At 39.5% G+C, this 288,358-nt stretch overlaps 4 protein-coding genes, 1 long non-coding RNA gene and 1 pseudogene across 14 annotated transcripts; 5 read left to right on the top strand and 1 right to left on the bottom strand.

The window, feature by feature from the left end:
• Positions 1-78,532: 78,532 nt before the first annotated feature.
• On the top strand, positions 78,533-82,698 carry LOC128021556 (purine-rich element-binding protein gamma). Its single transcript, XM_052608865.1, has one exon. It carries the CDS (start codon positions 78,819-78,821, stop codon positions 79,791-79,793), a length of 975 nt encoding a protein of 324 aa, XP_052464825.1. The 5' UTR covers positions 78,533-78,818; the 3' UTR covers positions 79,794-82,698.
• A 5,532-nt stretch (positions 82,699-88,230) lies between these two features.
• On the top strand, positions 88,231-90,303 carry LOC128021559 (uncharacterized). 2 transcript variants are annotated; one of them, XR_008185584.1, is made up of 4 exons: positions 88,231-88,378; positions 89,056-89,200; positions 89,370-89,996; positions 90,099-90,303. It is a non-coding gene; the product is annotated as an uncharacterized LOC128021559 (long non-coding RNA). The 2 variants fall into 2 exon arrangements; XR_008185583.1 differs by lacking the exon at positions 90,099-90,303 and having other exon boundaries at positions 88,232-88,378; positions 89,370-89,535; positions 89,763-89,997.
• Positions 90,304-94,920: 4,617 nt separating this feature from the next.
• LOC128020670 (uncharacterized) lies at positions 94,921-98,968 on the bottom strand (annotated as a pseudogene).
• A 730-nt stretch (positions 98,969-99,698) lies between these two features.
• On the top strand, positions 99,699-101,736 carry LOC128020669 (uncharacterized). Its single transcript, XM_052607277.1, has 4 exons — positions 99,699-100,624; positions 101,015-101,061; positions 101,318-101,650; positions 101,730-101,736. The coding sequence occupies exons 1-4, from the start codon at positions 100,202-100,204 to the stop codon at positions 101,734-101,736; spliced, it is 810 nt and encodes a 269-aa protein (XP_052463237.1). The 5' UTR covers positions 99,699-100,201.
• Positions 101,737-103,509: 1,773 nt separating this feature from the next.
• On the top strand, positions 103,510-117,623 carry LOC128021558 (serine/threonine-protein phosphatase 2A catalytic subunit beta isoform). Its single transcript, XM_052608866.1, has 7 exons — positions 103,510-103,940; positions 107,133-107,342; positions 107,417-107,590; positions 107,744-107,833; positions 111,809-111,970; positions 112,047-112,165; positions 116,900-117,623. The coding sequence occupies exons 1-7, from the start codon at positions 103,839-103,841 to the stop codon at positions 116,970-116,972; spliced, it is 930 nt and encodes a 309-aa protein (XP_052464826.1). The 5' UTR covers positions 103,510-103,838; the 3' UTR covers positions 116,973-117,623.
• A 31,612-nt stretch (positions 117,624-149,235) lies between these two features.
• LOC128021554 (pro-neuregulin-1, membrane-bound isoform-like) lies at positions 149,236-284,317 on the top strand. Of its 9 annotated transcripts, none has more exons than XM_052608855.1 (11): positions 149,236-149,934; positions 248,281-248,455; positions 248,918-249,039; positions 273,155-273,305; positions 276,199-276,257; positions 278,437-278,460; positions 279,933-280,032; positions 280,167-280,281; positions 280,451-280,569; positions 280,903-281,103; positions 282,060-284,317. In XM_052608855.1, the coding sequence occupies exons 1-11, from the start codon at positions 149,433-149,435 to the stop codon at positions 282,712-282,714; spliced, it is 2,223 nt and encodes a 740-aa protein (XP_052464815.1). In that variant the 5' UTR covers positions 149,236-149,432; the 3' UTR covers positions 282,715-284,317. The 9 variants fall into 9 exon arrangements, with proteins under 9 accessions (XP_052464815.1, XP_052464814.1, XP_052464819.1 ...); XM_052608854.1 differs by having other exon boundaries at positions 279,930-280,032; XM_052608862.1 differs by lacking the exon at positions 149,236-149,934 and adding an exon at positions 245,152-245,372 and having other exon boundaries at positions 279,930-280,032.
• The last annotated feature ends 4,041 nt before the right edge of the window (positions 284,318-288,358 follow it).

The following is a 288,358-nucleotide window of genomic DNA, read 5'->3' as shown; positions in this document are numbered from 1 at the left end:
GTGAACTAGGCTTCCGAAGATCCTGGCGAGTTCTTTGTAGTAGTCGCTTTGGTTTGGATCGCGTGCCATCAGTTCATCTAGCTCGGTGTCTAGTTGCTCTGGGAGCTGCAGGTTACTGGTGTCCTTGGGCAGGAATGGGGTCATCACTGCTTTCAACCATGTCGAGAGGTGGCCCCTGTGGACTGCTGGACTGGATGACTGGAACATCTTGACTCTCTGTCGGTGAGAGAAGCACAGCACACACACACAAAAAGACCAATGAAAGTTCTACGTTTAATGAGCTATATTCATACGGGCTGTGCCATTTATGAGAATTTTGGGGCTGACTGATACAAACAGTCAGACAGTTAAGTAGCCAATTAACTTGGGTCAATGAAGGACCTGAAATGGAGATTTGACAGGCAGTAGCCTAGCGGGTCGTGTGATGACACCGGCTGCTGGTTGTTGCTCTACTATTTAGCTTCCTTGGTGGCTCACAGGTTACTGTCTTTATGTGAAATGAAAGAAACAAATCACAACAGAACAGAGGATAGAAAAAGATCAAAGTGAAACAACACTTGAAATGAGATAAAAACAATAGAAACACAATGTGTTGGTGAGAATAAGGAGGCCTAAGCCTACTGCTAGGTTTTAAGATAGGGGCAACAGGTGAGTGGGCTATCTGGGTAGGAAACCTAGAAATATAGTGTGGCTTAAAGAAGCAAAAGGGTTAAACACTTAAAATATATCCAGGGTAATATCTAATATTCTGTGGCTTATAATAAGTGGATGGGTTTTATCACATTTGGTTCACCTGGGTGAATTGAAGTCATTCAGGTGGAAACCAGTGGCTTGGTCAACCTCTCCGGCGCTCCCCAAACACTCAAACGCAGTGTCCCCGGTCCTCCGTTACTCTGGCGTGGTGCCCTCTCGAACAGCTTGTGACTTTTAATACAACCTTTGGAGTGTCAAATTGCTGATGTCTCCACTGCGTGCCGCTAACGGACAGAAACAAGAGGAACCGAGTTTCACTCGCAGCCAGTGGTCGGGCACCGGTCGGGCAGACTTGCTCACTGGAAACCTGAGATGACTGTCCAATCACCAAGGGAGTTCTACAATCAAATACACAAAGGATGAACAAAGGAAACTTAAAGTTAATTAAGGTTTTGTTTGTTTAACATCAACTGAGTAACTATATATGTAGAAAGGAAAGGTAACAGCTTTACCTAATAATGATAAAACAAAACAAAGGAATTATGATAATAATGGTAATTATCAAAATAACCTAAGCCAAAAGTGAGAAGAAAAATAATAAAAATCAAAATAAAAGACAGGAAAGAAACACGGGAGAAGTAGCTGGTTTTCACCACAAAGGGGGGAAAGTACTGCCTCTCTGTGCTTAACCTGCTGAGCAGAAAACTTAATTCAAATTAAAAATACAAAATTTTAAATAAGCATGTAAGAATTAAAAGGAAAATCTGAATAATATACTATAATAACCCATGATAGCTCTAAGTTATCATTAATAATTATGAAATTAATCAAACAGGGTGAGATTAATCAAAAAGGGTAAAAGTGGACATGCAATTCAAAACAGAATGGAAAAGACAGAGGTCTGTTAGTCGATTTAACAGGAGACTGCCACTAGATGGCTTACCTTCTAAGTGGGTCAATCAGTAGTTGACCTGAAACATCTAGATTTCCACTATTAAACAATTACATTTTAATTCAAATCATGTTTGAACCAAACTCAAAGTAAATGTAAACAGTTAAAGGCAGGGAAAATTCTTTTGTTTCCCTGTAATAATATTTGCACGAGCAAAGCTGTAAATGCAAATAATTATCGAGAATTCAAACAGCTAATTCAATACCTCAAGGGGAAAAGATTAGCAATTAGAGCGCATTATCTGAAACGGCCACGGGATGGCGACTTTGCACTCATGCAAGATGGAATCAGAAAGCAGGGCGTAACCTAAAATTTCTGAACCACGAGTTCCCTTTGGTGTTTTGATAGCTGAATTACAGAATTTAAATAGGACTTAGAATCTGATCGTTTGTCAGGCTGATTTTCTGCATCAAATCACAAGTAACAAACAAAAGGTTTTAATGATCTCTGAGGTGCTATAGACTGCACAAGAGTGTAAGGACAGGATTTGTTTCACTGTCAAGACACAAATGTGAAAAACAGGAATTTTTACATCTGTTGACTCCAATAGACATTTATCAAAATAACACTTATGATTTAAATGTTTTAGGTTTAAAAATCGGGTAGCTAAGCCAATTTTAGACCAGGAGTTTTTATCGTTTTATTTTTGAATATTACTGTGGTTTACCACAAATTCAATAACGATATTTAATAAGCAAGGCCTTTTTAACTGAATCAGAGGAACATCGCTCATGTTCAGATTTACATGTTGCAACTAATAAAAGATTTCTTTATCTTTTAATTATTCATATTAAAATGTGCTCACTGTAAAAGATTTTGGGCTTTCTTAACAGGAGACTTTTAACGTTATACTGCAGTTTACTTTCATTAAAAATAACAATGACTATACTGTTAAGTTTCTATAAATACCTAACGTGCTTACTGATCAGCTTTTTGCCTCAGTCAGTTAGGAGTGAGTTCGCGTCTTGCGACTTATCTCACAAGTACATCATTTCATAGCGCACGTGCAGAAATTATTAAAAACCATATACACAGATTGATTGCTCACAAAACGAAGTTTGAAATGCCCGCGTTTCTCCACCAAAACTGTAACAACAATGAGTACAGAATACAGAATAATTAACTCAAATGATATATAGGGAATTTGAATAATTAATCAGGAATATGATTAATATATATATCTCCTATGACAGTTACAATAAATTTTATTGATTATGAAAAATAGATCAATTGTCTATACCAATAAATCATTACAGGGCACTGTAACTTACTCATTAATATGTCAATATTCCATTCTTCATATCAATTATTGTGATATCTCTTACTGTAAATTACTGCAAATCAAACAGTGGTTTGTCCAGCAAACGACCCTAAGATTGACCTATCAATTTTCAATAAAGTTAGCACTTCTTATAATTCAAGGAAAAATATTCTCTGGCCATGAAAACATTATCCTATCATTATGATAAATTTAGTTTCTAAATTTAAAGCTTGTAGCTAGATCAGACATCTCAGTGACTCGTAATGTGAGCGGGTGGTGGAGACAAGAATCATGAATATATGGGTTTTTAATAATTGACTAGTAGTACATCGAAACTACAAATCACACAGAGTAAATATGCGTACGACAATACAGACAGTAAACTTTGTACAAGACATAACGGAATCCAAATGAGGGAGAGAGAGAGAGAGAGAGAGAGAGAGAGAGAGAAAATGAATGAGATCACAGAATGAGCTCAGGTATGAAAATCACAGTCAGTAACTTTTGGAAGCCAACAACGACTCAAATCATAGTAACACTTTAAAGCAGCATTTAAATCTCCATAGAAAAGTGATACTTGCAAAGTATCCAATGTGCGTGAGCTGGAGACCGGCGCACGCTGGAGCAGCGCTGGATCATGGCGTGAGCGTGGAGCAGCGTGAGCGGGGCCTTTGTTCTGTCTTCGCGCGGTATTTGAAAGGTTCAACAAACAATGTTCCAGAATTCGTCTTCCTTGTGTGGATAGGCGAATAGTTGAATAAACTTAGTAAAGAAAAGAAAAGAAAACAACGAAAACGAAAGCTTCTGAAGGAGCCATGAGAATGGCTTCCCCCCTCTCAGCTCCTGTGCTGAGGGGGACGGCGATATGAGCGTGGCCCAAGGCCGCGCCAAGGGACTCGCGGGAGCGACGAGGGTCGCAGCCGGAGGGGAAGGGAGTCAGCGTAAGAAGAGAGAAGAAGAAGAGGAGGCGGACCTTGTTCGGTCGGTTCTTATGACTTAGGATGGTTCACGCCTCTTTTCGCGTGAACAACCAATGAACGTCCGCGATCTGAAGCAGGGAAAAGTTCCTTTGTCTCCGTGGAAACACCCACCCTACTAACTTTGGGGCTTGTTAGATTTCAGCAGTGATATTCTAGCAAATTCTTAATTCAAGATTAATAGATTTACGCAGGGGAATAGTTGGGTCACAACATGACAATTCCAAAAACACCAAACAGTACATATATAAATTATAGCAACACAAAGTTACATTCAAATGCAGAATTTACACACATTTAAAGATTAACACACGCTAATAAATTGCAGATAGTCCCAATTTATATGGGAAACATCTCAAAGCACCAACAAAAACAATACTATATACTTTTAGACTACGTCTGAGGTAATAGTTTAGGATACATTGAGAAAAAGGTACCAGTGAATGGGCTCTTTCCTGTCCTGTTGCCCAGTGGGGTCATAAAGTTTTAAGACCGGGTCAGGAGTAGAGTTACAGAAAACATGACTCTATTTCAGAAAGTTAAAATGAGGAGAAACATTTCCAATTTATAAGCTAGTAAAATTATAATCCTCGCATAACAAGGATTAACCATTGTATACACAAAACATATTCAAAATACATATTATTAATAAAATGATGAAGGTAAGGAACTTCTAAGAAAGGTTTCTTTTTGTGTATGTGTTGGAATGTGGTTGGGGGTTTTCATGTCTCCTTTGAGGCTCGCACGGGTATCGTTAATAATTTAAGTCCAGCCAGGCTGGCGCCAGGCCAGGCATTTAGTGTAAAAAGGTTTCATGTTATATGCCTGAATTTAACCCATGAATCGATGACCTGCATATCCGTTACATTAGGTAAAGCTGTTACCTCTAATTTCTACATATATATTTACTCAATTGATGTTAAACAAACAAAACCTTAATTAACTTCAAGTTTCTTTTGTTCATCCTTTGTGTATTTGATTGTAGAACTCCCTTGGTGATTGGACCGTCATCTCAGGTTTCCAGTGAGCAAGGCTGCCCGACCGGTGCCCGACCACTGGCTGCGAGTGAAAACTCGGTTCCTCTTGTCTCTGTCCATTAGCGGCACGCAGTGGAGACATCAGCAATTTGGCACTCCAAAGGTTGTGTTAAAAGTTACAAGCTGTTCGAGAGGGCGCAACGCCAGAGTAACGGAGGACCGGGGACACTGCGGTTGAGTGTTTGGGGAGCGCAGCCACTGGTTTCCACCTGAATGACTTCAATTCACCCAGGTGAACCAAATGTGATAAAACCCATCCACTTATTACAAGCCACAGAATATTAGATATTCCCCCGGATATATTTTAAGTGTTTGACCCTTTTGCTTCTTTAAGCCACACCATATTTCTAGGTTTCCTACCCAGATAGCCCACTCACCTGTTGGCCCTATCTTAAAACCTAGCAGTAGGCTTAGGCATCATTCTTAGAGTTACAAATGATGGGTTTATGGGTTTATCTCTCTATTAGTTTTATTGGATCTTAGTGCTGCGTTTGACACAATTGACCACAACATTCTTTTGCATAGACTTGAACACTTTGTTGGCATCAGTGGAAGTGCATTAGCATGGTTTAAATCATACTTTTATGACCGCCATCAGTTCGTAGCAGTGAATGAAGATGTATCATATCGATCACAAGTGCAGTATGGAGTACCTCAAGGCTCAGTACTAGGGCCGCGACTCTTCACGCTTTATATGTTACCCTTGGGAGATATCATCAGGAAACATGGTGTTAGCTTTCACTATTATGCTGATGATACTCAGCTCTATATGTCCTCGCAGCCTGGTGAAACACACCAATTTGAAAAACTAATGGAATGCATAGTCGATATAAAAAATTGGATGACGAGTAATTTCTTACTACTAAATTCAGAAAAAATACAGAGGTGTTAATTATAGGGCCTAAAAACTCTGCTTGTAATAAATTAGAACACTGTCTAAGACTTGATGGTTGCTCTGTCAATTCTTCGTCATCAGTTAGGAACCTAGGTGTGCTACCTGATCGCAATCTTTCCTTAGAAAGCAACGTTTCTAGCATTTGTAAAACTGCATTTTTCCATCTCAAAAATGTATCTAAATTACGGCCTATGCTCTCAATGTCAAATTCAGAAATGTTAATCCATGCATTTATGATATAATCAAGGTTAGACTATTGTAATGCTTTATTGGGTGGTTGTTCTGCATGCTTAGTAAAAAAACTACAGCTAGTCCAAAATGCAGCAGCAAGAGTTCTTACTAGAACCAGGAAGTATGACCATATTAGCCCAGTCCTGTCCACACTGCACTGGCTCCCTATCAAACATCGTATAGATTTTAAAATATTGCTTATTACTTATAAAGCCCTGAATGGTTTAGCACCTCAGTATTTGAATGAGCTCCTTTTACATTATGCTCCTCTATGTCCGCTACGTTCTCAAAACTCAGGCAATTTGATAATACCTAGAATATCAAAATCAACTGCGGGCGGCAGATCCTTTTCCTATGTGGCGCCTAAACTCTGGAATAACCTACCTAACATTGTTCGGGAGGCAGACACACTCTTGCAGTTTAAATCTAGATTAAAGAACTATCTCTTTAACCTGGCAAACACATAACATACTAATATGCTTTTAATATCCAAATCCATTAAAGGATTTTTAGGCTGCATTAATTAGGTAAACCGGAACCGGAAACACTTCACATGACACCCTATGTACTTGCTACATCATTAGAAGAATGGCATCTACGCTAATATTTGTCTGTTTCTCTCTTGTTCTGAGGTCACCGTGGCCACCAGATCCAGTCGGTATCCAGATCAGAGGGTCACTGCAGTCGCCCGGATCCAGTACGTATCCAGACCAGATGGTGGATCAGCACCTAGAAAGGACCTCTACTGCCCAGAAAGACAGCGGAGACCAGGACAACTAGAGCCCCAGATACAGATCCCCTGTAAAGACCTTGTCTCAGAGGACCACCAGGACAAGACCACAGGAAACAGATGATTCTTCTGCACAAACTGACTTTGCTGCAGCCTGGAATTGAACTACTGGTTTCGTCTGGTCAGAGAAGAACTGGCCCCCCAACTGAGCCTGGTTTCTCCCAAGGTTTTTTTCTCCATTCTGTCACCGATGGAGTTTCGGTTCCTTGCCTGTGTTGCTTTTGGCTTGCTTAGTTGGGGTCACTTCATCTACAGCGATATCATTGACTTGATTGTAAATAAATGCACAGACACTATTTAACTGAACAAAGATGACATCACTGAATTTAATGATGAACTGCCTTAACTATCATTTTGCATTATTGACACACTGTTTTCCAAATGAATGTTGTTCAGTGCTTTGACGCAATGGATTTTGTTTAAAGCACTATATAAATAAAGGTGATAAAGGTTGGTCCAAGTGCCAGTGAGAGCATAGCTCAGTAAAGCACAAGTCGAAGTTTGTGTTGAACTGAGGAGAATAGAACCGCGACATAACAGGATCAGTGGTGGGTTGAGAAAAAAATTTACAGTTTGCTGGAACCAGTTCTGATAAGGGAGTTAAATCACCGACCTTTATCCATGATTCTGTGATTAACATAAAATCCAAGTTGTGTGATGAGTAGAAGTCATTTAATAAAAAGGTCTTATTCACCACAGAGCGGGCATTTATTAGCGCCAACTTAGGTGGAACAATAGACACGTGAGAAGACCGCGCTTTTCTCAATGAGCGCAGATTTCCATGATTTACTCCGTTCCGCCGGGCACGTCGGCCAACACTGTGGATATCAACCTGAGTGGCAAGACTCAGATGTAGAGGGAAAACAGGACAGGACATCAGTAAACCGCATCCCGCGGGTGGTGTACAGACTGGATCTGGTGGCTATGGTGACCTCGGAATAAGACAGAAACAGACAAATATTAGCGTAGATGCCATTCTTCTAATGATGTAGAGAGTACGGTGTTATGTGAAGTGTTTCCGGTTCCAGTTTACCTAATTAATGCAGCCTAAAAATCCTTTAACGGATTTGGATATTAAAAGCATATTAGTATGTTATGTGTATGCCAGGTTAAAGAGATGGGTCTTTAATCTAGATTTAAACTGCAAGAGTGTGTCTGCCTCCCGAACAATGTTAGGTAGGTTATTCCAGAGTTTTGGCGCCAAATAGGAAAAGGATCTGCCACCCGCAGTTGATTTTGATATTCTAGGTATTATCAAATTGCCTGAGTTTTGGGAACGGACGTAGAGGAGTATAATGTAAAAGGAGCTCATTCAAATACTGAGGTGCTAAACCATTCAGGGCTTTATAAGTAATAAGCAATATTTTAAAATCTATACGATGTTTGATAGGGAGCCAGTACAGTGTGGACAGGACCGGGCTAATATGGTCATACTTCCTGGTTCTAGTAAGAACTCTTGCTGCTGCATTTTGGACTAGCTGTAGTTTGTTTACCAAGCGTGCAGAACAACCACCCAATAAAGTATTACAATAGTCTAACCTTGAAGTCATAAATGCATGGATTAACATTTCTGCATTTGACATTGAGAGCATAGGCCGTAATTTAGATATATTTTTGAGATGGAAAAATGCAGTTTTACAAATGCTAGAAACGTGGCTTTCTAAGGAAAGATTGCGATCAAGTAGCACACCTAGATTCCTAACTGATGACGAAGAATTGACAGAGCAACCATCAAGTCTTAGACAGTGTTCTAGGTTATTACAAGCAGAGTTTTTAGGCCCTATGATTAACACCTCTGTTTTTTCTGAATTAAGCAGTACGAAATTACTCGTCATCCAATTTTTTATATCGACTATGCATTCCATTAGTTTTTCAAATTGGTGTGTTTCACCTGGCTGCGAGGAAATATAGAGCTGAGTATCATCAGCATAACAGTGAAATCTAACACCATGTTTCCTGATGATATCTCCCAAGGGTAACATATAAAGCGTGAAGAGTAGCGGCCCTAGTACTGAGCCTTGAGGTACTCCATACTGCACTTGTGATCGATATGATACATCTTCATTCACTGCTACGAACTGATGGCGGTCATATAAGTATGTTTTAAACCATGCTAATGCACTTCCACTGTTGCCAACAAAGTGTTCAAGTCTATGCAAAAGAATGTTGTGGTCAATTGTGTCAAACGCAGCACTAAGATCCAATAAAACTAATAGAGAGATACACCCACGATCAGATGATAAGAGCAGATCATTTGTAACTCTAAGGAGAGCAGTCTCAGTACTATGATACGGTCTAAATCCTGACTGGAAATCCTCACATATACCATTTTTCTCTAAGAAGGAATATAATTGTGAGGATACCACCTTTTCTAGTATCTTGGACAGAAAAGGGAGATTCGAGATTGGTCTATAATTAACAAGTTCTCTGGGGTCAAGTTGTGGTTTTTTTATGAGAGGCTTAATGTGACGGCTGGTGAAAGACAGTCCGGAAACAAATGCGAGTAAACAGGATTTAATGAGAAGATGAGATATAATACAAAGACACACAAAGACGATGAGGTGATAACAGTCCAGGGAGACGGTGGAGGGTGAGAACTCCAGCCGGTAGTGGAGTGTAGGTGAGGAGTCCGGGTCTGACGGCATGAGGCAGCAGGAGAGAGTGGCACAGGAACTGCGGGGAACAGAGCCGAAGGAAAGTGTCCGTGGCTGAGGATGAGGTTCTAGGGAAAACACAGACATCCAAACGCAAACTAACACAAAAGCCAGACGGGGGTAACACAACGACATGAAACAACGATCTCACAAACACAAGACGTGAGACAAGCCATTATATAGGAGATGAGTAATGAGTGGCAGCTGTTGCTGATACAATTAACGGAGACACCCACAACTAATCAGTGCAGACGCAGAACACATAGAATTCACCACAAAGTGTAAACAACCCGAGATCACGGTTTACCAACCGTGACAGTACCGCCCCCTCTAAGAACTCCTCCTGGAGTTCCCAGAAGGGCCTACCTGCTGATTGAATTCATCAATAAGGGAGTGATCCAATATGTCCCTGGCAGGTACCCAACTCCTCTCCTCCGGACCGTAACCTTTCCAGTCCACCAGATACTGGAATCCTCGTCCCCTCCGTCTTGAGTCCAGAATACGATTAACCGAATATGTTGGTTCCCCATCTACGAGACGTGGCGGCGGGGGAACCGGAGTAGGCGGATTAATACGTGCATAAAACACGGGTTTAATTTTGGACACATGAAAGGCGGGGTGTATCCTCTTGTACGCAGGAGGTAGTTTGAGGCGGACTGTCACCGGACTAATGATCTTGGTGATAGTAAACGGGCCGATAAATTTGGGAGCTAGTTTATTAGAAACGGATCGCAATGGAATGTTAATGGTAGAAAGCCACACTTTTTGACCCACGACGTAGACGGGAGGCTTTGACCGGTGGCGATCGGCCTTGGCCTTAGTGCGCTCCCTCACCCGGAGCAGAGTCTCACTGGCTCTGGTCCAGGTGCGGTGGCACCTCTGGACAAACGCGTGAGTGGAGGGGACCGCGACTTCAGATTCCAGACTGGGAAACGCTGGTGGCTGGTACCCTACACTACACTGAAACGGAGAGGGGCCCGTAGCTGACACTGGCAACGAATTGTGGGCGTACTCCACCATAGAGAGTTGTTGACTCCAGGTAGAAGGATTCTTGGAGACCAAACATCTCAACGTCCTTTCTAAATCTTGGTTGGCTCGCTCAGATTGTCCGTTGCTCTGGGGATGATAACCCGACGACAAGCTAACTGACGCTCCTAATAACTTGCAAAACTCTTTCCAAAATTTGGATATGAACTGGGATCCCCTGTCTGAAACCACGTCTACCGGGAGGCCATGGAGCCGAAAGACGTAGGGAGTAGCGGGACGGGCGGAGGGATCAAAAAGACGTGACAAAGAATCGGCTTTAACATTCTTGGAACCCGGGCGGTACGATAGGGTAAATTCAAAACGGCCGAAAAAAAGTGCCCACCGAGCCTGCCTGGAATTGAGTCTTTTAGCAGTTCTGATGTACTCTAAATTCTTATGATCGGTCCAAACAATAAAGGGAACCCCTGAACCCTCTAACCAGTGGCGCCACTCCTCCAACGCTAATTTGACCGCCAACAACTCTCTTTTGCCAATGTCATAATTACGTTCGACAGGAGATAATCGATGAGAGAAAAACGCGCAAGGGTGGACCTTATCGTCTGAAGCAGCACGTTGGGACAACACTGCTCCTACCCCCACCTCTGATGCGTCAACCTCCACCACGAACTGCCGTGTGGGATCAGGTGCGACAAGGATGGGAGCCGAAACAAAGCGGTTCTTGAGGTTAGAGAACGCAGCCTCAGCTGCGTCAGACCACCTGAACGGAGTACTGGGGGAGTTCAAGGCTGTCAGGGGTGAGGCTAGTTGGCTGTAATTCCGAATAAAACGCAGATAGAAATTGGCGAACCCCAGAAACCGCTGTAGGGCCTTACGGGAATCTGGAGATGGCCAATCTATCACAGCCTTTACCTTGTCAGGGTCCATTCGTATTCCCTCAGACGACACGATAAACCCTAGAAAGGGGACCGACTGTGCATGGAATACGCACTTCTCCGCCTTGACAAAAAGCCCATTCTCTAATAACCTCTGGAGCACTCGTCTGACGTGTTGAACATGTTCCTGGAGAGATGAAGAAAAAATCAGTATGTCATCCAGGTAAACATATATAAACTGATCTACCATATCTCTCAACACGTCATTCACGAGTGCTTGAAAAACCCCGGGCGAGTTGGAGAGCCCGAACGGCATCACCAAATATTCAAAGTGCCCTCTAGGGGTATTAAAGGCAGTTTTCCATTCATCCCCCTTCCTGATGCAGACCAAATGATAAGCGTTACGTAAATCCAATTTTGTGAATACAGATGCTCCCTGCAACCTCTCGAAAGCTGAAGACATGAGTGGTAACGGATAAGTATTCTTAATAGTAATGTTGTTCAGCTCTCGGTAATCAATGCAAGGTCGCAGTGAACCATCCTTCTTACCCACAAAAAAGAACCCCGCCCCCGCTGGAGATGAGGAAGGACGGATGAACCCAGAGTCTAGGGAATCAGAAATATATTTCTCCATGGCCTCCCTCTCAGGAATAGAAAGAGAGTATAACTTGCCTTTAGGCGGAGATTTACCTGACACTAAGTCTATGGAACAGTCGTAGGGACGATGCGGAGGAAGAGAAGCAGCCCGGGACTTACTGAACACTTCCTTCAGGTCCAGATACTCAACGGGCACGTTTGGCAAAGCCATGGTCTCCTTCTGTAAGACAGAAACAGGAACAACAGGACAAGCAGAAACCAGACAAGACTCATAACATCTTTCACTCCACAATGTGACAGTGTTAGAACCCCATTCCACTCGTGGATTATGTTTGGACAACCAGGGGTGACCTAATACAATGGGAGCAACAGGAGAGTCCATTACAAAAAAGGATATGGTTTCTTGATGGTTGCCAGATGTGATGAGTGTGATGTGTTCAGTATGGTGGGTGACGTGAGGCAGTTCCTGGCCATTGAGTGCGGTGACATGGATGGGGAGAGACACAGGAAGGACAGGAATTTTCAAGTGATGTGCCAGTGAAGAATCCATGAAGTTACCTTCGGCTCCGGAGTCCAGAAGGGCGTGACACTCGTGATGTTGATTTCTCCACCGCAGTTTCACCGGAAGGAGGGTCGATGATGTAGGTGAGGACTTCTCAGCGGAGATCCCACCCGATAGTAGCCTCAGGTTTACTACCGGGCTGGGTCCTTTAACCGGGCATGAGTAGATGTTATGGTCAGAGTCTCCACAGTATAAACATAGTCCTTGGGACCTCCGCCGTTCCCTCTCCCTCCGGGACAGCCGAGCTCGACCCATCTGCATGGGCTCGTGATCGTCGACAGAGCCGACCGTGTTCTCTTGACTCAAGCGCCCCCTACCAGGAGAGAATGGAGGTCTGGAAGGACTGTGTTGGCGGCCCAGGCGATTAAACCTGGCCTCCACCCGCAACGCCAGGTCGATGAGTTCGTTGAGGGTAGGGGGCAGCTCGAGGAGGTAGATCTCCTGCTGCACACGGTCGGATAACCCATGCAGGAATCTATCCCACTGCGCCGCCTCGTTCCACTGGCACGCGGCCGCCAGGGTACGGAACTCGATGAAATATTCTGTGACCGATGAATGTCCTTGACGGAGTTCCGAGAGGCGATGGGCGGCCTCCCTGCCGGTCGCGGCCCGGTCGAAAACTCTCTTCATCTCGTCAGAAAGGAGGTGGAACGAGGCACAGCACGGATGTTGATTCTCCCACACCGCCGTTCCCCATAAGGCAGCCTTGCCCGATAAGAGTGTGAGCATGAACGCTACCTTGGATTCTTCTGTGGCGAAAGTGCGGGGCTGCAGGGCAAAATGCATAGAGCACTTGTTAAGGAATGTACTGCAATAAGTTGGCTCACCAGCGTAACTCTCCGGCGCCGGAAGTTGCAGCTCAGGCCGGTAGTGGTCCTGGGGAATCCCCGGGGGAATGGTCGGCGCAGGCGGGGCAATGGGCACAGTGGGAGACGTGAGCTGATGGATCTGCTGGGTGAGCTTGGACACCTGTGCCACCAGCGCTTGGACAGCGCGTCCGGTGTTCGAGATGCTCTCCTGCTGCTGATCCATTCTCTTGACGCTATGGTGCAGGAAATCGGTGAAGGTGTTGGTGCTCGCTGCTTCCATGTTGGGTGAGATTGTTCTGTGACGGCTGGTGAAAGACAGTCCGGAAACAAATGCGAGTAAACAGGATTTAATGAGAAGATGAGATATAATACAAAGACACACAAAGACGATGAGGCGATAACACTCCAGGGAGACGGTGGAAGGTGAGAACTCCAGCCGGTAGTGGAGTGTAGGTGAGGAGTCCGGGTCTTGACGGCATGAGGCAGCAGGAGAGAGTGGCACAGGAACTGCGGGGAACAGAGCCGAAGGTAAGTGTCCGTGGCTGAGTGATCGTGCGGAGAGTGGATGAGGTTCTAGGGAAAACACAGACATCCAAACGCAAACTAACACAAAAGCCAGACGGGGGTAACACAATGACATGAAACAACGATCTCACAAACACAAGACGTGAGACAAGCCATTATATAGGAGATGAGTAATGAGTGGCAGCTGTTGCTGATACAATTAACGGAGAGGCCCACAACTAATCAGTGCAGACGCAGAACACACAGAATTCACCACAAAGTGTAAACAACCCGAGATCACGGTTTACCACGGTGTTACTTAATTACAGCCAGTTTGAAGGTTTTGGGGACATATCCTAATGACAATGAGGAATTAATAATAGTCAGAAGAGGACCTATGACTTCTGGAAGCACCTCTTTTAGGAGCTTAGATGGTATAGGGTCTAACATACATGGTGTTGGTTTAGATGATTTAACAAGTTTATACAATTCTTCCTCTCCTATAGTAGAGAATGAGTGGAACTGTTCCTCAGGGGGTCTATAGTGCACTGTCTGATGTGATACTGTAGCTGACGGCTGAATGGTTGCAATTTTATCTCTAATAGTATCGATTTTAGAAATAAAGTAGTTCATAAAGTCATTACTGTTGTGGTGTTGGGAAGTGTCAACACTTGTTGAGGCTTTATTTTTCGTTAATTTAGCCACTGTATCGAATAAATACCTGGGGTTATGTTTGTTTTCTTCTAAAAGAGAAGAAAAGTAATCAGATCTAGCAGTTTTTAATGTTTTTCTATAGGATATGCTACTTTCCCGCCAAGCAATACGAAATACCTCTAGTTTTGTTTTCCTCCAGCTGCGCTCCATTTTTCGGGCTGCTCTCTTTAGGGTGCGAGTATGCTCATTATACCATGGTGTCAAACTGTTTTCCTTAACCTTCCTTAAGCGTAAAGGAGCAACTGTATTTAACGTGCTAGAAAAGAGAGAGTCCATAGGTTCTGTTACATCATCAAGTTGTTCTGAGGTTTTGGATATGCTAAGGAATTTGGATACATCAGGAAGATAACTTAAAAAGCAGTCTTTTGTGGTAGAAGTGATGGTTCTTCGATTCTTGTAACAAGAAGTAGAATTTACAATTTTGGCTATATGAAGTTTACACAGAACTAAATAATGATCTGAGATATCATCACTTGGCTGAATAATTTCAACACTATCAACATCAATTCCATGTGACAGTATTAAATCTAGTGTATGATTTCGACAATGAGTAGGTCCTGAAACATGTTGTCTAACACCAGTAGAGTTCACCAGTAGATGTCTATAAATGCTGATCCCAATGCATCTTTTTCATTATCGACATGGATATTAAAATCACCAACTATTAAAACTTTATCTGCAGCCAGAACTAACTCGGATGTAAAATCACCAAACTCTTTAATAAAGTCTGTATGGTGCCCTGGTGGCCTGTATACAGTAGCCAGTACAAACATAACAGGGGATTTATCATTAACATTGGTTTCTCTGGATAATGTTATATGAAGCACCATTACTTCAAACGAGTTATACTTGAAGCCTGCCCTCTGAGAAATCCTGAAAACGTTGTTATAAATTGAAGCAACTCCTCCCCCTTTGCCTTTTAAACGCGGCTCATGTTTATAACAGTAATCTTGGGGGGTGGACTCATTTAAAATAATGTAATCATCAGGTTTTAGCCAAGTTTCTGTCAAACAGAGCACATCTATATTATGATCAGTGATCATATTATTTACAAAAAGTGTTTTCGTAGAAATGGATCTGATATTCAATAAGACAATCTTTATCATTTGTTTATCCATATTGCATTTGTTTTTTATTTGTTGAACCTCAATTAAATTGTTAACCTTAACTTGGTTTGGACGTTTTTTGTATTTTCTAGTTCGGGGAACAGACACAGTCTCCATAGTGTGATATCTAGGTGAAAGAGTCTCTATGTGCTGAGAATTAACTGACCTCTGTGATGGGAGGCAGCTAGCAGACGGTCGGTTTAGCCAGTCTGTCTGCTTCCTGACCTGGGCCCCAGTTAGTCAAGTATAAACACAGAAGAGTGGTGCCACCCCAGGAGGGATGAAGACCATCTCTTTTAAACAGGTCAGGTCTGCCCCAAAAGCTTGTCCAATTGTCTATGAAACCTATGTTATTCTGTGGGCACCACTTAGACATCCAGCCATTGAGTGATGAAAATCTGCTATGCATCTCGTCACCACGGTAAGCAGGGAGGGGACCAGAGCATATTACAGTGTCTGACATCGTGCTTGCAAGTTAACACACCTCTTTAAAGTTATTTTTAGTGATCTCCGACTGGCGAAGTCGAACATCATTAGCGCCGGCATGAATAACAATCTTACTGTATTTACGTTTAGCATTAGCCAGCACTTTTAAATTTGCCAAGATGTCAGGCGCTCTGGCTGCCGGTAAACATTTGACTATGGTGGCTGGTGTCTCTGTATTCACGTTCCGTACAATAGAATCACCAATAACTAGAGCACTTTCATCAGGTTTCTCAGTGGGTGCATCACTGAGTGGGGAGAACCTGTTTAATGTTTTGATCGGAACAGAAGAGCGGTGTTTTGACCCACGACTACACTGCCTCACCGTCACCCAGTTGCCCTGCTGCAGGGGCTCTGCTGGAACCGGACAATGTACAGGAGTCCCTGAGCTAGACGCATCCAAAGCCGTATCTAGAGCCCTAACATTCTTACTGTCCTCAATTAAAGTTTGGATGCGTGTCTCTAATTCTGAAATCTTCTCTGTCAGCCTAACTATTTTCCTGCATTTATCACATGTGAATCCCTCATCAGCGACAGAGATAGATAAACTGTACATGTGGCAAGAGGTGCAAATAACGATAGTAGGAGAAAAGAAAACGCTAATGACAAGCTAACGGGTGCTAACGCTTTGCAGGTGTACTGCAGTCACGGAAGAGTGAACGATCAAAGTTAATCTGATAAGATTGATCGATAATATCAGAAATATGGTGTGAATTAAGTAATATTTTACAACTTAAAAAACAAACAAACAAACAGACAAACTGGATGCAGATCAGCATCTTAGCCTTCTAAATTCTGCCTGGCTTAAAGTAGCAAACGTGACTGCTCCTCTTAAGCCTCTCAAACCCAAACCAAAATCAGATATGTGGCAAAATTCTGACACTTGTCTCCAAAGACAAATATGTAGAAAGGCCGAACGCAAATGGAAACGGGACAGGCTAAGTGTCTTCTTCCGCATGTTCAAAGACTCACTTACAGCATACCAGAACACTGCTAAATCAGCTAAAGCCGCATACTTCTCAAACTTAATTGAATCCAATCAATCTAACACTAAGGTCTTGTTTTCTGTCATTCATTCTGTTTTAAACCCATCTGCTAAATTGTCTGTTGCCTCAGATGCTCTATGTGAAGACTTCCAGAGATTTTTTATTAACAAAATCACTACATTAAGGACCAGTATCTGCCCTAAATTAACTCTCCCCCCTATTATGCCGCGTACCTCCTGTGTTTGGGAGGCTTTTGCTCCCATTAACCTCCAGACACTGAAGGATGTGAGCGCCAAGCTCAAACCTTCATTCTGCCCAAATGATATCATTCACCCGAGATTTTTAAAATTAATCACCAACACGGTGGGTCCAGGTATGGTATCCCTTATTAACAAGTGTCTAAGCACTGGATATGTTCCGGCCAATCTTAAAGTGGCTACGGTCACTCCTTTGCTCAAGAAGCCTTCACTGGATCCTTCTGTTTTAAAAAATTACCGCCCGATCTCTGTCTTACCTTTTATTTCTAAGTTATTAGAGAAAATCGTGTTGGATCAGTTCCAACACTTTTTGTCAAATAACGGTATATATGAGGTCTTTCAATCTGGGTTTAGGACTGCCCACAGCACTGAGTCCGCTCTCCTGCGAGTGCTAAATGACATTTATCTCTCCACTGACTGTGGAGACACTGTGGTTCTAGTTCTCCTAGATCTGTTGGCGGCTTTTGACACCGTTGACCACCCTACTCTGTTAGCTAGACTGGAGAAGTGGGTGGGCATAAAAGGCTCTGTCCTGTCATGGTTCCAGTCTTACCTGACTGACAGAAAGTTTTTAGTAAAAATGGGTAACTTTTCCAGCTCCATGGCACCCCTGAGATGTGGTCTTCCACAGGGCTCTAGTTTGGCTCCCTCTCTATTTTCTCTTTACATGCTACCGCTGGGCACAATTTTTAGGAAACACTGTGTATCTTTTCACTTTTATGCAGACGACACCCAAATTTACATTCCAATCAAGCGCAATAATCCTGCAGCACTAAACTCTCTTCATCTATGCTTAGAGGAGGTGAAGGCATGGCTAGCTCAAAATTTCCTATCCCTTAATGATGATAAGACCAAGGTCATTATTTTCAGCCAGAGTGAAAGGTCCCAGACTTGGGGAGTCTATCTCCATTTAAATCCACAGGAGTGCGGAACTTAGGTGTTCTTGTTGACCAGTCTTTAAAGTTTGACAAACACATCTCATCTGTAGTCAGTTCTGGTTTCTACCAACTTCGCTTACTATCTAAAATCAAAGGCTTTCTCACTCCAATAACTCTGGAAATGGCGGTTCATGCTTTCATCACGTGTCGACTGGATTATTGCAACTCACTATGTTGCGGTATATCAGATTCTCAAATCTCCCGTCTTCAGTTAGTCCAAAATGCGGCGGCCAGACTCATCCATAATTGTTGCAAATATGATCATATCTCTCCCATCCTCAGATCTTTACATTGGTTACCAGTCCGGCAGAGAATAGATTTCAAAATTCTTCTCTTTGTCTTCAAATCTTTACACAACCTAGCACCGGTTTATCTCTCTGAACTTATTCATTATTACATTCCGTCCAGAATTCTCAGATCCCACAACCAGGCACTGCTGGAACTGCTCCCAACCTCTCTGTTTTTAAGTCTCTGGTCAAAACGCATCTATACTCATTAGCATATTGATTACTTATCTTAGAATGTTCTTATTATTTTACATTTGCTTCTTGATTTTATAATTAATCTTAGCATAGTTGTTCTCTATGTGCTTATGTGTGTTTTGCTGCTTTTATTTTTATATGCTTGTTCTGTAAAGCACTTTGGTCTGTCTAGTATGGAGCCAGAAGAATCTCAATAAAGATAAATGCACACACTACATTCACATTTGCACACACAGGATCCATACATGCACACACATAATTCATAAATACACACACAGGATACACAAATGCACACAAAATTCACAAATGCACACACAAAATTTAAAAAGCACAGAAGATTCACAAATGCATACAAAATTCAGAAATGCACACAAAATTCAGAAATACACACACAATTCAGAAATGCAAACAACATTTACAAATGCACAGGACAAGATTCAGAAATGTATTTCTGATGCACACACACATATATCTTGATTTACAAACTGCTTGCGGTCTGTGAACTTCACTGCATTTGTGTGTGAATTTTGAGACTCCCTTGACTTGACTCAACACACAAATGCCTTTTTTTAAACAGGGAATGATCTGCAACCAATCAGATATCTCCCTTGTTTTAGCCAATCACAAGAATGCACCCCACGTGGGGGATTGTTTACTTATAAGCCAATCAGCGAACAACTCACTTTCCTCAGCGAACGACTCACTTACCTCACACAGCCGGCGACTCACTTTGCGCAGCCAGCGACCCACTTTGCGCAGCGAACGACTCACTTTCCTCACGAGTCACGCAGCGAACGACTCACTTTCCTCACGAGTCACGCAGCGAACGACTCACTTTCCTCACCCAGCGAGCGACTCACTTTCTTCACGAGTCACGCAGCGAGCGACTCACTTTCCTCAGCGAACGATTCACTTTCCTCAGGAGTCACGCAGCGAACGACTCACTTTCCTCACCCAGCGAGCGACTCACTTTCCTCAGCGAACGATTCCTCAAGCAGCGAAGTTGAGCGAACGATTCACTTTCCTCACGCAGCGATCAACTCACTTTCCTAAGCGAACGACAGCCGCAGACCCACTTTTCGAAGCCAGAGAGCCACTTTCCTCTCGCAGCGGACCACTGACTCTCTCTTCATGTAGGGACTGAATATTATAATTAAAGTGACTTCTATATTGCATCCAAAAGAATATTTAGATATATTTAAATATTCAAAAGGTTTAAACATTTTTTTTTAACTTTCATTAAAATATTTAAATAAAATGAAATAATTGCCTATTGCAAATTTATGAATCCATGGTTAACTTTTTTTCTGCAGTCACTGGGCTATATGTATTGAGACATTTTTTAATTTATATTTTGTAAAAAATAATAAAAAATAAACCTGAATTGTAATCTAAACATCTGTATTTTCATACAATATAATACAATTGCTGTGTGAACACATTCATGTGATTGGCTTATAAGTAAACAATCCCCCCACATGGGGTGCATTCTTGTGATTGGCTAAAAGAAGGCAGATATCTGATTGGTTGCTGATCATTCCCTGTTTAAAAAAAAAGCATTTGTGTGTTGAGCCAAGTCAGGGGAGTCTCAAAATTCACACACAAATGCAGTGAAGTTCACAGACCGCAAGCAGTTTGTAAATCAAGATATATGTGTGTGTGCATCAGAAATACATTTCTGAATCTTGTCCTGTGCATTTGTGAATCTTGTTCTGTGCATTTGTGAATCTTGAGTGCATTTGTAAAGGTTGTTTGCATTTCTGAATTGTGTGTGTATTTCTGATTTTTGTGTGCATTTCTGAATTTTGTATGCATTTGTGAATCTTCTGTGCTTTTTAAATTTTGTGTGTGCATTTGTGAATTTTGTGTGCATTTGTGTATCCTGTGTGTGTATTTATGAATCATGTGTGTGCATCTATGAATCCTGTGTGTGCATATGTGACTGTAGTGTGTGCATTTATCTTTATTGAGACTCTTCTGGCTCCATAGTATAGCGGCTGTTATGTCATGTCCGTGAGCAAAGACCAGGTGTGCAGAATGGATCTGACAGATGACCAACACCTCGCAGTATACACAGTCTCCCACCAGAACGGCAGTGAGACTGATGAAGCTGCTACACCTCTCAATACCAAACTGACAGAGATGTATAAAGTACTAGAGACCCATACTTGAGTAAAAGTACAAGTGCTCTATCAAAAAAGTGACTTGAGTAGAAGTTGAAGTGCTCTTTAAGCACCCCACTTAAGTAGAAGTACTAAAGTATTCAACATTTTTTGTACTTAAGTATTGCAAGTAGTCTATTTTAAAATTTACTACTCAAGTACTGAAAGTAAAAGTAGAAGTATTGTGTTATATAGCTATTAAAGAAAGTAGTCAAAGTTTGAACATATTGTTTTTACTATTTCAAATGATTAACCTAAAGGACAATCACAATTCCTTTGACTGTAACTTCTTGTAAACAAAAATGGTTACTAGGGTTAGTTAGCCCAATTTGCAAAATGATGTCATTAATAACTTACCCTCATGTTGTTTCAAACCCATAAGACATCAGAGGGTCATTTAGAATTTTTTGAAGCATATTTTCATTTGAAGAAAATACATTTTGGTCCAAAAATAGCAAAAACTACGACTTTATTCAGCATTGTCTTCTCTTCCGTGTATGTTGTAAGACAGTTAAAAACAAAGCAGTTTGTGATATCTGGTTCGCGAACGAATCATTTGATGTAACCGGATCTTTTTGAAACAGTCCACCAAATCGAACTGAATCGTTTTAAACAGTTCGCGTCTCCAATACACATTAATCCACAGATGAATTAAGCTGTTAACTTGTTTAATGTGTCTGACACTCCCTCTGAGTTAAAACAAACCAATATCCCTGAGTAATTCATTGACTCAAACAGTACACTGACTGAACTGATGTGAAGAGAGAACTGAAGATTAGAGTTGTGACGTTCGCGAACGAACCGATTCTTTTGAACGGCTCATAAACATGAACGATGGGAGCCGAGTCGCGACTGGAGAGGAGCCGTTCTTTCTATCGTTCTTTTTTCCTATGCGTGTTCATACAAATGAGCTCCGCCAGGAGACAGAACAGTTATAGGGGGAGGGGCGCACCCAGCGCAGGCCAACCCTTTATAGCGTGATGATATTAGTTATTAGTTGTGCATGCATTTACATTGCATTTTGTGTTCATTTAAAACTTATTTTAAAATCATTAAAAATGTTCTTTTGTGATACTCTACTTGTATAGAAATGTTTCACTAAAAGCTGTTTTCCACAGACATTCATTGCAGCCCACTTTGTTATTGTTCATTGACTTGAAGGGGCTGATGTCCTATTTGCAAAGTTTACAGTAGTAATAGTATGTAGTATGTAGACATTTCCATTTTATTTATTCTAATTTTATCTACTTAAAAAAAAAAATAGTTTTCTATCAAAATGTTCTTGTGTGATAATGTTCTTGTGTGGAAGTGTTTGTAGTAAAAGCTGTTTTGCACAGAAATTCATTGCAGCCGGCTTTGTTTTTTATGTTTATTTGTGAGTAGGTATTGTATGAATAACATAAGTCAACGTAGTTTTACACACACACACACACACACACACACACACACACACACACACACACACACTTTGTACTAAAGGTAAATCAAAATAATGATGTCACTGTCTAAGCAGAGGGATTTGTGCAACCCTATGGAATATAGTCGACACATGAGAAATGAGGTAATAATCAATATTTCAGAATAATTCAAACTCAGATATTGGTGTGTGATATCTGAGCTTTAATTATTTGACTACAAATCTCACCTCATAATACCTCCCAGTGATTATTTCCAGGATAAACTGAGATGCTCCCAAGCTGGCTTCTTAAAACTGACTAAATATTTAAAAAGGGCCAAAAGAGCCATTCTTTTGAACGGCTCTTTGAAAGGAACGGATCGCGAAGATCCGGATCCCCTCAAAGAGCCATAAATCCCATCACTACTGAAGATGAACACCGAGCCGAGCCAGATAATGACTCGTTCACGAGTCAAGAACCGTTTCTGTCAGACGCGTCCGATTCGTGAACCGATGAGCTGATGATACTGCGCATGTGTGATTTAGCGTGAAGCAAACCGACACACAGAGCGTCTGAAACGAACTGATTCTTTTGGTGATTGATTCTGAACTGATTCTGTGTTAATGTTATGAGCCCAGGTGCAGTAAACGCCAATGACGCCATTGCATCGAGCGCAAAAGAATCGGTGAACTGTTTTCTTCAACTGGTTTATTGAATCGAACTGTCAGAAAGAACTAACGTTACTGGTCATCCGAGAACCGATGCAACCGGTTCTTGACTCGTGAACGAGTCATTATCTGGCTCGGCTCGGTGTTCATCTCTCTCTTCACAGCAGTTCAGTCAGCACGCGCAGTCTCGCTTGATTCGCTTAATGATGTGCCAGCTTCATCAAATCTGCCATCTACAGTTCTGGCAGTGGTTTGTAATGGAATGATTCGTAACATTATTATAATTGTAACGAGTAACGATGCAGCACATAAAAAAAATATCGGAGTAAAAGTATTAAACTCAGAGAAAATATGTACCGAAGTAAAAGTGGAAGTAGGAGAAAAAAATAATACTCCAGTAAAGTACAGATACCGCCTTTTAGTACTTAAGTACAGTAGTGAAGTAGTTCTACTTCGTTACTATACATCTCTGCAAACTGATATTAACATTTGGCGACCGTCAGTTCACCTTCAACAGGTGTCTGTTCGACTATGCCAACTCACCAGCTGAATTCAACATCTGTTTGAACAAAGCCTGTACAGACTCTAACTATGCTAGACTCAGTGTCGTGTGCCATCTTCCATGCTGTAAACAGAATGGTTTCAAAACTGCAAACAACAAGCATGTCAAACACCAACACCTGTTCCAGCAATGTGATAACATCGCAAAAACACACAATGTAACCGTGTACTGGAGGAAGGTAAAAGGACACTCGAGCTACTAAGTCTAGACAAGGACTTAAAAGATCAAACTGACACCCTTGCCAAAACTGGCACACTAAACAACATTCTGTGGTCACTCCCAACCCACCCACCCACATTCAAGGTTGAAGTGATTACACACAGCATGATAATTTTACTAGCTAAACTGCCTACCTCAGAATCGCTTAAGCTGGCTCCGTTGTCTACACAGACCAACATAGCGGACATGCGGGCTTATGAAACCTCCATAATGACTTTGCTTTACCACCTCTCAGACCCCTCCATCCACCCTGGCAACCAGTCTACAGTCACTGACAACCAACGCCCCAGACCACTGCATGACACACAAAACATGCTGCGTGCACAGAACCATATTGTGGGTTGTGCACCGTCTGACATCACAATGCCAGGGCTTGTAATGCCAAGGAGCAAAAGGGGGATAATGCCAATATATTTCCATGACGCAGCATGTGCTGCACCACGCGGCACCAGAGCCACTGACAAAACACTGAAGCAAGCGTCATGCCAGCAGCAAGATGTGGCAAAACAGGAGCCAGGGCGAGCTAAACCCAGTCACCGCCCACGAAGCAAAGAGACTGCCCTGTCCAACCAAAGACAGCCCTCGCTTGTTTCTTTCTGCCCTTTCTCTCGCTCTCTCCCTATTATCTGTACCAGGATGCTGCTGTGGTTTGCCGTTCAGCTTTGCTCAGAGCTGCTGCTGCCGCCAGAATGTTTAACATTGGTATGTCCAGCGTCAATGCAGCGAACCAGACCGTAAAGTCCTTGAAACCACTGTTTACTGTTTTCCAGAATGACTTTACCCAGACTCAGCTGTTTACAGCGGTAACAACGGACATGCTGTGGGAGGTTAGCTCCTCCAATGACAGCCTAACCACGGGTAAAACCCCTCCATACATGATACCCTTAAGCCTTGTGCTAACTGTGCTGGCTTACGCCATCACCATGCCAGCTGATCTGCTACAAATACACCTGGCCAACTCTCTGGATAGTGCCATCCTACTGCATGTCAACCCCAAACAGAGAGAAGTGAATGTGCTCCTGAACCAACCCATCAGCGAGTCAAGCCAAGTCTACAGACCAAAAGACATTGTCAGTGTCAGGATGTGGAAAAGCAACACCCACACCAAGACACACATTCCAGATGTGGTGGCCTACCATGACAGCGACACACAGCTGTACCTGGCCCCAAACATGCACATGTGTACTTTGACCAAAGACATTCATTATCTCTCCTTCAGCAAACCCTTCCTCAGACATAACGCTGAAGGAATCTGCAGGTTGAAACCCCGGGTCAGCGATACGCGCTGCCCAAGCCTCGTACACAAGTCACAGAAACGCAAGCAGAGATTGTGGGTAACAGATGGCTCATCAACACTCCTGTGCGCTCAGCTACACTGACCTACGACCAGCATGTCACTGCCACCCGTGTCAACCTGCTTGACCAAGTACTGAAAGGTACCACCCAACACATTGACATTACTCCCGTCGACACAGCCCTCCAAGCACTGTCTCGACAGCCCGTTCTGAACCCGTCATCTGCGGTCCGAGCCTGGACTGCTGCCGACACTGCACAGTGCATCTCCACTGTCATTGGTCACCAATGGAATCCCCGGAAAGGGGGTGCCGAGTCAAAGACAACACCGAACCTCATCAAGCTGAATCCTCAGCTCCAGGAACCACCTGCCATCTTGAACCACCTGCCGTCATGATTCACCTTTCATCTGCAAATAGTGATGATTGCCGTCCGATGATGTCCACACGGGACTTCATCCGACAGAAAAGGGGGAGATGTAACATTAATGAGCTGATGGTATTTCAGCCATCTGTTCCATATTAATGAATCCTGACTCTAACACATTCTGCACTCAAAGACCAGAACGTGAGTAAACAAGGACCTTTGTTGTTTACATAATTCACCATTTTGGGCGCCCTGAAGTCGGCCACATCCTGCCTTGAGTGACAGTTATTACACCTATTGAGACTGTCCAGGGATACCCGTGCGAGCCTCAAAGGAGACATGAAACCCCCACACACATAAGCACACACACACAAACAAACTTTTCTTTATGCTCTTTATGTAAGTCCTTAATAATATGTATCAGGAATAGGTTTGTGTTGCATAAAATGGTTAATCCTTGTTAGGCGAGGTTATAATTTGCTGACTTATAAATTGGAAATGTGTCTCCTAATTTGAATGCTCTCAAATAGAATTTGAGTGTAACCCTACCCCCTTTGCAGCTCATAAAACTTTATGACCCCACTGGGAAACAGGACAGGAAATCTAACTCTTACAAAAGAATGGTCAAATGTACTTAAATGTAGTCTAAATGTATATAGTTTTGTTTTTCGGAACATTAGATGTTTCCCATATAAATTGGGACTATCTGCAGTTTTATCATGTGTTAATCAAATCATTAAATGTGTGTAATTCTGCATTTGAATGTAACTTCATGTTTTGATCATTTATATATATTATTTTTGGTATCTTTTTAATCGTCATGCTTTGACGGACCCATTTATCTAAAGCAAATTAATGTAAAATGTATTAATCTTGAATTACGAACTTGCTAGAATATCACTGCTGAAATCTGATAAGCCCCAAAGTTAATAGGGTGGGTGTTTCCACAGAGACAAAGGAACTTTTTCCAGCTTTAGATCGCGGACATTCATTGGTTGTTCACTCGAACAGAGGCGTGAACCATCTCAAGCCATAAGATCTGACCGAACAAAGTCCGATCTCTCTTCGTTCTCTTACTCTCTTCAAACATTGTTTGTTGAACCTTTCAAATACCGCGCGATTCCGCAGCAGCCCGGAAGATGAGCGAACACTCCTTGCCACAAAGGACCACGCTGCTCCAGCTCACGCCAAGCTCCAGCGCAGCTCACACACACGTCGCCAGTCTGGCGTCACACAGAGAGACTCTGCAAGTATCATTTTCTATGGAGATTTAAATGCTGCTTAAAGTGTTTCTATGATTTGAGTCGTTGTTGGCTTCCAAAAGTTTACTGTCTGTGATTTTCATACCTGAGCTCCTTCTGTGATCTCTCTCTCTTTCTCTCTCTCTCTCTCTCTCTCTCTCTCTCTCTCTCTCTTTCTCTCCCTTATTTGGATTCCGTTATGTCTTGTACAAAGTTTAATTGCTGTATTGTCGTACGTTAATCTTACGACCGTTTGCTGGACAAACCACTGTTTGATTTGCAGTAATTTACTGTAAGAGATATCACAATAATTGATATGAAGAATGGAATATTGACATATTAATGAGTAAATTGCAGTGCCCTGTAATGAGTTATTGATTAATGCAATTGAGCTATTTTTCATAATCAATAAAATTTAGTGTAACTGTCATATGAGATATTTATTAATCATATTCCTGATTAATTATTCAAATTCCCTATATATCATTTGAGTTAATTATTATGTACAACCCAGTGCGGCTACACTGTTCAGTGGCAGTTTTCTTGAAATGAATTGTGTATTTAAAACCTTAATAAAAACTTCACTTATACAATTTAATAATCATACCAATGTTTTCACATTTTAAAGTTTAAAGCACATAGTTTTGAATAGTTTCAATGGCCCCACACACAAAAAAATAACTTTTTTTTTCGCCGATCATAAATTCCTTTTAGGTCAATAAAAAGATGGACACAGGCAGGGCTGTACAGGGAGGGGTGGGGGTACAAACAGATGTCTTTTATGACCCTTATCAATCAAACTTTTTGAGACAAGCCACACAGTACTCTCTCTCTCTCTAGTGATCCAAACTGAGATACCATTTTGAAAGCTCAGGAAACCTTTACAGATGTTTTAAGTTGATTAGTTAATTGGCATGTCACTATATTCTAATTTGTTGAGATGAGTGAATTGGTGGGTTTTTGTTAAATGTGAGCCAAAATAACCACAATAAAAAGAACCAAAGACTTAAAGTACTTCAGTCAGTGTGCATTTAATTAATTTAAAACACAAGTTTCATAATTTGAGTTGAATTACTGAAATAAATTAACTTTTCCACCCACGACATTCTAAGTTATTGAGATGCACATTTAAAACGATCATTGTTAATGTTTGAATTATATTTCAGGTCAGTTTGTGAAGACAGATAATCAAGAGATGCTGCATATATATATATATATATATATATATATATATATATGTATATATATATATATATATATATACATATATATATATATATATATATATATATATATATATATATATATATATATATATATATATATATATATATAGATGATTGCTCTTAAATATTTAAATGCAATGTGTAATGCCTACTAGGATTTGCTTTTTTTATGCATAATGTTTTGTCCCTGGATGAATGCTTACAGATGGATAATCTTTTATTTATGTGCCAGAAACATTATAATCATTCATAATTTTTGTTGGTTCATGCTGAACTGGTGTTGATAAATGTACTCTTTATATTAATAGTAAATTAAATTGATTCAAAATATCAATTATTGTCACTGTTTTTAAGTTGCATTGTCTGGAGATTTTTTTTTTTTTTTTAGTGTCCAATTTCTGTTTGATTCATTATGAAGGGGCAAATTGTAATCTATATTTAAAATGAAACATTTACATAAATGTAGATTACATTTATTTACATACAGTTTGAGTAAACAGGAATATATTTGGGAAAATATGTTTATTTTCTTGTATGCAATGTACAGTAAAAAGGACCATTAATTGAAAATTTGAATGGTATAATACATATATTTACATTTATAGAAATCTTATATATTTGCATATAAATAAATGAAATATGTAAAAATAAATATTAGAAATGAATATATGATTATATATTGCAAATTGATATATTTGCATAGTCTGATATTTAAGTATAAAGGAAATAAATATATGTAAATATTTCAGATAAAAATATTTTTACAGGTGCTGGTCATATAATTAGAATATCATCGAAAAGTTTATTTATTTAACTAATTCCATTCAAAAAGTGAAACTTGTATATTATATTCATTCATTACACAAAGACTGATATGTTTAAAATGTTTATTTCTTTTAATTTTGATGATTATAACTGACAACTAATGAAAATCCCAAATTCAGTATCTCAGAAAATTTGAATATTGTGAAAAGGTTCAATATTGAAGACACCTGGTGCCACACTCTAATCAGCTAAAGCGTTTAAATGGTCTCTCAGTCTAGTTCTGTAGGCTACACAATCATGGGGAAGACTGCCGACTTGACAGTTGTCCAAAAGATGACCATTGACACCTTGCACAAGGAGGGCGAGACACAAAAGTTCATTGCAAAAGAGGCTGGCTGTTCACAGAGCTCTGTGTCCAAGCCAGAGATGTATAAAGTACTAGAGACCCATACTTGAGTAAAAGTACAAGTGCTCTATCAAAAAAGTGACTTGAGTAGAAGTTGAAGTGCTCTTTAAGCACCCCACTTAAGTAGAAGTACTAAAGTATTCAACATTTTTTGTACTTAAGTATTGCAAGTAGTCTATTTTAAAATTTACTACTCAAGTACTGAAAGTAAAAGTAGAAGTATTGTGTTATATAGCTATTAAAGAAAGTAGTCAAAGTTTGAACATATTGTTTTTACTATTTCAAATGATTAACCTAAAGGACAATCACAATTCCTTTGACTGTAACTTCTTGTAAACAAAAATGGTTACTAGGGTTAGTTAGCCCAATTTGCAAAATGATGTCATTAATAACTTACCCTCATGTTGTTTCAAACCCATAAGACATCAGAGGGTCATTTAGAATTTTTTGAAGCATATTTTCATTTGAAGAAAATACATTTTGGTCCAAAAATAGCAAAAACTACGACTTTATTCAGCATTGTCTTCTCTTCCGTGTATGTTGTAAGACAGTTAAAAACAAAGCAGTTTGTGATATCTGGTTCGCGAACGAATCATTTGATGTAACCGGATCTTTTTGAAACAGTCCACCAAATCGAACTGAATCGTTTTAAACAGTTCGCGTCTCCAATACACATTAATCCACAGATGAATTAAGCTGTTAACTTGTTTAATGTGTCTGACACTCCCTCTGAGTTAAAACAAACCAATATCCCTGAGTAATTCATTGACTCAAACAGTACACTGACTGAACTGATGTGAAGAGAGAACTGAAGATTAGAGTTGTGACGTTCGCGAACGAACCGATTCTTTTGAACGGCTCATAAACATGAACGATGGGAGCCGAGTCGCGACTGGAGAGGAGCCGTTCTTTCTATCGTTCTTTTTTCCTATGCGTGTTCATACAAATGAGCTCCGCCAGGAGACAGAACAGTTATAGGGGGAGGGGCGCACCCAGCGCAGGCCAACCCTTTATAGCGTGATGATATTAGTTATTAGTTGTGCATGCATTTACATTGCATTTTGTGTTCATTTAAAACTTATTTTAAAATCATTAAAAATGTTCTTTTGTGATACTCTACTTGTATAGAAATGTTTCACTAAAAGCTGTTTTCCACAGACATTCATTGCAGCCCACTTTGTTATTGTTCATTGACTTGAAGGGGCTGATGTCCTATTTGCAAAGTTTACAGTAGTAATAGTATGTAGTATGTAGACATTTCCATTTTATTTATTCTAATTTTATCTACTTAAAAAAAAAATAGTTTTCTATCAAAATGTTCTTGTGTGATAATGTTCTTGTGTGGAAGTGTTTGTAGTAAAAGCTGTTTTGCACAGAAATTCATTGCAGCCGGCTTTGTTTTTTATGTTTATTTGTGAGTAGGTATTGTATGAATAACATAAGTCAACGTAGTTTTACACACACACACACACACACACACACACACACACACACACACACACACTTTGTACTAAAGGTAAATCAAAATAATGATGTCACTGTCTAAGCAGAGGGATTTGTGCAACCCTATGGAATATAGTCGACACATGAGAAATGAGGTAATAATCAATATTTCAGAATAATTCAAACTCAGATATTGGTGTGTGATATCTGAGCTTTAATTATTTGACTACAAATCTCACCTCATAATACCTCCCAGTGATTATTTCCAGGATAAACTGAGATGCTCCCAAGCTGGCTTCTTAAAACTGACTAAATATTTAAAAAGAGCCAAAAGAGCCATTCTTTTGAACGGCTCTTTGAAAGGAACGGATCGCGAAGATCCGGATCCCCTCAAAGAGCCATAAATCCCATCACTACTGAAGATGAACACCGAGCCGAGCCAGATAATGACTCGTTCACGAGTCAAGAACCGTTTCTGTCAGACGCGTCCGATTCGTGAACCGATGAGCTGATGATACTGCGCATGTGTGATTTAGCGTGAAGCAAACCGACACACAGAGCGTCTGAAACGAACTGATTCTTTTGGTGATTGATTCTGAACTGATTCTGTGTTAATGTTATGAGCCCAGGTGCAGTAAACGCCAATGACGCCATTGCATCGAGCGCAAAAGAATCGGTGAACTGTTTTCTTCAACTGGTTTATTGAATCGAACTGTCAGAAAGAACTAACGTTACTGGTCATCCGAGAACCGATGCAACCGGTTCTTGACTCGTGAACGAGTCATTATCTGGCTCGGCTCGGTGTTCATCTCTCTCTTCACAGCAGTTCAGTCAGCACGCGCAGTCTCGCTTGATTCGCTTAATGATGTGCCAGCTTCATCAAATCTGCCATCTACAGTTCTGGCAGTGGTTTGTAATGGAATGATTCGTAACATTATTATAATTGTAACGAGTAACGATGCAGCACATAAAAAAAATATCGGAGTAAAAGTATTAAACTCAGAGAAAATATGTACCGAAGTAAAAGTGGAAGTAGGAGAAAAAAATAATACTCCAGTAAAGTACAGATACCGCCTTTTAGTACTTAAGTACAGTAGTGAAGTAGTTCTACTTCGTTACTATACATCTCTGGTCCAAGCACATTAATAGAGAGGCGAAGGGAAGGAAAAGTTGTGGTAGAAAAAAGTGTACAAGCAAGAGGATTGTGAAACAAAACCCATTCAAAAATGTGGGGGAGATTCACAAGGAGTGGCCTGCAGATGAAGTCAGTGCTTCAAGAACCACCACGCACAGACGTATGCAAGACATGGGGTTTCAGCTGTCGCATTCCTTGTGTCAAGCCACTCTTTATCAACAGACAGTTTCAGAAGCGTCTCGCTTCAAAAAGGACTGCACTGCTGAAGAGTGTTCAAAATTTATGTTCTCTGATGAAAGTAAATCTAGCATTTCCTTTGGAAATCAGGGTCCCAGAGTCTGAAGGAAAAGAGGAGAGGCACACAATCCACATTGCTTGAGGCCCAGTGTAAAGTTTCCACAGTCAGTGATGGTTTGGGGTGCCATGTCATGTGCTGGTGTTGGTCCACTGTGTTTTCTGAGGTCCAAGGTCAACGCAGCCGTATACCAGGAAGTTTAAGAGCACTTCATGCTTCCTACTGCTGTCCAACTTTATGAGGATGCAGATTTAATTTTTCAACAGGACTTGGCATCTGTACACAGTGCCAAAGATACCAGGACCTGGTTTAAGAACCATGGTATCCCTGTTCTTAATTGTCCAGCAAACTCACTTGACCTTAACCTAATAGAAAATCTATGGGGTATTGTGAAGAGGAAGATACAATATGCCAGACCCAAGAATGCAGAAGAGCTGAAGGCCACTATCAGAGCAACCTGGGCTCTCATTACACCTTAGCAGTGCCACAGACTGATCGACTCCATGCCACGCCCGCATTGCTGCAATCCCGTGCTTAGGGCTAATCACCACAAGGTGTTCCCCATTACCACTCTCCTATATATACTGTGTTTGGTAGTCCTGTCTGGCATTAATTTTTTTTATACCGCATATGATTCTCTGCAGCCTGCCCCAACCTCTACTTGTTGCTGTTACTGATTCTGGATATCCCTGACATACTTGACGCTGTGCTCTGATCATTGCCTGTTGGAACATTCTGATAAAAAAGTACTGCATATGGATCCGAACGTCTCTGACTCCAAGTTACAAATACAAAATTACAGCTGCTAAGCTGATTTCTTACACATCAAGACTATTTTTTTTAAGATAATAAGAGATCATTTGATCTGAAAATCAATATTTCACATCCTTGTATCAGTGTAACTCTTTTGTAGTTCATGTAGTGTTATAGTATTTATTAATGTGTTATGTAATTTTGTATTTTTTAATAACTTTTAGTTATTTGTATTGAGCTTGTATTATTAGTAATTTTAGTCCTTAAACTTATTTCAGTAAATTGGCAAGGCAACATTTTCAAGTCTAATATTTGCATTTTATTATACTTCAGCTTTATTTCAATTACTGAAAATTATTTTTAATAGTTTTAATTTTAGTTAGCAATTACAACACTACCTTGTATATATTTATTTGTTGAGTTGCCATGTAATAAGCTAAATTACAGTAACCAATTATTATCGCAAAATACAGTTGGTATAGAAAAGAATACAAATTTGTTGCTTTGCAGCCTGAAATGTTTTTGTTTTGTCTAGCTGTATTTATTCAGTGCAACTTAACATCCAAGTGAAAGATAATCATGGGAGATTTTAATATCCACAATATTAATACAAAGGATGCATTCGGACTTGCGTTTACTGAACTAATAAACTCTTTTGGAGTAAAGCAAAATGTCACCAGGCCCAATCATCATTTTAATCATACACTAGATTTAATTATATCGCATGGAATCGATCTTACTGATATAGATATCGTACCTCAAAGTGATGATGTTACAGACCATTTCCTTGTATCATGCATGCTGCGTATCACTGATATTAACTCTGTGTCTCAGTGTTACAGTCTGGGCAGAACTATTGTTCCAGCTACCAAAGACAGATTCGCAAATAACCTGCCTGATCTATCTCAAATGCTATTTGTACCCAAAAATACACATGAACTAGATGAAATGACTGGCAACATGGGCACTATTTTCTCGAATAGAAGCTGTTACCCCCATCAAATTGAAAAAAGGTTAGAGAAAAACGTACTGTGCCATGGTATAACAGTAATACTCACTCTCTCAAGTGACTCATAGTCTTGAACTCAAATGAAAAAAAAAAAAACTAACTTGGGAGTTTTTAGAACTGCGTGGAAAAACAGTATGTCCATCTATAGACAGGCTCTAAAAACTGCTAGGGCAGAGAATATACACAAACTCATAGAAAATAACCAAAACAATCCAAGGTTTTTATTTAGCACAGTGGCTAAATAACCAGTCGCCACCTGATTCAAATATTCCATCAACGTTTAATAGTAATGACTTTATGAATTTCTTCACTGATAAAATAGCTAACATTAGAAATACAATAGTGAATATAGATTCTACAGCATCTAACACTACAGTTTCATCCATCGCAAAGATAAACTGCAGTGCTTTACAACTATAGGACAGGAAGAGCTAAATAAACGTATCACTGTATCTAAACCAACAACATGTTTATTAGATCCTGTACCCACTTATTTACCGGAAGAGTTGTTACCTGTAGCCGAAGAACTGCTCCTCAATATTACTAACTCGTCGTTATCTTTAAGTCACTTCCCAAAACCATTTAAGCTGGCGGTTATTAAGTCTCTTATTTAGAAACCAAAACTAGATCCTAGTGAACTGGCAATTTATAGGCCTATTTCAAATCTTCCATTTATGGCTACAATTTTGGCAACAAGTTTGTTATTCTTTGGTATTACTCAATACAAATGTGTTATTCTATGTTATTTACTTAATATGGTATTATCTTACTTATAATATTATGCATAACTATGACAGAAAGCAATATGCTGATCAATATGCTGAGTTATTCCCAAATACTGGTTGTCATGAAAAGGGTCAGGTGTATAAAAGCCCTCCCATAGGGCAGTACTAGTAGTGTTGAACAGGATTGGACATAAAAGACCTCTCACTGGGAGATCCTGGTAATATTCCACTAAGTTGTATATGTGAACTAAACTGACCTCTGTAATGCACCTGTGAACTAAAATAACCCTGAGAACTTTGGGTGATTTCCAAGTGTTGACATCAGTGGTAAACAGACTTGGAGGGATGTCTCACGTGACCATAGCCAACCAATAGGGAGAGATTGTTTAATTGTTGATTTGGCCGAATTCCATCATTAAGCGATAAGGGGTGGCAAACTTGGCGGGCAATGCCAATTAAAAACCGGAACTACCAAATAAGGTATAGAGATAGAGGTATAAAATGAGTGCATGGACAGACAGAAGATTCAGATGCAGTGCACGGCATCTCGGCTTTGTTGCTGTGTTCAAAAAAGTCTACATTCTGACACCTGGAACCCCGTCTCCTGAGCCTTATTAATTTGACTGAAGAAATTCATCATCAGCCCTAAGAAACGACATGGGCTACCTTGTTGAACGCATATCATTATATTTCACTTTTTTTTTTTTTATATAATTAATTAGTCCAACGAACCGTTTGGTACATAATGTGTACCACGTACCAAACCGAAAGCCTCGTACCGAACGGTTCAATACGAATACGCGTATCATTACACCCCTAGTGGACATGCTTTTCAGTCCCATTGCTTTTAGAATAATTCCCTTCTGTTAACAACTGTGCAAATGCAATAGTTTGGGGCTTTAATTTCCATCTGTTTTCTATCCTTGAACCCCAATCTAAATTGATCTGAATGTGTTTTCGGCTGAATCTGCTCCATTTGATAATGCATTTTGGACTGGAATGCCAGCATTCTCATAAAGAACAATCTCACTCATGTTAATAACGGTTCGTGATCACGGCTTGCATTTTCTAGACCGGAATATCCTATCTATGTCGTCCACTGACGTTCAGGGTATGTTTCAAATGGTTCATTGCTTTCCTGCTTAATTTCTAGTATCCTGGTCCAATCTGCACCTGTTGGACCCCTTATATCTACCAATGCCTGTTTTAATTGTTCATAGATACTTTATTCAGTTTCATTATTATTTTGTTTCATTATGTCACCAGATCTCATATCTGGGGTTAGTTTTGAACTTGAGCTCTTCAGGGATCGTAAGGAGTGCTATTTGCCACACATCTCTCCTTTCTAATTTATACACTGCAGCCTGTAACATAAGTGTTTACCAGTAGGGTTGGAATGGCCTTCTTCTAGGCATCATTCCCATGATCTGTTTGTGTGTTGTACACTCTTTGCATGTTAATGGGCGGCTAATCGTAGTTATTCCATCGTTATTGTTTATCATGATTTTTAGTACAGCAAACTCTAACTAATTTGAAGGGGTTTTCTTTGGGCTTTGCTCAGGTTTTAATCAGACTTTAATCAAACAGATCTCAGAAAATGTTAATATTACTTGAGACTAATACTGTGATGAAGAGGCTGAGGCGGTCGGGTCCATCTGCAGTATTTTATTAACGCAGGTAAGCCAGCAGAGATAGACAGTCATATGACACAAGGATACTTGGCAAGGCCAGAAGAAATAACTCAAAGCAGGTAAAGGCAATCCAAGAATAGTAGGTCAAAACAGGCCTGGGGAAGGGCTGGCAGCTTAGGTTCAAAAACAAGATCAGAGTCCAAAGAGATCAAAGTCAAAATCATAAAGAGCTAACTAGAGAGACAAACAATGATAAGGAGACTAATCAGGAGATAATGACCAGAGGCGGATAAATGGAAAAGCAGTCCTAATACATAGGAGAGAGGGATCTGGTGAAAACCAGGAGGAGGCGTTGTTGAGACCCCCCCCCACCGGACAGCTGGGTCTGCCACAGGGTCTTGGAGCAGGTCGATCTCGGTGGTCTCGTTGATAAGCAGCAGTTAATGTGGGGTCCAGGATAACGTGACACCTGGCCCAAGATCACTCCTCTGGACCGTACCCCTTTTCAGTCAATAAGGTATTGCAACACCCCACCATGACATCTGGAGTCCAGGACCTCTCGCACCCGGAAAGCCTCCATGCCGTCCACCTCAATGGGGGGAGTCTGCACAGGAGCGACATCCTCCCGGCTCCTCTCTCTCCTATGAGCGACAGTGGGTCTGAAAAGGGACGCATGAAAGGTGGGTGAGACTTTGTAATGAGCAGGGAGTGCCAAACGAAAAGAAAAAGGTGTTATCTGACGATGAATTTTAAATGGCCCGACGAAACGAGGAGATAGTTTCCTGCTCGGGAGCTTGAGACGGAGATCTTGTGCAGAGAGCCACACCCACTGGCCGGGTTGGTACCGAGGACCCCTGCGCCTCCTCTGATCAGCCTGATGCTGGTAACGGCGAATGGCGTGCTGCAAGCTACTGTGAGCAGCATCCCAGGTAGCCTTGCTTCGCCGGAGCCATGCGTCTACTGCTGGCAGGTCAGATGGCTCCCCAGCCCATGGGAAGAGGGGAGGATGGGAACCTAAAACACATTGAAAAGGTGTTAGACCAGTGGCGGGTTTTAACAGGGAATTATGGACATACTCCGCCCAGGCCAGAAAGTGACTCCAGTCCTGCTGATTCAGTGAAGTTCTTAGAAATCGAATCAAATCCTGGTTTAGATGTTCAACCTGCCCATTGGCATGGGGGTGGTAACCAGATGTTAAACTGACATTGAAATTGAGTTTGGAACACAATACTCTCCAGACATGGGAGGTAAACTGGGGACCGCGGTCAGTGACAATGTCTTCGGGCAGACCAAAGAGACGGAACACTTGGTTGAGAAGAGCCTCGGCTGTCTGTAAGGCTGTGGGCAGGCCGGTCAGGGGTATAAAACGGAAGGATTCAGAGAAGCGGTCCACCACGGAGAGAATAGTAGTTAACCCCTGGGAAGGAGGGAGATCCGTAACAAAGTCCACTGCGATGTGCGACCAGGGTTGCTGTGGTACTGGCAGAGGTTGTAATAGTCCAGCGGGTTTGAGATGGGAGGATTTCACAGTGTTACAAACAGAGCATTGATGAATAAACTTGATAACATCAGACTGGAGAGAAGCCCACCAAAAGCGATTGGAAACCAACTGTATGGTGGCCGCGATGCCAGGATGACCCGTGCTAGGGGTGCAGTGAACCCACTGAAGCACACGGTGGCGGAGTCCGGACAGAACAAAGAGCTGGTCAGCGGGACATTCTGGCAGAGCGGGATGATTATTTAGGGACGCAGTGATCTCAGAGATGATGTCTCATTGGAATGGGGCCTTAATTAGTCTAGGTGGAATAATGGGTTCAGTCTTAGATTCTTCACAGGGACCGTCAAACTGTAGGGACAGGGCGTCAGCTTTGCCGTTCTGAGAGCCTGGCCTGTAGGTGATCTTAAAATCAAATCTTGAAAAGAATAGAGACCAGCAAGCCTGGCGAACATTCAGGCACTTAGCTGACCTGATGTACTCCAGATTCTGGTGATCAGTGAGCACTGTAAAAGGCTGGCAGCCAGTGCCTCCACTCTTCAAAGGCGGTCTTCATGGCCAAGAGTTTGCGATCACCCACGTCATAATTGCGTTCTGCAGAGTTGAGCTTGCGAGAGTAGAAGGCAAATGGGAAAATTTCTGCAGGGTTACCATACCACTGAGACAGGACAGCCCCCACTCCTGTGTTAGATGCATCCACTTCAATGATAAACTCCCTCTCAGGATCTGGGTAATGGAGAATAGGAGCAGAAGTGAATCTCTCCTTGAGCTGACTAAAGGCCGCAGCACAGTCCGTTGTCCACTTAAAATATTTACCCCCTCCTCAAACAGAGATTTGAGGGGAGATGCAATTACACTGAAGTTGCGGATGAACCTGCGGTAATATATTATCAGTGGGCTATATAAAGCCCAAAAAGCGCTGGGTTGGGTTGGGGCCAATTCACCATGGCTCTGACCTTGCTGTCATCCATCAGAACTCCGCCCGCACTGATAATATAGCCCAGAAAGGAGATACGTGTCTGGTGAAACTCACACTTGGAGAGCTTGGCATAGAGCTGGTAATCATCAGATGCTTGAGGACTCGAGGGAATCAGAAAAGATCAAAATGTCATCAATGTAGACAATAAATTTTTTTTGTAACATGTCCCGGAAAATTTCATTCACAAAAGCTTGAAAAACTGAAGGACTGTTTGACAGTCCGAAAGGCATTACCCGATATTTGTAGTGCCCGGATCAGTGTCCAAGTCAAAATCACAAGAGCTAACTGGAGAGACAAACTAGGGACAGAGTATGGGTAAATCAATACTTCACAAATGAACTATGAGCAAAGCAGTCCAGACAAAGGAGAGCTATGGGTACACAGGTGATAATATTTGCAATGATAAGGAGACTAATCAGGAGATAATGAGCAGAGGCAGATAAAGGGAAAAGCAGTCCTAATACACAGGAGAGAGGGATCTGGTGAAACCAGGAGGAGGCGTTGTTCAACGTTCCGTGACAAATACAAAGAAAGGATTTTTAGAAATCTTGGCCAACTTTAAAGTATGAACATGAAAAGTATGCGCATGTACAGCACTCAATACTTAGTTGGGGCTCCTTTTGCCTGAATTATTGCAGCAATGCGGCGTGGCATGGAGTCGATCAGTCTGTGGCACTGCTCAGGTGTTATAAGAGCCCAGGTTGCTCTGATAGTGGCCTTCTCCTTTATTTATATAGCACTTTAAACAAAATACATTGCGTCAAAGCAACTGAACAACATTCATTAGGAAAACAGTGTGTCAATAATGCAAAATGACAGTTAAAGGCAGTTCATCATTGAATTCAGTGATGTCATCTCTGTTCAGTTTAAATATTGTCTGTGCATTTATTTGCAATCAAGTCAACGATATCGCTGTAGAAGAAGTGACCCCAACTAAGCAAGCCAGAGGCGACAGTGGCAAGGAACCGAAACTCAATCGGTGACAGAATGGAGAAAAAAAAAACCTTGGGAGAAACAAGGGTCAGTTGTAGGGCCAGTTCTCTTCTGACCAGATGAAACCAGCAGTTCAATTCCAGGCTGCAGCAAAGTTAGATTGTGCAGAAAAATCATCTGTTTCCTGTGGTCTGTTCCTGGTGGTCATCTGAGACAAGGATTTGTATCTGGGGCTACAGTTGTCATGGTCTCCACAGTCTTTCAGGGATGTAGAGGTCCTTTCTAGGTGCCGATCGACCATCTGGTCTGGATACATACTGGATCCGGGTTACTGCAATGTCCCTCTGATTTGGATACAGATTGGATCTGGTGGCTACGGTGACCTCGGAATAAGAGAGAAACAGACTAATATTAGCGTAGATGCCATTCTTCTAATGAAGTACATCGGGTGTTATGGGAAGTGTTCAGTGGTTCTGGTTTACCTAATTAATGCAGCCTAAAAATCCTTTAATGGATTTGGATATTAAAAGGATATTACTATGTTATGTGTAAGCCAGGTTAAAGAGATGGGTCTTTAATTTAGATTTAAACTGCAAGAGTTTGTCTGCCTCCCGAACAATGTTAGGTAGGTTATTCCAGAGTTTAGGCGCCAATTAGGAAAATGATCTACCGCCCGCAGTTGATTTTGATATTCTAAGTATTATCAAATTGCCTGAGTTTTGAGAACGTAGCGGACATATAAGATTATAATGTAAAAGGAGCTCACTCAAATACTGAGGTGTTAAAGGGGGGGTGAAATGCTATTTCATGCATACTGAGTTTTTTACACTGTTAAAGAGTTGGATTCCCATGCTAAACATGGACAAAGTTTCCAAAATTAAGTTGTACGTTTGAAGGAGTATTTCTGTTCCAAAAATACTCCTTCCGGTTTGTCACAAGTTTCGGAAAGTTTTTTTCGAGTATGGCTCTGTGTGACGTTAGATGGATCGGAATTTCCTTATATGGGTCCTAAGGACACTTCTGCCAGAAGAGCGTGCGCTCCCGTATAGCAGAGCACTAACTGAGAGCACAACAGACATTCACTGATCAGAGCGAGAGCCAATGTTCCCTCTAAGCTGCGCGCATGCGCGGCCGCGCAGGCCAGTCGAAGTAGACGCGCAATAGATTTTTCAGACCGCGCACATTTTTCAGACCGCACAAACTATTTTTTTTCCCCATGGTTAAACATCTGAGCATCAAGACGATGTAATAAACATTGAAAATACTGAGATGTGACAACCAAGCCGGATGTATGTTAGAATGTTTACATACAAGTATCTATCCTACATTACTCTTGGCGTGCCCCAGCAGTCATACAGTAGGCAAAATTTCAGGGCGTTGACCGAATACTGTGCAAAAGATGCTGACTCTGGCCCCATTGTGAAATACTGTCATAGAAAACCAAACGACACTAAGTACAAATTTGCAATCACTGTGCTAGCAGAAGTGCTTGAGGAACTCGCTCAGCTGTGCACCTGCTTACAGCGCAGTAATCTTACTGTCATGGATGGGCACTGCATTGCCAGAGCGAAAATACAGAAACTACGAGCGCAATATTTAGGAGAGCGAGTTCACCGGGGAAAACGAGCGCTCACAGTTTTGGAAAGTGAGAGTGCAGTGAACACATGGCACATTCTTCTGTTTGTCCATAAAGTTTGTGAGCACTTGGATGCCCGCTTCCCTGAAAATGAGCTCAAAGAGTGGGCTGCGTTTGAGCCGGACACGTTGGATCATGCAGTTGGTGAATTTGATCATGGGCTGAATGACGTGTCTGGCGAAGAAGTTTGAAGCGCTTATGGATGAAGCAGACGATTCGGTCCCGGGGCGCATTTGTCAACAATACAACGAATTCAAGTTCATGGTTAATGAAAAAAGGAAAATCGGACTGCTGAGATCATTTTCTGAGATTGTAACCTGGTCGCTGAAAAGTGAGCATTTTCCAGATCTGGCAAAACTTATTGATAGTTGTTGCACATTCCAAGCATCCAGCGCCGACTGTGAACGCGGCTTCAGTCTAATGAATGCCATTAAGACAAAATCGAGCAACCGCCTTGAAGTTTTCCATTTGGACCAACTGATGAGAATTAAATCAAGGCAAAAAGAGGGTCCTATACATTTTGACATAATTATGTTTAGTCATTGAATCATGTAGGTTAATTCTGTTTTAGTATATTTGTTTAATGTAAAAATGATTTTATGTTTTGAAGAGAAATGATTCTCTTTTGGTTAACCTGTTTTTCAGATGCTGTTCTTTGGAGAGATGTGTCTTCTATAGGCCTGCAGGCAAGATGAGCCAATGACATTCAAATAACATGTAACCTAGTGTGTTGCACTAGTTTGTTGCAGTTATTAAATTGTTTATATAGGCTACCTTTAGGAAAATTTACACCATGTCAATTTAATAGGCCTATTATTGTTAAGCACTGCATTAGCATTTTTCTTTCAATCAAGTTCCACTTAAATGTTGTACCTGCTGAGAAATGACTAAACTACTTGGATACTTTTATTTTTTATATATATCATTATCAGTCATAATAACCAGTGAACCAGTCATAATAACCTCTCTAAACCTTATTGAAACCTTATCAACCAAAGATCCTTTAAGTTCAGCTAAACTGACTGGTAAAACACCATCATTAAAATCTTCCCAAAGTCCAACCATTATAAAGGATATTGAATAAATATCAACCTTGTAAATATATTGATGCATTTGCTGTCATCTCTTTGGCTAACGCAGGCTCGTAGTCATTTTCGGCAGGTCGTGTGGTTGCAAATTGCTCACAGTACTGAAATGTGCACTCAGAAAAAAAAGTCCCAACGAAAAAGGGTCACAACCTTGTGTTGGAACCGCATGCGGTGAGTAAAACTGCTTCAAATATCTCTGTGTTGTTAACTTAGCTATCGGCGCGTAAGCACATCAAGTAAACAACATGCGATGTTGTCATCAAACTGCACAAGTAAAACTGCTTCAAATATCTCTGTGTTGTTAACTTAGCTATCGGCGCGTAAGCACTTCAAGTAAACAACATGCGATGTTGTCATCACTTTCCACATGTACAGCTTAAAAAAAAAAAAAAAGTCATTTTCCAAAACCGCTAAGCAAATGTATACAGTTTCAGTACATACCACATAGAGATGTCATTGCTGATGCTGCTCTTGTTAAATTTCAGCCTCTGGATCTGATTCTGGATCATAAATATACGCGGAATCTGACTGTTAGCCATGGTTTGTTTTTCCTCACGGTAAAGTCACAGCTTCCAAACGCTCTCAACGTAAAAGCCTACTGGCGCTCGTGATTCTTTAGCTCCGCCCACACGTCACGCCTCAAGCCGGTCGTGTTTTTCCGGGAAAAATCGGTACAGACTATCTTTCTCTTATGAATATAATAATACTAAAAACTTTTTGGAGTTATGAAGGATGCAGTACTACTCTATAGGTACTCAAGATTAACAGGATATTGAGTGAAAACCATTCAGGGCTTTATAAGTAATAAGCTATTTTAACAAATCTATACAATGTTTGATAGTGAGCCAGTGCAGTTTTGACAGGACCGGGCTAATATGGTCATACTACCTGGTTCTAGTAAGAACACTTGCCGCTGCATTTTGGACTAGATGTAGTTTGTTTACCAAGCATGCAGAACAACCACCCACTTAAGCATTACAATAATCTAACCTTGAGATCATAAATGCATGGATTAACATTTTCTGCATTTGACATTACGGCATAGGCCGTAATTTAGATATATTTTTGAGATGGAAAAATGCAGTTTTACAAATGCTAGAAACGTGGCTTTCTAAGGAAAGATTGCAATCATATAGCACACCTAGGTTCCTAACTGATGACGAAGAATTGACAGTAGAGCAGTTTTTAGGTCCTATATTTAACACCTCTGTTTTTTCAGAATTGGGCAGTAAGAAAAAACTCGTCATCCAGTTTTTTATATTGACTATGCATTCCATTAGTTTTTCAAATTGGTGTGTTTCACCGGGCCGCGAAGAAATACAGAGCTGAGTATCATCAGCATAACAGTGAAAGAAAGTTGTGGTCAATTGTGTCAAAAGCAGTACTAAGATCCAATAGAACTAATATAGAGATACAACAATGATCAGATGATAAGAGCAGGTCATTTGTAACTCTAAGGAGACCAGTCTCAGTACTATGATACGGTCTAAATCCTGACTGAAAATCCTCACATATACTATTTTTCTCTAAGAAGGAATATAATTGTGATGATACCACCTTTTCTAGTATCTTGGGGAGATTCGAGATTGGTCTATAATTAACTAGTTCTTTGGGATCAAGTTTTTTTGATGAGAGGCTTAATAATAGCCACTTTGAAGGTTTTGGGGACATATCCTAATGACAATGAGGAATTAATAATAGTCAGAAGAGGATCTATGACTTCTTTTAGGCGCTTAGACGGTATCGTGTGTAACATACATGTTGTTGGTTTAGATGATTTAACAAGTTTATACAAATCTTTCTCTCCTATAGAAAAGAATGAGTGGAACTGTGCACTGTCTGATGCAATACAATTACAATTACAATTTTATCTCTAATACTGTAGTATCGATTTTAGAAGTAAAGTAGTTCATGAAGTAATATTGTATTTACGTTTAGCAATAGCCAGCACTTTTAAATTTGCCAAGATGTCAGGCGCTCTGGCTAAACATTTGACAATGGTGGCTGGTGTCTCTATATTCAAATTCCGTACAATAGAATCGCCAATAACTAGAGAACTTTCATCAGGTTTCTCAGTGGGTGCATCACTGAGTTGGGAGAACCCGTTTAATGTTTTGGTCGGAACAGAAGAGCGGTGTTTTGACCCACGACTATGCTGCATCTCTATCGCCCAGTTGCCCTACTGCAGGGGCTCTGAACCGAACAATGTACATGAATCCCTGAGCTAGATGCATCCAAAGCCAGATCTAGAGCCCTAACATTCTTACTGTCCTCAATTAAAGTTTGGATGCATGTTTCTAATTCTGAAATCTTCTCTGTCAGCCTAACTGTTTCCCTGCATTTATCACATGTGAATCCCTCATCTGCGACAGAGATAGATAAACTGTACATGTGGCAAGAGGTTCAAATAACAATAGCAGGAGAAGACACTACTCACCGTGCTTGATTAAATATTCATACCACAGAGAGAGGAGCGAGAGAGAGAGGAGAGGAGAAAAGAAAACAGCGATAGGTTCGAATGAAAATGCTAATGACAAGCTAACGAGTGTTAATACAAAGCGTACTGCACTCACGAATATAAAATAAAAGTGAATGATCAAAATTAATCTGATAAGATTGGCCGATAATATCAGAAATATTGTATGAATTAAGTTATATTTTATCACTTTAAAAAACAGAGAGTGATAGTAAGATAAAGATTCCAGAGAAAAAAAAACAGCTACACGAAGCTACAATCGGCTCCAGCAAGGCCAACAGCAAGCAGAGAAAACACTGTCTAACAGCAACGCCCTTCAGCTCTTCTGCATTGTTGGGTCTGGCATATCAAATCTTCCTCTTCCAAATGCCCCATAGTTTTTCTGTGGGGTTAAGGTCAGGCGAGATTGCTGGCCAATTAAGAACAGGGATACCATGGTCCTTAAACCAGGTCCTGGTAGCTTTGGCACTGTGTGCAGGTGCCAAGTCCTGTTGAAAAATTAAATCTGCATCTCCATAAAGTTGGTCAGCAGCAGGAAGCATGAAGTGCTCTAAAACTTCCTGGTATACGGCTGCATTGACCTTGGACCTCAGAAAACACAGTTGACCAACACCAGCAGATGACATGGCACCACAAACCATCACTGACTGTGGTAACTTTACACTGGACCACAAGCAACGTGGATTGTGTGTATCTGCATCCGAAAACTGAAAAATGCTGCCTTTGGAGAATGCATTCCAAGGATGGAAGGCATCAGGCACATCCAAATTCAAAGTTAGCTTCACTTCCTGTCTCCTGAGACACCTAGTTATCACCAAAGCTCTATATATTTTGCTGTAGATCATTAAACCATTACGCTGCCTCAGAAGCCTGTCCAAAATTAGTTTCATGAGGTGCCTTCGTGCAAAAATGCTGCCTAATTAGACAGCAAGGCAGCGAGTCACCTGCCTAAATTTTCGGATGCAGCCCTAGACTCAGAGACCATTTAAAGGCCTTTGCAGCTGTTTTAAGTTAATTAGCTGATTAGAGTGTGGCACCAGGCATCTTCAATATTGAACCTTTTCACAATATTTTAATTTTCTGAGATACTGAATTAGGGATTGTCCTTAGTTGTCAGTTATAATCATCAAAATTAAAAGAAATAAACATTTGAAATATATTAGTCTGTGTGTAATGAATTCATATAAGTTTCATTTTTGAACGGAATTAGTGAAATAAATAAACTTTTTGATAATATTATAATTATGTGACCAGCACCTGTAAATGTATTTCATGATCTGGGTCATTGTTTAATACAAAACCACACATAATGTTTCTTCTGTATCTCTGTCAACCACTCTAAGTGCTGCCTGTCACTGTCATTAATCAGTTGTGTGATTGACTGTATGGTAATTTCTATAAAGTAGCAACCATTTTGTTTGTAAAGTACAGTAGTTAGTATTTTCACCACAAAAAAGCCAGTTATTTATTTAAAAAAAGGTCTGTAGTATGTAGTATGTTGGAAATATCAGTTTATATTTCAAAACATTCATTTTGCCATTAATTTTAATAATAATCTAGTGAGATTTTTGAATGAACAAGCAGTCTGACTCTGCTCCAATGGAGTTCTGATCTCACCATCATTGAATCTGTAGTGATTACATGAAGAAACAGATTAAACTGAGACAAATTAAATGTAAAGTGATATTTTCTACTGACACAGTGGACAGTTTATAGAGCTAAATGCTATAGCCCCACTAAAAAAGCCTAGCGATGCCCATGCTTGCATACATGTTGGAAAACCAGGACAAATATTTCGATCGATCGCTCAGGCATGTATGAGGAACCAAAATGAGGCACCAAAATCTACCTTATGATTCAGTTCGGTTCATACCACTTCCATAGCTTCCATATTGGCACTGGTTTTCGGTACCAAACCCTATTCTTATGTTGGAATTAAACCTTCTTCTTTCCATTGACAACTTTCTGGCAGAGGGCAGCAATTTTCCTCAAGAATTTGACTGTATTTTGCATCCATTTTTCCTTCTATTCTGACAAGAGCTCCAGTCCCTGCTGCAGAAAAAAATACCCCATAACAGGACATCACCACTTTCATGCTCCATGCAGTAGTAATGCTGTTTTTTGCATTTCTTGAGGAGTGGCTTTTTTCTTCAAACCTCCCATACAAGCCACATTTGTGGAGAATTTGTGATATTGTTGTCACATGCACACAATTACCACTCTTTGTCATAAAATTGCTATTTCGCCTCTTGGTTACCTCTCTGACCAGTTACTACTGGCTCTTTTATCCAGTTTTGAGTGACGTCCTGATCCAGGGAGGGTCTGTGTTGTACCAAATACCTTCCACTTCTTAATAATAGACTGTACTTCTAATAATTTATAATAATTAATTCATCTCCTAACTTGTGCCTCTGCACAACTTCATCCCAGAGATCTTTTGGTGCCTTTCCATCCATAGTTGATTGTTTGCTTCAGTTGCACTGCCAAAGACTGAAATGCTCTAGGAAAGCTCTTTCCATGCTGAGCTGATCAAAATGAGCACAGCTGATCACAGGTGAAAGTCAAATGGATTGGACACAAAAACTGTGTCCGTCTTCATTTCAGGCTGCAAAGCAACAACATTTTAATTATTTTTAAGAGAGGTCATTCTTTTCTATACTCACTGTAATCCCACAATTACACTGTTGTACCCTAATTTTGTGACTGTCGGACTGTAATTTACTGCCACAATTCACTCATCAACCTCCAACGAAAAAGACATGTGATTTTGAGTTGAGTTGAGTTTAATCCTTTGTGTTAAAAGGATAGTTCAGCCAAAACTTTAAAATGCCTACAGTCTTGTTTGCCAGATCAGACATCTCAACAATATTCTTTAATTTGATGTCATAATCAGATAGTAATTTCCACTTGTCAACCCCTAATACCCACACCAACTTTTATGATATTTTCATCCTCCAAAAACACCTTCAGGCCAGGTAAGACATATAGTACATGAGTAGATAATCATGTAATACTAAGAAATAACATACAGCTTCTGCCTAAACCCACCTGACATGGAGGAGATATGAGACAGATAGCATTTTTTCCTCTGATGCACACACCTGCACTATAGACACTTTCTTCCCTTTGATGAAGCTGGGCGGCCATTCAAGATCAAATCCCACCACTGAGCCAAACCAGATCTGAAGGAGACCAAATATAAGGAGAGATTGGGAAGGTTAAAGAGCCACACAGATGGGAAATTAAAAATTACCTGTATTACAGTGTATAATGTAGCTGTCCATCAGTGTAAACAATGTGCAAAGTAATTAAACCAAAAAGTACACGATTTATAAAGTTATTGGCTTCTAAAGTAAGGAGTCGACTCTGAATCGCTGAAACGAGTCGTTATAAATTTCAAATCTTTTGCCCATCTCTATGTACGTCACTAGGAACACTTTGCATAATAATCTCCGCCTACCGTCTTGGGAGAAAAGGAACTCTGACCTGCCCCACCCCCCACACAGACGCTCTGGGGCCCATTCTTCGTACATTGCTTATTACATCCAAGATCAAATGACACATCCAAGATGATATCATCGTGCTAATCATGATCCGGCTAATTTGGTTCTTCGAACACACCTGTTGTGTATGATTAGTATCGCTGGAATGAGTTATCTCAGATAATTGCACGTTCATGTGTTGTCTTAAAAGGGGATATGTATCGATACTCGAAACCATGATCAGCAGTGCAGCGATTGGCTGGTGGCAAGACGGCAATGTAATGACGTCATATAATTTAAAAGGACACCCGACGAAAAACTTGACAAATTTCTGGACTTTTATAAGGAAACAGCCAAGCAAACAAAACTAAATAAATGTTATAATAGATACATGAAACAGATAATAGATACATGTTTTTATTTTATTAGAATTTTTTTCATGATTCCCAATTATTTAGATTTGCAATTTATAATAGTTGAGCAGTCTTTACATTTTTATTTCAATGTAGAAATTATCTATTTATTTCATTTTATAATTGGACAGATTTGTTACGTGACAGCATTAATGAAAGTTTCTTAAGGGTCAATATCATGTTATCTGCATCTCCTGCGCTCCATCAAGCCAATCTTATAATAGCAGTCATCACTCAAAATAATGCATGACTCTATAATCTGTATAGCATGTGTGTAAGACTCTAATACAATTATGATAATAATTATAATAATAATTTTATGACAAATAAATATTTCAGGGAGTAAAACTGGCTGTGTCTATAGTAGGCTGTTATGGACTACACAGCATTTTTGTATTATTTTTTTAAATATATTTTTAAATGATTATTATTTTAAATTAATGGTGGTAGCAGACATATTTTTAGTATCAGTTCTGGTTGAAAAGAAGCGATCTAATTCTGTTTACATAAAATAAGCCTGCTCCCGAGCAGGGTTAAGCTTACGGACCTGTTGCTATGACAGCAGCTCCGGGATGAGCTTCGAAGAACCAAATGATCCATGATCACGGCAGATCGTCAACATTCAAATCCAGCTAACTGAGTTAGCGACGTACGAAGAACGGGCCCCAGGTTGGTGTGATAGCATCATGTCGAGGAGACAGTGTGTTTTTAATTGTAAAGGCAAGTTTGTTTTATTTTCACTGCCAAAGAATGAAAATCAGAAGAACCAATGGCTAAAATTCATTTTTAGCACAATACCAGAGCAGTACAACAAATCCCTTTTGTTGTGTCCACAACATTTCACTGATGACTTCTTTTCTAATCTCGGTGAGTACAGCGGGATTTTCAAAGCGTTTGGCCATAAAAGAGGGTTCATTACCAACTTTATTTAGAACAACGAGCATCTCCGAATCACAATGCGAAGTATGATTATGAAGTTATGTGTCTGTTTTCTCCCGAGCATCTTATCAGTATGTGAGCTGCTGCAGCCTGTCTGCGCTGATTGTCATGTACAAACACATCATTAAAATGAAGTGTAACTTCGTGAATACTCACCGAAGAGACATGAGAGAGATATCTATAGAAAGTTTGACATGTCTACTTTAAAACTAAACAAGTGCTGCCGAAAACAGATATTCTGTGATAAAGTAATCCATATGAAAACAACGCAATGTCTGCTTTTCATGTCTCCCTTTGTGACCACGTCCCCGCACTGAACGCGCTATTCAGATTAAAACTGAAGCGCGCAGCTTGAATAAACCCACACAGAAGAAAAAGCAGCTAGACTGTGCAAGTTTTTTATTTTACTGTTTGTTTCGCGATGAGAGGAATAAGACATAATTCACCCCAAACAGATGCTAACGCATAGTTTACCGTGGAGGTGTGTGCGGAACAACCAATTAAACCTGACTATGTTAGTTGACCAATCAGAACACAGTATGCTACCGAAAGGTGGGGTTTAAGGAAACTGAATCTTTTGAACAGCTTCGTGCGAACCAATTGGGGATCTCTGAGAATTGAGGTAATTTCAAAATTATATTCTGACAAAATGACAATGTTTTTTAACCTTGGATGGATTTAAACCTAATGTACAGGACTTATAAACAGTGATAGGAAGCTTAGAATTTTCATCTTACTGGCTCTTTAACAAACATCTTTCATCCACACTCATTCACAGCACAAGTCCTGTGACATCAGTAACTCAGTGTATTTTCTGGGTCAAACAAGCCAGACCCTTCAGCATTAGTCCAGACTCCCCCAAGTAAGTCCCACAAATCCCACATAACCTGTCAAGACAAACATAACCTGTCAACACGTTCAAGACAAATTTTCACCCCAAATTCAAAAAGTCAAACAAATATTTTGCATATATTGATATATTTGGTAATTCAGATTACTGAATACCCCCTTCTCCAAATTATAGAATATAAACGTTTATTATAGGTGTACCCTAGTGATTCAGGACAGGCTACAAACACGTTTTGGAAAATGAATTCATGGTGTACTCGCTTATTATATACATTTTGTAAATTTTGAGCACAAAAAAAGTTACGGACCGCAGTTCTGAATGGTTGTTTCTTACCGGGAGCGGTGTATTTCTGCAAATGGCAATAAGACCACTGGGAGGAGCCAGAGGAACTTGATTTTTTTCACAGATTATCTGTCTCATATTTTACTGTCAGGACATAATGACAGGTTTAACAAATATGTAAAAAATATTTTTTTTACAAAAGTTACCTACTGTAGCTTTAACTGAACACTGTAGAACTCTGGACCCCAAAGCGACATGATGGTGATGAACAATGAATCAATGAGTGTATATTTCAACACTCACCCTTTTTGTGTTTGTGGGGAAATGAGGTGGATGGAGAAATCTAGATTTCAGTTATTATGCGAGCAAAAACAAATGAGGATTCAGTGCTTTCGCGGGTGAACACAGAAGCACTGACATATAATTTTTCCTCACAATTGCTCCATTTTTTCAACACCATGTCTCCTTAGTGACTCCATAGTGACCTCTTACAACATCTGTGGTTAAAACATAGAACAGCAAAATACTTGCTAGAAAACGTTTTGATGTTTTTTAATGTCTGTTGTCTTGCAACACTCAAGCTCAATATTCAAAGTGGATCTGACTAGCTAAACCACGTTACTGGATAGTAAGTACAAAGAACAACGTCCTACAAGATGTATATGCAAAAAGGATTCCATCTGAGCAAGTACCATTTCTGGCTCTATAACAGCTGTCTGTAATTACTTTTTTTTATGGACTGCACTGAATATAAATCATTGTAGATGTGCCATTCTAGTGACACACAATTTTTATGCACTAGAACAATTATTATTTTCTAACAAAAACATAAATGAGAAATCATTTGTAGTGCACCTTCAATTGTTATGGAAATGTCCCAGTACAAACTATTTTTTAAAGGGGGGGTGAAATTCTATTTCATGCATACTGAGTTTTTTACACTGTTAAAGAGTTGGATTCCCATGCTAAACATGGACAAAGTTTCAAAAATTAAGTTGTACGTTTGAAGGAGTATTTCTGTTCCAAAAATACTCCTTCCGGTTTGTCACAAGTTTCGGAAAGTTTTTTTCGAGTATGGCTCTGTGTGACGTTAGATGGAGCGGAATTTCCTTATATGGGTCCTGAGGGCACTTCTGCCAGAGCGCGCGTTCCCATATAGCAGAGCACTGAGAGCACAACAGGCATTCACTGATCAGAGCGAAAGCGTCGCGAAATGTCACAAAAGGAGTGTGTTTTTGGTTGCCAGGGCAAGACAACCCCGCACAGATTACCAAAGAAAAAACAGCATTAAGGGACCAGTGGATGGAGTTTATTTTTACAGAGCATCAACGGAGTTGTGCAAGTGTTTGTGTTTGTTCCCTGCATTTCGAAGATGCTTGTTTTACAAACAAGGCCCAGTTTGACGACTGATTTTAATATCGTTTATTTCTAAAGAATGATGCAATCCCAACGAAAAAGGGTCACGATCGTGTGTTGGAACCGCAGGCGGTGAGTAAAACTGCTTCAAATATCTCTGCCTCCTTGTTAGTGCGCCCGCCTCCCCGGGTTCGAGCCCCGCTCGGAGCGAGTCGTTGCTGCTGCTGCTCTCGTTCAGTTTCAGCCTCGGGATCTGATTCTGGAACATAAATAAATGGTTGAATTTGACTGTTAGCCATGGTTTGTTTTGGATGATGGTTTTTTCCTCAAGGTAATGTCACAGCTTCCAAACGCTCTCAACGCAAAAGCCTACTCGCGCTCGTGATTCTTTAGCTCCGCCCACACGTCACACCTCCAGTCGGTCGTGTTTTTCCAGGAAAAATCGGTATAGACTATCTTTCTCTTATGAATATAATAAAACTAAAGACTTTTTGGAGTTATGAAGGATGCAGTACTACCCTATAGGTACTCAAGATTAAGTGGATATTGAGTGAAAACGAGCATTTCACCCCCCCTTTAACCTATGGGACCAATTAGTACAGACCAAAACTCGACAATTTTTCAGCAGCAATAATCAGCCAAATTTGCTAGTCCGTTCAGTGGCATTGTTTATGTTAAGTGCCTCTAACATGGCCGACTTCCAGATTGATGACGCGTCGTGAAAACCCTCTATAACACAACACAAAGCTAGTACGAATACATGGTGAAACCAACGTTAGTATAAAACAGTAATGGATGTTTCCAAGCGTATATGTGTTATAATAATATTACTTTTGACGTGCGTTTACTTACAATGACGCAAAAAAAAATAATAACTGTACCGCTCACCCTGTAATTAATGTAGCACTGTCTCTCTGTGCATACCATCCAGCACTACATATTCCTCTAAAGGTTTTGTTAACTCACAACATTTGTATAGGCGTTGGATAAGAATTTATATTTATAGGCAACATTTGCAGTTATTCCAGTCAAACTCTCCCACGCTGTATTTGTGTGTGACAGACCCAACAGCGTCACGTGTGGGACTGAAGTGAAATAAACAAGCTGGCTGTGTTACAAAAAACACACATACCAATACCAAGCACGGTTTTTGGTTGTTTAATATAAATGGCAACACTGTCTAATATAAATCATCCATGTGAACAATGCCGTCATGGAATGTGCATTAGGCTATACAGTAGTTATATTAGCTACATTGAAACACAGCGCTCAGAGTGGTAACCTCAATATCTCCAAATGTTTATGTTTTCATATTTGATATTTCAAATGTAATAATGATTTGCATATAACAGGCGATGCACAAGAGAGTACAGGTAAATTTTTCCACTGGTCTATAATAAAAAGTGGATCGGGCATTATATACATTTGGAAATAGATAAGTCTCACAGTTCCTCTTAAAGGGGCAATATGATGCAATTTCAATTTTTCCTTTCTCTTTGGAGTGTTACAAGCTTTTGGTGCATAAAGAAATCAAAGGTACATCTAGAAATCAGTGGTTAAGTTTCATTTACAACACTGTTCCAGAACAGTTCAACCCAAATATTCAGATGTGTGCAGCGCATTTTATGGAGGATGAGGACTGTTTCCTGAACTAGTAGCCTACAATGTGTCCATGGCACAAATACTTTTTTCTATAAAGTGGGGCATTTGCAATTTTGCAAGGACATTCTGGCGCTTCTGACTCACAGCCTGTAAGTACATTTTTTTACATTTAAAGAATTAGCCACTGGCGAATTTCCATGGTCATTTGACTGAGGTGAAGCTGAAGTACGTTTTCTGAAAATTCTCCTGTTTGATGTGGTCATAAAGAGATATGGCAGTTCCACATCTTAATAAATGCATTTCTTGTCAAGAAAAAAGAAGGACAAAAAATACAGTTTTGAGGTCGGTGGCCAAACGGCCTCTGGCTTTGTCCCCTGCACAATGCATCACAGTATGTTAAGGGGCGTAACATTAGGGGCGTAACATAACAAGAGGATACAATCGCTGTTTTTAAGTAAACTCACTTTAAAAAGATCAATCAATCAATCAATCACCTTTATTTATATAGTGCTTTAAACAAAATACATTGCGTCAAAGCACTGAACAACATTCATTTGGAAAACAGTGTCTCAATAATGCAAAATGACAGTTAAAGGCAGTTCATCATTGAATTCAGTGATGTCATCTCTGTTCAGTTGAAAATAGTGTCTGTTTTTATTTGCAATCAAGTCAATGATATCGCTGTAGATGAAGTGACCCCAACTAAGCAAGCCAGAGGCGACAGCGGCAAGGAACCGAAACTCCATCGGTGACAGAATGGAGAAAAAAACCTTGGGAGAAACCAGGCTCAGTTGGGGGGTCAGTTCTCCTCTGACCAGACGAAAACCAGTAGTTCAATTCCAGGCTGCAGCAAAGTCAGATTGTGCAGAAGAATCATCTGTTTCCTGTGGTCTTGTCCTGGTGCTCCTCTGAGACAAGGTCTTTACAGGGGATCTGTATCTGGGCTCTAGTTTTCCTGGTCTCCGCTGTCTTTCAGGGCAGTAGAGGTCCTTTCTAGGTGCTGATCCACCATCTGGTCTGGATACGTACTGGATCCGGGTGACTGCAGTGACCCTCTGATCTGGACACAGACTGGATCTCGTGGCCACGGTGACCTCGGAACAAGAGAGAAACAGACAAATATTAGCATAGATGCCATTCTTCTAATGATGTAGAAAGTACGGTGTTATGTGAAGTGTTTCCGGTTCCGGTTTACCTAATTAATGCAGCCTAAAAAATCCTTTAACGGATTTGGATATTAAAAGCATATTAGTATGTTATGTGTATGACAGGTTAAAGAGATGGGGATTTAAACTGCAAGAGTGTGTCTGCCTCCCGAACAATGTTAGGTAGGTTATTCCAGAGTTTAGGCGCCAAATAGGAAAAGGATCTGCCGCCCGCAGTTGATTTTGATATTCTAGGTATTATCTAATTGCCTGAGTTTTGAGAACGTAGCGGACGTAGAGGAGTATAATGTAAAAGGAGCTCATTCAAATACTGAGGTGCTAAACCATTCAGGGCTTTATAAGTAATAAGCAATATTTTAAAATCTATACGATGTTTGATAGGGAGCCAGTGCAGTGTGGACAGGACCGGGCTAATATGGTCATACTTCCTGGTTCTAGTAAGAACTCTTGCTGCTGCATTTTGGACTAGCTGTAGTTTGTTTACCAAGCGTGCAGAACAACCACCCAATAAAGCATTACAATAGTCTAACCTTGAAGTCATAAATGCATGGATTAACATTTCTGCATTTGACATTGAGAGCATAGGCCGTAATTTAGATATATTTTTGAGATGGAAAAATGCAGTTTTACAAATGCTAGAAACGTGGCTTTCTAAGGAAAGATTGCGATCAAGTAGCACACCTAGGTTCCTAACTGATGACGAAGAATTGACAGAGCAACCATCAAGTCTTAGACAGTGTTCTAGGTTATTACAAGCAGAGTTTTTAGGCCCTATGATTAACACCTCTGTTTTTTCTGAATTTAGCAGTAAGAAATTACTCGTCATCCAGTTTTTTATATTGACTATGCATTCCATTAGTTTTTCAAATTGGTGTGTTTCACCGGGCTGCGAGGAAATATAGAGCTGCGTATCATCAGCATAACAGTGAAAGCTAACACCATGTTTCCTGATGATATCTCCCAAGGGTAACATATAAAGCGTGAAGAGTAGCGGCCCTAGTACTGAGCCTTGAGGTACTCCATACTGCACTTGTGATCGATATGATACATCTTCATTCACTGCTACGAACTGATGGCGGTCATATAAGTACGATTTAAACCATGCTAATGCATAAACGCACAGACGCGAATACATGCAACTTCCATCTCTCTCTTTCTCTCTCTCTATCTCTCTCTCTCTCTCTCTCTCTTTCTAATAGGCAATATTTGAGAAAATGGTTTAGCGATTTCTAATTATTAGATTAAAAGAGAATCAAGACACGAGGGGAAAGGGGAAGGGCTAAGGAGTAGAATTGGGATTGGGCCCAATTCTTTGGTTCTTTTGTTTGTGATGATTTTGGTTCACATTTAACAAAAACCCATCACAACAAATTAGAATATGATGACATGCCAATCAGCTAATCAAGTCAAAACAACTACAAAAGTTTCCTGTGCCTTCAAAATGATCTCTCAGTTTGGTTCACTAGGCTACACAATCGTTGTGAAGACTGCTGATCTGACCCTTCACAAGTAGGGTAAGTGTAATGGGGAAATTATGAGAGGAAGCAAATGCAAGAATAATGATGATTTAATGAGTAAAGCACAGACGTCAGAGAATTAACAAGCAGGTAACTGGATGTATAACTGTGTAACTGTGGATCAGGTGTGGAACCGAGCAGCAGGAGAGTGTGACACAGGAACTGAGATGGGCGATCCAGTGATGGGTTGAGGAAATGAAGAAACCACAGTGAGTGCGGAAGTGAAGCAGTCCATCTTGCGTGAGAAACAGGAAAGAACTAGGACAAGAAACCAGGCACGAACACAGGGAAATTCAACAACGATCTGAAAAACACAAGACGAAAGACAGGGCAATAAATAGGGAGCAGGAAATGAATGGCAGCTGTCGCTGATGGAACAATTAACGGTTACTCCCAAATGAAATGATTAGTGCAGACGAAACACACACATAACGCCACCCATAACGTAACAAATCAAGACAATGGTTCTACCAGCTGTGACAGTAAGCCACAAACACTCATTGTCAAAGAAGCTGAATGTTCACAGAGTGCTATATCCAAGCATGTTAACAGAAAGTTGAGTAGAAGGAAAACGTGTGGAAGAAAAAGATGCACAACCAACTGAGAGAACCGCATTTTTATTGTATAGCAAATGATTTATGTATAGCAAAATCAATTCTAGAATTTGAGTGGACTTCACAAGGAATGGACTGAGACTTGGGTCAAGGCATCAAGAGCCACCACACAAAGACATGTCCAGGAATTTGCTGAACCACAGACAACGTCAGAGGCATCTTACCTGGGCTAAGGAGAAGAAGAACTGGACTGTTACCCAGTGGTCCTGAGTCCTCTTTTTAGATGAGAGCAAGTTTTGTGTTTCATTTGGAAACCAAGGTCATAGTGTCCGGAGGAAGGATTGGAGAAGCTCATAGTGTAAGTTGCTTGAAGTCCAGTTTTAAGTTTCCATGGTCTGTAATGATTTGGGGTGCAATGTCATCTGCTGGTGTTGGTCCATTGTGTTTTTTGAAAACCAAAGTCACTGCAGCCATTTACCAATACATTTTGGAGCACTTCATGCTTCCTTCTGCTGACCAGCTTTTTGTAGATGCTGATTTCATTTTCCAGCAGGATTTGGCACCTGCCTACACTGCCAAAAGCACCAAAAGTTGGTTAAATGACCATGGTGTTGGTCTGCTTGACTGGCCAGCAAACTCATCAGACCTTAACCCCATAGAGAATTTATGGTGTATTTTTAAGAGGAAAATACAGATTAGCTGAAGACCACTGTCAAAGAAACCTAGGCTTCCATACCACCTCAGCAGTGCCACAGACTCATTCTATGAAACTGGTGCCACTTCCATGTTGCAGTTTTCCAAATTTTCATGAAAAACAAACTTTTTTTCATTTTCTTACAAATTTAAAGATATGTTAATCCTCCAACAAAACATATTTTCCCACCTCAGGCAAAAATCCTTAATAATACTGTATTATAATTTTTATTCACCAATGGTGTCTTTCTTGTACCACCCCATAACGGACAGTAAAACAAGAATTTTTTTTTTTTAATCTAATGTTTTCCTTATAGTAAAATTTCCCTTTTTTGGAAGCCATCAATAGAAAAGTCAATCAATTATGTAAATTAATCAATTTTTTTTATTCTTAGTTTTTTATCTTGAAATATGAATTTGACATTTCAATGGCCTCATTGTTTGAAATGAAAAAACGAATAGACTTAAAAAATACAAATGAAGTTACGTTTATTTGATTAGTTCAAACAACAACAACATCATTCAACATTAATGTTTGTAAGATTACAATTATTAAGTTGGCTTGAGAGAGCCAACTTACTGAAATACTATTTAAACTTATTATTATGTTGGCTTGGCAACAAGCCAACATACTATTATGCTATTTAAACTTCTTCTTTTTATTATTATTATTTTTCTGAGACTAAACGTATCTCCTCCTAGGGCTTTAAAGCTACAAGCCCCTGTATTTCTCTGAACACTTGAAGTCCACATAGAGAATTTACAGCCTTTCACATTAAAACACTGCAGCGAAACGACACAAAACAATTAGAAGAATATATTATACATATGAAAATGAGTGTTTATATGTGCTTGTGAGATTTTCTCTGTAAGGCTGAACGTCACGTGGCGCTGCACAACATGGTAAAGTCATTTATATATTTTTTAAGAGCTTCTTAAAATAAAATATTACTCCGAATGCAAACAATCCACCCATTAGAACACAACAATAGCAAAATCCAGGGGTTTTTGAGCTGTGTATGGGTGCAAAATGCAATATTTGACATTGCAAAGTCACATGACAACCGCGTTTCAGGGCGAGATCGGACAAATAAATACACATTTCATTCACACTGACAAGCTAAACCAACATATGTTATAATTACCAGGTCAGATCTCATTAATAAATTATGTCTCTGGCCAAAGAACCGAGAGAAAGACGAGAGAGAAATGAGCGCTGCATATCAGCCAGGCCAGTTATCACTACGAGCTCACAATAAAAGCATTTTTATATTTTTTAAGAGCTTCTAAAAATAAAATATCACAGGGAATGCACACAATCCACCCATTAGAACACAACAAGAGCAGAATTCAGGTGTTTTTGAGCTGTGTATGTGTGCAAAATTAAATATAATTTGACAGCGTGATACAGCTTATGGATACTGGAAGGAAAAAAAGTCATGACAGCCTTTTAACCCTCTGGAGACGATTAGCATAGGCTATATGTGTTATGAGTCATTTTCTCCTGATAACCCCGAAAAGAACTTAAATTACACTTTCAGTTTTAATCGTACAGAAAAGAGCAATAAATCAATCGAATCTGTCAAGGGTCTACTTCTTTTGGTTACAGACATAATAACAACAAAACTTTGTGCACTTATAAAATAAAGATAACAAACAAGGTGTGCTGTCTGCAGCCTTTGTCTGCGCTGATCTTCATTTACAAACACGTCATTAATATGAACTGTAACTCCATGAATACTCAACGAAGAGACATGAGAGAGATATCTACTTTTAAACTAAACAAGTGCTGCCGAAAACAAATATTCTGTGATAAAGTAATCCATATGAAAACAACGCGATGTGCGTTTTTCACGTCTCCCTTCATTATATCTAATGTGACCACGCCCCCGCGCTGAACGCGCTATTCAGATTCAAACTGAATCGCGCAGCTTGAATACGCCCACACATAAGAAAAAGAAGCGAGACTGTTCTTCAAGTTCTTTTATTTTACTGTTTGCTTCGTGATGAGAGGAATAAGACTTAATTCACCCCAAAAAGATGTGATGTGGTTGAGGATTTGAGATTTGGATTTCCTCAGAAAAAAAAAAAAAAGAATGAAGCGCTTTATTCAGCAGAGATCATAAACATGAGTAAGTCCAGGGGCGGACCTACCGGGGTGGCATAGGGTGGCAAATCCCAGTTGGCAGCAACGAATTAAAAGTTATGGCCAATTTGATAATTTAAGTTCGCAAATCTCTAATGTGTGACTGCAGTGAATGCAAACTAACAAAAAAAAAGTGCGCGCAAAGCGAAAGAACCAGGAGTCGCGAGGAGACACAGGAGGAAACAGGTAAAAATTTATTATCTATCTATCAAGAAATGAAGCTATAATGAAAACACAGTGCTAGCCTAGTTGTGTAGTAGTACGTGATACATTGCCCACTTTTAAAAAGCGTGAGGATACGTAACAACTTTGTTGTGTCATAACTTTCATTCATAATTTCGCCCCGTCTGTGTTTGCGAAGCGACGGGGATTGAATCGCGGAATTCAGTCACAAATGGAACTTGCTGTATAAAGCAGAACGTCACGGAATTCGGCCAATTTTGAAGGAATAAATCAAAAGTAGCTAGGCTGTACATTTAATCAAATATCGATATGGACTATAGTGTCTATCTCTGAATATTAAAGGTGTTGTTATACACGTCTCTGGGAATGAGCCCTCAATGTGTGCTTTACTACACACACACACACACACACACACACACACACACTGAAGCAGTGTTTTCAGCTTTTCATTATATTGACACATGATGTAGGCTACACATGTGCACGCTAGCGAGGATTACCATTACGCCATTTAATAAAGATAAAACTATCGTCATTCATTCGCTTCGTATACACAGACTGACAGAAACTGTCTTTGAAAATGTCTTTACGACAACCTGTCAAAATACAATTTTGGTATAACCTGAAGAAATTTAAACAGAAATATAGTACTATTGCACAGTAGAGTATGTTATACATCAAGTAGGCCTCATAGCTAATAATAATAATAATAGTTTATTAAAAAACACAGAAACTCTGTCTACCCACCTCTACAAATGTCTAGAACCCACCAAAATAAAAGATTGGTCTAACTCAAAAAAAAATAAAATAAAAAAAATAATAGGAAATTGCACTGTAAAATATACTTAAAAAACAATAACACCATATTTTTCAAAAACAATTTCTAAAAGTACATTTGTATTTGTGCTTATAATGTTTATTTATTATTATTATTGTCAGCTAAACAGTATGCTTCCCCTCTCACACATCTGCCACTCATCACCTGTGTTTTAACATTAATGTCTTTCCTGTGATAATGCCCCTTACTTCTATCACACTTGTATCGCATATTAAGTGAGATCACATTGTATGGTCACTTGTTCCTGTTATGAACTGTTTCAAATGCAAGACATTGATTGCATGAGATTAAGTTAGTAAATGGCAGCCTGTGCCCTTTTGTAGTGTGTACATATACTATTTATCATCAAACTGTGATAACTGTGACTAAATTCAGTATACAGGTCCTGGTCATATAATTAGAATATCATCAAAAAGTTTATTTATTTCACTAATTCCATTCAAATAGTGAAACTTGCATATTATATTCATTCATTACACACATTTCATGTTCATTTCTTGTTTAATGTTTATTTCCTTTAATTTTGATGATTATAACTGACAACTAAGGAAAATCCCAAATTCAGTATCTCAGAAAATTTGAATATTGTGAAAAGGTTGAATATTGAAGACACCTGGTGCCACACTCTAATCAGCTAATTAACTCAAAACACCTGCAAAGCCTTTAAATGGTCTCTCAGTCTAATTCTGTAGGCTAAACAATCATGGGGAAGACTGCTGACTTGACAGTTGTCCAAAAGACGACCATTGACACCTTGCACAAGGAGGGCAAGACATAAAAGATCATTGCAAATGCAAAAGAGGCTTGCCGTTCACAGAGCTCTGTGTTCAAGCACATTAATAGAGAGGCGAAGGGAAGGAAAAGATGTGTAAGAAAACAACATTTAAAAATGTGGGGGAGATTCACAAAGAGTGGACTGCAGTTGGAGTCTCTGCTTCAAGAACCACTACACACAGACGTTTGCAAGACATGCAGCTGTCGCATTCCTTGTGTCAAGCCACTCTTGAACAACAGACAGCGTCAGAAGCATCTCACTTCAAAAAGGACTGGACTGCTGCCGAGCAGTCCAAAGTTATGTTATCTGATGAAAATAAATTTTGTTTTTACTTTGGAAATCAGGGTTCCAGAGTCTGGAGGAAGAGAGGAGAGGCACACAATCCATGTTGCTGAGGTCCAGTGTAAAGTTTCCACAGTAAGTGATGGTTTGGGGTGCCATTTCATCTGCTGGTGTTCGTCCACTGTGTTTTCTGAGGTCCAAGTTCAGCACCCCCGTATACCAGGAAGTTTTAGAGCACTTCATGCTTCCTGCTGCTGACCAACTTTATGGAGATGCAGATTTCATTTTCCAGCAGGATTTGACACCTGCACACAGTGCCAAAGCTACCAGTACCTGGTTTAAGGACCATGGTATCCCTGTTCTTAATTGGCCAGCAAACTCGCCTGTTTAAAATGTTTAAAATCACCTAAAGAGACGAGGGATTGTAGTTTAAATTTAGTCTGCACTTCATTCTAGGACCAGGGGCCATAATAGAACAGGCTTAGCTTTCCAACCTCTGTTATAATAGCCGGCACTTTAAACTGTAACCAGTTATATGACCTGAGATTGTAGGAGCTTTGAAATGATAAAAATTTCCTATATAAATATTTTGGAAGTTTTCTTAAAATAACTTTGTAAATTAAAATATACCAATGTTCAAGCCTGCGCAAATGCCAGGTGACCATCCAACCAAACTGTAAAGTAAACAATGATGTGTCTTAAAACTAGAATTTGTGATGAATCTGAGAGCAGAGTGATAAAGGGGGTCAAGTTTGGACAATGTGGACAGAGAGGCAAATCTGTAAATAGTATCCCCATAATCAATCTGTGACAGAAAAAGGCTAACAACTAAACGTTTTCTTGAAGCCAAGGAAAAACAGGACTTTAGTCTATACAGAAAACCCAATGTGAATTTTAATTTCTTTGCAAGAAAATCAACATGATATTTAAAGTTTAGGTTTTTATCCATCCAAAATCCCAGATATTTGTAATAATCTACAGACTGGATGCAAATTCCATCTAGTGACTTGATGGAGAAAGATGATAGCTTTGTTCGCCCAGTTTGAAAGACCATAACTTTAGTTTTATGTGGGTTTAACAACAGCTTCAAATCTATTAGGGCATGTTGTAGGGTATTGAAATCTGCCTGTAGATTTGAAAAATATAATTTAGCTGTGGGGGCACAGGAATACAGAATTGTATCATCTGCATAAAGGTGATATTTACAAAAATTAAGATTATCACAAACATTATTAATATAAACTAGGAAAAGCAAGGGACCCAAAACAGAACCCTGTGGAACACCCTTAGTTACAAGGACTGGGTTTGACAAATCGTTGCCATATTTGACCATTTGTGAACAATTGGTCAAATAGCTATGGAACCATTTGACTGCATTACATCCAATGCCAGCTCTCAGCAGGGTATTAACCAATAATGGATGGTCCACAGTATCAAACGACTTTGTGAGGTCTATGAAAAGAGAAACACAGCTAAGTTTACTGTCCATGGCCTCTTTGATGTCATCCATTACTTTTAAAGTGGCGGATATTGTACTGTGCCCCGACCGGAACCCGGATTGCATTTCATTTAAAATATTATGTGAGTGCAAATATGATTCAAGTTGGGTAGCAACTAAAGATTCCAATATTTTAGAAAGAACAGGAAGATTAGAGATGGGTCTAAAATTATTCATGTCAAAACGATCACCAGACTTGAATAGGGGAGTAATGTAAGCTTGCTTCCAGATTGCTGGGATCTGATTAGAACTTAATGACATATTAAAAATATGAGTAATAGGCTCAGCTATAACTGGTGCAGCCACCTTTAACAAAAAGGGATCCAGACCATCAGGTCCAGGCGCCTTTTTTGGGTCTATAGAATTTAATAATTTCATAACATCTTGAACTTGTAGGGCTTCAAAATCAAATGACAAATCAGAGATAGAAAATGTACTAGGTGGCAAAAAATGTGTTGAATCATCCCTTGAAATTGATGGAAACTGCTGATCAAATAGATGACCTGTCTTCTCAAAGTGTGCATTAAAGGCATTTAAAATGTCACTTTTATCTGTGATGGTTACATTTACAATGATCAATTTCTGGGGAAAGTCTGAAACTTTTTTGTTCTGCAATAATTTAATTGTTTTCCAGAATTTAGAAGAATTGTTAAAGTTATCAGTAGGTGCATTAAGATAATAATTTGATTTAGAGGCCCGAATAGCTGAGGTACATTTATTTCTCAAAGTTCTAAAACGTTGCCAATCTACATTACTGCTGGACCTCCTTGCAAGGGACCACTGTTTATTTCTTAAATGAATTAACTGGGCTAGTTCTTGAGAAAACTAAATATATTCTTAATAAACTTCAAACATAAAATTATATAGATTTATTTTGTCCTCACATTCTTTCTTGTAACTCCTCCTTCTCAGTGGCACAGCTGATTGAAAGGCTCATTATTCAGCTCATTATGAAGGCCTTTGTCTTCTCTGGTGTAAATCACAATGATATTCATGATAGTTGATGCCTACTCGCATATGACTTTTACCAACAAAAAGTGTCTTAGAAAATTTAAATCAATATATTGTTTTCTGTAAGTGAGTAAACAAGATGATTTTCACATAATTTAGAAATAAAAATTCTAGGCTACAAGCTCAAGTTCTCAAAAATCCCAGGAACCATTGTTCTGTATGTGTTTTATTGCCTTATTCAAGTGTTTTAAATTTTTAGTTTTTCACTAACCACGCATAACATTTTTTTTCTCAAAAACACAATCATGTACATACTGAAAACTGAAACTGAAAAAAGCACAAATGTCAGGGCACGACAAAACTTATTCAGGCCCCAAAAATACACTTAGACTCCAGAGGGAGTACAGTCCAGCGAATCAACACAAAAAAATTAGAAGAATATATTATAGAGATCAAAATGAGTGCTTGTGTGATCTTTTTGTGAAAATAACATCCATCTCTCCAGATTCAGAGGACAGTGATTCTGGCTTTTTGTCGGTAGATCAGACAAATCAAGAACACGATTATTTCAAAATTCATAATAGCTTGGCGAATGTAAACGAAAACAGCCACGTGAACATAAACTGTTGAGAAATAAATCGAAAATAGGTATTGATGCTGGATTGAATATTAAAAGAGGCTGCATTTACCAGCTGCTTTCAGTATGTTGTCCACACGAAGCCGCCACAGGATAAATATATTCAGAGACAAAGCAGTTCATAAAAGTGAATACATAAATTGCCTATTTTCAAGTAAATTATGAGTCCTTCTGTGAGTAGTATTATATGCACAACATGAGAATAGATAACTTATATAGTGTCCCTTCTTTAATTTTTCAGTAATCTGTGATAATTTAAGGAAATATGTTGTCAGTACTATTAAAATAAGATCAAATTGAATGGTATTTAGGAGATTATAGTTTTTGCATTATTACTATATTGGGCCTTATTGAAGTTTATTCAAATAAAATAATGAATATTTATAAATGTTTTATTTATGCACATAAATAAATTTGAAATATTACATGAGTTTGAATGAGTTTAAATTGATTAGAAATAGTTCATAGAAACAAAGTTTGATTGAGTCTAATGGGATTTGGAGCTTGGCTCATCTGAACATCCTGTCAATTGAAGTCTATGTTTTTTTTTTTTTTTTTATATTTATTTTTATGAAAACCGTAAGTCCAATTTAGAAAAGTTAGAAAAGATATAGCACACTTCATCTGTTCAAAGACTTGAAAATGCTTCATTTATGTGCATAAATAAAAAAAGAATAAATATTCATAATTTTTTTTATAAGCTTTCATAAAACCCAATATAGTAATTATGCAAAAACGATCATCTCCTAGATACCGTTAAATTTGATCCTATTTTAATAGTATTGCCAATATTTTTATCAAGTTATCACACATTACTGAAAAAGTGAAGAAGGGACACTATGATAGTTATCTATTTTCATGTTGTGCATATAATAATACTCACAAAAGGACTCTTGAAAAGAATTTACTTGAAAAGATAAATGTCCATTGTGCAACTGCATCATCTATACCAACCATTGTGCTTGGACCCCTTATGATTACCTTGATTTAAACTGCATTGTTTCAGTTATCTTGTGTGTCGTTGCCCACAACGTGACGGTGACAGGACTGTGAAATAGCAAACACGAGAAAAATAGGCATGACTTATTTCACATCCAGCTAGACAACCCTGCCGTAGCTGTTATCATAGCCTAGGCTTTTTATTAGAAAAAAAAAACAGGGACCATGGAAAAAAAATATTACAGGTGTATTTATCTATCTATCTATCTATCTATCTATCTATCTATCTATCTATGACTGTTTCTATTTATCTATCTCTCTATCTGACTGTTTCTATCTATCTATCTATCTATCTATCTATCTATCTGACTGTTTCTATCTATCTATCTATCTATCTATCTATCTACCTATCTATCTATCTATCTATCTATCTGACTGTTTCTATTTATCTATCTATCTATCTGACTGTTTCTATCTATCTATCTATCTATTTATCTATCTATCTATCTATCTATCTATCTATCTATCTATCTATCTATCTATCCATGCTAGTCGTATGATAGTCATGCTAGAAACATGCTAGCAACATGCTAATCATGCTAGAAACATGACAGCGACATGCTAGCAATATGGTAATCATGCCAGAAACATGCTAACAACATGCTAACCATGCTTAAATCATGCTAGCAACATGTTAGTCACATTCTAATCATGCTAGAAACATTCTAACAACATGCTAGCAACATGGTAATCATTGCTAAAAACATGCTAACAAAATGTTAATCATGCTAAAATAATGCTAGCGACATACTAGCTAAATGCTGATTATGATAGAAACAATGCTAGCAACATTCTAGTCGCATGCTAATCATGCTAGAAACATGCTAGAAACATGCTAATCATGTTAAAATCATGCTAGCAACATGCTAGTCGCATGCTAGGAACATGCTAGCAACATGCTAATCATGTTAAAATCATGCTAGCAAAATGCTAGTCGCATGCTAGTCATGCTAGAAACATGATAACAACATGTCAATCATGCTAAAATCATACTAATCATGCTAGCAACATGCTAGCAACATGATAATCATGCCAGAAACATGTTTTAGCGACATGCTAGCAAACATACCTTTTTTTATTTTTTTATTGAAGATATAAAGATTTACAAACAAACATGGCTGCATAAAGTCAGTTTCTTCATAATAGGATACAGAAAATATATAGCCTGAGGGAGCAGCTTTTAATACAAACAGGAAAATATATAGTCTTAGTAACAAAAATAAAAAGATTTATAAAAAATAAATAAATAAATAAGAAAATAAAAGGAGATTACAATACATACATGACATAAGGGGAGAATTCAGTCAGTACTCATCTATCAGCCTCAGTTGGGAAGTGTTTTAGGGTATCAAATATTTTTTGTGCTTTAGGACCTTTCAAGATTTTTAAAGATTTCACATATAGTTTAAATTCATTTAAAAAAAACAACAAATTTGGGAGATTTGTGAATGAAGAATTTAGCTAGACATACGATTGTATTAATACAGAGCTCATCATTCTTGTTTTTCAAAATCAATCCAAACGTTATGTCATCACTAGAGAAAGAGGTTGGGAATGAAGACATCTGTTGCTTAACCCATTTATATATCTCACACCAAAATGTCTGAATCACATTACATGAGAAAAACACATGGTCCGTAGTTTCAACATCATTTTCACAGAATGTATTATCCTCTATACCAAAGCGAATATACAGTAAATCTTTAGAGGGGTAAATATTATTCATTACTTTAAAGTGTGTTTCTTTCACTTTGGGAGGTATAGGGAGAGTTAAATATATTGTTCTTAGTTTAATGATTGAATCTTTATCAAATTTTTGTAGGATGTTATTTTTATTTTGGCTTTCAGGGTAAAGATAATCAATAAAACATTTTCTAACAAAGTGGTTAGTGCATTTTTTATCCAGAATATAGATCCCTTGAATTGATAGTGGGGCCAATTGTGGTTGTATCGTATAATATGTCAAAATGCTTCTTGTTAGAGGGACAAAAGCTTGGGGTAGTGCTTTATTTAATGTAAAAAAATCAGATTTTGAAGGTTTGAAATTATGTTTGATGCAAAATTGTTCATAATTTAAAAATTGTCCGTTGGTATCCATTAAGTCGGCCATGGACCATATATTTCTCCCATACCAATCCTCAAAGAACAGAGATCGGTTACGGTGCAAAATATACCTGTTGTTCCAGAGAACAGATGTATGGGGTGAAAAGTTATGTACGTATAACATTTTCCAATAAGAGTATTTGTTTGTGAAACTCTTGACAATGCTATAGGTAATTTATTAACATTAAAGTCCGCTCTAAGAAGAAATTCTAAACCTCCAATTTTTTTGAATAAGGTCTTTGGAATACAATACCAGAATGAGTTGCTGTGTTTGATCCAAGATTTTAACCAATTTATTTTTAAGGTTCCATTAAGGCAGTCAAAATCAATAACTTTTAGTCCTCCATCCTTTGTGTCTTTAACCATATTGCCTTTTTTCATATAATGTGGTCTGTTTCTCCAAATGAAGTTTAGGTTGATAGATTTAATCAATTTGTTTGAAATGGCATTAGAATAGGCTGGGTAAATACACCTTGATAAACATTCCATCTTAGTAAGGTAAATTCGACCTAGAATTGATAAGTCCCTCTGTAGCCATCTATTTAATCTTGATTTGCATTCTTTAATTTTATTTTCTACATTCAGAAGTTGGCTTTGTTTTTGGTCCTTGGAAAGGTAAATTCCCAGGTATTTGATTTCTGATTTAATAGGGATATTACAAATTTTTTTCAGTGAAGTGTTGTGTACAGCAAGCAATTCACATTTTTTTAAGTTTAATGCTAGACCTGAAGCTTTCGAGAATTTTTCAATTTTGGAAATAGTTGTAGAAATTTGGTATCTATCTTTTAAGAATATTGTTGTGTCATCCGCTAGTTAGCTGATTATTATGTCAGTGCCCAGTACATTAAGTTTTTTAATATCATTACAGTTTTTAATATAGATTGCTAGCATTTCTGTGGCTAAGATGAATAGGTATGGTGAGATGGGGCAACTTTGAGGGATACCCACATTAATCTTGAAGCTTGGGGTGGTACCACTAGGTAATAGGACACAGCTACTAATATCTTGATATAAACCACCAACCCATTCACAAAATTTGATTCCAAACCCAAATTGTTTAAGCACCGAGAGAATAAATAGATGCTCCACGGAGTCAAATGCTTTATAGAAGTCTAGAAAGAGAAGGAAACCATCATCCTCTATTTGGCTTCTATACTCAATAATGTCCATTACCAGTCTTATATTATTATGGATTGATCTTCCTTTTAAAAACCCTGACTGTGTATCTGATATAATATCTGAAATCCCTGTTTGAAGACGAGAAGCAAAGATATAAGTTAGGATTAGTCTGAATTTCTGAGTGTAATAGGTCTTCTGTTATCTATAATTCTGGGATCTTTCCCAGGTTTTGGGATAGAGATGATAATTCCATTTCTCATTGTTGGTGGAAGCACACATGTTTCGAATATTTCAGTAAAGACTATTAGCAGCAGGTCTCTTAAATCTACCCAAAAATGTCTGTAAAAGTCACCTGTGAGACCGTCTGAACCAGGGGCTTTGTTAAGAGAGAGACGACCAATTACTGCGTCTAGTTCTGTAATAGTAATTTGATTATCACATGTTTGTTTGAGGCCATCGTCTATTTTTGGTATATGTTTTGCTATATCCTGAAAAAAATTCTGACAGTCCGCGCTAGAAAATTTAGAGCTATAGAGCTGGCTATAGAATTTCCAGATTTCTGAAGAGATCACTTTTTCATCTGTGACTTCATTATTATCAACCATCAGGGATCTAATGCTATTTTTTTCCTGTATTCTTCTTTCAAGACCACAGAAATACGATGAATTTTTTTCCCCCTCCTCTATCCACTTAGCTCTGGATCTAATAAATGCCCCTTGGGCCTTACGACTGTAAATTTCATCTAGTTTAGGTTGGAGGCTTAAAATCTTCTGTCTATCGTCTTCAGTTGGGTTTGGTCTATTGCAGTACATATTTAACTGATTAATAATGTCTACCTCTTGTTTTTCACTATCTTTTTTAATCATTTTACTGAATGAGATGGTAAATTGGCGTATTTTATATTTTAGGAATTCCCACTTTTTGGTAGCAGTTGTTAGCTCCTTAGAATTGGCATATTCTTTAATTAATAATTTGATTTTTTTGGCAATATTCATTATTTTTCAGCAGACTGGAATTGAATTTCCAATATGTGAGTGGACATTGTTGTCATTGGGTTTGATCTGTAGTAGAATAACACTATGATCTGTTAGTGGTGCAGCAGAGATATCAGAACTAGTATTATAAACTAGCAAATTATTTGCAATTAACCAGTGATCAATTCTGGATTTATAATTGTGGCTTGAACTAAACCAGGAGTATTTCGATATTTCTGGATTTAAGTGTCTCCAAGCATCAACCAAATTTTGTTTTTCGCAGAAGTTGGTGAATATGGTGTTTGGATGACTAACAGAGTATCTGCAAGGATATTTATCAAGAGATTCATCATGAACTAGATTTAAGTCGCCACCAATGATGATGTTATCAGTCGAGTGTGTTAGTTTAAGATTGTCTAACTCTTAACCAATTTGTTCAAGTAGGTTTCGGTTTTCTTTACTGATGTTATATCCATAAATGTTGACTAAGATGAATTTCAGACCATCTATGTTTATGATAAGAATCAACCAGTGACCAAATTCATCTGCCATATGGGACACAATATGACCTTTGAAATTATTTAGGAGGATGGCGACACCTGCTGACCTTGAAGTGCCATGGCTAAAGTAAGCTTCATCTCCCCATTGTTTAGACCAAAATATAACATCATCAACCTTAGAATGTGTTTCCTGCAAAAAAATTAGATTTGACTTCTTCCCTTTACAAAATAAAAAAATACTTTTTCTTTTTGTCATGTCTCTTAAGCCCCTTGCATTAACAGAAATTAGAGAAATGTTACTCTTTAAACTGAACATAGAGAAAATAAATAAATAAAATAATGATCAAAAACTATCTATAACAACAGATTTCTGAACTTACTCAGAACAACAGTAGCAGTTACCTATCAGGAATATATAACAGTAGCAAAACCCTGAGAATACGTTTTCATTTAAACTCACTTGTTTTCGGGAATCAAAAACCCTGGACAGTTGTGTCTATGGTGAGACTCTTTGTCCATTAATGAAAGCATGGGGGCCCTGGAACACTGTCTTTAGACCTGCCTTTCTTGCTTGTTCAACTTTCGGCCACACAGCCCTCCATGCCTCTCTGTCTTCCTTGGTGAGGTCTTCTGCGAAACGGATGTTGAGATCCTTGCACACGCGGTGAAGTTTGGTGATCCGCCAGAGTTCGTCCCTGAAGTGGCGTCCTGTGAACTGCATGATGATCTGACGAGGGCGGTTGGTGTTACTCGGCCCCAGTCGGTGCACCGAATCCAGGATGAAATCCATCTTCTCCCTCCAGTGTGGTACAATTTTTCCGATGATATCAGATATGATTTGTCGTGTGTTTTCGTCTTTTCCTTCCTCTAATCCATTTAATCGCAGGTTCCATCTTCTTTTATAACGCTCCAACTCTATTGCTCTTTTTCCCACTTCTGCTACTCTCTTCTCCAGATCTATGTTCTCCTCAGTCAATTGTTTCACCGCGATATGCAGTTTTTGGCACTGTTCTTTACAATCTTTGATCTTGGCAGAGTTAAACTCTACCGCTTTCGCGATGTTGGCTATGGTCAGCGTGTTCTGCTTTAGCTCCTCTTTGAAGTCCTGCATCATGTTTTGAAGAGTGCCGATAGCAGCCAGTATCGCAGCGTTAGAGGCGTCTTCAGCATGGGCACCAGTAGTCATGGCGTCGTCTGACTTTGACTTTTTCTGTGGTGCTGGTGGTTTGGAACGGGATGCTAAGGTGTTTTTAGTTCCTCTTGTGTTAGTTTCCATCCTCTCTGGACCACCATAGCCGTGCTCTTGGAGAGCCTTCAATTTAACATTAGATTTTGTGCTAGACATATTATGGTCTGCGATATCGTACTCCAGGAGGTGTTCAGGGTTATTTACAGGATTCTAAATTCTTATGATAAGTACTCTGCAGTTTTACACCTGATATTCCAGGGTTTTGTTTAGTTAAAAGTTAATTCCGTTGATTTTCAAGGTTTTGCTAGTCTGAGCTGTTCACAATGCGTCTGCTCTCTCCGCCATCTTGAGCCTTTTTTCGCTAGCAAACATACTAATCATGCTAGAAACATGCTAGAGACATGCTACTAACTTGCTAATCATGCCAACGACATGGCTAGTCACTTGCTGATTATGCTAGCCACATGCTAGATACCTTGCTAATCATGTTAAGTACATGCTAGTCACTTGTTAATCATGCTAGCAACATGGTAGCAACTTTGCTTATCATGTTAACGACATTGTAGTCACTTGCTTGCAATGCTAGCAATGTTAATCACTGTTTTTTTAAACTTCTTAAACTTTTTAAACTTTCCAAATGTCTCACATTTTCAAACTTTCTAAACTTTTCAAACTTTCTGGTCAGGCTTTCTCAAGCCAACTTAAAGTTTGTCTTGACAAACTTTTTTATCTAGTTATTCTTCTTATTCTTATTCTTCTGACCCAAAATTTTGCAACTGCTACTCCTCCTAGAGCTTTAACTCTACAGACTCCAAACTAAGCCCAGCTCTTCGGCCTATACCCGCCGGGTGTGCTATATCTTTTCTAACTGATTGGACTTTTCATAAAAATGAAGATTAAAAATCATAAAAATCCCACAGACCTTCATTAAAAGGATGTTCAGATGACCCAAGCTCCAAATCCCATTAACTCAATCAAGCTTCAATGCTAATCAATTTAAACTCATTCAAACTCATCTAATCTATCTATCTAACTATCTATCTATCTATCTGACTGTTTCTATCTATCTATCTGACTGTTTCTATCTATCTATCTATCTATCTATCTATCTATCTATCTATCTATCTATCTATCTATCTATCTGTCTATCTGTCTAATATTTCTTATCTATCTATCTATCTATCTATCTATCTATCTATCTATCTATCTATCTATCTATCTATCCTAATAACATGCTAGTCATGCTAGAAACATGCTCGCAACATGCTAATCATGCTAGAAACATGCTCGCAACATGTTAATCATGCTAGAAACATGCTAGCAATATGCTAATCATGCTAGAAACATGCTAGCAATATGCTAATCATGCTAGAAACATGCTATCAACATTTTCATCATGGTATCTATCTATCTGACTATTTCTATCTATCTATCTATCTATCTATCTATCTATCTATCTATCTATCTATCTATCTATCTACCTGACTGTTTATATCTATATATCTATCTGTCTATCTATCTAATATTTCTTATCTATCTATCTATCTATCTATCTATCTATCTATCTATCTATCTATCTATCTATGCTAACAACATGGTAATCATGCTAAAATCATGCTAGCAACATGCTAGTCGCATGCTAGTCATGCAAGCAACATGCTAGTTGCATGCTAGTCATGCTAGAAACAATGCTAGCAACATGCTAGTCGCATGTTAATCATGCTAGAAGCAGCATGATAATCATACTAAAATCATGCTAGCAACATGATAGTCGCATGCTAGTCATGGTAGAAACATAATAACAACATGCTAATCATGCTAAAATCATGGCAACAACATATTAGTCATATTAGAAACAAGCTAGCAACATGCTAGTGCTAGCAATCTGCTAATCATGCTACAAACATGCTATCAACATGCTAATCATGGTAAAATCATGCTAGCAACATGCTAGTCGCATGCTAATCATGCTAGAAACATGTTAACAACCTGCTAATCATGCTTAAATCATGCTAGCCACATGCTAATCATGCTTGCAACATGCTAGTCGCATGCTAGTCACATGCTAGAAACATGTTAACATGCTAGGAAATGCTAAACATGCTAGAAAAATGCTAGCAACATACAAATCATGTTAGAAACATGCTAGTTGAATGTTAGTCATGCTATAAACATGCTAGCAACAGGCTAATCATGCTAATATCATGTTAACAACATGGTAGTTGAATGCTAATCATGGTAGCAACATGCTAGCAACATGTTAATCATGCTAGAGACATGCTAGCGACATGCTAGCAACATGCTAATCATGCAAGAAACATGCTAGCAACATGCTAATCATGCTAAAATCATGCTTGCAAAATTTTAGTCGCATGCTAATCAAGCTAGAAACATGCAAACAAAATGCTAACCATGCTAAAATCATGCTAATCATGCTAGCAACATGCTTGTCGCATGCTAGTCATGCTACCAACATGTTAGCAACATGCTAATCATGCTAGAAACATGCTAGAAACATGTTAATAATGCTAGAACATGCTAGAAAAATGCTAGCAACATACAAATCATGTTAGAAACATGCTAGTTGCATGCTAGTCATGCTATAAACATGCTAGCAACAGGCTAATAATGCTAATATCATGTTAACAACATGGTAGTTGAATGCTTATCATGGTAGCAACATGCTAGCAACATGTTAATCATGCTAGAGACATGCTAGCGACATGCTAGCAACATGCTAATCATGCAAGAAACATGCTAGCAACATGCTAATCATGCTAAAATCATGCTCGCAAAATTTTAGTCGCATGCTAATCAAGCTAGAAACATGCAAACAAAATGCTAACCATGCTAAAATCATGCTAATCATGCTAGCAACATGCTTGTCGCATGCTAGTCATGCTACCAACATGTTATCAACATGCTAATCATGCTAGAAACATGCTAGTCGCATGTTAATCATGTTAGAAACATGATGGCAACATGTTAATAATGCTAAAATCATGCTAGAAACATGCTAGTCGCATGTTAATCATGCTAGAAACATGTTAGCAACATGTTAATCATTCTAGAAACTTGTTAATCATGCTAAAATCATGGTAGCAACATGCTAGTTGCATGCTAGTCATGCTAGAAAAATTTTAATCAAACTTGCTAATCATGCTAGCGACATGGCTAGTCACTTGCTAATTATGCTAGCGACATGCTAGATACCTTGCTAATCATGCTAAGTACATGCTAGTCACTTGCTAATCATGCTAGAAACATGCTAGCAACTTTGCTAATCATGCTAATGACATGGTAGTCTTTTTTAAACTTTTTAAATTTTTAAATATTTTTAAACTTTAAACTTTTCACATTTTCAAACTTTATAAACTTTTCAAACTGTCTGGTCAGGCTTTCTCAAGCCAACTTAAAGTTTGTCTCGACAAACTTTTTTTTATCTAGTTTTACATACAATTGTAACAAAATTACCCTGTGACGGGATGGTAACTGATGTCACAAAGTGATTCACTGTGACAGGGTGGTATGGACAATGCGTTTATCTATATGATATGGTTTTAAATGATATGTTTTAATCTTTTTACTACTGGAGGAGGGAAACATTAAACTTAGAGATTTCATGGAAAACATTGGTGATGAGTGAGTGAGAGAAAGAGAGAGAGTGACAGAGATTGGGAGTGAGTGAGAGAGAGGGTGAGTAAATGAGTGAATGAGAGAGAGAGAGATAGTTTAGTGCGGAACAGGGCACGGTTCGCATGAAAAATCGCTAATGTGAAAGCTGTCAACGGACTCTGGTGTGCATTGGGGTAACCGAAACCGAGACTACCTGGAGAAGATGGTCTGAGTTTGTTTGCTCCCGAACTGTGGTGTGGTTCGCATTATTGTGCAAGCAACACAGACTCGGGTTTGCACTTGTTTAGGAAGTAAAGTATCCCGCGCATGCGTAACACTGTCGATATCATTGTTTCCTCAACACACGAGAGAGTCGATGTTGATTCCACACACTCCTAAAAGTCAAAATGTTATTAATTAAAATAAAATTATTAAAATAAATTATTATGTTGTGCTTAATAGCACCAAAAAAATTTTTTACAACTATGCTCAGTGTCCTCCATGCATTTTACGTGTGCGTTTGCGATTATATAAGCTGAATGCAAAAGCACCTGGGTTTGATACAACTATTGAGTATGAAATCAGACAAAAGTTGCTAAAAATGATTAGCCTATATTAGAATCCTTGATTTCCACACATTCAAATGGAAAGCAGAACCACCCCAGGGTGGTAAATTTCAGCCCAAAATAGCCGCAGATCTCCCATGTGGTCAAGTTCCTCACCTAGCATACATGCATTCTATCTGAAATATAGAAATATCTTGGTATTTTTATTAATATTGTAAAATAAAAAATATAAATACATTTCCCCTTTCTATTTTGCATGACGGTGTGGTTGGTTTAAGCTTGACGGAAGCTGCCTAACATGAAAAATCAACAAATAAAGTATGCAGAGGAATGTCAGTACTTGCCTGCTTTTGTTTTTGGTGGCAAAAACAAAATGATTAAAATATTATGTTATTCTTTAAAAAATATATTTTTATCATATATCATGTTATCAAAAACACTTGAATGAATTTGTTTAATCTTTATAAACACATTTTGGGACATGTTTTATGCATCTCATCAAATGTTGCGGACCCAAAGGGCACCCGTTTCATAGAATGACTCACAAAATGATCACCTCCATGGCATGCTGAATTGATGCAGTATTTAAAGCAAAAGTAGCTCCTACCAAGTATTGAGTATGTGTACAGTAATTGAACATCATCAATCTCATCATCAATCTCAACTAGAGTTGTTCCGATTCCGATACTAGTATCGGAAATATCTCCGATACCACAACAAATTCTGGCATCGGCATCGGCGAGTACATGAACCCATATACCGATCCGATACCATTTTCTTAAAAAAGACCTAGTTATGACCGCAAGCTTTGCCTAACCGCTGCACGGTTCTTCTTCGCTGCTCAAAATGCATTGAAAACACAGGAAGTTGTGCTGTGTTGCCACAAGCAACCCCTGTTTAGAGCAGCGAAGAAGAAATGAAAACGCGTTAGCAGCCCTTATCTATATATGACTGGATCACTCATCACATTCTAAACTGCCAAAAGACAGTGAAGCCGCTACTATATTATAGATCAGTGGTTAGCAGTATGTCTCTGTAGTACCGGTAGTTACAGACTCTCGAGTATATTCAGTACCGGCAACTGCGTTCAGTCGCTTCCGTGTAAGTCAAAACGCAGGGCTCCAGACAGTAGCCGAATATATACTAGTGTCTGTGAATATTAAACTGCAAAATACTATTTAAATATTACTCCCGCAAAATCTACATCTCTGTGGGTGACTGGCACAGATGCGCGAGAGCTCGCTGTTTTGTAGTCTCTGCTGTGTGTCATGAGGACACGAACGCATAAACCGTCACTTCATGAGAATTTACCGTTTCATTTGAGAATACTGTCATATCATAAACACAGACACTCAAAGATCTTAATGGCAGCCCATTAAAATAAATGTTTGGTTTACATGAGTAAATTGACAATATATAAAGCTACTGTTGTAGCCTACAGTAATAATAATACATCTCTATAATAATAATAATTATGCCTAGATGGTTGCTTGTTTTTTACTTGTTTTTTACTTGTTAGAGATTATCTGATTAATAGATCTTTTTTTATATTCCTGGACTTATTTGTTGCAGTTTTTTTATACAGTTATATTGTAAAACTTAAATACCTTTTTTAGTTTGCGGTGTTAGATTTTTGGCTGCATTTGAAGTTCTTTTTTGCATAAGAAAATAAATAATACTGTCAAATTCATGTTAGATAATAAAAATACTGTAATAAATACAGTAGTTCACCATGTATTTGTTCATGTTTTATTGAGGGATCTGTCTGAAGCACACCATAAAAAAATTCTAGCAATTTACACAGGGCTAGTAGTATATACAGCTGTATATACAGATATACACCCAGGTATCGGATCAGTACTCGGTATCGGCCGATACCCTGAGCCCAGGTATCGGAATCGGTATCGGGAAGAGAAAAAGGGTATCGGAACATCTCTAATCTCAACACAATCTCATAACATTATAATTGTATTGTATTTGTTGTATTTTTCCAGTGTAAATTAAGTGAAAATGTATATATAACAATAATCACATTATCATAATTTAACTTATAGATTAAATGTAAGAATTTGAAATGAAAGATGAAGTATTAATGACACACACACACATACACACATATCCAATGCTAATTTATCTCCTGCATATAGTCAACTCAAAAATGGAAATAGTTAATAGGCCTATAGAATCTCCTCTTTACATGCAATATTTGTGACTTGACTTAATACAATTCCAAATAATAATATGATGAAAAAGGATAACTGAAATAAAATCAAATTAAATTAAGAATTTATTCTGAGTTTTAAATACTAGAGTAAAACTCTCTCAAAATACTAAAGATTTTGGAATGTTTCTGTTCATCTTTTGAAATAAAATAAATGAACAACGAACAATCAAAACCCTGTGGCCACCCGTCCTGGGTTTCTTCCTTGATCCAGCATCCCCTACATAGGAAAAGCGGTGCGGAGAATAGACAAACATGTGCAAGTATGGCCTCATTCTGGAGTATTGATTTAATATATAATTCTCTGTATGCAGCACAGAGCATGTTTTAGTTTGCAAGCGGTACGCGAGCGCGTGTGCGCGCCTGTGTTTTAAAGGGAGGGGAGGGTCATTGAGTTCATTCGCACTACAGCAGAAGCGCCCTCCAGAGATTCACTCTCTCTCACACACACTCTCACTTCAGGAATATGTGTCAGATGGATGGTGAGGCGGAAAACAAGAGCGTTTAAAATATGGTGCAAACGGTACGCGCCTCCGCGCTTCGCTTGACCTTTCATCAGGACAAAGGAAGTAGATGAGCCGTTCTAAGCTACTGCCATTTTCAGGTCAGTCGAGGAGACTCGCCGGTGCTCGAACTGTCGATAAGCGGAATACAGAGCGAAGCGATGAAGCACCGTGAATGATTATGGCCGATATTCAACGAAAGGGCACGGACAGAGGTAGAGGCAGCATGACATCAGTATACTCGCAGCAGCACGCGAGCGGAAAACCGTCAGACATTCAGGAGCTGGCGTCCAAGCGCGTGGACATCCAGAAGAAGCGCTTCTACCTGGACGTGAAGCAGAGCACCCGCGGCCGCTTCCTGAAGATCGCCGAGGTGTGGATCGGCCGAGGCCGGCACGACAACATCCGCAAGAGCAAGCTCACCCTCTCTATGTCTATGGCGCCCGATTTGCGCTACTGCCTGGGCGAATTCATCGATTATTACGCGCACATAGGGCTTCGAGGAAGCCAGGCGCCAGACCACCGGCCGGAGGGGCAGAGCAACGGTCAGGGACGGGCGCCGTACCCTCGCCTGAGAGCAGCGGATCTGACGGCGTCCCCCAGCGGCTCTGCTGCGTCCGAGGAGCAGACGCACAGGGTGCTGAAGAGCGAGTTCATCGAGCGGGACAATAGGAAGTATTACCTGGACCTGAAGGAGAACCCGCGCGGCCGGTTCCTGCGCATCAGGCAGACAGTCAACCGAGGACACGGAAGCATGGGTTACTACGGGCAGGGTATCGAGCAGACCATCGTGCTGCCCGCGCAAGGTCTCATCGAGTTCAGAGATGCGCTGTCTCAGCTCATCGACGACTACGGTGACGACGAACCAGAGCGGGCCTGCGCGCGAGACCACGACGAGTCGCCCGAGCTACCCGATGCCGCATCGTTCCGCGTCGACAACAAGCGATTTTACTTCGACGTAGGTTCGAACCGCTTCGGCGTCTTTCTGAAGATCAGTGAGGTCCGGCAGCCCTACAGGAACACTATTACCGTCCCGCTGAAAGCCTGGGCCAGCTTCGGCGAGAACTTCATGAGGTATGAGGAGGAGATGCGGCACATCTTCACCTGTCATGAAGAGAAGAGGACAGGCACGGAAGAGCACGAGGATTGACGAAAACTAACGTACTTCTGATACTTTTGATTGTTAGTTGTATCTCTAGTCTCCTGCTGTACTAGCGGACGATCGTGACCGGTGCCGGACAGGTGCAGTCTTTCATTAGGTGTGTGTGTGTGTGTATGAGAGCGCTTAGTAGAGCATTGGGATTTGGTGTTATTACATCCAGTACTTCTTCCCAGGCTTAACGTGTGGGGCTGCTGTGCAATTTCTCAAAGCTGGGAATCAAATAATCAAGGTCTTATTAAGCACTTATATCAGAAATGAAGTGCACACGATCAAGTGCGGAATATTTCGATTGTTCAAAGTGAAGTTTATTTTATTTATTTATTTTTTTTTAAGCTTGACTTTGTCAATGATAAAGAGAACTGCAAAAATTTGCCATTGCACAAATACTGATTTCCTCATTTGAAATTAGAAACCAAAAAGTGCATTAATATTTACAATATTTGGATGAATTATTTACACACTAGCCTAATGAAAAATACCTAACACAATGAAGCTGCTCTAACTATAAAGCATCAAATATATGACATTGTGTGTCCATGCTTTAGCATACATGAATGGACACCTCAATGTGACATTTTTTAAAAGTTTTAAGTTTTTAAAAGTGGCTTTAAATAATGGATTTTAATCTCTCTGATGAGACAAAATCATCATTGATAGGTGTGCAATATATTATTTTTTCCTGACAGTTGTTTTAATATAACTGAATTTAGTTTAGCTTGGTTTGCAGGGTTATGTGGTCATATGTGAAATGCTGAAAATAATTGTCACACTGGATTTACACAAACCTAAAATAGGAGCAGACGCACAGGGTGCTGAAGAGCGAGTTCATCGAGCGGGACAATAGGAAGTATTACCTGGACCTGAAGGAGAACCAGCGCGGCCGGTTCCTGCGCATCAGGCAGACAGTCAACCGAGGACACGGAAGCATGGGTTACTACGGGCAGGGTATCGAGCAGACCATCGTGCTGCCCGCGCAAGGTCTCATCGAGTTCAGAGATGCGCTGTCTCATCTCTCTGATGAGACAAAATCATCATTGATAGGTGTGCAATATATTATTTTTCCCTGACAGTTGTTTTAATATAACTGAATTTAGTTTAGCTTGGTTTGCAGGGTTATGTGGTCATATGTGAAATGCTGAAAATAATTGTCACACTGGATTTACACAAACCTAAAATAGGTACCAATGCATTTAACATGTCATTCCTCTCAAAACAATAGCTGTTTAAATCTACTTATCGTCATACACATATTCTATTGCATCACTAATACGTAATCATTTGTTTTTTAAATAGTATTTGATCAAATGTAAATGTCCTTCACTTCAAATTCACTGGATTGAAGGAAATGGTTTTTGCAGATTTTGGCAGTTTTAAGTCTATACTGAAATTGGGCCTACTATGCACAGTATGCATTTTGCAATCTGAATTGCTTTCAAATAAAATATAAACAATGTAGCCTATTATTATGAAAACACAGGATTTGTTAACTAGTTGCCTTTACTATAACTTTTTCCTGGGGTTGTAGCATTTAGAGACATGGCTTCTGTTTATTTGTACTGTAATTATTGTCCAGCTGACAGGAAAAGCAATTCATTTCAGCACTTCTTTTTTTCCCCCTGTATTTGTAAATCGTCTGTGTGTGTGTGTGTGTGTGTGAGAGAGAGAGAGAGTATTTATGTTTTAGCAGAAAATGACTGAATTATGGATCAATTCTGTGGGTTAGTGTTAAGATGCATATCTATAACAGACACCACCTACAGGAAGCACTTTATTCAAACAGCACTTTGAGCTGCTTCATCTGCTTTACCACTGCAAAGAGAACCTTCATTTTTGCCCCATATGTAAAGATTCACAATCACGCTCCCAGATTAGCACCTCAGCCTTTCAGAAGTGCATTCATCTGTTTGCTCTCTGCACTTCTTGGTTCATTTCGATCAGGTTTGATTGCAATGTGTTATTTCAAGGATCTGATTAGCATATCACTGACACCAAGTATTCAGTCTTGCGATTGTATTGTTCTCTTTGTGTAGTTCGTTTCTTATGACTGTCTGCACACCGATTTCTTACAATAAGGGCTGTTATAAAAGGACGCAGTATATACTAGCCTGGGTCATAATGCTTAGTATACAGATTTCCTGTATTTATAAGGTAGGAAGGTTGAGGCAGTTATTTTCACTTCAAATTTCAAACCTTTTTTCTACCAGGCGCATCAAAATATTTAGATGGCACCATCTGGTTGTCCTCTTTTATCTATAAAGTTGTAAACGTGTAAAGCTGGTGCAAAATTGATGAACCATGTGCACTTTAAAAATCAGTACAGGTTTGTTCCCAACAAAGATGTTAGTAGAAGTATACTTGTTATACATGTATGTGCAATGCATGACCAGAAGAGAGCAGTGTTCGTATGATGTTTTTCTTGCTTTATGTATAGTCAGAATATAAATATTGTTAGTGTACACAATTTACCACCCTGATAAAGGCGCTTATTTCATTCTAAGTGAATTATTTGGGAAGACTGATGTTTATTTTCCTGTAGTGTTAGAGGAAACAGCTATGTCAATTTATGAGGCCATCTCAAAATGCGATTATATTGCAGCTATATCTGAGTTACTCAAAACACTTGAATTCATGAAATTGGACTGTTATGCATAACATGAAGTCATGAAGTCACAGTTTTCAACCCATAAGCCTTAAAATCATTACACTGTGGTTGAAATGATTGACTTTAGGGTTACGAATTGTCATTCCAACATAGTTTGCCTTCATCTCTAAAATATAACTTTTTGAATGCATGGTGTTAGAAAACAAAATAACAGATGAAAAGGTTTTTTGAATGTGACAATGTGACCATGCAAATAAAATGAACAATAATACAAAGTAAAACAGAAAAACATTTTAAGTTTGTGGAAAATCTAAATATAACAGCAGAGATGCATACATTTATGTATATGTTCTTGATAGTGGTGTGGGTAATGTGATGTTATAAAAAACAAAGGTGTTCACAAATCTTTCTTTGCTCTTTTTTATCTTTGTGTTGACCATCTGCAGTTGGAATTAAGACATGCCAGTGTTTGTTAAATGATTTTAAAAGATGGCAAAATTCAAAAAAATGTTTTGGTGTATCTTTAGAAAAGTAATGTAGTGTGTCCTCTTTTAGAGCCTTCAAATAATATACGATTCAAAAAAAAGAATGAAATGGTTCTGTCTAGTTGCACTTTCTTTTCATGTGAGTACTGTATTAGTTTCTGTTTAAAATGTATGGTACAGTATAAATATTCCTGATTTGCCTTGTAATGTTTTAAAAGGTTGAAAAATGTAGGATACATATCTGACGAAATATGAAGTTTTAAATTTGACGTTCGTGCATGCAAACAGTAGGGTCCTGACTAACTTCAAATATATATGAAAAAATGGTGCTATATGAGAACTTATAAAGGTGCTGAACTGGACCCTAGCTGCATGCATGATGAATGACAAAGGAAACAGTAGAACAAACCCGAAGCTAAATGCTGTTGTCAATCTCAAGAACCATGGCAAGATGCCCTCTTTCAACGTGAGCACTTATGCGTAACTGTAAATCATGCATACTTCCAGAAGCTCATCTATGTCTGTGTAGTCATGAGCCAACTTTCCAGTTGTGTGTGGAGGCTCCCTGCACACAAGTCTGGCTTTATTCTCCAATTAAAGGGGTCATATGATGCTATTTTTTTCTCTGTGGTGTGTTACAAGCTCTTGGTACGTAAAGAGTCTGCTCACTCAAGGCCCTGATGTGTGACACTGTTTTGCTGAGAAAGCAAATCTACTATGTTTATGTCTCGTCGCTCCAGCCGGATACAATATGTTAAGGGGGGTAACATTCCCGTCACACACTTGAGGTATTCTGCCAATCACAATGCACTGGATAGCTGGCCAATCACAAAAGATCTTGCTCTTCAGAGCAATTAGCTTTGTAAAAATGTAAGGGTTAAGAAATTATGTTTTTTAACCTTAATCCCGCTTAAACACATTTCATTACACCAAATACACAAAATAATGTTATTTTTAGCAGCATCGTATGACCCCTTTCAGGTTGCTTTAGGCAGGATGACATAAGAAAGTTGTGTTAGCTACACAAAAATATGTCAGAAATGCAACCAGAGAGCAGCTGCCATGGCTGCTACTCAGTTTTTACGGTGAATAACACTGGTGGGTGAAAGCTTGAATCAGTAGATGTCTCATGGTTGTTGTCCTCACCAAAGTACATGTTGAAATGTGTGATGTTTATTTACAGCTACCCAATATTTGTGTGTAAAGTTCCACAGACAATCTAATAAAATACAACTTTTTTATGTTTAAAATGTGTTTTGATCAACTCTTCAGATATCATTGGCTAATATTATATTATTGACACTCTTTTTTTCCACATTATAGTAAATTCATAACTTATTATTGGAAGGACTGTGATATGACATATTTTTAGCAATTAAAATTCTCAGTAGTTTTTACATTTGTGCTTCAGTCAATGCAATAACCACGCTCTCTCAGCTGATTTAGGCTTCAAGACCAAAGGGTCAAGCCGTCTTTTTTTTGAGATGTTATGTGCTTTTGTAAGGCTGGATAAAAGCAATATAGCATACTGAATCTTAACTGTAATACTCTTCCACATGTGTCAGGAAGAAATATCCCTTTGAGCTCAAAGTGCTTAAGCCATGATTTCAGATAGCCACCTGATCTTAACCTCTCTTGTCTTTTCTTTCAGAAATACTGGTTATTTATGATAGAAGTTGTGAAACTTGTGTATTAAATAAATTCAATGCACACAGAATGAAGTAGTTTAATTTTGGGTCACATTTAACAAAAACCCAACCATTCATCTCAACAAATTAGAATACTTCATGAGACCAATAAAACATTTTCTGTTAATTGTTGGCCTTCTGGAAGGTGTGTTAATTTACTGTACATGTACATGTACTCAATACTCGGTAGGGGCTCATTTTGCTACAATTATTGCCTCAATTCGGTGTCGTATGGATTTGATCAGTTTGTGGCAATGCTGAGGTGGTATGGAAGCCCAGGTTACTTTGACAGTGACCTTCATCCCATCTGCATTTTTTGGTCTCTTGTTTCTTATTTTCCTCTTGACAATACTCTATAGCTTATCCACAGGGTTCAGGTCTAGTGAGTTTGTTGGCCAGTCAAGGACACCAACAGCATGGTCATTTAACCAAATCTTGGTGCATTTGGCAGTGTAGGCAGGTGCCAAATCCTGCTGGAAAATGAAATCAGCATCTTCAAAAAGCTGGTCAGCAGAAGGAAGCACGTCAAGTCCAGTCACTTTTATTTATATAGCGCTTTAAACAAAAAACATTGTGTCAAAGCAACTGAACAACATTAATTAGGAAAACAGTATGTCAATAATGCAAAATGACAGTTAAAGGCAGTTCATCATTGAATTCAGTGACGCCATCATTCAGCTCAGTTCAGTTTAAATAGTATCTGTGCAATAATTTGCAATGAAGTCAACGATATCGCTGTAAATGAAGTGTCCCCAACTATTTATGCCAGAGGTGACAGCAGCAATGAACCACAGAATGGAGAAAAAACCCTGGGGTTATACCAGGCTCAGTCGGGGTGAGGGGATTAGTTTTCCTTCTGGCCAGACAATTCCAGGCTGCAGCAAATTCACATTGTGCAGATGAAAGTGAAAGTGATGTGACATACATCCAAGTATGGTGACCCATACTCAGAATTCGTGCTCTGCTTTTAACCCATCCAAAGTGCACACACACAGCAGTGAACACACACACACTGTGAACACATCATATAATTACAATTTAAACCATGCTGATGCATTTCCATTAATGCCAACAAAGTCTCTAGTCTATGCAAAAGAATGTTGCTTAGTCATAAGAGGATAATTGACTTCTGGAAGCACCTCTTAGATGGAATTAGATGGAATAGGGTCTAACATACATGTTGGTTTAGATGATTAAACAAGTTTATAAAATTCTTCCTCTCCTATAGTACAGAATGAGTGGAACTGTTTCTCAGGAGATCTATAGTGCACTGTGTGATGAAATACTGTAACTGATGGCTGCATGGTTTTAATTTGATCTTTAGTAGTATAGATCTACTAGAAGTACAGTACAGTAGTTCATAAAGACCCTTAGTGCTGTGATGTTGGGACATGTTAACACTTGTTGATGCTTTATTTTTTGTTAATTTAGCCACAATTTTTTCTTCTAAAAGAGACAAAAAGTGATCAGATCTAGAAGGTGTTAATTCTTTTCTATACGATAGGGTACTTTCCCACTAAACAATACGAAGCACCTCTAGTTTGGTTTTCTCCAGCTGTGCTTAATCTTCCGTAAGCATGAAGGAGAATTTAAAATGCTAGAAAAGAGAGAGTCCATAGTTTCTGTTACATCATCAAGTTGTTCTGAGGTTTTGGATATGCTAAGGAATTGGGATACATCAGGAAGGTTATTTACAAAGCAGTCTTTTGTGGTAGAAGTGATGGTTCTACCATACTTGTAATAAGTAGAATTTTCAGTTTTAGCTACTGTATATGAAGTTTGCACAAAACTAAATAATGATCTGAGATATCATCGCATGACTGCATAATTCCAAAACCATAAACATCAATTCCAGAATTATATCCAGAATCATACTTAACTCTAGAGTATGATTCTGACAATGAGTAGATCCTGAGATGTGTTGTTTAACCCCAATAGAGTTCAGAATGTCCATAAATGCTGATCCCAATGCATGGATATTAAAATCACCAACAATTAAAACTTTATCTGCTGCCAGCACTAACTCGGATATAAAATCAGCAAACTCTTTAATAATGTCTGTATGGTGCCCTGGTGGCCTGTATACAGTACTCTTCTTATTCCGAGGTTGCCGTAGTCACCAGATCCAGTTTGTATCCAGATCAGAGGGTCACTGCAGTCACTCGGATCCAGTACGTATCCAGACCAGTTGGTGGATCGGCACCTAGAAAGGACCTCTACATCCCTGAAAGACAGCGGAGACCAGGACAACTAGACTCTAGACTCTAAGACCTTGGTTTCCAAATGAAATACAAAACTTGCTCTGATCTGAAAGGAGGACTTCGGACCACTGGGCAACAGTCCAGTTCTTCTTCTCCTTAGCCCAGGTAAGACACCTCTGACGTTGTCTGTAGTTCAGGATTGGCTTAACAAGAGGAATATGACAAAGGTAGCCAAATTCCTTAACACATCTGTATGTCTTGACCCCAGCCACAGTCCATTCCTTGTGAATTTCATTCAAATTCTTGAATCGATTTTACTAGACAATCCTCATAAGGATGTGGTTCTCTCGGTTGGTTGTGCATCTTTTTCTTCAATACTTTTTCCTTCCACTCAACTTTCTGTTAAAATGCTTGGATACAGTTCTCTGTGAATGGTTAACTAATTTGGTAATTAATTTTTGTGGCTCACCCTCCTTGTGAAGTGTGTCAATGAATGTCTTATGGACAACTGTCAGATCAGCAGTCTTCCCCATGATTGTGTAGCTTAGTGAACCAAACTGAGAGACCATTTTGAAGGCTCAGGTTTTGAGTTGATTAGCTGATTTGTTTTGATAGTGAATTGGTGTTTTTTTTTTTTTTATGTAAGCCAAAATCATCACAGTCTGTGTGAATTGAATTTATTTAATAGACAAGTTTCACAATTTGAATTGAATTACTTAAATTAACTTTTCCACGACATTCTAATTCTATTTCTAATTCATTCTATTTTTAGCTGTTTTACATGGCAGCATGCATAGGATGTGCAAGTGTTTTATGAGTTTGAGTCAGAGAACTGAATAATTTGCAAGAAGGAGAATAAAAAAGGAAGCAGTTTCACATGCTGGTGTGATGAAGTGTGTAAACACTGAAAATAGAAGCTTCTCTTTCTGAGAATGATGGTCAGTTGGTGCACATCTCTACGTAAAAATAATTTCCCCTCTTGCATAAATGATCCAAACAGCATCTATCTGAAACAATACAATACACATATGCTGGTCATTGGAAACAATGCAATTAAATAATGTTTTGTACAAAAAAAAAAAAAAATGTAACAACCATTTTATTCAGATTGAAGTGTCATCTAAATAGGCTATGCTTTTTTTTTCATATGAAGTCCTGTGGCAACCTTTGACCCATATATCAAGAATAAATTCTTAAATAGTATAATACTAAAATGTATGTGTGTGTGTGTGTATGTATGTATATATATATATATATATATATATATATATATATATATATATATATATATATATATATATATATATATATATATATATTATATGAAACTAAATTATCCAAAAGTTCTCACCTCTGCTCTATGTGGGGGATAAATTTCAAGGCTCATTGGTGGTTGGACTAAAGAAGAACCCGTGGTGTTAGTAACAGTACTAGGTAATTTCCTGTGCCTTTGCTGTTCAGCGTTTGAGGTCAAGCGATTTCCTTTTTGGTATGTCTCACTTGATGTTCCTCAAACTGAAGTGACAAACTTTGCACAGTTTCCTGCTAAGACATCTTAGATCATGTTGTACATGTTCAACTGCCATTTTACATGATGGTAAGTACCCATAATATTTATCTTTCAAGTTGAAAGATTATTTCTTTCAATGTGTTGATACCTGTTAGTTTGATTGCTCGGTTATAGTGTAGATGTGAATTTACTTATATAAACATTTCACATATATACAGCTTTGTTTTCACACTGTCATGCTGTCATGTGAAACATAACCAACATGTAGTAACACTAAATGCTTCTAATAATACACCTTTAGCCAGATCTTTCACTAGAAGCTATGTGATTTTCAATGTTGAATTATAGCAGCATTCCCTAAACCTTGAGTTAGTAACGCTGAACTGACGACTTCTGAAGGATTCTTTTTTTATACATGTAAAAGCTTAAATACCTATTTCTACATTTACATTTCATGCTGTGGCAGTGTGATTATCTTCCAAGAAGCATTTCTTTTCTTTTTTTCAGTAAAGATTTCTACAACACCTCTTTTGCCATTTAACATCCTATTAGTTTGTTGAAAAGTTGTTGTTGGGAAAAATAAATAAAAAATCAATGAACTTTTGTGGTCATACAGTCACATGGTAAATAGTACAAAGAGCTCACCAAGAATAACAGCATTTATGCAAAGTGCATGTTTGTGAGCACTATGGCATAAATAAAAACAGTGAAGCTCTCACTGAAATATAGACTCTCTTTTTACATGTTAGATTAATGTTTTTCAGGGTGAATATCAGTTGTAAACAAGTATGGAGAAAAGACAGCGTGAGGAAACATTAGAGGGCTCCAGATCACAGAAGTCAACATTAACAGGAACACTGACACTGAAGAACTTCACCATACCCAGGAGGAAACGGACCTCAGTAGAAGGTTTTACTAGTTATCTCATAATCTAAATCAACAAAATATTCTTTGTGATAGCATATGTAAACTGGTTTCATGGTGGTGCTGTCATAATCTAGAGATACTGTTAAATTTATCAGGCACTTTAAAAAAAGTATTTTTTATTTATTTATCTTTTTTAATTCTTTTCGGTCAGTCCTTTTGGAATGTTGTTCAGAGGAAAGCCGTGACTACAACCTCATTCAGACAAAACTTAGAGATGCCAAGCTGGACACTAGAAAGGACCGAGCAAATGCATGGGTCTGGAAAGATGTTCATTTAGTTAACAATGAGGAGCTTCTTAAAATGTTCTCTGAAAAAAGGTAATGACATAAAATCTAACAACAACATACAATAACATGCTGGCCAGTTGCTACAATTTCCAGTGCAGTTGGAGGCCTTTCTCTTGTGGCTTTAATCATGTGGCACCTTCAATGATGATGCTTTATTTGTTATCTTCTGTAGCTGTATATTCAGCAATGAAAATTATTTTTGATTCCACAATAAATGAACGTTGCTTTTCATTGCATATCTGTCACGGCTCAACAAGTGACTACAGGGCAGAGATGCGTACTAAAGGAAGACATGGGAGAGAAAGGGAAGAAATATTTAGTTTTTTAGTAGCATCGGACCAAATGGCAGCCCAGATTTATCAGCACGGTTTACAGGTTGGCAGCACAGTCCAGTATGCCTTGGGAAAGCCATCACATGGAGTATATCTCTTTAGGCATGTCGATGTGGCTCTAAGTTCTTATACCAGCATATTAAGTGCAAAAAAAAAAAGGTTTGTCGAATGTTTCCTGTGTCCTTTACAGTCTAAGCATTGTAAAATTACATTTAATAATGGAATGACAGTAATGAACATTATTGTGTTTCGTGGCTTCAGGTTCTTGATGGAAAGGTGAAAAAAATTGCCCCAAGCCTGGAATGGAACAAAACACAAGATCCTACTGTGGGCTTTGACTGTCACATGTGTAAAGATGCAGTGTCCCATCGAGACACTCTTCACCAGCAATATCAGAATATCAAATTATCCAATCAAAAAGACTGGATAATCAACACGAGTCTTAATAAACCATTGTTCTTCTAGATTTTTCTGTTTGACTTTAACGAGAAGCAGGAACTCACTGAAAGACCCAGGCAGTGTTTGCCGTATGCTGTAGTTTCATTTATTCCTTCCAGCAATGTCATTCTGACAGTGCCTACAAAGCTACCACCCTCAGCTTCAGCGTTACCTATTGGCCAAGTGTATGGTGAGATAAATTAAAAAAAAAACTAACAAAGAAGCAAGATAAACATTAATTATGTAGCAAATCTAGGACAAAGGTAGTTCCTTATTAGATATTTGATAATTATTAAATAAAAATATCTTCATTAAGAACTACATGCGAATTATGACCAATTAATTAAGAATAACCAATTAATTACTAATCATAACAGTAACGTCTTTAGTGAGCAATTGATATTTTTGTGAAAACTCATTTATGAATATGATATCCCCCAAAAAAGTCAGCTGCAGGTTGAAATTGTGACTATTACCCTTAAAGGATGGATGTTTTCGGTTTATTTCAAACAAAAACATAGAATAATAATGAAAATAATAAATTAAAAAATGTTAATAATTAGGAAGTGATTGATTTAGTTCACAATTATGAGCCCTAATTTGTGTCAGTTCAGTATGTCTCCAAAGACTCCAAAAGACCTATGACAATAGGCTGGGGAGGACATTTCTTGAATATAAATGATGTTCTCTTGACAAAAACTACATCCTTAATGAAGACAATGACTGCATTTAAATTGTGTTAAAGGGTTAGTTCACCCAAAAATATATATTTTTTTAATTCTGTGCTAATGTTATGAGCGCAGGTAAACCGAAGGCTTGAATCAAGGGCAATCATCGTTTTCTTCAACCGGTTTATTTAATCGAACTGTCCGGAAGAACAGGTTCATGGAAAAGAACCAAACTTCCCATCACTACTGGTGATCTGAAAACTGATGAGTCAATCTTTCGTTCGTATCTGGCTCTGCTCGGTGTTCATCTTCAGTGCTCTCTTCACATCAGTTCAGTCAGTGTACTGTTTGAGTAAATTAATTACTCCAGTATATTGGTGTAAGCCACATTACAAAAAGTTAACAGCTTAAGTCATTTGTGTATTAATGCATATTGGATATGCGAACCACTTAAAACGATTCAGTTCGATTTGGTGAACTGGTTCAAGAAGATCCGGTTACATCGAGTGATTCGTTCCCGAAACTGCAGCGTTTTGAAATCTCACAACAGACATGGAAGAGAAGACAATGCTGAATAAAGTCATTCGAACTGACCCTCTGATGTCACATGGACTACTTTGAAGATGTTTTTATTACCTTCTTAACCATGGACAGTATACCGTACACACATTTTCAATGGAGGGACAGAAAGCTCTCGGACTAAATCTAAAATATATTATACTGTATTCCGAAGATAAACGGAGGTCTCACGGGTTTGGAACAATATGAGGGTGAGTAATTAATGACATAATTTAAATTTTTCGATGAACTAAGTTAGCAACTTTGTTGGTTGCAGGTTAGCAACTGTGTGAAGCACTAGTGATATTTTACCAGTAAGTCTTGGAGTGGGATGATAAATACTGAACTGGCATGAAGCAGAGATAATAACTGTGAACTAATTCAATTATGAGCTTGTCAGCGTCACTTCTTAATTATTAACATTTTTAAGTGAATTTTCATTTTTATTATTATTCTATGTTTACATTTGAAATAAGCATAACCCTTTAAGAGTAGTAGTAGTTACAATTTTAAAATGTAGCCGACTTACTGTATTTGGATATCGAATTCATAAATTAGTTTCCACAAAGAACAATTGTTCACTTTTAAGACGTTACTGTTGTGATAAGTAATTATTCTTTATTAACTGATCATAGTTCTCAGGTAGTTCTCAATGAGGACATTTTCATTTAATAATTATCAAATATCTAACAAGGAACTACCTTTTTCCTAAATTTGCTACTACTTACTGTTTCGGTAGTATTGCTTCTCTATTAGTTAATATTATGAAGCTAAGTGTTAATTTAGTACTACCTTTTACTTCCAGCATAGTTACTTGTTAACAATAGACCATTAATCTAAAGTTTTACCCACAATTCATATGCAGAAATTATTTATCAGTGTTTATAATGCGTTGAGTCTTTAATAAGTAATGTGTGTGATTAATTTATCCCTGTAAAATACAGAAGACCATTTTAAGGCATGTACTGTGGCAGAGAGAAGAGGAAAAGGAGACACAAAATGTACAGCTTGATCTCAAACACCCAAGTCCATTAACTTGTCCCTCTAATCAAGCTAAGCTTGATCACAGCTTAGAATGTAAAAATGAGCTCATAGTGCAGGACTTGCAAGAGAATGAATCTACTCCAGGTGTTAGCTTGGTTGATAAGCCGAGCACTAAATCATACCTTATGTATAAAAACAACATCATGGATAACACAGTCATAGAAATCGCAAGCTGTGTTGTAGTCTTTAGTTGTAGGACATCAAACAATTGTTATCTCAGTCTTCCCATGGCAGTAAAGCAAAAGCAGAATGGGAGAAATTGCTGTGAAGACTCTGAAAGATCTCCAGAGCTCGATATGGAAACAGAAAAGCAGGACCACAGTGCTCAATGGGAATTGTACAAAAGAATTCAACTTGATCAACTTTTGCCAAGCATGTTTCAAAAGCAGGTTTTCTCCTCCAGCAATATGGGCAGACCTGCAGACAACATTTCCAAGCTAAGAAATGAAAGCAAAGATCACAGCAAAGTTGAAACGAACCTAAACATGAGATTCTGCAAAGATATCCATCTCAAAGTTACTCTAAAAGCCAGCAAAACATCTGCTCATAATACAGAAGTACTTTCTCTCTCTGAGCGATTTCCAAAAATTTAAGTCCTTCAAAAGAAATTGAGTGAAAGAAACAATGAAATGATTCAAAGCCCAATGATCCAAATGTGCAGTAGCAAAGGATACAAAGAAACTGCAACTTGTAATGTTGAACTACTACAACTACTAGCTCAGAGATACAGTAAAACTAATATGTATGTAAAACGGAAGAACTTGAGCAGAACAGGCAGTAAGAAGGCATGTCTCAAAAAACAGCACGCAGTTCTATCACTAGGTCACTCTCTAAAGAGGAGCATATATGTCAAAAAGACATGCTTTTGGAAAGCAAAGAGGAATCATAGCAGAACAGTTGTGTCTGCTGAGAGCCCCCATGAAACAGTAAACAGCAAAGCAACATCAGACTCTTCAAACAGTCAGTCTGAAATAGTCCTTACAGGACATGAAGATCAAGACCCAGACTCTCTCACATCTGATGATAAACAACCGTCACATGTTCAGGGTTCTCAGGAAGCTAATACCACTCTTCCTGGGGACAAACCAATAGAGGGGCAAATAAATCATACAGAACCACTTTCAGAAGATCTCTATAAAAGTGATTCAGTCTACACTGAGAAGACAAAAAAAATTTGACTACAAATCTAATCTCATCAATGGTGGATAAAGGAGAACAAGTGAAAACAGCTGAAAACATCTCCAATCAAAGCCAAACATCCTTGATTACATGCACTAGAAAAGAACATGGGAGTAACACAGAATGCAAAGAGGAGAACATGTTTCTGAAATTGACATCAGAGACTGGACTGAATTCATTAAGCAAGGAGCATTTAACAAAGAAAATCACAGTAGATGACAATGTAGATGCTTTGAGTATGCATGATTGTGAGGCATCAGAAACACACAGTGATGTGCCTGCAAACAACACAATCAACAGTCATAAAACTAAACTCCATACAAACATGACTGCAGAAGCCAAGGTGATGTATACTATCAATGCTAAGGCTTAGACAGACACTATAAAATGTAGTGAGCGAAATGCAAGTATGAAAAATACTCTAAATGTACAGTGTTTTGAAACAACAGAGCACATGTCAGCAGATATCCCATATATGAACCAATCATGTTTCAAAATGTTTACCAGCACATCTAATGTCAGCAGTGTTCGGAGTACTGATTCTGAGGCATTTGAAGAAACAGCACCAGATTCAAAGCAGTGTGGTCCAAAGGCTTTGAAATATGCATCAAATAATGTTATTGATTTTACTGTTGATGATCCAGCATTGAGCGTCCAATGTAAGATTTCTTCAGAACACACAAAGAAGAGTAGTAACACTAGTTTGCTTGGCTCTACCAAATCACCAAGTTCTCTGGCAATCAAAGACAACTGTAATTTATCAAAGACAGACCAAAACAAAATTAACGAGGCAAGCTCACCAGAGACTCAGCTCATTTATAAATTAAGAGATTATTTGTCCAAATTTGAGTCCACTGTCAAGAAACAAGAAGAGGTGAATGAAGATTTTAAAGAGAGACCAGTGGTGTGGATAACACTTGACAGCACATAAACAGCAGTTGTTTGAAAAAAAAGCCAGTATTGTATGGTAAATGTTCCCTGCCTGATGCCTCACGGGGGTAAAGCTGTTAAAAAGACAATTCAAGTGAATACACCGAAGCCCCTGTTCAAGCTAGGAAGGTTCTTCGAAGTGAACATGCTCAAAATGGAACTGATGTTTGCCTACTAGTGCCAGATGAATCTAAGAGAGGCAGACAATCTTCTCAAATCAAATGAACCAGTAAGCAAAGATCAAGAAAGAGCTCAGTACCTAGTGTCAGTCCTGACAGCACCAGTGCTATAGACACTGTCAAAGGTAATAGTCCTCACCCTTTGCCACAGGTGAATGACCAAAACACTGTTTTTTCCAGAAATCAGTAATACCCTTAATGCTCAGTTACAGATGCAAATAAAAAACACAACAGGCCAACAGAATCCCTCAATGATTTTTAATAGTTTATGTAAACAAAAAAGTCAAAAGAAACAATCTTTGTATACCATAAAAATCATTGATGGCAATGTGAGCAGTACAGTCGCTGACAATAAATACAGCATAAGTGACATTTCAAATACTCTTGAAATGGCTGATCAGACAACATCATTAACCGAACTAGGATCTTTGCAGTCTAAATGCAAAATCATGTTGCAGCATTTTATCCCAAGTTTTGAACAAGATCAGAAAGTGTCATTCAACCAATATTTTGTTTCAAGGGGTATCATCCTAGAAAAATACTTGGACCATCCACCTGCACAAGCAGACTTGAAATGAAGCAGTGAATTCTTACTTGGAGCTGCAGATGATGGAAGCTTGGCAGTTTGTAGAAAACAAAATTAACTTTATGAGCGGTAAACCCACGTTTAGGAGTTTGCTATGGTATGACCCTTCTCTTTATGGAGAACTCTGTCACGGAAAAGACTGGATGCAAGTGCAAGTTAATATCTCTTTAATGAGCGTATACCACAACAGAGTCAGTTTTGCAGGAGAAGACAAGACAAACTAGCAGCAGGAGAGATGGCAACACAGGGACCTTGATGGGCGTAGGTGCTCGTGGTGAGAGGAGTCTGTGAAGTGCCCGTGGCTGAAGTGATGAACGATGTAATCCAGAACGAATATCCATGGAACAAACAGGCAACAGGAAACTGCGACGAGAGATCCAGAGCAGGAACAACTACACGGGGGACAACACAACACCAGGACTCCAAACAACGATCTGACAAACATGAGACGAAAGACAAGGCGTTAATATAGGCCAGATGGAATAAGCCGCAGCTGCCGCTGATCAGTAATCAGCAGCGACGCCCACACAGAACAATCATGTGATACACCCCGCAACCTACACACAGACAACAAGGTGACACTATGTATCAATGAACCGTGACAGTACCCCTCCTCCTAGGAAAGCCTCTCGGCGTTCCCACCACCCCTTACCTGTCGATTGTAATAATCGATAAGGGAGTGATCCAGAATGTCCCGGGCAGGTACCCAACTTCTCTCCTCCGGACCGTAACCTTCCCAGTCCACTAAATACTGGAATTCACGTCCCCTCCGCCTTGAGTCCAGAATACGGTTAACCGAATAGGTGGGTTCCACGTCTACGAGTCGCGGCGGTGGAGGAACCGGGACAGGCGGATTAAGTGGTGAGTGAAAAACTGGTTTAATTTTGGAAACATGAAAGGCGGGATGAATCCTCCTGTATGCTGGAGGCAATTTGAGGCGGACTGCCACCGGACTAATGATCTTGGTGACAGTAAACGGGCCAATGAATTTGGGAGCAAGTTTATTAGCAACGGAGCGGAGCGGAATATTCTTAGCAGAAAGCCACACTTTTTGACCGACGACATATACGGGTGGCTTTGACCGGTGGCGATCGGTCTTAGCCTTGGTGCGCGCCCTCACCTGCAAGAGAGTCTCACGGGCTCTGTTCCAGGTGTGGCGGCACCTCTGGACAAAGGCGTGGGCAGAGGGGACCGCGACTTCGGATTTCAGACTGGGAAAAACAGGTGGCTGGTAACCTAAGCTAGATTCAAACGGGGAGAGGCCCGTAGAAGACACTGGTAACGAATTGTGCCTGGAATTGAGCCTTTTAGCTGATCGTATATATTCTAAGTTCTTGTGATCAGTCCAAACGATAAAGGGTACCCCCGAACCCTCTAACCAGTGACGCCACTCCTCTAACGCTAATTTGTCCGCCAACAACTCTGTTACCAATATCATAATTACTTTCCGCGGGAGATAAACAGTGAGAGTAAAACGCGCAGGGTGCATCTTGTTATCTGAGGGAGACCGCTGGGAAAGAACTGCTCCTACCCCCACCTCCGACGCATCGACCTCCACCACGAACTGACATGAAGAATCAGGGGCAATCAGAATGGGAGCTGAAATGAAGTGGCTCTTCAGTTTAGCAAATGCGGCTTCGGCTGCATCTGACCACCTGAAGGCCGTTCTGGGGGAGGTCAAGGCAGTCAGAGGTGCGGCTAGTTGGCTGAAGTTGCGAATAAAACGCCGGTAGAGATTGGCGAACCCCAGAAACCGCTGTAGGGCCTTACAGGAATCTGGACTTGGCCAATCAACCACATCCTTGACCTTGTCAAGATCCATGCGAATTCCCTCAGACGAGACGACGTACCCTAGGAAGGAAACAGATTGTGCATTAAATTCGTATTTCTCCACCTTGACAAAAAGACCATTCTCTAACAGCCGCTGAAGCACTCGTCTGACGTGTTGAACATGTTCCTGTAGAGACGAAGAAAATATCAATATGTCTTCCAGGTAGACATATATGAACTGATCAACCATGTCTCTCAACACATCATTAACGAGTGCCTGGAAGAGCGCAGGCGAGTTGGAAAGCCCGAAGGGAATAACCAAGTTTTCAAAGTGCCCTCTGGGGGTGTTAAAAGCGGTCTTCCACTCATCTCCCTCCCTGATGTGGACCAAATGATAAGCATTACGCAAGTCCAATTTAGTGAAGATGGATGCTCCTTGCAACCTCTCGAAAGCCGGAGATATCAACGGCAAAGGATAGGTATTCTTAACCGTGTTGTTGTTCAGCCCCCGGTAATCAATACAAGGTCGCAAGGAACCATCCTTCTTCCCCACAAAAAAAGAACCCCGCCCCCGCTGGAGAAGAGGAAGGGCGAAGGATCTTGGCTGCCAGAGAATCAGAAATGTATTTCTCCATGGCCTCCCTCTCGGGAGTAGACAGAGAGTATAATTTGCCCTTAGGCGGAGACTTACCCTGCACTAGGTCATCCCTGGCTCCACAATCGTAGGGACTATGTGGAGGAAGAGAAGCAGCCTGGGACTTACTGAACACCTCCTTCAGGTCAAGATACTCCATGGGCACGTTAGAAAGATCCACAGTCTCATCCTGCAACACAGAAACAGACACCGTGGGACAAGCAGACAACAGACAAGACTTATGACAATTAGTGCTCCACTCAGTGACAGTACCCAGAATCCAGTCAATACGGGGACTGTGCTTCCTGAGCCAGGGATGACCCAGAACGATGTGAGCATGAGGTGAGTCCATAAGGAGGAACTGAGTCTCTTCGGAGTGGTTACCAGAGGTGATGAGTGTGATGGAATCCGTGATGTGAGAGAGCAGGTAATGACTGTCCATTGAGTGCGCTGACGGAGATGGGGTGCTCGAGGGAGGAAGTGGAGATGCCATGTAGCTGAGCGAAACTTAATATCCATGAAATTGCCCTTGGCCCCGGAATCCAGAAGTGCACTGCAGGTGACGTCGTTGGTGGCCCATCTCAGTCTTACTGCAGGATGGTAGATGGTGAGGACTTCTCGGCAGAGATCCCGCCCGATAGTAGCCTCGAGTTTACTATTGGGCCTGGTCCCTTTACCGGGCAGTTTCTAACGAGATGACCAGATGTTCCACAGTAGAGACAAAGTCCAAGGAACCTCCGCCGTTCCCTCTCCTCCCGGGAAAGCCGCGCTCTCCCCACCTGCATGGGCTCAGGATCGGACGGTGGACTGACCACATCCACCAGACTGGCTCGAAGACCGCAGCGTCGTTCTCCAGCTTCCTCCATAGCCTCCACTTGTTGAAGGCGTGAATCGACACGTAGTGCCAGTTCTACCAAGCAATTAAAAGTCTCAGGTAAGTCCAGGGTGTAGATCTAACGGTGGATGCGATCAGCCAGCCCATGCAGGAAGATGTCCCACTGCGCCTCCTCGTTCCACCGGCACTCCGCCGCGAGGGTGCGGAACTCGATGGTATAATCCGCGACCGTGCGATTGCCTTGCTTGAATGCGGTGAGTCTCCGGGCGGCCTCCTTGCCCACCACCGCACGGTCGAACACCCTTCTCATCTCAGCAAGGACCCCGGTTCTCCCAAACCACCGTTCCCCACAGCGCCGCCTTCCCCGTGAGAAGCGGGAGTACGAATGCCACTTTGGACTCCTCCCTCTCGAACGTACTGGGCTGTAAAGTGAAGTGGAGAGAACACTTGTTGAGGAATGCTCTACAAAAGTCAGGCTCACCCGAATAAGTCTGTGGCACGGGGAGGCGGGGCTCCGAGACGTCCCATGGTTCTGAAGGCGGTGGGGAAACGGTCGGCGGGGCAGGCACAGTGGGAGCGCGAAGTTGTTGCATCTGTTGGTAGAGCTTGGACACCTGTGTTACCAGCGCCTGGACGGCGCATCCGGTGGAAGAGATGCTCTCCTGCTGCTGATCCATACGAGTTATGCTGTGGCTGATGAACTCGGTGAAAGCCGCTGAATTCGCTGCATCCATGATGATGGTCAGATCGTTCTGTCACGGAGAAGACTGGATGCAAGTGCAAGTTAATATCTCTTTAATGGGCGTATACCACAACGGAGTCAGATTTACAGGAGAAGACAAGACAAACTAGCAGCAGGAGAGATGGCAACACAGGGACCTTGATGGGTGTAAGTGCTTGTGGTGAGAGGAGTCCGTGAAGTGCCCGTGGCTGAAGTGATGAACGATGTGATCCAGAACGAATATCCAAGGAACAAACAGGCAACAGGAAACTGCGACAAGAGATCCAGAGCAGGAACAACTACACAGGGGACAACACAACACCAGGACTCCAAACAACGATCTGACAAACATGAGACGAAAGACAAGGCGTTAATATAGGCCAGATGGAATAAGCCGCAGCTGCCGCTGATCAGTAATCAGCGGCGACGCCCACACAGAACAATCAGGTGATACACCCCACAACCTACACACAGACAACCAGGTGAAACTATGTATCAATGAACAGTGACAGAACTCTACAAAGGGGAGGTTGGCTTTCAGCAGCAGTCATCATTGTTTGCTTCTTTTCAAAAGATCTTGGCACAAGAGGGCTGCAGTAAACTTCAGGAATATTACAGTGCAGTGTCCTCTGTGCACCAACAGCTCTGTGCAGCCCCTGATGCATCTCACTACATGTATCTGAAGAGTAACGTGAGCTCCTTGAGGCTGAGGCTGCACTCAGAAATCCCCACAACATTAAAAGCTTCTTATCTGTACCAGTGTCTGCAGTGATCAATTTAGGAGACAGTTTGGAAAGCTTGGAAAAGATACACAAAGTGATAATGACTTTTGTGGAAACACCTTCGGATCAGTTGCCAGGGACATTTGATGTGGGCAAAGCAGAGCATCTGTCCATCACATTCAGATATCTTCAAGAAAAAGCTATTTTTGTGAAGTCATGCAAAGAAATTATTAGCAAAGTATCATGGTTTGGAATCGAGCACCTTCTTTATGATGCCTCTAAGGTTCTTGTATGGCAAGACATGAGTCATGGTGCACCAAGTGAGGTCCTCAAGACATATAATAATTCAAACCCGCAGATTATTGTTGGGGTGACAGAGTCAGGTGTTACTCTTGTAAACAAAGTGGAACAGCCCCCTCCATCCATGGATGGAGCAGAGACCCCAACAAAACAAACAAGTAAAGCTGTTCAGAAACAAAAAGGTTTGCAGTTATGGACATCCTCACAACCCAGTGTTGCAAAGGTAAGATTTTGGTATGTGTGACATATGTCGATTGATAGTCAGAATGAAATCAAAATGTTAACTTTAATACTAACTTTTAAATTAAACTTGCTCTAAAATAACTTTTTTCTTTTCCTTAAAAAGCTCATAATGTATTATTATAGGAAACTCTCATTTTGAATGGCTCCTTACATTAACTATAAAACCCACTTTTTATGATTAATCAGTTTCTAATAAATAAAGTACAATTTCTCTTTAAATTTGGTTCAAATTCTATTTCACATGGAAAGTCACATTTCACATCTGATCTGAGCTGCTAGAATTAGATGATAGAGGTGTTTAATCTCATTTGGTTGCAAAGAAAATTATTGTAAATCTTTCCAAATGTTTGTTTATTTATTTCTAATCTAGAGTGTAAAGGCTGACAATGGTGTGGCTTATAAAATGGCTAAAAGGAGGTAGGAGAGATTTTTGCAATTTAATTTTAGAATCAAATGCTGATTTTTATTTTTTTTTATTTTTTTTTTATCAGACTTTAATGAATTGGTTTTGAATACATTTGAACTATTCTACAATGTCTGGGTAATGAATGTTTTCCAACATCTTCAGGAGATCTCTTTTACCCCTAATGCAATGTAATGCTATGAACCCACTTTTCCAAACAACTTCTGCAACTCATGTTGAGAACCCAACCTCTTACAATCTTCCTCACAGAGTGGATCCAGGGCATTGGGGAATGGTTGAGAGCACTGCTGCAGACTGGAATGCCTCTCACTTAGTCCCACCTTCACCTTCGACATCTCATGCACACTCTGAAATAAATTATTTTAATCTGTCTAATAGACAAGCAACTTTATCACATTCTGATGAGAGGAGATATATAGCAGACATACAAAGACCTCAACAGCCTTCAGTCTCGGCTCCCCAAGCAACTTTACGAGGAGATTCTTGTGTTACACATCTAACATGTGACAGTGTTAAATACCAACAAACTAACACTGCACCACATTCTCCTGTGCTGTCACAAGATCAAGTAAACCAGTTCAGGTTAGCCATGACACAACCTAATAGTTTACCAAATTGCCATTTGAATGAAAATTTGATGCCGCGGCCTTTCTCGGTTCAGGCTTTGACGCATGTCCCTATGCCCAGCACAATTACAGCAATTCATTACCCCTACTTCCTTCTAAATGGACAAACATACACCACTGGCTCCACTGCAGCCATTTACCCTGATACTAGATATTATCCTAACACCATTTAGTTCTAATATACTATGAGCAACAATTGTAAGTCAGTCATATTCATAGGTAAATTATATCAAAGAACATGTTTGAGGCCAACGTCAGTCCTAGAGAGCCACAATCCTGTGGAGTTTTGCTCCAACTTTGATAAAACCTTACCTAACTGTTGGTTTGTAGTAAACCTTAGAGCTTGTTTTATTAGGGTTGGGGCTGAACCAAAGCCACTAGAAGGTAAGCCTGCAACCTTTAGCCAAAAAAAGTGTAACGGCTAATGCTAACTCTTCCAGTTTGCCAGTATGTGGTAAAGGAGACCAGAGGCCATTTTTTTTTTGTATGGATGTCAATGGAGTAGAGGCTTCACTATGCTGAATAAAAAGCTTTTTAGAAGTAACAGCTTGTCTTTTAAGAAATTGACAGCCTTTTAGCTAATTCCAACATCTTTTACACTAATCAATACTTTTAAGTTTACTCCGGAAAAAAGCCACTTTTTAAGAGAAGTCACTAACTTTTGTGACAGGTGAGATACACCTTACAGCACTTCTCATTCATTCCTATGCTATCCGTAAATGGCGATTGAGTTTCTGAATGAAATTCAATGACGTTAAGGCTGTTATTTGAATGGTTATTAAGGCACTAGTGTTCCACGTTAACCATCACGCTTTCTGCAATAGTAAGTAATACAGACCCTTTCATCTCGGTAGTAAGACAATCTCTGGCAGAACTCTGCGGGACTGTGGCTCTTCAGCATCGATGTTGGCCACCCCTAAACTAGTTTAACATCTTAAAACCTAAATCTCACAGATTCACAGATGCAGTTGGTGCTTTTAAGCAAATGTACTTTAATGTGACTTTAATGTACATATGATATAAAATACATTATCTGGTAAAAAAAATGTCCATGTACTGTACATAACAATGTTTTATACAAAGAGCTGATGTTCAGTTACTTTGTTATAGTATTTATTGCAATTCAACATTTTTTTATTTATTAAGTGAAACAAAAAGTGGTTTGAAAATTCAACATATTAATAGACAAACTGTTCTGCAATATACTCACAAATCAGCTTTCTTAATTACAATTCTGCATTCAAACCTCTTACACATTAATTTCATTAGAAATTATTTAGAAACATGATACTTACACTAATAGACTACACTGATTCTAACATAGGAAGCTCCAGTAATGCAATCTTAGTCGCTATTTACATAACCAAACAATATCACTCTGCTGGGATTTATTACAAGTTGTGTGTAATCACATATAATCTGGAATTAATCATTCCACATGATGTAAGTAACCAGAATAGGTTACCCAATTTAGGCTATTTATCTGGTATATCAGTTTGATGGTTCCAGGCAAATTTATATGCACATTATTTTATTTGTATGTATTTATTTATTTTCATTGCAGAACATACACAGCGAATCTTGGCTAAACATTATACATTAGGCGCAGATGCGTGTGACGTCTAGTGTTTCTGACTTACTGGTTGTACACTGCATATACAGAATAACTGATTAAAGGTGTACTGCTTATTGAATGGCCTTCATTTACAAATGAAAATTTGCGTGGCATTTAAACATCTACTGGGATCTATTTATGTCATCTTTGAGTTATCCTGACCAAAGGGGGCAGCACCTAGCTCAGAGTGTTTCGAAGCGTGCCTTTCTGAAGATGTCACGGGCGGCGAGCGCAGCGGCCATTACACAGCGCATTTATGAAGAAGGTCGGAAGCGCGACGAGTCAACGGAAAATTCATCAACGACAGACTGCGGATACCTTCTAAAGACATCTACCAGTAACCACCAAATCTAGAATAAAAAAATCACGCGATTTCGTGTTTTAAGAGCTGTTATCCGAGGTTAACAGCGGTGTTTGGCTGTGTTTTGCGTCGGCCCGGCGCAGCGCGTCAGTGTGTCAGCGCGTTTGCTGCTCGTTTAATTAACGAAGAATCTGTGAGGATTACCGTTAACGCGGGATCGTGCCGGTTATGGATGAAAAAGCGTTCACGAAAGATTTAGACCAATGGATAGAACAGCTGAATGAGTGCAAACAGCTGACCGAGAACCAAGTGAGAACACTCTGCGAGAAGGTAAAGAAATGGTCAGGGTTTTAATACATTATTAGGTCGTACTTATCGTAAACATAAACTTAACATCTTTGTAAGTGAACGCAATGGGTGAAAATAAGATTATTAGGATGTTGAATGAGATGTGTATAGCATACACCAATAACATAAAACATAATTATTATTTATATGGTGTAGCGTTATTATTCATAATTCTTAAGTCTAAATTTAAATAAGAACTATTTTATTATTATTTTTAAACAAAAAGTTTGCAGTAATTACATCCAGACATCTTGCCACTGTCTGTCCGTTTCATGATTTTCATGTGTGTATTTGGCTGAATTAACACCACCGCTAACACACGTCAGTGTTCACTATTGTTGTTGTCAAGATAGGTTAGAGTTGGCTGTATTTTTTTTTTTACCTAATATTTCAGTGTCTTTAATTAGTTGTATAGTATAGATTTGTTATTTTACTCTCTGAAGATATGACATTGAGTGCCTGTCTGGTTAATTGTTGACCTGTAAAGCAAATTCACTGTTTACTCTGTTTTCTGTGATATCTTCATGGCTCCAAATATAGAACAAGAGGCAACCTTCCGTTTTTTCTCGTGAAACCAACACGGAAGTGACTAAAACTGCAATTTATCAACGGCCCATAGACTCCCCATGTTGAAATGCACAACTTTACAGCAGAAAAAAAAAAAAAAGAGTTAACAGCCTGGTATAAAAAGTAGGTTTGGTCTATAAATCAATCCAAACATGTTTGCGTTCACACAGAAGGCAATCCGGCAATTTTCCAGGACTAAAGTGCAGTCTGAAAGGGGTTTAGTAAAGCACACGTCTCTTCTACAAGACCCATGAGTGAGGAACCATTGTATCGTACAGGCATTTCGTCCACACGGATCCAGCGTTTTAGGAGAGTGAAACCGAGTCTCAGAGTGGAAAACGCTGCCTTTGCATTTTTTGTGTGGACCGAGAATCCATAATTTTTTCTGAAAGGATGAGGGGGTGGGTGATATCTCGATATTTAAAATATATCAAGATATTTTTTAAATACAATATGGATTTTGACATCGTATATATCAATATTTCGTTTATATTTTATTCTGATTCTGCCACTTTGCTTGTTTGCCTTTTCTGTGCTTATCTTTTAAATAATTAAAAGATAAATTAAATGAATGTTTTATACCTTCATTTGATAACCAGAAAAATGTAAATACACAGAATTTCAGAGGGGGAAAAACATTTCATAAGATCATTTTAAGAAAAAAATGTTTACAAATTAAGTTGTTTTATGCATTTAAATAATTACATATGCTAAAACACAGAATTAGGTAACAATAAAATATATGGTGAAGAAAAAATAAAACATTTCATAGGGCCCTAAACGTTATATATATATATATATATGCATATAATATATTTATTTTTTTTGTAGTAGTTTTTGGAGGGATTATCTTTCCTGTAAAGATAGAGAGATATATCGTATATTTTATATAGCAAAATATATAGAGATATATTTTTTGCTCCATATCCCCCAGCCCTAGAATGACATCGCCCCTAGTCAGACACCGCTATGTCACGTAACCACAACAAAAACATGAATAAACACTGAACAATTGTCTTTTCATTAACTAACATTAACACTGATTAATAAATGTATTGTTCCATGTTCGATTGTATTAGGTTTATGTGCATAGTCTTCTCCATTTTAGTGTATCTCTGTGGCAGAATTACAGAGCCACATACCGTATATGTGTAGCTCCTCCTTAATGCTGAAATGCACTACACTACTTTTAAAATCTGAACATAATATCATCTAGGGCTGTGCCGATAAACAATATTATATCGAATCGCTGTAAATATATGTAGATAATGATGAGAAGCTCTAGGCATTTTTACATTGGATTAATATAAGAGCCAATCATACAGCAGAAATATGCGACAACAGCCAATCAGCATGCAACTTTAATTGTTCATGTCAAAGAACAAAGCAAATTTCCTAGAGCACTTTGCAAAGATAACTCGATAAGGACGACAGAAATGAGTGGAAGCAGCGACTAAAGTGAAACTAACCTTGAGTTATTATTAAAATATTATGAAATTGTCGACGAAAAGGTTATTTGAAAACCGGCCAGGCACAAATTAAAACGATCTGTAAAATATGTCGTTGGATGGTGAAAAACAAGACTTGCAACTAAATCAACTTATTCCATCACAGTGTTTCCCACACATACTCTGTGTCTCAATCTGCTCCCTAGCTTCCTAAGACGTTAATCAGTATATTGTGTAAATTAATGTGCCTGACTCCCTGATCAGTGCCCTGACTACTGAACTAGGGAGCTGATTGAAACGCACCCATAGACTTTACTTGGGCGGGCCGCCCATGTAAATAATGACGGCTGCCCAAGTAAATTTGGAGACATATTTATGCTTTTATTACTTTTATTCTCTCAGACTTTTGCATCTGCCCAAGATAATGAAACCATCCGCGATCAGTTAAGTACTGCAAAATCTCCCCTCGCCCTACGTGTTTCGTACCTGCTCGTGATGTGTGCGTCAGAACGGTTTACTCCCGCTGACATTCCCATGTGCGCTGCACAGATGCGGTGGATATTTCACAAGGAGCGTTGCATGCTGCAATATCAGCTGAAAATATAAATCATGTTTGATATCCACCGATGGTCTGTGATGTTATTTTTTTATGAAATATGTCAACTCAAATCTGCAGACTGGCTCTGACTAGAGTTGACTTATCCAGACTGTAAATCGGTGAAAATTAGGGCAAAAGTTGTTTCGTTTATTCCAGTCTTAAAAAAAAAAAAAAACACTTCAAGCACTGATTGTTGGTGAAGTGTTTCGGAGGGCATTTACACCTGGTCTTTTCATGATTGGATAGCAATCTGATTAGAGAAAATGCATAAAGTGACCTTTTTCCGCCCATGATTAGTTTGCTTCTATGCATGTTATACTGACATGAGACTTTGTATCTAACCTCAGGTCAGAGGCTGTGAATGTTCACTGGAGCTATTTTTGAGGGAAACTGAATTATTCACTTGTGTTTGCAATGATGGAACTTGCGACTGTAGATGGCTAACCATGCTTTAGGGAAACGCACCACTGATTGGGCTTTCAAAACTTTTGCTTAAGATATTTTCCTGCTGTTACAACATTCACCTGTGCCTGATACACTATCCCGTTCTTACACCCCCAGGCTAAAGAGATTCTCACTAAAGAGTCAAATGTGCAAGAGGTGCGCTGCCCGGTCACAGTGTGTGGAGATGTTCACGGCCAGTTTCATGACCTAATGGAGCTCTTCAAAATTGGAGGGAAGTCACCTGACACTAACTACCTGTTTATGGGCGACTATGTAGACAGAGGATATTATTCTGTGGAAACAGTCTCACTTCTTGTTGCACTAAAGGTATGTTTGTTAGATTTGCTTGTTGTGTTGCAAATTTGACATTTTGATACTACATTTGTCTACTTCATTTGTAGGTTCGCTATCCAGAACGCATCACGATATTGCGGGGAAACCATGAGAGCAGACAGATCACACAGGTGTACGGTTTCTATGATGAGTGCTTGAGGAAATATGGCAACGCAAACGTCTGGAAATATTTCACAGACCTCTTTGACTACCTACCCCTCACAGCTCTGGTGGATGGACAGGTGAGAAAACATCCACCTCGTATAGTTATAGGAATAATAACAGAACAGTTTAACTTCTCTTACAGTTATCAGGTTATTTTCCATAGAGCCAGCCTTAGAATCCTCTGACTGCTGCTGATGGCTGTTAATAACTCCTATAACTCTCTTCGTCAGATCTTCTGTCTGCACGGTGGCCTCTCTCCATCTATAGATACGCTGGATCACATTCGTGCACTGGATCGTCTGCAGGAGGTGCCACATGAGGTACATGAGTACAGTTACAGATCGCATTCATCCCAGCAAGCAGTGTCTAGTGGATTAAAGAAAAATTAGATGTGTGCGAAATATTAGTATTCTTATATTACTTTTGAATAAATCAAAATCTAGTTTTAATTTAGATTATTAGAAAAAAATTCATCTTTAGTTTTACTTTTGAATAACTATACCTGGCTCTCGCCATGAACATAGCCATAGAAGCTAGCATGGTGTAAAAAAGGAAAGCGAAAAAACCATCACTATTTTAGATAATAATTTACTTTACAGTGAGTTATTACAAGAGTATTTTTGTAATTTTTATTACTGATGTTATTATATTGTAATTTGTATTATTATTATATAGATATTGCATCAGAGAAGCAAGTGCGTAGCCATTTTCAGAATCTTGTCTTTGATGATATAGGTACTGCAAAAACATAAATGCAATGTTGAAGATTAATTAGCTGGTCTATTAGATTTACTTTTTTTTTTTTTTTTAAATAACTTATTATTTGTGCAGCCAAGCACAGCAAATCTGGAGTTTTTTTATAGGATTTTTTTTATAGAAAAATCACAGTTCTATTTTTTTTCTTTTGAAGTAAACTTTATTACTTTACATATTTCTTATGACTCTCTCATCACTTCAGATGTTTGTTCTATTCGACCGTATGTGCTCTGTGAAGTGGAAATCACAGGATATTTCTCAATGATTCCAGTTCAAAACTAGTGTATATATTTCATTCAATGTCAACGCGCAGTACACATGCAAACCTCTAGTCTGCAGTGTATATGTGCATGTTGCTTTTTACCCGGAGTACCATGACAAAAGCCAAAGAAAAGCAGCTTGTCGGAGAAGCACCAGCTGTGACTGGCAAATAAATATCAGAATAGATAATTTATTTAAAAGTACAAAAAATAGACAACAACGGAACAGCAAGTCAAGTCAACGTTATTTATATAGCACTTTTAACAATATAGATTGTAACAAAGCAACTGAACCGCATCAAATGGTAAAATAGTGTGTCAATAAAGAAAAAAAAACACAGTTCATCATTGCTTACAATGTCATCCATTCATCTAATCTGATGTCATCATTCAGCTTAGTTCAGTTTAAAACCTCTACAAGGATTTGAAACGTCCCAGTGTTAATTTCGTCAACAAAGACAATAAAAATATTCGTTAACAAACATTTTTTTAATGTGACTAAGATGAGATGTTGACGAGCTAAAACTAATATCTGATGATAAAAACTATGATGAAATTTATGCCGCATCTTTGTTAACATGACAAGTTGGAACTATAATGTTATTTGTGGACTATCCCTGTCATTGGATTGGATTTCTTCCACCGGATTCTTGTGGAAGAAACGCGTGGTCTGACTATGGGCGAGATGTGGGCTTATGATGTCATAATTTCAGAAAATATATTGCTGTCCACACGAGAAGTGCAGTGTTTTCAAATTTATCTACTGGGGCTAGGATTGGGAAAGACTGCTTTAAACAGTACAGATGTTCAGGGCAGCTTCACAGTATTAAACTTGATAGTAACATACAAGTGATGCAAACATAAAAAATTCAGCAAATGCAATTTCTGATGTAAAGCAGCTCTAACAGCACAATAGTGTCATTTTTCAGCTCCAGTCACGTCAGTGTTGTTTCAGTTCAGTAACTGTGTAAAGTTCATTCATTCTAAAACAAGTTCAATTCTGCTATAAGCAGCTCTTCTGAAGACAGTAGTGTCAGTGTATTCAGTTGGTGTCAGTTTAATGTTTTCCCCAAATCGTACAGCCCTAGATTGATGGATCTAATCAATCTCGACAAATTAGAATGTTAACATTCAAATCAGCTAATCAACTCAAAACACTTGCAAAGGTTTCCTGTGCCTCTCAGTTTGGTTCACTAAGCTACACAATCATGAGGAAGACTGCTGATCTGACAGTTGTCCAGAAGACAATCATTGACACCCTTCACAAGGAGGATTAGATATAAATATTCATTGCCAAAGAAGCTTGCTGTTCACAGAGTGCTGTATCCAAGCATGTTAACCCAAAATTGAATGGAAGGAAAAAGTGTGGAAGAAAAAAGATGCACAACCAACGGAGAGAACCACAGCCTTATGAAGATTGTCAAGCAAAATCGATTCAAGTATTTGAGTGAACTTTACAAGGAATGCTGAGGCTTGGGTCAAGGCATCAAGAGCCACCACACACAGACGTGTCAAGAGATTTGCTAAACCACAGACAACGTCAGAGGCGTCTTAACTGGGCTACGGAGAAGAAGAACTGGACTGTTGCCCAGTGGTCCAAAGTTCTCTCTTCAGATCAGAGCAAGTTTTGTATTTCATTTGGAAACCAAGGTCCTAGTCTGGAGGAAGGTTGGAGAAGCTCATAGCCCAAGTTGCTTGAAGTCCAGTGTTAAGTTTCCACAGTCTGTGATGATTTGGGGTGAAATGTCATCTGCTGGTCTTGGTCCATTGTGTTTTTTGAAAAGTCACTGTACCTGTTTACTAAGAAATTTTGGAGCACTTCATGCTTTATGCTTAAAAGATGCTGATTTCATTTTCCAGCAGGTTTTGGAACCTGCCCACTTTTGCCAAAAGCATCTGCATAATTTATAGCACACGAGCTGTGGACATTGTTTACGAGCTGTGTTATTGCTTTTGATTACATGAGGCATAAGATGTTAATTCATGTTTATTTCACGTGAAAACTAGTAGTAAACAGGAACGGATAATTGTGCTCTGCGTTTGAAATGAGGTGTTTATACAGTGATCTGATGTGGTGCAACAGAGAGCACCAAAACTACATTTGTTTGAATTTCCTAAATAAAATGGATATAATTTGAAAGATGAGACTTCTAGTTATAGTTAGACTTTAGTTTCTTATCAAAAGTAAAAATACATAAAGCTGGAAGTTTCCAATGAATTGTTTTTTTTTTTTTTTTAAGAAAGTTGCAAGACTACAAATAAGTACACGAACAAGATGTAACAGTTCAACCTCTGTGACCATTTAAAAAAGTTACAGGCAATCAATACATTTCAATTGAAATCCAAAGAGACTACATGTGATATGAGCATTATAAATTTAAATTAAATTCAAAATTTGAAGCAAAAACTAAATGGTCGGACTTTAGCTATGTGAACTTTTGTTACGTAAACTTTTGCATGCGACATAAACAGCAGACAGACTGAAAATGCAACTACACTTTCTAACAGCAGGTGATGCTCATGGAGCAGCAGTAAAGGAGCTGTTACCACTTTTAACAAAGCAGCTCTGTGCTTATAAACACTACTTTAATATGCATTATACAGAGGCAATATGAAAAGAAAATATCATCTAAACTTTTCGGAAATCAGTCAGCACTCCGATATACATTAATATAAATCAACAAACTTAATTGAGTATTGTCTTCCTATATTTTGTATATCGGGAACAGTGATCTTGCTCTGACTTGTGCATTATTTTCTCCTATTTGCTTTTGTCTTCAGTGTTTCTGGCCTCCGTTAACAGCAGTTTACAGACTTTGTAATAGTTTCACACAAATTACATTTTGTAAAATGATTGCAATGTTTTTTGTGTTCAAGATCAGATCAGAGATCATCTAAATAAAAAATATAAAAAATGCCAGTTGGGTGATGGATATTTGGAGCAAAAACCTTCCATTTATGGCTGGTTGACCGGTGCTTCTCTAACATTTACACAACTAGTTAAAGAAAGGTTGTCTTGTATATTGTTCTGCTTGTGTCTATAAATGTACACCAGCCTCGTTTTGCTCCCTGTATCCTGATAATTGCTCTGCTTACTGAGAAATTCTTATGGTATAGGATAAGATTCAAGATAAGATTCATGGTTTTGAAGCAAAACTTTGCCTCTTCAACTTATTAGCTCCTCAGATTAAATAACATCTATGCCTGTGAATGTTAAACACATGAAATATTTGACTGGTTTATGGAGAATGGCTCCACATCTTTGTTTGTGTATTTCAGGGACCCATGTGTGATCTGCTGTGGTCAGACCCTGATGATCGCGGTGGCTGGGGAATCTCTCCTCGTGGAGCTGGTTACACGTTTGGACAGGACATTTCTGAGACCTTCAACCATGCTAATGGCCTCACGCTGGTGTCCCGCGCTCATCAGCTGGTCATGGAGGTAAGATCCACAATTCAATTCCTCACAATAAAGATACTCAGATAAAGTAAAACCTTTTTTTTTTTTTTTTTTTCAGGGATACAACTGGTGTCATGATAGGAACGTTGTCACTATCTTCAGTGCGCCAAACTACTGCTATCGTTGTGGCAACCAGGCAGCCATTATGGAACTGGACGATACTCTTAAATATTCGTTGTAAGTTGCACTTCTCATGATAATCTTTCAAATATCTACTGTCCTATAAAGTGTGATTTCAACACATGTCTGAATTATATTTCAGTAGGTTTACTTTAAGAATAAAAATGCCTATTTAAATTTCTTTAAAAATGTGACCGTTAACCCCAAAACATTTTACAGGAATATTCTTATAGGTGCAATGCAAACAGTCTTTAATTTTAAAGAGCACCTATTATGGCATTTAAAATGTTCCAAATATTGTTTTAGAAGTCCCCAACAACAGTTTTGCATGCATGCAATGACAAAAAAGACTTTAGTTTTCTTATAAAATGCATTTATTTTTACCTGTTTTGACAGCGATTCTCAAATGATTCGTTTAGTGATTCACTTTTCAAAACCCCGCCTTTACGTGACGTTAGCGAGGATAGCCCAGAGTTCATATTGTAAAAGCACAATCAGTCTTTGTTTGTGTTAACTCGATGCATAAACATAACGTTAAAAAAAAAAAAAAATGCAGTTACATTACTACGAGATATGACTCTATTCTTAAAGAAAACTCAGAAAACAACGACAAACAATCTCAATACAATTGTCATTGAACCTAGAAGCTAAACGGTGCTTACACAACAAACCAAACAATTATTAAGGATGCTACATAAATAAGGCTGGGACAACGCGTTGAGGTCATCGAGACGTCGACGGAAAAAATACGTCGACACAAAATATGCGCATCGATTAGTCGACCTGTTTTTATTTCTCTAAAAAACATTTGCAAAACGTTTACCTTCGTTGCCTTTATGGTCTCGAACGAAAAACTTCGATACTATGAGTATCGAAAAATAATTTATCTTTCGGTGCCAAAGTTCGGTTCCAAAAGCCAAGCGGCCGGAAATTTTTTATTTTTTTTTGCCAAGCGGCTGTGTCTGTGTGAGCTTGTAGCATATATTCATGTAAGGACCTAAATTCGCCGTGATTGGCTGTCCACCACCACGTGACGTGACGGGGAGCATTTCTGAAGATACTCGCAGTCACACAACACAACTGTAGTTGTTTTTTCTCAAAACGTTTCCGTTTTACAATGACAAAGAGGTCTAAAGTGTGCACTTTATAAAAGTGGATGCCGAGTCCGCAAAGTGCAACATATGCGATAAAAGTATTGCAACCAAAGCCGGTGTTAATGAAGCATTTGTTTGGATGAGTGTTTTGCCCTCCCTCCCTGTTTAGTTTGGTCTACTCCATTGTGTATCTTGAAACACGCCCCCTTTCACGTTGTCTAAAAAACAGAAAGAGAGAGACAGATTTTTCCGTCCGGTACAGCGAATTTCTCTGAGCAGCAGGCCACTGTATACGTTCACTTAAAACATAACCGACTGTGTTTAAGAGAATACTTGCAGAGACAATCATTTTGATATAATTGTGTGTATGTGTTCATTCAGAAGTTACGCGAAAGATGAATTCATTCTCTGTACGCGCATTGTCTGAAATGCTGCTTGCAGTGCGTGCTTTCAATGAGTGAGCTCCGAACGCGCGTGAATTGTTTAAAACGCTTGAATCAGCAATATTTAGAAACAAGTGCGAGCAGCATTTCAGAAACGTTGCAAATGTTGTGTGACTTGAACTGTAAAGCACATAAAGCTGTCGTTTGAGTTTATAAACTTCTATTTAATGCATGATTCATATGGATCTGCTAACTGAATGCAAAGTGTTAGTTCTAGAAGAAGGTTTGTTCCTTGATGAGCATGTATCGCTCACTAGGAGTCGCTAAATGAACAGCTGCTGTTCTTTTTTCTTTTTTTTGTGGATCAGTTGCCCTATTGGTTAAAATCCCCAAACTGTTTACTTAAATATTAAATTAATAAATGACATCAAAACAGGGGCGTTTGCGTTATGATGTGGTGGGCTGCTGTGGGCCAGAAAGTCCAGGGCCACTTTTTGGTCCCAGTCCGCCCCTGAATGGCACACCCCTATCCAAAAAGCACAACCAGTTGTATTAATAATGTTATCCTGAGCATGAAGTGTTACCAGAATGTTTTAATTAAGGTGAAAAATAAAAGTTTTGTGTTTAATTTATTTGTGTTGATGTTGAAATGGATTTTAAAACATATGGTATCGAAAAAAGTATCGTTAGGAACCAGTATCAAAACTGAGGTATCGAAATTGGCACCGGATCGAAAGATTTTGAACAATACCCAGCCCTTACCTTATGTGCGCTGAATATACGCGATGGCCGGATCAACATTCTGTCCAACGTTATATAACCATATATTTCTGCATTGATCTTTTTTTTGGCGGCTGTCAAAGCATTATTTGACCGGTGAGTGTTGTAGAATAGAATGACTGGTGTGCCTGACAGGGCGCGTATGAGAGAGAGCCCTGGCTCTGCACGCACTCACAGTCTTCAAACAACACGAGCGCTTCTTGCTCGCTCTCTCCCTTGTGCATATTAATCAAAATCATTAAACATGATAGAAAAAGGGCGGAACACCAAAGTTTCACGTGCGCTCAAGCACTCACAGTCTTCAAACTACACGAATGCTGTCTTGCTCTCTCTCTCTCTCTCTCTCTCCCTCCCCCCTCGTGCATATTAACCAAAATCATTATGACACGGTAGAAAAAGGATGTTATTTTCATCAGAAAGAATAACTTTTTTTCAATAAGCTAGGCCCTATGTGTTCAGTAAGCTTGTTTCAGTAAGCTATGTGTTTTCAAGGCTTCAAGGTTTTATTGAATGTTATCTCTATACAAGTGCAAAGTAATGCATTCTTAGTCAGTCTTTTATTTTGAAATTTTAAGAGCAATAAACATATATTGCAATGTTAAGGAATTCATTTTTTTTTTTCATTCAGATATGTAAATCAACATGTATAAATTGTTAGTAGTCAATTAATGGGGAGATAATCGAAATCGAATCGGTCTGAAAAAATTAATCTGAATCAATGCATCGGAAAAATTATCGCTAGAATAATCGTTTAAAAAATAATCGTTTATCCCAGCTCTATACATAAAACATAAAAGCAACAATTATTAATAACACTTACAGGTTGTGATACGGAGGAGGAAGCTGATGCAAATACACTTGAAACTGAACCTTCCTTCAATATCAGCCGGCTCGCTCGCGAAAGCAATTGTCTTCAAATTGGCGTGAACAAAGCACAAGGCTCGGACTATACTTCTGAGGTACAGTTGTATATATGAATTGTAGCCACTTAGTCTTCAAATGCTCATCCTTGGGCAAATGAAAAAAGTTTGCTTTTGAGTCGCACTTCAGAACACAGCGTCTCATCGCCATGATGTTTTCTACTTTTCACTGGCATCTTGGAGCGCAATAAGTGGGCATATCGTATTCAAATAACTTTATATAGTCAGAGAAAAAGCTTTGGTCTTCTAACGATTCATAAAAATGACTCACAGTCGACTCTTACTTTTGAAAGACAATAACTTTATATACGGTGCACCGTCATATTTCAAACTTTGCAGGATGTTTTTGTTCACTTAGATCTATGTCACACACTACATGAAAGGTAAATTTCAAAATTCCATGATAGGTGCTCTTTAAAGTGAGGTATGTAATAATTACCATCAAAATGACACATGCAGAAATGTTTTCTGAACACTCCTGGAAAATCAACCTACAAATGTCTCATGGCATATTATTGCTAAAACGATTAGTCGACAATTAATAAAAATTGTTGACATTTTTGTTGTATGATCTCATATGACCTAATGAAAGAGCCTGCAGTGATGTGATATGACCAGTGTGGTCATTAAACACATCACATTAAAGTGATAGTTCAGTTTGAAAATAAATTCAATGTCTTAGCAGAATTATGCTTCATTCAGTCAGTTACTTCATATTATATTAATTGGAGAATTAATATACGTATTATAAGATCTATAGTCTAGTATTTTGTCATGTCACGTAACTCATGTTCTGTAGACAAGGGTGTATTTAACTTTCTTTTTTAGGCTACTTGTTTAACTGTAATATTTCTTTATTTTAGTGTTTTGCAGGCTGCATGTTCACTGAAGGAAGTGCTAAAATAAACAAACACATTTGTTAATGATTGAGCCTCATTTTTAATTATTTGTTTCAAAATTGCATATATATATATATATATATATATATATATATATATATATATATATATATATATATATATATATATATATACATACATGCATATCAACATTCTTGCCACCATCACAGCCTTACTGGTGAATGAGAAAGTCTTATATTTATTTCTATTGTAAAAAAATAAATAAATGTAATTGTACAATAGTAATATAATTTTGTTGTTGGCATTTGACATTCACTTCAAAAGCTGAAGTGATTTACCTTGTTTTATTTATTGGTTAGAATGTGTAACTCAGTAATTTAATTTTAACAGCAGAACTATAGAACAACATTTACTGATCAATTGGTGAAATAATGATTAATCGATTATCAAAATAATAGTTTGTTGCAGCCCTACTGCATATTAAACCTGTATAGGTGGTAGTGGTAAAGAAAACAAATGACAGTCACCATTAAAAACAGTGGGAATTAAATAAAGCAATGAGAACTGAGAGGTAGAATGTGCTTAATTGCCACTAAAATGTCACAGTGCAAAAAATATGAATAATCCAAAAAAAAATTTATTGTCATGCCTTCTGCAAAATCTTTTTTTTATTATTATTATTATTGAGGTTTTGTAGTGGAAGTTGTTTGAACAGTGAGCTGTACATTTAAGCCACTTTTCTTCTTTTCCCTAGCCTTCAGTTTGATCCAGCTCCTCGACGTGGAGAACCTCACGTCACCCGCCGCACCCCCGACTACTTCCTATAAGCGAGCACTGGCCTGCCATGAAAGAGCTCTGAAGCAAGCAGAAAATTATGACAAATCCAAACGTCTATACATCTGTTCATCCATTATATATAAAATGGGACACAACAACACTAACATGGACCAAAATGTGCCATTCAAGCATTTAATGCCCAAATCAAATCGCTCTGTCTCAGTACTGCTACAAGTGTCTCATTTTAGCCTATAGTTCAAATTGCCTGCTGTATACAACATGTATAGATGTTCCCTTCATTCTGCAATTGTAAATTATTCTGAAGTAAAAAAAAAAAAAAAAATTGTGACTAGCTTTCTTTCTCACAGTTTCACTGGATTAAAAAAAAGTCCTTTAAGTTGGCAATGCCAGGCATGTGTAAAATGGTAACATTTTCTACAAGTGCACAAGCTGACATCCTTTCCTGTATCTTCACAAAAAAAAAAAAAAAAAAAATCCTATTGGAAAGGAATGTTAAAACCGGAGGATTTGCCTCTTCTGTTTTGGGAGCATACACACACGTGTATATGGACTTTATCTGATTGTCCCACTTTGTCCGATCTTACTATTTAATTTTCTTATGCGTTACCTGTCTTCTGTGTATTTGTTAATAAGTGTTTGAAATAATAAACTACTTTTAATCACAAGCTACTCCAAAGCTACACACTAGTTGTGCTTTTATTTGAAATTGATGGTTAATGTTATCCATAATGAATTATTGGTGACAATGTAAAACAGGATAAATCAGCAGCCTCAAATAATGTAGATTTGCATTTTATTTTTGTATTTTCAAATAAGAATTGACTGGATCATAAAAAATGGTACAGATGGTTTTTAAAGCTTTGACTGGTTAGCATAGTCCTCTGTGTTCTCTTCATTTAAAGATGTCATGGATGTCATGAACGTCAAAGATGTCATGAATATCTATGTTTTCTGAGGCTAAGAACAAAGAATTAATCACTGCTATAACTAACTACAAAGTAATGAATTGGGTATTCATTACTTTGTAGTTAGTTATAGCAGTGATTAATTCCTTGGTTTGGGGAACCCTTTTGAGGTTTATTTCCAGATGAATAACTGCTGTTGTTGCTAAAGTCAAGTCACCTTTTTTTATGTAGTGCTTTATACCATAGAGATTGTGTCAAAGCAGCTTTGCAGTGTTAAACAGTGCCTACAGGAGGAAGGTGGCCAGTCTTGTGACATGGTTTGAGAACAACCATCTTACCCTCAACACAGACAAAGGAGATGATAGTGGACATGAGGAAAAAGAGGTAAACTTACCAACCACTGTTAATCCGAGAGCTTGAAGTGGAGAGGGTGAGCAGCTTTAAATACCTGGAGGTCCTCATCAGCGAGGACCTCATCTGGACACCACCCAACTGGTTAAGAAGGCACAACAGAGGCTGTATTTCCTGAGGAGGCTTAGGAAGTTTGGCAAGTCACCAAGATACTCAACAACTTCTACAGCTGTGTAGCTGAGAGCGTCTTGGTCACTGCGTGGTATAGAAGCACTACTGCAAGGGACCAGAAAAATCTGCAGAGAATGTTGAAGACTGCTGAGAAGATCATCAGGACTCCACTGCCCTCTCTGCAGGCCATTTACCACTGCAGAGTCCACAGACCCCACCCACCCCCAACACAGACTGTTCACACTCCTACCTTCAGGATAGAGGTATAGGAGTAAATTGCAGGACATCCAGATTAAGGAACTCCTTCGTCTCGGCTATTAGACTCTTAAACAGGTGGCTAGCTAGTGGACTTATTCTTCTCAGAAACAGTCGGTTAAAATTGTTTTCTCAATCTCATTTGAACATTTGTAATGTTATTGCTGTTATTACTTCCATTGTATATTTGTTAATATTACTCAGGTAGCCTTATCTCAGTTTGCACTGTTACTGCTGCTATTTTGTGTAGTTGCACTCAATTTGCATGTTGCTTCACTATAGTTTTTTTTTTGCACAAGTTAATACTGTACATTTGCATATATAAATGCAAATACATGGTCTATAATATTTTCAGTCTATATTCCTACTCTATACTCTCGTATATAGATATACATAGTCTATGTATATATTCCTAGTACTGCAGCATAGTTTTTTTATTTTTTATTGTTTCTTACGTTGTAAGTATGAGTGTATAGCTTGTTTATATATGTGTAGTTTTGCACTGTCTTGGCATTCATTGTGGACAGCAAAGTAAGAATTTCATTGCTCAGGGAAACTTATTTTCCACACTGGGTATGTTTATTTTTTATTTATTTAAACCTGGGTAGGTTTATTTAACAGGGACAATGCACACTAATAATACATAATTAAATGTGCAGTGTGCCAGAGGCTATTTTACATCTGCTGTCCCTGGACAGATCTTAAGTCACACCTAAAAAAAAATTTAAACAGAAAGATTAAAATATTACATACATGTTAGAGCCAGCCAACCTCATTGGTATAGCACAAGAAACAAACAGACAGGACAGAGAAGACAGGATAGCAGCAAGATTTCATGTCAAGTATAATGTTGACAGTCCTGATTACCCGTTAGCCACTTCTTTAAGTTAATTTTAAATAAGTGTATGTTTTAAAATTCCTAATGTGAATTGGAATAAGATTCCATTCACGAACAGCCCTGACTGAGAAAGCTGTTTGACCAAGTGCACTCTTCCTAAACGGAACAATGCAGTCACCTCTTGCTGAACTCTTTGTAGATCTGCAAGCATGTGGTGCTGTTCTGGAGGAGCCAGTCCATGCAAAATTTTGTGCACAAGACAGAGATCTGCATATACAGTATTGTTCAAAATAATAGCAGTACAATGTGACTAACCAGAATAATCAAGGTTTTTAGTATATTTTTTATTGCTACGTGGCAAACAAGTTACCAGTAGGTTCAGTAGATTCTCAGAAAACAAACAAGACCCAGCATTCATGATATGCACGCTCTTATGGCTGTGCAATTGGGCAATTAGTTGAAAGGGGTGTGTTCAAAAAAATAGCAGTGTCTACCTTTGACTGTACAAACTCAAAACTATTTTGTACAAACATTTTTTTTTTCTGGGATTTAGCAATCCTGTGAATCACTAAACTAATATTTAGTTGTATGACCACAGTTTTTTAAAACTGCTTGACATCTGTGTGGCATGGAGTCAACCAACTTGTGGCACCTCTCAGCTGTTATTCCACTCCATGATTCTTTAACAACATTCCACAATTCATTCACATTTCTTGGTTTTGCTTCAGAAACAGCATTTTTGATATCACCCCACAAGTTCTCAATTGGATTAAGGTCTGGAGATTGGGCTGGCCACTCCATAACATTAATTTTGTTGGTTTGGAACCAAGACTTTGCCCGTTTACTAGTGTGTTTTGGGTCATTGTCTTGTTGAAACAACCATTTCAAGGGCATGTCCTCTTCAGCATAGGGCAACATGACCTCTTCAAGTATTTTAACATATGCAAACTGATCCATGATCCCTGGTATGCGATAAATAGGCCCAACACCATAGTAGGAGAAACATGCCCATATCATGATGCTTGCACCTCCATGCTTCACTGTCTTCACTGTGCACTGTGGCTTGAATTCAGAGTTTGGGGGTCGTCTCACAAACTGCCTGTGGCCCTTGGACCCAAAAAGAACAATTTTACTCTCATCAGTCCACAAAATGTTCCTCCATTTCTCTTTAGGCCAGTTGATGTGTTCTTTGGCAAATTGTAACCTCTTCTGCACATGCCTTTTTTTTTAACAGAGGGACTTTGCGGGGGATTCTTGAAAATAGATTAGCTTCACACAGACGTCTTCTAACTGTCACAGTACTTAGAGGTAACTCCAGACTGTCTTTGATCATCCTGGAGGTGATCATTGGCTGAGCCTTTGCCATTCTGGTTATTCTTCTATCCATTTTGATGGTTGTCTTCCGTTTTCTTCCACGTCTCTCTGGTTTTGCTCTCCATTTTAAGGCATTGGAGATCATTTTAGCTGAACAGCCTATCATTTTTTGCACCTCTTTATAGGTTTTCCCCTCTCTAATCAACTTTTTAATCAAAGTACGCTGTTCTTCTGAACAATGTCTTGAACGACCCATTTTCCTCAGCTTTCAAATGCATGTTCAACAAGTGTTGGCTTCATCCTTAAATAGGGGCCACCTGATTCACACCTGTTTCTTCACAAAATTGATGACCTCAGTGATTGAATGCCACACTGCTATTTTTTTGAACACACCCCTTTCAACTAATTCAACTAATTGCCCAATTGCACAGCCTTAAGAGCATGCATATCATGAATGCTGGGTCTCATTTGTTTTCTGAGAATCTACTGAACCTACTGGTAACTTGTTTGCCACGTAGCAATAAAAAAATATACGAAAAACCTTGATTATTCTGGTTAGTCACATTGTACTGCTATTATTTTGAACAATACTGTATAATCAAGTTTTCGAAGTTCAATAGACTATATAGACTATTTTTTAAACATGACAAAGATGATAAAATACGGATTTCTTATCAAGTACTTTAATAGGTTTCTTATATAGGGAGAGTAGTGGTTTGAGAGAAGTGTTTCTAGCTTGTGACCAGGTTGTCAAACAATAGGTTATATGTGATAAAAGCATTGAGTGCATGAACATCATAGCGGCCCTTTTTGACATGCAGCTACGGACATATTTAAAATTTGCCAGGTTGTACTTAATGCGATTACAAACCTTCTTAATGTGTAATTTAAAAGTAAGATCGTTATCTACTGTATATATACTCCAAGGTATTTAAAATCTGAGACGACTTGTAGTCTCTTCCCTGCTACAACTACACCAGGTTCTACACAGCGGCCTTTAGGTTAACTAAAAAACATGTTGAAGGCAGTTGTGGTTTAACCATTCTGTAATCTTTTGAATTGAGTTTGATAACAGATCAGCAACTTGTGCTGCACTGTTAGCATGTACAAAGATTATTGTGTCATCTGCATACATTTGGATGTTGGCATTAGGACAAACATTTGGCAAGTCATTTACATACAAAGAAAATAAAAGTGGACCCAAAATTGAGCCCTGTGGGACACCTGCAGACAACGCAATAACATCTGATTGATGATTCCTAACTCTAACAAACTGTGTCCGATGTGTTAAATACGATTCTTCCCATTTAATAGTGCCTATATCGAAATTAAAAGTTTGTAATTTAGATAAAAGAACTCCATGATTAATGGTGTCAAAAGCTTTTTGTAAATCTAGAAAAACAGCACCAACAACCCCTCCTCGATCCAACTGTGACTTTACTTTGTCAACGAAATAGCAATTGGCTGTTTCTGTTTAATGATTAATACGGAAGCTGAACTGATATTTGTTGTGTGGAAAGAGGACCAGAGAGAGCAATTCGTGGAGCAGATACAGTCTTTAATGAATAAAACACAGGAACTTGGAAAAACTAAAAGAGTCCCAAAGGGAAAAAACTGGAACAAAAAAACCTTGTCTCGTTCAAAAAGGAAAAAGCAAAAAACCACCGGCTGCCCCAGGCGGAATCAGTATGGTGGACAGCTCCGCAACAGCACAGTAGGGAGAGATCGGCAGGTCAGGAGACGAGCAGTGGCAATACTTCTAGGCTCACACTTTTGACAACCCCAAACAGACAGGACTAGATCTAAGACATGACAGGGGACAAGACATACTGAGTTAGCGAGTTTAGAGGAATAATCTGGCGAGGCAGGTAGGGAGGAGAGGAAAAGAAGTAGGAGGGCTAATCAAAGGAGAAGGGGAAACTGGTGCGGGAAGCCAAGCGCAAAGAGTAGCGCAATGAGGAGCAGCTGAAGGAGATTAACAGCAGAGGAAAGGTGAGTGCAAAATAGGAGAGGAGGAGGGAAAGAGTCTGAGTGAAAAAGGGAGGGGGAAAGAAAAAGACAGCCAGGATCATGACAGTGCCCCCGCCTCAACGAGCGCCTCCTGGCGCTCTTGAGGGGGAAGCCTGGCGGGAGTGGAGGTAATCATCAATAAGCGAACGGTCCAGAACGTTCCGGGAGGGGATCCAACTTCTCTCCTCGGGACCATAACCCTGCCAGTCCACTAAGTACTGCTGACCCCGGCGGCGGACGTCCAATAACCTATGAACCCTATAGACAGGGGATCCCTCGATCTGCACGAGGGGGGGAGGAAGACCAGTGTGGGACGCGGATAACCGGCTTAATGCAAGATACATGAATAACAGGATGGACACGATGGAGATTGGGAGGGAGTTGGACCAACGAAACGGGGGGCCAATTTGCGTGAGACCGACTGGAGGGGCAAGTTAAGAGTAGAAAGCCAAACTCTCTGACCGCAAATATATCAAGGGCTCTTGACTATTAGGGACTCATAGGATCCGGTCTCTAGAATGGCAAAGAGCGGATCTGACTCTCCTCCAGGTATGCTTACAGCGCTGTAAGAACGCCTGAGCCGACGGAACGTTGGACTCAGAGTCCTTGCACGAGAAAAAGGGTGGCTGATATTCGAGACTCGCTTGAAAAGGGGATAGCCTGAATTATGAGCATATTCAGTCCAGGGGAGCTGTTCAGACCACGATGCCGGGTGGCGAAACGCAAGGCTACGTAACATACGGCCGATGGTTTGATTGGCTCGTTCGGCCTGACCATTAGTCTGAGGATGGAAACCGGACGAGAGACTAGCGGACGCTCCGATCAAACGGCAGAATTCCTTCCAAAACTGCAACGCAAATTGGGGACCTCTATCACAAACAACATCAGAGGGAAGACCATGTAGCTTAAAAACATTTTCAAAGAGAATCTGGGCAGGAGGGGAGTTTGGATAATGGAATAAAATGGGCTGCCTTGGAGAAATGGTCGATGACAGTGAGGATAACGGTGTTACTGGCCAACGGGGGAAGACCCGAAATGAAATCTAGAGCGATATGGGACCAAGGGCGTGAGGGAATAGGGAGGGGTCTGAGGAGGCCGGCCGGAGGCCTATGGAAGCCAGGGTGCCCCTAACGCCGGGATGGGCAGCTAATTTAGACGAGTGAGCCCAATGGAGGACTGCTGGATGGGTGGATGCTGGGACGAAAAGAAGATCGGTGGGACATCGACGGGGAGTGGCGGAGTGAGAAAGAGCCCGTTTGACTAGTCTCTCGATTCCCCAGATGGCCGCACCAATCACGCACCCCTTAGGGAAAATGGGAACATGTGACTCGGAGTCCTCTGAGGAATCAAAGAGGCAGGACAAAGCATCAGGCTTGACGTTCTTCGAGCCGGGTCGGTAGGAAATTGAAAAACTAGCCTGACGGGCACTCATCCTCCTGGTGGAAGAATATATTTGAGATTCCTGTGATCCGTCCATACTATGAAAGGAACACAGGAACCTTCCAGCCACTGACGCCATTCACCTAGCGCCAGGCGAATGGCGAGTAGTTCACGATTGCCCACATCGTAATTACACTCAGAGGGAGATAACCGATGTGAGAAATAAGTGCAGGGGTGGATCTGACCATTGGAGGCAGATCGCTGGGAGAGTATGGCTCCAACGCCTACCTCGGATGTGTAAACCTCGACAATGAACTGTCTGGAGGGATCGGGGGTCAGAAGGATGGGAGCGGACGTGAAAAGGGTCTTAAGCCGGTCGAAAGCACTCTGGGCGGACTCGGTCCCCTCAAAACTGGACTTTACAGAAGTAAGGGCGGTTAGGGGCGCGGCGACCTGACTGAAGCTACAAATAAAGCGTCGGTAAAAATTAGCGAACCCCAAGAAACGATGCAAGGCAACATGAGAATCAGGGACTGGCCAATTAATAACCGCCTTAACCTTAGCGGTGTCCATGCTAATGCCCTCCCCTGAAATGACTGACCCCAAAAAAGTGACAGAGCACGCGTGAAAGCAGCATTTCTCAGCCTTGACGAACAGTTTATTCTCGAGAAGCCTTTGAAGAATGCGGCGAACCTGCTGGACGTGCACCTGGAGGGAGGGCGAGAAAATAATATCATCGAGATAAACGAAAACAAAAATATTGAGCATGTCTCTGAGGACGTCATTGACCAATGCTTCACCAAGACGGCGGGGGCGTTTACAAGACCGAACGGGAGAACGCAACATTCAAAGTGCCCAAGGGGCGTGTTAAACGCGGTCTTCCATTCATCTCCCTCCCTTATGCGAATCAAATGATAGGCGTTGCGAAGATCCAACTTCGTGAAGAATTTGGCGCCCTGCAAGACCTCAAAGGCCGATGACATGAGGGGTAATGGATAACGGTTCTTAATAGTTATTTCATTAAGGCCCCGATAATCTATGCAGGGATGCAAAGAACCATCCTTCTTCCTCACGGAGAAGAACCCAGCGCCCGCAGGAGAGGATGAAGGAACTATGGTACCTGCGTCCAGGGACTCCGACAGATATTTCTCAAGAGCTGAACACCATCCGCAGATCGTTATACTCCTCCGGCACCCCAGACAAATCACCTGGGTCCTCCTGAAAAACAGAGACAGAGGATACAGGAGGAATAGCAGAGGTTAAACAGTCAACATGACAAGAAACATTCCAAGAAAGAATGGTACCCTTTATCCAGTTAATCTGGGGATTGTGCTGTATAAGCCAGGGATGTCCTAAAACTACCGGGAAATATGGGGAATGAAAAATTAAAAAGGAAATGGTTTCACTGTGGTTACCGGAGATAGTTAGAGTTAAGGGTGGAGTCTCATGGTTAACCCTCAGGAGAGACCAGAGTGGTTGCGCTCACCAGTAGCCCTCCCCTTACTGACGAGCTCTGGCTTTTAACGGACACACGGCGACAAAATGCGCAGGTGAAGCGCAATACATGCAGAGACGATTGACAACTCACGCTCACTCCGTAGAGGATATGTGGATGCTGCCCAGTTGCATGGCGTCAGGTTTGGAGGAGGAGAGTTAAAGGGGATCGGCAGGTAGCGAAGCCAGTAGTGCAGACTCTAGACCTCGAGCGCGGCGCTGGTCGAAACGCTTCTCGATGCGTAATGCAAAGTCAATCAGTGAATCCAGATGAGTAGGGACCTCCCTGAACAAAATCTCATCCCTTACATCGCCGTTGAGCCCTCCCCGTAGACAGACCGGTCGAAGACACGGATCATTTCCTCCTTGAAGAGGGAGAAGCGCTCGGTGCACACGGCATTGGCCTCCCAGACTGCCGTTCCCCACTGGCAAGCTCATCCGGAGAGAAGAGAGATAATATAAGCGATCCTTGCCCGGTCTCCAGAATAGGTTGACAGCTGGAGGAAAAACACAACCTCTCATTGGGTTAGAAAAGAACGGCACTGGGTGGGCTCAACCGGAATAGCACGGCGGGTCATTAATTCGAGGCTCCGTGGAGTGAATAGATCCGGACAGGACTGGCGGATTGAGGCAACACTGGTGGAGCTGTCTGGCGAGATCCGTCACCTGTGCAGCCAGAGTCTCCACGGCCTGTGTCGCGGCCGACAGTTCCTCCTCGTGCTTGCCCAGCATAACCCCCTGGATCTCGATGGCCGTCTGGATCGGATTCTCTCTTGCTGGGTCCATAGCTGGCCAGATTATTCTGTTGTGTGGAAAGAGGACCAGAGAGAGCAATTGGCGGAGCAGATACAGTCTTTAATGAATAAAACACAGGAGCTTGGAAATTCTTGTAAAAACAAAAAGAGTCCCAAAGGGAAAAACCTGGAACCAAAAAACCTTGTCTCGTTCAAAAAGGAAAAAAGCAAAAAACCACCGGCCGCCCACGCGGAATCAGTACGGTGGACAGCTCCGCAACAGCACAGTAGGGAGAGATCGCAGGTCAGGAGACGAGCAGCGGCAATGCGGAAAGCCTTCAGTGCTTTGGATGAGAGGTTTGGCATGACAGCACCCATTCCTCTTCCTGCTCAGTACATCAAACAGAAAACTATTTAACACAAAGTAACATACAAACCTAAACCCTCTGAACCATCAGCAGGTTCCAGATCATTTTCTGAAACACTCTCTCTTTGGTATCAGCAGGGAATTGGTAGCACTTTATTTTACAGTCCTGTTCCCCATGTACATACTATGTACTTATTATAGTAATTACATTATATTATATGTAACCCTGAACCTACCACTAAACTTAACCCTACCCCCTGTAGTTACCTTCTATTACCTGAACTTTCTTAAATAAATACACTGTAATTACACTATAAGTACATGTAAGTACACGTACTGTAAAATAAAGTGCAACCAGGGAATTTTCTGAAACTTGGTGGAAAGCTTTTGGCCGAGAACTTGTTGCCGAAAAATATTTGCCGGAAAACATGTGCTACCACAAATTCTTCACCCTCTGTAAACTCACACCTAAGGTACTGGATAAAGATTAATCATGAACTATTAACTATTACAATTATAATTATATCTCCTGTTTGATTACTTTTTAAAAGTTTTGTTAAAGTGTTTTGTTGTTTTTGTTACATAGACAACATAACATTAATAAAACATAGAATTTAGGGAAAATTAAATGTATTTCGCAGTTACTGTAAATGGTTCTAGAGGGAGCGCAGCAACTTTAACTTTTGATTTTGGCTGTCCATTTTATGTGTGTGTGTGTGGGGGGGGGGGTTGTGTGTGTTGTTCAGAGGTTTAAATATGTTAACATTTCAAAAATTTCTAGGTTAGAGAACATCTGTCTGTTTGTGTGAAATATGACATTTAATATTTGTTTACAGATCAAATGCCAGGCCCATCCAGATTCACATTTATGTCAGAGCCCAGTCTCCAGCGGTGTCAGCTAGAGAAGTCCAGCTACAGGTACTGCTGCCACAGATTGAGGATGAGCAGTGCTGTCATGCTGCATGCTGCTTATCTTCAGCACTTGTCATGTTTCTTGTTTCTTAAAAGTGTGTTCAGAGCAGTGTATGTGTCTTGGTTTCATTTGTGTTTACAGTCTGAACTGTATGGGAAGTTGTTGTCTGCGCATCAGAAGTTAGCTGGTCTCAGAGACATCGCACCTGCTCTACTGGTCACCAACAAAATACTCCTGGACATGTCAAATGAAGTTAAAGTTTGTTGGCTTGTTATAGTGTAGACAGAGTAGTCCTCCAAAAAGAGCATTTCCTCTTACTCTAAAGTTACAAAATCCATTCATTCCTGTAGGAATCTGTGTGACTGGGAGTTTCTTATGAGGGTGTAAGTAACCTATGTAGGTTTACATTTTTTTTTGAGTTGGTTAAATAAATTCACAGTGTTGACTAAAAAGAAAGTTGCTTGGTTTGGAAGTGACTTCTGTTTGATCTAAACTTTATACAATGGACCTTAATAGTTAAAAAACCCAAATAAGTACTGACTTTTAAATAATAATAACAATAATAAAACCGTGTTATAGGGCATAATGTTAAACTTAACAGTCTTTAAGCAGATCATAAGCATTTGCATAAGTGCAAAACATCCCGCTTGAAATAGATGGACTGTGTATAAGAAACAAAAGCAGCTATGTTTACAACTTTGATTAATGTCATCGTCACATTTTGTCAGACACACGGCTTACAGGTACTGCACACTGGGACACTGCTTAACGTTGTATATTGTAAACTACATAAAATAAAATAAAAAGCTAATTAATGTAATCCATGGTGAGTAAATGTATCATATTCGAATAGTGGGTAGTTTGAAACAATTTCCACAAACATTTGGAGGATTCAGCATCTAACTTTCTCCTCTATGCTGCGTTTAGTACTGTACTAGAAGAGATGCTCAAACAAACAAAGTAATGTTTTGATGATGCCATAGAGTGGTTGTGTTCAACCTGCCAATGATTTATAGTTGTCACTGCATATTAAACATGGGATTTGAAAGCAGTTTAACATTCATAAAATGATACACTTCAACTTAAAGAACTTAAGGTTATTCTGTATTATGTGTGCTGATAAACATGATATGCTGCAAAATATATTCACAGCCATTCAATACAGCACCGCTACAAATTCCTTTTATATAAGTATCTATTAAAAAAAATCAAGGGACATAACATATAAAATTAAACACAATTTTTTAATCGGATTGAATGGTGTCTGCTGTTTACATGTTAGGTTGCTCTCTATGGCTTCTGTGGAGTGAGACACACAGTAACAGCTGAACAGCTGTTTCATGTCACAGCAGTTACTTGATCAAAACAGGAACATCGGATTGACCAGTCAGCATCCAGGACATTTTATAGTGGATCTTACTGGCTCAGGGCTTATGGGTTAATAGTGATCAGATTGAAGTGTTACACATCATGTCTGTGATGATTTGGGGTGGTCAATCATGGAATCAAATAGAGAAGATCTTCTGGAGGTGATCTTGAGGACCTGAAACTGGCAGTGGTGGATCTGTTGCAGGCTCAGAAGATTGGCTGTGATGTGTCCTTGGCTGTGTCCTCTATCTATAACACCATCAGAAAAAGCATCACATCTCCCCCAATAAGCTCAGGTGAATGCATTTCTCAAGAAAACATTCTAATATCAAAACATGGAAAAGTTATGTTTTGTTAAAAAAAAATTTGGAGCTCAAGAGTTGGTGATTTTGTTAAAAAAATCATATGATGCTACTTTAATTAATGATTATTTAGGTTACAGTTTATTTGAAGGTGTCCTCGATACAGTGCAATTATGCAATTAACTACTGAGTAATTTTAATTAACAACATGTACTTCCTAAAGGGTTAGGATTTGATTTAGGGTAAGTTGCTTGTAATTATGCATAATTTACTGATACTGTATTACTATAGTACGTACATGTAACGTGTAAGAAGGATATCATCTCTTCCAATATAGCTCTAACACTTATATTACTTCTGTTTTATTCTTGAACAGATCAAAAGATTTTAAAGTGTTCTGTTCTTGTGTCCCTGAATATATTAGTAACTATGTGCTCAGGCTGGTGCTTTATGAACTCCAGAGAGAAGCTTCATCCACAGCACATCATGTCATCACCTGGATAGTGTGTTTCACTCCTGTCACTTTTAAATCCAGTAGAGGATTGTATTGAAATTTTGTATTATTTGAATTTTTTATCTTAATATTTGTCAACATTAACATTTACATTTTGTTAAAAGTCATATTTGGCTGAAATGCACCAGCAGAGGTCAGCACAGTGCTGTCTCATGGAAAACACATCTACATTTGTTTTTATCGGAGTAACAGATACTGCTACCTGCTGATGTTGCTAATTTCCTTATTAATTATGTTCATTATTAGTGTAGAAAGACTTTCAAGTCGTCACCATTATTTATATAGCGCTTTATACAATACAGATGGTGTCAAAGCAGCTTTACAGTGTCAAACAGGAAAATAGTTTGTCAATAAACCAAGAGGACAATAACAAAGAGTAGTTTTTCCAGCTAAAATTAGTTTACTGATGATTCACTGATGTCATCATCCAGTTCAGCTCTGTTCCAATAGTCAAGGGTCCCCAGCTAAGCAAGCCAAAGGTCATCATTTTAGAATAAATCAGTGGTTGCAGATAGACCTGCTGTTAAACGTGTGTTTGAGGAGTCAAAGCATGAGGCAGACATCATGGACACGAGTAATAACCTAGAACACTGTCTAAGACTGGATGGCTGCTCTGTCAATTCTTTGTCATCAGTTAGGAACCTAGGTGTGATACTGTATTTGATAGCAATCTTTCTTTAGAAAGCCACGTTTCTAGCATTTGTAAAACTACATTTTTCTATCTTAAAAATATATCTAAATTACGGCCTATGCTCTCAATGTCAAATGCAGAAATGTTAATCCATGTGTTTATGACCTCAAGGTTTATTGTAATGCTTTATTGGGTGGTTGTTCTGCACGCTTAATAAACAAACTTCAGATGGTTCAAAATACAGCAGCAAGAGTTCTTACTAGAACCAGGAAGTATGACCATATTAGCCCGGTCCTGTCAACACTGCACTGGCTCCCTATTAAACATCGTATAGATTTTGGTTTGGTTTAGCACCTCAGTATTTGAACGAGCTCTTGTTACATTATAATCCTCCACGTCTGTTACGTTTTCAAACCTGTGGCAATTTGATATTATCTAGAATATCAAAATCAACTGTGGGCGGCAGATCCATTTCCTATTTAGTGCCTAAACTCTGCAATAGCCTACCTAACATTGTTCGGGGGGTAGACATTCTTTTGCAATTTAAATCTAGATTAAAGACCCATCTCTTTAACCTGGTTTACATATAACACACTAATACGCTTCAAATATCCAAATCCCTTAAAGGATTTTTAGGCTGCATTAATTAGGAAAACCGGAGTTGGGAACAGTTCCCATAACACCCTTTGTACTTGCTACATCATTAGAAGAATGGCATCTACGCTAATATTAGTCTGTTTCTCTCTTATTCCGAGGTCACCGTAGCCACCAGATCCAGTCTGTATCCAGATCAGAGGGTCACTGCAGTCACCTGGATCCAGTACGTATCCAGACCAGATGGTGGATCAGCACCTAGAAAGGACCTCTACATCCCTGAAATACAGCGGAGACCAGGACAACTAGAGCCCAGATACAGATCCCCTGTAAAGACCTTGTCTCAGAGGACCACCAGGACAAGACCACAGGAAAACAGATGATTCTTCTGCACAATCTGACTTTGCTGCAGCCTGGAATTTGAACTACTGGTTTCGTCTGGTCAGAGGAGAACTGGCCCCCCAACTGAGCCTGGTTTCTCCCAAGGTTTTTTTCTCCATTCTGTCACCGATGGAGTTGTGGTTTCTTGCCGCAGTTGCCTCTGGCTTGCTTAGCTGGGGACACTTCATTGACAGGGATATCTTTGACTTGATTGCAAATGATTGCACAGATACTATTTAAACTGAACAGAGATGATGACATCACTGAATTCAATGATGAACTGCCTTTGTCATTTTGCATTATTGACACACTGTTTCATAATTAATGTTGTTCATTTGCTTTGACACAATATGTTTTGTTTAAAGTGCTATATAAATAAAGGTGACTTGACCTGACTTGACTTATCACCAATATTCCCATGCCACAGGTGACTGACACGTGACCTGTCTGTCTCAGAATGCCAATACTTTATAAATACTTCATGGACAATTGATCAAAATTGAAATTAAATTGATCAAAAATTACACTTGTACATTTAGTTTAGTTTATATATTTATAAAGCATGTTTAAAAACAATAGGAGTTGCAACCAAAGTGCTGTACAATATAAAACAAAGTAAAAACATACAGTACCCAAACAAAAAGTTACACCCTCAAATAGAATTAAAACATACAGAATAAAAATAGGTTTTCAAAGAGGATTTAAAAAAAAGAAGAAGAAAATCTTATGTGGAGGGGAAGACCAGGAGCTGCCACAGCAAACAACGCCTTTAGTTTTAAAATGTGAAAGAAAGAGAATCTAGAGGTGGAAAGAAGAGATCTAGAGGTGGAATGCGAAATGAAAAAAAATACAAATATACTGGGGAACACAACCATGAAGAGCTAAATAAAAACAAGAAGCAAAATTCTAAAATCAACCGGGGGCCATTGTAGGGAGGTGAGTACTGGGGTAATATGCTCACATTTTCTTGTGCCAGTCAATAATCTGGCTGCCGCATTTTGCAACAATTGCATTCGAGGCAGAGATGATTAGGTAAACCCAGATAAAGTGATTTGCAGTAATCCAACATTGAAGTTATAAATGAATTACTGTTTGAAGATCCTTCATGGAAAGCATCCTCTTGATTTTAGCAATTGATCTTAATTGAACGAAACTGTTTTTGTCTTTTTTTGTCTTTTTTTTTTTTTACAACAGCACTGATCTGCTTACCAAAAGACACTATAAACCCCAAAGAAAAAAGCCAAGCTTTCTAACACAGTCGTGTACATTTGATGACAGGGGGCCAAGCAGCTTGGCAATGCCAGACGACACAGTTGTTGGACCAAAAACCATTATTTCAGTTTTATGATTATTTAACTATAAAAAATTCAAGTCCGTTCAGCTTTCAATGTCCTGAAAACATGCAAACAGATTAGTCATAGAGCAGTTGTTGTTTTATCAGGAAAGTAAAGCTTAGTGTCATCCGAAAAAAAAAGATAAATTATGTTTGTGAAAAATCTAACGAGTGGAAGCATATGTAAGGAGAAAAGGAGAGGACCTAAAATAGAGCCATGTGGAACACCATAGAAGATTTGAGCCCGAGATGAGAAATAATTCCCCAAATTTACAGAAAAAGATCTGTCTATAAGGTAGGAAGCAAACCAGTTCAGCCCAGATCCCTGGAAACCAGCAACCCGATGAAGTCTTTGATATACTTGAAAAGTATAGACAGTAATCTTTATTATTGTTATTGTTATCAAAATACTTGATACTTATTATTGTTAAGTACTTTCTAATCACTGTGTAAGGATCATTGTGACACATGGTTTAACTGTTTTTGATGAATATGACACCTTAAGATTTAAAACAGCTAATCACATGATGTTAACAAGGAGATGTTTAGGCTGTAATCTGAATCCCAACCCTTGGTTTAGGTGTAACCCTGTCTGCTAGAATGATTTAACATCAGACACTATCCCCTGAAGTGATGAGTGCTGTGTGCTGCTTTAGTGTGAACTAACTGTCTTTAACCTCTGCTTGACCTTTGACACAGGCTATTACCCGATACCTCCCCTTGTAAGCTCAAAGCCATTAAGGTCATAAGGTTGTGAGCTGTGTCTCTGCGCTTCATGACTGATCTTCAGGAGAGTCCAGGAGGTGTGACAGGATGGAGTTATCTTTATTGTCAAGATGTTATACATTTGTTCTAAACTAAGGGAAAAAAAGTTAAATGAAATTATAAATATTACTTTGCTTATAACACAATGTAATAATGCTACTTTTTATAAAGACTAATGTATTGTATAATCTTAATTTTTTTATTAGCTTTTCAGGTCTTAATTTTTTTATTAGCTTTTCAGGTCTTTTCCAGTAAATTCCAGCCATCAATCAATCAATCAATCAATCACCTTTATTTATATAGTGCTTTAAACAAAATACATTGCGTCAAAGCACTGAACAACATTCATTAGGAAAACAGTGTCTCAATAATGCAAAATTATAGTTAAAGGCAGTTCATCATTGAATTCAGTTATGTCATCTCTGTTCAGTTGAAATAGTGTCTGTTTTTATTTGCAATCAAGTCAATGATATCGCTGTAGATGAAGTGACCCCAACTAAGCAAGCCAGAGGCGACAGCGGCAAGGAACCGAAACTCCATCGGTGACAGAATGGAGAAAAAAACCTTGGGAGAAACCAGGCTCAGTTGGGGGGTCAGTTCTCCTCTGACCAGACGAAAACCAGTAGTTCAATTCCAGGCTGCAGCAAAGTCAGATTGTGCAGAAGAATCATCTGTTTCCTGTGGTCTTGTCCTGGTGCTCCTCTGAGACAAGGTCTTTACAGGGGATCTGTATCTGGGCTCTAGTTGTCCTGGTCTCCGCTGTCTTTCAGGGCAGTAGAGGTCCTTTCTAGGTGCTGATCCACCATCTGGTCTGGATACGTACTGGATCCGGGTGACTGCAGTGACCCTCTGATCTGGACACAGACTGGATCTCGTGGCCACGGTGACCTCGGAACAAGAGAGAAACAGACAAATATTAGCGTAGATGGCATTCTTCTAATGATGTAGAAAGTACGGTGTTATGTGAAGTGTTTCCGGTTCCGGTTTACCTAATTAATGCAGCCTAAAAATCCTTTAACGGATTTGGATATTAAAAGCATATTAGTATGTTATGTGTATGCCAGGTTAAAGAAATGGGTCTTTAATCTAGATTTAAACTTCAAGAGTGTGTCTGCCTCCCGAACAATGTTAGGTAGGTTATTCCAGAGTTTAGGCGCCAAATAGGAAAAGGATCTGCCGCCCGCAGTTGATTTTGATATTCTAGGTATTATCAAATTGCCTGAGTTTTGAGAACGTAGCGGACGTAGAGGAGTATAATGTAAAAGGAGCTCATTCAAATACTGAGGTGCTAAACCATTCAGGGCTTTATAAGTAATAAGCAATATTTTAAAATCTATACGATGTTTGATAGGGAGCCAGTGCAGTGTGGACAGGACCGGGCTAATATGGTCATACTTCCTGGTTCTAGTAAGAACTCTTGCTGCTGCATTTTGGACTAGCTGTAGTTTGTTTACCAAGCGTGCAGAACAACCACCCAATAAAGCATTACAATAGTCTAACCTTGAAGTCATAAATGCATGGATTAACATTTCTGCATTTGACATTGAGAGCATAGGCTGTAATTTAGATATATTTTTGAGATGGAAAAATTCAGTTTTACAAATGCTAGAAACGTGGCTTTCTAAGGAAAGATTGCGATCAAGTAGCACACCTAGGTTCCTAACTGATGACGAAGAATTGACAGAGCAACCATCAAGTCTTAGACAGTGGTCTAGTTTATTATAAGCAGAGTTTTTAGGCCCTATGATTAACACCTCTGTTTTTTCTGAATTTAGCAGTAAGAAATTACTCGTCATCCAATTTTTTATATCGACTATGCATTCCATTAGTTTTTCAAATTGGTGTGTTTCACCAGGCTGCGAGGAAATATAGAGCTGCGTATCATCAGCATAACAGTGAAAACTAACACCATGTTTCCTGATGATATCTCCCAAGGGTAACATATAAAGCGTGAAGAGTAGCGGCCCTAGTACTGAGCCTTGAGGTACTCCATACTGCACTTGTGATCGATATGATACATCTTCATTCACTGCTACGAACTGATGGCGGTCATATAAGTACGATTTAAACCATGCTAATGCACTTCCACTGATGCTAACAAAGTGTTCAAGTCTATGCAAAAGAATGTTGTGGTCAATTGTGTCAAACGCAGCACTAAGATCCAATAAAACTAATGGAGAGATACACCCACGATCAGATGATAAGAGCAGATCATTTGTAACTCTAATCAGTACTATGATACGGTCTAAATCCTGACTGGAAATTCTCACATATACCATTATTCTCTAAGATGGAATATAATTGTGAGGATACCACCTTTTCTAGTATCTTGGACAGAAAAGGGAGATTCGAGATTGGTCTATAATTAACAAGTTCTCTGGGGTCAAGTTGTGGCTTTTTTATGAGAGGCTTAATAACAGCCAGTTTGAAGGTTTTGGGGACATATCCTAATGACAATGAGGAATTAATAATAGTCAGAAGAGGACCTATGACTTCTGGAAGCACCTCTTTTAGGAGCTTAGATGGTATAGGGTCTAACATACATGTTGTTGGTTTAGATGATTTAACAAGTTTATACAATTCTTCCTCTCCTATAGTAGAGAATGAGTGGAACTGTTCCTCAGGGGGTCTATAGTGCACTGTCTGATATGATACGGTAGCTGACGGCTGAATGGTTGCAATTTTATCTCTAATAGTATCGATTTTAGAAGTAAAGTAGTTCATAAAGTCATTACTGTTGTGGTGTTGGGAAATGTCAACACTTGTTGAGGCTTTATTTTTCGTTAATTTAGCCACTGTATTGAATAAATACCTGGGGTTATGTTTGTTTTCTTCTAAAAGAGAAGAAAAGTAATCAGATCTAGCAGTTTTTAATGCTTTTCTATAGGATATGCTACTTTCCCGCCAAGCAATACGAAATACCTCTAGTTTTGTTTTCCTCCAGCTGCGCTCCATTTTTCGGGCTGCTCTCTTTAGGGTGCGAGTATGCTCATTATACCATGGTGTCAAACTGTTTTCCTTAACCTTCCTTAAGCGTAAAGGAGCAACTGTATTTAAAGTGCTAGAAAAGAGAGAGTCCATAGTTTCTGTTACATCATCAAGTTGTTCTGAGGTTTTGGATATGCTAAGGAATTCGGATACATCAGGAAGATAACTTAAAAAGCAGTCTTTTGTGGTAGAAGTGATGGTTCTTCGATACTTGTAATAAGAAGTAGAATTTACAATTTTGGCTATATGAAGTTTACACAGAACTAAATAATGATCTGAGATATCATCACTTGACTGAATAATTTCAACACTTTCAACATCAATTCCATGTGACAGTATTAAATCTAGAGTATGATTTCGACAATGAGTAGGTCCTGAAACATGTTGTCTAACACCAATAGAGTTCAGAATGTCTATAAATGCTGATCCCAATGCATCTTTTTCATTATCGACATGGATATTAAAATCACCAACTATTAAGACTTTATCTGCAGCCAGAACTAACTCGGATGTAAAATCACCAAACTCTTTAATAAAGTCTGTATGGTGCCCTGGTGGCCTGTATACAGTAGCCAGTACAAACATAACAGGGGATTTATCATTAACATTGGTTTCTCTGGATAATGTTATATGAAGCACCATTACTTCAAACGAGTTATACTTGAAGCCTGCCCTCTGAGAAATCCTGAAAACGTCGTTATAAATTGAAGCAACTCCTCCCCCTTTGCCTTTTAGACGCGGCTCGTGTTTATAACAATAATCTTGGGGGGTGGACTCATTTAAAATAATGTAATCATCAGGTTTTAGCCAAGTTTCTGTCAAACAGAGCACATCTATATTATGATCAGTTATCATATTATTTACAAAAAGTGTTTTAGTAGAAAGGGATCTGATATTCAATAAGCCAATCTTTATCATTTGTTTATCCATATTGCATTTGTTTTTTATTTGTTGAACCTCAATTAAATTGTTAACCTTAACTTGGTTTGGACGTTTTTTGTATTTTCTAGTTCGGGGAACAGACACAGTCTCTATAGTGTGATATCTAGGTGAAAGAGTCTCTATGTGCTGAGAATTAACTGACCTCTGTGACGGGAGGCAGCTAGCAGACGGTCGGTTTAGCCAGTCTGTCTGCTTCCTGACCTGGGCCCCAGTTAGTCAAGTATAAACACTAAGACTATGTGCCATATTTCTAGACAGAAGAGCAGCACCACCCCAGGAGGGATGAAGACCATCTCTTTTAAACAGGTCAGGTCTGCCCCAAAAGCTCGTCCAATTGTCTATGAAACCTATGTTATTCTGTCATCACTGTCTAGTGTGCATCTCTCTGACCTGTTAATGTGGACATTAATGGTGACAGAAGCTTATTTGAAGAGCACGTCCATCATGGCTCTTTTGTCAGTGACACAAGCCTGTAGATCGATATGAGCTCATTAGGGCGTCTCTAAACACACCCTCCCTCCTGATGTTCCCTTGCCCACTCTGAGTTGACACAAATGATTTAGCATGAAGACTGAACAGATTGCAAAACAGGGAGATAAGAAGAGATGTCTGGAAGGAAATGGAGTTTGGACAGATGTATAAATGGCTTAGGAAGAATTGTGATGGACATTAATCCAATGGTGGGCAGTGCGGGGTTTTCCTCTGTTGATGCAGCTGTCTGCGTCATGTAAAGCTTAATGCTCACAATATTCTCAGTGTTGTGGCCATAAGCCAACAACAGTTGGAGAGATGATGATTTTTTAAGCATCACTTTGTTGTGTTAACAGAAAATGGTGAACTGTCTGCACAATTTGGATGAATACAGTAAAAGTCAACATGAAATCAAAATAGTTACTTATTATATTAATAAATGTTCCTGATCTAGAAGTTATTCTAAAGAAAATAGAATTTGTCTTCATAATCTTTACACATTACTGGGACACAAACCACCTAGAATTTGTTCATTATGAACAATATCATTATGAAATAAATGTTTTTCTCTAATACACATTGGCCACAATTAAGGAGACCCTTTTATTGAATTATTTTTTTAAACCTCCATTTGCCAGTTTAACAGCTCAAAACTGTCTCCTATAATGCCTGATGAGGTTAGAGAACTCCTGACAAGAGATCAGAGACCATTCCTTCATCCAGAATCACTCCGGACCCTTCAGATTCCCAGCTTCTCCTCTTCAGTTCACTCCTCTCATTTTCTGTAGGGTTCAGGTCAGAGGACTGGAATGGCTATAGCAGAAGCTTGGTTATGAGCTCAGTGACCCATTTCGGTGTTGTTTTTGAGGTTTGTGTTTGGATTATTGTACGGTTGAATGATCCAAACATGGCCCATTATAAGATTTCTAACAGAGTCAGTCACTTTTTGATTTTTTTATCTGTTGGTATTTAATAGAATCCATGATGCCATGTGTCTAAACAAGATGTCCACGACCTCCAGCAGAAATATAGGCCCACAACATCAAAAATACAGCTGTATATTTAATTGTACACATGGGGTACTTTTTATCCCTGTTTTCACCAAACCCATCTTGAGTGTTTACTGCTAAAAAGCTCATTTTTAGTTTAGTTGTCATCTGATCATAGAAGCCAGTCCCATTTGAAGTTCCAGTCGAATATGCTTTAGTTTGTTTTTGGATGAGCTAGGATAATTTTTCTTGAAACCCTCCCAAACAACATGTGTTGATGTAGGTTCTGTTTGACAACATTTTTAAAGGTTTTCTGAACCAGAAACTCAACAATTTTCTGCAATTCTCCAGCTGTGACCCTTGGAGAGTCTTTAGCCACTCAAACTGACCTCCTCACCATGCATTAGGACTATATAGACACACGACCTCTTCCAGGCAGTTTTCTAACATTTTCTGCTGATTGGAAATTCTTAATTATTGTCCTGATGGTGGAAATGGGAATTGTCACTGCTCTAGCTCTTTTCTTAAAGCCGCTTAACCCATTTGTGAAGCTCAATTATCTTTTGCTGCACATCAGAAATATATTCTTTGGTTTTTCTGATTGTGATGGATGATCAAGGGCATTTGGGCTTTGTTTTCCCTCCACTTTATATTTCTGTGAAACAGGAAGCAATGGCTGGATAATTTCATGTTTATAATCATGCTGGAGTGCTCAAAATTGTGAATATGAACGGTAATATACTTCAGAGATATTATACTCATAAGAATTTCTAGGGGTGCCAATAATTGTGTCCAACGAGTATTTGAGAAAAACATTAATTTCATAATGATATTTCCCCTCCGTTTTAAATTCTTATTATCCAATGAAAGTGTCACACCTGGACTCATTTAGTGTGTTTTTGCCCGTGACCCAGTTTCTGTCTTTCCGTGTTTGGTTTGATTAGTTCCCAGGTGTGTCTATTCTATTCCTCATGTGTTCCATGTCCCTGTTAATTTAGTCATTCCATCCACCTGTGTTTCCCCAATTATCCTTTTGTACATAAGCCTTGTCCTTTCAGTTCTGTTTTGTCGGGTCTCCTCACTTGTGACTAAATCACTCACTTACGTGTGTCTATCGCTGTGCTCCATGAATGGTCTATATTAAAAGCCTTATTCCGTTTATCCTCGACTCCGTATTCCTTCAGGCAGCGTAAACCGTGACAGAAGACCCGACCTCAAAAAAGAAAGTTTAAAACCGCGTGTCTTTCCCTCCGTTTTGCTTTCGTTTTTTCACAGTCTTTTCTTTTCTTAGTCTCTATGGATCCCCTCTATCGCCCAGAATTCCTCATCCTCCTGCTGAAGCAGGAAGGACGTTCTCTCGAGGACCATACCAGACAGTTTCTTCTATTAGCTAATGCCACCAGCTACCCGGACGACGCGCTCTGCACCTTCTACAACACCAGCCTGAACTCCAAGTGCAGAGCGTTGTCGCCCGAAGATGGTCCTCGGGAGGATTTCGCCGCATTCGTGGAGTGGACTCTGGCGAGAAATGGCTCACCTTTCACCGTATGCCCCATTGAGGATCTCGCCAGTCCCACTCCCGACCCAGAGACCAGCCAGCCACCATCTCGCTACACGGAGCCAGAGCCCACCGCAGCCGCAGAGCCCGAGCCATTCACCGACAGGGAGCCGGAACTCGAGAGCGCGACTGACCAGGTGTGTGAGCCGGCAACACCGTGCATCGTGGGAGTCCTCGTGGAGATCGAGGGCGTGGAGGAAAGCCCTGCCCACACTCCTGCGACTGAGGTTGAGCTGTATACAGTCTCTGAAGGTCATATGGAGCAAGTTCTGGATCTGATGGACTGGTCTATGGAGGTAATCCCTAATTTTCCTGTTTCCCCGCTGGTTCCGTCCAGCCCTGATTCCCCTGTATACCCTCTCAGTCTCCCACTCCTACCTCCTCCAGTCATTTCCTCTGCTCCATTTCCGCTGGTTCCATCCAGCCATGAATTTTCTGTTTCTCCGCTGGTTCCGCCCAGCCCTGAGTTTTCTGTTTCTCCGCTGGTTCCGCCCAGCCCTGAATTTTCTGTTTCTCCGCTGGTTCCGCCCAGCCCTGAGTTTCCTGTGTCTCCGCTGGTTCCGCCCAGCCCTGAGTTTCCTGTTTCTCCGCTGGTTCCGCCCAGCCCTGAGTTTCCTGTTTCTCCGCTGGTTCCGCCCAGCCCTGAGTTTTCTGTGTCTCCGCTGGTTCCGCCCAGCACTGAGTTTCCTGTTTCTCCGCTGGTTCCGCCCAGCTCTGAATCTTCTGTGTCTCCGCTGGTTCCGCCCAGCTCTGAATCTTCTGTGTCTCCGCTGGTTCCGCCCAGCTCTGAATCTTCTGTGTCTCCGCTGGTTCCGCCCAGCCCTGAATCTTCTGTCTCTCCGCTGGTTCCGCCCAGCCCTGAATCTTCTGTCTCTCCGCTGGTTCCGCCCAGCTCTGAATCTTCTGTGTCTCCGCTGGTTCTGCCCAGCCCTGAATCTTCTGTGTCTCCGCTGGTTCCGCCCAGCCCTGAATCTTCTGTGTGTCCGCTGGTTCCGCCCAGCTCTGAATCTTCTGTATCTCCTGTGTTCCCTCCCGGCCTCCCTCTCCCACCTCCTCCAGGACCTGCTGGTCCCTCTGCTCCACTTTCGCTGGTTCCGTCCAGTCCTGATCCTCCTGTCCTTCCTCCCATCCTTCTCCTCTCTCCTCCTCCTAGACCAGCCAGTTCCTCGTCATCCCTGCTGGTGCCAGTCAGTCCCGCAGCTCACCCTCAGTCCGCGCCATCGGGGCGCGGTGGTTCGCCGCTGGACTGCCAGTCTCCAGCTCCGCCTTGGCGTGTTAAGGCCCTGTCTCCGCCTCCAGCCTCCGAGCCCTGGACTCCTCCTCGGTCCTTCGACCCAGCGGCTCCGCCTTGGCTCTTAGCTCCCTCGTCTCCACCGTGGCCTGTCATCCCACCTGCTCCACCGGGCTCCCTCGTCCCTCCGGCTCCACCTTGGTCAGTCGTCGACCATCCGCCGCCTCGGGACTCCACTCCTCCGGTTCCACCTCGTCACTCCATCCCTCCAGCTTTGTCAGGCTCCTCCTTCCCTCCGGTTCCACCTACATCCTCGGTCGCTCCGGCTCCACAGCGGTCTGCCAGGACCCTGCCTCCGCCTTGGTCGCCTGAGCCTTCTGCTCCACCTAGGCCCTCCGGAACCTCGACGTCCCCCTGGCTCTGCGGCTGTGCTGCTCCATCTTGGGCTCCTCACCCACCGGTGCAGTCTCCGCCTGTCGGCCCCCTGGTGTCGTCGACCCCTCCTTCACCATGGCTCCTCCCGCCATCGACTCCACCTTGGATCTCCGTCCTGGCTGGTCTCTGGTGGACCATCTGGCTCCTCCTGCTCCTGTCTCCTCCCTGGCTCCTTCCTCCGTCGTCTCCTCCCTGGCTCCTCCTTCTGTGGTCCCTGTCTGCTGGCCCCCTCCTGGGAGTCCGTCCTCCACCGGAACCTCCTCCCAAGTTCCCACCCACGCCTCCCTCGGTTGTTTCTACGGTGCGAGGACGCACCTACCGGGAGGGGGGAGTACTGTCACACCTGGACTCATTTAGTGTGTTTTTGCCCGTGACCCAGTTTCTGTCTTTCCGTGTTTGGTTTGATTAGTTCCCAGGTGTGTCTATTCTATTCCTCATGTGTTCCATGTCCCTGTTAATTTAGTCATTCCATCCACCTGTGTTTCCCCAATTATCCTTTGGTACATAAGCCTTGTCCTTTCAGTTCTGTTTTGTCGGGTCTCCTCACTTGTGACTAAATCACTCACTTACGTGTGTCTATCGCTGTGCTCCATGAATGGTATATATTAAAAGCCTTATTCCGTTTATCCTCGACTCCGTATTCCTTCAGGCAGCGTAAACCGTGACAGAAAGGATACATTCTTGTGAATTTTTTAAATAAAAAATCAAAAGGATTAACAATGCAGATGAATTTTCACAGCCTTTTTTGATCATATTTGCCTAGGGTGCCAATATTTGTGGGCATGACTGTAGGACCAGTTTCACAAGATACTTTTACATGCACCTAAATTTAGGGTGCTTTTACATCTCTAGTTTGGTTCATTTGGTCCGAACAAAGGGCAAACAATTATACATTGTAGAATTTTTCTGCTTTTTTGGTTACTTTTCACACCACACTGATTGCTTTGTTCTGTACCAGTTGAAATGAACCAAAATGCAGTCACGTGACAACATCTACATCACTCATTGGCGGGAAAATTCCAACATAAGAGGAAAAGACAGCAAACAACACGGAGACAACACAACTATGGAGAGCCTGGCCATAATCTATTACATTGTTTGTATACACCACAATATGCAAACAATACATTTCTATAACGAAGCGCGTATGCGGCTTGAAAACAACGTTCTAATGCACTGCAAACGGCGAGCGGGCATCGCTCGTAACTTCCAGTGGAGGCGTGCATTAATTCATCTTAACCCTGACATGCTCATGGCCATCTGACCAAATTTCTATGAGGCTCCGCACCTCCTCACTACTCCAAGTTTGCCCTCAAGCTGCCATGCTTAACTGCAAACTGTCAACAAACACTTCCTCATCCCATAATGCACAGCGCAGTTGACTACAGCAGCTGGTTTAGTCCAAAAATGATCAGTACTTTTTGTTGTTTGGTCTGTTCGAGGTCGGATCACATTCTCACCACAAACGAACCGTTCCAGAGTCCGTTTGAAAGCGTACCGAGACCACCTCTTCAAGCAGGTCTCGGTATGCTTGTTTGGTCCGCTTTTGGTGTGCACCCGAGTGCAAATGTTGCTTTCTCACCTGCCCAAACGAAACACACCAGAGGGGAAAACTAACTCTGGTACGATACAACCGAACTAAATGAGGCAGGTGTGAAAGCACCCAAATACTGAAAAGCCTTCATCTAAACATCTCAATTGATCTGAATTAAATTTAGATCAGACTGAAAGAGGGTGGTGCAGACCTGAAATAATCTAATATGTGTATGGTCACATGTTTTATGATTGTACATATGTTTATTTGGTCACACTTTTGTTTGGGGACCAGTTCTCACTAACTATGACTTGCCTCAGTAAACTCCTAATTAGTGCTTATTAATAGAAAGATAACTGTGAAGTTTAGGTATGGAGTGGATTAAGGGATCTAGAATATGGTTATGCAGAATAAGGCATTAATAAGTGCTTTATAAGTACTAATGTGCTAGTAATATTCATGCTAATAAGCAACTAGTTAATAGTGAGAATTGGTCCCCAAACTACTTGTTATTTTTATCTCACATCTTATTAACTGGTCATTAGTGGAGATTGAAAATGTATTACGCAAATATTTGTTAAAACGCTCTTACTGAAATATATGTCAGCTTTTTTAAAATGACATTTCAAATTGTATATTGAGAAAAATTAACTATGGAATTAAATTCTTTTTTTCCACAGACTGAAAGTCAGCCTACAAAAAGAAAACTGCCTGATTTGGCTGAAGGACCAAACACTTCAGTGACTGCTGCAACTCAGAAGAAAACCAAAAAGAAGAAAGGACTTTTAATTTGACACTTATTAAGCTGTATAGTGTATATTTTGATATTTTGTACAATTTGTAGAATGCTAGTTGATTCCTGAGTGTAAAAACTAGCCGATATGATTTTTATATTTGAGAATGTTTATCGCCTAGGAGCAAATTCTTTTGTGTAAAAAACAAACAAACACCTGTAGTTATTACAATAAAGATGATAATGTTTTGGTGTTCACAGTCATGCAGTGATTTTTATTTGACTTCTGCTATATATTTATTTTACTTCTGCTTGCTGTAACTAGAGCAGCACATTCAAAGAGCAGTATTTGTGTGCTGGCCCTGTGAAAGTTCGCTTAGAAGGCAGGAATAAACACAGAGTTTTATTGTACATTCCACTTCTGTTTTCTGCCACTATGTTTGTCCCAGCGTTAAGGATCCACATAACAACAGAGCCTTAAAGCATGCAAAATTTCTGTTCCTTACACCTTTACCTGTCATCATCATCACACCCAAAACCAGACAGTTTTTGACTTTCGGCCTTCTCCTGAGCTTTTCCTCTCTGAGTTTTATTCAAAAGCTGTGCCACTTGGCTGTGCCACTGAAGTCTGAACATACATGAATAGGCTTTGCTCAACTGACTGATTTTGTTGCCTTTCTAACAGTGTTAATCATTGTTTTGTATAAAAAATTATCCATAATAATCAAATAATTAAAGGTTTGTAACTGCCTGCATCTGGGAAAGGTGCTGTGAGTCATGATCCGTGACACTCAGATCTGAAGGATCAAGGAGAAATGCTGTCAGCATCTTTAAGGTTACAGCTCACTGCTCTATATGATATATGATTTAATGTGCTCTAACATTTCATACATACTGGATAGAAGTTAACTACAGATAAAATTACAAAATACAAAGGCTTTCCTAGTGCTCTTGTTCTAATCTCAAGTCATATTTATTTGTTAATAAAGTTAAATAAGTTAAAGTTAGGCACATCAACCATAACTCCTTCAAAAACAGCTAGAAACCTTGGAGTTATGATTGATGATCAGCTGACTTTCTCAGACCACCTTGCTAAAACTGTCTGGTCCTGAAGATTTGCTTTATTCAACATCAAGAAGATCAAGCCCTTTCTTTCTGAACATGCTGCACAACTCCTTGTTCAAGCTCTTGTTCTGTCCAGGCTGGACTATTGCAATGCTCTGTTGGCAGGTCTTCCAGCCAATTCTATCAAACCTTTACAATTAATTCAGAACTGGTTCAGAATTCAGAATTTTTAATGAGCCAAAAAGAATACATGTCACACCTCTGTTTATCAATTTGCACTGGCTTCCAATAGCTGCTCACATAAAATTCAAGGCATTGTTTGCCTACAAAACTACCACTGGCTCTGCACCCATTTACCTAAATGTGTTACTTCAGACTAATGTGCCTCTAGAAGCTTGCGTTCTGCAAGTGAACGTCGCTTGATTGTGCCATCACAAAGAAGCACAAAGTGACTTTTACGGACTTTTATATTAAATGTTCCCTCCTGGTGGAATGACCTCCCCAACTCAATCCGAGCAGCTGAGTCCTTAGCCATCTTCAAGAATTGGCTTAAAACACATCTCTTCCATCTTTATTTAACCCTCTAACTTTAACACTCACTATTCTAATTCTATTCTTTAAAAAAATCTAACTACATTGCTAATCTTTTTGTATTCTATTTTATTTTCATTAATTATGCAATTGTATGTGTGTGTGTATGTGTAAAGACCTCTAACACTAGCTTGCTCTATTCTTTTTTTTTCTGTTTTCTTTATATTATATTATTTAAAATCCCATGCTATGTGTACTGTGTTTAACCTAACTGAGACTTGTTATAGCACTTATATATCATTGCTCTCTTTGTTGTTTTTGATTGCTTCCACTGTCCTCATCTGTAAGTCGCTTTGGATAAAAGTGTCTGCTAAATGAATAAATGTAAATGTAAATTTGTTTAGCCCTTTTTACAGTTTTACAGAAAATCAAGATATATAGAGGTGCTGGTCATATATCATCAAAAAGTTGATTTATTTCACTAATTCCATTCAAAAGGTGAAACTTGTATATTATATTTATTAATTACACACAGACTGATTTATTTCAAATGTTTATTTATTTTAATTTTTGATGTTTATAACTGACAACTAACAAAAATCCCAAATTCAGTATCTCAGAAAATTTGTATTTTGTGAAAAGTTTCGAAATTGAAGACACCTGTTGCGTCACTCTAATCAGTTAATTAGCTCAAAACACCTGCAAAGCCTGTCTCTCAGTCTAGTAATGTAGGCTACACAATCATGGGGAAGACTGCTGAATTGACAGTTGACCATTGACACCTTGCACAAGGAGGCCAAGACACAAAAGGTCATTGCAAAAGAGGCTTGCCGTTCACAGAGCTCATTAGAGATTCACAAAATGTGGACTGCAGCTGGAGTCAGTGCTTCAAGAACCACTAAACAAAGACATATGCAATATATGGGTTTCAGCTGTCGGATCCCTTGTGTCAAGCCACTCTTGAACAACAGAAGCGTCTCGCTTCAAAAAGGACTGGACTGCTGCTGAGTAGTCCAAAGTTATGTGCTGTGATGAAAGTAAATTTTGCATTTCCTTTGGATATCAGGGTCACAGAGTCTGGAGGGAGAGAGGAGAGGAACACAATCCATGTTTCTTGAGGTTCAGTGTTAAGTTACCACAGTCATCTGCTGGTGGCACAGCCATGTCATCTGCTGGTGTTGGTCCACTCTGTTTTCTGAGGTCAAGGGTCAACACAGCTGTATACCAGGAAGTTTTACAGCACTTCATGCTTCCTGCTGCTGACCAACTTTATGGAGATGCAGATTTCATTTTCCAGCAGGACTTGGCACCTGCACACAGTGCCAAAGCTTCCAGTACCTGGTTTAAGGATCATGGTATCCCTGTTTTTTAACTGGCTGCAATAGTTCAGGCAAAAGGAACCCCATCTAAGTATTGAGTGCTGTACATGCTCATACTTTTCATGTTCATACTTTCAGTTGGCCACGATTTCTAAAAATCCTTTCTTTGTATTGGTCTTAATTTACATTCTAATTTTCTGAGATACTGAATTTGGGATTTTCCTTAGTTGTCAGTAATAATCATCAAAATTAAAAGTAATAAACATTTGAAATATATTTCAGTCTGTGTGTAATGAATTAATATAATATACAAGTTTCGCTTTTTGAATGGAATTAATGAAATAAATCAACTTTTTGATGATATTCTAATTATATGACCAGCACCTGTAAATCTGGACATTGAACTTCTCTGTGCTGTCTGGCCTACACTCCAGAAGGGTGACGTTTGAGCTCTATTTTTCACCCCTATTGCTTTTTGCTCCCCAACAATAAAGTTGCTGTTTATTTGCATAAAGTTAACATTTCTGAAAGGTTTCAGATGTTGCTGGACACACCTACATCCTGTCACCTACATTTGCTATAGCTCATGTGGAAAAATACAATTCTGTTCAATTTCACTCCATGTGTATCTTGATGTGAGCCTTTTGCATGGATTTGATTCGTCATTAGTAATGCTTTTTGTCAAGTCACAAAGTGATTATGATTGCAATAATTTGTGTTATGTGAAATTGTATAAGAATGGTGCAAATGAATATATGTGAAGTGTGTTTTAAAGAGCTTTTAAAGTTTTGACATAAAGTCTCTAATTCTGCATTTTTGGAAACTCACCAGAGCCAAGGTAATATTGGATCAGACGAGATGGGCCACATCCAAATACATGTTCCAGGGAGTTTTCCCAGTTGAATATAGGAGTCAGGGGCTAGTTGTCAGTAAGGTTTTGTATATCAGTAACTGTAAGGTTTTGTGTCAAAGTGTCCAATTACATAAATAGTTGTTTTCTCTTTTACATTCATTATTTTGCTAAATTTCAATGTCAAAATATTTTAAAAACAGTAATATACACTGACAACATTTTGACGTATTAAATAATCAATTAGAATATAATAGCCTATAATATAATAAAGAAAGACTGAGGATGCTACTACATATTGACATTTAAACATTTCTCAGATCAGGAGTATTTGAGTATTTCTTACTTCTGCATGCTCAAACTTCATCAATGGTGAGTCGTTTCATTCAAATGACCTTTCAATAAACAACAATTAAACCCTGAAGAAAAACTCCTTTTGTCTTTGTCATTGAGCAAAACTCAATTGCACAGCTGAGGTAATGATTTCCTGTTGAAAGCAACAGGATTATATTTCAGTTTCTCAAGAACTGCTTCACTGTGGCTTGAAAGGCAAGTGACCGAAGGTTTAAAGAGACACGTCTCGAATCAGCTGACTGAGGCAGGAAGCCGACCTAGTACTTGGAAAGGCTTTTCTTCGTACAACAGCCTACAGTTCTAATTAAATGCCAGATAAAAGGGATGCTGAACCCGGGATGATAAACAGAGGTGTGACATGTATTCTTTTTGGCTCATTAAAAATGTATCTTGCTGCCACGTTCTGAATTAATTTATGTTATACTTTATTATTATTTATTTTTTCTGAATTTATACATTTATACTTTAATTTGGCTTTTGGTTTGAGATTTTGTTTTGCCTTTCAATTTTTTGGTGTTTCATGAAATTTCGTTTTAAACGTTATTTCAAATTTGCCCAAAAACTTTAAAATTACAGTTAAATGTTGTGGACTTTTTTTTTTTTTTTTTTTTGAGTTTTCGAGTTTTGACAGTGTTTCAAATTCAATATATTTTCAGATCCCTAGCCACATTGAGGACAAATAGGGAATTATGTCGGTAATTCCACACACGACGCGATGACCCGTCCTTTGTCGCGTCGCGGTGGGGAAATCCTTCTCGCACGCGGCTGAGATCTCTCACCCCGCCTCCTGTACGATCAGCTGAAAAGCTATCCGAACCCACGCTGTTCTCTGTTCACTCCTTCTGTTCCACTTTAATTCATCCAGCTGAATGCAAGAAACGCGTGCGAGGATGCAGGCGATTCCGTCAGAACGCAGTCCTTTCTCGGCTATCTGTGGAGTGGCTGTATGTTTGTCCCTGTGGACGTGTGTGGTCCGCTGCGGGAGCTTCGCTTGTTCTCCGCCTGCAGCGTCAGTGCAGGAGCTCGCGCGCCGCTCAGGGGTCGTGTTCGAGGGAAAGCTCCTGGAGGAAGAGCGAACAGAGCGGAACTGGGCTGAAACGCAGGGTGAGTCGCCGGTGAACGCGTCGCGACAGGTGCGCATCAGAGTGCAGCAGGTGTGGCAGCTGAAGGCGGGAGGGCTGCTCAAGGACTCTGTGGTGTCTCTCATTCGGGTTGAAGGTGGCAGATGTTTACAGCTCAACACCGGAATCCGGTACATGTTCTTTATGGAACCCACAAACGACACGTCCGTGTTCACGGCTGTCTTCCCGCCGGTGGAGACCAAGCGCACCGTGAGGAAGGATGTGATCCAGGTGCTCTGTCAGGACTGCGGTAAGACACTTTAACTGTCTGCTGGATGTTTATGTTCATGATCATATCCACGTGTGAGCCGATTCAGTGACACACAGGAGCAAAACTAAAGTAGACCTTTAATTAAGTTTTGTTTTGCTTTGCTTTGCTTTGTTTTGTCTCCTGTTGATATTGTTGCTAAAGTGGAGTTCAGGGACAAGTATGGTGTTGCTATCAGATGGTAATCACGATACTGAATGATGAGTGATGGTATTTACATGACACCACAGACATGACACTTTAATATCATTTAAAGAATACAGCAGCAATGTCATTGTACATGCCACTGCATTGGTAGACATCCTTTACTGCCAGCATATTTTATATAAATGTTTTGCCATCTAATTTTCATTTTACAGACTAGTTAAGCATACATCGTCTGAAGATCTCTTTGTCAGACACAAAATCTTATTAAATCTTTTTTGAACAAATTGACATGACCTTAATGTATGGACAACAGTTAATTAACATTTGTGGCTCTCCTTCAGGCTCACTCAAGCTCAGGTCATGCAAAATAATTATTTAAAAACTGGAGTGTCTTTGCCTTAGATCTGTGTTTTTGACAGGATTTCATCAGAGATTATTATCACTAATGTCATCACCAGATTCTGATGAATTGCACAAATTCCTGCTCAACTTTGTCGCCTCTGCATTAAAAGGACAATAAGTAACTTTTTAGGTATTTTATTATCTAAAATCAATATTCATAAATATGCCCTCAATGGTGTACAAATACCTATGCCAATGTTTAAACTAATCCTCGTAAATGAAGAATTTATTATCTTTATATACATGGGACGGGTAGGTCGATGGAGGCTTCCATGTAGTTCCGCCATCTTGCAAAACTATAATAGCAGAGAGGGACAAAAAGTACTAAGCCAACGCGTTTCCACAACGCGTTTTCGGTCAGAGCCAGAAACGCAGGTGCAGAGCAGTGAGAGGCGCTTGAAACTGCACCGGCAAGTTTAAAAGTCTGGATTGCATTCTTATTATGGACCATACATATGCCGCGCCACAGGAGAAGAAAACATCGTCGCCAAAACAGTCAAAAATAGAACGTAAAAGGAAACGTGACCGTAGATTACAGAAAACAAGAGTTAATGTCGGGGAAGCTTTTTCTAGGTGGAAAGAGCTAATGCTGGATAAAGATTTCAAAAGAGACGCTGAAGTGGCCAGTTTTCTTCTCGACAGGTAAGTCAGTGTTACAATCTATATTACAATATTTTTTTTTATATCTAACAATGCACATTATTCAGAAAATATAACGAATAAAGAAGACATAACTACTAATTACAATATTTCATGTTTTCCACAGTCAGTAATTCATACTGTAACATTCGTTTGTTTATGGTCATGTTGCAGTTTGTTTGAAATAACACACCTGTTCACCTGAAGGAAAACTTGACGAAGTGCTATTAGAAGACATCCCGTCAAAGCTTTTTGGTACATATCGCCTACCGTAGATGCAACGCGCATTTGAAAAAGCAAGGCGCTGGAGAGCAAAATTAGTTTGAATGCAAAATACAATTTCACCACTAGATGGGAGTAATTCCTACTTAATGTCCCTTTAAAGCTAAACCTGATAATTTCAGCTAGAGACTTTTTCCGGGATACTTTTGGGTTGATGGACTCCTGCATAAAGCTGGGTTCATTCATGAGTTCATTCATCTTGATTTTGCTCTGAATAGTCTCACATCATGCATGGTTTGTAAAACATTTGCGTACATACAGATCTTGAAGGTTAACGGTTAGATGAGGTGTTCATTTTTCAGTGAAAGGCATTTTGATGAATGATGAAAGGAATCTTAAGTTAAATGTTTTCTATTAACCTTTTGTTTGCTAAACTGACATAGCCTACTTTGTCTGATAACCTGGTTACCTACAGTAAGCTGACTTTGCTTGGCACTTAAACACAAGGTCTAAGTTTACTTAAATTTTAGTATGAGCGTGTATGTTTTATAAGAAGCTCAGGCTACACAAGTTGTTATGCCTGCAGGCCCTGCACCAACAGTCTCAATCTTCTAGGTATACACATTAGTGAATCAGTTTGTTTTGGTTATGAATGGAAATGAGACCAGCAGTATAACAGCATATCTGTGAAAGGTTTGTGTTAGAAAACTGAATAAGTATTTTGGGATTGTGATTGAGCTGCCTTTGTTTGAATTTGGCATCAGTTGTAGAAGAAAAGTAGAAATCCTCCAATTCCAACTGTTGCTTCATCGACTGTATGGAACTGTAATGCTGTAAGAAGCTTTGAGATGTTCATGAGCTCAGTGTTGTTTTGTGTTTTCTCATAAATAGTATAATAGATTCAACAACTTGTTAAGCTTGAGTTTGCCTTGAGCATTCATTCCAGTAGTGCTGGACATCACACTTGCACACAGATGCCTGTCGTCGTGTTTAATTAACACTTGTGCTGGTTTCGTTGTCATCTGATGAGGTTAGTGGAGATCTTTTTAGAACAAATTGACATGACCTTAATGTATGGACAACAGTTAATTAACATTTTTGGCTCTCCTTCAGGCTCACTCAAGCTCACGTCATGCAAAATAATTATTTAAAAACTGGAGTGTCTTTGCCTTAGATCTGTGTTTTTGACAGGATTTCATCAGAGATTATTATCATTATATTATCAGATTATTATAATAGATTCAACAATTTGTTAAGCTTGAGTTTGCCTTGAGCATTCATTCCAGTAGTGCTGGACATTACACTTGCACACAGATGCCTGTCGTGCGTGTTTAATTAACACTTGTGCTTGTTTTGTTGTCATCTGATGAGGTTAGTGGAGATCATTCTTACGGAGCCCCGCACATGACATGCAGGAATAAATAGTCAGCTAAATCGTGTTTATTCACAATTTATTTATTTTTTCTTGCATGTTATGTACATTCTACTCCCAGTCCTTCTGTGAATGTTCCTCTCTTCTCATGACCTGAGCTTTCTTTCCTCTTTGTGCTTTGGTATTATAATAATTTGATGTTGAAAAATCTAAATAACTTGTGGACATTAATCAATTATGAAGAAGGATGAAAAGCATATGTCAAATTAATACATTTAACACATTGCTGATTTTCACCAAGTTAGTGAAAATTAGATTTCAGATTGTGGTCTAATATCATGATATACTATACACTATTTCTCGCCTAAGCAAGAAATGTTGTGCTAATTTCTAGGACAAGTAAATGTGAATGTTTATTTAAATGCTTAACCATGTTTTAAGACCTTCCTTTCCAAAACTGTGTTTTTCAATTTCTATAATGGCTAAGAAATGGATTGGTTTTAAAGGCTTTGACTCCTAAGGGAACTACAAAATCCTTTCTTGCATCAGATAATAACGTTATTCATTTTCCGTATTGAAACATATTGATTAACAATTTCCTGTAGGAGAGGGTATTACTTAATGAACCCTGGCTTTAGCCTAAGCAAAGTGAAATAAAAGCGACACAGGGGTGTCCAAAATCAGTCCTGGAGGGCCAATGTCCTGCAGATTTTAGCTCCAACTTCCTCAACACACCTGCCTCAAAGTTTCTAGTATGCCCAATAAGACTTTAATTAGCTGGTTCATGTATGTTTAATTGGGGTTGGAGAGCTGAACTCTGCAGAACACCGGCCATCCAGGAGCAGCTTTGGACACCCTTGCTCTAGCATGGTATAGTGACGTTTAAAACGGTTAATGCTGTTGGTCTCAAAATGTTTTTTGTTTTTTTACTAGTGAATGTTTTCATTGTTTTACTACAGGGAATAAGATCACCCACACAAAATCCAAAGTTAATGCTTCAAAGAAAAATAGCATCACATCATATGACAAGCATTACAGTTTATTTATTAATCTTTTTGTTTGTTTTGTTTTGTTTTTTATTGTATTCCATAAGCTTTTGAGTATGTGTGACATCACACGAGCTGGATCTGTGGCAGATGAGTATGAGAGCTGAAGTTAAGTCAACACACATATCTTAGAAGGGTTACATACATTCAAATGGCCCATATTCAACATGAGCTCCTAGAAAATTAAAAGTGTTACACCCTGCAGTTTTATGATGTTGCTTACTATATAATTACAATTGCAATTTGCTATTTTATTGGGACAAATTTGTTTTAGAATACAAAATAAAGGAGACTGGGTCTGTATTTGTGATATGAATTCAGTAATGCAACTGTAGTTGCTTTAACAAAATTTTACAAATAATTAACTTTATGTAAATTATGTGTAATTGCATTTTAATGGCAAAGTTTGGCTCAGACATTTTGTAGCGAAGAGCTACCAGATACTGTTAGGGCTAGTTTGAATCGCAGCGAACCAGGTGTGTTGATCAGAACACCACAGAGGGAAGTATCAGTTTGAACAGGTTTATTTTCACAGATTTAGTATGATCAACTCAGAGGGGGAGTCAGCCTTTACATGCACATCAGTCCGTGTCCACTAACAAGATGTGGACCAAAAGCTTGAGGACTGCAGTGAACACCCAGTGGATAAGGTTTGACAGCGATGAACTCTGAGGCTGCTGCAGATCAGCAGACACAAGTTGCTGAGAATGACTGGAGGTGTGAGCCAGTTAGAGGTGAAATTTAAGCTCAGTCTTTAAAGAATCTGGTCTCCTTGTGAAAGCTTGGTGCTTATCAGATGAAGCATGAAATGTATGATTGCGATGAAGGTGTGTGGTTTCTCTGAAAGAAATAAAGCAATATGTATATGAATGGAACCACTATTACAAGTATTATACATACACAACTATAGGCTGCTCCCCTTTACAGTAACAATGATATATAAACACTTTGTAAGACTGTGCATCCATGGTCATTATTTATCCACATGACCCATAACATTATAACACTGAACTTTTGTAAATAAACATCAGTTCAAGAATAGCTGTAGATAATAGCATTATCACACACTATCAGACAGCTAATAACTGCATCATCATTGACAAGCAATCAAGTAACGGTTATTTGTACTCACTCGTATAGGATGCACACATCACAAGATACATTCAAACTAAGACATATGTGGATGATGATGCACATCTCCAGCACTTATTTATGCAGAAAACCTGATTGCTAGCAGCAGCTGAGGCGGTCTGCCGATCTCAGAGTCATGAACAGTGTCTCTTCCGGCTATGCGCGATGAGCGCACTTCATAATAAAAGTCCCCCTTCTGATTAGCGCAACAAGGCTCTGACACTCTCTCTATCGCCTTTTGCACAGCCGCCCCAAATTGTGTGCAATTTGCTCCTGTAAAAGGCGTATCCTTAATCTGGAGTCGTTGACAGGCATTCCTAATCCCCCTCAGCATCCGGTATGACTGGCAAAGTAATAAACCGATCAACGGGCCGGGTGTAGACTTTGTCCCCACTTGGATGTACTTTAACCACTCTACCAACTGGCCAGAGTGCCCGCGGAAACTGGGGGTCCATCAACAGGACTACAGAACCCACTGTCAGATCAGCTGTGGTACCATGCCACTTCTGTCGGCATTGAAGGGTTGGCAGGTAGCACCTGATGAATCTTCCCCAGAAGTGATCTGCTAAGACTTGGCAGTGTCGCCATCTTCGCCGGCTCAGTCCCTCACTCTTATGGTACACCACCGGAGGTAAACCATCATCCAGCCGCCCCATCAAGAAGACATTTGGAGTTACAGCATCCAAGTCAGCAACACTGGAGGTGTAACCCAGGGGTTTTGAGTTCAAAATAGCCTCGACCTCTAGAAGCACTGTAAGCAATACTTCCTCAGAGACCGGTTGGACTCCAATGACGGTATACAGGGCGGTCTTAACAGACTTGATCTCCCTCTCCCATGTACCCCCGAAGTGGGGAGCTGCTGGGGGATTGAAGCGAAAATAAATCTGCTTGGTGAGGAGTTGTTTGAGTTCAGAAGACATGCGATTGAACCAATCACTGAGCTCTTTCTCCCCTCCTTTAAAGTTGTGCCCTGGTCTGAATAGAGCTCTGCTGGACTCCCACGACGTACAATGAAACGTCTGAGGCTCATTAAGGAGGAGTCAGAATCCATAGCATGCAGGAGGTCCAGGTGCACTGCCCGAGTGGTAAGGCATTTATAAATAATGCCCCACCTTTTTTCTGAACGTCGTCCTATCTTCACTTGTAGAGTTCCGAAACAATCGACACCAGTGGAGTAGAACGCCGGCTTGTATAGACGAAGACGTGCCACAGGCAGATCAGCCATCTTTGGGACTGATGGCTTAGATTTCCATCGCTGGCACTCCTGACATTGGGTTTGCACCCTCCTGATGGCCTCCCTTCCACGGAGGATCCAAAATGTCCTGCGCATCTCTGCAAATACTCGCTCTGGGCCCGGATGACAGAGCCGAACATCATAGTCTTGGATAAGAAGTTTAGTTGCGGGATGCGAGGGGTTCAAGACAATGGGATGTTTAAAGTCAGGGTCTAACCCTTCGGTCCGTCGAAGTCTCCCCCCCCACCCGTATAATTCCCTCATCAGGGTCCAGTTCTGGGGATAGGGTAAGGAGACGGCTACTTCGAAGTACATCTTTCCCGGCTTTAAGATGGCACAACTCTACTGGAAAGCATTCCAATTGAATTTTCTGAAAGATTTTCTTCTCTGCCTGACAATAGTCCTCTGCAGTCAAGGGCTCACATTGGTTTGCCGTCCCATGCACTTCCTGCGCTGTAGCCTCAACCATATCCTTCCAGGACAGGTAAATCTCCTTTCCATCAGCCCTCGATATCACTCCACATGAAGCCACCTTCTTATACTCTGTGATATCCTGTTCCGGGATATCTTTAGGAGAGGATGGCCATTCAGCAGGTCCATTTTGGAGGAAAGATGGCCCTTGGCTCCAGCGATTAGATACAGCTAATTCTGCCAAGGTCTTCCCACGGGTGACACCTGCCACTGGAAGACTTCAGGGGGGTTATCGCGTTTCATGTCCCTCCAGATGAACCTGAGGAGCGGCTGATCTTCTGGTAAGAGCCAAACCTGGTGGAACATGCCTCTGATGTCTCCACTAACTGCCACCGCATGTTCCCTGAAACGTAATAAAACTCCCAGAAGAGAGGCTCCCAGTGTTGGTCCAGGAAGGAGGGTGTCATTGAGGCTTCGGCCTTGGAATTGGAAGGAGCAGTTGAAGACTAAACGACTCTTCCCGTTATGATTTACAAAGTGATGCGGTATATACCACGACTCATTGGTGGCTGAGGCTTCGCCTGTGTCAATCCTCCTGACAGCTCCTGCTTCCACCAACTTCCGAATCGCTGCACAGTACTCTTCAGCTTGTAGAGGATCTCGGGCCAAGCGTCTCTCCATACTCCTGAGGCTGGGTAGGACAGCTTCTTTGGGAGATCTGAGTGGGGGAATGCCTTGTTTCCTTAGCAGGGGCGTGGCATATCTAAGGATGCCTGCAACTTGTACTCACTTCGTTCTAGCTTCCAAGTGCTCCAGCGCTTCCTTATTCTATTTTGATCTCACAGCCAGTTTGATACTCTGGTATGGCAGGATGTCCATCTTCCAGAGCTTCTCTACGTTCTGCATCAGCTCTGTCGCCGGAGATGAGACACCAGTGAGGAGACACTGCTGGATACTTGGGGCTCACTGGAAAAGGTGGGCAGGTCCTTGGAGCGTCCATCCCAGCCTTGTGCGAATGGCCGCCGGACCTCCAGGAGGACCAAGTCTGACTGGCTCCACCGGGGTAAGTAGATGGGGGTAGTCTGCACCAATCAGCATAGTGCGGAGAGCTAGATCTTCAGGTTTCTAATGTAGGCCCAGTTTTTCAACTGCCTCAGGGAGGAGCATTGTCCGCTCCGCTCCATCGTCCAAAATCGCATAAGTGTCTAGTATCCGGTCTCTGTTTCGTAGGAGAACTCTGCCGACTTTCAACAGAATTCGGGTATGTGACGATGGTCTGTCTAGGTATAGAACTTCTGTACTGGTGCTTACAAGACAGCTTTCAGCTTTTGGTTGCTCAGCATTGGGGCGTGTGTTGACATCATGCAGTACTCTTAGATGCTTTCCTTGGCACACATTACAGAGCTTCTTGAGGTCACATTGTGCTGCTTGATGTGCTCTCCCACATCTCCAACATCTCTTGTTGACTTTGATCCACTCTATGACCTCCTCTCGGGTGAGTTTCTGAAGAGCTGAACACTTATTGAGGAAGTGCTCTGTACCCTCGCAATACGGACAGTAGGGTTTCACTTTGCCTTTCCATTTCAACGCGGATGAACTCTGACCTTCTTATCTAGTTGCTTGGTTTGACATATGGCTCTCAGCCCCATGTAGGACTGTAGCTACGGGCTTGCTGCGACGCTTTTCAGCTCGGTAGCCAGACAGCCCCTTGGTATGGATGTCAGATGGGTTGTTGTATCCTTGACACCATGACTCGTATCGAAGCCATTCTGCCAGGTCGAGCAGTGTATGAGTGTGTCCAGGACGGTGGAACATCATATGCCTGAAGTTCGCTCTCATCTCAATTGGAAGCTTGGTAAGGAGACGAGCCACATGCGAACCGCATCTCAGTTCGACTTCTCCATCTGGGCCTAATGTCTGCAGCATACCTACAAGTGACTGTACGTGCAGAGAGAATTTCTCGGAGGCTACTATATCTCCCCTCCTAATCTCAGGTGAATCCATCACTGCAGTAATCCGCTTCAAGGCTACGTGGTGCGGCTGGCCAAACTTCTCAGTCAAGGCTGCCATGGTGTCCGTGTATGGCCTTGGTGAGTTAATGAAGGAGTCAGCAATGAGACAGGCCTCTTCAAGCTTCACGTGATCTGATACTTGAAAAGCTCTGAAGCATCTGTGGGTAGCACGTTTGACAGAGCTAATTTTAGCCGAGAAAACTCCATTGGGTCGTTATGGATAAACAGAGGAATTTTTGGTGCAGGCCCTATATACTGTCCTCTTCCCTGATTCACAGATTCTGACGAGAGCTGACTGCCTCTGGTAGCATGCGGACGGCTCATATCAGGCCTAACTAGATGCTGAGTTGAGGATCTTCCATTGGTAGGATACATACTGGGTTGTGGACGCAATATGGGTGAACATGGCCCTGGTCTGGGGGTTGAAGACAAGACATCATACTGTGCAGGACCTCGTATAGGCTGAGTGGGGTTCAGGCTTCGATCGGTCGAATGTGGACGAGTGTGGGCTGTGATGCTGGATGTCACATTATCCCTCATAAGCTGTAACTCACTCATCATCCGGTCTATGACAATGATGACTCGCTGCTCCTCTACAGCTGCTGGCCCTGGAGGATAGTCAGAAGAAGGCCATGGCGGAGGGGGCAGCTCCCCATCATCCTCCTCTTCCACTGGCACTAAAGAGTCATCTGGTACTGGAAGGGGAGGCATTGGCCACCGCTCAAAGGATGCTGCACCTTGCTCTCTGGGTGAGGCAGATGGTTCAAGCAGTTCCCTTTTAGAGTCATAAAGTGAGGCAGAACGGTACTGCAGGCGTTCTCTGTGTTGCCCGCTTGCCTCATCTCCTTCAGTGTAGGACATAGTGGTATGTGGCCATCCTAGGCTTGTGTCCTCATAGCTCTCCTCAAAGAATTGGGAATAACTGTCAGGTGCCGGGGGGGGGGGGGTTACTCCACTTCGATTCCGCTACGCTCCGATTCTCCTCTCGAGATGGATGTACTGCTGGACTGACCCGTGATGGACCACGTATCTTTGGTTGCACAGCACTGACCTCATAATCCTTCAAATAGGATGGCTGTTTTAACTGACGTCTGGGCCGAGTGGAGGGGGCCCACGATGCTTCATCACTCTGTTGCATAGTCCCAGCACAACTGCGATCCGGCTCGAAGGACCACAAATGTAGCGAAGGGCTAATTTGAATCGCAGCGAACCAGGTGTGTCGATCAGAACACCACAGAGGGAAGTATCAGTTTGAACAGGTTTATTTTCACAGATATAGTATGATCAACTCAGAGGGGGAGTCAGCCTTTACATGCACATCAGTCCGTGTCCACTAACAAGATGTGGACCAAAAGCTTGAGGACTGCAGTGAACACCCAGTGGATAAGGTTTGACAGCGATGAACTCTGAGGCTGCTGCAGATGAGCAGACACAAGTTGCTGAGAATGACTGGAGGCGTGAGCCAGTTAGAGGTGAAACTTAAGCACAGTCTTTAAAGAATCTGGTCTCCTTGTGAAAGCTTGGTGCTTATCAGATGAAGCATGAAATGTATGATAGCGATGAAGGTGTGTGGTTACATTGAAAGAAATAAAGCAATATGTATATGAATGGAACCACTATTACAAGTATTATACATACACAACTATAGGCTGCTCCCCTTTACAGTAACAATGATATATAAACACTTTGTAAGACAGTGCATCCATGGTCATTATTTATCCACATGACTCATAACATTATAACACTGAACTTTGTAAATAAACATAAGTTCAAGAATAGCTGTAGATAATAGCATTATCACACACTATCAGACAGCTAATAACTGCATCATCATTGACAAGCAATCAAGTAACGGTTATTTGTACTCACTCGTATAGGACGCACACATCACAAGATACATTCAAACTAAGACATATGTGGATGATGATGCACATCTCCAGCACTAATTTATGCAGAAAACCTTTATGCAGAAGATCGCTAGCAGCAGCTGAGGCGGTCTGCCGATCTCAGAGTCATGAACAGTGTCTCTTCCGGCTATGCGCGATGAGCGCGCTTCATAATAAAAGTCCTCATTCTGACTAGCGCAACAGCGCTCTGACACTCTCTCTATCGCCTTTTGCACACATTTGTTGTAACTTGTTACTCATTTGGCAAGTTGAATGGGGGACATAAGAAGGGAAGAAAACTGCCTTTACCACTGGAAGTACCCTGTATCAGTTCCAAGTCATGCTAATGGTCCTGACAAATGCTACATCCACATTTCTAAGATTTGTGGAGCTGCTGTTCTGGCCTGTGCTGAAAAATGTGACATCTGTCTTGATGATATGAATGTTTAGATGGAAATTTACAGAACAAACCTGAAGCCTCAATAAATCACTTCAGTGTTGTTGGTCTCAATATGAGGCTAATAAACATTTTTTTAACAGCTATGACAAAAGGACAGCAATGGTTAGTGTGGATAAAGAAAATATCCAGGAATTTTGTTTGACATCAATCAGTGAGAAAAGTCAAAGGTCATTGCAGCTTTGTCATCAAACCTTTGTGGAAGACTGGATGTCATATGCACAGCTTTAGGGAGCCAACAGAGGTCTTCATTTCCAGATATGTGAGATTTGTCACAATATGTATTTCAAAAATTAATCACAGTGTACCAGAATTGTCAGTAAACAATTCAATAACAGCCTCTTTGTGAAGCTGTTTTACAATGTGTTAGGTTCACAATCCTGACTAACAAGTCATTCTGATTTAATATTATAATTCTTTTTTGTTAAAGAAGATCTGTCTGTGCTAATATGCTAATATGCAGAAGTTTATAAGTTTGTTACAATACTAGATTGCAGACATTGGCAGTACAGTTTAAAACCTTCTCAATGCAAAATATGATATGAAGTCTGCAGTTCAGAGAATTTCTATTCCTAGTCTTGATATAGTGATTGAAATTCAAGGTATTCTAATCAGTTGATCCAGATCCGCTCTTTTGGATTATGTACAGTATGATTCTGATTTCAGTTTAGATGATTTGGATTAATTTTGTTGATTTTGGATTTTAGAGCATAATAGCTAAAAGAAGTACCAACAGATGGTTTATGATTTGCTGTACAACGTGCTAGAAGACAAGCAATCTCTTGCTCCTAGAGATTTCCTCCAGAGTTTTGAAATACTGCCTGCCTAGAAATCCTAAAGACTTTGTCAGCATCCAAAATTCCATACTTCCGTACTATGTAGTAGGTGTAAAAGAGAGCTTGAAAAAAAAAAATGAGTATGTCTGAATACACAGTTCTCATAAAGGAGTAGGCAATAAAGACCCAGGTGACCTTTTACTTACGGCGTGATTCTGAAGTGTGCATGATGGACAGTTTACTATCGCATGAGGCCAATTTATGAATGGCAGTGAAGTGATGCATCTGACTCTAGTAGGTCATGTGACTGTTGTTGCTTTTTAATAGGTCGTAAGATAGTTCTTAAGTTTAGTATTAGGTTTGATTAAGGGATCTAGAATATGGTCATACAGAATGAGCAGAGGTGTGGACTGTATAACAAAGTACATTTACTTGAGTACTGTACTTAAGTACACTTTATTAAGTACACAGTATTATTTTTTTCTGGAATCTTGCTGCTTTAACTTCACTACATTTAAAAAGATAAATATCGTACTTTTTACTCCTACATACTACATTTATATCAAGGTCCCCAAGTAGAAAGTCATTATATGTAGCAGTTATTCCAGTGTGTGCATTTTCAGATTCACTGAATCCTTCTTTTTTTCTGTGAAAATCCAGCCTGCAATCTGCCAGGACCTTCCTGTGTTGCCAAGTCTTACAGTATTTCTAAGCCTGCAGTTTTCCGCGTAGCTTTGAATGGTTGTTTGGCTGTTTTTTTTTTTTTTTTTACGTTTTTTTAACGTAAATCAGGCAAACTCAGGGCCTTCCCCACTAAACTAAATGTCTGCACTACTGCACAGTGTGCTCTAAAAAGGGAAATAAGATAATAAAAGATAATAAGATTTTTAAAAAGCACATATTTATATGTGTTCACCACATTGATTTTAAAGAGACAACTGTATGTGATGCCTTACGTAGTGCTACGATCAAAGATCACAGAAGATAAATGAACAGCCAGTGGTTAATAAAAATGACCTAAACCTTGATCTACATGACAAAGAAAATGTATAGTTTTTATTCTGTGTGACTAGTTTAGCTATGGTATTTGTGGTAAAATGACAGTTTTCAAAATGTTATATTATTTCACTATAGTAACCATAATTATGCGATTTGTAGTAAAACTACAGTAACCACAAATTTAACAGTTTTAGCCGTGATTCCCATCCACTTACATCATAAGACTGATAGACTGCAATGGTTTGAGCTGATCAAAATGACCACAGCTGATCACAGTTTAAAGTCAAATGGCTTTGTGTGTCAGGTAATAGAGCATCACAGTCCCGCCCACAGCCGGAGAGAGCTTAGGTGCCGGAAGTAAATTTCCCATTCATTTCTCCCATTGAAGTTTTGGAAAAATCTGTATCTAAAGAGTTTTAGAGCATGCCTGAGGATAACCAGCTATGGCTGAACTCATAGGCATACAACATATAATTTTGAGTGAAAAAAACGAAAAATCTCAGTTTGTGGTCTATTGAAGAAACAAAGTCACCTTCATCTTGTATGCCCTGTGGGTAAGCAGATAAACACCAAATTTAAATTTTTGGATGAACTATTCCTTTAATATGTGTTTTATAAAAGCTAATAAACAGCCAGTATGATTGTAATATGCATGCTAATAATAAAGTTAGTGTAACGAAGTACAAACTTCATATTCATCGGGAAGAAGGAGGCGGGAACCGGCAGACAATCAAATCAAACTTTAATTACAAAATAAAGACAAAACAGCGCGTAAGCCACTCACGAATGACTGACGTGCACAAATAAAAACCAAATACAAAATAAAGTCCAGACCTGGTCCTCTCTCGTCCGTCACTGTCGTTGCTCCGGTTTTATATCCCGACATTTCCTCCGTCAGACTCGAGACTGGTGGGTCGAGCAGGTGTCGCTCATTTCCAATCACTCCATCGGCCTCGCTCCTGTTCCCACGTCTCTCAGCCCCACCCCACTCGTCACAGTTAGTTACAGTGCATGGCTATAGAATCACCACTTTAAAGTAATCACAATTTGTTGCTTTGCAACCTGAAATGAAGACAGACACGGTTTTTGTTTTATCCAGCTGTATCTACTCTTATAACTTATAACATCTAAGTAAAAGATATAACACTCAGAATCACTGAGTTGGAAAAAGGATCACCACTTTGTGTCAGTATTTTGTTGAACCACCTTTTGCTTTCTTCCTTTCTTTCCAGTGACACATTTCTGGCAGAGGACAGAAGATTTTCCTCAAGAATTTAGCCGTATTTTGCCCCTTCCATTTTTCCTTCTATCCTAACAAGTGCTCCAGTCCCTTTTGCAGAGAAACAGCTCATAAAAGGATATCACTACCTCCATGCTTTACTGCAAGAATGGTGTTATTTGGATGCTAAGCTGTACTGGGTTTCTACCGTGTATAAGTTGTATCATTTGTCGTGGAGGCCAATTATCAATACAATTTTAGTCTCATCTGTCTCAAAATCTTCAAGGTGTGTTTGACAAAGCTGAGTCTGACTGCATGTGGCCTTTCTTTAGAAGTGGCTTTTTTTTCTTGCAACCCTCCCATGCAACCTTCCCACATTTGTGGATAATTTTTGATATTGTTACATGCACACAATTTAATTTGGCCTCTTGGTCGCCTCTCTGAACAGTTTCATCCGGTTCTTTCATCCAGTTTGAAGCGACGTCCTGATTCAGGGAGGGTCTGTGTTGTACCAAATACCTTCCACTTCTTAATGATCGACTTCACTATGCTTCTAGGCATTGATAAAGCATTTAAAAAAAAAAAAAAAAAATGCAGGTCCACAACTTTATCCCGGAGATCTTTTGACAGTGTCTTGGCATCCATAGTTGATTGTTTGCTTCAGTTGCTTTCCCAAGGCCTGAAATGCTTCAGAAAAGCTATTTTCATGCTGAGCTGATCAAAATGACCACAGCTGATCACAGTTTAAAGTCAAATGGCTTTGTGTGTCAGGTAATAGAGCATCACAGTCCCGCCCACAGCCGGAGAGAGCTTAGGTGCCGGAAGTAAATTTCCCATTCATTTCTCCCATTGAAGTTTTGGGAAAATCTGTATCTAAAGAGTTTTAGAGCATGTCTGAGGATAACCAGCTATGGCTGAACTCATAGGCATACAACATATAATTTTGAGTGAAAAAAACGAAGAGAAAATCCAAAAAAAGTCAAAGGTACAAGACTCCGAGCAAAGGAACTACTCATCCCATATGTTACGGATCACTCGGGAAGCTGAGGAGTAACCGATGAAGATGTTTATTGATAAAGACACAAGCAGAGGAGCAGGTGGTGAGGAGTGAATGGGAGTTAGGATCCGTGCAGGTAAGGCTGTGACTTCTTGGAGGGAACGCACTTCGGAGAACTGGGTCCTTCGGAGAGAATCTTTGGAGAGAGTAGAAGAGGAGTCAGTCCTTATAGTAAGCATACAGGAATGATCTTGTCGCTAACGTGACCGGACGAAGACTGACTGCATGTGTGTGGCTTTTATGGTGCAGCGCTGATGAGTGGGTGATGAGGAACAGGTGGTGGTGATCTAATATTCCGGTGAGGGTGTGCGCTGTGATTGTGTGGAGGTGGAACCTGGCGTGTTTGTAACACCATAAACCACCGCGCCTCACTGAAATTGACTGAAGCCACAACCACGAAAGATCCTTTTGAGTGACTTCCAATCTGACGACGGCCACACAAACTTTTTCCTCTAGTGAATTTTATATAGTGAATTTGCAGTTAGTAGTTCTTTCAGTAGTAATAGTGTAAATAATTGAATTGAATTTTTATCTGACAAATTGCTGACAAATACCTCAACAATTTCCCACTTGTGGTCCATGCTCATTTTATTCATGAAGTTATATTGTTATAAATGTTAATAACATTTAATGTATTTTATTAATATCCACAAAAAGTGAAAATTAAAAAGTGATGTCAGCAAACCAGAAAGTGCACCATGCCACTGGTCTGATGCATGGTCTGTGACTACCATCATATTCAGTTTATTAACTTGCCATGAATTATTACAAAAATGTTCAGTAAATGCATGAAGATGTATGCCTATGCTAAATATTGTTTTGATAGTGGCATCATAAAATGCTTGATATGACTCATACCATTTGAAGGCTACAGTAGCCTAGCTAAAGTGAACGATAATGCTAACTAACATTACCAACCTCCCTGCAAAACTCACCACAACTTTGTAGGTCTTGTCCCTCATGCTGGCCCTTACAAAACCCACAAGCTGACCCTCGGACACGCTGACACTACACTAACCTACATGACCCGATTTTAAGTGGTTTTCACCCATTTGAACACTTTTTAAATCCTTGAAAAAAGCCATCATGGCAGCCAAGGAAATCATGTTTGGACTGATAAGTCTACTGTGCAAAAACACAACACAGGTTTTTATTTTTATTAATGATCTTCAGTCTTCACGGACCTTCTCTGTGTTTAACCAGACAGTTACATGAGTTCCACCAATCAGATGCATCACTGTGGGATTGTGGGATTGTTCAGGATTGTGGGTAATGAAGTACTTATCCAAGACATCACGAATAAAAGGCATTTATCACAAAACAAAGTAAGTGCCCCATGAACTTTTGGAGTTTATATGAGCATATACAATCGCTTAGTACAGCCGTAGCTGGTTTTAAGTCTACCATATATGGTTTAGTTTTTATGGCTTATACCACAACTGTCAATGGAGAAATTGTATTGAATTCTTACTTCTGGCACTGGCTGTGGGCGGGATTGTGATGCTCTATTAGCTACACCTGATTGAGTTTACAAGTTATTTTTAGGAGGGGGTGATCCTTTTTCCAACTCGGTGATTCTGTTTGAGAAAATACAGTTGGTCAGTTTTTTATTACAGGCTCAAAAGTGACAAAATGGATTGTCGGAAGAGGGGAAATCAGCCTAAAATCAGCCCGATTATCTTTTGGTGTGTACCCAGCATAAGTGATGTTTACCTGCTACTTGCAGTAAAGACACTGCACACAAAACCCTACTGCAGCTTCTGGAGCTCAGGAGTTTTTGCGAGGATGTGTCACCGACAATTTAAGAGCTATATTTGAGTGAGAATGTCACGTAATTTGCAGTGTGTGGTTTGAAAACAGAAAAATGTAGGTTGTATACACTTTAAGGTTTGTTTCACTGATGTAGGTCATCACATATCTTTTAAGGACATTCTTTTTATACATTTAAACAAACTAGGAACAGGATTGGGCACCCCTGAGCTAGAACAAGCTTATTAGGAGATCTACCTTCCTGCAAAGTTCAGCTCCAACACTGATCAAACACAACTTAAACAACTCATTAGGATCTTCAGGAGCACTTATTAATTACAGACGGATGTGCTGGAGCAAGTTTGGAGATGAACTCTTTAGGTTGGTAGATCTCTAGGAACAGGATCGGGCACCCCTGACCTTGAATGATGATAAGCATGTTCTTACTCGACCACAAATGTGGTCTGTGCCATTAATTAATAGCTGTCAGCTAAATTTAATTTCTTTTAATCCTAATAAAATATGATTTTTAAAAATTATTTTATTAATAGCTTTTGTTAATTTAGAGGTTTGTTCTCACTCACCATGGTCTCCTTGAGTGTAAATGGACACACCCTAGTCACCTTGGAGTTATAATGTCTGTCTGCATCCTGAGCAGTTTCAAGATATTAAGCTTCCTTTTATATAGTGATATTGGATATGTGAAACAAGTTTATTTCATAAATCAGTGCCAAAATGTACACAGCTTAAAGGAAAAAAAAAACATCACATAATGTAAATTAGTTGTCACACAATAAGAATATGTGAAGGAAAGATGCACTTTTTTGGTTTAATTTTTGCAAACTATCATTAAGTAGATTAAATGATCACACAGGTCAAATTGTTTTACTTCACAACTTTGGAATCTAAACTGGGAATCGATAAGAATTAAAATCAATAAGCAGAATCAGAACTGGAATGGATAAAATTCAAACAATACCCAACCCTAACCACTGATTTATGAGCTTTTTATGAAGACGTAAAATTCAAAAAGACAGTTCTTTGGTGCAATATGTATACCGATGGTATACTTAGAGAATATGTTTCAGTTTTCTGAAAAGACCAAAGCTTATTTTTTGTTATCAATGTTTGCTTTAATTGTTTGCCTAAAATGAACCATATCATATCCTTCTATATCTTTGAAAATTAATTTTCTATATATCTATATACTATATATATTTCTATATATAGTATTGACAAATTTATGGCAAATTATTCACATGAGAGTGTTACATGGAGAATCTGCGAGCTGTGTGCTGATCTTCAGTTCTTGCCCTGATTAGAGCTGTTAGAACAACATGTTCTGCACACACCTGTCCTGCTCTGGCGTGTGCCCACTAAATACCTTCCTAAACACATTTCCTCAGCTGCTGAAAACAACTGCAGATCAGGCTTCCTCTCGCAGTGCCTACTTTACAGGATCATAAGAAGTCCTTTGTTGGAGCCATGTTCAAATTTCAGGGCTTTATGCTCTGAAATTCCTGTCATAAAATGCCAAGACATTCAGCATTGATTTATCCCAGATTCGTCTTGACTGCAGTGAATTATGTCCTTTCTGATAGAGCTTTTGACAGAATATATTTAAATAATAAAAAAAAAAAAACAAGGAACAAGTGGAGAGAGAATGTTTTATTATTATTATTATTATTATTATTATTATTTTGTAAGATGAAAAATAAAGATTGTTGATGATTGAGAAGTTTTAAGCAACAATGATTTTTGGAAGGAAGGGATTTATTTAGACTGGCTGTTGTTGCCACAGCAGGGTTTATCCAGCCTTGGCCCCTGGCCTTATGCATTCATCCAGTTTGTGTCAGCCTGAAGTGGGTAGAGTAGCCAAAAACTTACACAAGTAAAATTACTCAAATGACCTTTAGCAGTTTTTTTTTTCACTGAAAGTAAGGGAATTGTTTTGGCTTTGTTTCTGTGCATTGAAATGAGCATTGCTGTGGAGCCTCTTTTAAATGGTTTAAGAATGGAGACTGACCCAAGTGATGGAAACAGATGAGCGATGATCACAAGTGAAGTCAAGTCACCTTTATTTATATAGCGCTTTAAACAAAATACATTGCGTCAAAGCAACTGAACAACATTCTTTAGGAAAACAGTGTGTCAATAATGCAAAAATGACAGTTAAAGGCAGTTCTCCTCTGATCAGACGAAACCAGCAGTTCAATTCCAGCAAAGTCAGATTATGCAGAAGAATCATCTGTTTCCTGTTGATTTCGACAATGAGTAGGTCCTGAAACATGTTGTCTTACCCCAGTAGAGTTCAGAATGTCTATTAATGCTGATCCCAATGCATCTTTTTCATTGTCAACATAATGGAATTTTGTTGCCACAGACTCCACTGCAGACACAGAAGAGCTAATGGACTGATGTTTGTCTTCTTATTTATTATTTTCACCTAATAACAATTAAGAACCTTTTTTTTTTTAAACACACACACACACTCACGTTTGTTTTTGTGAAAAGTGGGGACATCCCATAGGCGTAATGGGTTTTATACTGTACAAACTGTGGCCCTACACCAACCCTACACCTAACCCTAACCCTCACAGGAAACTTTGTGCATTTTTACTTTCTCAAAAAAACTCATTCTGTATGATTTATAAGCGTTTTGAAAAATGGGGACATGGGTTATGTCTTCACAAGTCACCCTCTCCTTGTAATACCTGTGTCATACCCATGTCATTATACATGAGTTGTGTCCTGATATGTCTCAAAATTAAGAACACACACACACACACACACACACACACACACACACACACACACATATATATATATATATATATATATATATATATATATATATATAAATTATCCTCTATGTGCACTAGACATTTTTCATACACACTGCTGTGTGTATATAATACCACAAAAGACCCAAATATGTGTTTACATGCTCGTGCACTACAGATCATCCTGCACTATTCCTCAGCCACCTGCTTGACTTACAGTGTTTCTCTTTGCACATGTACAGTATTATGGGAAGCATTCGTATAGTCTATATATTTTTCCTTTTCAGTCTATGTATAAGTAAACAAACATATACACACACATATATATATATATATATATATATATATATATATATATATACAGGTCCGTAAATATTGGGACATCGACACCAATTCTAATCTTTTTGGCTCGATACACCACCACAATGGACTTGAAATTAAAGGGGGGGTGAAATGCTATTTCATGCATACTGAGTTTTTTACACTGTTTGTTCCCTGCATTTCGAAGATGCTTGTTTTACAAACAAGGCCCAGTTTGACGCCGGATTTGCGTATCGTTTATTTCTTAAGGATAATGCAGTCCCAACTAAAAAGGGTCACGATTGTGTGTTGGAACCACAGGCGGTGAGTAAAACTGCTTAAAATATCTCTGTGTTGTTAACTTAGCTATCGGCGCGTAAGCACATCAAGTAAACTACATGCGATGTTGTCGTCAAACTGCACTTTCCACATGTACACATAAAAAAAAAAGAAAAGAAAAAAAGACGACATAAAGTGGAACTTAGTCATTTTCCAAAGCCGCTAAGCAAATACATACACTTTCAATACATACCACATAGAGACGTCCTGCTGTAGTTGTTGCTGATGCTGCTCTTGTAAAATTTCAGACTCTGGATTCTGATTCTGGATCATAAATAAACGGCTGAATCTGACTGTTAGCCATGGTTTGTTTGGGATGATGGTTTTTTCCTCACGGTAATGTCACAGCTTCCAGCTCCCAACGCAAAAGCCTACTCGCGCTCGTGATTCTTTAGCTCCACACGTCACGCCTCCAGTCGCTCGGGTTTTTCCGGGAAAAAACGGTACAGACTATCTTTCTCTTATAAATATAATACAACTAAAGACTTTTTGGAGTTATGAAGGATGCAGTACTACTCTATAGGTACTCAAGATTAACAGGATATTGAGTGAAAACGAGTATTTCACCCCCACCTTTAAACTTTCAATATGTGCTTTTAACTGCAGAGTTTCAGCTTTAATTTCAGGGTATTTACATCCAAATCAGGTGAATGGTGTAGGAATTACAACAGTTTGTACAGTGTATGTGCCTCCCACTTTTTAAGGGACCAAAAGTAATGGGACAGATTAACAATCATAAATCAAATCCTGCAAATCCTTTGCAGTCAATTACAGCCTGAGGTCTGGAACACATAGACATCACCAGACGCTGGGTTTCATCCCTGGTGATGCTCTGCCAGACCTCTACTGCAACGGTCTTCAATTCCTGCTTGTTCTTGGGGCATTTTCCCTTCAGTTTTGTCTTCAGCAAGTGAAATGCATTCTCAATCGGATTCAGGTCAGGTGATTGACTTGGCCATTGCATAACATTACACTTCTTTCCCTTAAAAACTCTTTGGTTGCTTTCGCAGTATGCTTCGGGTCATTGTCCATCTGCACTGTGAAGCGCCGTCCAATGAGTTCTGAAGCATTTGGCTGAATATGAGCAGATAATATTGTCCGAAACACTTCAGAATTCATCTTGCTGCTTTTGTCAGCAGACACATCATCAATAAATACAATAGAACCAGTTCTATTGGCAGCCATACATGCCCATGCCATGACACTACCACCACCATGCTTCACTGATGAGGTGGTATGCTTTGGATCATGAGCAGTTCCTTTCCTTCTCCATACTCTTCTCTTCCCATCACTCTGGTACAAGTTGATCTTGGTCTCATCTGTCCATAGGATGTTGTTCCAGAACTGTGAAGGCTTTTTTAGATGTTGTTTGGCAAACTCTAATCTGGCCTTCCTGTTTTTGAGGCTAACCAATGGTTTACATCTTGTGATGAACCCTCTGTATTCACTCTTTGTTTCTTCAGCCTAATGATGACTTGCTTCACTGATAGTGACAGCTCTTTGGATCTCTCATATTGAGAGTTGACAGCAACAGATTCCAAATGCAAATATCACATTTGAAATGAACTCTGGACCTTTTATCTGCTTCTTGTAAATGGGATAATGAGGGAATAACACACACCTGGCCAAGGAACAGCTGAGCAGCCAATTGTCCAATTACTTTTGGTCCCTTAAAAAGTGGGAGGCACATATACAAACTGTTGTAATTCCTACACCGTTCACCTGATTTGGATGTAAATACCCTCAAATTTTAGCTGCAAGTCTGCAGTTAAAGCACATCTTGTTCGTTTCATTTCAAATCCTTTGTGGTGGTGTATCGAGCCAAAAAGATTAGAATTGTGTCCATGTCCCAATATTTATGGACCTGACTGTATATATATTATGTTTATGTATAGTTTTTGTATAGTTAGTTTTTTGTTTTTAGTTTATGAATAGGTTAACACATTTAAAGTCAAATCTGAGATTAGGTTAATTTGTAGAAGTATAATATTATTATTTTTTAGCTTATGTGCAGGTAAACTTTTATATATAGTATATTTATAGTCAAAATCTGTCAGTAGGTTAGTTGTGTATAGGTTTATTCTGTTTTACTTCATTGTTGTATGTCTGTATTTATGTAGCACCGTGGTCCTTTGAGGCACGACATTTCGTTCCACTGTATGTCCGTACATGTAGCGGAATGACAATAAAGCTCAGCTTGACTTGACTTAATAATATTTAAGGTTTTCTGACGATTTCATTAATATTTATGTTTTCTGTATGCTTTTACACCAGTGGGACACAAAGATCTAGCCCATAAATCCACAGGATAATCTTAATTATAATTGAGTTTGCATGTATAAATACATTCATAAATGAGCCTGTATGGATGCTAGATCACTAATGGTGTGTATGTTTGTCTTTGTATGTGTCTGTGTGTGTTAGAGGAATAATTCAGGAATGTATTCTGATCTGCTGGGTTCTCAGCTCTAATGGATAGTAGCAGCTGCCTCTTCATCTCTTCCAGACACAAACCACCATTGTATAAGTTTGCTCTCCCTTTCCAGTACATTCCCTCGCTGCAGCCTAGACTAACCTCTGACCAACTAAACTCAATCAGCACTCTACATTGATTCAGTGTCAAAAATCAATTGCTTTATAAAAATCATGTAGAATTAAAGGCTGTTCAGTATTGAAAAAATGAGAACTATAATGTGTAAGGTTTTTTTTTAATTTTTTTTTTTTTTTTTTTTTTTTTTTTGTAGAGGTGGCTGTGGTGGACACTGTATTTCATGACAATTTAATACTGGAGCTTGAGCTGTTATCTGGTTTCATGTTATTGTGTGCGTGTGTGTGTGTGTGTACGGTCTCCAGGTGGCAGTGTTGCACAATAATACATTTAAACAGTGTCTATGGCTCTCCCTAGTTGCCCATATGTCTGTGTCAATCACAGTTAGCAGCAGGGGTCAAGGCTTGGCAGTTTGCCCCTGCTGGAAGATGTTGCAAAGATACAGTTATGGAGGAAAATTTGTTTTAACATGTCTCAACATGACTGGTACATAAACTTTTTAGGAATTTATCAGATTAGGTCTTGTGACTAATGCATATCAGATTACAGTACATTTCCAATTAATAATTTAACATTTTGAAAAAGCATTCCAACAAATGAGTAATATTACGGTATAAAGAACTAATCATTATATGACAGTAACATTAGTGGTGCTGCAGTGCATTCAGATTGTGCCAGAAAAGTTCAAGCTAAAACTGAGATTTTAGTGTTAAACAAACAACATTAAAGGCCATGGTATACTTCAAACAAAGTTAATTTTTGTTGTTCGTTTGGGGGCAAAAAGAAGTTTGAAAAGGCTGTACGACAGTATACTGTTTACGAACAGAATATTATAGACAAAAGAATAATATTTAGCAGCAGTTCAGAGTCAAGTAACATGTTTGCAATACAAAAGAACCATAATCATTCCTTTATGGGACTTGTGAATGTCTCATAGTCTGTAAAACTTTGTCTGTTCCACAAAACATGATTTTTTTCAGTTTGTTACTTTTATTATTGTTAATTTATTATATTAAACTGGATAATTTGTTAAACCTTTTTATATTTTATGTGGTGTCATGATTTACTTTTGATAAAAACAACTGTCTATTATTGTGTGTTCGTTTGGCATTTCATTTATTGTATACCCTTTAAAGGGTAACTAAACCCCTGGTCAGAGCCTGACTCCACCCACTGTCAATATCTAAATATACAAGTAGAGGACTTTTCTCTCCCACCTTCACCTGTCGAGGTGTCTGTGGACACAGGGCCAGGACCTGAGCCATATCAATTCCAGCCGCTGGCTCAAACTGCAGTCTTAACTCCCGCATTATGATCGGCACTGTGTCGCTTTTCAGCGCGAGCTGTGTGGAGAAGCCCATTTCCACCTCCATTACTTTGGAGAAGCAATCCCACGTAAAATGCAGTTTGCACACTCCAGCTCTAGGCGGGAACTCTTGGTCTTCCAGGCCAAGTGCATGCAACCACTGGCACCTAATGTTCAAGTCTGCTGGAAAACTATACAGTCCATGCTGTTGCAACCAGCAACACTACACCTACTGTACGTAGCATCCTGACAACTGTAAATAAATCTACGCTAACTTGAAGCTATCCTAGCTGATGCAATACTATGCTACTAACTATGCTTCTAACAACACTAACGTTACACTAACAACTATGCTAATCAACTACATAGGCTACACAAAATAATATAATAACTATTTAAATGGTATGCTGCATAGATGCTATAATAGTCTATCCTGGTTGTTTTCAATATTCGCAATTCCAACTCCTGACTCACTACAGTGATTTTGACGGAAAAAGATCCAAGGGTGTGGTGAGCTGGAAACTGCTTACGTCACCTGCCACCACTTACGTGAAAAAAAGAAAAAATTAATAATTCGCACATCCACAAGAAGGTGTAGTTTCAGAACATACCCACCGATTGTGTAAACACCATGGACCGATAGAAACTCAAAGGTGTTTAGGAGCCAAAATGAACTCTCCACGAAAGTTCGCTTTGGTCAGCTCTTTCAAAATATCGAAACAACTCAAAACACACTTAGTTTCGGCCTGATTTTGTTCGAAACAATGTCATATTAGTTCTTTCTTCGATTTAATTTGAAGTATATCGGGGCTTTTAGCAATGATGAAATATTGCAGTAGTACATTAAGCTATAATTACCAATTCATACTTTTATAGTTACATGATGATTACAATAGACATAACACATATATAATTAATGAACCACGTTCATAAATGTTTTTGTGATTATATCATTGCCATTGAATACTTTTTTACAGTCACAATATATGTTTATGTTTTCCTATAACATCATCTTGTACAGCATTACGGTTACTCCCTGTTTTAGATTTATCAATCACTCTGGGTGGGTTTGTTCAGTGCTGGATGGGCTGAACATGTTTTACAATAACATGCAAGGACTATCAACAGGAAATGTTGAACGGCCGTTTAGCCCCTCAGCATAAACAATGATCTCACTAAAGCTCCATTAGTCTTTCCATCAGAACGTGTCTCTTAAATAAGCTTTCTAATGCTGAAGCCATACTATTGATAGTTTCCTCTCTGTGTAGTATGAAACAACTGATGCTCACAAATAACGTTTTCCAATTAATTTTGTAATTTTGACATGCAGGCTTTTTTATTTATGACACTGATGCAGTCCCTCTATTGCAGATTAATCGGTGCTTGGGAAACCACTTTTAAGTTAACTACGGCTTACCAAACTACAAGATGCTTAGAGTACTTCAACTAAAATGATAATATGTTGGTAATATGTATGTATTTGTTTATAGTGTTTTTCTAAAGTCGGTTAGCTATGGTCACACTACTGAAAAGTGCAGTTACAATAAATACAATTTTAGCGCAATCCAAAAGTTAAATTACCTATATTTACCCGAATATAAGATGTTTTTTTTTCTTCTTAAAAATGCATCTGAAAAATGTGGTCGTCTTATGTTCAGAGTCTATACTTTGTGCCTGTCATGTTATCGTGATGGGAAAAAACTTTCTTTGGAAGTGATAATTAAAAATAAAAAAAAGACTGTTAATTTTTTTTGGTAGGCTACTATGAGGTGGATATACTAAATGTTGTAGGACTAAAATTCAGATGGGCTACCTGTTATTTTTATGGTGTATATATAAAAGTATAACATTTTAAATGTGATTGTTGGTACATTTCACCAGTATTTACCATACTTTCAAAACAAAAATGTAAATAGGAAAAATATGCAATATGAAAATAATTTAGTAAAACACAAGATTTGGTTTTCAAAAAGTTTTTTTTTTTTCTTAAATGTACATCTGGAAAAAGGGGGGTCGTTTTATAATCAGGGTCATTTTATATTCGGGTCAATCCAGTAGATTGAAAGGGATGATGTATACCTGAAATAATCCCATAAATAGGAAAAATAAATATATAAACGCTTTAATCCAACTATCCAACTAATCCTAACTGGTGCCTTGATGCATATGTTTACATGTGTTTTAAGAACGTGTGTATGTTTATTTACGGGAATATTTACTAAATATGGGCTGAAATAGCTTTTCTGAAAGATAAAACAGCTTTCTTTTAAATTATTATCATGCAAAACTCTATGTAATGTAATGATCATTACATTATCATGGTGGCATTTATCATTAATAGCAAATGAGCACAGCGTATCCAGAATTTTGTGCATTTCATTTTGTAACATAGTAATGTTATATAAACAAATTTCTTAAATAACTTAAATATTTCATATTTAAGAGTTTATATAAATAACTTTTAAAATCTGAAATTAGATTGACAGAAATCAACCCATTTATACATATCTAGAGTGACATGATATCACTGATGTGATGTGCAAATCTACTGATATTGCCCAGAACAAAATTTTCCTAAATTTACCTAAATCTACAGTAGGTGTAATGCATTTTGAGATCTATTGTGATCACATAACTGAAGTCACATGTTAAGGCTGTCAGGGATGGATTCTGGCCACAAATCCTCACTCGTGTCTTCTCCTGCAGTTTTCGACTTTATTTTATTCCCTCAATTATGATTATCCTCCTTTACTGTGGCAATGTTTCTAACACAACAGACCAAATAAAAAAATTACAGAAACCGTTTTGAATTTTTTATTGAAAAAATTCAGTAAATGTTAAACTTTTTTTGTAAATTCAACCTCTGTATGCAAGTTTTTATTTCCAGTTTGCTCAGTTAAGTATTATCAGCCCTCTATTTGATTAAACTGGAAACACATTAAAATTAAGTCTGCGTCTGTGAAATGCCTGTTAATTCCAGGCATATTGACTCTTTAAGTTTCTCTCCCTGTGTTTGGGGCAGCTGCATGTGCATTTTGGGCACTTAATTCCCGAAAGTCTTGGCATTTTTTGTTTTATAACGAGGGCTGCACAGTGCATAATGTACATGTTTGATTTGCATCTAGTCATTGTGTTGCTTTTTATTCCTTCAAAAAGAACGTTATAATATGCTTATTATTATAAAGTTATTATAAAATATGTTTTTGTTTTTTACTTAAAGCATTGGAGTGTTATTTGTATTCTTTTTTATTATTTATTTAAATTGGCTTTTGTTTTTCCATTTTCATTATCTTATTTTTTTTTATGTTTAGGATTTAGTCATTTTATTTAGTATTTATTTTGTATTTTGTCAAATTTTTATTTATATATAATTTTAGCTTCATTTCAATTACTGAAAATTATTTTAATGATTTATGTCTTTTAGTTAAAAATAGCTGTGAGTTTATGGCCATATTTATATGAATTGTAGCAGTGCTGTATTGGGCCTCAACTAACTTTTTTTAGGTCAGATATATAGATATATCAGATATATCAGTGTATATATATATATATATATATATATATATATATATATATATATATATACTGAGAAAATTTGAAGAACGACTTTAAAGTTGTCCAAATTAATTTTTAGCAGTGCATACTACTAATCAAACATTACGTTTTTTTTTTATATCTACAATAGGAAATTTACAAAATATCTTCATGGAGCATGATCTTTATTCTTTACCTAATATCCTAATGATTTTGGCATAAAAGAACAATGGTTATACAATGGTTTTTGGGTATCACTAAAAATATACCCAAGCGATTTAAGTTTTTGTGGTCCAGGGTTACATATACTGTATATTTATTTTCTTCTTTTCCACTTTGTATTTACTTTTACTTTCAATACTTAAGTACGTTTAAGGTTAAAAAAAAAATACTTTTCGTACTAAAGTACAATAAATATCACATACTTTTACTCAAGTAATATTAAAAAAAAGGTGACTTCAACTTCTACCAAAGTAATTTTTATGGTAAGATATCTGTACTTTTACTTGAGTATGACTTTCAGGTACTTTATACACCACAGATTTTTTATTTGTTATTCTGAGTTGTTCCAAATTTGCCGTTTAGCTGTATGAATGAATATACCTGTTGTATTTCTGGCAAAACGAGCAGAAATTCAGAAATAGCCTTCTCATCTTTCTCATCTTTTTTTTGGACGTCACAAGCTATAGCTGTCACAAAGAAAACTATTTTGTCCTCAGAATCCATATTTTTATGAATGGCACAACATATAATGCTTACGTCAGAGTTTGTAAAATCGTAGTGAATTCATTTTGTGTGTGACTGCCTCTGTACGACTGTTGGATAAAGTCAATTGTGACGTGCGAGGGCTCACAATGTTCTGACCTTCAGAATCGCACCACCGCCTTAAAAGTCCCCTTCTTCATGATCCCATGTTTTAAACTTTAGTTAGTGTGTAATGTTGTTGTTAGAGTATAAATAATATATGTAAAATTCTAAAGCTCAAAGTTCAATGCCAAGCGAGAATATTTTATTTAACAGAATTCGGCTACAAAAAACAACCCGTTTGGACTACAGCCCTCTAGTTCCTGCAGTAATTACTTCACTTAAACAGTTTTTTGTCTTACCTCCGCCCACAGGAATACACAAAAAGGGGGCATGGTCTTGTTGCGCTTGCATGGAGAAGAGGAAGAGCTGCGTTTGTGTTTGCCATGTTGAAACGCTGTCATTTTCATCTTGGAGTTCAATCATCTTTGTTTGGGCTTCCCAGGGACGCTGTACTTGGAGATTAATGGTTACAATTTATGTTTAACTCGGTTCCTGAATATTATAATCCACATGCAAAACTATGTGCAGCACATTTTGCTGAGGACAGCTTCCTCAATCTCAATCAGTTTAATGCCGGATTCGCAAAAAGATTATTCTTGAAAGATGGAGCAGTTCCCTCTTTGTCTGGAGAAGGCGTTGTTAATGGACCACAACCGGTAAGTGCATTTTATTATTTAAGTTGGTGCGTTTAACAGTTTCTGTAACTTACTACACAAAGGGCAACGCTGTTTAGCTTTGTTAACTAGATGTTAGGGCTGTGCAAAAAAACTAATGCGATTTTCATGCGGCTCTCGTCAGTAAAAAGGCTCCTGTGATTATAAGTACATCTCCAGCACATGCTCCTGCTTCTCAAAACTACTCCAAAATGAGTCCAATCGCGTTACCAGGAGGCCAGCCTGCTCTAAGCTGGTGTTGAATCACAACACAGGAACCGCTGGCCCAATCAGAACTCGTTATGTATTTCTGAAGGAGGGACTTTATAGAATAAGGAAGTCAACAGCCCGTTTTTATGACAGTGAAAACAGAGGCATACAGATAGGTGAATTGTGTGAAAAATACTGTGTTTTTTTTACACACGAAACATGAACATGTTATATTGCACACTGTAAACACAATCAAAGCTTCAAAAAAGCTTTAAAAAACGGGACCTTTAAGGGAATCAACGACACGCTGCCAATGCCTGCAAAAAATTTGGCATGCTAAATATCTGGAGTTATCAGTCGCAATAATATTTCATCAAGCACGGTGAGACATGGCTTTTCCTGCTAATGTTATTTGCACTGCTTGCCACATGTACAGTTTATCGATCTCTGTAGGTGATGAGGGATTCACGTGATAAATGCAGGGAAATAGTTAGGCTGACAGAGAAGATTTCAGAATTAGAGACACGCATCCAAACTTTAATTGAGGACAGTAAGAATGTGAGGGCTCTAGATATTGCTTTTTTTTGTTGCGTCTAGCTCAGAGAGTCCTGTACATTATTTGGTTCCAGCAACAGAGCCCCTGCAGCAGGGCAACTGGGTGACAGTGACATAGTCGCGGGTCAAAACACCACTCTTCTGTTCCAATCAAAACATTAAACAGGTCCGCCCCACTCAGTGATGCACCCACTGAGAAACCTGATGAAAGTGCTCTAGTTATTGGTGATTCTATTGTACGGAATGTGAATATAGAGACACCGGCCACCATAGTCAAATGTTTACCGGGAGCCAGAGCGCCTGACATCTTGGCAAATTTAAAAGTGCTGGCTAATGCTAAACGTAAATACAGTAAGATTGTTATTCACGCTGGTGCTAATGTTGTTCGACTTCGCCAGTCGGGTTCACTAAAATAACATTAAAAAGGTGTGTGAGCTTGCAAGCATGATGTCAGACACTGTAATATGCTCTGGCCCCCTCCCTGCTTATCGTGGTAACGAGATGCATAGCAAATTGTCATCACTCAATGGCTGGATGTCTAAGTGGTGCCCACAGAATAACATAGGTTTCATAGAAAATTGGACGAGCTTTTGGGGCAGACCTGACCTGTTGAAAAGAGATGGTCTTTCATCCCTCCTGGGGTGGTGCTGCTCTTCTCTCTAGAAATATGAAAATAGTCTTCGCGTTTGTACTTGACTAACTGGGGCCCAGGTCAGGAAGCAGACAGACTGGCTAAACCGACCGTCTGCTAGCTGCCTTCCGTCACAGAGGTCAGTTAATTCTCAGCACATAGAGACTCTTTCACCTAGATATCACACTATAGAGATTGTGTCTGTTCCCCGAACTAGAAAATACAAAAAACATCCAAACCAATTTAAGAGTAACAATTTAATTGAGGTTCAACAAATAAAAAACAGATGCAATACGGATAAAAAAATGATAAAGCTTGGCTTATTGAATATCAGATCCCTTTCTACAAAGCACTTTTTGTAAATAATATGATCACTGATCATAATCTAAATGTGCTCTGTTTGACAAACCTGGCTAAAACCTGATGATTACATTATTTTAAATGAGTCCACCCCCCAAGATTACTGTTATAAACATGAGCCACGTCCAAAAGGCAAAGGGGGAGGTTTCTTCAACTTATAACAATGTTTTCAGGATTTCTCAGAGGGCAGGCTTCAAGTATAACTCTTTTGAAGTAATGTTGCTTCATATAACATTATCCAGAGAAAGAAATGTTAATGATAAATCCCCTATGATGTTTGTTCTGGCTACTGTATACAGGCCACCAAGATTCAAGATTTGTATTTGTCACACACAATTATATAGAGCATATATAACCAGCAGTGAAATGTGATTCAGGTACGCTCCATGGACAGTGCAATTATTAAATAATACAACGCGGATGAAAATATACATAAATATAGCTATAAGAAAATGAAATAAAATTAAACTATAAAAATATAAGAATAAAATATAAACTAGATGTATACTATACAATTAAATATAGAATGGAAAATAATTTGCATGAAAGTAAACTAGTCTCAATATATATATATATATATAAACTAATTCTAACGTTTCTAATGTTCTGTATGTTACTCAGAAAAAATATATATACATATTTTTAAAAATAACACATATTTTATAGCTGGATCAACAATACCTTGATACTGTGAAACCGTGATATTTCTGCTCAAGATTATCATACTGTCAAAATCTCATACTGGCCCATGCCTACCATCAACATCAATTCCATGTGACAGTATCAAATCTAGAGTATGATTCCGACAATAAGTAAGTCCTGAGACATGTTGTTTAACCCCAATTGAGTTCAGAATTTCTATAAATGCTGATCCCAATGCATCTTTTTCAATATCGACATGGATATTAAAATAATCAACAATTAAAACTTGAAAACTTGAAATTCTTTAATAAAGTCTGTACAGTACCCTGGTGGCTTGTATACAGTAGCCAGTACAAACATCACAGAGGATTTATCATTAACATTTGTTTCTCTAAATAATGTTATATGAAACATCATTGTTGTTGTTGAAATCATTGTTGTAAATTGAGGCAACACCTCCCCCTTTACCTTTTGGATGTGGCTCATGTTTATAACCGTAATCTTGGGGAGTGGACTCATTTGAAATAATGCAATCATCAGGTTTTAACCAGGTTTCTTTCACATATAGATTATGATCAGTGATCATATCATTTACAGAAAGTGCTTTCATAGAAAGGCACCTGATATTCAATTAGCCAAGCTTTATCATTTTTTTTATCCGTATTCCATGTGTTTTTTATTTGTTGAACCTCAATTAAATTGTTACTCTTAAATTGGTTTGGATGTTTTTTGTATTTTTGTAATGATCGCGATCCAGTAAGACACAGGGAGAGAGAGAACGATCCAAATGCAGACAAGTTTATTGAGGGGTAATCCAAAGAATAGCCGGGTCAAAACCAGAAAATCATCCAAAATAAAACAAACAGGGAAGGGGCAGGAAAGGGAACAGGCAGACGAGGAATCTCGGAGGATGAGAAGACTGGGATCACGAAAGGTAAGGACTCCATACAGAGAACAGGAAAGGACTAGTAAATGTAGGGAGGCTAATGACAATAAAGTTAAGGCACCTGGTGCAATTAGCAGGAGTGCAATTACTGTAATGAAGGCTAGAGGGAATTAGTAGTGCCTACGGTGAAGTGCCTAAGGGGAAGTGAGCCCACTGGTGGACACCCAGGGAAACAGAGACTAGACAGCATGACATTACCCCCTCCTCCACGGAGCAGCTGCCAGATGCTCCACCCGAACCCAAGGGGAAACCAAACACACAAAGAAACCAGGAGGGAGGTGGAGCGGCGGAGGACCAGGGTGAGGGACGGAGGGCCAGGTAAAATGGGGAAACAGAGACAAGAGAACCAGGTAAAATGGGGAAACAGAGACAAGAGGACCAGGTAAAATGGGGAAACAGAGACAAGAGAAGTGTCACACAAAAACAAGGAGTCCAGGAGGGAGGTGGACCAGCGGAGGATCAGGGGGAGAGACGGAGGGCCATGTCCTTAGAGGGAAACAGAAAGAAAGACACAGACAAGAAACCCAGGAGGGAGGTGGAGCGGCATAGGATCAGGGGGAGGGACGGAGGGCCAGGTCCTTAGAGGGAAACAGAAAGAAAGACACAGACAAGAAACCCAGGAGGGAGGTGGACCGGCGGAGGATCAGGGGGAGGGACGGAGGGTTAGACAGAAAAACAGACAGAAGAGCAAAACAAAACAACCACAAAAACACAAGTCCAGGAAGGACATAACGTGACGCCCACCAGGGCCGAGCAGAAGAACACCACATCCGTGCGGTCGAAACAGAAGCCCCCCAGGGTGGAGCAGAAGGCCACCACAAATCTGTGTGGTCGAGACTGAAGCCTCCCAGGGCGGCGCACAAGGCCTCCACATCCGTGTGGTCAAGACAGAAGTCCCCCCAGGCAAGTCTGAAACAGAGAACATGAACAAGTTAAGGGTAGACTCCGTGGCCACAACAGGATCAGTTGAGAGTTCGACTGAGACGTGATGAGGCTCTGGAAGTTCCGCAGAGGCGAGGAGAGACTTTGGTAGATCAGCCGAGCCGAGGAGAGGCTCTAGTAGTACAGCAGAGACGTGGAGCGGCTCTGGTAGTTCAGCAGTGACGTGGAGAGGCTCTGGTAGTATAGCAGAGACGTGGGGAGGCTCTGGTAGTTCACAGAGAAGTGACGAGACTCTGGTAATCCCATGGTGTTTATACTGGATTCCGGAAGATCAATGCTGACTTGACTCTGCTCATGGAGATCAATGCTGACTTGACTCTGCTCATGGAGATCAATCGTGAATTGACTCTGCTCATGAAGATTACTGGTGACTTGCATTTGTTCATGAAGTTCAATGGTGACTTGCCTTTTGCCCATGAGGATCATTGGTGACTTGGTCTTGCGCATGAAGATCAATGGTTACTTGCCCTTGTCCATGAAGATCACTGGTGACTTGAATTCTCCCCTGAAGAACCCCGGTGACTTGACTCTGTCCTGGAAGATCACCGGTGACTTGACTCTGTCCTTGAAGATCACTGGTGACTTGACTCTGTCCTTGGTGATCACCAGTGACTCTGGCGTGTCAACGGTGACTTGACCTGACTCTGGAGTGTCAACAGTGACATGACCTTACTCTGGGGTGTCAACGGTGACTTGACCTGACTCTGGCGTGTCAACGGTGACGTGACCTGACTCTGGCGTGTCAACGGTGACGTGACCTTACTCTGGCATGTCAACGGTGACGTGACCTGACTCTGGCGTGTCAACGGTGACGTGACCTGACTCTGGAGTGTCAACGGTGACTTGACCTGACTCTGGAGTGTCAATGGTGACTTGACCTGACTCTGGAGTGTCAATGGTGACTTGACCTGACTCTGGAGGGTCAACGGTGACTAGCCCTGACTCCGGAAGGTAAACGGTGACTAGCCCTGACTCCGGAGGGTTAACGGTGACTAGACCTGACTCTGGAAGGTCAACGGGAACCTGACTCGATTCTGGAGGGTCAACGGGAGCCTGACTTGACTCTGGAGGGTCAACGGGAACCTGACTCGACTCTGGAGGGTCAATGGGAACCTGACTCGACTCTGGAGGGTCAACAGAAACCTGACTCGACTCTGGAGGGTCAACGAGAACCTGACTCGACTCTGGAGGGTCAACAGAAACCTGACTCGACTCTGGAGGGTCAACGAGAACCTGACTCGACTCTGGAGGGTCAACGAGAACCTGACTCGACTCTGGATAGTCAACTGTGGCTGTCATTCTGTGAAGAGGCGCTGGACAAGCAGCCATCTTGTGCCATGACTCTGCACCGGTGGCCATTTTGGGCCGTGGCACTAAACCGGTGGCCATTTTGGGCAGTGGCGCTGGGCTGGCGGCCATCATGTGATGTGGTGCTGGGCTGGCAGCCATCTTGCATCGTGACGCTGGGCTGGCGGCCATTTTGGGCAGTTGCAATGGGCTGGTGGCCATTTTGGGCAGTGGTGCTGGGCTGGCGGCAATCTTGTGCTGTTGCGCCGGGTTGGTGGCCATCTTGTGCTGTGGCGCCAAGCTGGCGGTCATCTTGTGCTGTTGCGCTGGGCTGGTGGCCATCTTGTGCTGTGGCGCCAAGCTGGCGGTCATCTTGCGTCGTGACGCTGGGCTGGCGGCCATCTTGTGCTGTGGCACTGGGCTGGCGGCCATCTTGTGCAGTGGCGCTGGGCTGGCGGTCCTCCTGTCTGTAGACCCCGGTCTACAATCGGTGTGGCTGGGCTGGGGTATTCCACGGAGATCGATGACGCAAGTAAAAGACAAATTGCCAGAATCAATAGGCATTCAACTGATTCATCTCGCTCCGAGGAACTGGGTCATCCAGCCCGATATTGAAAGTGTCTTTAAGGGCCGCATCATTATAGCCCATGCCCTTGGCCAGGGACCAGAACATCTGTGCCATGGCACCCACCTCATTGCCCTCTTGGCGGAGGGTGATCAGCTTTAAATGTTTTGCCCTCCGCTCCACCATACTGGCTAGGGAGGAAACCCCAACAAACATACCTCTGGATACCTCAGGAACGAGGAAAGCGAGGAACTCGGGAGACGCAAAAGGTAAGGACTCCATACAGAGAACAGGAAAGGACTGATAAATATAGGGAGGCTAATGACAATAAAGTGAAGGCACCAGGTGCAATTAGCAGGAGTGCAATTACTGTGATGAAGGGAAAAGGCTAGTGGGAATTAGTAGTGCCTACGGTGAAGTGCCTAAGGGGAAGTGAGCCCACTAGTGGACACCCAGAAACTGAGAAACAGAGACTAGACAGCATGACAATTTTCTAGTTCGGGGAACAGACACAATCTCTATAGTGTGATATCTAGGTGAAAGAGTCTCTATGTGCTGAGAATTAACTGACCTCTGAGACGTGAGGCAGCTAGCAGATGGTCGGTTTTGCCAGTCTATCTGCTTCCTGACCTGGGCCCCAGTAAGTCAAGTACAAACTCTAAGACTATGTGTCATATTTCTAGAGAGAAGAGTGGCACCACCCCAGGAGGGATGAAGACCATCTCTTCACCACCTCACAGGTCAGGTCTGCGTCAAAAGCTTGTCCAATTGTCTATGAAATCTATGTTATTATGTGGGCACAACTTAGACATCCCGTCATTGAGTGATGATAATCTGCTATGCATCTTATCACCAAGGTTATCAGGGAGGGGACCAGAGCATATTGAAGTGTCTGACATAGTGCTTGCAAGTTCACAGACCTCTTTAATGTTATTTTTAGTGACCTTCAAAGTTCTAGTTGTGTAGGCTGTCAAAGGAGGGACAGAAAGCTCACAGATTTCATTGAAAACAACTTGATGTGTGTTCAAAATACAAACAAAGGTCTTTTAAGTTTAGAGCAACATGAGGTTGATTATATAACAAAATATTTTTTATTTAGGGTAAACTAACACTAAGACTTTTCACATTAATAATACCCCTTACATTCTGAAATAACTTTAAAAAACAGGAAATCTTGTTGAAAATAGATGTCAGGCCATCGATGCAAATAACTTAGAAAATAAAAACTAAAATATTCAACAAACACAGGCCTTTGGTAGTAATACACAACACCTTACCTCAACAATATCTTTAACTTAATCAATGTGTTTTAAGCGAGTGCACTCTTGCACTGCACATATCTGCTCCAGTGTTCATCAGTAGCCGCCAAATTACCTCAAAAGTGTATTTGAGTTTTTTTGGGTAGTTTATGTTAAGAGCATAAAGCAATCCCATCATGTTCACATACACATTTGGTATGTTACCAAGTCCTCACAGAACAACTTGCTGTCTCTATAATAAGGGCCACACCATAAGAGTTGCATGGTCTGTCAAATCCTTCCCCCACTATGATGATTCCTAGAGTCATGACCCTGATAATTTCTTCTTCGGAATCTGTGTGCTGTATTAAAAATAAAAAAAACTTCAAAATGTGCTTTCACACATACAACACTGAAGCTCAAAGACTTAAACACAACATGAGTATTATTTTTAAGTGCTACCTTCATGACAAGTGGTGCTCAAAAACTAATTTCAGTCTCTTTGAGAATATCTCTAAATAATTCTCTAATATCTCTCTCTCTTTCTCTCTCTCTCTCTCTCTCTCCATTTTTATATATATATATATATATATATATATATATATATATATATATATATATATATATATATATATATATATATAATGTATGTATATGTATGTATGTAAAAAATGAAGTCAACCAACATTTAATAAACAGATTACACAATCAAGATCAGGACTTTCTTGATATTTATTCACATGAATTTGTCACATCAAAATTTTATGGTAACACAAAGAAGTTTTATTTGTGTTTATGACTGTATTTCGTTGGCTTGTACCCACATGTGCAATGACAATAAAGTTGAATCTAATCTAATCTATTTCCTCTAAACAATCATATTAAACTACATTTGAATGTGCAGAATGTTAGGTTTTTAAAGATACTCACTTGTTAGCTTGGTGGCTATCTGAGACACCTGCAGTTAGCTAGATCTACATTAGAATGTAAAAATAAAAGGTGTAACTGATGTTGCTGAATGATATGCAATTCATTTTGAAATATATATTGTATAGGCTAGTTGACAATTTGTATTACTGCTTACTGTAAAGGTTTAGGCTACTAAACTTTACTATATTTGATATTATACTTTACTATCCATCCTAAATAGTAGGGTGAACTATATGACCATAACCTTATTTCAGGGTAAGATACATTTTAACAGAATGACATATCAAGATATTTGGTGAGAAACTACAATTGGGATAATGTTAACTGTAATAAGATTGACAGGCCAGTTTAAACAGTGACAAGATGAACTTATCTAAGCATTAGAACTGTCCATTAAAGAGGCAGTTATGACGTACATCCCAAAGCTTGACTAATATTCTGCTACACACGCAGAAGCATTCATGACAGAGTAACGTTACATGCTTTTATAGTCAAGTCACCTTTATTTATATAGCCCTTTAAACAAAATAAATTGCATCAAAGCAACTGAACAACATTCATTAGGAAAACTGTGTCAATGATGCAAAATGGCAGTTCAACATTGAATTCAGTGATGTCATCTCTGTTCAGTTTAAATAGTGTCTGTGCATTTATTTGCAATCAAGTCAACGATATCACTGTAGATGAGTTGACCCCAACTAAGCAAGCCAGAGTCAACAGCGACAAGGAACCAAAACTCCATCAATGACAGAATGGAGAAAAAAACCTGGGGAGAAACCAGGCTCAGTTGGGGGTCCAGTTCTCCTCTGACCAGACGAAACCAGTAGTTCAATTCCAGGCTACAGCAAAGTCAGATTGTGCAGAAGAATCATCTGTTTCCTGTGGTCTTGTCCTTGTGGTCTTCTGGACAAGGTCTTTAAAGGGGATCTGTATCTGGGGCTCTAGTTGTCCTGGTCTCTAGAGGTCCTTTCTAGGGGTCGATCCACCATTTGGTCTGGATACGTACTGGATCCGGGTGACTGCAGTGACCCTCTGATCTGGATACAGACTGGATCTGGTAGCTACAGTGACCTCGGAATAAGAGAGAAACAGACTGATATTAGTGTAGATGCCTTTCTTCTAATGATGTACAGTAGCAAGTACATCGGGTGTTATGGAAAGTGTTCCCTGGTTCCGGTTTACCTAATTAATGCAGCCTAAAAATCCTTTAATGGATTTTGATATTAAAAGCATATTAGTATGTTATGTTTAAGCCAGGTTAAAGAGATGGGTCTTTTATTTAGATTTAGACTGCAAGAGTGTGTCTGCCTCCCGAACAATGTTAGGTAGGTTATTCCAGAGTTTAGGCACCAAATAGGATAGGATCTGATGCCTGCAGTTGATTTTGATATTCTAGGTATTATCAAATTGCCTGAGTTTTGAGAATGTAAGCAATATTTAAAAAACTATAGGATGTTTAATAGGGAGCCAGTGCAGTGTTGACAGGACCGGGCTAATACAGTATTGTTCAAAATAATAGCAGTACAATGTGACTAACCAGAATAATCAAGGTTTTTAGTATATTTTTTATTGCTACGTGGCAAACAAGTTACCAGTAGGTTCAGTAGATTGTCAGAAAACAAACAAGACCCAGCATTCATGATATGCACGCTCTTAAGGCTGTGCAATTGGGCATTTAGTTGAAAGGGGTGTGTTCAAAAAAATAGCAGTGTCTACCTTTGACTGTACAAACTCAAAACTATTTTGTACAAACATTTTTTTTTTTCTGGGATTTAGCAATCCTGTGAATCACTAAACTAATATTTAGTTGTATGACCACAGTTTTTTAAAACTGCTTGACATCTGTGTGGCATGGAGTCAACCAACTTGTGGCACCTCCCAGCTGTTTTCCAACTCCATGATTCTTTAACAACATTCCACAATTCATTCACATTTCTTGGTTTTGCTTCAGAAACAGCATTTTTGATATCACCCCACAAGTTCTCAATTGGATTAAGGTCTGGAGATTGGGCTGGCCACTCCATAACATTAATTTTGTTGGTTTGGAACCAAGACTTTGCCCGTTTACTAGTGTGTTTTGGGTCATTGTCTTGTTGAAACAACCATTTCAAGGGCATGTCCTCTTCAGCATAGGGCAACATGACCTCTTCAAGTATTTTAACATATGCAAACTGATCCATGATCCCTGGTATGCGATAAATAGGCCCAACACCATAGTAGGAGAAACATGCCCATATCATGATGCTTGCACCTCCATGCTTCACTGTCTTCACTGTGTACTGTGGCTTGAATTCAGAGTTTGGGGGTCGTCTCACAAACTGCCTGTGGCCCTTGGACCCAAAAAGAACAATTTTACCCTCATCAGTCCACAAAATGTTCCTCCATTTCTCTTTAGGCCAGTTGATGTGTTCTTTGGCAAATTGTAACCTCTTCTGCACATGCCTTTTTTTTAACAGAGGGACTTTGCGGGGGATTCTTGAAAATAGATTAGCTTCACACAGACGTCTTCTAACTGTCACAGTACTTAGAGGTAACTCCAGACTGTCTTTGATCATCCTGGAGGTGATCATTGGCTGAGCCTTTGCCATTCTGGTTATTCTTCTATCCATTTTGATGGTTGTCTTCCGTTTTCTTCCACGTCTCTCTGGTTCTGCTCTCCATTTTAAGGCATTGGAGATCATTTTAGCTGAACAGCCTATCATTTTTTGCACCTCTTTATAGGTTTTCCCCTCTCTAATCAACTTTTTAATCAAAGTACGCTGTTCTTCTGAACAATGTCTTGAACGACCCATTTTCCTCAGCTTTCAAATGCATGTTCAACAAGTGTTGGCTTCATCCTTAAATAGGTGCCACCTGATTCACACCTGTTTCTTCACAAAATTGATGACCTCAGTGATTGAATGCCACACTGCTATTTTTTTGAACACACCCCTTTCAACTAATTCAACTAATTGCCCAATTGCACAGCCTTAAGAGCGTGCATATCATGAATGCTGGGTCTCATTTGTTTTCTGAGAATCTACTGAACCTACTGGTAACTTGTTTGCCACGTAGCAATAAAAAAATATACGAAAAACCTTGATTATTCTGGTTAGTCACATTGTACTGCTATTATTTTGAACAATACTGTATGTCCATACTTCCTGGTTCTAGTAAGAACTCTTGCTGCTGCATTTTGGACTAGCTGTAGTTTGTTTACTAGTGCAGAACAACCACCCTATAAAGCATTACAATAATCTAACCTTGAGGTCATAAATGCATGGATTAACATTTCTGCATTTGACATTGAGAGCATAGGCCATAGTTTAGATATATTTTTGAGATGGAAAAATGCTTTACAAATGTTTTACAAATGCTAGAAATGTGGCTTTATGTGGTTCCTAACTGAAGGAACCACATAAAGAAGAATTGACAGAGCAGCCATCATGTCTTAGACAGTGTTCTATTTTAATACATGCAGAGTTTTTAGGTCCTATAATTAACACCTCTGTTTTTTCAGAATTTAACAGTAATAAATTACTCGTCATCCAGTTTTTTATACTGACTCTATGCATTCCATTAGTTTTTCAAATTGGTGTGTTTCACCGGGCCGTGAAGAAATATATAGCTGAGTATCATCAGCATAACAGTGAAAGCTAACACCATGTTTCCTGATGATATCTCCCAAGGGTAATATATAAAGCATGAAGAGTAGTGGACCTAGTACTGAGCCTTGAGGTACTCCATACTGCACTTGTGATCAATATGATACCTCTTCATTCACTGCTACAAATTGATGGCTGTCATATAAGTATGATTTAAACCATGCTAATGCACTTCCATTAATGCCAACAAAGTGTTCAAGTCTATGCAAAATAATATTGTGGTCAATTATGTCAAACGCAGCACTAAGATCCAATAGAACTAATAAAGAGATACAACCATGATCAGATAACAAGAGCAAAAGAGTCATTTGTAACTCTGAGAGCAGTCTCAGTACTATGATACCGTCTGAATCCTGCCTGGAAATCCTCAAAGATACCATTTTTCTCTAAGAAAAAATATAATTTTGAGGATACTACCTTTTCTAGTATCTTGGACACAAAAGGGAGAGTTGAGATCGGTCTATAATTAACTAGTTCTTTGTGGTCAAGTTGTGGTTTTTTGATGAGATGCTTAATAACAGCCAGTTTGAAGGTTTTGGGGACATATCCTAATGACAATGAGGAATTAATAATAGTCAGAAGAGGATCTATGACTTCCGGAAGCACCTCTTGTAGGAGCTTAGATGGTATAGGGTCTTACATACATGTTGTTGGTTTAGATGATTTAACAAGTTTATACAATTCTTACTCTTCTATAGTAGAGAATGAGTGGAACTGTTCCTCAGGAGGAATATAGTATACTGTCTGATGCGATACTGTAGCGGACACCTGAATGGTTACAATTTTATCTTTAATAATATCGATCTTAGAAGTAAAGTAGTTCATAAAGTCATTACTTGTTGAGGCTTTATTTTTTATTGATTTAGCCACTGTATTGAATAAATACCTGGGGTTATGTTTGTTTTTCTTCTAAAAGAGAAGAAAAGTAATCAGATCTAGCTGTTTTTAATGCTTTTCTGTAGGATAGGTTACTTTCCTGCCAAGCAAAACAAAATACCTCTAGTTTTGTTTTCCTCCAGCTGCGCTCCATTTTCTGGGCTGCTCTCTTTAGGGTGCGAGTATGCTCATTATACCATGGTGTCAGACTGGTTTACTTAACCTTCCTTAAGCGTAAAGGAGCAACTGTATTTAAAATGCTAGAAAAGAGAGAGTCCATAGTTTCTGTAACATCATCAAGTTGTTCTGAGGTTTTGGATATGCTAAGGAATTCGGATACATCAGGAAGATAACTTAAAAGGCAGTATTTTGTGGTAGAAGTGATGGTTCTACCATACTTGTAACAAGAAGTAGAATTTAAAATTTTGGCTATGTGAAGTTTGCACAAAACTAAAATGATGATCTGAGATATCATCACTTGGCTGCATAATTTCAACACTATCAACATCAATTCCATTTGACAGTATTAAATCTAGAGTATGATTTTGACAATGAGTAGGTCCTGAAATGTTTTGTCTAACCCCAACAGAGTTTAGAATGTCTATAAATGCTGATCCCAATGCATCTTTTTCATTATCAACATGGATATTAAAATCATCAACTATTAAAACTTTATCAGCAGCCAGAACTAACATGGATGTAAAATCACCAAACTCTTTAATAAAGTCTGTATGGTGCCCTTGTGGCCTGTATACAGTAGCCAGTACAAACATCACAGGGGATTTGTCATTAACATTTGTTTCTCTGGATAGTGTTATATGAAGCACCATTACTTCAAATGAGTTATACTTAAGGCCTGCCCTCTGTGAAATCCTGAAAACATTGTTATACATTTATTTTAATTTGTTTAAATTGAAGCAACACCTCAGCCTTTGTCTTTTAGACGCGGCTCATGTTTATAACAGCAATCTTGGGGGATGAACTCATTTAAAATAATGTTATCATCAGGTTTTAGCCAGGTTAAACAGAGCACATCTAGATTATGATCAGTGATCTTATTATTGCAAGTGAACGACGCCTTGTGGTGCCATCCCAAAGAAGTTCAAAATCACTCCCATGGACCTTTTCCTGGACTGGGCAGCTGGTGGAATGACCTCCCAGTCTCAATTCATACAGCTGAGTCTTGATTCATTTTCAAAAAAACATCTAAAGACTCATATTTTTCTCCAGCACTTAACCAACTAATATTAGCACTTCTCTTTTCTTGTCTTTTCATATTCTAAAAAAACTGGCTATACATTCTGTACTACACTAACTGAGACTTGTCCTCTTGTTGATCTGATTACTGTATTGTTCTCATTTGTAAGTCGCTTAGGATAAAAGTGTCTGCTACATGATTAAATGCAAATGTTCATACATATTTTATTATGAACAACTATTATTAACAATATCCATGAAATTATATGTTTCCTTGTTGATGAATTGAGTGAGTTGGTGAGTTGGTGAGTTGTGTGATTTTCATAATAGTGTACCCTTTAAACTCACCATAAAATAATATTAAAACCAAAAAAACAATGAACTGTCACTTTGTAATATTATGGATTTAAAATTACAGTAATGCCTGTGAAGTAATATATTAGCGTAGCACAAAATCTTATACAGCTAGTCAGATTGATAACTGGGTTCTGTAGTATCTGTGTACGTTGCTAGAACTATCTTTTGGATCGAACTGTAATTATTTCCCACATTCAATTCAATTAAATTCAAGTTTATTTGATACAAATCATTACAAAGCAGCTTTACAGAAAAATTTAGTTTCTACAATATTTAGTTGTAGCTTATAAGTGGTGACTGACAGGATTTTTCAGAAAAATTAATACAAGAAATAGTCAGCTAGACGATGAACATTATAACAGCAATTATTATATGATGCAGTCATACTTTGTTTTTTTTTATTCAGGGTTAGCATCATCTGGGGTCCTCTGAGGGGTCAGCATCATCTCTTTTCAGGTATTCTGGATCCAGACTTGAGCTTGTGTAAATCCTAGTTACCCGTGGTAAAACATGAAACAAATAGAGACATCATTAGCATAGCTGCTGTTCCAACAAAGTAAAATTAATTAGTTTGATGGTTTGGTTATGGCGCATGAGGAGTAGACGTGTGTGCGGCTCTCTCCCTAAACTTTTAAGTTTATCTCTAAAAAAACCTCAGCATTTTCGTTGACATCTGACAGCATTTGTTTTATAACAGTTTTGTGACTTCATTCGATCTTGAAATGTCCAAAGGAAGGGGAAAACAAGTAAAAAAAGACAGAGAAGGTGCCTCTTCGCCAGGTGTTAGCGTTACGCTAGCCGAGATCAGTGCTTTACACGATGACCTCAGAGCATCTATCGCCGCGGATTTCAAAACATCTTTTGAAAGTTTGGCAACAAAGTTGGATAACATTCAGTCCACAGTGGCAGATCATGATCTTCGCATCGGGAATCTTGAGTCTGGCACTACGGAGATCAGTCAACAGCTTGAACGACTCAAAGCTACGTGTTCGGGGCTCCAGAAGGATAATGAGTGGCTTAAGGCTAAAGTCTCAGATCTCGAGAGCCGCAGCAGGTGCCAAAACATTTGAATCCTGGGCTTACCCGAGTCAATCAAAGGGTCCGAGTACATTTTTCTCCCAGCTTCTGGTCGATGTCCTCGGATCTCAGGTGTTAACCTCGCCACCAGAGCTATACAGAGCTCATCGCAGCCTCGCACTAAAACCAGCGCCTGGGCAGAGACCGCGACCCGTCATCTTGTGATTTCAGCGTTTTCAAGTGAAGGACTTGGTCATCCGCGAATCTCGCAAGAAGGGTGAGTTGATGTATGAAGGACACAAAATACATATCTTTGAGAATTACTTTATTGTTTCTATATTGTTTTTGTATTTCTGTCTCTTTGTCGTTTTTTATTTTTATTTTTTCTTATATTTTTGTCAATCTGTGTGCAATCACTATGGCACTTTATATCCTTATATGCTACAAGCAAGGTGTACTATTGGCTGGCACCTCGTGGTGCACTGAAATTCACCAGCTGGAACGTCAAAGGACTGAATTCTCAGGCGAAACGAAATAAAGTTCTTAATTATTTGAAACAATTGAATACTAGCATAGCGTTTATTCTGGAAACACACCTCAGGCCTGCAGACCATCTAAGTATTAGAAAGGGCTGGGTAGGCCAGCTCTACCACTCCAGCTTCCAGGATAGGTCCTGCGGGGTAGCTATTCTCATCCACAAATCAGTTCCTTTCTCCGTTTCTGAGGTCATCTCGGAGCCCAATGGGCGTTTTATTATTCTTAGAGGACAGATCAATGGAGTTAATTTGATTTTGGGCAATGTGTATGGCCCTAACTGGGATGATGAGGCTTTTTTAAAAAACGTTTTCTATTCCTTCCCTGATTTGAACTCCAACCAACTAATTCTGGGTGGGGATTTTAACTGCTGCTTAGACCCTCTTCTAGACCGTTTCCATCTAGGCCATGTGCACAGTCTAAGTCCAGTAGGACAATTTAGTTATTCATGGAGCAATATGCCGTTCCTGATGTTTGCCGTTTTTTTAATTCTAGCACAAAACAGTTTTTTTTTTTCTGTACATCATACTTTCTCCCGCATTGATTACTTTCTTGTTGATAACAAATTGCTTCCAGTGATTAGCTCATGTATCTATAATACCATTGTTATCTCAGGCCATGCTGCGGTTACATTTGACCTCGCTTTACAGAGACTTTCAATGTCCCGGTCTCCTTGTCTTTTTAACTCTTTGCTTCTCAATGATTCTAATTTTATCTTTGTCATTAACGATCGTATTGACCTTTTTATTTCTACAAATGTTTCCCCTGATGTTTCATCTAAGACAATTTGGAAGGCATGCAAGGCTAATTTAGGGGGAGAAATAATTTCATATTCAGCTTATACAAGAAAAATAATGAATGAAAGGAGAGCTAATCTTTTGAATACATTGGCAGACCTCCAGTCTAAGTGTGTTAATTCTACAAACGCAGATGACTGTTACATTTCTGACAACAAAGACCACTGAAGCCCTACATAAAACTTGTTGCAATTATTATGAATTCAGTGATAAATCAAGTAAATTGCTTGCCCATCAGTTACGTCAGTCTGCTGCTTCACATCTCTTACTAAAATTTCCACCTCTGGTGGGTCTTCAGTTAATCCACTAACTATCAATAATGAGTTCAGGAATTTTTATTCCTCGTTATATACTTCGGAAAGCATAGCTGAAGTAGCCCAACTCGATAGTTTTTTCAATTCCTTCAATATGCCTTGCATTGATCCTGATATCTCCTCAAATTTGATAGGCCCTCTTACATTGAATGAAATTAAGTCTGCTCTTAGTCTAATGCAGAATGGCAAATTCCCAGGCCCGGATGGCTTCCCTGCCGAAGTTTTCAAGACATTTTCTGACAAATTATCACCTCTTTTACTTGTTTACTCTTTTACTTTAACATGTTCAATGAGTCTTACAGCTCAGGTATTCTTCCTCATTCCCTACGGCAGGCTATCATTGCTATTATTACTCAGTGCAGCAATTATCGCCCCATCTCCTTACTTTTTTCAGATGTAAAACTATTAGCTAAGGTCCTAGCAAGACGCCTGGAGGTGGTCCTTCCAACTTTAATTTCTACTGACCAAACAGGCTTTATTAAAAATAGACATTCTTTTCATAATATTAGATGCCTTTTGAATATTCTCTATTCTTCTTCTTTAAATGAAACACCAGAGTTAGTTATTTCCATGGATGCTGAGAAAGCGTTTGACAGGATCACGTGGCACTATTTGTTTTATACACTGAAGAAATTTGGCTTTCCTGATAAGTTTACATCTTGGATTATGCTTTTAGATACATCTCTCTTGGCCTGTGTTCGAACTAATAATAACTATTCTGAGTATTTCTCCCTTGGTCACGGGACTATACTGGGTTGCCCACTTTCTCCCCTTTTTTGCAATAGCCATTGAGCCTTTGGCAATTGCTCTAAGATCCAGTGCGATGGCTGGCATTCAAAGGGGAGGGTTGGAGCATAAGCTATCTTTGTATGCAGATGATCTTCTCTTATATGTCTCTAAGCCTGGCTCTTCCATTCCCCTTGTACTTGATTTGCTAATGGATGTTGGCCTAATCTCAGGCTATAAGTTAAATTTGAGTAAAAGTGAATTAATGCCCATTAACACAGCTGTCTTGAATTATCCATTAGCTTCCCTACATTTTAGGTCTTCCTTACAAAGTTTTAGATATTTGGGCATAAATGTGACAAAAACTTTTCAGACTTATTTTATCAAAATTTTGTCCCACTGCTTAATAGTCTATCTCAGGATTTTAATCGTTGGTCTCTCCTTCCTATATCCCTGATCGGTAGGGTTAATTGTATCAAGATGAGTGTGCTCCCTAAATGTGTATATTTATTTCAGTGTATTCCTATCTTTATTTCAAAGTCTTTTTTTTTGTTACACTAGACAGCTCTATTTCTAGTTTTCTTTGGAATAAAAAAAACCCCAAAGATTCGGAAAGGCATTCTGCAGAAGACAAAACAATTAGGTGGTCTAGCTCTTCCTAATTTTCTAATATATTATTGGACAGGAAATATACGCACCACTCTTTACTGGTTCCAGCCAAGCAAATCTGTCAACTCCCCATCCTGGCTGCATATTGAGAATGCTTCATGTAAATCAGCTTCCCTGGTGGCTCTTTTATGCCTCCCATATACATTGTCCCCAATGAAATATTCAAATAATATAATTGTTAAAAACAGTCTTACATAATAACCCCGTTATCCCCAATACATTCTAAACCATTGTTTTACCACTCCATTTTAGACTGTGCTTACACCTCTTGGAGAGACCTTGGGTTGGTTTCTATTGCTGACCTTTACATCGATGCAGTTTTTACATCTTTTAAACAGTTGACTCCTCAGTTTAATATTTCCAAAAAAAAAAATTTTCAGATATTTACAAATTCGAGATTTTGTACGGAAAAAATGTGTCAACTTTCCAAATGCACCTCTCCCTTCAGATTTAGTCACCATTCTGGGTGTGGATCCTCGTACTAAAGGGGAAATTTGTAAATTAGTAAATACAATTGTTCATTTGCAGTCTTCATCTGATAATTTACACCTTGTCAGTACACTGCTATGTTTAATGTTACTGTATGTGATTGTACTGTACTCTAAGTTATTTATTTTATTCGATTTGTTTTGAGGGGAAAATAATTCTCTCTTCTTTCTGTAATGTTTTGTGTATTTTCATTTTCCCCTGTTACTGTAAATGTTGTATTTTTTATTATTATTATTATTTGTTTTTATAATTATTTAAAGTATATAAATAAATCATACAAAAAATAATAATTAATTAGTTTAACCCAAGCTAAAGAATAAGAATGCACATTTGAGATGCATTATTTGAATGCTTGGCGAAAGAAATGCGTTTTTAATCTAGATTTAAAGAGTGTGTCTGAACCCTGAACATTATCAGGAAGGCTATTCCAGAGTTTGGCAGCCAAATGTGAAAAGCTCTACCTCCTTTAGTGGACTTTGCTATCCTAGGATCAAAAGTCCAGCGTTTTGTGACCTTAGGGTGCGTGATGGTTTGTGATGTGGTAGAAGACTAGTTAGGTACACAGGAGCTAAACCATTTAGGGCCTTATAGGAAAGTAATGATAATTTGTAACTGATACGGAACTTAATAGGTAAGCAGTGTAAAATTGGGGAAATATCATAATATTTTCTTGACCTGGTAAGGACTCTAGCTGCTGCATTTTGGACTACCTGTAGCTTGTTTATTGAAGAAGCAGGACAACCACCTAGAAGTGCATTACAATTGTCCAGTCTAGAGGTCATGAATGCATGAACTAGCTTTTCTGCATCAGAAACAGATATGTTTCGTAGCTTGGCAATGTTTCTAAGATGGAAGAATGCAGTTTTTGTAACATGGGAAATATGATTTTCAAAAGATAAGTATATAAATAATTATATATATAATTGTAATCTACAAGATTCTGTGTACTGTTTTTCGGTCCAATAATTAATATCTGATATCTAATATCTTATCTGAATTTAATAGGAGAAAATTATTGGTCATCCAATCAGTGGGTATTATCAGCACAACAGTGGAAACTAATCCCTTATTTTCTAATAATATTACCAAGGGGCAACATGTATATTGATAATAGAAGGAGACCTAGGACAGGTAGGATCTAAACCATCTTAGAGCCTGCCCTTGAATACCTGTATAGTTTTGTAATCTATCTATGAGTATGTCATGATCTATGGTGTCGAACGCAGCACTAAGATCAAGTAAACCTAGCAATGAGATGCAGCCTTGATCTGACGCAAGAAGCAGGTCATTTGTAATTTAAACAAGTTCAGTTTCTGTGCTATGGTGGGGCCTGAAACCTAACTGAAATTCTTCATACAGATCATTTTTTTGGAATGGTGGAAATTTTGGAAAGGAGCTCAATTGAGCAGACACAACTTTTCAAAAATTTTTAGACATAAATGGAAGATTTGAAATAGGCCTATAATTTGCCAGTTCACTAGGATTTAGTTTTGGTTTCTTAATAAGAGGCGTAATAACCGCCAGCTTAAATGGTTTTGGGACATGACCTAAAGATAACAACGATTTAATAATATTGAGAAGCGGTTCTTCAGCTACAGGTAACAACTCTTTCAGTAATTTAGTGGGTACAGGATCTAATAAACATGTTGTTGGTTTAGATACAGTGATAAGTTTATTTAGCTCTTCCTGTCCTAGAGTTGTAAAGCACTGCAGTTTATCTTTGGGTGCAATGGATGAAACTGAAGTGTTAGATGCTGTAGAATCTACATTCGCTATTGTATTTCTAATGTTATCTATTTTATCAGTAAAGCAATTCATAAAGTCATTACTATTAAACATTGATGGAATGTTTGAATCAGGTGGCGACTGGTTATTTGTTAATTTAGCCACTGTGCTAAATAAAAACCTTGGATTGTTTTGGTTATTTTCTACGAGTTTGTGGATATGCTCTGCCCTGGCAGTTCTTAGATCCTGTCTGTAGCTGGACATACTGATTTTCCATGCAATTATAAAAACTTCCAAGTTAGTTTTTCATTTTTTGCATTTGCGTTCAAGGCTACGACTTTCTTTCTTGAGAGAGTGAGTATTACTGTTATACCATTGCACAGCACTATTTTTTTTCTAACCTTTTTTAATTTGATGGGGGCAACAGCTTCTAATGTATTAGAGAAAATAGTGTCCATTTTGCAAGTCATTTCATCTAGTTCATGTGTATTTTTAGGTAAAATAGCAGTTGAGATAACTCAGGCAGGTTATTTGCGAATCTGTCTTTGGTAGCTGGAACAATAGTTCTGCCCAGATGGTAATGCTGAGCCATATAGTTAAAGAGCCAGTAAGATGAAAATTCTAAGCTTCCTATCACGGTTTATAAGTCCTGTACAATAGGTTTAAATCCATCCAAGGTTAAAAAACATTGTCATTTTGTCAAAATATCATTTTAAAATTACCTAAATTCTCAGAGATCCTCAAACGGTTCGCGCGAAGCTGTTCAAAAGATTCCGTTTCCTTAAACCCCACCTTTCGGTAGCATACTGTGTTCTGATTGGTCAACTGTCAGTTTTTATTGGTTTTGAACTTCACGGTAAACAATGCTTTAGCTTCTTTTTGGGGTGAATTATGTCTTATTCCTCTCAACGTGAAGCAAACAGTAAAATAAAAAACTTGAACAGTATCGCTGCTTTTTCTTCTGTTTGGGCGTATTCAAGCCGCGCGCTTCAGTTTGAATCTGAATAACGCGTTTAGCGTGGGGGCGTGGTCACATTAGATATAATGAAAGGAGACGTGAAAAACGGACATCGCGTTGTTTTCATATGGATTACTTTATCACAGAATATCTGTTAGCAGCACTTGTTTAGTTTTAAAGAAGACATGCCAAGCTTTCTATAGATATCTCTTTCATGTATCTTCGTTGAGTATTCAGTTACACTTCATTTCAATGACGTGTTTGTAAATGAAGCGCAGACAAAGGCTGCAGACAGCACACATACTGATAAGACGCTCGAGAGAAAACAAACACATAACTTCATAATCTTACTTCGCGTTGTGACTCGGAGATGCTTGTTGGTCGAAATAAATTTGGTAATGAACCCTCTTTTATGGCCAAACGCTTTGAAAATCCCGCCTTGAACTCACCGAGATTAGAAAAGCTGTCATCAGTAAAATGTTGTGAACACAACAAAAGGAATTTGTTGTACTGCTCTGGTATTGTGGTAAAAATGAATTTTAGCCATTGGTTCTTCTGATCTTTATTCTTTGGCAGTGAAAATAAAACAAACTTGCCTTTACAATTAAAAACACACTGTCTCCTCGACATGATGCTATCACACCAACCAGAGCGTCTGTGTGTGGGGGGTGGGGCAGGTCAGAGTTCCGTTTCTCCCAAGACGGTAGGGGGAGATTATTATCTAAAGTGTTCCTAGTGACGTACATAGAGATGGGTAAAAGATTTGAAATCTATAATGACTTGTTTCAGCGATTCAGAGTCGACTCCTTACTTTAGAAGCCAATAACTTTATAAATCGTGTACTTTTTGGTTTAAATACTTTGCACATTGTTTACACTGATGGACAGCTACATCATACACTGTAATACAGGTAATTTTTGATTTCCCATCTGTGTGGCTCTTTAATATCCGTGGTACACAGCATGCACGATACAAGTGGTCGAAATGGTCGGTAACGTCATCACTTTGAGGTACAATATCTATATCAGTAAGATCAGTCTGACCGGGATCATGCTTATAACAGTAAATAGTTATTTGAGAATTGGTTTACTAGTCATATGGAATGAAGTCCCATCCATGTTCCAGGTTGTAATCTGCAAAAGTCTAACCATTAATCTCTCAAATTTACAATAATTGCTGAAAGTTAAACAAAATAAAGTCTTAAACATCTAAAAAATTCACATTTAAGGGGCTCTTCTTTTGGTCAAAGTTTTCAGATAGCTTTCAAAATGTCCGCATGTCAAAGTGAAAACAGAGTGAACCATATCTCAGTGTGCAATTAACTGATTGATTTGACATTACAGGAGGTATGTGGAAACAAACAAACACATCAATTTGTTAAGACATCAAGAATGATAATACATTATTTATTATTTTTATAATCTGAGCTCAAATATGGATGTGTGCTTAGTAGGTACGTGAGGTTAATAGTTATGTTTACTCTTTTTATTTCGTATTTATACGTATAAAACACATCATTAAATAACATTAATGTTATTTACAGCAGACAATAGATAAAGTGCAGTGGAAAAGTGCAGAAGAAATCCTGACAGAAATGTTTTTGGTTAATCTGCTTCTGCTAATCTGCTTCTTCACCCACGGCTCCAAACAGGAGAATGGAAACACACTATCAGTCCTATCAGGAAGAAAAATAATGAACTCATGCTTTCTAGTGCCTCTATAAATAGATGCCACAGGTTGTAAAAACAGTAAATGCTGTTTTTGAATTGAGAAGGAAGATGAGGGGTGAGGGTCCTGGACCCCCATTGGAGTTAATAGGAATTAAAAAAAAAACAAAAAACTGGGGGGTGTCTTTCTGATTTACATTAATTACATTAAATTGTTTAGGTTTAAGGTGTAGCGACTGGGGGGAAAATTGGTCCCTCTCCTTGTTATTCATCCAATAGCGTAGAGCTGCAAATTTAATAGATTACAAAAGGCTAAATGAATGTCATTAGATGTGGATTTGAGCCTATGATGAGTCAAATGAATGAAGAGTTACTTCATAATGGTGTTTATTACAGTAGTATTCTTCAGTTTTTAGGTTTGTTTGGTTGTGTTTCATCTTACTGTCATCAGGGAGGGTTGTAAGTGAAGCACTGAAGTTAATCTGGAGATTACTGGATGTTTCCTCAGGGTTGAGTGGGTTTGTTTGAAGGTCATATCCTGTTGTAATAACCCATCCGCCTCTTCTGTAGCTTAGTAATACACACATTTCCATCTCATGATGAGTAAGCCCAGGTGGTGGGCTTTAATCAGTTTGGCTTCTTGCGCTGTTTACATTTATCTACGTCAAGTTTCAAGAGGAAGTACAGCATATCTGAATGAAAAGAAAATGAACTAACAGGTGGGAAACATAAAAAGTTCACTTCAGGACAGATGCATCACTGGATCTGAATCTGGTTGAAATGAGTGAAATCAATAAAAAAAAATAAAAAAATACTGAACTGAGTCCTATTTTCAGAACTGTCTGTCTACTTAATCTGTGCATTTACATCTTGATATAATTGGCTACATATCCTGCTACTCTTTGCTCAGATGTTCTCTGTTTATGATGTTTATGGTTCACAATTAATCTAAAACCGCTCATAATGGATGCACAGTTGTCTCAGTTTGTTAAAAGTTGAGGTTGAATTGGGTACACTTTACAATAAAGATTAATTTCTTAACATGACTTAACATGACCTAACGGGTAACAATAACTTATTTGTATCTGTTAACTTTAGTTAATGCACTATGAACTAACATGAAAAAAAAACAACAGGTTTATTTTTTTAACTAATGTTAACAAAGTTTGGGGATTCTGGAAAAATGTATTACTCATAGTTAGTTCATGTTAACTAATGCATTGACTAAAGCTAAAAAACGGGACCTCATTATAAAGTGTTAACAATCTTATAATGTGTTTTGTCAGTATATTTGTCAGTATAAACACTTTATCTTACTTTCAGGACTCAACATTTGTTCATAACTTCATACAAAGAAATGAGTAATTAATCATAAAAAAACTGTCATTGTTCATTTATAAGGCTGTAACAGCAACTGCTGAAAACAGACTGCTGGGGAAGATATACAACAGGAGCTGATGGACTGACGACTTGTACCTCAATAACAGACTGTGGACTGGATAGACCATTAGTTTTAGACATAGACAAAGGATGTAAGGCATGGCAAAGCTAAGCCTTCCCCTGGACATGGGTTGGAAATTAACGGAAAAATACCACCAAATAGTTTATGATGTATATAGGTAATAGATTACTCTAATACACCTTCATACTTTACCCTGGAGTTGGTTCACCCTCCACCTATGGATTCGGAAGTGGAGTGGTCTGAATGCTGTAATATCGCAATGACACCTTGAGCTGCTCCTTTTGACTAATCAACCACAGAATATGAAACGTGTTTTAACATGAAACACTAAAAACTCTTGAAATCCTTTAATGTGGAAGAAGCTGTGAACCATATAAAATAGGTTTTTTTTCTTGTTTTTTGTTCCTCCAGTTTTTCTGTATTAGGTATATGGCTGTATCAAAGTTTCTTGTTGCGATTAATTGCTAATGCTTTTATCACGGTATACGGTATTGTCACGTTATTGAATCTCAGTTTATGGTCATAATACAGTATAACAGGCTAAAAAACTTTTTTCTTATAACAAAAATAACTGAACATTTAAATACAATAAAGCAATACAGAAAAATATGTGAAGTTAAAAGTTTTACACAGTTTAAAGTGCAAAAAAACTATAAAGACCAATGGGTATCACTTTACAATAAGATCTCATTAGTTACCTTTAGTTAATCCATTAACATTCACAATGAGCAATAGCTACATTTGTTACAGAAGTAATTAATCTTTGTTAAAAAATACAAGTCTTAATTCATGTAAGTTCATTAAATAACACATTTGCAACTTTAGATTTTAATGTGTTATTAAATATTGGAATACCTAAGATTAATGACTGTTCAGAAGAATTTTTCATTGGCAATTTATGTTAACCAATGAATTAGCTAATGTTAACTAATGAAGCCCTAATGTAAAGTGTGAATGAACAATTAAGAATCAAAACACTTTTAAACAATATCTAGGGCATTTTGTAGTTCAGATTAAAATCAAAACAAATAAAAAAAAGTTCGAAAATACTGTAAATAGCCTAGTAAGTCGAAATATTTAAGTATTTGGCATTGTGATGAACACCATAGCAAATACACAAATCTAAAAGGCTATTTAAATCTATTTAAATACATTTGAGAAAGTAGCAAAGCTGCATTTTCTGCAGTTTAGCGCCATCGGCTGTCAGAGAGTGAATGTGCTTTCATTCATCGAGTCTCTCATGTGTTCCCCCATGTGCTTTTCATGCATGCTTGTTTACATCAGAACACATGTGTCTTTCAAGCAGCATACAGCGTTGTTGTGCAATTTGACCAGTTGATGGGAATAGTATTATTAAAATGCATTCCAAATTCGGAATAATTTGTAAAATATAATTATTCACTGTATTTAGAAGTGCCCGGAATAACATATTCATATGTTGCATATTCATTACCGTCATATATCGCATTACCGTATACTGGAACATGTCTAGTCTTTATATATTTTTTATTTAGTGAGGTTTCTAGTACTAAAACCAAGTGCAACAATAGCTTATATTTTTAACTGTGCAGATCAGAATGAGTTTCTTTTGCCATGTGTGCTTGCACACTCAAGTAATTATTCTTAGTAAAAGAAATTACACTGCTAGTTAACACACATAAATACAGCAGTACAGATGTAGCTGAAAAGCAACTCTAGATGACAATATTTATCTCAAGTAAGTTCAGTGTTGATTCTGTTCAGAGAGAAGTACACAATGTATTTTAATTGTGATTATGGTTTCTGCATATCACCATTTAGTAAACATACTCATCTGTAAGCTCATCATATTTGCCCACTGGTTATTTATCCTGATGGTGTTTTATTTGAATTTGGCATTTGTGTAATCTTGAAATGGTAACAAGCCTCCATAAGCTTTCATAGTTGTGGTTGCCAGATGTCAAGATGTTTAAAGCCTCTAATCAAAGTTTTTCTTAAATTAATACATTTTCTGCCCAGTTGTTTTATTTAACCTTCCCAACCTGGCAACCATGAACACACACACTCCTTTTAATTATGGAAAAAGCACAGATGAGCTGAAAACACTGGCAAACACATTAGAGTTCAGCCATCTCTGTTGAAATGTTCTAAAAAAAAAAGTAATACAGCAAGTCTGTTATCTTTCATGTGGTTGTTTGCTGCAGTTAAAACCTGTGCACAAACCATACGAGTTGACGAGTGTATATGAAGCCAAGTGGTTATCCTTCCTTCTCTGTGCAGACTTATCACAGTCCTGGATGAGGCTGATGGCTGTGGAGTTGTTTGCGAGCTTTGGGTTCTGAACGTGGGTCTGTAGGAAGAAGAGTAGTGGGTTGAGCACACATCCTTGTGGAGCACCTGTGAGTGCTTGTTGTGCTGGTGTTAGATGTAAATCTTTCCCAGCCTCTCATCTTTCATCCTTTAACATCACAAAGATCAGATCTTTTCCATTCACTGTCCCTCACTTATTGAGTGATTAAAGTCAGAACCAATGCCGTGAAAGTGCCCTCACTTTTTATTATTTTGAATTATACTCACTCTCTATTGTTTATATTCCATCTTGTTTTCTTTTTATTTATTCTAAAAGATCTTTACTTTCTAACACTAGCACTCTCAATTCTAGTTACTTGTTTTTTATTATTATTAACGTGACCCTCTACAACTAGCTAATATTTATTTTTAGCAACTTTTTATTCTTTTTATTTATTATTAAAATATTTTTACACATTTGCTACATTTACTGCATTAGAATAACTGGCACTTAAATTGTTCTCCTTTTTTTTTGGTCTGATTGCTTCTATTGTCCTCATTTGTAAGTCAAGTCACCTTTATTTATATAATGCTTCAAACAAAAGCGATCGTGTCGAAGCAAATGAACAACATTAATTAGGAAAACAGTGTGTCAATAATGCAAAATGACAGTTCATCATTGAATTCATCTCAGTTCAGTTTAAATAATATCTGTGCAATCATTTGCAATCAAGTCAACGCAATTGCTTTAAATGAAGTGTCCTAACTAAGCAAGCCAGAGGTGACAATGGCGAGGAACCAAAACTCTGATGACAGAATGAAGAATAAACCTATGGAGAAACCAGGCTCAGTCACAGGGCCAGTTCTCCTCTGGCCAGTTCAATTAGAGACTGCACCAAAGTCAGATTGTGGAGAAGAATCATCTGTTTCCTGTGGTCTTGTCCTGGTGGTTGTCTTAGACAAGGTCTTTACATGGGATCTGTGTCTGGGGCTCTAGTTGTCCTGGACTCCACTTTCTTTCAGGTCTGTAGAGGTCCTTTCTAGGTGCTGATCCACCATCTGGGATGGATATTAAAGTGAAGTGACATTCAGCCAAGTATGGTGACCCATACTCAGAATTTGTGCTCTGCATTTAACCCATCCGAAGTACACACACACACTGTGAACACACACCCTGAGCAGTGGGCAGCCATTTATGGGCAGCGCCCGGGGAGCAGTTGGGGGTTCAATGCTTTGCTCAAGGGCACCTAAGTCATGGTATTGAAGGTGGAGAGAGAACTGTACATGCACTCCCCCCACCTACAATTCCTGCCGGCCCGAGACTCGAACTCACAACCCTTCGATTGGGAGTCTGACTCTCTAACCATTAGGCTTGGATAAGCAAGATTTTTAAATCTATTTGATGTTCAATAGGGAGCCAGTGCAGTGTTTACAGAACTGGTCTAATATGGTCATACTTCCTGGTTCTAGTAAGAACTCTAGTTGTTGATTGTTGGGGTGGGGCCGAGAGCCGTGGAAACGGAGTGAGACCGGTGGAATGAGATTGATAACGATCAACACCTGCGCCACTCACCGGTCTCAAGTCCCACGATGGAGCTCCAGAAGGATAAAAGGGGGAGTTATGACAGTGAAGAATGAGAGAGGACCAGGCCTGGGTTTTATTTAGTGTTTTGATTTTGTTTGTGCGGGGCAGTCGCCCACGTTTTGTGTTTTTATTATTAAAGTTTTTGTTTGAATGTTCGGTGGTCCCCGCCTCCTTCTTCCTGACTTATGAACTGCTTACACTGGAGTTTTGTTTATTAAGCGTGCAGAACAACCACCCAATAAAGCATTACAATAATCTAACCTTGAGGTCATAAACACATGGATTATCATTTCTGCATTTGACATTGAGAACATATGATCTGATAAAGCTTCAGAAAGTATGCTACAAGTAACCCAAAGATTGCAACTTATTTCTCCTGATGCACCAATGTTAATTTTGGGTGATTTTTAACCATTTGTTAGCTGGATAAAACCCTGAGAGACCTTTACCAATATCACATGTCCAACAAGACATAACAGGACTTTAGATTAATGTTATGGTTCCAAACAGGAACCATAACATTAATCTAAAGCGACTTACAATTGCTCCAAAGCGACTTACAATTGCTATATATGTCAGAGGTTGCACGCCTCTGAAGCAGGTAGGGGTTAAGTGTCTTGCTCAGGGACACATTGTTGTCTCACAGTGGATTAGAACCCAGCTCTACAAAATGCATTGCGTCAAAGCAACTGAACAAAATTAATTAGGAAAACAGTGTGTCAATAATGGAAAAAGACAGTTAAATGCAGTTCATAATTGAATTCAGTGATGTCATCATCTCAGTTAAGTTTAAATAGTGTCATAGGCCGTAATTAAGATATATTTTTAAGATGGAAAAATGCAGTTTTACAAATGCTAGAAACATGGCTTTCTAAGGAAAGTTTGCTATCAAAAAGCACACCTAGGTTCCTAACTGATGACGAAGAATTGACAGAGCAGCCATCAAGTCTTAGACAGTGTTCTAGGTTATTACATGCAGAGTTTTGTGATGACCGTGCACCAGAGAAACACAAGGAGAGGGAGAGATCCAATTGCAGGTAATTTTATTAACAAAAGAGGGTAATCCAAAAAAACAGTCCAAGGAGACGAACAAAACAAAAGAGGGAACCGGAAGGAAAGGAACGGGAACTCGTAGGACGAGAAGGCAAGGGTAAGTCTCGGGAGACGAGAACATAGGTTACGAATTGATGGCGGTCAAAGAAGTACAATTTTAACCATGATAATGCCAACAAAGTGTTCAAGTCTATGCAAAAGAATGTTGTGGTCAATAGTGTTGAACGCAGCACTAAGATCCAATAGCATTAATAGAGAGATACAACCACGATCAGATGATAAGAGCATGTAATTTGTAACTCTAAGGAGAGCAGTCTCAGTACTATGATACGGTCTAAATCCTGATGGGAAATCCTCACATATACCATTTTTCTCTAAGAAGGAATATAATTGTGAGGATACTACCTTTTCTAGTATCTTGGACAGAAAAGGGAGATTCGAGATCATTCTATAATTAACTAGTTCTTTGGGGTCAAGTTGTGGTTTTTTGATGAGAAGCTTAATAACAGCCAGTTTGAAGGTTTTGGGGACATATCCTAATGACAATGGGGAATTAATAATAGTCAGAAGAGGATCTATGACTTCTGAAAGCACCTCTTTTAGGAGCTTAGATGGAATAGGGTCTAACATACATGTTGTTGGTTTAGATAATTTAGCAAGTTTATACAATTCTTCCTCACCTTCAGTAGAGAATGGATGGAACTGTTCCTCAGGGGGTCTATTGTGCACTGTCTGATGCGATACTGTAGCTGACGGCTGAATGGTTGCAATTTTATCCCTAATAGTATCGATTTTAGAAGTAAAGTAGTTCATAGTAGGTCATTACTGCTGTGATGTTGGGAAATGTCAACACTTGTTGGTGCTTTATTTTTCATTAATTAAGAAAAGTAATTGGATCTAGCTGTTTTTAATGCTTTTCTGTTCGATCAGTTCCTTTCTCGCCAAGCAATACAAAATACCTCTAGTTTTGTTTTCCTCCAGCTGTGCTCCATTTTTAGGGATTCTCTTTTTAGGTTGCGAGGATGCTCATTATACCTTGGTATCAAACTGTTTTCCTTAACCTTCCTTAAGCGTAAAGGAGCAACTGTATTTCAAATGCTAGAAAAGAGAGAGTCCATAGTTTCTGTTACATCATCAAGTTGTTCTGAGGGTTTGGATATGCTAAGGAATTCGGATACATCAGGAAAATTACTTACAAATCAGTCTTTTGTGGTAGAAGTGATGGTTCTTCCATACTTGTAACAAAAAGTAGAATTTACAGTTTTGGTTATATGAAGCTTGCACAAAACTAAATAATGATCTGAGATATCATCACTTGGCTGCATAATTTCAACACCATCAACATCAATTCCATGTGACAGTATTAAATCTAGAGTATGATTTCGACAATGAGTAGGTCCTGAAACGTGTTGTCTTACCCCAATAGAGTTCAGAATGTCTATAAATGCTGATCCCAATGAATCTTTTTCATTATCAACATGGATATTAAAATATTATAGTTTAGATAGAAAATCAGCATATTCTTCGGTAAAGTCTGTATGGTGCCCTGGTGGCTTTTATACTGTAGCCAACAGAAACACAGTAGGAATTTACCATTACCACATATTACACTAGATAATGTTACATAAAGCTCCATTACTTCAAATGAATTATACCTGGAACCATATCTTTGAGAAATACTGAAAATATTGGTATAAACTGTAGCAAGACTTCCCTGTTTACCTTTTGAACCTGGCTCATGTTTATTACAGAAATCTTGGGATGTAGACTCATTTAAAATAATTAAATCATCTGGTTTTAGCCAGGTTTCTGTCTGTGCAGAGCACATCAAGGTTATGTTCTGTGATAATAAATGCTTTCGTAGAAAGAGACCTGATATTCAATAAGCCAAGCTTTATCGATTGTTTATCTTTATCATATCAGTTTTTTTATTTGAGGAACATCAATTAAATCGTATCAAATACAAACTCTATGACTATGTGCCATATTTCTAGAGAGAAGAGCGGCACCACCCCAGGGGGGACGAAGACCATTGCTGTGTCCCATTTCGTATACTATCTGTCCTAAATATTATTTGAAATTAGAAGGGATGCACAGAATGTTCAGTAGGGGTGTAACGATTCACTTGTTTTCTCGATGCATCAATTACAAACCCTAACGTTGCATATGCATCGATCTTGAAACATAATTTTTGAATTGTGACTCGCCGATCTTGGACAGTAATCAATTTAAAACGCTAAGAATCGAATGAATCGTGATTTCTATAGTAATGCAATGCTTTTCAAAATGTATATACATTCAATTACTACACGGAAGAATTAATGGAGACCTTGAACAGTGTTCGTGCCTCTTATTTCTCTCTCTATTTCGTGCCTCTTATTTCTCTCTCTAGTTCATCCACTAACTGGGATAACAGTAAACACTGTTCCTCTGTCCAGTTTGGCTTTCTCGCCCATCTTGTTTTTGATTCCATGTTTGATACTTTAAAACCAACATTCAAACCACCACTTAAATAGGACAGCAATCACTGTAATTGGAAAGAGTGGAATAATTTTTATCATTCTAAGCCAATCAATACCTTATAGGAAATTAATAGTAAAAGTTTTTAAGCTAAATTAAGAGTTTTCTGAGAGGATTCTTAGAATCTTTATGAATACGAGCCCAGATGCATGAAAGTAGCCTTTGCTGCCATAGAAACAGACATTGGTAATTTTTTCTTTCAGGATCATCATTCACTGATGGAGAGGAAAAGCTTAAATAGCTACTATAGCATTTTATTTTGTGAAAATGAAATACAGTTTTCACACTGAAAAAGAAGTGATCTCACTCTCATAGATGTACCAGGCTATATCTGCAGCTAAACTGAATAAAAAGCAGAATGAACTGATGAAACGTTTAAACAACCCACAAAAAATAATTAAAATTTATGAATGATGCAGTGCTAATTGACATCATCTATTACAGTACAGAAACTATAAAGTATATTTTCTACCTTATTCAGTGCAGAAAAACTAAATAATAGCTAGGTAATTGTATTATATAAAACAATCATAAAATTGCCATTAGAAAAATATTATCAATTACAAATGATTGATTATTGTCGAGCAGTGTATTTGATTTCTTACAGAAAATTAAAAGTAATAAAAAAGTAAAAAATTAAATAAAAATAATAATAATTATGATAATACATATGGTACATAAATAAAATTATTGTATTTGACATTTCTGTCACTTCTGAAAAATGTGTGGTGTGACAAAATGTTAGCTCTTTTTTTTAAATCTTGGCACACATACATTTTTATGTATGCTATGTCATGCCAATGCATCATTAAACTAGCATCTAACAATGAACATTTTTTTTTCTAACCAATGGTTCTCTAACCATAAAGGCTGTTGTGTAATTAACCCCCTGACTAAGCATTTAAAGAATTTAGGGGAAGCATTTAAATAATCATGTGAATGCACTTAAAGAATGCAGAATGGAATCATTAATAGAATCAAATCAAATTTAATCGTGAATCAAATCAAATTGAATCATAAATTTGCAAAAATCGTTCTTGAATCAAATCGGAAACATGAATATGAATCATGAATCTAATCACTGCCTACCCAAAGATTCAAAGCCCTAAACAAAAAATCTTCTGAATAAGCAAAAAGACTGAATAAATTATACTGAACAATGACTTGATGTGATGCAACAAGCACGTCAGCAGTGTGGATGCATGTAAAGGGGTCATATCATGTGATTTTAAGTTTTCCTTTCTCTTTGGAGTGTTACAAGCTGTTTTTTTATAAAAGTTAAGAGATAACTACGCCTAACTAAAATAGCTCATTCTAATAGCCCCCACATGGTTACGTTATGTTTTGCATAATGGCACCTGAATGTTCACACAAAGAGGAAGAAAGCATAACTTTATTGTTGCTGCCACCGCCATGTTGTGAAGAGGCTGTGTGTTTCGTTGTGAAGGCGAAAATACTTCGCTTGACCTTCCAAAAAAAAAAAGATTAGAAATTAGACGTAAAGTTGTATTTACACCACTGTTGCAGAACAGTACAACTATGTGCAGTGTATTTTATGGAGGACTGTTTCCTGATCCGGGGATAGTAGACTACAATGCTGGTTGTTTTGTTCTGACAATGCGTGTGTAATGATATAACTCTCCATACTCCCGAGACGGCGCTCTACTCCCCCCCCCCTTCCCCCTCCGGGGGGGACCGCTCACGGAGACCTGCGGGAACCTAGGACAGACGAGACGAGAGAAAAGGAGATGGAAGGAGGAGCGACAGAGACAAGAGAGGAAAAAAAAAAAAAATATACACATACCTCGCCAGCTCGAGGGCACCGCGGATTCACCACAGCGGCGAGGGATCTTCAGCAGCGCGTCCCTCCTTCTCCCGGGTTTCGGCACCACTGTAATGATATAACTCTCCATACTCATCGGGAAGAAGGAGGCGGGAACCGGCGCACAATCAAAACATTTTAATAATCAAAAATAAATACAAAACAGCGCACCAGCCCCTCACGGACGACTGGTGCGCATAAATTAAAAGCAAACATAAAATAATGTCCCAGGCCTGGTCCTCTCTCGTCCTTCACTATAGTCGCTCCAGTTTTATATCCTTCCATCTCCTACGTGGGACTCGATACCGGCGGTGGGGCGCAGGTGCAGCTCATCTTCAATCACTACACCTGGCCTCACTCCTCGTTCCCACGCCTCTCGGACCCGCCCCACTTGCCACAGCGCGTCTTTACGTTTACATATGCAAAAGATTTGCCACTGATGATTCAAATGCAAGTTTTGAACAGTGTAGAGTACTGTCTGTTGTTTGTCATTTTCCCATCACAAATGCAAAAAGACATGGTTTGACGTGACTCAATGCATGTCAACACGTAAAAAGACAGCATAAGTCATTATAGTCCGAAATTATGTCCCCACTGGATACAACAAATGCCTCGTATTGTAATGTTTTTTTTTTTTTTGGTTTTGTCTTGTCGCCATTAAAAAAATGGTAGCATATGACATTCAGCCAAGTATAGTGACCCATACTCAGAATTTGTGCTCTGCATTTAACCCATCCAACGTGCACACACACAGCATTGAACACACACCTGGAGCAGTGGGCAGCCATTTATGCTGCAGCACCCGGGGAGCAGTTTGGGGTTCAGTGCCTTGCTCAAGGGCACCTACGTACCTATGTACATGGTATTGCCGGCACGAGACTCAAACCCACAACCTTAGGGTTAGGAGTCAAACCCTCTAACCACTAGGCCAAGGGTTCCCAAACTTTTCAGACCGCGACCCCCAATATTAGATTGCTGACGACCCGCGACCCCCCCCCCCCCTCTCTGTGTTTCCCTCTTGTGAGGATTTGCGATTTGGTTACATACTGACAGAGCTAAAACAAAAAGGAACACAAGCCAGGCTATTTTATTAACAAATTATGGACAAAAACAAACACATCCATAACTGTGAAATGCTTACAGACAGAATACGAACAAGCTGCCTATAACACGCATGCAACAATAACTTTGTATTTTTATATATTGTATATATAAAAAACGCCTTACATAAATGTATGGATTTCCCAATCAGGACCCAGATTTGGTCAATGGGTGGAACAGATAATTTTATATTTATTATACTTCATTTAAGATTACAAGTAGCTAAACAGCATTCAAGACTGCAAGAGTTCCAATCTATATGGGCCTTAGTACTCTTTTTGATGTTATTTATTTATTAAATTTTTTTTGTGATTGCATTGTTTGTGTAATATGTGCTAAATTGTGAATAAAAAAAAAAAAAACGCCTAATGTGATGGATGGGCGCTGTGCGCGAAGCAAAGCAGGTCCACTCTAGGTTTAATTTTGGAGATCGCTACCCGCAGATCATCTTCCACGTTAAGCCGTGACCTGTGTTTATTCTTAATGTAAGTCAGCGCGGAGAATGTCTTTTCACATAAATACGTCGAGCCAAATTGCATGAGGACATCCAACGTGGCTTTCGACAACTGTGGATATTCCAGCGCGACAGAAACCCAGAACTCATCCAGCGTCTTGCAGTCAAATGCCGTCCTCAGGGTTTGATCGGTTGAAAGTTCTATCAGCGCATCTTCCATATCTGACGCCAGATGATTTGCCGTGGTTACATTAAATGGTGACCTTATCCAGTCATATTGGTCGGGAGCGTCTCCTTCAGGGAAATACTTGTGAAAGTGATCCAAAAGGGACTGAAGGTGAGCCGTAATAGACGCCTTGATGCTGTTAACACTGAGTGCATTTTCCTCCATGAATTCTTCCAGTTAAGAAAACATGTCTATGCATCCCATTTCCACTCTCTCTCTCCAATGCACCAGCTTTCTCGCAAATGCCTGCACTTTATCGTTAAGGTACAAGATGTTTGTGTTTTCACCTTGCAGGGACACGTTTAGTCCGTTGAGTTTTTCAAAAATACATGACAAATATGCCAGTCTTGTCACCCAGTCAGCATCAGACAGATGGTCAGCTAGTGGGGATCTTTGATCTGTGAGGAAAATGCGCACCTCATCCCGCAGCTCGTACAGGCGTCTCAGCACATTTCCTCGCAACAGCCACCTGACTTCTGTGTGTAGGAGCAGGCCTTTGTGCTCTGATCCCATTTCATTACAGAGAGTGGAAAACAGTCGTGTGTTCAGTGGACGTGATTTTATGTAATTAACAATCTTCACAGCAGTGTCAAGAACATGTTTAAACTCTGCATTCAGGGTTTTGCACGCAAGGGCTTCTCTGTGTATGATGCAGTGCATGAAATTGAGGTGAGGTGCTACTTGGAGGACTCGTGCCTTTAGTCCTTTCTTTTTTCCCAGCATTGCCCCAGCTCCGTCTGTGCACACTGATATACACTCGCCCCAAGATAGTCCTGCATCTTTAAGTTTGCTGTCCAGCTTATTGAAAATGTCCTCGCCCGTGCATGATCCCTCCAGTTGCGTACAAAATAACATTTCCTCATTTAGTTTCCCCTCAAAAATATATCTGACAAATACAAGGAGTTGAGCGGTGCTGGACACGTCTGTAGATTCATCCAGTTGTAAGGAGTACCTCCCACTCTTCTTCACTCTGTCAATCAGTTGACACTTGATATCCTGAGCCATGTCTGTAATGCGGCGGGATACAGTCCCATCAGAGAGCGGCACTTGTTCCAGCTCAGTGGCCAGTTTATCTCCATGCATGACGCGACTCATAACTATTGCTGCTGGTTTTATTAAAGTTTCTCCAATGGTGTGTGGCTTTTTGGTCTTTGCAATTAAATATGCCACTTCATATGAAGCCTTCTGAGCTTTTGTGGGGATAGCTGTTTGTTTAAAAATGACTTTTTTTGTCCCTGTAACTCTTTCTCCTTTCTGCGGAAAAAGTCAGTGGGTTTATCTGTGAGGCTGGGGTGTTTGGTGTTCAGGTGTCTTTGCATTTTCACGGGCTTCAGACTCTCGTGTTCGAGGACTTCGGAGCACACAACGCATTGAGGGTGTTGTACCTGATTTATAACAATGCACGTGAAACCATATTTTATGTATTCCTCTCTGTGTTTTCTGGCTTTCGATGAGGGATGGTCCGTTTGCGGGCCACGGGTTTGGCGGGCTGCCCTTCCAGAGGTGGAGGGTAGTCCTGACGGCTCATCCTCTTCTCTGCCCTCTGTATTTTCTGCTGATCCCGTTCTCTCATCAGCAAGTATCTCTGCTCCCTTCTCGTTCTCTTTTGATGATAATAACCACCGTTTCATTTTTTTTCAAGTTTAGATCTCAAAATAGACCGGTCGCTGTTTAGCAAAACACCAAATGTGCATCTAGCTAGCTAGCGCATGTTGTTGTGCTGTAAATTGTGATTGACAGGTCACTGTCATAATTAATCGGAGCAAACAAAGTTTATTTCCAGTTTATTTAAATTATCCTAAATGTATACTCACATCATTACAACCTTTTTTAAGGTGAGACACTACAGGTGAATAGGGTAATTTTTTTAACTAGCACATATCACCAAGAAACTTTCCCAGTTGATTACCTACGTTGAGATGAGAAAAAAATGTATTACTAGTTTTCTGTAATTTAATGTTTAAATATGCAAATTAGGCAATATCTAATTAAATATGCACTAAATTGTATATATTTAAAAAACGAAATCTGAGTATTGGATAAATCCAGGTTAAAAAGTATTTTTTCATTGTGCTCACATATTAGACGAGGAAAAAATTACAGAGGAATTTATTGATATCTACTTTTGTTATCCTGTAAATCAGAATATACTATCAATAGCCTTAAAAAATGATTTTCGCCATGTTTTTTTGTAATAAAATGTTATATAAATCAGGCTAGGAATAATATATTTACAAATCCCTCTGTAAATGTCTTCATAATATAACTAGGTACAAGACTGGAAAGTTTGGTGTATATAGGTGCTACTAAAGTGGAGATTTCGTACTTGAGTATGAGAGAAAGGTCATTTTGAGAAAACAGGCTTTAAAGATTTATCATCAGCCAATGAGATTGCGCATTCAGCCCTTTTACTTTCGCGATTGGTTGCTGATAAAAAGGAAACGACCATATTTGGATCTGACAGCATTGTACAGTGAAGAGAGAGCTTTCCAGACGTGCCTGTGATGAAAGAGAGCAGACAGAGATCGCCGATCAGCAGGATGATGTACAACGCTAACTTTTGTTGAATTTATGCGAAATCTACAGACGCAAACAGACAAAGTGTAATAATATAAAGACCTAAATGTGTATTTCGGACTTTTTTTTCCACCATCTCGCATTGACATATAAAAAAAAAAAATGGTTTCTGTAAATCATCTCGCGACCCCCCCACTTTGGGAACTACTGCACTAGGCCACAACTTCCCCAAGAAGCAACATTAACCCTCTGGAGTCTAAGGGTATTTTTGGGGCCTGGAGAAGTTTTGTCATGCCCTGATATTTGTGCTTTTTCAGTTTCTTATAAATATCTAAATGGGTAAAGTCTAATCTCACTGGGCTATAATAATATGTGAAATGCATGCATGTACATGATTGTATTTTTGAGAAAAAAATTTTTTATGCATGGTTATTGAAAAACTGTTAAATCACTTGAATAAGGGCATAAAACAAAAATACAGAACATTGGTTCCCGGGATTTTTGAGAACTGGAGCTTGTAGCCTACACTTTTTCTTTCTAAATTATGTGAAAATCATCTTGTTTACTCACTTACAGAAAACAATATATTGATTTAAATTACAAAGTTTACAAAGTTTAAAAAATTAAGTTGTATGTTTTTGTACGGTTTGTCACAAGTTTCGGAAAGTTTTTTTCGAGTATGGGTCTGTGTGACGTTAGATGGAGCGGAATTTCCTTATATGGGTCCTAAGGGCACTTATCCTGGAAGAGCGCGCGCTCCCGTATAGCAGAGCAGAGACGAGACATTCACTGACCAGAGCGAGAGCGAAATGTCACAAAAGAAGTGAGTTTTTGGTTGCAAGGGCAAGACAACCCTGCACAGATTACCAAAAAAAAAAAAACATCAAGGGACCAGTGGACGGAGTTTATTTTTAAAGAGCATCGACGGAGTTGTGCAAGTATTTTTGTTTGTTCCCTGCATTTCGAAGATGCTTGTTTTACAAACAAGGCCCAGTTTGACGCCGGATTTGCATATCGTTTATTTCTTAAGGATAATGCAGTCCCAACGAAAAAGGGTCACGATCGTGTGTTGGAACCGCAGGCGGTGAGTAAAACTGCTTCAAATATCTCTGTGTTGTTAACTTAGCTATCGGCGCGTAAGCACATCAAGTAAACTTCTTGTACACCTTTAAAGAAAAAAAAAGACGACATAAAGTGGAACTTAGTCATTTTCCAAAACCGCTAAGTGTAACGGAGGCCAGCGAGTTAGTGCTGTGCAGGTAAACCTCCCCGATCTCAAGAGATGCATTAGCAACAGACGCTAGTGGCTGTAGCCATTTAGCCTCCTTGTTAGAGGAGACCCGGGTTCGAGCCCCGGTCGGAGCGAGTGCGAGGAGCGTCAGAAAGGACCCGGGAGAGAGGGGTTACATAAGCAAATATATACAGTTTCAATACATACCACATAGAAAACTGTTGTAGTCGTTGCTACTGCTGCTCTCGTTCAGTTTCAGCCTCGGGATCTGATTCTGGATCATAAATAAACGGCTGAATCTGACTGTTAGCCATGGTTTGTTTTGGATGATGTTTTTTTTTTTCCTCAGGGTAATGTCACAACTTCCAAAGGCTCTCAACGCAAAAGCCTACTCGCGCTCGTGATTCTTTAGCTCCGCCCACACTTCACGCCTCCAGCGGCTCGTGTTTTTCCGAAAAAAATCAGCACAGACTATTTTTCTCTTATAAATATAATACAACTAAAGACTTTTTGGAGATATGAAGGATGCAGTACTACTCTATAGGTACTCAAGATTAACAGGAGAGAAAATGAGCATTTCACCCCCCCTTTAAGTTCTTTTCGGGGTTATCAGGAGAAAATGATGTTTTTTTGTAACGATCGGGAACACAGGAGACAAGAGATCCAAGAGCAGTGAAGTTGATTGGGTAATCCAAAATCATAATCAAACAAGCAGGGGGTCATATCCAAAAATCAGCCCAAATCCAAACAAACAAACAAACAGGAACAGGAACTTAAAAATACAAGGAACGCGAGGAAACCAGGTGACAGAAAGTAAGGACTCCATGAAACAAACAGAAACAGACTGGTTTAAATAGGCAGGGTAATGACTATGAAGTGAAGACACCTTAATGGAATTAACAGGAGTGCAATTACTGTGATGAAGGGACAAGGCCTTGTGGGAATCGTAGTGCCTGTGGTGAGGTGCCTATGGGGAAGTGAGACCACTAGTGAAGACCCAGGGAAACACAAACCAGACACCATGACATTACCCCCTCCTCTACGGAGCAGCTACCAAATGCTCCACCCGATACAAGAACAAATGAAGGAACACAGAGACCAGGAGGGAGGTGGACTGGTGGAGGACCAGGGGGAGGGATGGAGGGCCAGGCAACAGAGGGAAACAGAGACAGGAAGTGCAAAAAAATAACAAGGAGAACAGGAGGGAGATGGACCGGCGGAGGACCAGGGGGAAGGACAGAGGGCCAGGCAACAGAGGGAAACAGAGACTGGAAGTGCAAAAAAACAAAAACAAGGAGACAAGGATGGAGGTGGACTGGCAGAGGACCATGGGGATGGACGGAAACAAACCAACAACAAAACACAAAGCCAGGGGAGAACAGGAAGTTCAGGGGCCCAGGGCCGAACAGACAGGGCAGGAATCCAGGGTGGAGCAAGGTGGAACTGGAGCCATGCGGTCAAGAGAAGAAAACCCAGAAACCCATCAGGGTGGCGCAGAAGACCACCACATCCGTGCGTTCAAAACAGAAGCCCATCAGGGCAGCGCAGAAGACCACCACATCCGTGCGGTCAAGACATGAGCCCACCAGGGCGGCGCGGAAGACCACCACAGCCGTGTGGTCGAGACATATGCCCACCAGGGAGGCGCAGAAGACCACCACATCCGTGCGTTCAAAACAGAAGCCCATCAGGGCGGAGCAGAAGACCACCACATCCGTTGCTGTCGAGATATAAGCCCACCAGGGCGGCGCAGAAGACCACCACAGCCGTGCGGTCGAGATGTAAGCCCACCAGGGCGGCGCAGAAGACAACCACAGCCATGCAGTCGAGACAGAAGCCCACCAGGACGGCGCAGAAGACCAACACAGTGGGATTGATGACACAAAAGAGCAAGTCTGGTTAGACAAGTCTGAAACAGAACATGAACAGGTTAAGGGTAGCCTCCGTGGACACGACAGGATAAGTCGAGCGACAGGAGAGTTTGGCTGAGACTCGACAAGGCTCTGGAAATTCCGCAGAGACAAGGAAAGGCTCTGGTAGTTCAGCAGAGACGTGGAGAGGCTCTGGTAGTTCAGCAAAGACTTGGAGAGGCTCTGGTAGTTCCACAGAGACGTGGAGAGGCTCTGGTAGTTCAGCAGAGACGTGGAGAGACTCTGGTAGTTCAGCAGAGACGTGAAGAGACTCTTGTAGTTCAGCAGAGACGTGGAGAGACTCTGGTAGATTTGTGGTGTTTTGACTGGATTCAGGAAGATCAATGGTGACTTGACTCTGCTGATGAAGATCATTGGTGACTTGACTCTGCTCATGAAGATCATTGGTGACCTGACTTTGCTCATGAAGATCATTGGTGACCTCACTTTGCTCATGAAGATCATTGGTGACCTCACTTTGCTCATGAAGATCACTGGTGACCTGACTTTGCTCATGAAGATCAATGGTGACTTGCATCTGCTCATGAAGATAGTCGGTGACTTGACCTTGCCCATGAAGAACACTGGTGACTTGACTTTGCCCATGAAGAACACTGGTGACTTGACTTTGCCCATGAAGAACACTGGTGACTTGACTTTTCCCATGAAGATCATTGGTGTCTTGCCTTTGCCCATGAAGATCATTGGTGACTTGCCTTTGCCCATGAAGATCAATGGTGACTTGCCTTTGCCCATGAAGATTGTCGGTGACTTGACTTTGTCCATGAAGCACACTGGTGACTTGACTTTTCCCATGAAGATCATTGTTGACTTGCCTTTGCCCATGAAGATTATTGGTGACTTGCCTTTGCCCATGAAGATCATTGGTGACTTGCCTTTGCCCATGAAGATCAATGGTGACTTGACTTTGCCCTTGAAGATCACCGGTGACTTGACTTGACTCCTAACTGTGGTAGTGCTTAACTCATGAGTGTCAACGGTGACTTGACCTGACTCTGGAGTGTCAATGGTGACTTTACCTGACTCTGGAGTGTCAACGGCGACTTGACCTGACTCTGGAGTGTCAACGGTGACTTGACCTGACTCTGGAGTGTCAACGGTGACTTGACCTGATTGACCTTGTGCTGTGGCTCTGGGCTTGCGGCCATCTTGAGCTGTGGCGATGGGCTGGCGACCACCTTGTGCTGTGGCACTGGGCTGGCAGCCATATTGTGCAGTGGTGCTGGGCTGGCGGTCCTCCTGTCTGTAGACCCTGGTTTAGTGTCGGCCATCCCACCGGGAGAGAGGTGTGGCTGAGGTATCCCACAGAGACTGATGTTGTAGGTACAGAATGAACCCCCAAAAATCAAAGGCATCCAGCTGATCCATTTCCCACTCCAGCATGGGGTTGTCTAAGCAGATGTTTAAAAGTCTTTCAAGGCTGCATCATTATATCCCAGCCCCACCGCCAAGGTCCAGATAATTTGGATAAAATGGATAATTTCATGAATTTTTTTCTCTGCTCCTTCATGCTGGCTGGGGAACGGAGAAAAAATTCCATACCGCTGGATCTGATTGGATGGAGTCCTTCTGTAACGATCGGGAACACAGGAGACGAGAGATCTTCTGTTTTAAAAGCTTGATCAAGTAAATTTTAACGGTGTACCAACAGCGAAGGAAAACTTTTGTGTTTGTGTCCAGTGAAACTGTCACCAAGATTCAGAACGCCATCATTGTGTTCCCTTAACTACAGCAAAAGCTGCTATATCTGAAATAAGATAAATTTAACTCTATACAAACTGAGAGTTTAAGTGCCACATCGCAAAACCAACTAAAAGCGGTGTTGTTATTTGTACAGTGTTGAAATGAGCCAACATTTCATGTTACATGCTTAACTGTATTTGCAACAATGCAACGATTCATGTGCTAACGTTATCCACTAGAGTGTGTTTTGGTTGACATAGTGACGACCGTGACCCGGAAGCCTTAACGTACTTCCGGAGCAACTCTGAACTGTGCACACGCAGCGCACTAGTGTAAACAAACTCCACGGTGTTGCTAAGCTAACGAAACCATTGCATTTACATTGAAGTCTATGCTAAAGCCACTAGCCTCAAAGGTTAGCCGTTAGCATTACAATCCAGTGGATGAATAGTGTGTGTTTGGGCAACGCTGACGTGATTTAACCCTTTAAACATCTTAACTAACACTTGTTGGTCTCTTTCTCTCACTTATTGCTCTCTTTTCTCACTATACCACTTATCTTCATTTTACTAGAAAGGGAAATACTAACTCACAATTATTAATTGTGACAAATTGAAATTTAATTGAAACATTAAATTTATTTTGAATCATTTAAAATTTCCCTCTCAGATCATTTCGTATGATCCTTTATTTCTAGAATCCCCTTTGGGCCTAATTATTTTAGGAATGAATAAACCTTGAACTTTTAAAGTTTAAGTAAACTAATTCTTCCTAATTTATTTATTACCCATTATTATTTTTTTTTAATCGTACCTTTTCTTACCATTTCTTTACTTTGTGTATCCTAGCCTGGGAACGACACACCTGAGCCCTAAAAGGAGACATTGTTATCCCTCACTACGAGTTCAAATAAATTAGAAAGACAACTCTTTCACTTAAAGTTTATTTTGTTTGATTAGTTGGGCAGCAACTAACACAACGCTCTCTGTGTAGTTGAGATAACCACTACTGAGACTTACCATCTCCGTCCTCGCTCTCCTTTACTTTCCTCTTCTCTTTTTACATTTGTAGGACATGTAAGAACCATCAATCAATTCTAAGTGAATTAAATACACAATCGTGCCAAAGAAGACGAATCATCCTTATGAATTTTGATTGTAATCATCCTCTCCTTTGTTCTTCCTAACCTCCCTACATTTGGAAACGCAATCCAAGTTTTAGCATCTCATCCAACGTTGAGATCAATTTAATAGAGATATGTGTTGAACAACTGTCGCCTTCGCAGCCTCCCTGGTGAGTGGTCCAACTGTAAGGTGTACGGTGTCAATCCTGTCATACTAAGAAAAGAGATATCAGCATTATTATTGTATTCTTTTGTCCAAAACAAGAAATTTAATAATATTGTTTGACTTCTTGATAACATTTAATTGGAAAAAAAATATTTTCCTCATTTGAAAAACAAAGTTTGCTGGTCATTGAATTTGTTTTTCACCTCTGTCTCTCTTTTCCTCTTCCTCATTAGAGTGACAAAGTCTTTGCATCTCTAGTCTACTTAGACCCCCTTGAGACCAACACAGTCATCACCACATTTCACTAGTGGTTCACAATCACTGATACAACACTTAGTTGTCCCACCACACATAGGCTTTTACTCCACACAGATCTGTGTCAGTCTCTCTTCTCCCCAGCGTGCCAACATGCTGCAGACTGCAGACCCCATTTCCCATGAGGAAGATGTGAACATTTGGCTGAGAGGCATGACAGACAGCCTCACTCCAAAGACATTTGAACTGCTATTATTTTTAATAATAATCCTAATCCTGAGAAGATTCCTGACACAAGAGTCAAGCCAGAACAACAACCACGAGGAGCTAGTCAAGATCACAAGCTCACTAAGCTATGCCTTCACAACCCAGCTGAAACTGAGCGACAAGCACATCACCCACCTTAAAGAGGAGCTGGCGCATGCTCAACGTCGCATAGACAAGCTGGAAGTGTAAGTTCAAGATCAACTCAAAGCACCCAGCAAGAGGGAGCAGGAAACAACGGAACAAGTTATGAAGCTCCAAGCAGCCCTGGCAGCAGCTCAGCTCGACCAGCAACATGCAACGGCTGCTCAGAAAGAACTGGTAAACAGACTCCAGTATGCCGAACAGCTACTAGAGAAAGCCAAGCTAGACATCAGAAACAAGAATTCTGAAATCAGTGCTTTGAAAGACCACCTTGAAGGTACAGAACTGAAACGGACAATCTGACCCAACAACTAGATGATACCAACGATGAGTTCTACATGGTCAGAAAAGAACTCCAAAATGCTTACAAGCACAAACAAGAGCCAAGGAAAGAGAAACCTCTCTTAGCGTCATCACTGCTGAGCAGAGCACAGTCCCACATCCAAGAACTGGCATATGATGACAGGAGCGAAGGGTCACAACCAAAAACCTCACCTGCCTTTGCCACACAACCCTTTCCTGCCAACGAAAGAAAACCTCCCGTCCAAGACCTTGGAGCTGTGCACGGGATGACAATCAAAGACCTCAACATGTGTCTGAAAACATCAGCAGGTTCAACCCGGACTCCACAGAGAGCCCCGACATCCAAGCTTACCTGCTAGATATCGAATTGCATCTGGAAGTGAGACCTCATGTGACTGACAGACACTGGTTATACCTCCGTAGAGCCACGTCCAGTCCGAGGTACGAAACTTTCTAGATCGACAGCCCAGTCAAACCAAGTCAAACTACCAGCGACTTTGTGAGGTCCTGATTAAAGAGTTTACAGACCCAGAGTCTGAACATGGACTGTTAACTGCCTTGGAAACCAAACATGGTCGTCAAGAGACTCCACAAGCTTACTACAACTGACAAGCCTACTTTGGTGCACACAACAAGCCTGACCTTGAAGAGGATGTGAACTTCAAAAGCCTCTTCCTAAAGAATCTGCACCCTGGAGTCAGTCACCATCTAGGTGTCATGGCCTGTCCGAACTCCATGACCATCCAACAGTTGCGTGACCTTACACAGAAGGCCTATAACAAACAGAAGTTGGCCTCAAAGAAAGGTAACAAAACATCCACACTCTTGAACTCTTTCAACAAAGACTCAAGCCTTGCACTGGACGACACCCAGTGGCATCACAACACCAGAGTCTTCCATCACAGAGAACGTGATGCCCATATCCACGACCGCTTTCAGCCCAACTGCTGGAAAAATCCATGGGACCAGCCACGCTTCTGGAACATCTGGAAACCTAACCAGATATCCAAAGGTAATCACCTGACTCATCCAAGAGCAACTCCTGTGGGTAAGCGACAACAAAACCCACCTCAGCACCACTCAAACATGCACAGTGCTGAGTATGCACAAGAACATAACCGCTTACCATCAGAAGACATGGAACAAGTCATGAAACAACTGAGAGAGTTCTTTCAAGACAATTTACATGCATATGACCACAAAGCTGAGTCATGCTCGCTGTGACCAGCAACAGAACGGAAGGCCGGTGATCACCTGGTACACCACATCAGAGATGACAAGCACCTGTTCAACAACCACCGAGAACGAACAAGTCTTTCACGGCCAACCATTGATGAAAAATCTGAGGTACTAAAGGACATCACCTCAGTAACCTAACACAGTCACTAACAAACTGTCAAATGAACTCCAACTCCAAGAACCACATTCCCTGTCTGTGCAACAGCAACCACCAGAGCACAGAAGGTCAGAAAGTCTGCTACAGCCAGAAGGCATCACAAGAAGAATGCAACATAGGAGACAAAGTTTTGCAGCCCAGCTGCACACAGCCATGCCAAACTGCTCTCATCCAAGCCAAGGATGCAGAGAGCCAGTCTTCAGTGACATGCTAGGAAAAGGGGGAGACAAAACAGACTTGAACAGATCTGACCACACATGCACTACACCAGTAACACACACAACATTACCTACACCCAGAGGTAAACACATCTACTGATAACACATTCAACAAACATATTCTTCCCACAGGTAGAATACCCAACTTTTAGCGTAACAAAGTTACACATACCCACCATGAAGAAATGTGCAGCCATCCTCACAATAGGTAGAACTTCACTTCATCTACAGCGATATCGTTGACTTGATTGCAAATTAAAACAGACACTATTTCAACTGAACAGAGATGACATCAATGAATTCAATGATGAACTGCCTTTAACTATCATTTTGCATTATTGAGACACTGTTTTCCAAATGAATGTTGTTCAGTGCTTTGGCGCAATGTATTTTGTTTAAAGCACTATATAAATAAAGGTGATTGATTGATTGATTGAACACCTGACACTAAGTTAAGGTTCACAACACACTAGCTGCACCTGACATCCTAGCTCAATAGTAGTTGTAACCCATGCTAGGAAAACCCACAGCAGCTTTGTTTTATTTTGTTGTTCTTTTACCTATCCTTCTCCTTCCCATTTCCTGAGTAGGTGAAACGCCTAGACACCCTGCAAGGGTCGAAGGTCTGATATTAGGATTGGCTCGCAACACCTAATATCTGCCAGCCACTCTAAACTGAATGGAAGCCAGAGAGCTCCATGCATGATAGGTCAATTCATTGAATTGAAAATGAAATTACTAGAAAACTAACGGTAAATGTGTAAAGTAAGACAACCTAGAAGAACCAAACAAAGTTAACCACAAATTTGATTGATGAATCAAAATAAAACAACAATTTCCAAAACAATCTAAACTATCCTCAATGTGCTAAACTACATTGACTAATTGAACTTAACCACGTGTACCTAAATAACCTGATGCCTACACCAGTACAGTAACTGTCATGGAGGTGTTGTCTTGCTGTTTGCTGTGTTTGTCTGCTTCTTCTGCCTTTGTTTGTCCAGCGATCGACGATGTCTTCACCTAAACACCTCGCCGATCGAAAGGGGGATATATGTAACAGAAATGAGTCGAACCAGACAAATTAAAGAGTCTATCAAAGCTGTGCGTTGAAACACGAGCCGAATTCCTCAGGAAGTCATAAATCAGTTCTAGTGCCACAAGAACCAAGCAAGATGACCAACCAACTTGTTCACACAACAGCTTTCAACATTAACACCACTAGAACAATTATTTACAATTTAAATTCGAAGAAGAGAAATTTGGTGTCAAATTTGTTGTTTGTAATTGAAATGCAACGCTGGACATCACATGGAAACCCATGAGTTAAACACTTCCATTGTTCTTCAATAATAATTAAAAAAGTTTATTAAATTGGTAGTTCAGCAGAGTTTATTTTTATTTTTAAGTTTATTTTTTAATGTAAAAAAAATCTGGAATATGGTTGAACTGATAGGAGGACCTTTCAAATTCTGTAACAATGTACCCTTATGACACAATCTAAAAAATAATTGTGGAAACCGTCCATTTGTCCAACCATCTTGGTCTTCCTTAGGCATTGTAAACACATGCAGTGATTTATATGATGACCAAAGCCTTTGTTCATTTCCGGCATTAAGAATTAAGTTCTGTTTACCAGCATCATCATATTGTCTTTTTCAGTTACATTCTGCTCTCAAAGCAAATCTCCTTTTTGCTCTCATCCATTGCGAGATTGGATTGCACCATCCTCTGGTCGACCAACTATTTCCTTTATATATAGTAAAATTATTGATCAAATTGCAAAACCTCTTTCTATTTAATCTGTTTGGAATCAGGAACTATCTGACCTTATTTATCTGTTGTCTGGGAGACGTGGTGTGGTCTAACCTCAGTTTAACCTCAAAAATCCTGGCTCATTGTCTTATACATTTCAAAGTTATTCATAGAGCATATATAACTACTTACAAAAGATGCAAAATGAAACAACAACCAAATTACAGCTGCCATATCTGTAATACTGTGTCAACAGGTACTCTCCTTATGTTTTGGAAGTGTCCTATTGTCAATAATCTCTGTTTTCTTGGGGAAGTGGCCTGTGAATGTATAACTGTGCGGATTTATAGCACCAAACCTAGTACTATTGATGTTTGCCAGTTTTTTTTTTTTCTTAAATACTGAATTGTACATATTAGAATATGCAAATTTATTATATGTCTGTTGTTGTTGTTTTTCATGTTTTATCCTGAATGGATGTTATCTATTTTTTATATATGAAAAAATAAATTAAAAGTAAAAAGATGCTTTTAGGGCATAGGCGCAGTATACATGAGGTCAACAGGTCAGGTTTGCCCCAAAAATTTGTCCAATTGTCTATGAAACGTCTAAGGTTAAGTATGTAACCATGGTTCCTCGAGGAAACGAGATGCTGCGTTGGAGAACACTTTGGAAAATGCCTCCAGCGTGATGGCTCTGAATCACATGTGTAATCAATCCAATGGATGGGCAAGACGTCATAAGCGAGTGACGTCAGAGACTAGGAAGCTTAAAAGCACGAGCGGTGAAGCTGCCATCAAAGCCTCAAAGGATGAAACAAGAGCTGGCCAGAGATGCCAGAAGTGTGGCACTGCGGCGCAGCATCTCATTCCATGTAATCTTAGACGTTCCTCTTCAGGAACTCGACCTGCACCGGAGAACACTTTGGGGAATGAGAATGCTCACGCCGCCAGACTTTCAAATCTCTGCTTAGTGTGGAAGAGCACAGCTTAAGCAAGAGAAGGAGACAGGAGCCTGACAGTTATCGGGAACAACCCGTCCAATGCTCAAACTTAAGAAGGAGTGAGTCTTGACCCCCAAGAGAGGGGAGAACAGAGTAATTGAGGCTTAGGATAGCATCATGATCACTGCTTAGCATCACCATGGAGTAAATATGTAACCAGAGGTTGTCTGCCCACTGACTAGCCACTGAGAGGGGCGCGGTAGGCTGCCATGGCCGCCACGTAGACCTTCAGGGTGGAGTGGGTCAACCATGTGGAGAAAAGGCCTGTACCAACCGGGCATTAACTGGGTCAAGTTGGCGGTCTCCGCACCAAGAAGTGAAAAGCTTCCAATTCAAGGCATACAGTTTTCTCATTGAGGGAGCTCTGGATTGAAGAATGGTCTCAACTCTCTCCAGACCCCCCGGGAGCAGAGCAATCGGGGGAAAACCATACAGATGAAGCATTGGCCATGTCTGTAACATGGCCAAGGAGGAGCTGGATGAGTCCGAGGGAGCCAGAGGGGACAGTGCGATGTCTCTCGAGTCACAAACAGATTCACCCAAGCCTGGCCAAAACTGTCCAACTCTGCTTCATCACCTCAGTTTGAAGCCGCCAATCCCCGGGCCTTGGCCCCTGCCTCAACAGGATGTCTGCTCCCATATTAAGATGACCAGAAATGTGGACTGCTCTCAGCAAGAGGAGTCCACCCTGGGACCACACAAGGATCTGGTACACTAGTTTGTATAACGGCATGAGCGCAGAGCTCCTTGGTGGTTGATGTAAGAGACCACTGCTGTGTTGAAGGTGCACACCAACACGTGGTGACTTCTTAGGTCTGGGAGAAAGTAATGTAGTGTGAAGCACGGCCAGCATCTTCGGACAGATGATATGCCATGTCGGATGGCGGCTTGGTCTTTGCAAGCGTGCTGAACTTCAGTTCCATGACTGAGCAGTTCAAAAGATGCAGATCTAAAAAAAGGACACCTCATCCTTCCTCGAAACAGTGACGTACCGGCTATAGGACCCGGACTCTGCAACGCAATGAGGGACCACCTCGATGGCCTCAATCCTCAGAGAGTATCTACTTCTGTTCCATTACCAGAGCCTGCTCGGGGCCTACCAGAACTGGATTATGTGGCTTCTCACTACAGTGTTCAGGACCCACTGAGACACATTTGCCAGTAGTTTTCACGCTGCCAAATAGTCTACTAAGGGAATCAGCCTCTCAAGACTGATCTCTGGTGTAATCAGCTCAGTGCCCTGAAGCGGCACACTGGAAACCTCCCAGGAGTTTGCGAGCCTCTTAGCACCGCTACGTTTCCAGGGTGGTAACTGAGAGAAGCGCTCGCCGGAGACCTGGAACAACAGAAGGGTTGGCAGATCTATCTCATGAGGGCACTGAGGAGAGACGGGCACTGTGTAATGCAGTGTACACTGCTCTTCCCCAGAGGGGCCTGCCCTCAGAAGTCCTTAGCCACAGCATCAGCACTCTCGTAGCTGAAGTCTCCTAAAAACAATGGTCCTCAGGAAGCATGTCATCTGCTAGGAAGACCAGACCAGAGACTGCTTGGGGCAGGACCCCATGGAGCACACTTGGCAGGGGCTCCCATACCGCCATGTGATCTCCTAAGGGAACCAGATCTCCTGAGGGCACTGAGGAGAGACGGGCACCGCGTAATGCAGTGTACACCACTCTTTCCCAGAGGTAGCTGGCCCTCAAAAAGTCCTAGGCCTAAGGTGTCAGGACGTTATGACGAAGGCTATCCAGCGAAAATGACGGTCCGCAGAACCGCTTTCCACTAGAAGCCTTCGGTGGGAGTGCCACTCTGACTATAGCGTCTGTGGACTACAAAAAGTGACACCCCAGGCACGAGGGGCTGGAACACGGTAGGGTTGGGACTGCTCGCCCAGCAGCCCCTGACCGCCTCAACTTCCTCAGAGGAAGAGATGTAAACACGTGTTCTCACACGAGAAATTACATCCCAAGAGCCCCTGTACATCTAACTTCTCATAGTCAGATAAGTCTGAGGCAGCAGCGAGCTCTGCCTCAGAGGAGGAAGAAACTGGAGTGCGGGCTTCCAAGCCTCGAGAATGAGCTCTAGATCTATTGAACACAGGCGGAGACAGGATGAGCCATCTCCAACCCGTTCGCCAGATCATATGCGATTCCCGCGATCTCGGTCACCGCCGTGCCTCAGCAGCAGCGAGAGCAGATCGCTTAACAGCGATTGAGCCATTGAGTGACAGCAGTATGCTATGTATCTCGTCTCCTAGGAATGCAGGGAGGAGACCAGCGCATATTAAAGTGTCTGACATTTGTAAATAAGTCAGCATACATACGGAACCGTCTTATGCATTCCGTGTCTAAGGCCCTTATATTCTTAACTGTCCTCAATTAAAGTTCAGATGCATGTGGTCAGCCTAACTATTTCCTTGCATTTGTCACAGGTGAATCTCTCACTGCTGACATAGAAAGCTACACTAAACATGTGGAAAGCAGTGCAGGTGAGAGTAACAGGAGAAGAAGCCATGACTCATTATGATTGCTGACTTACCGCAGTTGTTTGATGAACTCAAAAACAGAGCAAGTGACAGAAAAGGAACAATAGGCATAAATAACAAGCTAACTGGATAACGGTATGATAACATGCTACGCTAGCAGTTTATATTAAAAGCAAACAATGTAAAATTAGTTTGTTATATAATATCAAAAGTATGGTGCGAATTAAGTCATATTTTAGCTATACAGAGTTAAAATCACAAACCAATCAGCAGCACGTCAGACAGGAGCCCTGCAGCCGCTGGCCAGTGTACAGCTGTCTGCCCTCACTGGGGCTGCCTTTACCAGCACCAGAGAGCTCTATATGGATACTGATATTTACGGATAGGGATATAGTATATGCAGGCTGTTGCTACCTTTAAATTCCGTGTTAAATTATTATTTATTTTTTATTTTTTTACTTGCATTTGCGTCTTATTTTATCAGGTTTGTCTAGGGGTTAGGGTTTTTTCGGACAACTCAATTTTTGCAGGTCAGCTCTGGGTATAAAGTTATTCACACAAGTACAAATTTAAAACTGGAAGACCTCTACTACAGTATGCTGACCTGTATTTAAACCCTCCAGACAGTCTGCGTGACCAGGATGTGTGAGACTGCAAGGAATGCAGAGTACGGGACAGCTCTGGCAGTGTGAATGAACAAAATCCTTCAACAACAAAACCATTTCCAATGCCAAAACAACCTTTCTGGAATTTGTCTGGAATCACGGTAACCTGACATGAACCAGCAATGAGCAATCCATTGGTTTGTTACAGTATTAATTAATCTTTTTTTAACATTAGATAAAAATACAACTGATCATTGTTAGTTCAGTGTTATGTCCATTATATAAAAGTTTAACTTTTTATTTTTAATCATGTATTCGTAAATGTTTAATTAAGATTGACAAATGCTTTAGAACTATTTTCTTTGTTAGTTCATAAAATGCAAATTATTCAAAACACATTTGTGTTTCATGTAGGCTAACATAACATCATACGGAGTAAAATATATAGCCTGAAGAAATTTATGATCACATGACACACAAGATGTGACCTGCTTAAACCTCCTCCTGATGATTCAACTTTGCTTGCGTTAACAAGAGTCTCGCTGACTCCTCTGTGACTCTTCTGTTTATCTTTTATACTTTAATGTAAACTCTGTAATGATGCTCATAATGGAACTTTTAAAATGAAATGTATTTGTATCAAACCCCATCACAACACTTTCATAAACAGCTGTTTGTCTATATGCAAATTTCTTGATCTGTGAATTTGAGTCAGATGTAGCTAATGAATAAGTACATAAATAGTTGATTTAATCAACTGTTTTTCAGCTCCCGCATGGAGGTCAAAAATACCAAAGAAAACTCAGTTTGTTGGGCACAGACTGCCTGTGTAATTTGTGCATGTGTGTGTTGTGCTCAGGTTGGCCTTTGTTGAGTGCGCTCTTCCTTCAGTTACAACTGTGTTTATCAAACAACCCAAACAACTTCACTTTCAGAAATGTTGAATGAAAACAATCCATTATGAGCAGTACACACAGCATTTGGACATCTGGATGTGAGCGAGACAGAGAATAAGCTGTCTTCATGATTCGGCCGTTTCATCTCAGTAATTTCAGAACACCACAGCACAGGGCTTGTGTTTTATGCTAGCTTTCACACAAATCATAATATTTAGATTATGGTTGTATAATTATAGTTTTTGTCATGTTTTTTGGTATTGATGACCATTCATGGCAATGAAAAACATACATCTAAAAAATGCATCTATTGGGTTCAACACCCACTTGGACCTCTCAAAAAATATTTACTTCATCAAGGTGCTTTTCTGTAAGAAAACAAAATAGAGATGTGGAGTTGGTTTGCAATAATAAAGGGGCAAGATGATCAGATTAGGTTTATAAATAACTATAGAGAGAGAGAGGGAGTGATGTATTATTATTAGTAATATGTGTTGCAGTATATACTTTAAAGGTGGTTAAGGGTCATATACACTTGCCCACCACTTTATTAGGTGCTCCTGTTCAATTGCTTGGTAAAACAAATCCCTAATCAGCCAATCACATGGCAGCAACTCAATGTATTTAGGTGTCTAGATGAGGTGAAGATGACTTGAAGTTCAAACTGAGCTTTAGAATGGGGAAGACAGGGGATTTAAGGTACTTTGAACGTGGAATGGTTGTTGGTGCCAGACGGGCTGGTCTGAGTATTTTTTTTTTAAACTGCTGATCTACTGGGATTTTCACACACAACCATCTCTAGGGTTTACAAAGAATGTCTGAAAAGAGAAAATATCCAGTGAGTGGCAGTTTTGCTAACGAAAATGCCTTGTGCCGAGCTCACCGTAGCGAGCAGATCCAGTATGTATCCAGATCAGAGGGTCACTGCAGTCACCCGGATCCAGTACGTATCCAGACCAGATGGTGGATCGGCACCTAGAAAGGACCTCTACATCCCTGAAATACAGCGGAGACCAGGACCACTAGAGCCCCAGATACAGATCCCCTGTAAAGACCTTGTCTCAGAAGACCACCAGGACAAGACCACAGGAAACAGATGATTCTTCTGCACAATCTGGCTTTGCTGCAGCCTGGAATTGAACTACTTGTTCCGTCTGGTCAGAGGAGAACTGGCCCCCCAACTGAGCCTGGTTTCTCCCAAGGTTTTTTTCTCCATTCTGTCACCGATGGAGTTTCGGTTCCTTGCCGCCATCGCCTCTGGCTTGGTTAGTTGTTGACTTGATTGCAAATAAATGCACAGACACTATTTAACTGAACAGAGATGACATCACTGAATTCAATGATGAACTGCCTTTAACTATCATTTTTCATTATTGACACACTGTTTTCATAATGGTTGTTGTTCAGTTGCTTTGACGAAGTTTATTTTGTTTAAAGAGCTATATAAGTAAAGGTTAATGGTATTCTGCATACCTTGGTTGTACTGAGTGGTTATTGAGTTACTGTTGCCTTTCTATCATCTCTAGTCTGCCTATTCTCCATTGACCACTGACATCAACAAGTCAAGTCAAGTCACCTTTACTTATAGTGCTTTATTTTTTGATAATTTAGCCACTGTATTGAATAAATACCTGGGGTTATGTTTGTTTTCTTCTAAAAGAGAAGAAAAGTAATCAGTTTTTAATGCTTTTCTGTAGGATATGTTACCTTCCCGCCAAGCAATACGAAATACCTCTAGTTTTGTTTTCCTCCAGCTGTGCTCCATTTTTCGAGCTGCTCTCTTTAGGGTGCGAGTATGCTCATTATACCATGGTGTTAAACTGTTTTCCTTAACCTTCTTTAAGCGTAAAGGAGCAACTGTATTTAAAGTGCTAGAAAAGAGAGAGTCCATAGTTTCTGTTACACCATCATCATCATACAAAAACATCTTGGCTACTAATATTCAAGAAAAAAACACCAAACTTCACCAAAAAAAAGCACTTCATATTAGATCAGGACAATGACCCAAAATATCCTGCCAGTTCAGTCAAGAACTTTATCAGGGCAAAGAAATGTAAAGTCTTAGATTGCCCAAACCCAGACAGCAATTAAGTGTTGGCCCCGATCGGCCCACATCTGGCCCACGTGAAATCCATTTGGGTCGGATCTGTGCCGACAATGCTTGCTATATGGGAATCAATCTCCAGATTTAAGTCAGATTGAACATTAATTTCACCAGCTGAATAGGAGACTAATGACAGAAACTCCCCCAAACAAACAACAGTTGGATTGGCTGCATTAAAAGATGGGGAAAAGCATTTAAAAGCAGAAGACCCAGAGACTGGTGATGTTTATGGGCTGCAGACTCACTGCTCTGATTCCATGCAAGGGATCTGCAACTAAATATTAGCTTTCAATCTTTTACATCTGCCTTAAATTCAGCTGTTCCAATAATTATGCTCGCATCAAATAGTGGAATGACCTCTAAAAGTGCTGTCCTTTTTATTTGGTAAAACATATGTGTCGAAAGACCCTAATAATAAAAGCAGAAAAGAGAAAGCAATTTTGTCATCACTGTCCCACTACTTATGGAGGGCACTGTATATATATTAATTTAAAAGTTTTTATTTAATATATTTTTCTGTATAATTAATTCCTGTGATGCAAAGCTGAATTTTCAGCATCTTTACTCCAGTCTTCAGTGTCACATGATCCTTTATCATTCTGATTTATTATCAATGTTAGAAACAGAATAATTTGTATATGTACAAATATGTATATATATTGTAACAAGGTTCAATGATCAAAGAGGAAGGAGACCGGGATCGGCATTCTGAGGCTCATGGGTATTTATTGAATAATTTAAAAAGAAACAGAAAATAAAGACGCGCCACATGCGCACACGTTTAACGTCTTTTTTACTCTATGCGACTGCTGTCTGTGACTGCTGTCGCCTCCGCTCAGATTCCCCACGAGTCCTCAGCTCTCTCGCCCTTCTCAGGATGTCGTGCGGCTTAAATACCGGTTCCCCACGCCAATCACTGCAATGAGACCCAGCTGTTAATCGTTTCTCACCTGAACCACTCACCACCGCTCGTCTCTTCATCTGCTCTCCCGTTGCAGACTTCACTAAACCACGCCTCCGCCACCACATACCCCCACCGCCCGACTGCCCCCCCCCCCCATTCCTGGAAAGAAAGTCGGCCACAGCCATCTGCGCCCCCGGCCTGTGAATCTTGAACTTAAATGGCTGTAAAGCTAGATACCAACGGGTGATTCGCGCATTGGTATCCTTCATGCGGTGGACCCACTGGAGGGGTGCGTGGTCCGAGCAGAGGGTGAACTCCCGTCCCAGGAGGTAATAGCGAAGGGTGAGAACCGCCTACCTGATGGCCAGACACTCCTTCTCTATGGTCCTGTACTTCGTCTCTCTCTTCGAGAGCTTCTGACTAATGTACAGCACCAGGCAGTCGTCCCCCTCCACCTCCTGGGACAGGACCGCGCCCGGCCCCCTGTCCGACACGTCCATCTGCAAGAAAAAGGGGAGAGAGAAATTAGGAGAGTGCAGGAGCGGCCCGCCACACTGGGCAGTCTTATCTCGGGTAAAGGCCTGTTGGCACTGCTCCGTCCACTGGACCGTATCTGGTACGTCCTTTTTAGTGAGGTCAGTCAACGGGCTGGTGAGGTCCGAATAACGAGGAATAAACCTCCCGCCAGTAATATCCCGCCAGCCCCAAAAACTGCATAACCTTCTTTTTGGTCTTGGGCCTGGGGCAGGTTGCAATTGCTGCCGTCTTATCGATTTGGGGACGCACCTGCCCGTGGCCCAAGTGGAAGCCCAGATACTTTACCTCCACCCGCCCAACTGCACACTTCTTCGGGTTGGCCGTCAGCCCCGCCTGTCTCAGCGCCCTGAGGACCGCCCTCACATGCTCCATATGCCGTGGCCAGTCCCCACTATAGAGGATAATATCATCCAGGTAAGCCGCGGGATATGTAGTATGGGGCCGCAGCACTCAATCCATGAGGCGCTGAAACATAGCTGGGGCCCCGAACAAGCCGAAAGGAAGCGTAACAAATTGGTGTAATCCGAACGGCGTGGTGAAGGCTGTCTTTTCTTTGGACATGGGAGATAAGGGGATCTGCCAATATCCCTTTGTTAAGTCCAATGTCAAGTAAAAGCGAGCCGTGCCTAACCGATCAAGCAACTCGTCAATTCGCGGCATTGGATAAGTATCAAATTTAGATACTGCATTCACCCTGCGATAGTCTACACAAAACCACACCGAGCCGTCCGTTTTAGGTACCAAAACTATCGGGCTCGCCCAATCACTGTGTGACTCCTCGATTACTCCCATCCCCAGCATGGCCTCTAATTCAGTCTGAACTACTTTTTTCTTGTGTTCAGGTAACCTATATGGCCGGCTGCGAACTATGACATGACACCCGGCTCTGTCTCAATGTGGTGCTGAATCAGGTCAGTACGACCAGGTAGGGGCGAAAACACGTCCGCAAATTCTACCTCCAAACGCGCAATGTCAGTGAGCTGCAAGGGCGAGAGGTGATCTCCCCCTAGGGCCAGTGCGAGGGATTTCTTTTTAGAAACCACCTCTGGCCCGAGATCCTCCTCCCCACTTAATGCCGTCGCTAGCAGCACTGACTCCTCCCCACTCCATTTTTTAAGGAGGTTGAGGTAGTAGATTTGCCGTGAGTCACCTCGATCTGTTCGTACTACCTCAAAATTAAGATCTCCTATCCGCCGTGTGACCTCAAAGGGTCCTTGCCACTTGGCTAATAATTTGGAGCTAGAGGTTGGCAGTAATACGATCACTTTATCTCCCGGTGCAAATTCTCGCAGCTTAGTCCCCCGGTTATACACCTGGCTTTGTCTGTCCTGGGCCTGAAGCAAATTCTCCATAGATAGCCGCCCCAGTGTATGGAGTTTTGCTCGCAGGTCCAGGACGTATTGAATTTAATTTTTGCTATCCGAGCATCCGTCCTCCCAAGTTTCTTTCAGGACGTCCAACACCCCCCGGGGCTGACGTCCGTAAAGAAGCTTGAAGGGGGAAAACCCGTGGAGACTTGGGGGACCTCGCGCACAGCGAATAAGAGGGGTTCTAGCCAACGGTCCCAATTGATCGCGTCTTCTTGTACGAACTTCCGGATCATGGTTTTTAATGTGCGATTAAACCGTTCGACCAGGCCGTCCGTTTGTGGGTGATAGACACTGGTACGCACCGCTTTAATGCCCAACAATCCGCACAATTTGCTTAATGTGCGTGACATAAACGCAGTGCCCTGGTCCGTGAGAATCTCCTTTGGGATTCCCACGCGGGAGATTAAGCTGGTCTGATTAGGCAGGTCTGCCACACTCCTGCCACAGGATATTGTGTCGCGTAATCCACTAAGACCAACGCGAAACGATGTCCCCACGCCGATCGTTCTAACGGCCCGATGAGGTCCATACCAATTCGTTCGAAGGGGACCTGCACTAGCGGAATAGGGCGCAATGGCGCTTTTGGGGTGGCCGGTGGGTTTACCAGCTGACATTCCCGACAAGACGCACACCACCTGCGCACATTCTTATGAATGCCCGGCCAAAAGAATCGGGTCGTTAGACGATTTAGTGTCGCCGTTGTTGTTCCAGTGGAAAGTCATCGCGACTGGAAAGATTTAGCCTTGCCATGGCGCTCGGATCCCCTGAGACCGCCCCGCTAGGTCCTGGCACAGATTCTCCCACCTGAGAGCTCGCCCTGCCCCCCGGCCGGTTCTTCCCCCCAACGGCATCCACTGTTAAACACCCCCATGCTTTTGGCCCCTAAATTTAATGGCTATGGCCTTTACGGGGTATTCCACTATATCCCCGTGCACACACCTTACCTTAACCATGCGGCCCATATCCAATGCCCTGGATTGTATCAGGCTTTGATGCATGGAGGTTTGGTTACAACCTGAATCCACCAAAGCCTGATAGGTACCCCCCTTAATACTCTCAGGTATTTGGTACAGCCCGGCTTGATCAGGGGCGGCCTGTGGGTCGTCCGGAATCCGGACCAGCGTCCCCACCTCCATGACCGGGCACCTATCCACAAAGTGGCCCAGATCCCCGCAACGCCAGCAGGCCGGCCCAGGCCTCCCCGCCACCCTAGTGGCCTGAAGTGGGTCGGGGAATTGGCGTGGGGAAGCAGCAGAGGGCTCCTCCGTCACCCTTCGTTGGGGCGCGGCCATTCCGCGCTCAGGGCCTCGTGCCCCGGCTGTGGGCTCCATCCCCATCCTCCAGCGGGGGCCGGACCTCGGTGGCCCCACCCAACGGGACCTAGGGAGAGGGACATATTTCGGGGTGGTGGGGAGGGGGAGACAGGGGAAGAGAGAGAGAGAGAGACAGCAGGAAGGGCCTCGCCGACCCCGGAACACGCCGCCAGCTGGTCTTCCGCCAGTTGGATGGCCAGATCCAACGACGCCGGGCAGTGGCACTGGACCCACTGGGCAGTCTTCTTTGGAAGGTCTTCTTTGGAAGGGCCAGCAAGCTCCGGAACTGCTCGCGGTCCTCCTGTTGGACCTGCATCATGGCCTGGAAGCGATGGTGATGGTCGGCTCGCAGATCCAGCAGGGCCTGATGATGTTCCTGGTGCAGGCCCGCGAGCAATGTTATAATGTCCGCAAATGGCGTAGGCGATGGTCCTGACGGAGACTGCATGGCGGGAGTGTTCTCCTTCCTCCCGGGTTTCAGCACCAGTGTAACAAGGTTTAATGATCAAAGAGGAAGAAGACCGGGATCGGCGTTCTGAGGCGCGTGGGTATTTATTGAATAATTTAAAAAGAAACAGAAAATAAAGTCGCGCCACATGCGCACACGTTTAACATCTTTTCACTCTATGTGACTGCTGTCTGCTTTGAGGCTTCTCCAGCTCGCCTCCGCTCGGATTCCCCACGAGTCTTCAGCTCTCTCGCTCTTCTCGGGATGTCGTGCGGCTGTTAATCGTTTTCTCACCTGAACCACTTACCACTCCTGGTCTCTTCATTTGCTCTCCCGTTTTTTCAAGTTTCTTTGATGATTAAAAAGTTAGTAAGAACAGCATATATGAAAAATGTAATTTCTAACAATACAATTCTTTACTATCACTTTTTATCAATTTAACGCATCCTTGCTGAAGAAAAGAAAGAAAGAAAGAAAGAAAGAAAGAAAGAGAAAGTAAGAAGGATAACTGAACCTAAACTTTTGTGTGGTAGTGTATATTGTTACAAAAGACTTAAATGATGCTATATCATGATGCTATATCATGTTTTATTCACTGAAGAATCCTGAAAAAATGTGTGTGTGTGTGTGTGTGTGTGTGTGTGCTCTTGTTTTTGTGACATATCAGGACACAACTCTGTATAATGACATGGGTATGACACCGGTATTACAAGGAGAGGGTGACTTATGAGGACATAACCCATGTCCCCATTTTTCTAAACACTTATAAATTATACAGAATGAGTTTTTTTGAGAAAATAAAAATGCACAAAGTTAGGGTTAGGAATAGGGCTGGTTTAGGGCCATAGAATATACAGTTTGTACAGTATAAAAACCATTACGCCTATGGGATGTCCCCACTTTTCATAAAAACAAACGTGTGTGTGTTTGTGATAAGAGTATATATATATATATATATATATATATATATATATATATATATATATATATATATATATATATATATATATATATAGCAGCAAAAACTGCTGATGTTTCATCAGAACTTTTGTGAGACTAGGTTTTTCAATTTGGCCGTAAGGGGTAGTGTGTATCCAAGACAACAAAGCCTAAATAAATATGGGGAGAGCCTTCAGTGAATATTCTGTATAATGTTCTGATCTCTTCAAGTTCAAGCAGGCTGTATGTTCAGACTTCGCCCCTCCTAGAAACTCATAGAAAGGGAAAGGACCTAAAAGTGTTTTGTGACGTCTGTAGAGTTTTGTGTTGCATGTCATTCCTGAGTGTCTGTGTTTTACTTTTCATGCTTGTAGGCTATTTTTTTTTAATGAGCTCTTTTCACTAGATCGTCATGACCCAAAGGATTAAAGGCGTAATCCTGCTGTCTGAACAGGCATTATTCATATTCCTCTACAAACAGCAGCATAACACCACAGCAGAAAAAGTGATGATTGCAAAAATTATTTTACTGTGTATTTCATAGATGCTGTATAACAAATCTAACAGATCCTGGAGCATGGAGGGATGGTCAAGACCTTGTTTTGCATTGATGGGGACAAGGGGTTTACGCTTTACGTGTAGGCGTCATGTTTATACAGATTGCGCTCACGGAAAGTCTGCGATTTCTCAGAAAAGTTCTCTGGAAAGTTGAGGTTCCCTAAGTGCCTTGAACCCACTAATATAAATTGTTTGTTCAAAATGACTTGGCGTAGGTGAATAAAAGTCACCAATTATGTATCTTTGTCATTTATTGTTTAAAAGAAATGACAGCATTGAGCAACACAAGCATGTATTCACAACACTGTTTTCTAACATGATTCATATTTTTATGCATGATGTAAATGGGAAGCGACCCCAATTCTGCCCCATCAGGTGTATGCATAATAGTATCTGTAATAAGGAAACATGTCTTACTGTCAATACTATGGTAAAATTCCTAAATGTCTGTATGACTTAGAAGAGCATTAGATGACAGGATGCTAAACTAAAGACTGGAATACACAATTTGACTTTTTTTTATTTTATCACTAGGCATCATAAACAATTTTGCAAATAGTTACAGAGGAAAGACTGCTCATCATACACTTAACAGCTGAAAATCATACACTAAAAAAGTCCATCATACACTATACGATTTTCTATTAAATCTATCAACTGAAACGTGTTCAATACATGACCTTGGCCAGGTTTTTCCTTTGTTAGTACAGGCATGTATTTCTGAATGTATTTTCAAATGTTCAGCGAGTGTGGCTGAAAGGTTAGCGCTCTACTGTGTTGGAAATTAACCAACCCCCTACACCAAACCCAACCCTAAACCTACCTGATAGTGTTAATGAATGCAAAAGTGATAAAAACTACTTTGCTGATGCAGCTGTGCTATTGTAACTTCCTTATATGCAGGTTTCAACTGTTTAGTTGAGCCAAGGGATTTGTACCAGAGCCCTTTACATCTCAAGTGCAGTGCATCACATGGGCTACCGAGCAAACCTCATGAGCTAAAAAAATACAAAAAACATATGAAGCTGTATATGTGACACAAATGTTCAAAAGTATCAGATATGTTCAGTGCTTGCAGCATGTTAAAATTGTTTTGAAGTCATAATATAATATTGTGCAGGGAATTATATGAAGATTTATTAAATTAAGTTCTTAATGGAAACTATAGCTCTGTAAATCATACTGTGACAATATTTATTCCTTTTCATAAAGAGTTTTACTGCCTCTAGTGTTCAACAAGAAACTGCAGCAATTTGTACATATAGGTATGTGTTTTGAGTTTTGGTGAAATGTACGAAGAAGAGCGTATTTCCTATGAGCCTGGGTACAATTCATTCCTGTCACTGGCATCCTGTTTGAAGTCTGTAAGTGTAGTCTGCCTCTATTCATTGAGACGGATCCCTGCTCGCTTTGTTCACACATGCTCTGCATGCATTGGATCACAGGTCTGTGGCAGCATGCTCCTATTTACTGTAGCCCACACATTTTTATTCCAAGCTCACTTAACCGTATCCTTAACTTTTACCGCATGTGTGACACATCAGCCTTTGTGAAAAAGGAAGAACTCCTGGATTTCCTCGATCCGCCCGACCCCACCCACCTCTCAGAGACTCTCAGGATGACTGTGTGGAGGGGCGAGTTTCATTCAACACCAGCTGGGTGAAACTGAAAAGTTCGAATTAAACAGAACCGAGGACTGACTTTGAAGTGGTGTGTTTGCTCAGTAACTGACGTGCCGGTGCTTGTGCTAAAGGAAATGGCTCAGGACTGTATTTGTGAAGGTAGCATGTCTGAAACTACAACTGTAAATAAAACATTCTTTTGTGCCTCGTCTGCCTACCTAAAAAGGTCCCAATTTACATTAAGCAGTTAAGGCCACTTTATATGAAGTGGGACTGGAGCACAAAAGCAGTCTTAAGTCTCTGGGGTATATTTTTAGCAATAGCCAAAAAAACATTGTATGGGTCAAAATTATTGATTTTTATTTTATGCCAAAAATCATAAGGATATTAAGTAAAGATCATTTTCCATGAATATATGTTGTACATTTCCTACCATAAATATATAAAAAACTAATTTTTGACAAGTATTATGCGTTGTTAAGAACTTCATTTGGACAACTTTAAACATGATTTTCTATTCTCCAGTATTTAGATTTTTTTGCACCCTCAGATTCCAGATTTTTAAATAGTTGTATCTCGGCTAAATATTGTCCTATCCTTAAAATTTTTTAAAATAATACATAAATGGAACACTTATTCATTCAGCATTCAGATGATCTATAAAACTTAATTTCGAGAAGAGCCTTGTGACTGGTTCTGTGGTCCAGGGTAACATATGTAAATGCTTTAGAAACAATATTGTCTACCCATATTCTCAAGGATAATTAATTACTTTATATGGTATAGACGGTTTCAACGGCAACAATATAAACAAACGTTACTGCGCGTGCCCGTATTGTGGACCTAACATAACTTCCGGTAGACTTCCAAATAGAATAAATAACAACAGCCAAGTCCCTCTAGAGTAGATATTTTTGATAACAAACTAAATATGTTTGCTGCGTGGATCAGGCGGACTTAATGAATATGCAAATTCATTATTTGCGAGCAGGAGATGTTTTAAAGCACAGACATAAAGCGCGAGAAATAGAGGTTTCCCCAGTAACAGCTGTAAATGAAGCAGAGCTACGCTCACACGCTGCTTTATCAGGCATATAACTAAACATGCAAGTCCTCCTCCAGAAATACAGCGATAAAAACACCTGTGCCTTGCTTTGATATTGAAACATATAAATGTAAGGAATTATTATTAATAAAAGTGCAGTACATAACATTACTCATGTTTATTCAAAGAAGCCTTTTTGTAAATCGATTAGTTTTAAAATTGTGGCGAGTCTCCAAAAATATAATAAATGTATGGGAAACACATCCCAAAAGTAAACCACCTGAGCCCAACTTCAGTCTACTCATCACCTTAAGTTTAACTGCGTTTGTAGAAGGCAAGGCACTGCAGCCAACAGACCGGAAGTTAACTTAGGTCCAGGCACGTGCGCCCGATGAAACCGTCTATAGCCTAGCAAACAGATTTTTTGTTCCATTTTTAAGCCATTTTTTTTTAGATGCACTCAGTTTTTTTACCACTTGGATATTTTCATAAATTGTTATTTTTCGTGTGTCAGTAGTTAAGTCAAGTCACCTTTATTTATATAGTGCTTTAAACAAAATACATTGCGTCAAAGTAACTGAACAGTATTCATTAGGAAAACAGTGTCTCAATAATGCAAAATGATAGTTAAGGCAGTTCATCATTGAATTCAGTTATGTCATCTCTGTTCAGTTTAAATAGTGTCTGTGCAAACATTTGCAATCAAGTCAACGATGTCGCTGTAGATGAATTGACCTCAACTAAGCAAGCCAGAGGCGACAGCGGCAAGGAACCGAAACTCCATCGGTGACAGAATGGAGAAAAAAACCTTGGGAGAAACCAGGCTCAGTTGGGGGGTCAGTTCTCCTCTGACCAGACGAAACCAGCAGTTCAATTCCAGGCTGCAGCAAAGTCAGATTGTGCAGAAGAATCATCTGTAATGACTTTGGAGTTCAATCATTGGTCATATTTTTATTTCCAACCTGTAGAGTTGTATATACAGGATTTGCTTAGAACCGAAAATGAGCAGTATGTGTTCAAATGATTAATTTGTTTAGTTTTAAAGATCCAGTTTCAGTGTGTTTTGTGATCTTGATTGGTGTAGCCTGACATTTGTTCCACTTGTCAAACAAGAAGACAGATCCACATCAAACTGTGATAACAGCAAGAACTGAAATCAAGCGTGTCTGGTCTTTCAGGCTCACCACGCTTATGTCAGCAATGTGTTGTCACATAAAAAAAAGGATGGCAATGCATGATGCAAGAATTATGTGTATAATTTTTTCTATTAATAAATAATTGTTGAGTATTTTGTCGACACATTTCACAGCACTTAGTGCAATCACAGTTTATGAGGACACTGTATGACAACACCCACGTGATAACTGCTGTTTATGCTGTACACATCAATCAGGAGGCAATTAGGAGTTGTTTAAAGAATCATGTCTTAAAATATTAAGAAGGCTTTAAAGCAGCATCAGTCTCACCCTTATATACCCCGAAAAGAAAAGAACTAGATTAGTAAAGCACACACTGCTTGTAACGTGGGACACGTGGAAATCTGACACATTTAAAGCTGAGATCCCGCCTCTTTAAAGCATGTAAAACACGCTTGCTCACGGGGGAGAGATTCTGTTCTTCAGTTGACTGCAGGGAGTTCATGTTCACACAGCGCCGAGAACTTTGACTGACTGACAACTTAACAGAGCGGAGAAATCACAGATCTAAAGGCCATCATGTCTGAGAAGTATTCTAGTAAAGAAGGGAAAAGTGGCGTAAAGAAAAAGGATAAGGACCCTGAGAGACCAAACAAGTCTGACAACTCCCCGCAAGGTAAAGCGCTGCTCTGTTGAGATGTGGGAACCATGTCAAATTTTTGGGTGTTGTGAATGGATTGACAAGCTGGACTATTGAGTAGGCTTCAATTGTTTCTGAGCTCAGCTCTTTTTACTCGTGAGCTGCACTTTCAGGTTACAGGTGTTGCAATCCACTGTAACGTTTGTTCGCATGTCAAGGGAGAAAGGGTAGAAATGTTTGTATCCATTAACATGACCCACCGGTCTGGTGACTTAATGGAGAGGTTTTCCCAGTTATTATACAGGCTGCTTAACTTACAGACAGTGTTATAATAGTCTGGAGTTCTGTGGGGTTCAGCATTTCTCAAATCGAATGCAAATTGTACCTTTACAAATTATATTTATTGTATTTTATTAAAGATTGATTTGGAAAGATGTACTCGATGATGAGCATGAGTGACAGCAGCACTGGAGCTAAATGACCTACACCTGATGATCATGTTTGTTTGTTTAACAGTGTGATCTGAGATGTTCCAAAGAGACCTGGAACATTCCATTTCAGAATTTCACCTGCTATTCATATTTTAGTTTTTTTAAGTCATGAATTCACTGTTTAATTTAAAGATTTAAATATATAGATTTGAATCAGATGAGGTCATTTTCCATTCGTAATATTAATTTTGAAAACATTTTATGACAGGTGTGATGCATGGCAGTAGGTCTGAGTAAATAGATTCTGTGAATTAGCTCTTGGTGAAATATTAGGCAGAAGAACACATTTAGATGCCCAGCATTAATTCATTTAGACACTCATGTTGAAACATGCTCATGCCAGCTTTAGCTGAAACTCGCTTGTGTAAAATGAGTCCTGTTCATTGAGTTTCATCACAGTGGCAGCGTGTGCGTTTAAACACATGCAAGGTATTACTGTGAAGCATTTGGACTTTTGAGTCTGACTTAAAAATGTCTCTCCGTTAAACATAAAATATCAAAGCAACTTTTTTCTTGTAAGAAAAATAGCATGAGTAGCCTAAACATCCAAACATCTGATGATCAAAATGATTAAAATGTTTTATGATTTTTTAAAAATAATTAAATACTTTTAAAAATACTATTTTGTAGTTAGTAAGTAGTCCATGGATTCTCTGCACCTATGGTTCTTCTGCTAGGACACTTGTGTGAAGAGAACTGACTTCATACATCAACTAAAACTCACCAAATCACCAGCTGATTCAAACACACTGAGACTTGAGAAGAAAAGTTAATGAAGAGAAAAGATCAGTTAGACATGCCTAAGTGTGACTGAATTGTCCAAATTGAGTACTGGATATAAAAGTATCCCCTCTTTAGTTGTGCAATACTGTAAAAAAAAATGGTGGGTACAATATGGACAGCTATTGGGTTGTTTTTAGGGTTACTGCCCAGAGGGTTGGGTCAAAAGTTTAACCCAACTGTTGGTTGAAAACCACCTAATCGCTGGGTTTGTCCATATTTTACTCAACACTGGGTTGTATTTAACCCATCGTTTTTTTAAAGGATTTTTTTTAGTATTGTTAGGGGAAAAGTAGGGAAACTAAGATGACTGGCTGATCTGTCTGTCTGAACCTCATATTAGATCATGGAATTCTTTACTTGCTGTACTGGAATGTGGACCCTGATCCGTCTCGATTTTGCGGCCTAAAAAACAGTGTAGGAGTTTCCCCAAAGGGAACTGGTCTGTGACATAAAGAAACAGCTGGATGGGCAGCAGCCTGGACACAGAGACTGTAGCCACTCGGAGGAAACAGGGATCAGACACAAATAAAGCTGTTCACTGTTATTTATCCATGAGTTTACCATTTATGAGTTTGTGTTTATAATGTGCTCAGTGTAGTGTGTCTTAGGATGTCTCTGCTGACATCTGTATGCAAGGAAACCCTATAGGTGTCCCAGTAGAGATTTCTACAGTCTGTCCATATTGCTGTCTGTCATCAGTGTGCTTTGCAAATGATTCTTGTTATTAAAAGCACCTTGTCAACAGGAAATGTTGTAAGATAAGCAAGACTTTTGAGCTGCATAGTTTATCATTGTGAACTGGGAATCGGGGGTTTGGGCTGATTTGGAGTTTAGTGTTTCTGATGATTCACAATAAAATTGAGCAGCTGTGACTGGTTTAAGCTGGCAAACAAACACCTTCAGGATCAGTAGAAATCAGAGTGCTTCTGTTGGATTTACAAGCTAGGCAATAAAGAATAAATAGCCAGAATAAACACAGTGTAAGCAGGAGACAGGCGTGAACCTGTGTCATTTGCATTTGTGCTGTCAATGGGGCCCAAACAATTCTCATTATGATGGGCACAGCAACATTAAAGGCTGAATAATCACAGAAAACTCTCCATGTCAAACCTCTCTGAATAAATAAAACAACGAAGTTGATGAAATTGGGTTTGCAGAATGTATCTTCAGACTTGCATCATTACTGCGGTGTTGCTATCACCCTCTGCTGGTGTGGACTTATAACTTCACTTTTATTGATGAGAGGACAGTTATGCTTTCTTTTGTGTTTGTGTAAATGTTATAAGTATGGATTATGGTTTATTGAATAGCTGCAGGAATCAGTTGAAACCAATGTCTGGAATGATGAATTTCTTTACTGAGAGGACAGCAGTGTAGATTCCAGACACCCAGAGATCATTTTAGGACCATAAAAAAAGAAGCCTATTTTGTATTTTCTTTTTGTATTTTTTCATGACAATTTTTATTATATTCATGACAATTAATAATTATAAATATGAATTTTTCTTTTGGAAGAATAGCTGTTCTTAAATAAAAACAACTTCTTCTCAAATGCACCTACATTAGAAATATAATCACAGGGGTGTATTACGGTGAAATACTGCAAGTTTCACAGTTGTGAGGGCTGATGGCATTCTTTGGGTAATTTCTGTTTTCTGTCTTTGTTTCAGTGGAACCCAAGTTAAAGGACCTGCGGGGCTTGACAGTGGATGATGGAAAAAAGACCTTACTGAAGTGTGAAATTGTGGCAGGAAACCCAGTACCCATCATTAAGTGGTACAAGAATGGAAAAGAACTCACAAGCAAAAACAAACCCAAAAGCGTAAAGATTAAAAAAAAGAAACCGTAAGTTCCTATAACAGAATTATACATAAAGGGATACTCCACCCCGAAATGAAAATTTTGTCATTAATCGCTTTAACCCCATGTTGTTCCAAACCCGTAATGAACATTTGTTAATGACAATTAATTTATTTTGGGCTGGAGTATCCCTAAGAAAAAACATGACTGTATATGTTGTTCAGGCTGAATGAAGATTTGGCTTCATAGAATGTTGAGTCAGAAATGTTATTGTTGCATTTGCAGGAACAGATATCTGCAATGTGTATAATATGTGTGCTAGGTGATAAAAAAATTAAATAATTACCCAGTATAATCCAAACTGGCCTGTGCTGAGATACAAACACAGTGCATCGACATTATGTTATACTGAAATTCACTTCTTAATGACACAAGTATGTTTAGTTGGGACAGTGTTGGACTTTTGAGGAGCGATATAAAAAAGCGCCATTATGTAACTTTCTACAGGGGGAAAATATCTGAACTATTGATCAGGAAGTCCACAGAGGCAGATGCTGGTTTATACACCTGTGAGGCAGTCAACAACCTTGGAAAAACAAATACTACAGCCAGCCTGACCATCAGGAAAAGTAAGAATGCATCCTTTTTATAAGCATTAAAATCAATCATGCAAATCAGTGGTGAGGTTATATAGACGCAGGGTGACACTGGTCTACCCTGAATGATGGCAGTACCTCCCAATCCAAGCTGCCAGAATATACTGGAAAAAATGTTATAAAAACTGCATGATCTTTCTAAGCGAACCTCAGGCACTTATGTAGCTTAGGAAAGTCTGAATCCTGATAAATGGTCCTCTCTGTCTCTCATACAGCATGTAGCTTTGTCAACTCAGATTCATTCTGGTGATTCAGTTTGTCAGACCGATAAACTCAGACAGACCTCATGTAGACTTGAAAAGTCTGATTCATTCTGGTAAATTGGATTATATAACTGACGGTTATATAAATGAAGTAGTATTCAGGTATTTGTATTTATTTATATTCAAAATTAATAAATTAATAGTTTCTCTTCTTTTCAAAGTTAGGTTTTGTCATCCTGAATGTTTTTTATTTTTTTATTTTATTAATTCAGAAGCCCATATAATGGGATAGAGGTACAGAAAAGGAGATCACTGGTGCAAATAAATTGTGTTGGGAGTTATGAATCATGTTGAATGGTGAATCACCCTTAAAGACTCATTAAGCTTCATAATTTCATATAATAGTTTCAACAGAGAGGTTTTGAAAGAATTTATGTTTTCTTATTTTAAATTGGCCCATTAGTCAAAAACTGTGCTCAATGATCAGACGTATGACTTTCACCTGCTAGACGATATAAGGGTTGAAAAAACCCCACTGACACGCATATCTAAAGACCTGATTATGTGTGTCCCAGTTCATATAATTGCCGCTTTGTAGTAGAAATATTGTGAGTCATGTGTTAACACTGAAAATTTCCAACATGAAGAAGTGCACTTCAAATAATCAGACATTGGACACATCATGTGCTCAACAGTTACAGCTGTTCTTATGTCGTGGAAATATGTAGTAACTATATACAGTGCATAAATCAAGAAATTAAACACAGATATTGGTCAACTGCGGGGTGTGAGTCTAATAAACAGTGGCTCTTAAATATCAGATCAGCTAATTGGGGTTCCTCCAGACCAGTTGCAACATTACAAAAATGATCCGTTTTCTGCTCTTCATAATAAATGTCTTCTTAATGCCTTTTCTGAATTAGTGAGCAGTGCATTTGAATGATTACCAAGAGAGAAAAGTACAAGCTCTTCCATGTCTTTCCTCAGGCATTAGAACAGCAAGCTAGTATGTAAGTGTTAATTACTGTAATGGCTTGGTATTGATGCCTTACAAACCAGCTAAAGAATAAAGTTACCGGTATCTGTCAGTACACAGATTACTCACCGTTGTTCTTGATTTTAGGATGTTAAACTGTAGTTCATTAAGATGTCATACATCTGATCTGGAGGTGGAGACTAGAGCTGTGTGATCTAAATGCAAAATAAAATGCAAACACATGCAGCCGTGTTTCTGACACAGGTGTACTTAACAGAGGAGGACCATCCTTTTAGGGACCTAAAGATCTAAAAATCTGACTTTGTAGTGAGGATGTGATAATTATGCTGAGCTGTATGACAGTTTTCCTGCAGTGATGGTTGTCAGTAATTGTCTGTGGTTAACTTTAATGAGTCAGAGACGTGCTGAGCTTTGTCCGCACTTTCAGAGCTTACAGTCATATCCGGAGCCAGACAAATGCATGTATGTGGCAAAATCCTAGATCCATCTCCTTTTCAAAGGCAGAATCTCTGAATGTATGGATCCGCATTTACACTTTATTGATTTGTGGGATTTTGTCTGAGCAGTTTCTCCTCAGGTTCCCCATGTAAGCGGTCCTTTCTTGTAACTCGAGACCATCGGCCACCATTAGATACTTCCTCATACATCCGCCAAATTCATCAAAGCTTCTCATTTGACCCATTTCAAGGAAAAAGACTCTCTCCATTCAATTGATTTCACAACTGGTATTATATTCCCATAGATCACAAATCTTTCAGTAAGGTTTTTATTTTTTTAAGTAGCAGCTTTTATAATTACAATTAACGTTGAGGACACTGAATGTTTTTGATTATGTCTTTATTTTTTGGAAAATATATACAAAGCCAAATATATCACGCTCTGCAAGTCAAGTAACATTTATTTAGATATAACAGTGTCATTGTCCATCTCAGCTCAGCTCAGTTCGGATTTTGTTCTTATCTGATAATGTCAGTAATCCAGGTAAATGGATAGTTGTGAAATGTGGAGGGAATATTACTTCATTTATTAGTTTCCATCTATTTGCACAATGGATAATTATGTAACAATGCTTACAAGCGATTCACGTTTTAAACCAGAAGACAGAAAACATATGTTTTCTCATGCTGAGAGATAAGCAGATGTGCAGTATGTGTGTGAGAAAATATCATATATGGCATAAAAATTATATTAAGCAGTCAGTAAGTGACACAGCGGATAAGAACAGTTTCTGTTCTCTGTTTGTATTTGAGCTCCATCAGATGAGGTATGTTAGACTGGAACATTCTCGTGCCATTTACTGTCACTTTCGGGAACTATTTTAAGTGGAAGGACAGCATTTAACAAGGTTAAATATTATTAAATTAATAAGGTACTCAAGGTGTGCTCTATTGTGAGTAAGTCACTGCTGAAGGAGTAGTAGTGACTCTGCTTCACTTCATGCAGAGCAACGCCCTTCATCTGTGACTGATTCAATACAGCACACAGCACAGCGTCTTGTACCTTATCGCTAGCTTAAATCCCATTTTGGGTAACACTTTATTTTGATAGTCCACTTTAGACATTCTATTAACAGTAAATAACTTCGCAACTACATGTCAACTAGCAGTTAGTAGCAGCTTAATATCTTCTAACACTTTCTTTGTCAACTTATTCAACTTACCCTAAGCCAACCCTAACAGTCTAGTAGACATGTAGTTGCAAATCATGAGATTAACTTGATATGTAGTTACAAATTACTTATAGTTAGTAGAATGTCTAAAATGGACTATCAAAATAAAATATTTTGGTGACACACAACCACCTTTTAAAACAGGATTTGCCAATAATTCACTCCATCAATATGTTTCCGTTCACTCATTTTATTTTGATCAAATATAGCAAAGACCAAAGATGGAGAAATGTATAATGACATATGGGTTGCAAGTGTTAATAGATAATTTGAGTTTACAGTCACAAGATGCAATGTTGTCATGGTTTTCACCAACGGCCAGAGTGAAATAAATAAACTAAATTTTGTAATTTTGTTTCATATTTAAATGTGGTTGGCACTCACAAAAATATCACTCTCAGTACCTACAGCTGTAGTCAAACAAGATTTGTAAAATTACATTACCACACAATGGTGCTGGATGAAAAAAAAAAAAAAAAAACGCTAGGAGGTGGAAAGAAAACACAGACGTTTCCTTTATTGAATGGCAATATAATCATAGACTAGCACAGATATCATCTGAAATTACATTATGGCCCCATGTTAAACAATTATGAGTGACATTTTAGGGCCAATTTCATTTGTGTTTTGTCTCAGTGGCTACATGAGCTCATGCAGTGGATGTTTCTACTGTCTGAATCAGTGAAGCCCAGCTGAACTGCAGGATAAGACTTTCTGCAAAGACAAGGAAAGATGTCATACGTGGGGAATTTGGGTCCAGAATCATTCATTACATTCCCTTCATATGTCTGAATGCTTTTGAAAGTGGTCATCTGAAAAGGTCAGGTTTTAATTACAGTGTCTAGACATGTGTCTGCTGATAAAAAATAAAAAATAGGCCAAATCCAATCAGACTGAAATGCATTTTGGTAAGTGTTGCTTTCCTCTGCAAAACTCAGTAGGCTGGAGTGTTTTGGTGGTAGCCAAGGTCTCACTGTACAGTCAATAAGGTGTTGTGGATCGCCTAGGAAGCTGCTATAATGTGTTCTGTAAGGTTACTTATATCACTAACCCAAAATATAAGCAATGCAGTAATGCTCAGCTTGATGTGAGTCAGGCAAAACTGTAGGTGTTACTGCGGTGTTACTGCAGTGGTCAATATATTGCAGATTGTAGCATTTAGACAAGCTCTTTGTCTGTAGTGGTCTCTGTCACGCCACACTCTTCCAACTGAAATCCATTTGGGAAAAGATCCAAAAGAGGGAACACACTGCACCTTCAGACCGCATTAATAATTGCAGTATGATGAGTGCTGCACAGTACACTGCAGCAGGAACAGGAGATTTTGGCTTTTACATAGTCACCTTTATTTATATACTGCTTTATACAATACAGATTGTGTCAAAGTAGCCGTACAGTATTAAAAAGGAACAGAGTTTGTCAATAGTGCAATAAGACAATAACAAACAGTCAATTTTTCATTTAAAGTGAGTTCATTGATGATTCAGTGTTGTCATCATCCAGTTCAGCTCTCTTCCAATAGTGTCTATGCAATCAAGCTGACAATATTGCCAGTAATTAAGCATCCCCAACTAAGCAAGCCGAAGGTGACAGTGGCAATGAAGCAAAACACCTTTGTTAACAGAAATGGAGAAAAAACATTGGGAATATAAAAAAACTAGTCAGGGGGCAGTTTCTCCCCTGTACAGATGAAACCAGCATAGCTATAGACAGTAGCTTGTGCGTCATGTGCAGATCCCTCGCGAACAGAATCATACAGCGCAGAAATGTACTGTCAACGCTGTTCTGTGATTTCTCAATAAAATAGCTTAGAAAATGAAAAGTTCAAGCATATATTTGTTAATAACTAAATCCCACAGCGTCACTACTTACTACAAAGACACTGCCATGTAGAAATAATTCACACACACAATCGCTCTCACTAATATATTCATATAAATGTAATCTTTACTGTGCTACTTTATCTGTATCTGATTTAGAACGAGCAGAAATCTGTGAGAAATAAAACGACCCAAAGGCAAAAGAACTGATAAAAATGAGCTGTTATAGGAGCAATATACATGTACGCAGCACTGTGCCATAGCTCTGCACAAGGTGTTTTTCACAGCTCAAGACTTATTTGTTCATTAATGACGTCATCAGCGACTAATCAACTTCGACTTGACCTTTCATCACATAAAAATCATTTTAAAAAATCAGAAGTCGTTCAACCCCTAATAGAGACATACAACCAGGTCATTTGTAACTCTAAGGAGAGTAGTCTCAGTACTATGATACAGTCTAAATACTGACCGGAAATCCTCACAGATACCATTTTTCTCTAAGAAGGAATATAATTGTGAGGATACCACCTTTTCTAGTATCTTGGACAGAAAAGCGAGATATATACATATATGAGCCTATATACATGTTGTCCAGCATAGCAGTGTTAAATAACATTCAAAATAACAATAATTAGTTGCAGAAATTAACTAAAATGAATATTTTTTATTTTATTTTATTTTTACGTATAAAAGCTTCACTAAAATAACAAAACTAAATATTCAAGATAATATCTTAATATTTTGTGCAGTTTTGTTCTCATGCGAATTTATGTTGTGTTAAAGATTAGATATTTTTACAGGAAAACTTAATGGAGATGCTGGTCAAGAATATATGTATTTTTTACAGTGCCAAGTATGAAACTTAAAAAGATGAAGATGATACTGTAGTTGTGAGATAGATGATAGAATGGTAGCATGGGACACCATCAGATGAGAAACAATGTAGGGAAGAGTTTGATTTTATATTGAAGTCATTTGAGAGGTGGCAGTTATAGTTTGGGGTCTGCAATAATACTACAGCGAGAATAAAAGTTGTGTACGTAGATATGTGGGGACATGTTTGAACGAGGCATTTAAGGAATGCGTGGATGAGATATAAAGAGAGATTTCTTACAAAGATTATCTCTTTAGGTTTGAGACTTTAATCTTTGCAACTCTACAGATCTTCTGTATGCAAACAGCTAAAGACAAAGGAAAACATGAAATAGCATCATATGACCCCTTTCTTTCATTTTAAAAATCATTTTAAGATTATTTTAATTTGAATAATGTGCACTAATGAATCAATAAAACCAGGAACATGATTTCATGTTTACTTTAAATTCCTGTCTCACCATTACACAATTGATTGGCCCACAGGCGGTGTGTGTGTGTGTGTGTGTGTGTGTGTGTGTGTGTGCGTGCGTGTGTGTGTGTGTGTGTGTGATGGATGATCCTGCAGCACTGGCACCAGTCGGGCGGGCTGTTGGAGGTGAAGATGCTAACACACGGTCAGACGTGACACTGTGTCTGACTCCGGCCACCCAGCGCTGTGTCTCATTGGTCAGTGACAGCAAAAGAGAATTTCTTTAAAAGCTCCTCAATGTTTGTGCGTCAGCAGAGAAAGGCAGCGTTATTGAATTGCTGCCCAAGACCTTGTTCCGCATTTGGTAATAAAACTCTTGCCTTGATGTGTTTGGAATAAAAAGTGTCTCATCTCCTAATGCACCAGTAACCCATCACCTGCCGAACCGATGCTGTTTCCCCTTACTGAGCAGAGATTATTTCAGCACAGATCTTGAATTACCATTTTTTTTATAAAAAACATAAATAATAATTTCAAGTCAAGTCACCTTTATTCATATAGCGCTTTAAACAAAATACATTGTGTCAAAGCAACTGAACAACATTCATTAGGAAAACAGTGTCTCAATAATGCAAAATGACAGTTAAAGGCAGTTCATCATTGAATTCAGTGATGTCATCTCTGTTCAGTTTAAATAGTGTCTGTGCATTTATTTGCAATCAAGTCAACAATATCACTGTAGATGAAGTGACCTCAACTAAGCAAGCCAGAGGCGACAGCGGCAAGGAACCGAAACTCCATCGGTGACAGAATGGAGAAAAAAAACTTCCTGTTAGAAGGATTTAGAATAATTTCTCCTTTCACTCTATTGATACTTGCATTTAGCAGGTCAGATATTTGAATGTGTCAGTTTGTTAATAGATTTATTATACTATTTATACTGATACCATATTAATTCTGAATACATTGGCCTTTATTATCTGAGCAATATAATATTTAGTATTTATTTTATTTATTTATAATACAAACACTTATGCGTTTTGTTTTAGTGACCCAATCTAAAAGATCTTGTAATGAAAATAATGTTTTGGTTCATTTTGTCATGCTTTTTTGCACCTAGTTCACATTATTATGCCAATGTCCTTTGAATATACTAAAAAAAAATGAATAAGGTTTTGCTATCTAAAACCATTATGTCATTTGACAGAATGAATTGTAAATTTGTTATTCTACTCTTTTGTTGTTGTCATTTTCCCACATTATACCGTATAGACATAACATTTCCCTTCAGTATGTAGATGTTATCTTTATATACTCAGTATTAACACTATGTAACACTGTCCACTGAAAAAAAAACCTGAAGCCTTTGTAGTTAGCTTTTTTTAAGGAGTAACTTTCAGAAACACGTAAAGTAAGGTTAATAGTTGGTCTCTGTGGGTGCTGTGTACAGAGAGATGAACAGTAGCGACTCTTTCATATCACAGCAGTCACTAAATCGTGTTTGGAAACATGTAAATCTTCCTTTTATAAGTAGCATGTATGGCTTTTTCGTAAGGGTCCATTTTGAGAAAACCATTGAAAACCATTTTATTTATTTATCTTTTAATTATTGAAAATTAAGCACACTTAATTTTTTGGCAAACAAAGGAGATTTACTATTAAAATTAAATCACGGAAGAAATGTTTTGTGATTAATCCTTTGAAAAATTATGTTTGTTTCATTTTAGTGGTAGTAGCAGTAGTAGTAGTAGGCTATACTGTATGTACATTCTACTGAAAAATAGTAATAAGCACAATGTCTTCAAATGAAAACATTATTTTGACGGGTTGCCATGAATACCTTTACAGTTCTGTGTATGTAATATGACACTAGTTTTACTCGAATCAAACATTCAAATGCTCATGAAGTGACTCTCAGTGCAGTTCTGGAGATGTTGTTCATGTGTTTACGTCCTCATCTAGTGAGACAGCAGACACTGAAATCACCGTGAGTGTCACCTGTGCTTCAGCATGTGTGTAGTAAATGAAGCCGTGCATCTGCACCATTCATTAACAGAGATACGGAGAACATGGAGGATTCATATTTAAATCAACTTTTGCGGATTAATAGTTACAGATACTAGTCCATGTTGCGATTTGATTTAAGTGTAATAAACTACTTTTGATTCATTAATTAGAAATTGTACAAATTCCGTGACATTCCGCGTTAAACTGTGAATTCCGTTGTTATGACTGGATTCCATGATTCCGTCTGTGTTTTCCACATTGCGGAAATCATAGGTCCCTATAGTTGTTACTGGTATGTCAAGCAGGACGTTAACATCTGTCCATTCAATGACAGTCCATTTCCTTTCTGTGAGAGTGAGGGTCTGTTGACCTGACCTTATAACCCTACACACATACACACACCCTCGTGTTCATCTGAATCCCAGCCTAATGGCAGTAAGATGTGGGACAGCTTAACAGGCCCGAGGGGACTTAAACCCCTCTGTATCTGCCTCATTTACCCCTGCGGGGGTTGATGACACATGTTGTGTGGTCACTAATCCCAGCTCATCTGACAATGGTAAAAAATCATCAGCCCACACCAGTGTTTGAGGGCTTATTTAATATTAGTAGAAAGCAATGTGTATGCTTGAGTGCAAAAAAAGTGAGTTTGAATTAAATAATTTAAAGATCTTATAATGTAAAAACATACATAGACAGTAAGGATGTCAAAGATGCATCTAAATGTTGCTAATCTGTTAAACAGATGGCCTCTGTCTGGGTTAACTCACTAGATTTGGAGACTCTCCCGAAACCTGTCAAGTCATATTCCACCCCAAAATCAAAATGAATTGTATTGCACTAGGGCTATTAAGACAGGTTTTAGGAAAGTTTTTCATGACAGTTAAGCACATTTTAACTTTCAAAAACGCTCAATACTGTAAATCAAAAAAAAATTATAAAATAATAATGCCATTTATTTAAACTGACTTGACAAAAGATAAGAAAATGTGTGTTATACTAATGGAAATATGATGATAATTGTCATTGTTGACAAATCTGAAAGTGTTAAAGTAATGAGAATTTGTGGGGGGACCTTAGTGTCATGAAAATATAAAATATAAAATACTGAATACGACCGAAAAAAGAATCTTAACAAAAACAGGTTTAATTATTTTAATGCAGAATATAATTTCTTGTTTTTCTTGAGTGCTTTATAAATAGAATATTTTTAAACTCACACAAACACAGTTTAGTTTCAAGGTGCCTAAATATATTAACCTGTTTCATCATTCCATGTTATATAATGGCTTTAAACATGAATCACACTATCAACTGTGAAATTGGCTTCATCTTGAGATCACTGAAGCGAATTAATCTAATGGCAATGAAGGACTAGTAATGAACAACTTATGAACAACTAAAAGTGACAAAAACAGTTAATTAGAGAAGCCCTTGCACGCTGATTTCCGGTGTGGCTGCAGTATTCCCTGTGCTGTCTTTTCCTCATGCAGTATTTATTGGTCCGTGATGGGGGTCCTGGTCCGCCTGCGATCTCTCGGCCCCTGAGTCAGCGTTCCTACAGCATGTACAGACAAATGTGATTATACAACAATAAAGAGCAGACTGGATGTATACCTACATTACTTAAACAAATCAATTTAGCCTTTAAAAATCAGCTCTGTGATTTAAAAACAGGCATTTGATTGAATGATGCTTTGAAAGACTCATGAAACATTTCCATTCATATTTTATTCTCATTTATTATCAGCAGCACCAAAGCCTTTTTGAGAAAAGATCATATTTAAAATATAATAACTTTGGTAATTCCTTGTGTATCTACCAATAATCTTTTAAAATGCATACATGCCTATATACATTTTTCTTTAATTAAAAACATATTTTGTGAAAAGTTTCAGCAAGATACCTCAAGTATCATTGGTTTGTAATATGATATGAAATACAGTACGACTGGGAAGTGTCCTTTGAGGTGATATATTTCACCTAAAACTATTTTAAACAGCAGTGTGTGAATTATTGTATAATTATTATGCCTGCCATTTTTATGGGATCATATTATAATAGGTACTGTACTTAGAATATTGTAATTTTAAAAGTGAATTTGTTGAATGACAATGCTACTATTAAAAAAACAAGTTATCATTAAAAATGAAAAAAAAAAAAGAAAATCTTTTTTTTCTCTTTTTTTTCAAATTTTTCACTTTCATATAAATTTTAAATATGTAATCTAAAAAAAATTTTTGTGGACACATTATGCATCAACTACCATTGCATATATATTAACTAATGTTAATATCTGCCATCACTCACTCTAGATGTCAGTAACGGTTATAAGCCTTTGGGAGAAAAAAAAACACTAACTCGACCACTAATAGAAACAGTAGTAGCATATTCTCCTAAGAAACAGCCCATCACTATGTGTGATACAACTCTATCCTCGTCCACAGCAGAATCAATGAGAGAGAGAGAGAGAGAGAGAGAGAGAGAGAGAGAGAGACTGTCTCATTCGCTGCTGTTCTTCCTAATTGGATCAAGCGCAGACTTCCCTGACTCTCTGCTCAATGTTCATATTGTGGACGGATCGAGACGACATACACAGCGAGAGACAGAACCTGTGTTTGGTGTGATAGATAGAAGAACAGGGAGAAAGAGGAGGGGTAAAAGATGGGGTGTGTGTTCTCACTCCTCATTCCCATCTACTCATCCTTCCGTTTGGTTCTGTGCTCAAGTCTTTACTGACCGCTCCATAGAGTCGGCGCTTTGATCGGACAAGCACCAGCTGCTTTTGGATGATTCAGTCATTTTCAGCAGCAGCAAGAGTGTGAAAGCATGAGCTGCAGCCCCCTCCTCCAGCCCTGCCCCCAGGTGAGTGCTGCTCTCTCCGGGACTCTCTGAGACGGGATCCACCCTCACACGCCTGCATCCACAGCATATGCCTTATTTGTAGACTTCTGCCTGTGTTTTTCTTCATGCTCTGTTGGAGACCATGAGAACAAACCTGGGTGACAGAAATTAGAACCACGGAAGTCTTCATCTTGCTCTTGATTAACGAGGTTAGGCAGTTGAGCATCGTGTCCGAGTCCCTTCCCCCTGGCTGGTGATCTGATAATGGAAAGAACACTTTACGAGGCAGCATGCCTGCCGCAGCATTAGAGGAGGACTGTGCTGCTGCTTCTGAGAGACAGAACGAGGGAGAGAGATGAAGTCAGAAGCGGCGGAGGACGTCTCTGCCAGACCAGAATCTCAAGAGGCTCCTTCGGATGACTTGTCTGAGGTCGCCACGAAAGAGTCGCCCGAGGAAGCGGAGGAGGACGTGGCGGGGGGAAGCGATAGCTCTGAGCGTGCTCCTCTGGGATGCGTGCCTGTGGCCGCGTGCTGCGTGTGTCTCGAGCTGGAGCGTGTGAGTAACTGCATCCGCTCAGAAAAAATCTGCATCCTGCCCATCCTAGCCTGCTTGCTAAGTCTGGCCCTCTGCACCGCCGGCCTCAAGTGGGTCTTTGTGGACAAGATCTTTGAATACGAGCCACCGACCCACCTTGATCTCAAGCGCATCGGACAGGATCCTATAATATATTCAGACTTCACTCACAATACACCTTCCACAGTCACTCCGACAACTGTGTCTTTCCCCGGACAGTCCAAGGTCTTTGTGGAAGGGGAGTCTACAGCCAAAACCTTTGAGGTGCACTCATCGAAGGTGCCAGTTTTTACACCCACTGCAGCAGTGACTGTCCACACAAACTCTGTGTCTCCACCCAGCCCCAAGAGCACCTTCAAACCCCTCCAGAACGGCACTGCAAACCAGTATCCATCACAAACTCTGGAATCTAATGATATTGTTCCAGTGACCTGTAAGTACAATCTGTGTTCATGTCATAGAGGCACTTTGGGATTGCATATGAAAATTTTAGGTCCAGGTCTAGTTACAGCTCAAAATAGGTCTCTGCAGTGAATGATCAAAATAATTATGTAAACCCCTGTCAGTATCATTTGTCCATTCATACAGGATCAAAGAACATTAATTGTTTATACATTTAGGCAATGCTTCATAGTGAGGTAAGAACCGGATGTGAGTGCTTTTGTTCAAAGTAGACGTGTTGCATCTTGTCAGTTGTGCAGCACACTCCACTGACTAAGCGTTGGTGCGTTGGTAGTGACGCAGATGACCTTTGAAGCTACTTGACGATTATTGTGTCAAATCTAAACACTACTACCGGTTACCTGCCCACACGAGTTATATCAAACCCCAGTCACGACACAAAAGTGCATGATAATGCAGCATTGCTGCAGTGAGAGGAGGACACTTCCTATTGCCTCTGCTCCATTTCAAGGTCAGAGTCTCCACAAAGACTAGCCAATACCCTTCCAGAGGAAGATGATCATCAGTAATATTATCTGCTTTCTACTGTGACTTTGAGAGCTTGAGTTATAACTGCTGGAGGACTGCCAGACATCCACTCTCGGATCTCGGATCTCCCTCCCTTTTTTCTCTCCTGTTTCTTCTTGTATCTCTGACACTTTTAGTTTCCTTAAGTCAGTCTAATAATGATGCAGCACATGTATCTGCAGGTCAGAGGCAGGCCCGACTCCAGAATCAAATCACCAGTCAGCAGTTTTTGAAAAGTAAGATCCAAAGATCAGCATTTATGTGAAATAAATAGCTTTTGTAACATTATACACTATACCATTCAAAAGCTTAGAGTCAATGTAATTTTTTTTTTTTTGAAAATACATTATAGAAATTCATACTTTTTTCAGAATTTTCTAATCCTCAAAGAAACCTGAAAAAAATTATACTTCGCTTTTTTCAACATAATAATAATATTAATAAATGTTTTTTGGTCTGCAAGTCAGAATAACAGAATGATTTCTGAAGGATTGTGTGACTGGAGTAATGATGTTAAAAATACAGTTTTGAAATCACAATAAATTACATTTTAAAATGGTTTCAAATAGAAAACAGTTATTTTAAATAGCCAAGTAAAAATATTTCCAAATGTTACTGTTTCGCTGTACTTTGGATCAAATAAATGCAGGCTTGGTGACCAGAAGAGACATTAAAAAGCTTGACTGGTAGTGTAGAGGCAACTTTAATTATTCTCTAATTTCTAGCTTTTAATTGGCATTTATTTAATATAAATGCTGGACAATAACAAATAATAATGATTTTTTTATATATTACACTTTTTTATAACACAATAATGCAGAATAGTTTCTATACTGTGATAAATGCTATATCAATTAGCACTGCATTGTTCATATACTTTATTTATTACCTGCTGGAGATGACTTGAAAAAAACATATATTGTAAAATCTTAATTTTTCCAAAATTTTCAGTTTTTCTGTGAAAACAACTGTTTTCATACAGAATAGCTGGATGCTGTTGTTCATTTTAGGAATTTCCTTGCATGACTTTCTGAGCGAGAGCGCCCTCCGGCTTCGAGTATGAAACGCTCAGTGAAGTTAATCTCGCTTTATTCTGGGTCAGAATAAAACATCAGATAATTATCCTGTCGTTCTGAATTTAAATCTATATTTATTCAGACTGGCTTTTGAAAACCTCAATGTGAGCCGACCCCAGCATAATCTACAGCCCTGTAATGAGATGATTTATGCTGAACACAATACCTAAAAAAACAAACAAACTGTGGATTCTAACTTAAACGCCTCTGATTCAAGAAATCTGTGATTGGCTACATTGCTCAATGCTGCAAAAACACACTGAAACAGAAATCGATCTCCTAAGTACAAATCATAATGCACTGTATAGTTTGCCATCTGCAATAAAATGCCATTGATTAGGCTTTAACTGAGGGTGCTTCTGATTTTGTTTGAAATCTAGCACCACCATAGAACCGGGACTGGTCAGAGGTCATTATCGTGCAGATATTGATTTATTTCAGCAGAGAAATATTTTTAATAGAGAACTCACCCTAGTCAGGCTGAACATCACATTTATTGTGATGTGAATGAAAACAGAGCTGTGCAGGACTACTATATATTTAATGAACTTGTGAAATTTGTTGTGTGTGTGTGTGTGTGTGTGTGTCAGCTGGACGCATTACTTCTTCAATGTACAGCCCAGTCCAAGTCACTGAAGGCACTGTACATATGTCCCTTATAGCTTCGTTCATTGAAAATTAAGATTATTCTGACCAGACTTCATTTGTGCTCAGACCGGATGTGGTGGGCACCATGACCACAGCCAGAGCTCTTCAATGACTCAATCTCCATAACCTCACTTATCCACGGCACCCATTTAGCTGCAGATGAACACTTTGCTTGAATCAAGTTCTGCTGGGAAGCTCAAAGACCCTCCCACTGTGTGCACTGTGATCAATTGTCCAGGCCTGAAATGGGAATGCAGAAATTTCAGCCTAAATCAATAACAGACAGCAGATCAGCTGACTAACAATGTTTCAGTAATTTTGATAGATCGTGCAGCCCTAGCTGCTGCCTCACTCTGTTAGTATTATTGTGAGTTATGTATTGTATGTGCATCTTAGGTTGCTAAATGTTTCTTTGGAGATTATTTAAGTTCTTGGTGTTTCTCTAAAGGTTTATAGATCAGTGTGGTGGTATCTGAGTTCTTCAAAACACCAATAAAGGGATGATTCTCTAAAGAACTTGAGAGTAAATCTTTTTTTGTGGAGCTTCAAGCAAGTGACTGCAAGTGACTGGCCTCATAGCTTCATCAGTCTGCTTGTGTCCTTGAGCTAAGAGACAGTTCAACCTTAAGTTTAACATTAGAGTTCCCTACTGATGTGTATTATAGGTAGGCAGAGGAACTATCTTAGATCTTGTATATATTTTGAGAAGGCTTGCATGAAAGACCTGACTCATATCTTACTGCAATATTTCAGTGGGACTAAAGTTACAGTGCTGGATATATTGATGTCCTTTGTTGTAACAGAATTATAGTTGCACGTTTCTTTGACTGTGGAAGATTAGTGTTCAGATAAGATTAAATCTCCTCTGTCACTTCTTTGTGGACTGGATTCTTCATCTTTTTTATTAAATGTAAGGAAATCCAGGTGTAGCCTTCATAACGGTTTACAAACACTAAATCTGTGCTCTTCTGTGATATAGGATTCATGAGAAGGCTAGCTTATGCGAACAGGCAGTTAAATGGTGCGTAGTGCTAAGTACATGATAGTAAACACACTTAAGCCATAGGTATCTATCCCATAAAACATGCTGCTCATAAATGCACAGCACTGTGAACTCATTAAATAATGTATAAATAACTTCCCCTGGACTTCTGAACTGATGGCTTTATCGATCAGTGCTGCACGTCTCACCAACCTTTTAAAATGTCTTTCTCATGATGTCACAGACACATTTCATATGTTCATACCATTGCCATCAGAATCTAAAAACTCATTGTAGAGGATTTATTACTTATGGAAAATGAGTCAAAAGAAGCTTCTTTCTGGAGTGTTCTGTGATTTTGTTCTTAATTTTTTAATTTATACATTTTTCTGAATCCACTTACTGTTGTTTCCACTTTATCCTTTTTAATTAACAAATAATGTTAATGTGAAGATGTACATTTCATAATATGGTCTGTTCTCTTGCAGCTTTTGTTCAGTGTAATTAGGTTCATGCTCTGCCTTCAGATGCAGTGTCATAGTGCTTTTTTAACTGATTTCAAGGATCCTTTTTACATTATCACATACATAAATATCCTACCTTTATCATTCAACCCAAAATTATGCAAACATATTACCATGACTGGATCTAGGAGAACTATATTCCTTTTTACATGTGCACACAAAAACATCGCTAATGTGTAATAATAGCATGCTTCATGTAAGCGTACATCATCTTTTATTAGCCGTCTCTTAGGTGTTTCCTGTCCCATGAGGGCCATATCCACATGGTTTGAAATGTTAATGAAGCTCATAAAGTTTCTGCAAGACTCAAACGACACCAAGGACATGCCAAAATGGGTTTCAATCCCCAAAATGGGTTCTTTTTCTTCATTAGACACGTTGCATTGTCTTAGAGGAGCTGTGTTGAATTCATCCTTACATGAAGGTAAAGTTATGTTAATCAAGGAAATGCATATTACACTAAACCCAAATATAAATCCAAACAGTGTATGGAGATATGATTGTGAAATGGAGCCATGGGTTTGATGAATTCATTATTATAATGGAGAGAGACCAGCTGAGGCAAACATCTCTGATTTAATTATGCTTGAATGAAGTGACATCTGGCAGTTATGAGTAAGGTAATGATGCCGTTCTGAACAGAATCCTTGAATGGCCAACATGTTCGATCCAGAGACTCATTTAAAAGTCATTTAAGTCAACCGCTTCTGCCTCAAAAAATGTCCTTGCAATAGATTTTAGGTGAAAGTTTGGTAAAATCATGCTTGATGTCTTGAACATTAGATCAGTACTAGTAAAAACAGTCTGAGTGATAGTGAGACGTTTGATAGTGGCTCTCACAGTGCAGCTACATCATGTGTGTTTCTCAATGCACATCATTTAGTTTCTCAGTGTCTTGTGACGCCTTTAGTATCGCAGAGGAAAATAAATCTGTCTATGTGTTATTTGGCCTTCTGCAGGCCCTGGATTGATTGCAGGACTTTTCCTGAAACATTATGAATATGCAAATATCGCACGTGTCTTTTCATGACCTTGTTTGGTGGAAGGTAACAGGGTTTGAATGGAATGCCAAAGGCATTGTGGGTAAAGCGAATATATGATACACTCCTGAGAACAGACGTCCCTTGAGTCTCTGCTGCATAATGATATTGGTGAGATGCACATCAGTCTTATATTACAATGCACATGGACAAGGTCAGCGAGGCAGGAAACAGGAAACACTACGCCATCAGCGACTGACGTGATGGCCACTGTTTATTTCATTGCATATTATCCAGAAAAAATACATTTCTTGGAGGAGAAATAGTGCTTGCTTACAGTGAGATTTTAGAAATGAGTGTGTGTGTCCAGTCTGACTGTCCCACCTCATCTGCTGCATCTGTGGATCAGTGTGTGTCTGTGGAGAGCTGAGCTGGGTTTTCCTAATGATCACCTTCAGAGTCTCATTAACGCCGGACACTCACAAACACATTTAGTTTCCTGGCCATGTACATATTGTGCCAAAGAGTGAGATGCATGTGACAGTGTTGTCTGTTTGTGTGTCTGTCTGCTCTGGAGATTGTGTGGAAATAACATCCCCCTCCCAGCAGCGGCTGATTTCCCAGCCGTCCACTTAACACGCATCTTTCTGTGTGTTCTTGCTCTTCTGAGAGTCAGCAGCATATAATGAGCTTTTGAATGCTAATGAGCCGACTTCTGAGTATAGACAAAAACCTCCCATCATGCTTGATGAACTTTGATGTGTGTCCTTCATATGCTTTACATGACACTTCATTTATCCCTCTTATTATACAGTGACCATAAAATATTTACACTTTAAGATACACTTCCTACACTTTACAAAGAAAACATTTCACACACAAAAAAACATAATAGAAAGAAAAGAAATGTTTATTTAGTTTGAAATGATTAAAAAAAGTCTCTTTTCACTGTTTGTGATGTCTTTGTGGAAAATGTTCACTGGACACCTGTGTGATATTCCTACACCCCCTAAAAATAACAAATAATTCATTACAAATACATTTAAATACATGACACATGTTTCAATAGATTTCAGCAGAAATTACATTAATATTTTAGTTAACCATAAATAATTTGGAAGTGTCCTGCTTATGTGGGAAACAATGTCAAAATGAAAAAAAAAAAACTCTCAGCTAATTGCATTTAATATAAATGCATTTAACATGCAATCAAGTATCCAAAAGCAATACATCCAGTTTAAACTACATTATTTACATTATTTCTGTAACTCCTTTATCTGACGCAGTGTTTGGAGCAATACCCACAGAGAACAACACACCTCCCACACACACACACACACACACATCCCTGAGCACAATGACCTGCTCAGTGTCATTCAGTGTGTCTACACACGTAATGGTCATTGACTGAGTTTGAGAAAATGGCACAAGCTCATTTATTTATTTACTTATTTATTAATTTATTGTGTATATGTTTTTACTCATTGGTTGACTTACTGAATTTAATTGAGTAGTATCTACTGATCCTGAGTAGATGTGTGTAACTGCATTAGTATCAGAAAGTAAGCTAGAAAAACATATGCTTTACTGTTGAGAAGTACAGAAGAAAAAGAGACCTCTGTTTTCAGGAGACTATATACTTTTTATATAATGAAGGAACAAAAGCCTGTGTTGGATATATTTCCCTCTTCAGATAAATCATATTGTATATCAGACATCAGCAGTAATGTAGTGTCTTGTTACACTGGGTTATTTGTTACCATAGTTGGTTACCACGATGTAGCCCATTCTTGTCTGGGACTTTTCTAGAGACACTGAATTGTCATGCTATGTCATATCAGTAACAGTACAGTAGATAAATGTGGATGAACGTTTCATTGCATAACGGGATGACCTTATATGAAATGTTGCCCCAAATTTAAGCCAAAGTGAGATGTCTTAGAAGGTTTTTCTTCCTAGAATTTGTCATGTGCCAGCTTGTGCCCAAAAAGTGACCTACTTTAGGTAGCTAAGGCTCAAGGAATCATGGACATTGCAACCATTGTAACATACTAATTCTTCCAATAATTATGTATTTATTCATTTAAAATCATCCATTACTAGACCAGCCAGTTCATGCACATGTGATTTAAGAGCTAATGTTTTCACTGTATGTCTTAATAGTGAAGCAATTAACAAAAGTGGTTACAAAAGTGTATTTCAAGGATACAGGACTTCTCATGACCTGTCTTCACAGTATCATCATCAGTCTGTCCTTCTGCACAGCTCAATGTGATTAATTGTTTTGAGGCAAAAGGGGTTTCCTTACACCATCTGTCTCGTAATCTTAGTGGTGTGCATGCAGAGGCCTTAACTGACCATATGACTAAAAACAGACTCTTCCCCACCTGCTTTGCTTTCATCCTGAATGACCTCACACACTCTCTATATTTTGCTCTCATCTCTTTACCTACTTTACATTATTGGTGCTCAAGATAAGTATCAGTGTACTGTGTTTGGCAGGTTTTAGATTTTGGAGGTCATGGAGACAAGGAAGACTTCAAATAGAAAAATGATGCTCTTTTCTCGTAAAATAGTCAGCAATCACTGAGAGCTCCTTGACCACCACCTAGTAACACCATTAGTAATCCATCTAATATCACATTTTGTATTAATCTTCCTGCCTCTGATTTAGATTTTACCCCTTCTGGTCATTTATTTTTCATTTTTAAGATATTGCTATACTCAACAGAAGGCAAGATTATCTACTCTTTTATGAGACGAAAACAGATTTTCATTTTAATTCGTGTTCTGGACTAATTTGTCGGGATGGATGAATGATTTCAGAATGTTTGCTTATTTTAATACCACATGGGGTCTGTAAAGTGTATAAATAAATTTATAGTCAGTAGTTTAATTAAATAAATAATTTAATCTAATGAATTCAGTGTTAACAACTGTTGTTTTTACTGTTTATTTTATATGAAGTGCAGTATTTTCTACCCTGGTTGAACCAATGCCGACAGCACAGCAATGTTGTAATTTATGAGAGTAGTAATGTTGCTGACTATTTTCAGGAAGTGTTCAAGGGTGACTATATATTTATCCTGTAGATTATCATGGTCTAGAGCACATGAGCCAGCCTTCTTTCCAGGTAGGCACCTTGGTCATGGTTACATAGATAAGGAGTTTTGTTAAATATTAACTAGTAAAGTGACAATCCCTTTCAAAAAATTCCAACCTTATTGTTGAGAAATCAGAGACTAAAATTATGTGCAAATGAAGTTTAAAATGAGGAACGTCTGTGTTTTCTCTGTCTGACATCTGTAAACGTAATCAGCTGGTGTGTTTAACAGCCATCTAAATTCATCAGTCAGGTTCTTGTTTTAAAAACTTCAACTCAAATTTAAAGTGTCTAGGGTTTGCTGATGTGTCAAATCTTTAAATAGTGCCCTTCATTATGCATGTCCATTAGAACAGGAGAACACTTCTAGTCCCATTACACTGCACAAGAATGTCTTGGCATTTTGCACTGCCGGAAGGTGTGCTCTTTAAGCACATTACACGAGACCGCTATGAAAACACATTCGTTTCCTGCTGGTTATGATGAGTGAGACATCAAACATGTGGTTGATGTGGTTACAGATAAACAGAAAATCCCATTCCATTACTGAAGCCGTTGACTGGGCATGTGCAAAATAAAACATGTAAACGCTGAGAGAGGCAAGGTATGACCTGGTCATGAGTTCCTGAAACCTGCCACACCAGATCCAACATTTAAGGAACAACGTCAGTTTCAGTTTTGCTATTCTAGATTTTCTCTGCAACAGTGTGTCATGTAGAGATTCATCCAGCCTTTCTGAAATAGAGCTCTAGTATGTTTACTATCTACTTTCAGGATAAATACTGAGTTTATGTCCTCAGCTAATGACCTAGTGCATTTGTCTGTCCTGATTCTAGGACTTTAAGCGAACAGCAGTACTGTACATTGCAGATGTTGTCTCACATAACTTTGAAATCACTGTTTGAGAGAAGAATGCTTTAAGATGTCAGACACAAACCTTGAGCACACAGCACTCACTGAGTCACTGATAAACCTGCAGTATGATTCAGCAGTCTCTCCAGTAGCATCAGGAACACTGTGTTTTACATCTGAGATTTAAACCCATCTGAAAGAAAAAAGTATATTTCAGATTCAGTATGCTTGAATGTATGTACTCAGGTGGAAGTGTATCTTTCACCCAGTGTATTTGATTAAAGGACCTTGCTGGAGTAGCCTCATCAGCAGCACAGGAAGTGCTGGTGCAGCAGTTGCATCAGGAGAGATGGCATGTTTGCACAGCGGCATGATGCAGTGTCTGTGCAGAGCTGGCGTCTTTGGTTTCTTCTGATTAGCAAAAAAAAATGAAATGGAACCAAATCGATCCAGCAGTACCCCTCAAAGTGCTCACACAGAGAAAGAGACCCTGAGCGCTGCTGCATTGCAGTGGATACTCTGCAGTGGCCCTGCACAGCTATTTTAAGGGAGCATTATTTTAAGACTCAGTGCGTCTCTTGCAAGTATTCTCACAGACAGTACCTCCATTTCATGGGACTTAGCCTGCATGCCGCTTTTATGAACACCTAAAAATTAAGAGGAATATTTGTATTTTCAAATATCGATTTGTCACACTGCAACACCCTTTTTAATGCAATAGTGGAAGTGAAAAGGTGTTTAACAGTGGTGAAAAGCTTAGATAAGATATACACTTTTCTTTTAATAGTCATATTATTTTTAAACTAAAATCTTGATGTTGTCCATGCATGGAAAGTCAATTTATGTGTCAACCCCCCACTATCAGCTGAACCCTTAACAGCCAACACCACTTCAACACGCAACTAAACATCAGGAATTTTCCTGGGAGTTTCCAGTTGGTGTTCATTAACATGTAAAAAGACTCAAGTACAAGCATGAAGGTTACACAGCAAAGCGATTTTCCCTCCTCTCTTTTACTCATCATTCATGTTTATTTGTGGCATCTTCTCTGTTTGCCGCCAGACTTTGGTTGCATTGAGATGTGCTCATACGTGAGTTGAATGAAGCAGCTCATGTCTCTCACCTTGAAATGTACTCCTGCTGTTTTACTGACAATTGCACTTTACCGAGATGCCCGTCAATGTGAGCGCAGGATGCCAAAATGCCAACATCACATGAATAGTGTCTATTTCAATCTTGTCATTCTACTTACAGTCTTTTCATCAGCCGTTTCTTTCAGGCACTGAGGGTCAGTCATATGCAAATACATGTCACTTCCCCATCCTCAGAAAGCACTGAACGTTGTTGTGATGTGACGGATGATAAAATGTGCCTGATCTCTAATGCTGCAGGTTTAATGGGAGTGAAAAACAGCAATTAGATTAACGGGACAAAAGCAATCTGTTACACTGTCAGTTATTCATGCAGCGCTGGTTGTCTCGGACATCAGCAGTTCGGATGGTAAAGATTGAATTACATGGAGCTCAAAGGCAGAATGTCTCCTGCTTCAGTGGACACCTGATGGGGTCTGGGATCTACGAAACTAACTCAGTTATCTATCAGGATGAAGGCTGAGTTTTATTCTAATCTGCTCATCTTCATACCAGCAGCCTCAAATGTCCCCAACCTTCAGTGGCTCATGTCCTGTATTGACACAAGTCAGGACAGCCAGATATAGCCACATTATAGCCCATACATATAAATACCTGTAGATGAGAGTAACTTGATGTCGAAGGTGGTTAGAGTTGGCTATCAATATTTCTTGGTGGAATCAGTTTGTTCCTAACAGCAGAAAATAGAGCCATTAGTATGTGAAGTCATGAATTAACTTCAGGAGGTTCTCGGTCATTCGTGCAGGGAATCCTGTGAATTCATGGTTGAGATGACATCAGTCCCTTCCTAGTAATGGTGACAGATCCAGAAGGATTGTGAATGTGTGTGTGTGTGTGTGTGTGTGTGTGACTCTGTGTTTTCACCAGGCCCTTCCTAGTAATCGTGACAGATCCAGAAGGATTGTGAATGTGTGTGTGTGTGTGTGTGTGTGTGTGTGTGTGTGTGTGACTCTGTGTTTTCACCAGGCCCTTCCTAGTAATGGTGACAGATCCAGAAGGATTGTGGATGTGTGTGTGCACGCACATGTGAGGGGGTGTGTGTGTGTGTGTGTGTGTGACTCTGTGTTGTCATCAGTTACTTCCTAGTAAAGGAGACAGATCCAGAAGGATTGCGGATAAGTGTGTGTGTGTGTGTGTGTGTGTGTGTGTGTGTGTGTGTGGCCTGATGTCCAGAATGTGTTCTCTTTTTTTTCCCCTTGTGAAAAAGTAAAGTAATTGGACATTTAAAAAGTAATTATAAAAAAATCTTATAGTTTATAGTATAGCTTTGGAGTGCTTTTTTGACCCACTAGTAGGACATGTAGGACATGTGTACATATTATATGTAATTTCACAATTACATGTATTTTCTTTTAAATATGGTTAAAGTACAGAATACAGCCAAAATTTCCTCCCTGTTGTGATGTTTATATCTGAATGAAATGGGTTTTCATGTAAGAAAAGAGCAACAGGTTGCTGGAGGGAAGAGGTGACATTTCACAGTGACATTAAAAGTATACTTAATTGTGTTATGAAGCATGAAAGTGTACTCTATAAGCAACCTTTTATTCATATCTAAAAGTATAGTTTTTAAAAATATACTTTTAATATTTGAAGTAGGCTACAGTTGTGGTGTCAGTACAATTAAGAGGGTTGGCCAGGTTGTGACGACTTTGATTTATCAATGCTGCACTGATGACGCATTAGAGATGCGATGCCAGATGTGACGTGTGCAGTGAGGTCGCGAGCTGGTGTAGAGGTGCTCAGTTAAAATTGTTGATGAGCAGGCACTTTGCAGACTGCTGTGGCTGGAGGAAGTGCAGAGGAAGGCAGTAGATCCAGAGTGCTCAGGGAAACACTTTGTCATCCCAGTGGTTGTTGACACACAGGAGTGATGCGCTTTCCTATATCCAGATATTATCAAAATGTTACAGGTATGGAGTTATTTAATGCTGTTTTTTCTGAATGCCTGAGCTGTTTTAGTTTGAAACGGCTTAAACTGCTCACATGCTTTTAACTAAATCATGGCATTGCATGATAGTGCAGCTTTGTAAGTTGCTTTATTTGAACAGAAAGATAATTATTGGAACGTTGCTTGTATTTTACTCTGTGTAGGCGTGTAATGAAGTAGATGTTTGGTGGAGAAATATTATCATACCTTTGCACTAATTCTTTTTTTATCTTTGTGAAATTTGATGAGTCTGCATTTATTCCAGTCTCAGTAGCCTGTCTGTCCAATGCTGGCCTTCTCCTACTCCTACTTATATTTGTCAAATATTTTGTGAAGATCATTTGGATCAGACAGTATGTGCATGTCATGAGCTGCAGCTTGAGCATTAGTGTTATAGCTCATTGTTTATATTTTTCTGCAGTAAAACGGTTCCTTCCTCAGTGCACTTATGTGTTGTGTTGATCTGTGCAGCGGCCACCAGCACCACTCCCTCGACCTCGACCTCGACCTTGACCTCGAGTCATGTGACGCGCTGCAGCGAGAGCGAGAGGAACTACTGCGTGAACGGCGGCGAATGCTTCAGGCTGGAGGTCCCACCCGGCAACATCAAACGCCTCTGCAGGTACAGCTGCTCATCCCCGCCTGTTTAACACTGAGAGATTCAGTCTGCCAATCACACAGTCATTCTGCAGTGACCATCAGTTCAGTTGAGGTTTGATTCTCCGGCATTGGTATTTCCTCCAAGGACACGAGGGAGGCAGCGCTTCCTCAAAATAATTAAATGAGAAAATATCCACTGAACAAAAATTAACAATGCCAATATAACAAAGTTTGACTTTAAAAAGAGTTTAATTTTTTTCTTTAAATGGAACAGCAGTTGAAGCCACAGTGGGAGGCAGTGTCTCTCTTCCCTCCTTTGAGCTGACCGGTTTCTTAAAGGGCTCATTGGATGACCATTTTTAAGTTGATATGATTCTTTAGGGTCTTAATGAAGTCTGTAACAAAGTTTGGTAAAAATTTCTGTGGTAGTGTAAAACAATACCCTTTTTACCCCGTCAAAAACAGCTCTTTTCAGAGCATGCAGTTTTGTAGCATTTTCCATAAAATGTTAATGAGCTTCGCTGACCCCGCCTCTCTCTTCTGAGCACCTCTCTGAGGCTCTTATAGTTGCTCTTTTGGAATTAATGTAAAACTGCCTAAAAAAGTTGATGAGATATATTCTTAGTTTTGAAAAATAAAACATTTATTGCATTTTTAATATAAAAATGCAAATAAAAAATTGTATTGGCTATTGCTTTGTTTTGTTTTTTGTAGACTGTAGATAACATTTAAAGGGGTCATATGATGCGATTTAAAATATTCCTTTCTCTTTGGAGTGTTATAAACTCTTGGTGAATAAAGAAGATCTGTGAAGTTAAAAGACTAAAGTCTCAAATACAAAGAGATATTCTTTATGAAAGTTAACACTTGTCCTTGCCCCCCTGAAACGTCTCGTTCTTACACACCCCACATATCTCCATCGGTATGTGGGAAGATTTGCATAACAGCGCACAGATATTCATGCACATGCACGTTTTAGTATTGTTGTTCTCGTGCCGTCATGTTACACTGTGTGTTTCACTGTTAAAGCGAAACTACTTTGATTGCCCTAACAAAAGAGGACGATATAAGCTTGTTCATGCCTGGAGCTGATCCGTGCTGGTTGCTGAGGAAATACATAAATTTTGCAATGCACCTGCCTCTCCGTCCTCAAGCCGCCTGGCTCCGCTCACTCAAGGCCGCAGTGTGTAACGTTGTTCCATTGAGAAAGCCAAACTTCTTTGTTTTGCCTTCCAAAAGAAAACACGACTAGAAATAATGATAATATCACGTTTATATTGGGTTTTTTGTTTTTGTCTCGTCGCTCCGGCCAGTCAAGGCTTCAGTATATGTTAAGAGGCGTAACATTTCCGCCTCACGCTTGAGGCATTCAGCCAATCACAATGCACTGGACAACTGGCCAATCACAGCACACCTTGCTTTCAGAGATATGAGCCTTGTGAAAATCGATGCGTTTCAGAAGGCGGGGCACAGAGGAGAAACAATAATGTACAGTATGTGGAAAATAATAAACCTTAAACAACATAAAAACATTGTATTACATCAAATAATGTTCTTTTTAGCAGCATCATATGACCCTTTTAATTATTTAACCTGGAGGATGTGCTAGCATTAAGCAGAACTGAAACATTAATTTACATTGGATTAAAATAAAGCCTCATAAAACAGTGAGGAGTTTGCCTCCTCATTTGAGATCAACATACTGCTAGCTGAGGTTTTCTGCCTTCACGACACTGACAGCTCACTCTGGGGTATTGATGCTTTTACTGTCCAATCTGGTGAATAAGCACAAACCTGAGTGCTGAAGTCAGGACTCTGTTCTCATAAGTAAGCACTGCAGTCAAGAGGAGCTTCTCTCTGTCTCTCTCTTTACTGTAAATGCAGTAGCAGACAGACAGTAGCACTCCTCAGGGACAGAAGATCTCTGAGCTTTCCATTTCACCCATCCATCAGGGGCCACGTGACTCTTAACAGACACATGGATGTAGTGCCAAGTCAAATTTCAATAGTAGTGATGTGATCGCACTAAAGTAAGTATTAAGGTTCAGTGCATGCAACATCCTGCAGACATGAATAATGTGTCATGTGGAGAGAGTGGTGTTGAGATCAAGAAACGGAGAAGATGTTGGAGCCGTGGAGAACACGTACCCATTAGGTAATTACCACGGACCGATGATGGCAGATTGAAGGTGTTTACCGGCTGGGGCAAACTTTTGTGGAAAGTTTCTTTTGGAAAGCAGTTTCGAACTCCTGAAACGAACTTTATTGGAAATGACCTCAGAACATCTGATCAGACAACAATCATCTTCATCCAAGAGCAGCCGGTCAGCTGAATGATCAAGACTGAATGAACAGCCCTTTGCACAATTAAAAAACAAACAAATAAATATAAAAAATGATAACCACAAGATCAGTGAAACTATCACATAAAAAGATGGCAGCAGCTCCTTTAACTAACTGAGTGTTTGTGTGGTGTTGTGTAATGTTGTGTTGTGCTGTGTTCATCCTCTTTCTAACCCAGGTGCCTTCCCGGATACATAGGGGACCGCTGTCAAACCACAGACCCTGTGAGAGTCATAGACCCCAAACGTATGTGCAGTCAGTGAACATCCCCTTCACCCCCAAACACACACGCCATTGACGCTGTTTCCACGCTGCCTCGCCACCTCCGCCGTTCACAAAACATAGTCTCTGTCAGAGTTTGCCAGGCCGCCCATCTGTCCCGCTCTGAGATGGGCTACTGTCTTCTCTGACAACATTCAGACTAGAGACACTCCTCAGTGTGAGGTGAACGTTTGCGAGAGGTTCAGCGGGCAACACCGGAGACACGCGTGTGTGCGGGGGACTTTTGGGTGTCAAACTCACTTCCTGTCTTCCTCTCTTTTCTCTCTGTGACTTCTGTCTTTCCCTCTCAGGTGCCCCAATGAGTTTACTGGTGATCGCTGCCAAAACTACGTAATGGCCAGCTTCTACAGTACGTCTATTTCTTCTTTCTGTCTTTGCTTGGATTGGAGCATGCTCAGTCAGCGCTACCTCCTGTTGCTTTGTTTTTGTGCTTTTGACAGACGGCTAGTCAGATCAGACAGTGATCTAGTTATTTTTGGGATTCTGTTTATGTTTTCCATTACATTTGCATGTTTTGTGTTTATTAATCTACTTTTGTTCTGTTGGATGCTAGTCAGCTGACAATGGTTAGACAGGCTTTCAGGACACATAAGTTTATTAGGGGATATCAAGTTTCTCTGCTTCACATCATCTTGGACTTTTGTGTTTGTGTTTTGTGAGCTAGACATCACGGATAATTATGTCCTGTAAATGTACTGAGGGTCATTCTCAAAAAACAGTGAACATTTGTGCTTGAAAACTTTCTGTACTTTCTTTTCTTTATTTTTGAATTTTTTTAGTTTAGAACAGTGTTGTTAATGTTTACTAAAAACTAAGACTATTAAACGTATTTAAAAATAACTTACACTATTTCCATTTGTAAATCTGTAATACAATAAAAAAGAATAAAATATACAAATATTAAATTAAAATTGTAAACCTAAAGAAAATTAAATGGAAATTAGAATTTTTCCATAGCAACTAAAATAAGTTTAAGCTGAAGTAATTACCAAAACTAAATTTGAAATTAAAGCTCAATATAAATATTTTAATAATTAAAAATAACAAATGCTAGAAATCTGCAAATAAATGTAAAGTTTAAATATTAAAATAAAAACGTATTAAAATATATAAAAAAATTAAATATATTACTAAATACTATAATAGTACATGAATAATACTAAAATAACACAGGTATAGAATTCACATATTTTCAAATTCATAATTTACATAGTAATAATTATAATAATAGTCGTAGTAGTCTGCCATAATAACCCAGTATAACATTTATTTTTCTAAATATATCTGTAATGGTATTACATATTTGTAAACATAAATAAAATAAGAATAATCATATCTATAAAATACGTTCAGTTTCCTGCACAGAAACACTTTTTCCTAAGAATGGCCCTGTTAAACTATATAAATGACCTAACACAGTAATCATCATTTATTTCATTAACACGTCTCTGAAGCAGATCAGAAGGAGCCCTGCCGAAACGCATCAGTACACTATGAACACTGTGAACCTTGCTCAGATGAGATATCAGATAAGATATTGAAGGAGGTATAATGGAGCAGACAGAACATCTCCATCGATTTATCTACAGTGCTAAAAAATAGCTAAATTTACTGGAGACCAGCACAGACAATCTATTCTCAGCTATTAATAGTGATTGCTAATGTGTCCTTCATAGTATAACCTCTATCAGTGGAGAGACGACATGCAGGAAAGATCAGAGCTATCGGGTAAAACATTGGCCCTCTAACAACACTTCATTATTAGATTAGCATTCCAGGCAAACAATTGATAAGCAAGGGTGATAGAATTTAAAATTATTCGAATTGGTAACTTTACATTTTTGTTATTGTAATGTCACTCCATTTTATGCGTTCTGTATTTATGGCTAGGCATGACATTGCTTTTTTTAGTCATGAGGTTATTATTGGAAATCGTTATGTGCGTTTCTGAGAACCTCGTTTTTTATTTCAAATGATATTTCTGGAGCCTGTTCTCAATGTACAGAGGAATCAGTTTGAGAGTGTTATTTCTCTCAAACTTGGACTGGCTCAGGTTTTAGACCAACTAGCAACAGCAGGTTTTCTTCTGGACGTTACAGACAGTTTAGGTGACCGAGATGTGCATGTGTTTAACAGCATGTTAATCTAAAACGTGCTGGTGTAATGACATGAATAACCGAGTCTGACTTGTCCGTAGTGAAATGTGTAGGGTTGGTCTCTATAATAATGTGAGCGCAGTGACATCTGCATGTGCATGTCCTTGTGTCATAATGACAACCAACCATGAGTGTCTGTATATAGAGATGCACATCGCTATATACGTGTGACAAACCATCCATATATCTCTTAATGTATTCTAAAAGCATTTAATGATTCATTGTGTGTCTGTGTGATGTACCATGCTGTACTGTACATGCGGAGATTGTTTGAGCTGGTGTTTGTGTGCAGTCAGTCAGAGTTGACATCACCGCTCAACTGTTTTCTGTTTGTGTTTTGCTTTCTTTTCATCACCTTGTCTGCCTTGGCAGAACATCTTGGGATTGAATTTATGGGTATGAATCGTTCTTTCCTCCTAGTTTGCAGATTCGTAGGTCTAGAAGCTTGACCCTGTTTCCTTCAACTTCAGCTGGTTTCCTTTTGCTCATGAAGGGATCAAACAGCCATAACAAGATGATTGGAGATTGACATCATTATTATTCTTTATTATATTAATGCACTGGGCTTCAGATGGCTGCTCAGAGCCACTTTGCAGGTTTCTAGGGTTTTAGGCAAGAAAGTGGATAGCCGCTCCAAAGAATGTGATGTGCAGGAAGGCATTAGCCTACATGGTAGGAAGGATGTTGTTAATTATTCATGAAGACCTCTGATATCTCCTATTCAAAGCAGATATGTAAGGCTCTCTCTCTCAAACACACACACACACACACACACAGAGGCAGCTAAAATAATTCACACACAGTTCAGCTGTGCAGAAGAGAAGCTGTAATGCAGTAGTTATGCTGTGTTTAGATCCCTTCAGCTTTGCTTTGCCATCCATGCATCCCTCTATCTTCAGCATGGCATTGCATTCCTCACTTTCTTCCTTGTTTTCTATCATTCTACTATTTCTCCTCAGTGTTTTATCAATGTCTGTTTGTAGTGATTGCCAATGTGTTGTGTGCATCAAGAACATGCTTAAAGATTTAAGATATAAATCCAATGGGTGGTAGTGTTTGCTCACAGGCTTCAGTAATGTTTATTGCGACAGGAACACACAGTATTATGTGCCTTAAAGACCCTTTGAAGTTAAAAATGATCAAAATGATCTTTTTTGCAGCAAAAATTTACAAAAACATTCATGATTTTTTGTCAAATCAAATACTCTTTGGAGTGAGAAATGTCTAATTGTACTTAGACACAAGAAAGAAAACAATTTCATGGTTCTTTGGCATGAAACAAAGCCATTTCCAGCAATTCAGTTGAGTTCCCAAACTGTGAGTTTGCACCACTACCAATTCATGACTTTTTATTAAAGCCTTTAGCATTCCATATCTATTGACCCTTCACACAAAATATGAATCAAAATAGACTTACAAGTGAACAATGTGAAAAAAGAACAACTTGCTGAAGACTTTGATAAATTCAGTCTGTCAATGTTGTGATTAAACTGCTAATGAAATGAGTGAAGCGCATGCGGTGTTAAAGACATCCCAGAGGCCTCGGCCCTGCAGAGTTTGCATTTCAAGTAATTGTGATGACATGATGATTCTGAACTGACCTTGAATTAACACGTCCCGTTGTCTCTTTCCCTCCCCTCTCAACAAAACTACATCCTGAAATCAGTACGCATATGTGTGTCCTAGTAGCAGTAAACATCACTGGAAACGTGCTAGCTTCTGTTCTTACTTGGAAATATCTTGACATAACATAGTTATTATAAAAAGAAATATTCCAAGTAAGAATGTAACTGAGATCCATGTGATGTGTGTTTGTGTGTGTGTTTCACCTGAAAGCTTCAAAAGCAGTCTGTCCTCTCTTCCAGAAGCTGAGGAGCTCTATCAGAAACGCGTTTTGACTATAACAGGCATCTGCATCGCTCTTCTAGTTGTTGGCATCATGTGTGTGGTGGCTTACTGCAAAACAAAGTAATTCCCTTTTTGAAATGTCTTAGTTTGTACTAATGTTTTACTCAAAAACTAAAATGAGCCATATCAATTATTAATAGTCGTTGAATGTGATCTCCTGCTTTCTAAGAGCTCTTCATGTTTTGCACATGTAGGAAACAGAGGAAAAAGCTGCATGATCGTTTGAGGCAGAGTTTACGAGAGAGAAACGCTGCGGCCAAAGGTCTTCAGCACCCCCACCCTCCACCCGAAAACCTGCAGTTGGTCGATGTAAGTATCATCACTGCACAATGCACCTAAAAGCCAATATCGAATTATGTAAAAGCATTTAAGTTTAGATGTTACACAAGTATATAGTATGCAATAAGAAAAACAATGTAATAAAAGTATATAATATGCTATAAGAGTAAAACAACAATGCACTTTGCTCTAATTTCAGCATTGCATGCCGAAAAATGTGCATGTGACGGACAAAGAAATGGAAACATCTCTCTCCACAAACGAGTTCACCTCATCATCACATCCGTCTACTGCTGTCACTCACTCCTCCTGCCAGTGGTACAGTACAAACCCATATAACATCATGCACACAAGATTACTAGCTAGAAATTGTACAAATGAAATCAAGTTCTATTTATTTGTGAAGCACTGTATATATAATATATAGTTTGTTGAACGTCTTTTAAAGTACTGCACCACCTATAATACTGAAGTGAGATCAGTCAAGAAATGTCTCTGTTACATGGACCCTTTGAAATGTCTATGGAGACAATGGTAAAATATGTCCAAAACCAATAGACAGTCACTGTTTAAAGATTAGGAGTCATTGTGAATGAACAACACAAGACTAGAGGATGTGTATGATGAGCAGCTTTGCTTTTGGGTTCTCAGCTGGAGTAATGGGAAAGCAGAGAGCCTGGTTTCTGACAGTCACGCAGTCCTGGTCAAGTCATCGGTGGAGAACTGCCAGCATGGTGCATCCGGTCAAAGGGGGCGTCTGAATGGGACTGGAGGTGTCCATCAGCTCAATAATCACCTGATGAGCTCCAGAGAAACCCAGGGCTCCGTCAGAGACTCCCCCTACAGCGAGAGGTACTGCTCACTGCACGATCCCATCTCTCCTCATTAATACTATGAGTTTTTGAATGAATACTGTCATACATAATGATCAGTGTTAGGGAGTAACTATAAGAAAAACTATCCACATTATATTGCATACACTTGCTTTACAACCATGTGAGCTGAGGTTGTGATCAAACTGTACTGAAAAGTTCTCTCCCTCACATGTATCCAGTGCTGGGAAGTAACTGATTACATGTACTCTGGATCATGTAAGCAGATTCCAAGAATTAAATACTTGCAAACAGATTATATTATTTTTCTTTAATAGTAATCAGACTATAGTTACTTTCAGTCATTGATTACATTATTAGATATTCACACATTAGCAATCAATTATTCTGAATTCTTTTCTTAATGCTTTTCATTTTTCGTTTCTAAAATAACTTACTGTTTATATACATTCAGAAAATCTTTCAGCTCTGTAATCAAGATAATCTTATTTAAATCAACGTGATAAACAGGTTTAAGTTTAAAGTAATCATAAAGCAGTCTGATGAGTTGAATTAAGTGGAATACAGAAAACAAAGTATGCCTCAAGTCTTAGTAACTTGTAATGTCTATGTTTCAGAAGAGGAGCTGTCATATCACTGATATATGATGAGTTTTATTGCAGCCTCTCCAAAACTATTGTGTCAAGTGTTTACATGTCCTCTGGATCAGATTAGAAATGGTCTACACCACCCGTTCAATCTGATTGAGCCATCAGTCAGTTTATTAATGGATTATTTGATTGCATGTAAACGTAGCCATTGAGGATTTCAGAAAAGCATCCATCATTAAGTAAGAATGAAATTGGAGTATGCCTCACAAAGTATAGCTGTTAATTTTATAATGTAACTTTTTTTAAACGAGATGTAGTATGCAGATGACAGTTGTACAGCAGTCACAATAGATATTTTAAAGTGAGTCTGTGTTTCTTCCCCAAGGTATGTTTCAGCCATGACTACCCCCAGCCGTCTGTCCCCCGTGGGGTTTCTCTCTCCAGTGACGCCCTCCTCGCCTCCCTCCGAGATGTCGGCTCCTCTGTCCAGCCTGGCAACCTCCTTTCCTTCCATGGCAACGAGTCCCTCGGGGGAGGAGGAGCACCCCCTGCTGTTCCTGCGTGACAAATCCGGTCTGAACCAGGGCCAGAAGTCAGGCCATAATCTCCGCAACTCCGCTCACTACAATCACGGCCTGGAGCTGCCCAGCCCTCCGACCAGCCCTCTGCACATTGTGGAGCACGAGGAGTATGAGAGTGCACAGCAGTACCAAAGCACAGCTGCAGCATCCGCCCCATCGTCCCCCCCTCACAGCCCCACTGTCGGCCCCTGTAGCTCGAGAACTCAGCCGAGTGGCCAGATGGGTCCTGCAGCGGTGCTGGAGGCAGTCAGCGGCAGTAACTCCGAGAGCAGCAGCTCAGAGAGCGAGACTGAGGACGCTCCGTTTCTGGGCTTACAGCACCCTCTGGCCACTGGATCAGTTGTTCTGGACGCGCTGGAGGGCAACAGAACTAACCCCGCACTGCTCCTCTCGCCGAAACACGACCTGCAGAGCAGACTGACAGCTGTCATGGTCATCCAAGATCCTATAGCTGTGTGAAAGATGCATTGAAGAAAAAAAAAAATTCACCACTAAACCTTTATTTTCTATAATTAAGTATTACAAAAAGAAAAACTTCAACTTTTATTTTAGTTATGTAGTGAAACAAAGACTTATATATATGTGTGTACAGCTTGTTTGTGTCATGGAAAAAGGTGCCATTCACATGTAGCTGAGGTCACAGTATTTCAATGGCAGAAAAAAATATAAAGTAATTGGTGCGAGTTAAATATGCCTGCATCATGACACTGGGCCATATATTCATGACTTTAAGGCAACAAAATAAATCATGTGTGACTGAAAAAAAAAATTAAGAAATTAAAACGAATAAATTCCACCAGCACTCCATTTCGGAATTCTTGCAATCTGATTTAAGAGTAAAAATCATCATAGTGGCTTTCCTGTCGACCCACCACCTTTCACATTTTATATGTCTCACCTGATTCAGATCATCAGCTCCATGAACTGAACTGTTTCAGATAACAGAGACATAGGATATGTGCAGTGCTGTGGCTCACCGGACCAGGATTGAAAACCACTGACCGTACTGTGGCAAGAATGTTTGTGTTTCATTACACTGATAATTATTTATGCATTTTGATATAAAAAAAAATGACGTGTGGCTGCTGCAAACTGAAAACAAGACAATTCAAAAGTTATATAAATTAAGAATAAATGCTAAAAAAAATACTCACAGGAAGCTAAACTTGTACAATCAAATTAATCAAAATATTAAGGTTGTCATGCATAGCAAACATTACTCTAGGAGACATCCATTAGATTGTTTTTCTTTCATATAAATGTTTTGATTTATTACTGAATGACTGAATATATGGCTCACTTTTGTCGATTGTGCTTATTGGCTTATCAAGCAATGCATTGTGGGAAAATTACAGCACCACTTTTATGATACTGACATAATTTTTATGCCTATGTTTTATTTTATTTGTTATTGTCCAAATCACTTTTTAAACATTTGTCCTTTGCTGTCCATGTAGAACGTTACATTATATTCAAGTGTTCCTTTATGTCATGTTGTTTTTCATCAAGTTTATGTTTGTAATCATTTAAAGAACCTGTTGTGCAGTATTTTACATGGTTTGCATCACCAGATTACTACAGTAACTTATCTATTCACAAGGTTTTACTGAAAATAGCCTCTAATAGTCTATCCAGCTTGCTAAACAGAAGGAACTGGTTATACAAACAATACTTTTAACCTAGAGCTCACTATAAAATGCACGGCTCTAGTGTGTGAAGGCCTTTTTCCCCTAAGTTTTAGTTTTAATGAAATGTGGCCCATTTTATTGTATTTATTTTCTTTATTTATTTGTTATTTATTTATTTATTGCCTGGGCCTTATGGAATCTAGCATCTATAAATGTATATTTTAATAGCTATTATAATATTTGCAGTTTTCGGGTACAAACAAACCCTTATTTTTAGTGGGGGTTTTTTCCTCATCACTCCATAATATATTTGTGTGTTGTTTTGCCATTTAGGCCTAGACTCTGTTATTCAAAATCTCATTCAAAAACAATAAATGTTCACCATGACAAATATCCATGAGCATGATTATACAATTAAAATGAGTTGAACTGCATCTAAGACACTTGAAAACAGCCGTTGTTATGTTGCTTTTAATGCAAGCCTTTATGTAACAATTCAGGCAACCTTGAGGTTGTTTGATTTTGATATGATGCAATATGGCTGCTTTAGGCATCTTAAACACCATCACCTTTTCCATCATCAAAATAAGTTTTGTTTTCAAAAATGGTTGATCATTTACTGTTTGGATGAAATAGTCTTACCTTTTGCAGGAAAATACAAGCTAAGGTATAAAGACGTGTGATCTCCAAATTCATCAGTGTTCCAGCATAACAGATTTTTGCCTCTACATTGCCAATGAAGATAAAGGAGGAACAGAAAATTTCCCCCAAAAAATGTCATTCTGATAGCTGCATGAGCACAGGAGGACAAATACAGGCACGTCTTGAACAACACATGCAAACAAGCATGGTCAGATATGTCAATCAAGATATGACCACACTCTAACTTAGAACAAAATGTTCATTTTAATATTCACTCGTGTGAACAACTCTAAAAAAACATTTAGGCAATATGTATGATAGCTTTACGTTGTGTTGGATCTCTTTTTTTTCAATGTCTTATTCTCTAAGCTGTTTAAGTAAGTTAAAGTTGTTAGCAGGTGTTGATGGCACACTCAAGTCAAGTCAAGTCACCTTTATTTATATAGCACTTTAAACAAAATACATTGCGTCAAAGCAACTGAACAACATTCATTAGGAAAACAGTGTGTCAATAATGCAAAATGATAGTTAAAGGCAGTTCATCATTGAATTCAGTTATGTCATCTCTGTTCAGTTTAAATAGTGTCTGTGCATTTATTTGCAATCAAGTCAACGAAATCGCTGTAGATGAAGTGTCCCAAACTAAGCAAGCCAGAGGCGACAGCGGCAAGGAACCGAATCTCCATCGGTGACCGAATGGAGAAAAAAACCTTGGGAGCAACCAGGCTCAGTTGGGGGGGCCAGTTCTCCTCTGACCAGATGAAACCAGTAGTTCAATTCCAGGCTGCAGCAAAGTCAGATTGTGCAGAAGAATCATGTGTTTCTTGTGGTCTTGTCCTGGTGGTCGTCTGAGACAAGGTCTTTACAGGGGATCTGTATCTGGGGCTCTAGTTGTCCTGGTCTCCGCTGTCTTTCAGGGCAGTAGAAGTCCTTTCTAGGTGCTGATCCACAATCTGATCTGGAAACGTACTGGATCCGGACAACTGCAGTGACCCTCTGATCTGGATACAGACTGGATCTGGTGGCTAAGGTGACCTTGGAATAAGAGAGAAACAGACTAATATTAGCGTAGATGCCATTCTTCTAATGATGTAGCAAGCACATCGGGTGTTATGGGAAGTGTTCCCAGTTCCGGTTTACCTAATTAATGCAGCCTAAAAATCCTTTAATGGATTTGGATATTAAAAGCATATTAGTATGTTATGTGTAAGCCAGGTTAAAGAGATGGGTCTTTAATCTAGATTTAAACTGCAAGAGTGTGTCTGCCTCCCAAACAATGTTAGATAGGTTATTCCAGAGTTTATGCACCAAATAGGAAAAGGATCTGCGGCCCGCAGTTGATTTTGATAATCTAGGTATAATCAAATTGCCTTAGTTTTCAGAACGTGGTGGACGTAGAGGATTATAATGTAAAAGGAGCTCATTCAAATACTGAGGTGCTAAACCATTCAGGGCTTTATAAGTAATAAGCAATATTTTAAAATCTATACAATGTTTGATAGGGAGCCAGTGCAGTGTTGACAGGACCGGGCTAATATGGTCATACTTCCTGGTTCTAGTAAGAACTCTTGCTGCTGCATTTTGAACTAGCTGTAGTTTGTTTACTAAGCGTGCAGAACAGCCACCCAATAAAGCATTACAATAATCTAACCAATAATCTAAGGTCATAAATGCATGGATTAACATTTCTGCATTTGACATTGAGAGCATAGGCCGTAATTTAGATGTATTTTTGAGATGGAAAAATGCAGTTTTACAAATGCTAGAAACGTGGCTTTCTAAGGAAAAATTGCGATCAAATAGCACACCTAGGTTCCTAACTGATGACGATGAATTGACAGAGCAGCCATCAAGTCTTAGACAGTGTTCTAGGTTATTACATGCAGAGTTTTTAGGTCCTATAATTAACACCTCTGTTTGTTTGTTTTTTCAGAATTTAGCAGTAAGAAATTACTCGTCATCCAGTTTTTTATATCGACTATGCATTCCATTCGTTTTTCAAATTGGTGTGTTTCACCGGGCTGTGAAGAAATATAGAGCTGAGTATCATCGGCATAACAGTGAAAGCTAACACCATGTTTCCTGATGATATCTCCCAAGGGTAACACATAAAGCATGAAGAGTAGCGGCCCTAGGACTGAGCCTTGAGGTACTCCATACTGCACTTGTGATTGATATGATACATCTTCATTCACTGCTACGAACTGATGGTGGTCATATAAGTACAATTTAAACCATCCTAATGCACTTCCATTAATGCCAACAAAGTGTTCAAGTCTATGCAAAAGAATTTTGTGGTCAATTGTGTCAAACGCAAAACTAAGATCCAATAAATCTAAAAAAGAGAGTGACAGGAGGAGCACAAGACAGACACAGTGGGCGTGGCGTCAGGCCTCGGAGAGGCTTTTATTAACAGAAATCAAATAAAACAGGATAAAAGGTGGCCAAGGGGAAGAGTGTCCCAAATAACCGGGTATCTGGTGTCCTCGTAATGCTGCAGGGTTCGTGTGGGTCGGGCAGTGTTCATGGAGGAAGCAGACCTAGGTTCCTAACTGATGTCGAAGAATTTATAGAGCAGCCATCAAGTCTTAGACAGTGTTCTAGGTTATTACATGCAGAGTTTTAAGGTCCTATAATTAACACCCCTGTTTTTTTTTTTCAGAATTTAGCAGTAAGAAATTACTCGTCATCCAGTTTTTAATATCGACTATGCATTCCATTCGTTTTTCAAATTGGTGTGTTTCACCGGGCCGCGAAGAAATATAAAGCTGAGTATCATCAGCATAACAGTGAAAGCTAACACCATGTTTCCTGATGATATCTCTTAAGGGTAATACATAAAGCGTGAAGAGTAGCGGCCCTAGTACTGAGCCTTGAGATACTCCATACTGCACTTGTGATTGATATGATACATCTTCATTCACTGCTACGAACTGATGGTGGTCACATAAGTACAATTTAAACCATGCTAATGCACTTCCATTAATGCCAACAAAGTGTTCAAGTCTATGCAAAAGAATGTTGTGGTCAATTGTGTCAAACGCAGAACTAAGATCCAATAAATCTAATAGAGAGTGTGACGGGAGGAGCACAAGACAGACACAGTGGGCTTGGCGTCAGGCCTCGGAGAGGCTTTTATTAACATAAATCAAATAAAACGGGATAAAAGGTGACCAAAGGGGAAGAGTGTCCAAAATAACCGGGAATTTTGTTTCCTCGTCTTGCTGCAGGGTTCATGTGGGTCGGGCAGTTTTCATGGAGGAAGGGTCCAGGTAAGGGGCGGAGTCCGGTGGCCGCACGTGCTCCCCTCTTTGGTTTGGGGAGCAAGGGGCGGCGGCTTCCTCTAGCAGCCGCATCACTCTCGTTGGCCGCGGCGCTGGCAGGGGATGGACGGCCCAGCATTCTGGCCCGTCGGCCGTGTAAACAGGTGCGGTTCTTATCTGGATGGCGGGTCCGGCTGCTCACGTCTCCAGTGGCGCGGGAGTCCCTCAACGCACCCTTCCTGGACCTACGAGGACACCAGAGTGCAGCGTTTCTGTTACATCATGAGGTTGTTCTTAAGTTTTTTAGATATGCTAAGGAATTTGGATACATCAGGAATATAACTTAAAAAGCAGTCTTTTGTGGTAGAAGTGATGGTTCTTTCATACTTGTAACAAGAAGTAGAATTTACAATTTTGGCTATATAAAGTTTGCACAAAACTAAATAATGATCTGAGATATCATCACTTGGCTGCATAATTTAAACACTATCAACATCAATTCCATGTGACAGTATTAAATCTAGAGTATGATTTCGACAATGAGTAGGTCCTGAAACGTGTTGTCTAACC

This window comes from Carassius gibelio, chromosome A10, assembly GCF_023724105.1.
Source record: "Carassius gibelio isolate Cgi1373 ecotype wild population from Czech Republic chromosome A10, carGib1.2-hapl.c, whole genome shotgun sequence".
In the NCBI taxonomy this organism is placed as follows: Eukaryota; Metazoa; Chordata; class Actinopteri; order Cypriniformes; family Cyprinidae; genus Carassius; species Carassius gibelio.
This window is presented reverse-complemented; position numbering and strand designations above follow the sequence as displayed.

What these genes read in the sequence shown, in the direction of transcription:
- LOC128021556 (XM_052608865.1), top strand. Translation starts at nt 78,819, where the DNA reads ATGATTATGGCCGATATTCAACGAAAGGGCACGGACAGAGGTAGAGGC.
- LOC128020669 (XM_052607277.1), top strand. Translation starts at nt 100,202, where the DNA reads ATGACTTTTGTGGAAACACCTTCGGATCAGTTGCCAGGGACATTTGAT. An exon ending in CACAACCCAGTGTTGCAAAG is followed by an intron (nt 100,625 to 101,014) that starts GTAAGATTTTGG and finishes TTTCTAATCTAG; the next exon opens with AGTGTAAAGGCTGACAATGG. An exon ending in TATAAAATGGCTAAAAGGAG is followed by an intron (nt 101,062 to 101,317) that starts GTAGGAGAGATT and finishes TCTTCCTCACAG; the next exon opens with AGTGGATCCAGGGCATTGGG.
- LOC128021558 (XM_052608866.1), top strand. Translation starts at nt 103,839, where the DNA reads ATGGATGAAAAAGCGTTCACGAAAGATTTAGACCAATGGATAGAACAG. An exon ending in CAGCTCTGGTGGATGGACAG is followed by an intron (nt 107,591 to 107,743) that starts GTGAGAAAACAT and finishes TCTCTTCGTCAG; the next exon opens with ATCTTCTGTCTGCACGGTGG. An exon ending in TGCAGGAGGTGCCACATGAG is followed by an intron (nt 107,834 to 111,808) that starts GTACATGAGTAC and finishes TGTGTATTTCAG; the next exon opens with GGACCCATGTGTGATCTGCT.
- LOC128021554 (XM_052608854.1), top strand. Translation starts at nt 149,433, where the DNA reads ATGCAAGAAACGCGTGCGAGGATGCAGGCGATTCCGTCAGAACGCAGT. An exon ending in CAGCCTGACCATCAGGAAAA is followed by an intron (nt 249,040 to 273,154) that starts GTAAGAATGCAT and finishes TGATCTGTGCAG; the next exon opens with CGGCCACCAGCACCACTCCC. An exon ending in CGTAATGGCCAGCTTCTACA is followed by an intron (nt 276,258 to 278,436) that starts GTACGTCTATTT and finishes CTGCCTTGGCAG; the next exon opens with AACATCTTGGGATTGAATTT.